Source organism: Alosa alosa, chromosome 13 (genome assembly GCF_017589495.1).
Source record: "Alosa alosa isolate M-15738 ecotype Scorff River chromosome 13, AALO_Geno_1.1, whole genome shotgun sequence".
NCBI lineage: Eukaryota > Metazoa > Chordata > Actinopteri > Clupeiformes > Clupeidae > Alosa > Alosa alosa.
This window is the reverse complement of record NC_063201.1, coordinates 32,263,509-32,481,598: the sequence shown is the minus strand read 5'-3', so window position 1 is coordinate 32,481,598 and position 218,090 is coordinate 32,263,509. Positions and strand designations below refer to the sequence as shown.

General features: G+C 39.7%; 2 protein-coding genes and 1 long non-coding RNA gene across 5 annotated transcripts; all 3 read right to left on the bottom strand.

Moving 5' to 3' along the window:
- Window positions 1-24,626: 24,626 nt before the first annotated feature.
- Window positions 24,627-51,297, bottom strand: ncalda (neurocalcin delta a). Its single transcript, XM_048260452.1, has 4 exons — window positions 51,163-51,297; window positions 31,662-32,056; window positions 26,846-26,951; window positions 24,627-25,482 (listed from the first exon to the last, which is right to left on the bottom strand). The coding sequence occupies exons 2-4, from the start codon at window positions 32,037-32,039 to the stop codon at window positions 25,385-25,387; spliced, it is 582 nt and encodes a 193-aa protein (XP_048116409.1). The 5' UTR covers window positions 32,040-32,056; window positions 51,163-51,297; the 3' UTR covers window positions 24,627-25,384.
- Window positions 51,298-56,028: 4,731 nt separating this feature from the next.
- cep76 (centrosomal protein 76) lies at window positions 56,029-148,382 on the bottom strand. 3 transcript variants are annotated; one of them, XM_048260450.1, is made up of 12 exons: window positions 147,808-148,382; window positions 147,482-147,637; window positions 116,673-116,739; window positions 116,328-116,372; window positions 101,958-102,143; window positions 101,533-101,630; window positions 100,450-100,578; window positions 89,979-90,167; window positions 87,500-87,666; window positions 70,206-70,533; window positions 66,751-66,968; window positions 56,030-57,813 (listed from the first exon to the last, which is right to left on the bottom strand). In XM_048260450.1, the coding sequence occupies exons 1-12, from the start codon at window positions 147,868-147,870 to the stop codon at window positions 57,675-57,677; spliced, it is 1,785 nt and encodes a 594-aa protein (XP_048116407.1). In that variant the 5' UTR covers window positions 147,871-148,382; the 3' UTR covers window positions 56,030-57,674. The 3 variants fall into 3 exon arrangements, with proteins under 3 accessions (XP_048116408.1, XP_048116407.1, XP_048116406.1); XM_048260449.1 differs by having other exon boundaries at window positions 56,031-57,813; window positions 116,328-116,552; XM_048260451.1 differs by lacking the exons at window positions 116,328-116,372; window positions 116,673-116,739; window positions 147,808-148,382 and having other exon boundaries at window positions 56,029-57,813; window positions 147,482-147,613.
- A 29,130-nt stretch (window positions 148,383-177,512) lies between these two features.
- On the bottom strand, window positions 177,513-199,207 carry LOC125305400. The gene is made up of 3 exons (XR_007195413.1): window positions 199,072-199,207; window positions 188,100-188,236; window positions 177,513-178,021 (listed from the first exon to the last, which is right to left on the bottom strand). It is a non-coding gene; the product is annotated as an uncharacterized LOC125305400 (long non-coding RNA).
- Between the last annotated feature and the right edge of the window lie 18,883 nt (window positions 199,208-218,090).

Sequence of the window (218,090 nt, the reverse complement as noted above, 5' to 3'; positions counted from 1 at the left end):
CTCCACCCAGCCCTCACCCACCTGGAAAAAAGAGACTCATATGTGAGATTGCTGTTTATAGACTTCAGTTCTGCATTCAACACCATAATACCACAACAACTCATCTGCAAACTCGACAAACTGGGACTCAGTACCTACCTCTGCAACTGGCTACTGGACTTCCTCTGTCAGAGGCCCCAAGTAGTACGTGTTGGCAACAATACCTCAAGCAGCATCACACTGAGCACAGGGGCCCCCCAAGGCGCGTGCTCAGTCCGGCTGCTCTTCACCCTGCTGACGCATGACTGCACTGCAACCTACAGCAACAATCACATAGTGAAATTTGCTGACGACACAACTCTGGTGGGTCTCATCACCAAGGGCGACGAGACTCAATACAGGTTGGAGGTCGACCATCTGACCACGTGGTGCAGGGACAACAACCTCCTGCTGAGCGTCCAGCAAGACCAAAGAGATTGTTGTTGACTTCCGAGAGGTCACACCCAACACCTGCCACTGACCATCGACGGTGCTGTGGTGGAAGAGCGAGCAGCACCAAATTCCTGGGGGTGCACATCAGCGAAGACCTCTCCTGGACCACCAACACTGCATCACTGGCCCGAAGAGCTCAGCGCCCGCCTGTACTTCCTCTTGCGGAAACTCAGGCGAGCAAGTGCTCCACCAGCCATCATGACCACATTCTACCGAGGCACCATTGAGAGCATCCTCTCCAGCTGTATCGCTGTGTGGGGGCGGAAGCTGCACTGAATACAACAGGAAAGCCCTGCAGCGCATAGTGAACACAGCTGGAAGGATCATTGGTGCTTCACTCCCCTCCCTGAAGGACATTTACACCACCCACCTCACCGCCAAGGCGACCAAAATTGTGAGTGATGCAAGTCACCCGCTCACAATCTGTTTGATCTACTGCCCTCTGGGAAGAGGTACAGAAGCCTGCGCCCCGCACTACCAGACTCACCAACAGCTTCATACACCAAGCTGTAAGGATGCTGAACTCTCTCCCTCCTCTCCCCCTCCACCCTCAGCTACATAACATCCTGGACATTGGACCCACAATGGCCGCCTGCACTCTCCACTTGCACACTTGAACACTTGCACACTTGTACACTTTTTACAACTTGGTGTTGTTGTCCTGAAAACACAACACTTCTGCTGCTCTTACATAACTTGCACCACTATGCCACTTTCTTCATTACTCAGGTCAAACAGAACTACCCAAGCCTCTTATTGGCCTGACTTTGCACTAGTTTTTTTTATTGACTGTCTATGCACAATTTCAACAAAATTTTGCTGCTCTTATTTTTCATTATTATATGTGCCCTCTTATTTACTTATTTACTTACTTTTTTGTTTACTTGAATGTTATGTTTGTCTGTGGACTTAAAATTGGTAAAATATGTCTTGTCTTCACCGTGGGATAGTGAGAAACGTAATTTCAATCTCTTTGTATGTCTGGAACATGTGAAGAAATTGACAATAAAGCTGAGTTTGACTTTGACTTTGAGAATCCGGTTCAGGGAGTGGTACTTTCTCCGCTCCGTCCATTCTTGGCTGAGTTTTTCTGTCAGGAACTTTGTTGGGTGGTGGATCTTGGACAGACATGCAGAGAAGCAATGAGTTATGATAAGTCTTTACTTTCAAAAACACAGGATACAACAAATGCAGTTCTTCCGTTCAGTTCAGTTCAGTGGAAGCGCCCAGAGTCCCTAAACAAAAGTTCACAGCCAGCAGTCCAATGACAACAAAAAGTCTTCAGTCAAAAATCAAAGTTCCAACAAAAGGTATTTCAGCACAAAAAAATAGGCTTTTCAAATTCTCAAAAATGCAGGCAGAAGTCAAAATCAAAACAAGAGCTCAAGAATTAGTAGCACAGACAAATAACGGGTACTCACACTGTGTCTCTCAGGAAAACTCAGCAAAGACTAAGAAAAACCAGGATCTTAAATAGGCTGGTACATCAACCCCAATTATCCAATCCTCCAATCACAGAAGGGTTTCCATTAACCAAAGAAAGGGGAGCGAGTAAACAAAACACACAAAGGCAGAATGGCGACATCTTGTGGGCAGGTAAATACATGGCAGGCACAAAAGTCTGTAGGACTTCACAGAAGTCATTGCTAGGTTGTTGCTAGGGTGTCCATGGTGGCTACTATCAGAAATAAAATAGTTACTACAGTGGTTTGCAAGTATAATCATCTTGGTTGCTATGGAAACGGACATAGATGCTTAATTTCAATGGTTGCTAGGTAGGTGGTGGTTTAATATAGTAGGCTAGAGGCATAGTTAATGTTAACTGACAGTTGGAATAGTTGAACAGTTAAATAGTTGGATAGTTTAAATGGTTAAATTATTTAATAGGGAATTATTGTAGTGGAGACTTTTATTTTGAAACAGTTGTGGGCAGAGGAAACAGTTGAACAGGATCTGTAGTCTTAAGAGAGCCAGATTGTGTGCTTAAAGCCTGAGACAGACAGTTGCTGGAGGTGGCCGGAACCATATGGCTCTGGCTGGAACACGGTATAGGATTCTAAGTGCTCTATTGTGATGCCATAATCGCCAATGTTAAGTATATGGGGAAATTTTTAATAGTTTTTAATTAATAGTTCAAAAAGTATAAAAGTTACAAATATGAAAAATACATTCCACACCTGTCCTAAGTAAGACCTCCGTAACACAGTTTGAATGAAGTTTCTACATTAAACTGTTGAAGCCGCATTAAACGCAGAAAAAGCGTTAGAAGAAGAATAATAACTAGAAAAGCATTTCCTGAAGGAAATACAGTGCATGAAAATGCAAAAAATATGATGTAAAATATCATACAGAGTAAAAACAAACTATATTGGTTGCTAGGTAGATGAGGTTTAATATAGTTGGAATGACTGAACAGTTAAATAAGTGGATAGTTTATATAGTTAAATGATTTGCTTGGTAGATAAGGTTTAATATAGTTGGAATGATTGAACGGTTAAATAGGTGGATAATTTAAATGGTTAAATTATTTAGGTAGATAATTGACGATAACTGACAGTTGGAATGGCTCTGATGTTTGCTAGCACTATGTTATCAACTATGTTATCAAAGATAATAATGTTAACAAAGTTACTTAACTTAGTTAACTTAGCTAATGTTTTCATTTTTAGTAGTTTTGCTAAAAATGCTAACTAGCATGCTAACATGCTAGCATGCTAACTATGCTAACCATGTTACTTAGCTAACCTAACTAATCATTTTTAGCAGTTATGCTAACTAGCATGCTAACTATGCTAACCATGTTACTTAGCTAACTTAGCTAATCATTTTTAGCAGTTTTGCTAAAAATGCTAACTAGCATGCTAACTATGCTAACCATGTTCCTTAGCTAACTTAGCTAATCATTTTTAGCAGTTTTGCTAAAAATGCTAACAATGCTAACAATGGATCAGTAAGACTTGTTGTAAGTGTTGCTATGAGAGTAGATGTTCTCTAAAGAGCTGGGTCTTCAGGAGTTTTTTGAAAGTGGAGAAGGATGTCCCTGCCCTTGTAGGAACTGGCAGTGTGTTCCACCAACGAGGAACAACAGATGAGAAAAAAAAGTTTGGATTGGCTTGGCGTGCCCGGTGGTAGAGCTAGGCGTCGTTAGATCAGAGGAGAGCGCGTGGTCTGGAGGTAGTGTAAGTCTGTATGAGGGGCATTCAAGTAGGTGGGAGCAGAACCGAGAGACTACTTTGTAGGCAAGCGTTAGAGACTTGAATTTGATCTGCGGACGCCATAGGTAGCCAGTGTAGCTGGATGAGCAGCGGGGTAACATGTGCCCTTTTGGGTTGGTTGTAGACCAGGCGCCGCCGCCCGCGTTCTGGATCATCTGAAGTGGTTTCACTGTGCAGGCTGGGAGACCTGTCAGGAGGGCATTGCAGTAGTCGAGTCGTGAGATGACTATTGCCTGAACCAGAAGTTGGGTAGCATCTTGAGTCAAGTAAGTCCTGATTTTCCATATGTTATAGAGTGCGAAACGGCATGACCGGGCGACTGAGGCAACATGATCTGAGAAGTTTAGTTGGTTGTCGAGAACAACTCCTAGATTTCTTGCAGTCCTGGTCGGTGAAACAGACAGGGAGTCAAATTTGATGTTGATGTCGTGGTGTATGGTAGGTTTAGCTGGGATGACCAGCAGTTCAGTCTTTGATGCATAGCACCCATGTCCTAAGTAAGACCTACGCGTCAATGTTTGAATGAAGTTTCCTGAAGGAAATACAGTGTATGAAAATGCAAAAAATAAGATGTAAAATATCATACAGAGTAAAAACAAACTATATTGGTTGCTAGGTAGATGAGGTTTAGTATAGTTGGAATGACTGAACAGTTAAACAAGTGGATAGTTTATATAGTTAAATGATTTGCTTGGTAGATAAGGTTTAATATAGTTGGAATGATTGAACGGTTAAATAGGTGGATAATTTAAATGGTTAAATTATTTAGGTAGATAATTGACGATAACTGACAGTTGGAATGGCTCTAATGTTTGCTAGCAGTTATGCTAACTATGTTATCAAAGATAATAATGTTAACCAAGTTACTTAACTTAGTTAACTTAGCTAATGTTTTCATTTTTAGTAGTTATGCTAACTAGCACTATGTTAACCGTGTTACTTGGGTAACCTAGCTAATCATTTTTAAAAGTTATGCTAACTATGCTAACTATGTTAACCATGCTAACTAGCTACAGTGGGTAGGAGTCATAGTTGATGATAAGTAACAGTTACAATGGCTGAACAGTTAAAAAGTTCAGTAATTTAAAGGGTTAAATTGTTTAACAGTGAAATATTGTAGTGAGGACTTTTATTTTGAAACAGTTTTTGGCAGAGGAAGCAGTTGAACAGGATGTGTAGTCTTAATAGGGCCAGTTTGTATGCTTAAAGCCTGAGACTGGCAGTTGATCTGCCATAGGATTCTAATTACTTAACGGCCGTATTGTGATGTCATAATCATAATGTTAAGTCAATGGGGAAATTTTGATTAGTTTTTAATTAATAGTTTAAAAAGTATAAAAGTTACAAAGCTGAAAAATACATTGCACCCATGTCCTAAGTAAGACCTACGTAACATAGTTTTAATGAAGTTTCTACGTTAAACGGTTGAAGCTGCATTAAGTGCGTTAGAAGAAGAAGAAGAAGAAGAAGAAGAAGAACTAGAAAAGCATTTCCTGAAGGAAATACAGTGCATGAAAATGCAAAAAATATTATGTAAAATATCATACAAAGTAAAAACAAATTATATTGGTTGCTAGGTAGATGAGGTTTAATATAGTTGGAATGACTGAACAGTTAAATAGGTGGATAGTTTATATAGTTAAATGATTTGCTTGGTAGATAAGGTTTAATATAGTTGGAATGATTGAACGGTTAAATAGGTGGATCATTTAAATGGTTAAATTATTTAGGTAGATAATTGACGATAACTGACAGTTGGAATGGCTCTAATGTTTGCTAGCAGTTATGCTAACTATGTTATCAAAGATAATAATGTTAACCAAGTTACTTAACTTAGCTAATGTTTTCATTTTTAGTAGTTATGCTAACTAGCACTATGTTAACCATGTGACTTAGCTAACCTAGCTAATTATTTTTAATAGGTATGCTAACTATGCTAACTAGCATGCTAACATGTTAATTATGCTTACCATGTGACTTAGCTAACTTAGCTAATCATTTTTAGTAAGTATGCTAACTAGCATGCTAACATGCTAACTATGTTAACCATGTTACTTAGCTAACCTAGCTAATCATTTTTTTAAAGTTATCTTAACTATCTTGTAGCATCTTGTTATGCTTAACTATGTTAACCATGTTACTTAGCTAACTTAGCTAATCATTTTAGCAGTTTTGCTAAAAATGTTAACTAGCATGCTAACATGTTAGCATGCTAACTATGCTAACCATGTTACTTAGCTAACTTAGCTAATCATTTTTAGCAGTTATGCTAACTACGCTAACTAGCATGCTAACATGCTAACTATGCTATTCTAATTGCTTAACGGCCGTATTGTCATAATCATAATGTTAAGTCAATAGGGAAATTTTGATTAGTTTTTAATTAATAGTTTAAAAAGTATAAAAGTTACAAAGATGAAAAATACCAAGCCCACATGTCCTAATTAAGACCTACGCATCAATGTTTGAATGAAGTTTCTACGTTAAACGGTTGAAGCTGCATTAGCTGCGTTAGAATAATAATAATAATAATAATAAAATGCCTTGGAATAACAGTACAGTGCATTTTCATGCACTGTAATAAGAAGCCTAGGAAGAACAGTACAGTGCATTTTCATGCACTGTAACTAGAAAAGCATTTCCTGAAGGAAATACAGTGCATGAAAATGCAAAAATATGATGTAAAATATCATACAGAGTAAAAACAAACTATATTGGTTGCTAGGTAGATGAGGTTTAATATAGTTGGAATGACTAAACAGTTAAATAGGTGGATAGTTTAAATGGTTAAATTATTTAGGTAGATAGTTGACGATAACTGACACTTGGAATGGCTCTAATGTTTGCTAGCAGTTATGCTAACTATGTTAACAAAGATAATAATGTTAACCAAGTTACTATGCTAACTAGCATGCTAACAATGTTAAAATGCTAACTATGCTAACCATGTGACTTAGCTAACCTAGTTAATCATTTTAGTAGTTATGCTAACTATTCTAACTAGCATGCTAACATGCTAACTATATTGACCATGTTACTTAGCTAACTTAGCTAATCATTTTTAGCAGTTTTGTTAAAAATGCTAACTATGCTAACCATGTTACTTAGCTAACTTAGCTAATAATTTTTAGCAACTTTGCTTAAAATGTAACAAAGTACGTAACAAAGTTTGAATGAAGTTTCTACGTTAAACGGTTGAAGCTGCATTAAATGCGTTAGAAGAAGAAGAAGAATCAGAAGAAGAAGAAAAAGCCTTGGAATAACAGTACAGTGCATTTCCATGCACTGTAATAAAATGCCTTGGAATAACAGTACAGTGCATTTTCATGCACTGTAATAAAATGCCTAGGAAGAACAGTACAGTCTGTAATAAGCATAATCATAAGAATAAAAAGCCTAGGAAGAACAGTACAGTGCATTTTCATGCACTGTAATAAGAAGCCTAGGAAGAACAGTATAGTACATTTTCATGCACTATAACTAGAAAATGTAATTCCAGGGAATTACGAGTGCATGAAAATGCAAAAATGGCTGCTGAATGAAATATTGTTGAATATTGTCTAAAATATAATCTAAGTAAAAAGATGGAGGTCAGATAGAGAAAAAAGCTGGCGGGGAGCCATAATTGATGACAGCTTACAGTTGGAATGGCCAAGTTTAATTAGTTAAATTATTTTATAGCAAATTATTGTATTGAGGACTTAATTTGAAGTTGAAGTTGTTGGCAGAGGAAACAGTTGGCGGGAGTCATAGTTGATGACAACTGACAGTTTGAAAGGCTGAACAGTTAAATAGTTGGATAGTTAAAATGGTTAAATTATTTAAAATGGAATTATTGTAGTGAGGAGTTTTACTTTAAAACAGTTGTGGGCAGAGGAAACAGTTGACGGGAGTCAAAGTTGATGACAACTGACTGTTGATAGAGTAGTTATGGTGGTTGCTATGCTGGTTGCTAAGTTAATGTTGGTTGCTAGGTTTTAACTGTGAATGTGGTTGCTAGGCTGTTGCTAGGGTACTTGAAGTCGTTTCTAGGTTGTTGCTAGGGTATCCATGGTAGCTACTATCAGAAATAAAGGAGTTACTACAGTGGTTTGCTAGTATAATCATGTTGGTTGCTATGGAAACTGACATAGATGCTTAATTTCAATGGTTGCTAAATTGGTTGCTAGGTAGGTGGTGGTTTAATATAGTAGGCTAGAGGCATAGTTGATGATAACTGACAGTTGGAATAGTTGAAAAGTTAAACAGTTGGATAGTTTAAATGGTCAAATTATTTAATAGGGAATTATTGTAGTGGAGACTTTTATTTTGAAACAGTTGTGGGCAGAGGAAGCAGTTAAACAGGATCTGTAGTCTTAATAGAGGCAGATTGTATGCTTAAAGCCTGAGACAGACAGTTGCTGGAGGTGGCCGGAACACTTGGCATAGGATTCTAAGTGCCCTACTGTGATGTCATAATCGCCAATGTTAAGTCTATGGGGAAATTTTTAGTAGTTTTTAATTTATAGTTCAAAACGTATAAATGTTACAAAGTTGAAAAATACATAGCTGAAGTCAAGTAAGACCTACGCAACACAGTTTAAACGAAGTTTCTACGTCAAACGGTTGAAGCTGAATTAAACGCACAAATATGTAGAAGAAAAATAACTAGAAAAGCATTTCCTGAAGGAAATACAGTGCATACAAAGTTGTTGCTAGGTTGGTTGCTAGGATAATTATAGTGGTCGCTATGCTGTAAAAGTGGTTGCTAGGTTGTTGCTAGGGTACTTAAGGTGGTTGCTAGGCTGTTGCTTAGGTAATTATAGTGGTTGCTATGCTATAAAAGTGGTTGCTAGGTTGTTGCTAGGGTACTTAAGGTGGTTGCTAGGCTGTTGCTAGGGTAATTTTAGTGGTTGCTATGCTATAAAAGTGGTTGCTAGGTTGTTGCTTGGGTATTTAAGGTGGTTGCTAGGCTGTTGCTAGGATAATGATAGTGGTTGCTATGCTATAAAAGTGGTTGCTAGGCTGTTGCTAGGGTAATTTTAGTGGTTGCTATGCTATAAAAGTGGTTGCTAGGTTGATGCTAGGGTACTTAAGGTGGTTGCTAGGCTGTTGCTAGGGTAATTATAGTGGTTGCTATGCTATAAAAGTGGTTGCTAGGTGGTTGCTAGGTTGTTGCTAGGATAATGATAGTGGTTGCTATGTTATAAAAGTGGTTGCTAGGCTGTTGCTAGGGTAATTTTAGTGGTTGCTATGCTATACAAGTGGTTGCTAGGTTGATGCTAGGGTACTTAAGGTGGTTGCTAGGCTGTTGCTAGGGTAATTATAGTGGTTGCTATGCTATAAAAGTGGTTGCTAGGTTGTTGCTAGGGTACTTAAGGCGGTTGCTAGGCTGTTGCTAGGATAATGATAGTGGTTGCTATGCTATACAAGTGGTTGCTAGGCTGTTGCTAGGGTACTTAAGGTGGTTGCTAGTCTGTTGCTAAGGTAATTATAATGGTTGCTATGCTATAAAAGTGGTTGCTAGGTTGTTGCTAGGGTATTTAAGGTGGTTGCTAGGCTGTTGCTAGGATGATAGTGGTTGCTATGCTATAGAAGTGGTTGCTAGGCTGTTGCTAGGATAATGATAGTGGTTGCTATGCTATAAAAGTGGTTGCTAGGCTGTTGCTAGGGTCTTTATAGTGGTTACCATGCTATAAAATGTGTAAATAGTAAAAAAAAAAAGTAAGAATAGTTAAAAGTTATTGAAATTGGGAGAAATAGATAGATAGATAGAGAAAGTGAGAGAAAGTGAAGAAAAAGAAGTGAAAGAAAGTTGGGATGAGAAGTGAGCTATTCAGTTGAATGGAGAGGGACACACAGGAAGAGGTTCCATTCAAGTTGCTGCAGGCAGTCAGTGAGAGAGCACAGGTGCAGTTGATTGCATTCTATTTCCTTAATAGCCTATTATGATGTCATAAAGCCAATGTTAAGTCTAAGGAGAATTTTAAGTTTAGTTTCTTTAATATCTCAAAAAGTAAAAGTCGTAGAAATATGAAAAGTCATAGAACGAAAATTTAGAGCAAGTGCTACGTGACGAAATTTGAACCAAGTTTCTACGATAAGCGGTTCAAGCCAAATTAGGGCCTGGAAGAATAATAATAATAACTAGAAAACGCAATTCCAGGGAATTACCAGTGCATGAAAATGCAAAACATATGGTGTGAAATATATTGTTAAAACAGATGATGTGCTAATTGGCAACCAACGTGATGAGGTTTAATATAGTTCAAATGACTGAACTAGGTAGATGAGGTTTAATATAGTTGGAATGACTGAACTAGGTAGATGAGGTTTAATATAGTTGGAATGACTGAACAGTTAAATAGGTGGATAGTTTAAAAGGTTAGCCTGAGAAACTGATAGGGTGCAGGTGGCCTGGCCACCTGGCCTAGGATTGTAATTGCTTAACGGCAGTCTTAATAGAGCCATATTGTATGCTTAAAGCCTGAGACAGAGTATATAGTTTAAAAGTTAAATGTAGATAGTGTAATGGATGTTGATAGACAGAAAGTTGAATGGAGGTTGATAGGCAGATTGTTTAATGGATGTTGATGGATAGTTTAATGGGTGGATGAGTGAATGGTTTGAAGAGGATGAATGGATAGAAAGTTGGATGAAATGTGTCTTATATCCTTGTAGAATGGAGAAACACAGAGAGAGTTGGTCTAGTTCAGTAGAAAGCAGTTGATACAGGTGCAATCAGTTGAACTGATTCTTTGATGGGGCCTAGATGAGCAGCTGGAAGATGATACAGGTGCAGATCAAGTTAATTAGTCCATTGTGATGTCATCAGCCCATGTTAAGTCTATGGGGAAATTTTGAGTAGTTTTTAATTAATAGTTTAAAAAGTATAAAAGTTACAAAGATGAAAAATACAAAGCCCCCATGTCCTAAGTAAGACCTACGCAACGCAGTTTGAATGAAGTTTCTACGTTAAACGGTTAAAGCTGCATTAACTGCGTTAGAAGAAGAAAAATAATAAGAACTAGAGAATGCAATTCCGGGGAATTACGAGTGCATGAAAATGAAGCTACGACAGACATAGCATAGCTTAATAAAAGTTGATAGTTTAGAAGTAGACAGTTTAAAAGTTGAATGTAGATAGTTTAAAAGTTGTTAATAGACAGATAGTTTAATGGAAGTTGATACACATAGTTTAATAAATGTTGAAAGTTTAAAAGTTAAATGTAGATAGTTTAAAAGTTGTTGATAGACTGATAGTTTAATGAGTGTTGATAGACAAATAGTTCAAAAGCTCTATATAGGTAGATAGTTGATGATAACTGACAGTTGGAATGGCTCTAATGTTTGCTCACAGTAATGCTAACTATGCTAACAAAGCTAATAATGCTAACCAATTTATTTAGCTAACTTAGCTCATGTTTTTTAGCAGTTTTACAAAAAATGTTAACTATGCATAAAATGCTAACTAACCATGCTAACAATGTTAATAATGCTAACTAGCTAGTTAGGACTTTTATTTTGAAATACTTGAAGGCAGAGGATACAGTTGATGGGAGTCATAGTTGACTGACAGTTACAACAGTAGAACAGTTGACAGTAGTTGAACAGTTAAAAAGTTGGATAGTTTAAAGGGACTTTTATTTTGAAATAGTTGTGGGCACAGGAAGCAGTTGAACAGGATCTGTAGTCTTAATACAGCCATATTGTATGCTTAAAGACTGAGACAGCCTGAGACAGTGGCTGCAGGTGGCCTGAACACCTGGCATAGGATTCTAATTGCTCTATTGTGATGTCATAATCTAATGTTAAGTCAATGGGGAAATTTTAGTAGTTTTTAATTAATAGATTCAAAAGTATAAAAGTTACAAAGTTGAAAAATACATAGCTGAAGTCACATAAGTAAGACCTACGCAACACAGTTTGAATGAAGTTTTCAAGTTAAACGGTTGAAGCTGTATTAAACGCACAAAAAGCGTTAGAAGAAGAATAACTAGAAAACACAATTCCAGGGAATTACTAGTGCATGAAAATGCAAAACACATGGTGTGAAATATATTGTTAAAACAGATGATATGCTAATTGGCAACCAACATGATGAGGTTTAATATAGTTGGAATTACTGAACTAGGTAGATGAGGTTTAATATAGTTGGAATGACTGAACTAGGTAGATGAGGTTTAATATAGTTGGAATGACTGAACAGTTAAATAAGTGGATGGTTTAAAAGGTTAAATTATTTGCTAGGTAGATGAGGTTTAATGTAGTTGGAATGACTGAACTAGGTAGATGAGGTTTAATATAGTTGGAATGACTGAACAGTTAAATAGGTGGATAGTTTAAAAGGTTAAATGATTTGCTAGGCAGATGAGGTTTAATATAGTTGGATTGACTGAACTAGGTAGCCTAGATGAGGTTTAATATAGTTGGAATGACTGAAAAGTTAAATAGGTGGATAGTTTAAAAGGTTAAGTTATTTTCTAGGTAGATGAGGTTTAATATAGTTGGAATGACTGGGCAGTTAAATAGGTGGATAGTTTAAATGGTTAAATTATTTGCAAGGTAGATGAGGTTTAAAATAGTTGGAATGACTGAACAGTTTAATAGGTGGATAGTTTAAATGGTTAAATTATTTAATAGGGAATTATTGTAGCGAGGACTTTTATTTTGAAACAGTTGTGGAGAGAGGAAACAGTTGAACAGAATGTGTAGTCTTAATAGAATGATTATGAAACAGTTGAAGGCAGAGGATACAGTTGATGGGAGTCATAGTTGACTGACAGTTACAACAGTTGAACAGTTGATAACAGTTGAACAGTCTAAAAGTTTGATAGTTTAAAGGGACTTTTAATTTGAAACAGTTGTGGGCACAGGAAGCAGTTGAACAGGATCTGCAGTGGCATAGGATTCTAATTGCTATTGTGATGTCATAATCTAATGTTAAGTCAATGGGGAATTTTTTGTAGTTTTTAATTAATAGTTTAAAAAGTATAAAAGTTACAAAGTTGAAAAATACATAGCTGAAGTCACATAAGTAATTATAGTGGTTGCTATGCTATAAAATTGGTTGCTAGGTTGTTGCTAGGGTACTTAAGGTGGTTGCTAGGTTGTTGCTAGGTGTTGCTAGGGTACTTAAGGTGGTTGCTAGGTTGTTGCTAGGGGACTTAAGTGGTTGCTACACTGTTGCTAGGGTAATTATAGTGGTTGCTATGCTATAAAAGTGGTTGCTAGGTTGTTGCTAGGGTACTTAAGGTAGTTGCTAGGCTGTTGCTAGGGTAATTTTAGTGGTTGCTATGCTATACAAGTGGTTGCTAGGCTGTTGCTAGGGTACTTAAGGTGGTTGCTAGTCTGTTGCTAAGGTAATTATAATGGTTGCTATGATATAAAAGTGGTTGCTAGGTTGTTGCTAGGGTACTTAAGGTAGTTGCTAGGCTGTTGCTAGGGTAATTTTAGTGGTTGCTATGCTATAAAAGTGGTTGCTAGGTTGTTGCTAGGGTATTTAAGGTGGTTGCTAGGCTTTTGCTTGGATAATGAAAGTGGTTGCTATGCTATAAAAGTGGTTGCTAGGTTGTTGCTAGGGTATTTAAGGTGGTTGTTAGGCTGTTGCTAGGATAATGATACTGGTTGCTATGCTATAAAAGTGGTTGCTAGGTTGTTGCTAGGGTAATTATAGTGGTTGCTATGCTATAAAAGTGGTTGCTAGGTTGTTGCTAGGATATTTAAGGTGGTTGCTAGGCTGTTGCTAAGGTAATTATAGTGGTTGCTATGCTATAAAATTGGTTGCTAGGTTGTTGCTAGGGTACTTAAGGTGGTTGCTAGTTGCTAGGTTGTTGCTAGGGTACTTAAGGTGGTTGCTAGGTTGTTGCTAGGGTACTTAAGTGGTTGCTACACTGTTGCTAGGGTAATTATAGTGGTTGCTATGCTATAAAAGTGGTTGCTAGGTTGTTGCTAGGCTATTTAAGGTGGTTGCTAGGCTGTTGCTAGGATAATGATAGTGGTTGCTATGCTATAAAAGTGGTTGCTATGCTGTTGCTAGGGTAATTATAGTGGTTACCATGCTATAAAATGTGTAAATAGTAAAAAAAAGTAAGAATAGTTAAAAGTTATTGAAATTGGGAGAAATAGATAGATAGAGAAAGTGAAGAAAAAGAAGTGAAAGAAAGTTGGGATGAGAAGTGAGCTATTCAGTTGAATGGAGAGGGACACACAGGAAGAGGTTCCATTCAAGTTGCTGCAGGCAGTCAGTGAGAGAGCACAGGTGCAGTTGATTGCATTCTAATTCCTTAATAGCCTATTATGATGTCATAAAGCTTATGTTAAGTCTATGGAGATTTTAAGTTTAGTTTTTATTTAATATCTCAAAAAGTAAAAGTCGTAGAAATATGAAGAACGAAAAGAGAACGAAAATTTGGTTCAACAGCTACGCATCAAAGTTTGAACCAAGTTTCTACGATAAGGGGTTCAAGCCAAATTAGGGCCTGGAAGAATAATAATAATAACTAGAAAAGCATTTCCTGAAGGAAATACAGTGCATGAAAATGCAAAAATATGATGTAAAATATCATACAGAGTAAAAACAAACTATAGTGGTTGCTAAGTAGATGAGGTTTAATATAGTTGGAATGACTGAACAGTTAAATAGGTGGATAGTTTAAATGGTTAAATTATTTAGGTAGATAGTTGACGATAACTGACAGTTGGAATGGCTCTAATGTTTGCTAGCAGTTATGCTAACTATGGTAACAAAGATAATAATGTTAACCAAGTTACTATGCTAACTAGCATGCTAACAATATTAAAATGCTAACTATGTTAACCATGTGACTTAGCTAACCTAGGTAATCATTTTTAGTAGTCATGCTAACTATTCTAACTAGCATGCTAACATGTTAGCATGCTAACTATGCTAACCATGTTATTTAGCTAACTTAGCTAATCATTTTTAGCAGTTTTGCTAAAAATGTTAACTAACATGTTAGCATGCTAACTATGCTAACCATGTTACTTAGCTAACTTAGCTAATCATTTTTAGCAGTTTTGCTAAAAATGCTAACTAGCATGCTAGCATGCCAACTATGCTAACCATTTACTTAGCTAACTTAGCTAATCATTTTTAACAGTTATGCTAACTATGCTAACTAACATGCTAACTATGCTAACCATGTTACTTAGCTAACTTAGCTAATCATTTTGAGCAGTTTTGCTAACAATGTTAGCAATGCTAACATGTTAACTATGCTAACCATGCTAACTAGCTACAGTGGGTAGGAGTCATAGTCGTTGACAAGTAACAGTTACAATGGCTGAACAGTTAAAAAGTTCAGTAGTTTAAAGGGTTAAATTGTTTAATAGTGAAATATTGTAGTGAGGACTTTTATTTTGAAACAGTTTTTCAAAAGCAGAGGAAGCAGTTGAACAGGATGTGTAGTCTTAATAGGGCCAGTTTGTATGCTTAAAGCCTGAGACTGGCAGTTGATCCAGGTGGCCTGAACACCTGCCATAGGATTCTAATTGCTTAACGCCCGTATTATGATGTCACAATCGGCAATGTTAAGTCTATGGGGATTTTTAAAAAGTTTTTCTTTAATAGTTAAAAAAGTATAAAAGTTTCAAAGTTGAAAAGTCATACCAACCCGATCTGTTTGTTTGAATGAAGTTTCCTGTTCAAGAGAAATTCTACAAAAAGTTTGAATAATAAGAAGTAGAAGAAGTTGCCTAGGAAAACTGTTTTCATGCACTGTAATATTTTCATGTCCAGTGCTTTTCATGCACTGTAATAAGAAATCGGATAACAGTAGATTGCATTTTCATGCACTCTAATAATATGGAACTATGTGGTTGATTGGGATTTGGCTAGCCTTAGTGAACTCACAAGCACAGAAGGCTGAAAAGACACAATTTCTAGGGGCGTAAACAGCAGTGACAAAGCGACACACAAATACAAAAAAAACATAATTTTTAAAATTTAATACAGATTAGAATGTTGGTCAAACTATAATAAGGAGAATAGCAATAATAAACAACAATGTCAATTCAATCAATAGCCTAATAAAATAAGCAATGAAAATGAGGGAAAAAGCAATGCGATGCGTCGGGGCCGTTTTACAACCTCGTAAGTGCATTAACTTCTGTGAACAGACCACCGTGGAGTCCATTATCCCGCTTATTCCACTGTTGCCACTTGCGTTGTGCTAATTTCCTGTTACAATTTAAACGTTTTAATCGCTAAAACTTGTCTTATTTGTAGAACTACTCTCTTCCAACACTATTAACTAATTTCTCAACTTGCAGGACAAACTGCCGTTACTAGTTCTAAATGGATGGTTGCTACGGCCAAAGGCCAGTCGTTAGTTCTATCTCTCCCGTTGTCAAGTGGACGTATCCCAAGATTCTGATGAACTTTAGCTTTGAAACATCGCTATTTTACTGCTGTCATCCATCTAGCTAAAAGCCACCTCCATCATATGCTACAATGTTGCCATGTTCTGAACGTCTGCATTTTACAGCTCGGATGCAACATGACAGTTCATTTAAACTTCACAACGAGTTTGGCGAATTAATATACAAGTGTGATACGGCCAAAAAAATGGATCTTCTTCATAGGTGTGCAAATAACATACCGTTAATGGTCGTTCTACATTACGTAGGACAATGGGAAATTCAACCAAGCAGTGGAATAATAAACAATAATGCACAGGGCAACTCATTCCACCAACATGGAACCACTGAGGAAAAGAGTCTTGAATTAGACCTAGTGTTTATGACTGGTCGACATGGGGATGTACGCCTTGATTATTGAATTAAAATAACTAGGAGCAGATCCAGTCAGTGTCCTATAGGCCAAAATGAGAGATTTAGATTTAATTCTGGCTACTATAGGCAGCCGTGGCCTACTGGTTAGCGCTTCAGAGTTGTAACCGGAGGGTTGCTGGTTCGAACCCCGACCAGTAGGCATGACTGAAGTGCCCTTGAGCAAGGCACCTAACCCTTCACTGCTCCCCGAGTGCCACTGTTGTTGCAGGCAGCTCACTGCGCCGGGATTAGTGTTTGCTTCACCTCACTGTGTTTACTGTGTGCTGAGTGTGTTTCATGGATTGGAATAAATGCAGAGACCAAATTTCCCTCACGGGATGAAAAGAGTATATATACTTATACAATGGAGTGTAACTAGGAGAGGAGTTACATGTGTCCTCTTTGGCTGATTGAAGACCAGGTTGCTCCAGCATTCTGAATCAGCTGCAGGGATGGATTACTGCACGGGCCTACCGGGCCCAGGCCCAGGGGCCCAAGGGGTCAGGGGGCCCTGAAGCCCAAGCCTTTGCATGCAATCATTGCCTCAATATCAACAAATCAGGATGTAGGCTATTAATCTGATTGAATTTAGTATTGGCCATCCCCAAAATGCACCAGAATACAGGAAATCACATCAAACTAATTAAAAATGTTCTGGGGGAGGACCCTCAAACCCCCCCTCCCACATATACAACAATTAGTGGAGGGCCCTTAATACATCTGGGCCCAGGGGCCCGAAAGTTCATAATCCGCCCATGATCAGCTGTAATGATCTTATTACACAAGCCAGCTAATAGTGAATTACAATAGTCCAGCTTGGAGATGACCATGGTCTGAACAAGAAGTTGTGTGGAATCTTGTGTCAGATAAGGTCTGATCTTCCTAATGTTGTAAAGCATAAACCGACATGATTTTGCAATAGAAGCTACATGCTTAGAGAAGTTAAATCGGCCCAAGTTACGTGCCGATCTAGTTGGGGTCAGTGAAGTTGAGTCAAGCTGGATGTTAATCTGTTGGGTAATAGGCTAATAGGTTAATAAGTTGGCTATGTTTTAGCTGGAAACACCAAAAACTCAGTTTTTGAGAGATTAAGCTGAAGGTGCCGATCTTTCATCCAGGCTGAAATATCCTTAAGACATGCAGAAATCCGGTAGGAAACGCTAGAGTCATCAGGTGGGAAAGACAGGTAAAGTTGAGTGTCATCTGCATAACAGTGATAATCAAATCCATGGGAGTGAATGGTCTCACCTAAGGAAGTGGTGTAAATAGAGAAAAGCAAGGGTCCTAATACTGATCCCTGAGGCACACCTGTGGTGAGGTCATTAGAGACTTAGATACCTGTCCCTGCCAAGACACGTTGAAAGAACGCCCTTTAAGGTAAGATTCAAACCAGTCAAGAGCTTTTCCAGAAATTCCAGTCCTTGCGTAGTGATATGAAAGACATGAATTAGAAGCACAAAACCCATTTTCCTTGACAGCGGTCTGTTATACTTAGCAACGGTCTGTTATCGAGAAATAGCAGACCACCGAATGTTGGGAAGACCTATTCAAGTGAATGGAGCATTCTTCAGCATTATGAAGAGCTGTGTAATAATCATCATTGTTTACCGACTTGTACAGACGACCGAAAGAAAAGCAAGAAGAGCAAGGCAGTGAAGAACTCAAATATTCAAGTTGAATCATCAAATGCTTCCTATATCTATTAATACCAACTTTAAGGAGTAAAGTTTAAGCCAACTTTAAGGAGTATTGCAACTAAGAGGACTTTAGTTTGACTTAAGTTGGCACAACTAACAAGGATTCAAAATTGACATTAAGGCTGTACCATTGTCAGTTGGTACAAAACAATTCTAAAAACAACTCAAAAATCCAAATTGATCCAAAACATTTTTTATTAGAAATCTGGTTGCCTTCAAATGATAACTTATTATATGATTTTAAATCAACTTATCATAATGAGGCAATGAGGTTGCATCAAAGGAAGAGAGTGTGTGGATTTGACAGTACACAGCATCAGTTTTAGTGAATGTGCCTTAAGATTAATCTAAGTTGATTCATTTACAAGTTACAGGATCATTAGTTGAAATAAATGTGTTGACATGAACCAAATACTGGAAGTTTGCTCCCATTATACCACAACCCCAGTCAACATATTCTTATTCTTATTCATATCAATCCTTACTGATTTATTTCTTGAAATAAAAATACAAAAGGCTATATTATTGTTGTCATGTTGTCGTGTAATTATTTGCTGGTAGCACAAACCATCAAGTAGATGTCATCCACAACACCTTAATCCTGTGCATAGGGCTCAAAGTATTGATTGTGGAGGCAGGAACAGATGTACGCAAACTTAGTTTTGCAGTGTTGTCATTGTGAATATAAACTTCCTTTTTATAACTATTAGTCCAGTTGCTACAGCTTTTATATCCATTCATAGTAAATTTATAAGGTCCAAGAACCTTCACCTTATAAGGTGAAGATCAAATCCATCCCATGGAGGAATTATTACACTGACACATAATGCAAGTAAGCATTGAGTGCCCAACTTTGTGACACCTCGAAGTGGGCAGGTCATAATTGAGAGTAGTCAATTTCACATTGAATCCCAAAAGAATGATAGCTTCTCTCTAAAATGTCCTGTATATTTCATAATGGTCTTCTCCTTAATGGTAATCCTGACAATACTCTGAAAATCTCTTACACAGTCATTTTGCTCATCAGTTGTTCTACGTCATACACATCCCAAAAAGCCACAATAAACAGTAATGAAAGAAGAAAGTAGCATTTACCCATAATCCCTAACTGCTGTAGTTAGGACCATAACGTATTTTAAGTTCAGCCCACATATTGAGTTGACTTCAAAACCAAAGCTGAAACACTGTCTTGTTGAAATTACTCAAAAAACTGTGACAAGTACAATCAGACAAAGTTTGCAATGCAAAATTAAAGAAAAAGATAAGTGAGATAAGTGTTTTTTTTCTAGTTCACCATGTCTTCCTGATTATTTGAGTAATATTACTTATAAACCTTATTTGGCAGAACAAAAAGCAAGTTCTATTTTTTTTACAGTGTAGGAATATCCATTTAATGCATAAAACGATTTTAGTCTACACACCTGTGTTTATAAAATCATGAATTTACACTCTTGCAACCATTATATATTCTATATAATGGTTATAATAATAAAATATGACAGGGGGCATTGTATGTTGTGCACAAAACAATTGGTATTTTAATCAATTCATTAATCAAACATGATACCCACACCAGAGTACAAGGTTTCAAATCTAAAAAAACAGGACCATACAAAGTTACAAACTCTACAAAATATAACAATTACAAACATTTTCAACAAATGGCTATTGTACAATGTACAGTTCTGTTACAATACTGTTTTGTATTTGGCACCAGATGTGTGCAATATAGAATTATACTAGCTATTTGTAATAATAAAACAAAAGCATACACCATGAAGCCACTGCAGTTTATCATCTGTGCTTTTATCATGCACTCTCAAAGTTATACAAGCATCTCAAAATGTAATATGCATTTTTGTGCAACTGAGAGTTTCATAATACTTTCTAGTCCCTCATAAGCAACTCGGGTAACTCGACCACAACCAACAACAACATAGATTTAGAAGTTTGGGTATAAAAAAAGGCTGAACATTCCAGGGCAAGACACCTGCTTCTGAATGAAACGAGTCAAACAACCCCTTTAGCAAACAGTCAGAAACAAATTCAAATGTACTTGCACATTAGATCAAAACTTGTGATTCGTAATTGCCCAATTATGAAAGTTCTGAGGAAAATTCAATTATCTGACACTTCAAACACGGGGTCTTCTAAGCAACAAAGCAGCAAAAAAATCAAAGCATTTCTGTCTTGCATTTCACAATGATCTAAATGTACTGTTGAAATGGCTAAACAAGCCAGGGATATAAGCACAGGTGGACAAGAGAGGCACATGTGTGTTTGGAGAGAAAAAAGTATCATGGTAATGAAAAGAACTCATACTTAAATTCAACAATGATTAAGTATGCAGACTTCAGCTGATTTGCACATTACTAACTATTCTCATATGGATACACACAGAGTATATCCTGGATGTGCATTTTATACAGTCAAGAACCTGAAGTCTGGAAGACAATGACAAAAAAATAAATAAAAAATAACTCACAGAGCATAGAGAAAATCTTTAAGCCTAATGTGCACACAAGACACCATAAACAAGGAAGAGTGGGTGGATATTCATGATCAGTGATAATGATACCAGGTATCTATTTGCAGGCTGTTATTTCTGTCAAAGACGTGTTGCTAACCTTTGAATTGGGCACCCAACCTTTACAGGTTTTGAATTTATAAAATAAAAGTTACGTTACATTATGATTTGAAGAAAACCCAATTGCTTGTTTGCTACATGGGTTCTTTCCTTATTTTCACTTTGGCAATTTCCTTAGAGGAGCCAAAACATTTGCATACAATATGCATATGACATTATCCCCTAAAGATGGTGGTAAGAGTTGAAGTGTGAAGAACTTTGCCTGTTATTTGAGAAAGCATTGGGGTATTATCTGGAAAATGGTGGCCTATAATATCTTGCAACTAAATAACAGAAATCAAAATGAAATGACATACATAAGAGCAATGTATTTGATCGTGGCTCTTTAAAACCAGTTCTCTACCCTTTACAAAGGTGTCAAGGATGTACATGTAACCTATGAACAACATAACTAACTAGGGCCTTCAATACCACAGAATCCACAGGGTGTTGAATTCTTGCAATTAACAATGTCAGATGAAACCCTATATTTTGCAATCTGCGAAGATCTTTGTAACCACAAAAGCAGTTTCTGCTTTAATTTCACTTTTCTATAAAACAGTAGTTGTGGTGCATGGGGCTGAAATGTCTTTTTGCTGTTCTGCCATGTCCCCAGTAGTAGATAATGATGTTGCAGAGTGGCATCTCAGCATACTAACCTCCATTGCAAACAAGACAACTAAATATCTTTTTTAATTACCTTACAAAAACAAATCTGTACAAACAATATTTCAATAGCACATGCAACAAAAATGCACTACAAAGGAATGGGATTGTTTTGTCTTTTGACTTCTTATTGTCCTCTGGTTGGCATACCAACACTTGATTACAACAACTTGATGAACAAACAAATTTACACCCACACAAACTCATATGAGTTTACAACCCAAAGTTAGGCTATTTCATAAACATACTTCAGTCTTCTTACAATAAAATAGTAATTTTAGCATGAATAAAAGACATGTTGTTCTGCCTCTGCATTGACATTTTTCATATTTGAGCATAGGAAAAAAGTCTATGAAATACCTTTTATTATCCTTCAGACTGGCAAGGGTGAAATATGTTAACAGTTTTAAACAATACATATAGGTAATCAAACCTGTATGTACTGCATAAAAAGCACTTTCAAGCATATGCATTCTCAAGACATCTAAGGCTATTTACACTGAATGGTAAATGTTACCCAACTCCAATTTTTTGCTCACAAATGGCACTGATCATAAAAGTCATGCCAGTGTAAACAGGACAGAAGCACATGGAACCGGATACCTTCTTATCCGAGCTGTGGACATTCATATGAGGTAATGCATTATATATGAATTAGATATGAATTCATGCAACTGATGTGTATCCACACAGATGATGATTTGGAGGTACATGAAATTCCAAAGTCATTTATGCCAATGGTAGGAAAAGTGTTTGTATGTGCATAAACTGTCAAATCAAATCAAATGTTTCCCTACACAATTCATGGTGTCACATTATCAAGGCTTTTTATATCACTACTGAAACGTTGCACTCTATTCATGGACATCATTCTAAACTTTCAGCCATCAAAAATCACTGATACACACACCCAGGCAAAACTTTCTTTCTCTTGTGCTGCATGACTTAAAAAAAAAATCACTGTGCTATTTATGACATGCAAAAAAAAAAAAAAACCTCATGTGCAGCCATGACAGCAGTGCACTCACAAGTCTACACTTATGAGAACACTTTTTTTTTAAAAAAACACATTTTTTTCAAGAAGTAAATTTCGGACTTGTATAAATTGGCTTCGAGTCACACTTTTCTGTGGGTGTATCAAATCGGAAAAAAAATAGATACAGGTAAAAAACATGCCATGTAAACATAACCTAAGCATAAGAGAATTGATAAGAGATTCTATCAATTTCATAATCCCTACAAATCTAAACAGCTGACTTAACAGATTTACAGTAATTGAGGCATTAACATACACTGCATGGCCAAAACAAAAGTTGCACACTGTAATATTTCGTTGGACCCTTACAAAACATTTATTTCCATTCAGAGTTGCATTAATTTTTTATCAAGATCTTGTCTAGATGACAGGAAAGGCGAACCACTGGGCTTCTCCAGCAAAGACTTTCAATGGGTTTAAAGGCAGAACTGTGAACCGCTTTTCCATAATTTGAGACAGATTAATAAATTGTGACATTGTCGTTCTGGAATATGCCTCTGCCGTCAGGGAAGAAAAAAGCATTGATGGGGTTACCTGGTCATTTAGTGCATTTAGGTCATCTGAAATCTTTTGATAGCATAATGTTGCTGAGCCTAGAGCTGACCAACTGAGCCAACCCCAGATTATAAAACGGTCTCCAGAGGCTTGTACAGTGGGTACTGTACATGACAGGTGCATTGCTTCATGTGCTCTATTTCATATCCTTACATGCCCATAACTATGGAGTAGGGTAAAAAGGGTGTTACTGTATTGTTACTGTTAAACAAAGACTGTATGTACTCATTGCTATTAATTTAAGTATTCATGGACAGTTCGCACAGTTACACAAAAGCCCATAGAAATGCTATTTTTTCCTTGTCCTGACCCCGCCTGATCTACAGCAGGCAACCTGGGTGCTATCCAGACATTAGCAAAGACACAACATTCATTTAGCATTTCTTTGTTGCCTGGACTGTAACACTGTACACGGAGGTCTGGCATACTTTGTTATCGTTATTATAGAAAGGCAATCCCATTTTAGACAATTGCTAAAATGTCTGAATAAAATCTCATAAACTGGACAGGTAAAGCGGCAATGGAAATGTTACTTGAATCGCCCATTTCTTAGGTTAATTGAAGAGAATAAGGTAGTCCTTACATTTACCGTGGCATTTTGTTGCCCCATTCACTTTTCCTTGACCATGTTTAATGTGTGTTTATAACCTACCATGAATTGAAATTTGGTAAGTGGTCTGTCTGTTATTTGGACCATAACTCTCTTCTTTTAGTCCAATGATTGAGGTCAAGTAAGTGCTCAAAATAAAACTTCAGCTTTATTTACATTCAAGCTACAGAATAGGCTAGCCATACTTCTCAATTAACACTACTTGTGCTCATAGCTTGTGCTCCGTGGTTGCGCTTTGTGCCTGTATTGTGGGTGCAATCGAAATCTGCCGAGGTTGCAGTGAAAACGTGGCATGGATCTTCATTCATCTGGGAATTCTCCTAACAAAGTGAAGTGGAATGGATTTGATATGGAAGCGCCCATAAAAACTCAAAGTGAGTGGGTCCAAAATAATGTGATTGGGACTTATCCAACCTTCCAAAGTCAAACGTTTATGCCCCCTAGCAAAAAGAGAGGTTTGGGGAGGAGGAGGAGGAACCATTTTCACAGATGAATTGGCCACCACACAGTCTTAAATTAAACTTCATTGAAAGTCTTTGTGATATGCTGAAGAAGTCTTCACAGAAGGTTGAGTCTCCTGTCATTAATACAAAATCTTGGCAAAAAAAATAATAATGAACCTCATAATGAAAGCCATTCTTTCCTGTTAATACTTTCTCAGTAAAATTACATTTCATCTCCTATAATCCTATAAAGTCACCTTTTTTTAATAAACTAAAAACTATCAACTTGGCTGGAACTTCTTCTCTTCAACAGTGCTTGGCTGTCATTCACATTCATCTACGGATCCCAATTTAGAGTGCAAACACAGTCAATTAGCTTTGGCTAACAACATATCTTTATGACTTTGTCTTAAAGGGGTGGTTCAGGATTTTGGACATAGGACCTCATTTCGAAGTTAGCAGGTGTGATATTTATCAGTGGAGACCGTTTTCAACATGTTTCATCCAGTCCTTCTAGTTGCCGAGTTCACAGGTGCTAGGCTAGCGCAAGTCAACAGTATGTGTCAGCCTGTCAGTCTTATCCACTCCAAAGTACATCCGCGGCAAATAAATTATAATGCCAGACAATCCATGTCAATGTCTGTGTTGATAGAATAGTGTTAGAAATAAAACTACCCTTGCATCACATTGCAATAGTTATACTTTGTTCCCTGAAGTTCGGGCGCAGTACTACTAACCGGAGAAAGTATAATTCCGCTGCTGCTAAGAAACTAGTCCCTCAAAATGTAATGCGATCATTGAAATGCAAAGATAGAATAATGTTAGAAATCAACAGAGACATTTACATTGATAGCCTGGCGTTATAATTTATTTGCCTTGGGTGTACTGTGGAGTGGGTAAAACTGTTTTCAGTGGCAGGCTAACACATACTGATGACTTGCGCTAGCCTAGCACCTGCGAACTCTGCAACTAGAAGGACTAGATGAAATGTGTTGAACACGGTCTCCACTGATAAATATCACACTTGCTAACATGGAAATGAGGTCCTATGTCCAAAATATTGAACCAAACCTTTAACGGTTTGCAAGTTGCCACACAGAGAAAAAGTTGATAGAGTACGGCTGCCAGAGACCCAAACATAGGCATAGACATACATGAGGGGTCAGTCCCAGTTATACAAACAGTCTGGAGAAAAGAGAGGTATAGCAATTAACAACTGAAATAAAAACTAAAATATAAATACATTTTTGTGGAATTTAGGGTGACGGACATCTGAGATGAGGTCCCGCAATCAGAACTGGCCTGCACTGCTGGGATCACACTGCAACAGCCGCACAATGGATGGGTCACTCTTTGCTCCCTTAATAAATTCCTCCAGTGACAGTTTTCCTGAGAAAGCACATACAATATCATGTTCAGTATCTACTTACACTATGTTATCATAACAGGGAATGTCACAGCCTAGTGGAGTGTCAAGAATGGTAAGTTCTGTGCTTGTAGAGAAAACAGTCCATAACCTCTCAAATTATATGAAAATAAAAAGGATTAAAGGAGACAAGATGTTCATGGTCCTGAGATCTTGCTCAGGCTGCATACAACTTAACAGAAACTCTCACAATCAGCCTGCTCATTGTGAAGTGCAAGACTAAAGGGAGAAGCCTCTGTCATCATGCTAACACCACAGATATCCTAATGTTAGACCAGCGTGATTGGATAGTGAACGAGTGGCTAGCCAAACCTAAGTATCACCATTGGCTATTCAACAAGGAAGCATCAAATGTGACTCAAAAGTATTTGTAAATGTAGGAAAGATATGTATGTGTTGCATATATATATATATATATATATATTTTTTTTTTTTTTATATATTTTTTTGGGCTTTTTATGCCTTTAATTTGATAGGACAGTGGAGAATGACAGGAAGTGAGTGGGAGAGAGATTCGGGGTGGGATCCGCAAAGGACGACGGGGCGGGAATCGAACCCGGGTCGCCAGCGTACGGTGCAGGTGCCCCAGCCAGTTGCGCCACAGCTGGGGCCAATGTGTTGCATATATTTGTAAATAGATTAATAATTGAAAGACATATGAAGTGTGGAATGATTTATGCCCATAGAATATATTTGTAAGTGACGGACATATGGGTAAATTGTTTGTACAGTTGCTAATCAGTTTTACTGTTACAAAGTGTGACACACACACATACAATACATGAGACACTTTTGATCCCCAGGGTGGCGCAAAAGTCTGTGTACCTGCAGAAAAGATTTGTAATTGTAGGACAGCTTTGTATAGCATTGATTTTAAACTGCAGAATATATTTGTAATAGTAAAATATGTGTAACTGTAGGATCTGTAGCTGTAAAATCTCATTTCTACAGTTTCAAGTAGTGATACAGACACAAAACATATGAGTTTGATTTGATTCCATAGGGGTGCGGTTTAACAAAATGGCTATACTAGCTGCTGAATCTACTTTTTTATTTACATTTTATTAAAGCCCTGTTTCACTTGAAGTCCTATAGTAGCCTCCTTTGGTAACATGCAACAAACATTTCTTCAAAATAAATATCACATTTGAGTACTACTGCAGTTTTGCGTTTTTTAAATTGTAAACATTTTCACCATTATTTCCAGTCATAGCGAGAATAGACAGTCTTCATTCCATTTGATTATCCTTAGCCAACAAATACCTACAATGTCTTAAGACAAGGTCAGTTTCTTTAAAAAGTTGGAAGATAAGGCTTTTACTGTACCATCGCGGTTTGTGTCCATCTGTCTGAAGATTTTTTCTGTTCTCTTCTCTGGTGTTGACTCATCTTCAGGCATCTTCATTACTGAGGATACCATCTTGTAAATGGCCTGTCACACAATAATTTTAAAAAAGTTGAAAAAATGCTTCTAATTTCAACTATAGATGAGCATACAGCTGTAAAGTCAAGGATTGTAAGTGACACCATCATCACTTTCGGTATATCAAATGATAAGTTCCTGTCAATCAACATGTTCCTTCAGGATGTTCAGCATGGAAGGGACATTTGCTTGGCTTAAAGTTGTTAAACCTTAATTACAGAAATCCCTCATAGAAACAGTTGCAAGGTCATAGGCAAGGACATATTTTCACATGCAAATCTGAGGTGTGTTCAAATTCAGCAAATATTGGCAAACGTTTGTGGTGAACAAGTTTTTTCGAAACAGTTACATTTGAACGTTTTGGTGTTAACATTCCATTGTAACAGCAATTGCATTGTCACCTTCGTCAAGCCCACGTCCAGCTCCACTGTATGTTCGCGTAGAACTACCTTCTCAGACTGTTTGCTGGTGTTTGCAAACATTCGGCAAAACCTCAAGGCAAACAGAAACCTGTTCGCCTATGTTTGTGAATTTAATGTTGAGAAGTACGGTCACAAATATGTGATTAGAATGTTTGCGATCCGAGAGTTCCGCACTATGATGTGACAATTACCCTCAGGTATTTTTCCCATAGACTGTATAAAGAACACTGAAACTATAGATCGTTTGCGTAGAATTCTAGAAGGAACCAGGAAAATAGTTCACTCCTCAACAGGTTAAACACACCTTAGGTCTCTGGCAAACAGTTGCAGCAAATTTGCGGCAAGGTCATATTTTCACATGCGTTGGTGGACTTGTGGTAAACTCATGGAAAACAATTGGTTCTTTTGGTTTTTATCATTCTTTTCTTTGCTACAGGTTTGCCAGACTCCGAGCTGTTTGCAGCAAGTTCATTTTTTTTTTTATGTTTCTGGCAAACATTCAAGTTAGGCTTTCAATTGAGAAATTAAAATTTGCACTGTTTGGGTTCACCCAGGCTACTGGAATGCAGGAACATGGGCTAAATCAAGTAAAACAGTTTAGTAATAATTATAATTAGACATATCAGAACTAGGCCTAAATAACTGCGCTACAGTATGCTGACTGGTTTTTGTTTTCTACTACTGGCAAATTTGTCACCAGAGGTTCTCTAGACGTTTGTCATTACTGACTAACTGTGGCAATTTCCTCATTGTTGCCAGAACTTTGCTGGAAGTTTGCCTCTCGTGGCAAACATTGGCAAACTTGTGGCAACATATTCTAGTGAACTCATTTATTTGCCTGAAATCACCCACAAGCTTGCAGCAATTCTGCCACAAACATTTTTTTTTTTAAGGGAATGTTTTAATCATGACCATAAAAAGGCAGCCAATCAGTGATTTTAGGATGTCTAATCTCATCTAGTAAAGTAATAGCATATAGGATGTAGCTACTATCTCAAACATGCATTTTGGACAGGGTTGGGTAGTAACGGATTACATGTAATCTGGATTACGTTATCAGATTACAAAAATCAAGTAACTATAATCAGCCCAGATTACAATAAAAAAATTGTGTAATCAGATTACAGTTACATTGTTGGGGATTACCTGATTACATTTTATCATGCAAGCAATGCAACTTTTTAATGATATTAATGATATCTTTTAATTCGACAAGCTTCTGGCTTGCTGGTTCAATCCCCGACCAGTAGAAAAAATGTGGGCAGGGGAAGTGGTTGAGCACTGCTCTCCCATGCCCACATCCACGGCTGAAGTGCCCTTGAATAAGGCACCTAACCCCTCATTGATCCCCGAGCGCCGTTGTAGCAGACAGCTCACTGCTCCGGGTTGGTGTGTGCTTCACCTCACTGTGTATTCACTGTGCTTCACTAATTCGCGGATTGGGAGACTAAAATCAAAAGAGTATCTATACTTACTTACTAACTTATTTACTATTGGGGCAGGTCTCTCGGCACACTGCCTGATCTTTTCCTCCTAATCTTAATGTAGCCTCTTGTTTTAGTGTTACCGTTTACTTTGAGAAAGTCACCAGGTCCCCCTGGTTGAAAAACATCCCAAAGGAATCATTTTCTCACCCCCACAATTGAAATGGACATGGTGTTATTCAATCTCAGGCCATGTCCCTGGGTCAAAAAAATCCAGCGAAAGCTAAATTCATTGTCCAGGTGTGCCCTTATAAAGGTTAAGCTGTATTGTGCATGTTTGGAGAATAGTGATCCATGATCACATCCATGATGACTAAGTGATCAATTTTGGGATGGGGAAAATTTCAACCACCAAAATGGAGAATAGCTATAGAAATGTATTAGTTTTGGGTGTTTTTCAGACAATGGGACCTGGTGACCTCAAAGTAAATGGTAACACTAAAACAAGGGGCTACATTAAGATTTTTGGAGGAAAAGATCAGTTAATTCCCCACAGGAATGCTTTACTCAAAGCAAAGAGATTTCTTAGATGTAATGAAATAATAAACAGAAAAATAGAATGAGAATTCTTTCATCAATTCAGTGGTGGTGTCTTTTACTTAAGGGACATATTTATTGAAGTAATCTAAAAGTAATCCTAAAGTAATCAGATTACATTACATGTTTTTGGTAATCCTGATTACGTTACTGATTACAAAAATTGCCATGTAATTTGTAGTCAGTAATGGATTACATTTCAGAGTAATCTGACCCAACCCTGATTTTGGATTATTTTAGCAAGCACTTTCTAATAAGAGGAAAACAGGATAACAGGAAATGTGTTCCACCAAGCTAAATATTGCATTGCAAAAATTATATCTTACCAAGTGTTATAATCTTATATTAAGATAAAAAAATCTAGATAGTATTGTTTTTAATATAAAGACATAGTACTTTGAGCATTCTTGTAAGATGTATTTACTTAAAATAAGTCAAAATATTTTTAAATTAAGACATAAAAACAAGTAAATTTATCTGCCAGTGGAGTAAGTCAATTTACCTTTAGATTGAAGATTTAAGACAATTTATCTTAAATTAAGATAAAATTACTTACTCCACTGGCAGATAAATTTACTTTATGTCTTAATTTAAGAAGATTTTGACTTATTTTAAGTCAAATAATCTTACAAGAGAGCTCAAAGTAAGTATATTTTTACTAAAAACAACGCTAACTAGATTTTTTTTTTATCTTAATATAAGATTATAACATTTGGTAAAATATCATTTTTTTGCAGTGTGAGCTGTCAAGTTGTTGTTGATAAGGAGAACACCAAAGGCTGATGAACATAGGACTGAAAAACTCTGTCTGCAGACCAAAATGTTGTTTATCATAACATATGGGGCTCTATTTTAGTGATCTGAAACACCAAGTCAGAGACACAAGATTTAAAGTGTGTCCAGTCCACATTCACTAATTTGACAGTGTGATTTTGTGATCAGAGGCCAGGCACAAAAGGGTTGTTCTTAAACAGTCATGGGTGTGTTTTGGGTGTAACATCCTTTAAACCAATGAGAGTGACATCTGTCATTCTCTCAACAAGTATCATTTCCACCACAAGCAGCGCAACATCAAACAGTGCATCAGTATTTGGACAGTCAGTGCATTTGAAGTGCATGGGTGTGTTTTGGGCATAACATCCTTTATTTTATCCTTTATGGAATATAATATTAAGTTTAACCGTAAAAATACTCTACTCATGACACATGTAAAGTAGTAAAGTACCTTGGTCATATTCTTACCGATGATCTGAGTGATAGAGATATATTCCGTCAGCGCTGCAAACTATATGCTCAGGCCAATATGCTCATTTGCAAATTCAGTATGTGCTCTTTTAATGTTAAAAGCCTTCTGCACACCCATGTATACTGCTCACCTGTGGTGTAGATATTAGAAAAACAGTCCGCAGATGCTCATAGTTGCTTATAATGATACTAGGAGGCTTCTGCTTCAGGTACCAAGATGGTGTAGTGCCAGTCACCTGTTTGTTTCTGGTGTGCCTACTCTGGTGTGGTCTACTCTGGTCTTTCTCTGGTGTGCCTACATGTGAAGCAGTCATCAGAGGCCTCATGTTTAAAGCTGCAGTTGGCAAGATTTTTTGATCATATTCACTGAAACCAACACTATGCTCCGACAGAACCACATAAATCAGCCGGTTTTAGAAAAAAACGCACTTCTACCTCCACCTAGAGCCTGTTATTTGTTTTGCAAAAATCCACAGCTCCCGGTTCTTCTGGTCCAATCAGAGCAGGGCTGTGTGAGATCTGACTGTCAATCACAGCCTGGTGCGCACAGACAAGCACGAACTCGATGAGAGGATGCTCAGTGGTAGTAGAGGGAGGGGCATGAGAGTTGTAAACATTCAAAATTTTGGCTAAGTCCCCTCAATCTGTCAGACTTGCCAACTGCAATTTTATTAGTCGGCTGGACTTGTCAGAGAACTGCATTAAAGAAGCAATGTTCAATTAAAGTGGGGCGCATGGTAAAAAATGAATCACTGAATTGGGTGTAAGATAAGAATAAGCCTTGTGTCACCCCTAGCGCCAGGTGTACGATAGGGCCTTAAAGACTGCAAGTGAAACAGACAGTGTGAGGGAGTTCAGTCCTATGGTCGTCGACTTATAGTCTTCCCAACACACTTGTCGATCCAAGAGTTGTGCAAAAGATTTTGTTCTTGTGTGGTTTAAAAACTCAAGCAGCATAGAATTCCCAAGAACATTATGCACATGGACACACTAACATGTAAACATTTAGTTTGAAATCAAGCACTTAATACCTGTACAATTTCCAGCATCTCAGACTTGCTGATATACCCATTGCCATCCAGATCGTACATACTGAAAGCCCATTTAAGCTTTTGCTCAAGCTTTCCCCGTGATGTCACACTCAGAGCAATGATAAACTCCCGGAAGTCTATTGTGCCATCGCCATTAGCATCAAACGTGCGAAAAACATGTTCTGCAAACTTGGAGGCATCTCCATAAGGAAAAAAGTTTCCATATATCTTCTTGAACTCTTCCATTGAGAGATTTCCACTGGGGCAGTCCCTCAGAAAACCCTTGTACCATTCCTGGATCTCATGTTCAGTGAAGTCAGTACTTTCCAACAGGTCCTGCATCACTTCGGGCCGCAGCTTGCTGTTCTGTTTTCCCATGATGATCTCTGGTGGAACTACAGGGAAAAAAAGTGCAATCAGAATTCTACTTAATACAATTGAAGGGTTCAGATGCAAAAGCCTCTAAATGCCACCTATGTCAAAAATGAGATAAAGATGGTGAGGGGATGCGCTCCACACATAGTATACGCTAATCAAATAATTTAACTTCTAAACCCGCTAAATACCACTCTCTTCCTGGTCTGAAATGTATTTGTATAGAGCTACCACAGGTTACTCTATACAACCATAGGTGGCAGTGTGGTGACTCTATAGAAAACATATTGATGTCAATGGGGCATTTTGCCCATGTTCAGGGTGGAAAATAAAAAAGAAAGATTTGCATAAGACAAGACAAATTGGTGTTTTCAAAAAGAAGGGATAATGGAGAATATAGAAAAACATATTTAAAAAATCTTTGTATATTCCCACAAGGTGTTTGGGTGCTCTGAAAATGATAACCAAAATATTTTTTCAGACTTGTGAGGTCTGCTGTTCAGACCCTGAAGGGATTTGTTTTCTGTTCATTGCTTTTTGTGAGAGTGTTTCTACTTATCTCAGTAAGGAAAATAAATCAAGAGCCTATGTTGAGTACAAATATGTCTTCTGAAGGCTTAAACAGAGCCCAGCCAAAAACTCCAATAAAATTTGTATCAACTTTGAGGGACAGCTATGACCATGCAGGATTATCCAGACCAAATGTGACGATTTTGCTACATACGATTCCTATTTATGTACCAGCATGCAAAATTTGAGCCTCCTACATGGTTTAGTTCTTGCGCTGTGGGCTTGTGAACTTTGACAAAAAAAAGAGGCCGACAAAATCGACACCCCCCTCCCCCTGTAAAACTGTCTGTATCTTGGAAAGTATTGATCTTACATAAGAGTAATTTTACAGTGTGTCTCCTGGGTAACATAGGTACACCTGGTAATTTTTTCCGAATTTTCAGAAAGAGACCTAAGTGCGTGGGCCCTGGTTGAACTGACGTGGAATGACCCATTAATTGATTTTTGTTGCAAGGCCATACAACCCAACCCAAAACAAATATGCTCTTCATTCATCTGTTCTAAGTACCCCAAGTCTTAATTAATTAAATAATACAGAGCCCTCCTTCACAAATATGCTTTAATTCCTAGACTAGTAGAGAGGTCTCAGGCAGGTAAATGACACCCAGCTAATCTAAGTTTCTAAGTTTCAGAACAGGCTCCATTGTTCTTGCATATACCATCATGTCATGCGGCTTTTGAAACAATTTTTGCAAACTGTACCACATTGTAACTTGCTCAAAATGTTTTTATGTTTATGTCTCAAAAGCAAATATTTATGCCAATCAACATAGTGCTTTTATGATGAACTAGTGGTTTTGAGAATTTTAATTCTGATTTAAGAAATTCACTAAAGCGACTGAGAAACACTGTAATCTACAATATGTTTAAGTATGTTAGAGTGATTGAGACTTGAAGACAAATGAACCAAAACCAGTTTTCCCATCTCCCCACAGAATGCGGTCAATTCTCAGCCTCTGACCCCACCTACTGGCAAATGTGAAGACTTGTTGCAACACAACAACCTTATCCGTTCACTCTTAACCTAAGGGAACATGATTAGTAGTGTGCCTTTGGATGCCAGTAACAAATAGATTCTTAGTTGTGGTATTTGGTATTGTAATTACCTCCACTCATGCAGTTATGTTTTTCGGTTTTGGTTGTGTTTGAGTGGGTCTGAAGTCAGAGATAGATTTAATTGGGTTTTAATTTGCACTGCAATGAACCGTTGGAAATGTATTACATGCAAAAATATGAGTACTTAAAAGAGAGCTCCCGCCATTTTCCACATAGATCTCCTTTTCTCAGTTCATTCAGTGCATGTGGGTGGTTGGACAAACTGTCTGCGGCCCCCCATGCACTGAATTCAAGCCACAGTACACTGTGACAGACAGTAATGCATGGTGGTGCACAAGTCATGTTATGGGGATGTTTCTCATACTGTGGTGTTGGACCCATTTATCGCACACCAGAGATCATGGATCAGTTTCAATACATCAAAATATTTGAAGAGGTCATGTTGTCTTATGCTGAAGAGGAAATGCCTTTGAAATTGGTGTTTCAACAAGACAATGACCCAAAAGCGAGCAAAGTATTGGTTCCAGACTAACAAGATTGACGTTATGGAGTGGCCAGCCCAATCCCCAGACCTCAATCCTATAGAAAACTTGTGGGGTGACATCAAAACATTTTTTTCTGAGGCAAAACCCAAAAATGCCAAGGAATTGTGGAATGTAGTTCAATCGTCCTGGGCTGTAATACATGTTCACAGGTGCCAGTAGTTGGTTGACTCCATGCAACACAGATGTGAAGCAATTCTCAGAAATAATGGTAATGCAACTAGATATTAGTGCAGTCAAAGTAAAGCAAAATCTTGTGACATTTCAGTTTATACAGTATATGAGTTTGAAAAGAAAAATGCAAACGCTGCTATTTTTTTTGAACAGCTTAACATTCCTTTTTTCTTCACCTTCTGTAAAGGTATAACACAAACTTGATCAATTTTGGTCATGTTTTGATTTGAAATTGAATGTGCAGTGTTCATAATACATTGATATTATGGAATTAACAGCTACTTTATTGTAAGGATTTTGGGCTTTATTCAATTTTTTTTCACACTGCTATTATTCTGCACACAACTGTATTTGTGCAAGGACGTGGGTGTTGTGAAAGACAATAAAATGTATTATTATTAATATTTTACCAGACAATTTCAATAGGGCTGTTAATGGTGTGTGAATACTGTACAGGATGTTCAATTTGGTATGAGTCTTCCATGGTTTGCCATGTAACTGTTGTCCATCAGCTGTGGCATTTTGGTCAACAGCCTGGTTAGCTGGTCCAGTCAACCTCAATGGACATTTGTTTCAAACTGTATGCCAACTGATTTCAGGTACGTTTGTAGATATATTTTATTAATTAATTTATGGATATGTTTTATACATGACAGCATCACCCATTATTGGGAAACAATAAAGGTTGGTTTGTTATCTGTAGGTGTGTGACAATTTAAAAATGTATCAAATTAATAAATGTGATGATATACAGACAAGGCCAATCCCTATGAAATCCACAGAATCATTAACTCTTCCTTGCCTACAACCACACTCAATATAGATATGCTCACTCCCACACAACACTCAAGCTGTAATAACAGATAGGAGAGACAACACACAAAGGCAGCTGTGGCAGGACTAATCACCTCCTACACACATTCTGTCAGAAGAGCTGGCTTTGCCATCATTAATCAGCTTGTATATTTTAACAAAAGAACTTGTAGCCTTGGGGAATACTTTTGATACCCTTGGGGAATACTGTCATTCTTGTCCACCAGAGTGCAACAATGGTCAAAATGGGCCTATGTCTGGTGTTTGTTTCTATGTTAATATCCATATTTTAGATAATATTTAGTTGGCTACATACCTATGACTACTTTAAAGAGTTCAGATGCAAAACCCTCTAAACGCAACCTCCGTCAAAAATGAGATAACAATGGTGAGTGAATGCTGTCCACACATTAATCAAATAATTTTGCTTCAAAACCCACTAAATACCTCTTCCTAGTCTGAAATATTGATTTGTAGTCAAAAACCTATAGGAGCCTGATAAAAAATGTTCATTTAAAAGAAAAGTGGTCAGACAGATTTAGAGGGTTTTGCATCTGAACTCTTCACTTGCTTATTGATATTGTATTCCTACAATCAACAATCCAATACTCAAAACACGCATTAACTAGGGGTTAATATAAATAATATTGTTCTATCAAACTGCATAATGGATGCTTAAAGGCAACCCCTCTGTTGGATTCATGCCCATGTCCATGCTTTTCTGAAACAATTGTGAATCAAACAGAGTGACAGTGTTAGTAAGGAATATGGTCACCTCTGAGGCATTTCGGAATTTTCCCCATAATTCCTCATTCATACTGTAAAGATCATCGGGCCAATGGTTTTGTTTGTTTTTCCCCCCACATAACCTACGGGAGCACTAATTAGTCTACTTGTTTCATAATTAGGGAGAAATCCTGCCTTGCCATGCATCACAGCAGTAGGAAAGAGTCTTTTTAATGCGTTTCAAACAGATAAAAAAAAAAAAACTATCTTTGTAGATTATCATTTGATAACTATCCACGATATTATCTAGCCAACAAAGGGCGTCGACATGACACCTCAGTATTCAGAAATACGGTTTTCTATTTCTGGCCGAAGCTGCGTTGTATTGATTTTAATGTGGCAGTAGACAGTGCCTGACGTATCCTAAGCCATGTAAAAGCAAACTCTATATTTTTCTGTCAGTTATATTATATAGATTATCCATATTGAGTGCAGAATTGTCAACAATTCAAAAGTAATATAAGCTGCCGCATATTCTAGTTAGCCTGCTGAGACTGCACTAAGTTATAATGGAAACAGAATAGACGGAAGATGAAAACCTGACGGATTTTGCTTTCATGAATAAGGTGGATAAGGAAGAATTCAGTTTCAGTATGTTGTTTTTTTATTCACAAAAGACAAATGATTATATACCTACATAATTATGCATTGGTTATGCTGTTAAACAATGGTGTGCAGTATCTCCTTATCTTCCTCTGCATCTTTATTTTGTTCTTCAATTGTCATGCATTGCTGATAATTCCATCTGAATTAAATCACTCATTAAAGTCTACAAGCATGTTTCTATTGTACAACAGAAAGTACCACCTATTAACCGACACCTCTAACAAGTAATAAGATTGATTATGATTAAAAGAGTAATTGTGGATTGGTCTGTTGCCATCTGTCATGTATAGGCCTATCCCAGAATCTTTTGGTCACCCACTATACGGAAATGATAAATGCACATTACTGTGCCATATAAGAAATAAACCTTCTGATTAAGTGTACAATAGAGTATTAAATAATAAGCTACACATATTGATTGCGTGTTGAAATGGGTTGCATTATCAGAACATGTATTGGACAAAAGTTAGAAGAGGAACACTCGTTGAAAAATACACTTTGGATAAAGCCCCTCTTTTTCACCACTTTACTGGTAAAGAGTACATCACTTCGCATTTTGAAGAGTCCTATGTGAATGTTCCATTCATTCAAAGCGAAAGAGCAGCGATTTCATAATGTCACATTTAACAGTTATTGAGAGAAAGAAATGGAGTAAAGAGTACAGTGAATATTCAATTTAGTATGAGAGAGAAGGGTTGCGTTGCTTGGCAACAAAAGATGCCAAGACATGAAACTACTTTTGTGGGAGGAGGATGAATTAACAAAAATCTAGATAAACTATAGATAACGAAATTTAATGTATTTAAACTCGACTAGTTGGTAGCAGAAATGCCACACTAAAGAACAGTTTTCTGCTGGTTAACTAAGCAATCTCCAAGGCCCTGGGGACTGCATTTCCCTCTTCCTGTGTTATTTCAGAGCAGCAGTGGGTGTGTGCCTGTATGTAGGGGGTGGGGTGGGGGGGTTAAAGATAGCCAGGGAGGTTGCATGCAAGTGTGCAAGAGATAGGGAAGAGAAGAAGAGCAAGCCAACTCCCCCATGGGAACAGTAATCTACAGCATCTCCATGTCTGCTTGTTTATTTAAACCCACTGCACATTGGTACAACAACCTACGTAATAAGCTTGTGAACCACTCTTACTGAGATATCCATCGATTCAATGAGCATTTTAACAGTCAATAACATGTTTGTTTTGTTCTCATTCCTTCTATTTTTGTAGATTTCTTATTGACCACATCAGCCAAACAAGACAATAAGCCTTACCTCTTTGCTTATTTGTTGATGGAGGCGTTCAACAATCCATAACCTGATTGTTAATGAATTGGATGACAGCTGTAGATGCTTCTCTAATCAATAATTAAATAAAACAAAGACAAGGAGATGTAGCAACAGGCTGCAAGACTCCTTTATCAAAGTCCACAAGATTCTTCTAGACTCTCAGCAGCTGAGGACCAGAACTCTGCCTCCACCCCCTCGCACACACTAACGTCAGAGCCCTACGGTCACATGAAAAGAAGCAGCAAGTCTGTGTTGCCCTGGAAACAGGAGCCCTGTTCCGTAGTGATTTCAATGGGTTATCTGTCACACTGAAAAAAGCACTTATGACTACACTTTGATATTTAAAGAGAAAGATGATAGAACAAAAGACTGAAGAACACAGGAATTTATTTGACAGATCATGGCCACATTGATAAATAAAAGACCAAAGACTTAGTTAACAGAGAGCAAAAAATAAAGTTTATGATTCAGTGAAAAAGACTTAAAATGTGACAGAATATGTAGCCTTGTAAATAAAAAAATGGGGCACAGACCAAAAACAATATATGAACTAAATACTCACACTCAAGTCACATGCAAATAAGATTAGGACAATACTGTCTGTCAAAGACCTTTGAAGTCTACTCACAAAAGAAATGCAATCTTTAATGTAGCCTAATAATAAAATAGCATAATAATAAAATAAATTGCTGTGTAGCCAAGATTGCCTCGAGAAAACATTGAAACTTTCTGTTGGATAATGACTGAACTTCAGCCTTTGTGATACTGAAACCGTAGCATCAAAAAAGATATTGATACCTTAGTTTTCTGAAGCTAAATAGATACTGCTACACCACACAGTGCTATAGACCAACAAGTTATGGTATGGTCTGATGATGGATGAGCTCAAATCATACTCATCTCTTGAAAGTAAATCTCATAACAGATCTCACTGCAAATTCAAAAAGAAAACAAGAGAGGGAGTGTAACCGTTCATTAAGGTTTTGTTTAATTCTCTATTCTAAAAACTAAATGAAATTATTGGATTAATTATTCACAACAGGGACTGATTCATGTTCAAGTGAATTGACATCTGAGTGTGTTTACATTCTTAGTGTATAAAGGAATACTAGTAAGACATAACTCTAATTAGGAAAACTGATAAGTAACCTACATTTTCACTAATCTTAAGTATTTTAAGTTAACTTTAAGTATTTAATTAAAAACAATTACAAAACATAGCTTTTTAAAAATACTCTTTCTGGGAAATCTAGGCAGTACCCCCCACTTTCTTCATTGAAATGGAAATGCAGAGCATTTGGTGGTAGTCAATACTCCATACATTCCACTATACAGAATAAAGAGACCTTAGTGGTCATTATTTAGTGAGCAAAACCCTGACTCTTTCTCCTCCTCCCACACTGTGGGAATAACAATGGCTTTGGTTGAATTCCATCTGACGGCCCAGCTGCACTTAGGGGCCCCAAATGTGGCCCCTGAATATGGAAGGGTGATTGAAGAAAGCCCAGGGTAACCTCTGTAGCCTAAGCTATTTTGTGCCATAGAAATTTGAGCGGGTACTCAGATGTTTGCTTTTAAGGACAAATGAGAGAGATACTAAAGAGAAGCAGGTGCAGTGGAGATCATGAGGATATATTTTGAAAAAAGCTCTGTGACCCCAGGTGAAATGAAAACTCTGTTGTCCGTAGTAACAATATCAGATTAAATGTCCCATATTATACTTCTTTTTTTCTAACAAGTCAAAATAGACCTGGGTTGATGATGGGTTGCACAAAACATGTACCTGAAAAATTCCTCTCAGATTAACACATTATCAGCAGCTCCATTCTTGCCAATTTCAGTCCCTTTTAGAATAGGCTGTTTCTGGGGCCTGTTGCCTTAAATGCAAATGAGCTGTTGTTGGCCACGCCCCACTCCGGAACTGATTCCACGTTTACCTCAACAGGCAGCATTGTCGTAAGCCAGGGAATACTAGTCGGTCGGTGACACGGCGATGGAGGACTCTCCACCAGAGAGCATTCAACTGCCAGTGATAAAATGCAATTTGTTATGTAGGAATAATAAATAATGTGTGTCAAACGTCTGTTTTAATGTCTGTAGTAAAGTAGACTAGTCAAGTTATTGGAGTTTAGCCGAAACGTCTGCTAAATACAATAACCATAGCAGAATCAATTCAGACACCTGCATGTATGATGTAACATGGCCTAACAATGTTAAATGGCACTACGTAAAACTTTATTTGGGTCGGTATATAGACCCAGTAGAGTGTAAAAAGCATTTGTGAAATTGGCTGCCTACTACCAGGTGGCCTGAGTCGCTTCCAGCGTAGGCTAGGCTACGTTATATGGCCTTCGTCCTCGTACCTACGGCCAAATTACAGCCCCGCGGGGATACCGTTTACCAACCCCACTCCCACTTGTCATATTGCTTAAATATGCCAACAAGAACGAGACGTGTCCTGGACTTCTATTTGTATACTTGAAAAATGGATGATATCAGGTGCATAAAAGACGTTTGGATACACAAAATACTGTTGATACTCTTTCGCATGGTGCTGGTTGGAAACGATGGGCTACGACCAAAATGGAGGACCTTCGACAGGAAGCGTCTAACCTAGTGGGTAGTCAGCGCCCTATATGGCTCTGGGTGTAGTAATATTCAAATTTCCCCCATTGTGACGTCTCAATAGGGGAGATTTCTGACTAGTTCACAGGAGCGCAGTTATTGACATCAACCTCTCTCAACTAACCCACAAAAACTCAACACATGGTTTTGTTTCGCACCTGGAGTGTTTGTAGAAGCTTCAGAGACCCAAATGTAAGTACAAAAGCACAGAAAAAGTGAGTTTTGCATACCGTAAAACTTCAAATAGCCCGGGCTTTTATTTTCCCAAATAGCCAAACTGCACCGGCTAGTATTTGAGACAGGCGTCTATATGAGACAGGCCTTTAATTCCCTTCACACAAAACTTTAACTCTGCTAAAATGGGAAGTATTATCAAATTAATTATTTCAAACACACAGAATGCCTACCCATATGACTACAACAACAACACGTTACATTTATATAGCGCTTTTCTCAACACTCAAAGCGTTTCACATGGAAGGGGGGACCTCACTAACCACCACCAATGTGTAGCACCCACCAGGGTGATGCACGGCAGCCATTATGCGCCAGAACGCTCACCACACACCAGCTTGAGGTAGAGAGTGAGGGAGTGAATGAGCCAATTACAGTGGGGGATGATAGGGGGCCAGATTGAATGAGCCAGGTTGGAAATTTAGCCAGGACACCGGGGAATCCCCTACTCTTTGCGATAAGTGACATGGGATCTTTAATGACCACGGTGAGTCAGGACCTCGGTTTAACGTCTTATCCGAAGGACGGCATCTCCTACAGTACAGTGTCCCCGTCACTGCACTGGGGGATTGGGATCGATCTTTTTGGCCAGAGGGAAGAGCGCCACCTACTGACCACCCACCAACAGCACTTCCAGCAGCAACCTAGTTTTCCAAGGAGGTCTCCCATCCATCCGATGATGTTGTTCATTGAGTGAGATAAGATCCGAGAGTCAAAACGGATAAAACACGTTCTTATTAAACGGAATTTACTAAGAGATCATACAACACTGAAAGCTAATATTTTGTCACAGACAAACATTTCATCTCACAGTTAATGAATTGATGCATAATGTTATCCGCAAGTAGTTGACACAGCTAACCACCAAAAACCCAGCTGTTTTAACATTAGCCTACCAGCTAAGGCTCTAGGCTACATACATGCTGCTAACTGCTGATAACTTTGCCTTTTAAAGAGTTTTGTCTCTCCGCATTGGCTTTGTTGTGATATGAACAAACTAGTTAATTTGCATGCATGTGTATTGCGCTGCGGTGTTGATGCTAACCTTTAGTTAACACCGGCGAGAACGGTCATTCGGCGCATTTATTTCTTCTTACAACAATCTACAGTAGTTTGTTCGATTCACGTGCAAGTAGCCTACAGAGGAGAGGAGCGGTCTGTCTGTGTGTGTGTGTGTTGTGGCGGTAACGTAGAGCACAGGACAAGGAGAAGCCGTGTCAGTGCCACTACATGTAGACCTATTTGTTAACTAACGAAAGAAGGTCATATCTACATGAAATAGAAACGAATCAGAATCATTAAATGTTTACAAGGCTGGAAGTTCAACAAATATAGGTCTACTAATGTGATTAAAATAGTTAAATAAAAAATATTTCATTCATCAATCTTACTCAATGACCTAATGCCATCATAACATGGGCCTGGGCTCCAGGAAAGAACAGTTTATGTTTAACTTATCTAATTTTGTGTTGGTCATACTATAGAATAATATATTGCTTGTCTTTGTTGAATAAGACAGAAGATAAAGAGCTTAAAAATAATCGCATATCGCATCACAATCGCAATATTGGTGAGAAAAATCGCAATTAGATTTTTTTCCAAAATCGTTCACCCCTAGTGTGTGGTCCAGGGGAGGACGAGGAGGGAGATGAAGAAGAAGGAGCGGCCGGCGACTTCACCGAGGGCGGCGACTTCACTGGCTGTGTGTGGATCTCTGATTACTGGAGCACCCAAAGTTCACTGGGCTTGACACCAAATTTCGCTTGTGTAATGACCGCTTTCAGCTCTTGTCCTCCTGCATCCACTTCAATGACAACTCACTGAGGTTGGAGAGAGGTCAGCCGGGTTATGATCCACTTTTTAAAATCCGCCCACTCATGGATCTAGTCCTGAAGAGTTTTCAGAGCGAGTACTACCCCCACGAACACCTCTCCATTGACGAATCCATGGTTTCATTTCGTGGAAGGGTGTTTTTTCGTCAGTACATGCCAAATAAAAGACACCGGTTTGGTCTGAAGAATTTTGTCCTGTCAGACTTGACAAGTAATTACACGTACCTGTGGCACGTATACACTGGAGGGGCCTTCAACTACGATCGCTGTCTGGGTATTGGCCATAGTTCAGTTGTTGGCTTGCTAAGGGAGGCCAAGCTTTTGGGGAAGGGACACACTCTATATACTGACAGCTACTACACCTCACCCGCTCTTTTCCAAGAGCTCCACCGGCAAAACACCGGCGCGTGTGGAACTGTTTGTGTGAACAGGAAAGGTATGCCCCCTCAACTCCATGGTTAGAAACTGCGGCTTTCAGATCCCCCACTTTTAACTGCGTCTTTTCGTGATGCTGGTACAGTAACCGTCCTCTCCACAGTGCACGATAATCTCGTTATCACCAAACGAGTGCGTAGCAAAGGGCAAACATTTGTAATTTGGCTACAAATTTTGTGTCCTAATGTTAACGTTCGGCTGAATATCTTTTCATCCAAGCTATTGGAAGCCTAACTAATGAAGAATTAGTGACCTTTGTATTACATTGCTCACCATTTTTCATGATCTGCTAGGCTTTGTTGAACTCTTTTTGCATGTAGAAAACATACGAGCCCACATTCTGAGCAGCGCAATTGACCTATCGCAAGCCCCGGCCATCGAACGTGGATGAGCCAATGGCAGTCCAGTAGCTCCGCACATGTAGATAAAGTCCGACAGACACCTTATGGCTCCATAGAAATGCATTGGAAGCCGTGATTTTTTTCCGGTTTTATGGGATTGTATAGTGATATAAATGGAAAAGGGACGACCAAACGACATGTGTGGGATTAACGCAACACTGATACACAGAATAATGGCTTTCAATCTTGATTATGCTTTTTTGTTATTATGTTAAATTAGATTAAATTCTCCTCCCAGCTCTCCCCTATTTTAAGCAGAGTTAAACTTACTCCTTAGCAAACCACAATGAAACAGTGCTCCACCACTCTATGGATTAAGCCAAACAGTTAACTCAATGTAAGTAAGATAAAGAAGATAGTTTATTGTTCTCAGCACTGCCAGCATTATGTATAAAATGATTGTCACTTAGAGGAGACTCGTAAACAACTAAGGTTAGCATAGTTAGCTAACCGCTGCTAACGTGCTAGCATCGCCTCGTCATAAAAGCATGGGGCTGTGCACAGTAGTGTAACATTTATTCACCAAAAATTAATAAAGTTGAAGTCGCTCTGCAATGTGACTATGTTTCCGTTTATTTGCAGTACCATGTTCCTTACATGACATGACCTGGTGCCCTAGCAATATGCATGCAAGTCTATCTAGCACAGCTAGCTATTAATATCAGTGAGTCCCACTTGCCCCCCGTCGGACAAGTTTGCAGGAAAGTGTGCGAGAACGCGTGTTCAACATGGGGACGCAGCACCCCCATTTAGCCGAGTGCAACAGTGTATGCTGGATTTCTGGGCGTCAAGTAATATTGATATATTCAAAAAACAGAGGCCAGAAAGGCCTTCAGTATGCGGAAGGACACATTCACAATGTCCGCTGTTATCAACAAGGTGGAACACCACAAATCGAGGACAAACCAATCCGGTGTTACGGATCTTAATGGGATATGCATGTTAACTGGGGATAAACAATTAGCACGTTATCACAAGCAGGTAGTTTACCTTATTTGCTGCAGATGTGACTGATTCAATAAACAGGTCTGTGCAAACATATGGTGTTGACGTGCCATAACAAAATCTAACCATATTTCGAGGATTAATTGAAGACGGGACCAAGTGCTGCAGATCCAAGTTCCCACGCAACTTGGGAGAGTGGCTAGCCTAGGCAGCTCATGTTGGGGAGGTGGAGAGATAGCTTCGCTTCGGTAGGCCGATAGCCTACTTATTATTTTGAATGGCTGCTTTAAAAGGAAGAGTTCAAATAAACATGATACAAGTGTATTGAAAAGAAACCACTAGATCTATTTGAGATTAAACCTACCACGCACGACATATCTGCATGGCAGGCAGACGCCATCAAGAGTAATTGCAGACGTGATTTGTCTTGCATAAGACTTCATCAGTGCCCGCTTAGGCTAAATGTGGGCAATGTAGTAGGCCTTTGGCGATTTCGAGACTGCATAGCCTATACAGCAAAGCATAGTTTTGAATCGGCACATGATTTGATCTTTAGAAGACATTGGCTATCTCTCGTTCATCCATCAATAATGCATCGCAGTAGAATATTGCGTTTGTTGAAAAATGATCGTTAGCTTATTTCTTTGAACAGTCTTCTATCCCAAGTTAAACATGGCAAGGTAGCCTGTGCCTAAAAGCTGAAAGTATTCTTGTTGTGTGTAAGGCGATACTAGTGATCCAGTGAAGCTTTTAATCCGATTGTATCGAAAAAAGGTTCAGTACTCGAAGCTTCAGAACTCTATGAGGACCTCTGCTGGTGAAAGTTAAGGATAGCATTGTGTCACGAAGTGTTTCAGACATTAGCCATGAATGTCTTTGAGTCGAAGATGAATAAATGTTGAGCATGAATTAATGGAAATAATTAATGTCATAAATAGGCCTAGCTAGGCCTATGTTGTACCCTGTATAAATACAAATGTAATTGCCTTCTCTACAAAAACAATAAAGATAGTATTTTGGCTGTGAACATTTCTTGTATTTGTAAACAAATACATCAATTTAGGAGGAAGATGAATAAAGAATGGGCATGCACATACATTTCTGTGATTATATTGAGTACGTAGCCTAGACCAATTGTAATCTGGGTTGTGTTAAAATTGCGATTCAGTACTGCACACGCCTGGACTCGAACCAGAAACAGACGCACCTTAGAGCGAGAGTCGGCGTGCTAACAATGGAGCTAAAGCCCACGCTATAAGCTTTTAGTGTCAGCAGCACTATTGACTCTGTTGGCTCTCCTTTTTCAACAACCCACAACGGCGCGCCCCGTGTCGTGCAACTTTAATGCTTTGAATTAAATTTGAAGAAGTCGATCGCGTGGGTGTGTGGGAAAGCGAAGCGGACGTCACTGATCACATGATTATCACAAAAGCGAATCAAGCTCGATACAAAGCTCCACTCCAAATTGGTTCATGTCTTTGATACACGCTTCGAAGCAGGGGGTTCACAGGTAACATCACTAGGCGATACGTGATTGAGTATGAGTATGAGTGTGCGAGTTCAGTTCCTGCAAGGTAGGTATAATTTTTTTTAGTGGGCTTATATTGTCGTTTTAACAGTGGAAACCAGGTTTAGTTATGTTTTTTTGTGTGTAGTTTTGAACACAAATAAAGGGAACATTTTATAATTACACTCAGATTTCTTTACTGAAAAGTAGCAGCCTATCAAAGTTATGCAAACTTAGGCCTGTGTGTGGTAGCGTTTCACAAAGGTCAGGATATCGGATGTCACTTCTACAAGTACCCCAGGCATATATTTGAACCTTTTTGAGCTCTTTAGTTATTTAGTTACTTAGTCTACTTGCAAAAGAAGCATTATAGCATTCGCATAACCGGCGTATTGTCATACAGAATGGACACTAGAAAATTCAAAATTGACCGAGGTCCTCCGAAGTCCTCATTGTGACATAGTAAAAAGGGGCGGGGCTTGGGATCGGTCGCCAACTTCACCTTACGGCTCCATAGAAATGTATTGGGAGCCTTGATATTTGTCCGGTTTTATGGGATTTTAGAGTGATATTGAGTTGAGTGAGTTGAAAAGGACATATGTGGGATTAACACAACACCGATACACAGAAAAATGCCTTTCAATCTTGATTACGTTTACTGTAATTATGTTAAATTAGATTAAATTCTCTCGTCCCAGATCTCCACTATTTTAAAGCAAAGAGTTACTCCTTAGCAAACCATAACGAAACAGTGGGATTGGTTTTGGCAAGCCATTGGGCTGATACATAGACTGACAGCGCAAACTCGACCAGGAAAAACTCGACCTGGGGGGGGGGGGGGGGGGGGGGGGGGGTTGGCGCTCGCGATGATCATGCAATGACCCAAGGGTGAAATTCACTCAGAACCATTGCTTTAATTTAAAGGAGTTGGGAGATGCGAGGTTAATCCACTGAATTCAAACATATCTAAAAACATATACTTTTGTTTGAAAAGTCATCAATTAAATGTTGTTTTTTTTTGGTCTGTGGTAAAGGACGCGGACTGATGCCCAGAGCCAGATGAAGAAAACCACCATCGGGATCTTTGTAATCAAACATGAGGGTGCCAATGCCTCCACTAGAAGATGTAGACATTATAGTTGAATCACTAACAATGTAACAAAACTAAACATGCTGTGTTTAGCAGAGATATTTTTCTGTTCATTGCATTTCTATTTGACTAAAAAATGTCCCTGATGGATTGATGAGAATGGAGACAAAGGTTGCTGCTAAATAAATGCAGATTTGTTTTGAAGACTGTGTGTCTGTTTGCTATTTCAACACATTTGTTCAATTTTAGACATTTTATTTAGTTATGCAGAACAAATTCAACTTGTTTACTTTGGATTTACTTAAGAACTTTGTGTTTAGGATGAGTTTACTTAACAAAGTTTTGTCAAGTGTGGTTCCACGTAACTGTATCACTTAAACGTAACTTAATGTGGATGTGTGCTAGATATCTTTTTAACTTAAATTAATTGAACATAACACTGTGACTTTGATTGAACAGGACAGTATTAAGTTGAGTCAATGTAAGAATGCTGAATTAATTGAACATAACAGCATTAAGTTGGTTGAACACAGCCATATTAAGTTGGTTCAATGTAAGAATACTAAATAAAAATAAAGGAATTCAATTACTTACCATCTACTTTATTCACTCTTGTTCAGTTAATGTTATTTATTTGAGTCAATTGTAAAGAATATAGTATCTTTAGAGTTATTTTATACAGTTTTGTGGAACCACTTGACAAAACATTTTTAATTAAATCCAAAAAGATATTTTTTTGAGTGCACTTTATTTTTGATGGCACTGAACTGAAAATGTTAATGGATTTTTTTCTGTAAATTTAACTCATTAAAACTTGTATCAAACCAGTTTTTGTCTATGCTGTCACACGTGGATTAGTTATGTTCCCAGTTTTTATATTGGATGTCATCACTTTATAATACATCATAGGCCTATATCAGAATATTCTATTACTGTTAAGCCCACTATGAATATTAAAATACACACAACCATGTTTCCTGTATCATACAGCTTTTCTACTGGGAGGTTTACAACTTATTCTGAGTCAATTTACCCAAGTTTGTCACTAAACCACATAGGCCTACTTGGAATACCCCTCAGATGCCTGAATGGCACTGATCTCACTTAAATGTTTATGGAACCTTTCTGTGGACTGTGAATAATGCTGTTGATGGAACTTTTCTGTCAACTGTGAACTATATTTAACTCATTAAACTTGTATCAAACTAGTTTTGTCTATGCTGTCAAACATGGATTATGTTCCCAGTTTTGATATCGGACGTCAGGTCACTTTATATCATATATCAGTATATTCTATTACTGTTAAACCCACTATGAATATTAAAATACGCTAAATCAAATACGCTATATCATAGCTACATGTATGACCTTTGCAGCAAAAAAAAACGTGTGAGAATCTGTTCGGTATTCAGTGAGATATGATTAATTAAGTGCGCTGACAGCTCATCTCACCGGCCAAACAGATTAAACTGAGTGGAGTGGATGTCCAAGATGGCGGCTCCAAATCTCGTCAGCGCTAGTAAGGAGTAGCTAGATATGAGTTTTTATACATGTGTCTCCATGTCATACTGCAGTTTTTCAACGGATTGTAAATGATTGTTAATGAATTTAGGTCCGTGGCTCTCTAAAAGAGCCTCTTGTGCTGTAACTTTTGCAGAGTTTGAGTCTTAACAGCTACAGTATACTGTACCATTGAATTTCTAGACAACTCCGTTCTGAGTTTGACGGGCATAGTAACAATAACTAGGGGGGCGTGGCTTTTGCGAACGGTCAATTAACAGGCTGCTGTTCACTTGTCATTTTGGACGTGAGCTAAAGTTGGACATAGCAACAGTAACCAGGTAGGGGTTAGACAGTGTGATGGGCTGGCGCGTTGACTGACAGTTCGAGAGGATATTTGCAATAACTTCAGATCAGAATTTAATACATACTATATATTTCAGAAAAAAAATAATTTATGAAATTAAATCATCATACCAATTATGGGTTATGATAATTATTTCAACCTGATAATGAATGATGATGGAAATGAGCAACTAGATAGCCCATAATCCAAAGCAGTAGCCTAAGGTCTGAGACGCCCGGAGAAGGTACAGTGTGAACAGGAGTCCAACTCGGAGTCTCTGCATGGTTCGATTTGAACTCCGCGGTGCGGTTCGCCTAATCTTTGCATTGTGAACACAAAGCGCCCTGGGTTCACTTTTACTTTTTGCATTGTAGCCTATTGCATCCTCTTTGACTTGCCATTGCCAAAAGAGAAGGCATGTAGTTTATTATAAAAACTATTACCATTAGGCCTATAACAAAACATTATACAGACAGCCAAAACATTATACTGTAGGCTACAGCCAAACAAGTGTGTAATGTTAGGCTATTGAATATATTTTCATCCATTGTCACTGAAAATGTAGAAATCACTTCAAATCAGATCAACTTCAGATCAGAAATAATTCTGAAAATATTTTATAATTTTAGAAAAATATATATGAAACAAACCACCACCGGGCACCTAACCCCTCACTGCTCCCCGAGCGCCGCTGTTGTTGCAGGCAGCTCACTACGCCGGGATTAGTGTGTGCTTCATCTCACTGTGTGTTCACTGTGTGCTGAGTGTGTTTCACTAATTCACGGATTGGGATAAATGCAGAGACCAAATTTCCCTCACGGATCAAAAGAGTATATATACTTATATACTTATTTCTTATATAAGTATATATATATATATATATATATATATATATATATATATATATATATATAATTATTTCAACCTGATAATGAATGATTATGAAAATACATAACTAACCCAGAGCAACTACATACATGTAGCCTATAATCCAAAGTAGCCTAATAAGGTCTGGGACCCCTAGAGAAGGTATAGTGAACAGTGAACAGGAAGAAAACTGAGACCCCATCAGAGCTGACTTCTTGTTTCAAACCAGTACTTCTCAACCAGCCACTGGTGTGCCGTGAGTGACGCAAAGTGAGGTGTGCCATGGAATTCGAGGAACCCAGTAGCCTACGTTTTCATACAGGCTCATGAAATTGACAAGGGCTATTTTTGAACGCATCAATGACAGCTTCTTAATTAAAAAGCTCAGTTAACACCATGTAGCCTATGCTGTGGTCTCAGCTCATGAACACTGTATAGAAAAATATGGGCATAAACATTCCCGTTTTAGATAAAGTGTGTACATAATGTATCAGTAACCATAAGTCGTGTGCCTGGGCATTCTGGTTTAGACCTTGGTTGTGCCTTAGCCCCAAAAAGTTTGAGAACCTGTTTTAGGCTAGCTACCAGCTGGGCATATAGGGTCAATGATGAGTTTGGCATTAGCATAGGCCTATATTCTGTAAACAAAGTGACAAAAACAGTTGCCTTGGGAAATGCAAGGTAGGCTAGAGTTCTGCAAAGATAGGCTAATTGAAAGCCTATAGGCTAGACGTAGCCTAAAATTAAGAATAAAACTGGGAAGTTATGAGTTTTCAAAGTCTGGCGTTTTGAGCTTAAGCGTTTCTTGGTTTTAAGCGCAAGAAGTGGTGAGCGGTTTCAAGGAAATTATGAAATATGGATGTTTTAAAACGACTTTTTTCCAGCACTAGCTTATGTCTTTGTAATAATAGGGTGAAATTTTGATTAAGAGTGAGCAGTTCAATGTTCTCACAACTGTGGACGGGTTATCCACAGGCAATCACAACCAACATTATAGGCTAGCCATCACTTATTTGTGGTGTTGCATGGGAGCATGTTTAGAATATGTCTGGGAACAACATCGTGAACAGGCCGCGATTTGCCAATAACCAAAGTAATCGTCAAGTAGGCTAATGACATGCTAGATCTTTTATAACAACTGTAGTTCGAGGGATAAAATAAGGGTCAAATAAGCTCTTCGTGCATACCCTACAAATAACGCTATATTCTGGTTTTAAAGGGAACTAGATGTAAACGTAGGCTACAAGAACGAAACAAAGGCCGAAAGTTTATTGACATCGACTGCAATTTAAATATCGTTCGAAGACGACTTGCTGCTGTAAACTGTATGGGAAAGACATGTCCAGTTACAAAAGCTTCAGCAAAGCCTAACGCTCAAGTTCAATTATTAAACTTGAGTAAAAACCGATACCAACGTTAATAGCTGATACAAGTGCACAATCAACCTAAATGGATGCCAGAATTCATCACAATATGGGCAGCCTCCTGCATAGCTTAGTTTTAAACTTCAGAAACTTACCACGTAGTGTCGTCGCAGTTAAATCACTGAAAACGTTGCGGGCTTAAATGTATTCACATAAAACTTTACACTAACTTGTTAGGCTACAAAGGAAACTCAACCGTATGCCATAGGCAAGTAGCGAGGACACAGTTGATGACGTACTATGATTGTGGATCAATTCAAGGAGGAGCATAGCCTACACAAAACTTCAGCAGTTTGATGCACCACTCTACCCCGACATCTGCTGGCCAAGAAGTTAGGCCTAACAAATAAAAACGATCAAGAAATACAAAGTTCCAAACATTTCTCTAATGACAAAGCTTCTAAAAATGTGTTCATTATTTGACCATTTCATTCAAACTTAAAATATCCTGATTATTGTACATTTTTATATTGTTGGAAATGTGCATTCCTGTAAAAGGCTGTATCGTGAGAATCTACTTGTCTTGGCATTCTTCAGCGATCGCAAAGACCTTAAACCACGCTTTAAGACGAAGCTTTCAACCCACTAGCAAGTCAATGCTCACCAGCGCGCCCGACTCACAAGTCCACTGCCCGAGTTTCACCAGCTTTCCCTTCTTGGTCGAAACCCAAAGAAATAGGCTACTTCTGCAATTAGCCTTTCTCAAGGCGACAATTTATTCCAGAGGTAAATATAGGGATTACCTTCGCTGCCCAGCTCCATACAGACAGCCATGACAGGTGCGTAGCCTGCCTTGCCACTGAACGGACCCCAGCAGCTCTCTGCTCGCCAACCTTTGGCCCCCACTGTGCTGTTGTGCTGTGATGGAGCCCTAGACACTCTACTACCATAGATGGTGTGCGAGAGCTCCATCCCCCGCCCCCCACCTCTTCGATCGTGTGCTTGTTTGGAGCTCCGGGTATCGAGAGTGGTGAGATCCCAGTGGACAAGACTGGGCGTGGTAACGACGTCATGTTGATCCTCGCCCTGCCCCAGTGCCGGTGTCAACCCTGAGCTTCCTCTGGGAGCTCTGTGGTGTGCTCGACTGCACTACTGAGATGCTCTGCATCCCTTGGCTGGGACTACCACCCGTGTCTGTGACCAGGATGGTCGGCTGCTATTTTGGGGAATCCACTTCCTGCGTTCCCAGATTTAGCACAAGAAATCTGGTACTCTTGGGATCACCCCTCTCGGCGCAGGCGCCAGTTTAGGGTGGGCCGGCTCACCGTTGGACAACATATTGAGTATTGTGGTGTAGCAATACTTTTTGGACAAGAATTGCTAGCTTCTTGGTCACCTCTGTACACGCGGAAAATTAACTCACCATTTCTTTTAACAATATCATCGCGCTTATCAATATCATCGTGCATATCGTTGGTATGAAAGAATATATTTATTATTAATGTGTCTGAGGTGGAGGAACTGCATTCCTCCCCGTTCCCCCCACTTTAATAGAATAGAATAGAATAGAAACTTTAATTGCCACACAACAATGTTGGTGGTATTTTTTGTAGCACAGTCCGGTGGGGGGGGGGTAAGCTGTTGTTGAAGCGTCTATAGGGCAGAAGTTGGAAGAGATCATGGCTCGGATGTAAGGCATCCCTGATGATCTTGGTTGCTCTGTTCAAGCTGCGTTCAGCATACAGAGAGTGGACTGATGGAAGGTCACAACCAGTGATGTTGGAGGCTTTGATGACAACTCTCTCTAATTTCCTCTTGGTGCGACTGTCAGAGCTCCCATACCAGACGGTGATTGAAGATGTGATGATGCTTTCAATGATGGCTTTGTAGAAGAGCACCAAAAGGGTTTTGTCGACATGAAACTTTTTCAGTTGTCTTAGGAAATAAAGTCTCTGACTTGCCTTTTTGATAAGGTGGGTGTTTATGTTAATGTCCCATTTCAAATTATGGCTGATATGTGAGCCAAGAAATGTAAAGGAGTCAGTCAAGGTTATAGGCTGTTCACATATAATAGACAGGGCTTTGGTGTTAGGCCACATTCTCATGTCCACAACCGTTTCTTTGGATTTTGAGGCGTTAACATGGAGCTTATTTTCAGTACACCAGTCCGTAGCCCATTTCACCTCCTTGTGGTACTGGGACTCATCATTGTCACTAATGAGGCCGATGATGGTGGTCTCATCTGAATACTTCAATACTTTGACAGAGTGATGGTGAGATCTCATGTCATTAGTGTAGATCGAGAACAGAAGAGGAGATAACACACAGCCTTGTGGCGCTCCAGTGTTGAGGGTCAGAGGGAATGATGTTGTATTGTTAACCTTGACTGATTGAATTCTATTCCTCAGGAAGTCCAGTATCCAGTGACACAGAGCTGAGTTGATGTTCATGGCTTGTAACCTAGAGAAGAGAATGAGTGGATCAATGGTGTTAAAGGCAGAGCTAAAGTCAATGAACATCATGCGTGCATAGGTGTTGCTTGACTCCAGGTGTTGCAGTATAGAGTGAACTCTTAGGTTGATGGCATCTTCCACAGATCTGTTAGACTGGTAAGCAAACTGGTAGGGATCCATCAGCGGTGATACTGTGGTGTGCAGATGGCAGAGTAGCACACGTTCAAACACCTTCATAGCCACTGAAGTGAGGTTTGCAGATGGGAGAGTATCACACGTTCAGATGGCAGAGTATCACACGTTCAGATGGGAGAGTAGCACACGTTCAGATGGGAGAGTAGCACACGTTCAAACACCTTCATAGCCACTGAAGTGAGGTTTGCAGATGGGAGAGTAGCACTCGTTCAAACACCTTCATAGCCACTGAAGTGAGGTTTGCAGATGGGAGAGTAGCACACGTTCAAACACCTTCATAGCCACTGAAGTGAGGTTTGCAGATGGCAGAGTAGCACACGTTCAAACACCTTCATAGCCACTGAAGTGAGGTTTGCAGATGGGAGAGTAGCACAGGTTCAAACACCTTCATAGCCACTGAAGTGAGGTTTGCAGATGGGAGAGTAGCACACGTTCAAACACCTTCATAGCCACTGAAGTGAGGTTTGCAGATGGGAGAGTAGCACACGTTCAAACACCTTCATAGCCACTGAAGTGAGGTTTGCAGATGGGAGAGTAGCACACGTTCAAACACCTTCATAGCCACTGAAGTGAGGTTTGCAGATGGGAGAGTAGCACACGTTCAAACACCTTCATAGCCACTGAAGTGAGGGCAACAGGCCTGAAGTCGTGGAGCCCAGTTGTTTTTGTTGTCATCGGGACCGGAATGATGGTAGAGGCTTTAAAACACTGTGGAACTACACACTGCTGCAGGGAAGTGTTGAAAATGTCAGTGAAGACAGGTGCCAGTTGATCTGCACAGTGTCTGGGGAAAGCTGATCTGGTCCTGCTGCTTTCCTGGCCTTCTGTTTTTTAAAAAGTTTGCACACCTCTGCGTCCTGGATGACAAAGGGAGGAGTGGGGGGGTGGGAGGAGAGGGGAAGACTGCCGGTGACTGATGGTCCTCAAACCAGGCATAAAATGCATTAAGTCTATCAGGAAGCTCAGGGTCCTCATCTGGTGGTGAAGTAGGCCCTCTATTGAAATTGGTCATCTCCTTCAGACTTTTCCAGACTGACCTGGGGTTGTTGGTGGCCAGTTGATGCTCCAGTTTCAGTGCATAATCAGCTTTTCTGATAGCAGAACGAAGTTCATACTTGGCATTCTTATACTCCTCCTTGTCTCCTTTCTTAAATGCAGAACTTTTTTTCCTGCAAAGTGCAGCAACCTCTTTGGTGAACCAGGGTTTCCCATTGCCATATGACTTGATGCATTTGGTCCCAATGCAGTCATCAACACAAAACCGGATGTATGATGTCACAGCCTCTGTGTACTCGTCTAGGCTGACACACGTGTGTTTAAAGATGTCCAGTTGGTGCTTTCAAAGCAGCCTTTCAGCGTATCGATAGCATCTGTGGACCATACTTTCACGATGTTGGACTTCGGCTTCACAGATTTAAGTTTCTGACGATACTCTGGGACGAGGAAGAGTGTTGCATGGTCAGACTCCCAGCGGAGCACTCGGGAATGCACGGTAAGCCGAAGTGATAGTGGTGTAGCAGTGATCCAGAATGTTATCTCCTCTTGTTGGACACGTCACCTGTTGAGTATAGTTTGGGAGCTCGTCAGACAGATTGCAGTGGTTGAAGTCCCCTGCATACAAGCCATAACTAGGAAAATGTTATTTTTGTCACTTTTGGGAGCTATACGCTAGTTCAACCACCTAGATAAGCTGTGCTAAGCTAGGCTAAGGGTGGGTTTGTCAGACTGAGTTACTGCATACACAGAGACGAGAAAGGCATGCATCATCTTATCCAACTCTGAGGGAGACAAATAAACTAATTTCCCAAAATATTGGTGTGTCCCCTTAAATTTAATTAAATCATGGTTATGAAAACTGACTTGTTTTTTATTGTCTTGGCCTCATCTCCACAAAGACTCGATCTCAACTTGGTCTTATTTCCTTAATTTTAAAACCAGCGGTCTTGATCCTGACTCTGTCTTGACTCTTTAGACTCGGTCTTGACATATGGTCTTGTCCCCATCATTACACTGGAATAAAATGTGGCCCTGATTACAGCAAACATGAATTTTGATTTAGATCACTAGTCCTATTTTTCTTGTCTGTCATTCACAGTAACTCATATAATATATTTAACTAGCCTTTAGATATATTGAAGAGGTTCATTAGGCCTACTGATATACTATTTACACTGTTTCTCTGTAAAGGCCAATAAAGCCTCTGAAGGCTACAGAGGCAAGATGGCCGAAACTTGTCAGGTACAATACAATTTACCTTATTGGCCTTTACAGAGAAACAGTGTAAATGGCCTTTAGATAATCTTATGCAAATATACAGGATATGTATGTTAGGATATAGTATGGTGGAAAGTCTGCAGCTTTTACACAGAATTAGTATACCTATTATTTTGTGTGCTAGTATACCTATATTTTGTGTGCTAATTAGCGAACAGGCTAAATATTTTTTATATTATTATTCACTAATTAATTAATTAATTACCTTCAATCAATCAATCAATCAGATTTATTTATATAGCACGTTTAAACATGACTTGCATCAACCAAAGTGCTTTACAGAGACCAGTAGGAAGCAAACATATAACATATAACAAATAAGACAGAGGCAGGCCATACAAAAAACACATCATAAAGCAGACTATACGAATACACGAAAGAGACGACAGTACAAGCAGGGCTCCGGTCAAGATGAATGGGGAAACGCTAGAGAGAAAAGGTATGTTTTGAGCTGGGATTTAAAAGAGTCACCTGAAGGGGCGAATCTGATGGAGGTAGGGGTGCTGTTCCACAGTTTGGGGGCTGCAACAGCAAAGGCACAGTAGCCCCTGTGCTTGAGATTGGCCTTCAGCTCCTTCAGTAACCCCTGCGTGGCCGATCTAAGGGACCTAACATTAGAGTAGGGGGAGAGGAGGTCTGAGATGTGTGTGGGGGGAGGGCTTTTCCGTTAATGGCTTTGAAAGTAAAAAGAAGGACTTTAAAATCAATTCTGTAACGAACCGGAAGCCAGTGGAGGGAGGCTAGGACAGTGGTGATGTGGTCTCGTTTCCTTGTGCCTGTTAACAGTCTAGCGGCTGCGTTTAGGACTAGCTGCAGGCACAAATTACCCTTTCAAGATCTGGGGGGTTGAGAAAGGTCTTAATCTTTGCAATATTTCTGAGTTGAAAAAAGCTGGCTTTCACCACTGCATTTATCTGCCTGTCAAACCGGAGCTCTAATTAATTGGCTTAAATGCAAATATTACATAAGCCTAAAACTAAATCAGTGTTCCTGCCAACGATGGTACAGTTTCCATCAAGACAACGAATCAAAAAGAATGTCTGAAGAACTTTAAAAAGGCCCCCAAACAGTTAGTTAGAAGCGGAAGTCACTCCCATATTTGACGCAAGGCCTCATGGGAAGTAGAAAACTTGCGGAAATCCAAAAAGATAAGGTAACCTAAAGATAAAAAGGTAACCTAAAATTAAATATTTTTTGTTCTATTCTGCACAATGTAGCCTTTAGTTTGTGCCTCTAGTTTTGAAAAACACCAGCAGGTTACTTCATAACTTGCTGCTCTCCCCTATAGCATAGTATATTCATTGGTGTCAAGTTCCACAACAAAAGGAGAAAATTTAGCTACTCAAGTCAACCTGAGTAGATGTTAAGTATTAGCAATGAGTTATCAGAAGACACAGCAATCATGGTTATGGTTACATTTTTCAACCGTTTACAACTGCAACTGTTGTAAAATTTCCCTTAGCCAAGATACATGCAAAGAATATCTTCAATCTCTTTTGATCAGTTGAAAGAGCCATCTCACTTTTGGCCTGACAATGATATGGGCAGAGTTACCAGGGTAATTCATTTAAAAAGCAGAATCCATTCATTTAACATCTGTGATAAATCACTCACAAAAAGAACCATTTATCTGTACATTTATTTATCAAAATACAGCCAAACAGAAACAATACACACACATGATGAACTGATGATGAACCTTTACAACAGATTTGTCTATGTTGAATATTTCACATCTAGTCACATCACAGAATAGAGTGGTACTTGCAGGCAAACATGACCCAAGTAGCACAGGCTGACTCAGGATAGACAAACACTCGCACTCGCACTGCCAACCGAACATGGTCTCCACGACAGCAAACTATCTCCTCACAGAAATGTGACCTGTTTAAAAAAAAAATAGACAATATTCATTTGAAGGATTGTCTCATAAAACAGGATTCAATTATACTACCGATCTATAGTTTCTGCACAGCCAAGGTTTTCAATACTTTTTCCATTTTGTTCTTGTGAAGAATTAAAAACGTGTTGAATTAACTACTGATGAAATATTAAGACAAATGAGAGAAGTATCCATTACAACACAACAATAAAACAGTACATTTGAAAGCTTTAGGTCACCAGTTTGTCCAATACAAATCTAAGTGCAGTGGAGGGTGCTGTGGTGCAAGCGGCACCATCCACACCACATTCAGGTCTACTGTAAGTGCCCACAGAGACCAGGGTCCGTTTTTACAGAAAAAGACTTTGACTATGGCTTAGATATATTAGATAGTCAGACTTCCCATAGACATCTAAACTAAACCATTGCACAAAGCAGTTTAGTTCTTTTAAATAGGACTATGGTGCAATAAATTCTGGGTAAAGTAAGACACTTAAAAATAAAAAAGAGAACCATGTCTATCCATTCAATTTTACCCAACAGAACATGCATAGGTCTTCTACAATTTATAGGTCTTCTTTTATTGTTTTTGTTTTAGATGGGTTAGGCTAGGCTAAAAATTTCCCACTGAAATCAATTGGGAAATCTTTGTGACTATATCATTCTAAGTAAGGGATAATGGACTCCACGGCATTCGGTTCACAGAGAGAAACATTCGAGGTGGTAAAACGGTCGCGTAAGTGCATTTCTTTCTGTGAACCGAACGCCATGGAGTCCATTATCCCACTGTTGCTACTTGTGTTTTGTTAATTTGCTGTTATAATTGAAGCATTTTAATTGCTAAAACTGTCCTGTTTGTACTGTAGAACTACTTCTTTCTGCCACATATCAACTAATTTCTCAACTTGAAGGACAAATTGCCGTTACTAGTTCTAAATGGATGGTTGCTATGGTCAAAGCCCAGTCGTTAGTTCAATGTCTCCCATTGTCAAGCGGGTATATCCCAGGATTCTGATGAATCTTAGCTTTGAAACATCACTATTTTACTTAGCCTACTGCCATGTAACTAGTTAAAAGCCACCTCTTTTCATAGATAGATAGATAGATAGATAGATAGTAGAATTCAAGTACAATTTCCGCTTGGGGATCAATAATCTATCTATCTATCTATCTATCTATCTATCTATCTATGTTCTGAACGTCTGTATTTCACAGCTCTGATGCAACGTGACAGTTCATTTAAAGGGGAAATCCGGTGTAAAATGGATTTTTGATATGCTAAGCATGATAACGAGTTTGAATGTACGTTGGGGAGCAAAAAAACGCTAATCCGATGCATTCTAAACTAAAAATGCTAACACTGGTAGCGATAGGGCATTTCTCATGGTAAAAAGATTACTAATTTGAGCCATTTACAAGACTCAAAGTAGCCCATCAAAGTAGCTACTTCCGTCAAAAACACGCAAGATCTGTGTTGTAGGGACTTAATTTCAAGATGGTGCCGACTGGCAAAAGAGATTGACAGATTTCCTTTGTTGTGAAAAATGTTCAGGTTTTTCTTGGTGTTCATGAAACCATGCACCTTAATTAGGTTCCCAAGGCCTTTGGGAATAAAAACAGCCCCACAATAGCACAGCCCCTCCACCATAATTCTCATTAGGCATGGGGTTCTTTTCAGTGTAGCCATTCTTCTATGTATGCCAAACACAGGGTTGCTAAAAAGTTTCTTCAAGTCAAATTCAAGACCTTTTTAAGACCATTTATATAAAAACTTAATACCTATTTCACGGCCTATTTCACAGACCTACCAGCAAAGAAAAACATTTTTTTTAATTTGTTCATTTATTTCACAAACAAATGTGAAAATGTGGACTGTGTAAAGCATTATGGAAGAATGATGTAACATTGCAGCATAGTAGTGAGTATTTATGCTACAACACCACAGCACAGACACAGACCACAGACAACAAGCCAAACAGAGGTGTGAAAAATCAAAGAATTTCAGCAGACCACAAAAAAGTTTGACTAACACAGTTAAGTTGTTTTTTAACATTGGACTCTAACGCCTTCACGCCCATGGTACCAAGCTGAATCTTTTTTTGCATACTGTACAAAAAGCCTCAAATACATTGTTGTCCAACGGTTTTAACCAGTGACAAAATGCTTGTTTATCTCGCCACACTTCGTTAAATTTTCATTTCCCCATAACCCCAGCATGAAATGGGTAGCTAGGTAATGTAAAAAAACGTTAAACAACGGCTTTAGTCAAACTTTCTTGTGCAGGGATGCAAACACATGTGTGGTGAAAAAAGAGAGTAACACGTTTGTAGCGATTCGATGCATTACTGGGGTCTGTTGTCGATAGGAAATGATAGATTTTAGTTAATTTTCATGGATTCAAAATGCAAAATATTATAGGCCAAATACTGAACATTGACTGTGGAATCAGGTAGGTTACACAGAGTTTGCCCCCTAAAAATCTCCTGTCACTAGCTAGATGCTTTCATATTTAACATGGTTTAAACCGGTGTTTCTCAAAGTGTGGTCCGCAAGCCATCCCAAGTGGTCCGCGAGCAGACCTGGTAAAATTATATAGATGAGTTGTTTGCAATATTTAACCAACTTGTATGTAAATCCAAACAGTTCTGCAACACTGCCTATATAAGCTACGCCAGTTTAAATCATATGAATCCTCTGACACAATAAGCAAGGTACAAAGACAATAAGCAAGGAGTTTCAGTGAATAGGCCTGTTGTGTAATGTTGAAGTAGGTTTAATGTTAAGTGGTCTGTGATTTTTATAGGGTTAAGTGGTCCTTGGTCTGAAAAAGTTTGAGAAACGCTGGTTTAAATTCATATGTTGCAGTAGAAGTTTTATGTAACTGTGAAAGGAAACTAGCCTATATGGAATATTCTGTAGGCCTGTTGTTCCTTTTATGAGAACAATTTAAATGACTGATCAAATTTCCATTAGGATATTGAATGCTTTAAATGTGAATGCTATATACTTAATTCACCATTAGCTAGATTAGCGTGGTTCTATGCAGAGTTGTCATTTAAATGCAGTGTTTTGTAGGCTCAAAGCATTTCACGTTCATCACTCAGTTGCGGTGTAGGCCTATGTCTTGAGTGATCGCTGTCCCTTTTGGTTTCAAACCTACATTACTGGCAGAGATTTTTATATCAGTCTAGGAGATCATGTATCTGAAAAACATGACTTGCCTTTTGGTGTGGCCCAGGGGAGCTGCCTTGGTCCCCTGCTATTTTCTCTATATATGCTTCCATTGGGAAACGTCATAAGTCAGCATAATGTAAACTTCCACAGCTACGCAGATGATACCCAATTGTATCTTTCTGTGGAGCCAACTAACCCAGATGGCCTTTGCTCCCTCACTGCATGCCTAACCTCCATTAATCAGTGGATGAGCAAAAACTTTTTGAAACTAAATGATGACAAAACAGAGGTACTTCTGGTTGGACCAAAACTAAAGCGAGATATTATTCTTAGTAATCTGGGGAACTTGGCACACCAGGTCAAACCAAAAGTAACAAGCCTCGGTGTCATCTTAGATGCAGAGTTAAGTTTTAAGCCCCATATCAGTAAAGTTACTCAGACAGCCTATTTCCACTTGAGAAACATTGCCAAAGTGCGGCCCTTTTAACTCAACAAGATGCAGAAAAACTAATTCACTTTATCACTAGCAGGTTAGACTACTGCAATGCACTTTTCACTGGTCTTCCCAAAAAACATCTAAAGAAATTGGCACTCATACAGAACTCTGCGGCTAGACTTTTAACTAAGACTAAGAAGAGAGAACACATCACCCCTGTGTTGGCTGAACTGCACGGGCTCCCTATTTCCTATAGAATTGATTTTAAGGTTATGTTAATTACTTACAAAGCTCTGAATGGCATAGCACCTTCATATATCTCTGAGCTTTTAATATCTTATCAACCACAAAGGAAACTTAGATCATCCAATTCTAATCTTTTAATCGTTACCCAAAGTGCTCCACAAACAAAGTGGAGAAGCTGCGTTTATCCATTATGCCCCCAAACTATGGAACACCCTGCCTCTGTACATCAAGCAGGCGAAGTTCAGTAAATATTTTTTAAAAAAGATCTGAAAACATACCTGTACAGGAAAGCTTTTAGTTAACTCATCTTATCCTGTAGACTACATTTTCAGATTATTCTACATCTGCTACTATTGGAGGGGCAGCCAGCCAGAAGCAGATGGGCTCCCCTATTAAGTCAGGTTCTGCTCAAGGTTTCTTCCTGGAATATGGGAGTTTTTCCTTGCCACAGTTGCCATATGGCGTGCTTGTGGGGGTAAGAGGGTTAAGGCTGCCAGTCTTATGACGTCATTTTCTATATTTTTTGATATGTTGCTGAGTATAACATAAACAGCAAAGAAAAGTGATTGATAATGACTGACTGACTATTATTGTGTTACATGCTTCAAATGTAAAGCACTTTGAGCTGCATTCTGTGTATGAAAGGTGCTATACAAATAAAGCTTTATTATTTATTATTATTTATTATTTAAATGTCTGGGACTTTAAATTACGTTTTAATTCCATGCTGTTTTTGTTGATGGGCAGCCATCTTTGATTCAGTTTTCCTACCTTTTTAACAAACGACACAAGCAATTGCGTGGTTAAAGTAAGGAATTGTTTTCACTCGTTTTCTTGCAATTCCCACATAACATTAGATAGCCGAGCCTAAACATTGTCGGTTACTATGTCTATGACTAGTTCGGTACCGCTCCTTTGCTACATGATCAAATATTATCAGATGAGAGCACCGGACATAACCAGTAGGCTAGGGCCATAGGCCAAAGCGGGAGGCACCGAAAAGCGCGCTGTTTGAATCCCTGCTTGTGTTCTGCTTAGATTTTCTTTGATTTTTCGCGCTTCTGCTTGGCTTGTTGCTTGTGGTCTGTGTTGTAGTGCTTTAACACGTGACGTGTTCGGACCCGGGGCAGCATTGCGCTCTCAATTATTGGTTCCGCCATTCTTTATTTAGGCTATGTTATTTAATCAAAATAATAGTGGTTGACAAATTAAACTTTTGAGGAGAATACGATACGGAGAAGTTACATACTGCACAAATTGTAAGACCCAGAAATCAAAATTCAAGACTTTTTCCAAGTCTTTTTAAGGTATTTTTTCCAAATTCATAAATTTAATGCTTGTAAGACTTTTTAAGACCCCGTTGGAACCCTGCAAACCTACCTGAAGGGTTTCTAGCCAAAGAGCGCGATTTTCATTTCATCTGACAATAGACCACACTTCCAGACAAAGTCACTGTACCATTCAGTACTGTAACTCCTGCTGTTTACATTGGTAATTAAATGACTGGACAGGCATTTACCTGGCATGCCCTCTAAATAATCTATTAGCAGTGAGGTCACTTTTGAAAAATGTTTGGGGGACTTGGTGACCCCAAGATGATACCTTTGTCTGTAACTCTCCAACAGTGGTTCTTATGGAATTTTTTTGCCTATCTTACCATCCTCAATACTGTACGTGGGGGCAAGATAACCATGGGTCTTTGTCCAAGCATGTTTGTCACATTTCCAGATGATTAGAACATTTTAATAATTGTTTTAACTGTAAATAGGCATTTTAAACAAAGTACCTATAGTTGTCATAGACATTCTCTGACTTACAAATGTCAACACACTTTCTTTTTATTTAAATTTAGTGTATTCTCTTGTCTTTCCAATGTTGAAAAATGACTAGAGGATTTAGCCTCTGTGTGACTTTATTTTGATACCATGAAAAAAAAGTCATGAACTACTACTTCTGATTAATTTAAATAAATTTAAATTATATAGGAAAATGCTTCTGTTAGGTTTTGTTTATAAGATTGTTCAGAGGTGCCAATAATTGTGAGCAACGTGTTTTAGTTAAAAATATTTATTTCTTTATGAGATTTTCCTTTTTCTCAAAATAAATTTGCTTCCCTTCAAGGTTGGATTTTTTCCTATTTTTTCATTGTGAGATTACAATAAATCACGAATTTTAGACCCTTCTGACAAGCTACGACGTGACTTGTAATCATACAACATTTCATGCAAAAAAACTAACAGAAAAAACGAAAAAAATTCAAAAGGTACAAGACTGTGTACATATTTCAATTTCCAAATAAAGGAACTACTCATCCCATGAGCAGGGTTCCTACACATTTTCCATTTCAAAATTCCATACTTTTTCCATACTCAAATGTTCAAACTTCTCGGTAGATTTTTCTGACCGTATTCTAGATATTGTCAATGGAGTGTTCTACTAGCATTGCGAAGAGCTGTATAATAATGTTTATTATTAACTTGTTTGCCCTCAGATAACACTTGCCCATTGTTGGATACTTTTTGATGGGGAAGTGCTGTGTTGGAAGGTGCATTCACATTTGATACAGCATACTACATATGTTGGAGACTAGTGCACTGATAGATAGATAGATAGATAGATAGATAGATAGATACTTTATTGATCCCCAAGGGGAAATTCAGATAGCCTGGCCTCGGCCTGCCTACGTACTTCCGGTCGATTTCTTCTCCCTACAGTACTCCGTCTGGAATAGGTTGATTCACGCTCGTTTACTTTGGCAGTTGGGCAGCCGACCAACCAGCGAACATAGGGCGTCCCTGAGAGCGATTACGTACTCAGACATGGTGTTTCAATTACTAGGCTACGTCCCCGCCCCTGAAGCAGATCGCTTGGAATACATCAACGTAGGGAGCGAAAAGGGCTTATATTTATGAAATCTTTGAGCAAATGTGAATAATAGTTTAGCCTATTAACAGGAGTGTCACGAACAAAGTCACAGTGGAGTAGGATGTTATATCGTCAGCTAAACTTTAGTCATAGATTTTGTCACTTGAAATAGGCTACGAACGTACCCGAGTCAAACTGTAGTTTAGTAGGCTACATGGTCCCGTCAAAATCACTATTTTTCAAACACTATGAAGGCTCGACATAACTTGAAACTTTGATCGAAGCATCATCAGTGTCTCTACATATGAACTCGAGCATTAAGAACATTGTTCGTGTACACATAGTTTACTAAAAAGAAAGATTTTGGACAACTCACTCCTTGCAAGATGGCAGCGAGCAGAAAAAACAAGTGAGTTGTTCAAAACCTCTCTTTTAGTAAACTCTCTGTACACCAACAATGTTCTCAATGCTCAAGTTCATGTGTAGAGACACTGATCATACTTCGATCAAAGTTTCATGTTGTGTCGAGCCTTCATAGTATTTGAAAAATAGCGATTTTGACGCGATTGTATCAAAAAAGTAGTAGTACAAGCTTAAAAGTGGCGCTTTGGACGTACTTATGCATTTATATGAAAGTTCGACTTGGGTACATTCACAAAACACTATATGATGCATTTTGGCGAGAGTTACGCAGATGAAACGTGTGATTGTTTGCTGATAAGATGCACCCGTGCTTGTTATGGGCGTGCTGCAGAGAAACTTCTCTGTATGACGAAACGCCGGTTTTTAGTGATTGGTTCAAAGCGGTTCAAAGGAACTCCAATGATTTTAAACCTCAAACTGTGCCCTCCCACCCGGAAATAAACGAACGCCTATGGATCTAGGCCAGACTCTGCGAAGTCAGAAAGTCTGGTTTCCAGGCTAAAATTCAGAGGCCTCAGAAATCACCGTAAACCAGTATTATTTGTTTGCAATAACAGTTTATCAGATAATGCAGTATCCACGTCTTGGTAACTTTTACAAAATCAAAAAAGTCTACCAGTGTTTTAGCCGAAAAAAACAGAGCTAGGTATAGGGCACGTGCATAGAACTGGGGTTTTCGATTTGGTTTTGGTACCAGGGTCCCCTTGCGGGAGAGATTTTTTTCTGAGGACCCCCATTCAATTGTATCTTGATGATGTGGACTGACATCTTAAGCTACACAACAGTAGGAATGGTTTATTATGACCTGAGTGAAGTGATTAGTACTGTAGATGCAATAGTCTGGAAACACAAATATTTCTCCATACCCTTGTTCCTTTTTTCCATACTTATCCAGACCTGGAAATGAATTCCATACTTTTCCAGGTTTTCCATACTGCGTAGGAACCCTGCATGAGCCTTTTTCGAATTTACACATTTTAAACATTTGCATACATTTATACATTCATACATTTAACATGCTTCTAGTTTAGGGCTCGTCCACACGACGCTGTTTTTTTTTTTTTTTTTCGGTTAGGCCTTGCGTCCACACGACCCTGCAATTTTAGGAGGCTGTAACCAATCTTTTTTTAAACCAGGTTCCAAAGTGCCAAAGTGGGTTTTTAAAAAAACGCCGGTTAACTTTTGCCGTGTGGAATGCGTAGCCGGCAATTTTGATGACGACATACAGTAGCCCTACCCCTCAACTCAGCCACCGCACTCAACCTGACACTCTGCTTGTCAGAACAAACCAAACCACTTGTTTGTCATGTTTTTCTTTTCCCCGTCATGATTTATGTACACGTGGTATCAGCCTTTTGTGGCTAAGTTAGAAGAACATTAGCTTAACTTAGTTAAACATTAACTTATTGTGCTTCACATGGTTAAACAGCACAGGAACTGTTTATGTTCTCTAACTGTTTAGTAGGTGAATACAAGTTTGTGTTACATTTGCTATAATCACAAGTTTGTTATTGAAACAGCACCTCTCTGTTAAAAAAGACAAGAGATTTTCCTGACACCTGATGCCTTTTCATCTGATGTCTGAGGATGTCCTAATGTGTACACCGTACCATGGTCATTTTCTGACCGTACTCCCATCTCTCTATTCCATTCAATTATTTGCTACTATCCAATCGCAATTAAAAACAAAAGTCAAGCTTGTTATCAAATGTCTTTTTGAAAATGTACCCCAAAATTAGTTTTTGTATGCATGTGAACTGTGGTCTACATTCATGATGCACTGAAGGTAACCCACCTGAGACAGGTAGCAAAAGCTCGATGTGTATTATGGTGCAGAAATTGGATAGGGAAGCCTTTAAATGTGTGGCCATCAGGGACCGCTCTTCTGATAGCATCCTGAAATTCCTCATTGCCACATGAGACACCAGTACATCGTTCAAGCTCATAAGCTACCAGTGCTGCAGAGAGCAGGTATGACAGGTTGTCATCCCATATTGTAGCTAAACCCAAGTCCTGCAACACACATAACATCATTGCAACATCAGAGCATAGTCATACTAATCAGTAACATGCACAATTCAGAGGTAAGAATACCTACACACACCACTGCATCATCATCTGGCATGTATCTATTAGCAAACTGGAATTGTAACAAATTGTAAAATAAATGTACTGTAACATTTCTCTCAATGGGCCATTAATGCAACTATTTTCAGATTATTTTACCTGAAAATGTCATTGCTACCCCCCCCCCCCACCCTCTATTTTAGAAGGCCATATATCAGAGAACATCGCAGCAGGGACAGGATGTCATGTAATAAGTCCACTGTGAACCACCAAACCACTGACATTTCTAACCGATTCTACCCCATTAGCAACACCACTGATTGGTTATTGTTATTGGTAATTCTATGTAAAGTTAATATCATGATGTTAAAGGACAATTCCGGCGCAAAATTAACCTAGAGGTTACCATATATATTAACACATGTGTACCGAGTTCGCCCGTTCTCTGGGATTTGTTTTCATGCTAATCGAACAGGAACAGGAGGTGATATTTTTCCAGGAGGCAATATTTTTCCATTTATTGACATGTCGCAGGGCTCCACTTTCAGACTTGCATAGATGAGACAACAGTGCCGGCTTCAATGCAGAAAGTGGTAATCTGTCTACCCTCGGTCCTTGGCTGAATGTGCTTACAATTTGTATTAATTTAAATACTATTGGGCTGTTATAATGCCCCAGATCCTTACATTCAGGCTATCCAGGCCCTAGATAAGTGTTATGGCCAATCCAGACAGCTTGTTTTGAAAGAGCTCCAAGTTATGATTGAGTAGGTATGGGTCACGATTTTCTAATTTTAGAATAGTTTTTAATTTAATTTAATTATAGAATATTGAATGGTTAATGCGGTTATCATTTGTCTCCAAAAATAAATAAATACATTTCCCAATGTTTTAAGTAACGCAAATGCAACCAGAAGGTGCCGACAACACACCAAAATCTAAACGCTGTACCTGTATACAGTCTCTCAAATATTAGAAGAACACATTGTCTCTCGCCACTGTTCAAAGTTCGTGGAATAGGCTACAGAATGATGCAGAATCAGGCGTGTAAAAGTTTTGTGTGGAACTCACTGAAGTAAGTCAGCCTACAGTACATGCTAGACATGCAGAGCAAATGACTGCCCTCATTTCCAAGATGATCGCTATTGACATGCTATCTGTATATAAAGTGTTTTAGACCCTGCTGACCAGCTACGACGTGACCCCTAATTATACAACATTTTATGTCGAGCAAAAAAACGAACAGAAAAACAAAACAAAAAAGGCAAAGGTACAACACTGTACATATTTTAATTTTCGAATGAAGGAACTACTCATCCCATGAGCCTTTTTCGAACATTTGCATACAATTACACATTCATACATTTAACATGCTTCTATTTTAGGACCCGTCCACATGACGCTGTTTTTTTTTTTGAAACCGGCATTTATTTATTTTTTTTATCGGTTAGGCCTTGCGTCCACATGACCCCGCCATTTTAGGAGGCTGTAACAGATGTTTTTTTTTTTTTTTAAACGCCGGTTAACTTTTGCCGTGTGGACTGCGTAGCCGGCAATTTTGATGACGACATAGCCCTACCCTTCAACAAAGCCACCACACTCAACCTGACACTCTGCTACCAAACCATTTGTTTGTCATGTTTTTCTTTTCCCGTCATGATTTATGTGCACGTGGTATCAGCCTTTTGTGGCTAAGTTAGAAGAACACCATTAGCTTAACTTAGTTAAACATTAGCTTACTACAACTTATGATTAACGCCTGTTAATGTTTTCTCCATGTCGAGAATTGGAGACTGCGTTGGTAGCAGACATCGCCATGGCTGTGATAACCTATGGCCGAATCACAGCAATGGCAATATCTGCTACCAATGCCATGATCACGAGGGCCATGTTGCTTTTATACAACAGTTCGACTACCAACTAATCGAGTTTAAAGTCACCAAATTGTGTTTTCTATGGTGGCCCCGCAGGGGCAACTTTGAAATGGCTATTTACTAAGAAGGGAGGCGTTTTGGATTTCATATCTTTTCCCCAAGACCTCAATGAGGAATTTGACCCGAGACAATTTATGTAGTAAGTAGCCTATATATATTCTTTTATAATGCATATGGACTTATTGGGTTTGGATGTACAGTACATACTATAAGTGGGGAACATCTAGGCTATGTGAATTATGTGATTGCTTTATATATTGAAAGAAACACGTGAATGTTTGAATGTATATTAATTCTCTGTCTATTGACCTACAATGTCCATGCCTTGTCATTTGACAATTTGTGATTCTGAGAAACTCCTGTTGTGATATTTATTGTTGATTAAGTGTAACTGCCTGCACCTGGTAATTTACCCATGATGCCTCTACCTAGGACTGTTTAAAGCCAGTGCATGTTAGTTACTCACTGAACCTTGATTAAGGCTGTGCGACGAAATGACTTGTCATTAATAAATGTATTAAGAGATCAGAGTGAACCTCCTGGCCAGCACCTCTACTTGTGTCTGCATTCCTCGTCGTTCATCCTCAGTCCACAAAAATAGTTTCAATCTTAGCCTTGGCGTCTCCCGTGGCCAGGCAATGAAACACTTTCAGAGAAGTTCAGTGAGAGGCTATGTGAGCTTGTGCTCACAGTAATTTGTATAGCCTATTAGCCTAATTACTTGTCATTACCTCTCTTGAACATTCACCCTACTCTCTACTTACTCAATTTTGTCAGTGGTGATTCATGGAATGTCTCTCGTCCAATCAGAATTTAATAGTTAGACCAGACGTAACTGTTGTATAAAGACAGTTATTACACGGCTCTTCAAAATGCTGTAGCATGCTCCACTCACTTGAATGGGCCTTCCCAACGTTCGGAAGTATAATCATTTTGTATAACAGACTATTGCTATGTATAACAGACCGCTGTCAAGGAAAATGGGTTTTGTGTTTCTTATTCATATCATTCCGCAAGTAGTTGGTTCGCTTATCGCCATGGAAAGTGAAAGTCAGCAAATAAGACATTGCCATTATTAACAAATACATTTTTAAAAAGACCCACTGTGTGAAATGTCTTTTCTTGTTTTGACAAGTAGCTGTATAATAAGCGCGATAATGTATTGTCTGCCGGTCATTATCGGAAAATCCCCTACGCTTCACACAGTGCTGTGCATTGATTTTTATCCATTTCTGATGTGTGCTGCCTACCTTTCTGTGTTCGGCCAATAAATGGCGCAGCTCCAGTTCCATCTGATTACTGGCCTGAACTGGATCAAGTGAGGAAGAACAGAGAGTGGGCACAGGAGGTAAAGAAGTTATGGATCCTGAAGCGCACACAGAATTCAGTGCTTCCTCACTCATAGCCTTCCAGCAAGACTTATCTTCTAAGTCAAAAACACACAGCGGTACAGAATCTGTTGGCTGGCAGTTTGCGAAGAAGGCCTTCTGGTTAAACACACAGCCAACAGTCTGGTAGGGGTAGGAAGGCTTAGGGTGAGATGTCAGATCATCTGGATCAATCAGCCGATGGAGGTACCTGAGGAATTGCATCTGTTGGTTAAGGTGGGAAATATAAGAAGCATAATCTACTCTCACTTTCTCTCAAACACTGACATGCATGTATAATTTATGATTCATACAAAACTGCAAAATCCCATCTTTAGCAATTTTGTTCAGCACTTCATTCTAGAGGCTTGTATTACAGCCAAGCATCTAGCAAATGTTGAATAACCTGTAGTTACTATCCAGTGTAATATCATTTAAAAATGTTTATATATAAAATGTTCTGCTTATATGGTTTAAATCTGTGGTTTCAAACTCCAGTTAACACAAACAAAGCTATCTATTGCATGTCAAATTAACAGTTGGAACAAGATAATAACACCCCTAAACAATATACAGTTAAATCCTCCAAGATGGCTTCACATTAGACACCAGTTGTCTGGTTTATGGTAATACACAAATTGGACTCAAAACAAAATAGTTAAGACAGTAGTAGCTAACTAGCAAAGGCTAAATGAACCTGCCAGATGGCCAGCTGTAAATCTCTGTAAATGCTAATTTTGTTGGTTTGACAGCTTATAAAACACTTGGTACTGGCACTTGTTGATTTTGTTTTCTAAAATATATTTGTTTAGCTCCAATAGTGTGGAAGTGACTACAGTCATTTTGTATGGGTTGGATTTGCATTTTTGCACATTTCAGTTCTGAAGAAAAATTCCCTATGAGAGAATGAATGGGGTTTTGGGAAATCATGACCCCCCCCCCACACACACACACACACACACACACACACACACACACACAAATTGAAGCAACAGACTGATCATTGGACAATCCTACTGCAAAGCCTTTTCATAGGCTTGCAAATTGAGATTTTCTCTGCAAGTCCGTCTGGCCAAGAGCCCATTCAAGCCCATTTCCAATTTTGCTAAATCTAGGCAACACTTCAGTGTTTGCCTTGAAACATTTCTGGCAGTAATTGCTTTGAAAGTTTCAGTCTTTCATCTCCCATGCCTGCTTTGTCACGGCAGGCCAGAAAGGACGAATGAAACAAAATGCTCGTTTGAACGTGAACAGTTTTGTTCAGAGCTGAAAATGCAATTGTGTTTGACAGAGGGCAGATGCAGGTTGCTAGTGACAAAATATTAGCTTTCAGTGCCTACGATGTCTTTGTAAAATAGCAAACGTTTAATTAAAAAGTGTTTCATTCTTCCTGGTTCCCTACAACTAGACAGTAAACTGTTTGCAAATTGTGTGTTCCCATCACTCTGTCTCTTTCGTTGCTCTGAGTGGTTTTTGATCTCTCCTATTGCGTCCGGAGGCATTTTGATCGGCGTCCGTTTGGGAACGCTCTTTGGAAATGGGCTGTGAATTAATCTTCCCCAGACCCACTCTCAGTTACAACTGAGAAAGGTCTGGTGTCAACCGGGCTAGGCTGTTAGCAATTTGACTGATTCTTGAGCTCTCAGCAGAGTGCTGATTTGCACGTCTTTTTTAGATGGTGAACGTAAACGAAGGAAAGCCCTCTAATTGGACGGGCAAGACTGACAAGTAGACTTGTCTCTAATCAGGAAAATGTTTGGTTTATTTTTCTTTCTGTCTGCAGTTCCATAATAGGCTACCATTCAATTGTGCCGGAAATGATCTGCGGACTAGCAATCTCCTCGTCGAGGAGGCCCTAAGTCTTGTCCTGTTTAGCCATGGGTCTGTATACAAGGAAAATGACAAGTGTCTTAGGGCTCTTACAGAGTCAACGCGAGCAACACGAGCAAGCAACGCTAGCAACGTGAGCGACGTGCTCCCTTTCATAGTATACACGGTGGATGCAAGCAACGCGGCCGATAGGTGAAATGCAATACATCGCTCACGCAACAGGGGGGGAACAGTCACTGGTGACTGACATTCCGAGTTATATTCAGGCTGTCTGTAAAAGTTACATCCCAAGAGGCTCTTTTGGAGCCTTAATAGATATCCTTTCTTTGACAATAAATCGTTTCTATTCTTTCCTTTTAATTCCATGTGTTGCAACTCACTGGTAACTTTGTTAAAGGAACCGTATGTAAGAAATGAAATTCAATTAATCATAAAATGGCCCTGATTTGTCACTAGACATTAGGAAATCGTTGCAGCCCTCAACTGATGTTGATGTTTAAATATTTGTGTTTTAGCTTGATCCGCCACCCTCCACCTATCTAGTAATCACAAAGTCAGTAGTGTTTCGGCATCTGGGTTGCCAGCTCTGCTCTAGTTACCACATCTGCAGTGTACACCGCTCTACAGTATTTTGAAAGTGATTGTAGTACCAGTTTTGGCCAAAATCCTACATACGGTTCCTTTAACTTATCCAGCAAACTATTACAAATTCACGACTGTAACAAAACACTGCAACTCTCGCTTGCCCTCGAACTAGTCCATCTTCCTGTTTCCGCCTTGTCGCGCTCGTCTGAAAAAAATGAGTGGTGCGCTACCGTGTGCTACCCAAGGGGGCAGGCGAATTCCCGGAAGTAGAAGAATCAATGTAAGCTGGAGGGACCACTTCTCTGCTAACCCCCATAGAAGCCCATTCATTTTAGGATTTTTTTGAAATACCATAACTTCATATAACATATATCCTGTGCCGACATTGTAGCTTCTGTGTAATCTACATAAACAATAAAAGGCAAAACAAGACTCTAGTACCTCGTACGTAACGTTAGGTTCCCGTAAGAAGAATGTTTAGCATGTCCGGTTGTAGTGAAGCTAACGCACCATAGGGGGATAACCGTACTGTTTGGATAAGGAGCTCAGTCCAGCCGGCACGGAAACTCATGAACAAAGCTATGTAGCCTACAGTGGGCAGTGCTTCGACTTGGCCAGCTTCACTCGCGGTCCGCGCGTGGAATCACGCGGTATCACGCGACTTTAATTTGTATTTTTCCAGTGAGACGCTGCAACAACCCAAACAACCGGTAGATTGCTCAAGTGAGCAGGGTGTCTCGTACAAAGAAATGGAGCCTGGAAAACCCTACACAGACTTCACTACAGACTTTAGCAGACTGGTTTAGAAATAATGTAATAGCCAGAAATATGCCTGCCCTGCCCTGCCCTGCCCTAATAAAGAAATATTTGGTTAACTGCGAGTGAATCCCGTTTGCAGCCGTGAGAGGCGAGGGACAAATTAAACATTCTGGTTTTCTCCGAGTGCAACGATGATAGACAGACATCATTTGGACAAAATATAGAGTATTAACCTCCGTTGCTCAGCCAAATGCCTTCCTGTTACGTCCTGTTATCACGGAGTTACAGGCGATAAAACGATTTTTGATGGTCACAAGTTTACTTCATTAGGGACTGTTCGTTATTTATTTAAGGGGCTACCGGAGGAGTTTTGGGAGCATTAGTCCAAAAAAAAGACGGACCCTCCCTCGCCAGCAATACATTTTTCTATGACCCTCCGAAGTGATTATGAAAAAATCACTGTCAACTTTTTCCGGTTTATCGCCTACTGTATTTTAACGTTTTCACATATTTGGCCATAAGCCGTTTATCATAGACTATCACTTAAAACCAAACTACAAAGGCTAACACTTTAACAGGGGAATTAATTGGGCATGAATCATGCTGAACGCTATTTCGCTACCTTAGAATAATAAGGTTCTATCTGCGTTTTGAGTAGGTACAACCGGACGATTGAAACGGGACGAATGAATCATTCGGTTTTCTCCGAAAGTGCAACGATGATAGACAGTTATCATTTGGACAAAACATGGAGCATATTAACCTCCGTTGCTCAGCCAAATGCCTTCCTGTTACGCCCTGGTATCACGGAGTCTACGATATAAACGATTTTTGATGGTCACAAGTTTACTTCATTAGCGGTTTATTTTTTGGATTATTAAAGAGTGTTTTTCATTTAAAGGTTTGACTTAGTGCTTATTCAGTAGAGCATTTAGTGCTCTCCCCAATCCCAGACGTTCACATTGCATGTTTGTTTGTAATGGATGCAACCGCCAGATAGGCTATCGCGCTTGACAATGAGTTGTTAACAGAACCAAGACATATAGCCCAGCAGCAATCTAGGGACTGATCGTTATTTATTGAAGGGGCCACGGAGGAATTTTGAGTGCTTCAGTTGGAAGTTGCATGACCCTCTCTTGCCTGCTAGAAATTGTTCAATGACCCTCCGACAGAATTGTTAAAAAAGACATGACCCTTCCCTGCCAATTGTCTTCCGCCCAAGCCACAGCCACACACTTTGTGATAACGTTCTTAAATCAATCTTTCCCGTGAGCTTGCATGCTACCAGTCCTTCCTTTTCAAATGTGTTGCGCCTGTTTGCACAATTTCACAAATAATCATATGTGATTAATAGTATGATAAATAATCCCTGTGCACGGGGACCTAAACAATGCATGCCAACTGTTTCCGTGTTTATCACGATTTTAACTTTCCCCGCTGTCTTGCCGCTTTAATGTTTTCCGTAGAATATCCCATATTTTAATACTCTCATAACAGCCCTGCCATCGGGCCTGTCTCTGTGTTGCCCTGTTGCTACCCCTTGCCCTTCCAACGAAACAGATGTCTTCAAATCATCGTTTTCCTTGCTTGAAGGCTTAACTTAGAGTGATGTTAACCTATTTAAGTTTAACGGCGCGATTGTCGTGAGAGCACGATTCACTGGCGCTTGCATGTTCGGCCTTATGTCCACGCATCGCACCTGAGGCTACTCAGCTGCAAGAGAAATAATTTCCCCTGTTTGTATGTTCACTGCAAGTTGGCCTACCATAACTTACCAACTCTGCACTGACTGGCTATTTATATTTTTCTGTGAAATAAGTAAATGTATTTGTTCAACTTTATGAAGCAGAATTACATAGGGTACTTGGAACATAATACATTTGACAAAGGACAGATGAATGTTGCTAGTGACAAAATATTAACTTTCAGTGTTTTACGATGTCTTTGTCATGGGGAAGTGTTTTTCCCCATGCATTTATTCTAGGTTACTGTCAGTGACTGCCGTGAGAGAAGCGGGTTCTGTGTTTCGCTCATGTCAGTGACTGACGCCAGAGAGAAGCGGGTCTGTGTTGTGTTGTGTTATGCTATGCGTTAATTTATTTTCATTGGGCATACCGTGCGTGCCATCCACAGCTCTTCAGTTCTGACAAAGCCAAAATTACTCCTTTTGAAACAATGAGTGCAGGAAGCGCCAGTTTGTATGGTTATATTGTTTGACGGGGGGTGTCCCAAGCAGCTTTCAGCCATAAGGCTACTTTGAGAACATTTCAATTCACCCGACACTAATATTCAAAATGTTGAAAACTATTTTGGCATAGCCTATAAAGCAGTTTAATTAAATGGAATGTTAGTTGTAAACAAACGAGCTACTTGGTGAGGCTTGGCCTCACAGATGCACTCGTGCCTTAGATGGCAGGAAAAATCTTCACAATAGGCCTATTAACTAACCACCCGATTCACGTTGGCTGGGGGGAGGGGGGGCCATCAGACATTTGTGTCCAGTTTATCCGGCCCTGCCCCCAACAAATCACACCTTCCCACCTCTGACAGCTTAAAAGAAGTCAAGAGGACTCCTTACTCACAGACCTATTCACAAACCTGCGGCATTTTGCCGTGTTTTGAAATCCTATGCAGCTACAGGAGCTTCCAATCGTGAGGAAGCAATTTTGCATTGTAGGCATAACTAACATGCAATAACGCCGCCAACAACAACCAAAACTAGGCTAATCATTGTCAACATGTAAATTAAATGTAACATTATTGTGAATCAAATTAAAATGTTCTCTTTTGCAAACGTAGGCATAGTAACAGAATAATTTAATAATGTTACAAAGATACTACATCAATCCGTATGTTTCATTAGGCTACTAGGCTATTTGTTTTGTTTTGCCTTAATTCATTTAGGCTAGGCCTTTTTATTCAGGGGCCGTATTCACAAAGAATTTTAAGGCTAAAAGTAGCTCCTAACTGGCGAATTTAGGAGCAACTCCTAAAAATAATGGGCGTGTCACTCCTAACTTTAGGACTCCTAATTTTTTCACAAAAAGTAATTCACGAAGCATTTTAGACCTAAAAGTAGCACCTAAGTCTGGGACAGCTTAAGTCGAGAGGACTCCTAACTCACTAAGACCTATTCATAAACAGCTTTTTTGTGGCATTTTACGTTGCGATGTTTTGAAATAGCCTATGCGCAACAGGAGCTTCCAATCGCGAGGGAACAATTTTGCATTCATAAAAGGGATGCAATAATGCCACCAAGAACAACCAAAACTACTCATTGTTAACATGTAAATGAAATGTAACGTTTCATTGTGAATCAAATTAAAATGTTCTCCTCTTTGCAAACCTAGCCTAGGGATATGGTGACAGATTAATTTAATAATGTTGCAAAGGTAGGCTACTGCATCAATCCATAGGCCTATGTTTCATTAGGCTACTAAGCTATTTGTTTTGCCTTACTCTTTATTCATTTAGGCTAGGCCTTTTTATTCAGTTATTAATCATCTTCCGTCCTTCGCACTACTTGTGTAGCGCCGCGATTCTCCGACCTGTCACCTGTCAGTCATCATCGGAAGAGAGGTGTTTGGAATTCCCGCGTTACAATCGTCCAGCCAATCAAGGTGGTCACTTCAGTCAAGCTTGTGCATGAGTAATGACGTCATCCATAGCCACGAAAGACTCACTCCTAGTTTAGGAGTTGTCTGAAAGGCTTTGTGTATAACTTTTAGAGAAAACTCCAATCTAAAATCTTTAAGTGCGATTTAGGAGTAGCCTACTCTTAGTGGTAAGATAAAAGCCTTTTGTGAATAGCCTCGGCCCCAGTTATTCATCATCTTCCGTCCTTGTGTAGCGACGATTCTGAGACCTGTCACTCATCATCGTAAGGGAGGTGTTTGGAATCATGCCCGCGTTACAATCATCAGCCAATCAAGGTGGTCACGCTTGCCCATTTACCCAAATTAATGGTCGAATATTACTGATGATCATTGTTATTTAAGAACATGCAGTGTGCGTAGGGTACCAAAAACATATTGCTCGCAAAAAAGCAGCATAACGCACATTCTGGCGGGTCTGTTATTTACTGTAGGCTGCGCAAACCACATGCCTTTATTTTTGGCAAGCCTGCATTCATTCATTCATTCAACCTTTATTTATTCTCGGAGGGTCATTGAGGGAAACCCTCATTTTCAATGAAGCCGAAATTACAGAATCCAATGTGTGTCTCAATTGTCCCCCGCTGACCACCTCACACATTTCTCTAGATTTTGCAACAAACTTACATGACACAATGCCATAAAATATGCCAGTTTTAAGACACAGAATAATGTTTGTAATGATACCAGGTAGGCCAGGTATTGTCGAAGGTGCATGGTGAAGTGAAATTCTTACTTTGGAAAACAAACATTTGCCGATATCATCGCCGATCATCAGAATATTGCAACAGATTCTGTATTCTGGACTGTAGGTAACTTGTTAAGCCAGTGGTTATCAAACTTTTATTTCATTCCCCACTGATCAAGGGGCATGACTGATGATAGTGGAGATAACGTGTTATCCCGAGGCTTTTGCAAGTCAGCATCTTCGACGGTAGTCTATTAAAAATATAAGTTTTCGATGTCCCAAACGGAGAGCCATACTTTATTGTTTTTAACGATCTCTATGCTACTCACAAAAATGTAGGCATGGGGACATGATGAAGTAGGTTATCCAACTGTCGTGTGTTAAATTATTGTGATTACGAGACAGTGGTTTTCAAACATTATCGTGACTCGGACATCTAACTAAATGCAACAGGCTCATATCGTCCCTCGCATTCGCAAAATGAGGACCAGTGTTTTGTCAAATTGCAAATAGCTATTCGTTTTAACTATTTTTTTATGATAGTAGCCTATACAAAAAGCACTTCATACTATCTTAATCTTGGAATATGGGGAGGAAGTGGTAAAGCGTCTGCAGTCAGCCAAATATGAATGTAATTCTGCGGCATAAAGCAGATGTAATTGTTTATTGTACAGAAAAATAAAAAATGACATGTCAAGCAGTCAATTGACTACATTGCAGTCAAGAAGTAGGGCAAATTAATTTCTGAAACCAAAACGTGGGTCATAGTTGTCTAAGCCTCTATTATGTAGCCTGTTAAAAACGCGCCAGATAGTATTAAATCGGCAACAACATTGTTTTCTGCAGAAGCCTACCCAAGGCTACAGATTAATTCTGAACAGTTATTTCTCTACTGGCTCAATTATCACACCACTGTTTTGATTTATGTGGTTGCGTTAACCCCAACACTGACAATAATGTAGACAGCAAATTTCAATTTCGATTTTCGTGTAGTCAAGCCTTAAGCCATACCCAAGTAGCCTAAATCGAGGTAATGTTTAATTATGCATGATTTATTTTGTTATTGAATTCGTAGGCTGGGATTACTCTCTGCAACAATTATGTAAGGGACGGCAGGCAGAGCGATGTACAGTGGCAGAGCGACGCACAGTGGCTGAAAGTGGTACTAAAGCTTCACGCAGCTTCACGCCGCGTAATGCGCGAATGAAGTGGTCATTTGAAAGCGATGCCCACTGTATAGCATTGTATGTTAAAGTAAAGCATTGCATAGAGGCAAGTAAACCTAATGAAAAACGGCACTAACGATAATCATTTCAGTGGTTTTCGATGGATTGACCGTAGGTCGGAAAAGTGGAAAGAAGATTAGCTTCAAGGCTATAACTTTTTTGTTTTGTTTTAGCATGACTGTTTTTGAAGATGATCATGTGTGGTAGCTTCAACATTAACACGACTTGGTTTCACTTGTGAGGATGATATTAATAATAATAATACGTAAATAAATGTAACTTTGATGACTTTGAAGACGAAGTTAGTGTGAGAAGAATTTCTGTGTATCCATCATATGAGTTACAAGATTCAGTTCGATGGCTAACGTCACGAAGTTAACCCTTTAGGCGCCAGGTTTTAAAAAAAACATCATTCGATTTTTACATCAAAATTTCAAAAGGCCATGGCTTGCAAGTGGTCAGAGATAAAGTTCTACTGTAAATGTGAAAATCATTGAGTATGGACAAAAGTTTATGAAGGGGGTAAATTTACACATCTAATTTGCATTTTATGACGTCACTGGATGACAACCACCTCGAATTTTGCACATTTCAGTAAATACTGGATGTTGAACATATATTTGAGCAGTTTTGCTTACTTTTTTGTCATTTCACCCACATAACACCTGAACAGGAAAACAGTCACATGTAAACCAACAATAGTAAACTATTACTATAACCACAAACCTTATTCTACTATACAATAAAGTAGCTTGGTCAAATCAGTTCCTATCGCGGGTGACTTTGTAGTTCTTCAGAGCCCTATTTTTACTACGTCCATTACAGACACTATCATCACCTTTACCACTGGCACCTTCAGCTACGTTGGGCAGAGGGTCGACATAAGCATGGTATGCTTAGTGAACACTGTCGCAAAGACGCACCTCCATTCACAGACGTACCGTGACTAGACGATCGCTCATATTCTCCAAAAGGCAGATATTCTCCTTCAGAATCAGACTAGGCAAATAACAGACCCAAGACTTCATCACATGTGAACTTTTTCTTCAACATTTGGTGTATATCTGCTTCAATTTGTGCAAAACTATGGTCTGCATTGCTTCTGTGTTATGGAAGAAATCAGGGGCGCAGCTACCCATTTTTTGAGGGGTATGCAACAACAAATTGGCGCCCCCCCCCCCCAAAAAAAAACACAAACAACTAAAGTAAAACAAAAGGCCAATAATTTACATAATTTATTAGTGTAAATTATTATTTTTTAAGAAATTCTGACAATTTGAACTTGAAGTATTGTCAAATGGTGCATTGTCACTTTAAGACTTTAAGAGAGTCTAAACGGTTCTCATAACGTCCTTTTGCCAGCTGTTGCTCACAAAGGATAAGGCTGATCCAACTCTAGCCTTTGTTTGCCACATTATCAGCACAATATTAAGCTATTAATATTAGGATTGTTAGGAAATGGAAACATGTAATGAGTTGTTGCTAGCGTGACATTTCTGTTTGCAGTTTGCCATTAAAAGTTCAGTATGAGCATGGTAGCCATCTTAATGGAATAGGTTAATGTTTCAATCGGTAGAAGCTATGCTTAGCAAACGCTAGTCTGTTAACATGAATATTTGCAAGCCTCCAAGCACAGACGTCATACTTTAAATCCTACCTGTTGCTTTTCACCATCCACTTATTTAACTACTGTGCATCCCTTGACATGCCATCTCATTTTCCCTCTTTCTTTTTTTTTTGCTGTATCCATCTTTCATAGACGAAAACTCACTACTGGTACCTGCTCACTCAGCGCTCACGGCGCCCCCACTCCCTTTTCTATGTCAAAATTCTATGATGGAATCTTATGAGATAGGCTAGGGCGCCTACTCTAGCCTGTTAGTCCTCTAAAAATGTTATTTAACATTGAGGAAATGCAGAAATGATTTAGAAACGTACAACAGTAACTACATATAGAATATACCAAATATTATTATTATTATTTTTACCATCGCTGCTGCGCCCCCACGGTGCTGCGCCCCTATGCGCCGCATATAGCGCATACCCACTTTTTGCGCCACTGGAAGAAATGCACGTCTTCTTGTGTGTTTCTCGTGTGTAATCGCGTGTAATACCACGTCCATTATGGACACGATCATCACTATTACCACTGGCACCTACAGCTATGTTGGGCATAGGGTCGAAATAAGCATGCGATGTGAACACTGTCAGTGAACACTGGTAGTGAACACTGTCGCAAAGTCGCCAAGACGCACCTCCATTCACAGATGCTCCGTGACTATCACTGCCAATAGACGATCGATCGTATCCTCCAAAATGCAGATTTGATCCTTTAGAATCAGAACAGATGAATAAAAGACCCGATACTAAGAGAGAAATAAGAGAATTTTTTTTTCAACATTTGGTGTATTTCTGCTTCAATTTGTGCAAAACTATGCCAACTAGTGGTGGAGAGTACAAATGAGATGTCACCGTACATGGATCTATCGTCTATTTTAATCAGTGACGTTGTTTGTCGCAATTTTGCGACTTTGGCGGGTAAAGGGTTAAGTGTGAGTCTGCGCAGTACTGGGGGGACCAACTGAAAAATCGTTCTATTTGACTCGGTGCCCTCCCATTGAAAACGACGGAGTCTGTTCGTCCATTCTTTTACTGTCTATGGTGCTACCCGGCCAAAACCCTGGCGCACCAGAGAGATCTACGTCATTTTGACGTCACATTGTCGCGCTACCGGTTGGGTGCGTCAGGTATGTAGAAGCCTTTAGTGCGCTTCGGGGGTGGGGGTGCGGCCGGTTTTTCGACTTGCATTCGCACCAGCCAAGTGGCCATAGGAACTGGTGGGCGTAAGGAGTGACAAGTCGTCATTTGGTACAGGGTTTAAAATAGGCACCCACTCGCCTCGCCAAACGCGAGTAAATTAACTAACTAGCCTACATTTTGAAAATACTTGAATGGCCCTCACTATACTGTTGCTTCAAGAATCCTGGTGCTGCACACGTTTTGCTTTTTAAACGCATTTTTCATACTTTATGATTTAGCCTACTTACAGTCCGTAGGCATGAATGGAATGAAACTGGAATGATGGAGAAGTTTAACTAGTTTTAACATTAGGCTACCGAGTTGTATTCGTGTCTCTCGTTTCTTACCTGCAGTAGTTTCTTCCTCCACTCGCTCAGCCTAGTAGGCTACTGCACAGAAACGAGGGAGAAATGTCTCCCATTAATATATATTTATCTAGGTGTATTTCAGATGTCAAGGATATTGGGATTGTTTTGGATGTTTAATCAAGCATGTACCCTAGCCATAGGTGGGCTTATGTTGTAAATTAAAGTTAGCTAGCTGACTGAAGTGGACATTAGCACTACAGTATCTACATGAAAACGTACTGTAGCTGAAGGCAAATTTACCACAGGGATTGTTTCTGATTTCGCACCTGAAAGTGTTGATAGTTTATTACTGTTCATAGTGGTAAGTCTGATAGCAACAGCAGGCTAAGCCCAGGCTCCCAGTCCCAACCCCAACCCACTGACAAGAGCGACTCTGGGCATCGGTAACGTTCCAGCTTTATAGGCAAAGATGGAACAGTACGTGCGCTCGAAGATCTTTGGAGAGAGATGGTAGTGTTTGAGAAAATATACCATGTTCATAGATGTGACATAGCGTAGAAGCGACTGTGAGACTGTTATCAGCGTCACGGGTTGGCTTCGATGTGAGTGGTTGAAGTAGCACATCAATAGATGACGGACAAGTGGCTTATTCAATCATATGCAAGCATTTTTTATTAGGCCCAGCCTTCTGAAACACCATTCCAATGGATCGGTTCCAGATGGATGAGTGGAGCTAGGCGGAGCGAAATTCATATGGCGAGTCAGGTTAAGTGATGTAGCGGTGCTACCCTAATATTTAGGCTGCAGTAGATCACCATGTTAAGCGTTCACCATACTGCAATTAAGTATACTTTTGATTATGCCTCATTTGCCAATAGAATATGAATTGTTACATGTGGAATTGCTTGTTGATGAGTGTAAGTAATGATAGCAAAATCAACTCATTCTGCTCGAGTTTCGCAATATTTTTTTTTTCAGAGACACTGTTGAAGTACTTTGGAGCACATCTCTACCACTACCTAACTCTACCTCATCAAGTGTCTGCCTCCATGGCTGATGACACAGAAGGTGAGGTTTTCTTGATGGCAAATGGTTACATAGCCTGTTAATATGACATGACACATTTAACATAGTTTTTGTTTTATTTATTTATGTATTTATTTAATCATTGCAGGTTCGTCCACTGCAGAGTTGCAGATACCTGAAAGCCAGGAATGAAGTAGGAATAATCTATTTTTTGGGACATTTTATTTTTGATTATTAATGTTTGTCTATTTTGGTTTTATTTTGTAGTTGAAGATTGCTCATTTAATGCACATTTCTTGATTTGTTCTGCAAATCTGTTGAAAAAACAAGTCATTAGATGGATGTACTTGTTTACAACAAATACAAATGCTGTTGTATTTTGTTATTTGTCAATTCAACTTCAGTAAACCACCCTTAGTGCTTCACTTTGAATATGAATGCTTCAAATAAATCTGTAAATAATAAATAAATTAGTACCCTCTAAGATTAAAAGGTGACAGGGTTGGTGTAAATAACAACTAATACATTGGTTTACCAAGCATATGTGGGGCCAGAAGTCTAGAGCGGAGGCCCAAAACATTTTTGGCATGTGAGCAAGGATGGATTACTGAATGAGCCTACCGAGTCCTTATGCATCTGTGTCCAGGGGGACAGTAGTTCATAATCAGTCACTGTATTAATACATAACCTCACTGTATTAATACATAACCTCACTGTATTAATTTATAATATGACATTATAGTGTGAAGTTGTCAATTATCGCCAAGCACAGGTCACTCTGCGTTGTGGGAGGGGGCCCCCAAATCAAATTCTGCTTAGGGCCCCCAAAAGGCTCTGGCCGGCACTGATTCTGCTATTTGTATAGCTATAATAGTAAGTGTTCCCATTTATATCATGTTTCTATCGTGCAAATGTGAAGTGCCTTTTACAACCCACAGCCCGTCAGTCTCAATAGGTTAACATGGCAAAACTCGGTGTACTACCTAGCATGATCTGCAGGCTTGCTAGTCCGCGGATAATTTGCGGCGCAATTGAACGGTAGCCTATTATGGAACCGTGGACCGAGAGAAAAAGAAACAAAACATTTTCCTGATTAGAAAATATTTCTTAATTTAGTGTTATCAAATAAAGACACATGCAATTAGGCTACAGGGGTAGTGGTGTCAGCGTTCATTCAATATGTGCACGTCTGCATACTGTACATGAATTTCTATGCAACTTCACGAAAACATGTGTGCGCAACTAAGAGGCAGAAAGCACCATAGAACAGCATAGCAGTGCTCTCCATGAAAAGAATTAAATTAGTTTTTGTGCTGAAAATTGCACCAATTCGAATTCACGATGGTTAGAGAATGTTCAATATGTTCAATATCCCTAACGGAATGCATGTCTTCGCCAAAAATGACAAAATACGATGTGATATTAACAATGCAAATGAACGGCAAACTCTGAAATATAGTCTGAAATGAGATGTTATTATACAAAAAAATTCCAATTCTAGCTTACAGCAGCTGACTATTAGGTTAAGTTTATAACGTTGTGGACGGCCACAAAGCGTCTTTCTGCCCCACGACTGCACGCGCATCTAGTTTTGTTGGTAAACGGGAAACCACTGGAGATGACGTGTGTAGAAGCAACAAACATTATTTAAAACAACGAACGAAACGGATCTTTGATGTCCATGAAAACAGCATAGAGACTGGCTAGTCTAATCCAAAAATGGAAATAACAGGTCTTTCGTCTAACACACGAAATCAGACTCTTGTAGGCCTATAGCCTAAGTTAAAAGTTGAATGGGTATAAGTCACGACTTGTTGTAACAGAGGTACAGTAAATATCGTAGCAAATAGCCTATGGTGATGACACAGCTTTTAAAACATTTATTTCACTCTTGCTGGAGAACTGGCTGTTGCGCAAACAAATTAATAAGGGTGATGATCTGCATCTCCGTTCACCAAAAGCTATGATTTTGCTAATGCACAATAAATCATTTTTGGAAGGTTCTCTCCAATTGTTAACGTGCAACATTTCTCTATGTAGGGTAGTGTCAAGCAGTGAAGTGATAGCCTATTGCAGGTAGGCAATGTTCAGACAGAAGACGGGCACTGCTTTTCCTGTTTTCCGAAAACTGTGTTGAAAAATGGTGTTATTAGCAGTCAAAACATAATTATTTTTTCCTGGGGAGAAACCCCGGGACCCCCGCTCACATCATCCGCACCTGTCGTGACCTCATGAGCTAAACCGTTAATGAAAGCAAAACAAACATAAACAAAACAGCCAGATGCCTCTTCATAAAAATAACAAAGACACCTTCATAAACAATAACAAGTTTAATTGTGAGACTGCGTGTCGTTTGGAGCAGCGTATCAGTAGGCTATATTAAAAGCAGAAGATTTTCAGTTTGCTTCGGGATTTAATTCACTTTTGGATTCTTTGATTATAGTGCTAAATGTTGGGACTGTCGCAGGAGACATAGTGTAGGCCTATCAGCCATCGAAATTAATATTGTGGAAACAACTGAAAAAAAACATTGGGTAAATAATATGGTCCATACTGTAGCATACTGGCACACATAGACTCAAAGCGGCAAAAGCCGACATTCCTAACCCTGCTCGCAAGTGGCACCTGGTGGTTGTTTGGGTCATTGTAGCTTCATTGGAGAAAATTAAATGAAAGACGCGCGATTCACACGTGAGGTCATGTGAGAATCACACGTGAAGCCAGACAATTGACCTTTCGCGAAGTCCCGCCCTCCTTAGTTACTGTTGCTAAGTCCGACAGCTCAGACCAGAGTTGACTAGAACTTCAATGGTAGCTGTAAGCCTGTCTGTAAAAGTTACAACCCAAGAGGCTCTTTTACAGAGCCACAGACCTGATTTCATTTAGAAATCCTAAATTTCCATTATTCTGTGTATCGGTGTTGCGTTAATCCCACACATGTCGTTTGACCATCCTTTTTCAACTTACATCACTATACAATCCCATAAAACCGGAAAAAAATCACGGCTCCCAATGCATTTCTATGGAGCCGTAAGGTGAAGCTGTCGGACTTTGTCTACATGTGCGGAGCTAATGGACTGCCATTGGCTCATCCACGTTTGATGGGCGCGGCTTCCGATAGGTCAATTTAAAGGAGAACCCACTGTAACTGAACAAATGAAAAAGATTTTAGACCAATAGTGGCAAAATACTGGGCAATTTGTCTGCAACCCGCTAGCGGACCACCAGAGAACCGATTAGCAAAATGCCAGCGGACCGCCAGCTCTGTCACCAATGGGCCGACAGTGGTCCGCCAACCTCTTGCCATCTGGGCTACAGCACTTTTTAATGGCTGCGTCAGGTTGTAACAAGGGCTACATGTTGCTGTTAAGTTAAATTCTTAGCTAACTAGAACATATTTTCTAATTCCCGTTCAACTTCCATGGAATATACATGTATGACTCCTTTCCAGAGTTGGCTGTAACGCGTTACTGTAATCATATTACATTTGTCAGTAATGAGTAGTGTGACGCGTTACTTTTCTAAATTCAGTAATCACACTACAGTTACTAACAGCGTGTGAGCAAAGATTACTTTATTAAGTAGGAATCCTACTCCTCAAGCCATGGAGATGCATGTTGTGGTGGTGTGCTTTACCCTGTCACGAGCAGGGTGGGTGGAATCAGGCCGCCTCCTACAGCACTGCCTCTGAGACAGTATTATGGTGCTTTAGATGATACTTCTTTGCTTTCCTATTTACAATCAGGCCATTTAAAAGAGCTAAAAATAAAACACTAAATATTCACCTATATAAAAATAATCTGCCGTTCAAAATGTTGCAGTAGTGAGTGCATTCTTATTTAACTGTGTTGCCGGTATACAGTAAGTGTTTGTGTGTGTGTGTGTGTGTGTGTGTGTGTGTGTGTGTGTTTGTCTTTTGGCAGGGCCACAAGAACATTCGCAAAAAAATAAAACCGGAGTATTTGTTAGCTTAATACTGAGCGGGAGAGCGGGAAACAGTGCACAACCAACTAATGACTATTCTGAAGTCATTCACACCACAAACTGTAAAACGTTTTCAGGTTATTATACAAACTAGGACTGTTTTCAGTGTGAACAAGAGCATCTAGTAGGCTATTAATGACAGAAGGAGCGCAACTCGCGAGCGCACTTCACTCAAAGCAGTTCAATTTTTTGTGTGCGTGTCAACATTCAACATTGTGAGGGAGGGTGCGCAAGCAGGGCAGCAGCACTTCCATTAAGTGTTCACTTTCATGATGAATGAACCTGTTACAGGGTATGATGAAGTAGGGGGCTCTCTCACCTATTACCAGTCAGGCTTTCCCAAAAGGTGACAGTGCCATCAGTGCCACAGGTCATGACCCACACATGAGGATTGTTTCTTGCCTTTGTGCCGACACATACATAGGCATCCAGGCCGAAACCTAGAAGTAGGCTGCACAAGAGGGTGGCATGGTCCTCACAGTCTCCCTGTATAGAAACACGTCATCAGTTAAATGTTTCAACATACAAGTAATTGAGAGAAGCTGTTAATAAATAAATGCAACTGTGTAAAACCGGGCAGACATTGTGCAATTTTAGCCAAATTGTATCCCCAATTCAGGTGGACCTGGCAAACTTTAGAATTGGGCTGAATTCCCATCCGCCTGATTAGGACTTAACAATCAACGGTCCAGTTCCAGACTGAGGTTGGATTTCTGGCATCAGAATTGTTGGTCTGCTGTCTTGCAGTGTGAGCCATTTGATTGTGCAATTTTAAGTGCAATCGACTGATTAACAGCCTTCAGTTGCACAAATATTTTTTAATTTATGCAACTGAGGACTGAATAAATTTGAATTCCGTTCAAATATGAGAATTCAGGATTACCTAGCATGTTGTGGCATTTCAACACAGTAGTCGCAGCAAATAGACCTTTTATATATGTATAGCTATTCCATTCAAAATCCGTACTTTCCAGCTGCAATAGTTACATTAAAAATATCTACATTTTATTGGGGGCCAAGCAGTGAAGCTGCGTAGGCACCCATTGTGTTTGTACATTTTCTTCTTATTATTATTATTATTATTATTATGAGGAATCGTTGGAATCCTTGGAACAAGCCGAGTTCAACCCTATGACGTCAATTTCTGCCATGATGGAAACTTGGATACCAACTTGGACACCAAACTTGACACACATGATCTTCAGACCAAGCCTCAAAAAACTTTTGCTTTTTGTAGCCAGGTCACAGACATTGTCCGTTTGTCAAGAAACTTGGCACAGATGAACTTCAGACTGAGCCTTAGATATGTCTTGATTTTTGAAGCCATATTCACAAGCATACACTTAACACAGCCAATCGAAATCTGCTGTAGAGCCGCCAAACAGGAAGTGACATATGAAACTTGCTCTGACAGCTTATGGCCATATGTCTGATGTAATATGTAGGCAACTCCAGCCTAACTACTTGGCCCCCTCATTGCTGCTTGCAGCTATATTTTTTATTTACTTCTTGTCTGACAAGGATTGTTTCAGAGGACAGAAATAAAATGACACACTTGCACATTAATCTGCTTTTTCTTAACCGGTCTTCATGGAACGCAATGGCCTAGAATTTCTCAGGAAAGTTTCATCGCCATCAGTGTTTGAAAGGTTGGTGGAGGTTGGGGGTGTGGGGGGAGTAGGATGATTGTAAGGGCCCAGCACTGACAGGGGGCCCCCAGATAGGCAGTTGCGTAACTACCGACGGTGCTGCGGAGCGCCCTCCACTACACTCCCGACATGGGCTCCCTCCCATCATTACTCGGGCTCATCACTCAACATCGTGACAGTAGTTCTCAGATATCTTTTTTTCCTCCGCAACATTTTTGCTAACTGTGATTGACAGCTATTTATACCACTCTCTTAAGCATAAAAGAGACACACACAAGAGAAAAGAAAGACGAGAACTGGTGGAGGCTAAATCCAAATCAATGAAATTGGATAGTTATTCTTAAACACCTCGAATGTTGATGCTGGCGTTGATGCTAGCAATGCTGAAGTTATGCTACCTACAGTAAGGAGTAGGCTAGGATGGGACAAGAATGATTGAGTGTATTGGCCATACTCTCCATAGAGAACAGCAGTTGGATTTCATTGCTATATCATCAATGACTTTGCTGAACAGAAGGCCCGTAGAGTGAACTTCTAATGGGTGAGTTACAGGTTGCTTTTTGTTATGGAGTAGGCTGTGGGGTGCACCTTCTGTGACCTGTTTGTGGAATATCTGACCGCTGCGCTACGCTGTTATAGGCCAAATTAAGCAACTGTGTGGTCATATATATATATATATATATATATATATATATATATATATATATATATATATATATATATATATATATATATATATATATATATATATGTAGGCGCCACCATGTAGCCTATTTGCTGTTTTGCTTGATGGCTATTTAATTGTTCTGTGGCTATACGGTATCTGCGTTTTGGTTTTGGATGTTGTGGAGATTCAGAGGTGGTAGCGATGATTAGTCAGCCACTGTCCATCGCTCTGTCTGATCATGTTGCCGAATCTCCATCTCATATGCGCTTGCGGGTGTGTGTGTGTGTGTGTGTGTTGGGGGGGATTATTGTCTGTCATAGGGCCCACATTTTCTAGCAGCGCCCCTGCCTATACCCACTCAAAGACAGTTGTAAATGCTTTGCTAATAGAAGGCCTATTACATATGAAATGTGTAATATACATGAGATGATTGTTCCGTGGGTGCAGTCATAGCCACAACCAAAGTGTGGAAGAAGTCAGACCTTATTCCTGCAAAGGAAGGCCATCATAGTGCACCACTGCTCATGGTAGCTGCCACCTCCAACCACAGGTACCCTTTCCTGGGCCAGTAGGCTTACAAACCGGGCTGCCTGGCGTGGAGATTCCAGAAGCCGACCTCCCCGAAGAATGTGTACATATGAACAGACAGGTCGATTCATGCCATTCTCATCCTGTAATAATACAAAGTGAAAACTAAATCATTTTCACAAAAATACATACCTACATGCACACAAATCCAGAACACAGGAAATGCCATGCCTGTTAGCAAATACACATTTATTCATATACATTTTCAGCAGATTATAACTAGGCAAACAGTAAAAACCCATTTCCAAAACTGGGACTTAGAACTGGGAGTGGGACACCCCCTCTATGAAATGTTTGATGCTCTATCCATAAATGCTTAAATAGTGTTAAAATAGTGAAAGTGAATTCAGACACGCCCTAAACGTTCATGCCCATCGCACCTCAGACTGTGTTTAGATTGAAATACTTGCAAAAACTTTGTCTTGTCAGCCTCTACCTACACACATTGGTGTGTGGAGAAACGCAATTTCATTCTACTGTGCTGTTCTACTTGTTGAATGGTCTGACTGACAATAAAGTTCACTTTGATTTGACGTCATTTTCAGGGAATACTTTGAATATTTTAGGAAAATGCCAAACAGCATTCTTTACTACAACAGTATGCCTCCATAGTAGAAGAACAGCCCAGTCACATTGACTGCACCATGGAATGATAGACATAATTAAGAAAAGTGCCGCCACTCCCACCACGCGCATCACACACTGTGCTAAGGACACAAAAGGATAGAGGGGGCACCCAAATTTAGCCAATAAATAATAGCTTTACTGCAAACTGTGTTTCACTCTTCCTCGAGAATCTCCATGTCAAAATGGACCAACATCATGTTACATGCAAGGATGATACTTTTTGGGTCCTCTCAATCTCCACCACGTAGCAAATCTAACTTTACTTACTCTACTTAATTGGGAACGCATCTTGTGCATGCAGGAGAGAGACAAAAAAGTGGCAGATTCATGTCATTGTGTTTCTCCTTTTTAATATAAGAAACTTTTAAAAGGAAATCATGAAGGCAACAAAGACGAGGCTACTAGAGGTTGCGACATCCGAGGTTATCCGGTTCCCACTACTGACCATTTTTAAACTCAGATTGGTGAGAGGGCTCTTTAAATGGGAACTATGCTTTTTTTTAGCTTAATTTACCAAAACTTAACAGCTTCGAAGTCATTGGAATGGTTATATGACTTTTCCGGATTGAATGGTGGCCGCATAGAAGATGACTAGCTAAATCTATCTATACATTGCAGGAACGTCTGTCTGCCTGCGTCTTTTATTCGCATCTCTCTCGAACCGATGGTCCGAGTGATTTCAAATGTGCTAAATGTCTTGCTACGGGCATGAGTAAGTGCAGTGCCAAGTTTGATGTTGTTTGGATAAGAAATGTAAAATATATCATTAAATATATCATTAACTCATTGAGTGCCAAAAACGTAATATTAAGTTTTTCCTTCCCATTGAGTGCCAAAAACATAAGCTTTTTTTTTTTTTATTCCAAAACTAGACACTCTAACACACCTTATATGTGATTTTGGGAACTCTGTGATGAATGGAAATGAAATATATGACAATCGAAAACTCGATGATCACTTCCCGGAAAGTTTACAGGCAACACTTCATATTTCATGAAAGACATTATATCTCCATTTCTAGAAAAAAACAGCGATTTTGATTAAAACTAGCCACTGTTTAGCTTGGGATTTCTCAGGAAGAGAGGCGTGTAAAAATACACGGTTTGCACCCACTGAGAGCTTAAAGTTTCACCTTTTAAACGAGCCATGGTATGTGTTCATAGCTATTAACACAGAATATGCTGTGGCTATACAAAAATCATCAACAATGGTCAGATTGCTGGCACTCTAGGCCAAAGCTTCCGAAAACAGCTTGGCATCCAATGAGTTAAAAGAAGCACACATTGGTTTTCTCCGCTCTACTGTAGCCACTCCCCTTCTCACACAGCACAGAGCAGGACCAGAGACAGAGAGGGTAAGCAGAGTTTTGGCAGCACTGAATCAGGGGCACAGGTCAAGATGCAAGATGTTTTGGATAATCATCATGTCTGACATCAACAATAAAGACTCCCTGTATGCAGTTTGCTTGCATAAAATGATTCCACAAATTTTGCAACAACGTGCCTACAAAATAGTTTGTCTTCTATATCATTAAGTTATTCAATAGGCTAAACATATAGCCTTACATCAAAGCTTTAAGCTTATTAACTACAGTCAACGAGTGGCAGACAGAGCGTAATGTCACTTATAGACTACCAGAGATTGAGTCACATCACATCGTTGCAAATTTCTTATGATTATGCAGCATTCCACAAAATGGTTTGTCTTCTCTGTGAGGAAGTTATTCAATAAGCTTAAAGGAATTATCCGGAGTAAAATGCACTTTAGATCGATTTACGGATGATTGAGAGTACATACGTTGAGTTGACATTCAAATCATGTCATTCGGATGTGTTTTGAGAAAGTTCGATGTTACCGTTTTTAGTCAAAGCTCGTTAGCGTGGAAGTGAGAAAGGCATATTATTTCGCCGCTACAAAACGCTATTTTTATACCTCTGCTACAGTTCCAAACAACATTGCACTTACGTGGTAGTGAGTAGAGGGTCCCTAAAGCCAAACCGAAGTATCCCGAGGTCTTTATGTGGTCGGATAGAGAGTCCAGAATGAATTTCGTCGCCGTTTAAAAAAAAAAAAAAACATAGTCCAGTATTTCTTTTGAAATTGAAATGAAGTTGTATGGACTGGACTATGTTTTTTTTTTTTTTTTAAATGGCGACGAAATTGTGAATTTCCAGAGCACACTTGGCAATCGACTCCTACGGACTTTCCCCTAAAGATGGCAGCAAAGATGGCAACATTTCCGGAAAGGTACTGGCTTGATTAAATTCATTCTGGACTCTCTATCCGACCACATAAAGACCTCGGGATATTTCGGTTTGGCTTTAGGGACCCTCTACTCACTACCACGTAAGTGTAATGTTGTTTGGAACTGTAGAAGAGGTATAAAAATAGCGTTTTGTAGCGGCGAAATAATATGCCCTTCTCACTTCCACGCTAACAAGTTTTGACTAAAAACGGTAACATCGAACTTTCTCAAAACACATCCGAATGACATGATTTGGATGTCAACTCAACGTATGTACTCCCAATCATCCGTAAATTGATCTAAAGTGCATTTTACTCCGGATAATTCCTTTAACAATAAACATATAGTCTTAACTCATAACAGCTGTTAGGCTTCTGTCATTTTGATCTGTAAAAATGTCACATGCAGCCATGCCTAAATTATGCTTACTGCACATTAATTATAGGCTATAATACATTATAATATAATATTCAGTATTGATTATTGAATGCTAAGCTGGAATGATGTTTTCCCCATCATCCTATTTTTAAAGCAGGCCTGCATGTAATTGGTCTATGGGTTTTCTACAGGAATGGCATGTTTTGAACGGGCACTGCACTAGTTGCTATAAATCTGGTTAGCATCATTAGCACGCTGCACAAATTTGTTTAAAACTCTTGCATTCAAGTTAACTGATCATCTCAATACTGATGTTTTCCAAGACTCACAAGGGCCTGTCCCAAGCATAGGTCCTAAGGAGAAAAAGTATTACCTTGAAACTAAAACACACATGGGGAAACTGAACAGTCCGACCATAGACTATGATCATCATTAACACCACACACCTTATCAAAAAGGAAAATCAGAGACTTTATTTCCTAAGACAACATTCATGCCAACAAAACCCTTTTGGTGCTCTTCTACAAAGCCATAATTGAAAGCATCATCTCATCTTTAATCTCCGTCTGGTATGGGAGCTCTGACAGTCGCACCAAGAGGAAATTAGAGAGAGTTGTCACCAAAGCCTCCAACATCACTGGTTGTGACCTTCCATCAGTCCACTCTCTGTATGCTGAACGCAGCTTGAACCGAGCAACCAAGATCATCAGGGACACCTCACATCCGAGCCATGAAGATTTGCAACTCTACTTATTTATTTAATACTGGACTGAGCTACAAAAAAATACCACCAACATTGTTGTGTGGCAATTAAACTAGGCTACTTTGTTTCCAACAGATTGATGGCAGAGTGTGTGGATATGATGTGACTGAAAAACATAATGACAGAATGTTTATTACCAGAGCATACAGCTGAAGGCTTTGGAGATCGCTAAAGAGCTAAAACACATCCACCGACTTCAAAACTGGCCTTAATGATGCGTAATGCACTGACATTGCATTGCAGAAGTCTTGCCCAGCGCTGTTCCTTCCTTCGTTACTGTCTTTTCAGCAGTAGCCTATGTGATCAACATAAGGAAAACTCGCTCACACCCCTTGGATCAGATGGCCAATGCTGATCAAACGCCAATGTTTTTTTGATATGTCAACATCTGCCAGTGTAGGCTACAGTTAGATGTGTATGGTAAATGCAGTTATTGAAAGTTATTGAGGCTATGGTTCTTTTCTTTCATAATTGGTAGCCTACCAGTTTACCACACTTTTATGGCATTGTACAAATACCAAGTTATTCATTAACATATTACCATATTACAAGTTATTTATTTAATTTGTATTTGACAAATTCATCCCAAAAGATGAATGAAATTGATCTCATGATTTAAAACAACAGGCTATAAATTAATTCATCCAATGTGTTATCCAGCATATAAAAAAACTTTTTCTAAAAATTAGTTGTGAAAAGGTAGGTGTCACGATTCTCCAAATCCTCGATTCGATTTAATTTTCGATTTTAAAGTCACGATTCGATTCGTTTTTCGATCTTTTTTAATATTACTATTAATGCATTCCTTATGCCTTTTCCTTTTCTGTTTCGGGGCTTTTATGTTGAAACCACTTTTTTATTTTGAAACCGTTCCAACCGCGAGGTTGTAATGTAAACAGAACAAACATTAGGCTAAACAGAGACGTGAACATAGTGAAATGAAACAACACAGAATGATAATTTGATTGTTTCAGCACACTCCGAAGAGACCCAAGGTTAGTGTTCGTGGAATATGTACTTATCAATGTGCATTTTAAGCCTTAAAGTAATAGTATGGGGAATCATGCAATTTTAGGAACGGTTCATATAGATTTTTGCAATTGGTGATTTCTTACTTGCTAGGACCCCATTGAATACAAAACAACCTGTTTCCAATTTTTTCCTTCATTTTCAGTGCCAAAATTCAAGATGGTGGACAATATATGCAGACAAATAATATAAAGGCTTAAAGTGGTCAATTTTTTTGATAAATATACACATAATAAGGTAGACAAGTGAGATACAGACTATTTACAAAATATGTTTTGCAACATTTGCCAAGAAATTTGGAGAAAAAATGGAAAAAAATAGAAAAACATTAAAAAAATCTGCATTTTGTTTCATTATTGAAGAGTTCAACAAAACATTGTCACTCAAGTATTTATCCTTACCACTGTCACTGTCTTTATAATATTGGTGCACATCTCCTCAGAGCCTTCACACCTGCAAAGTTGTGTGAATGGTAAGTTGTTACTCTTGCAAGAACACCTTCTACTGCATTGGCTGGCAAGACAACAGCACTTCACAAGCTCCACAACAGCCTGTGGTGCTGGTGGAAGTTTTGACAGAACAGGAGCCCATTGCCCATCAACAATTTGCCTCCATCCCAGTGATAGTGAGTCAAGAATCTTTGGAGCAGGCACTGTATCTTGTGCCCAAACATTTGCTTGCCTGTGTGCTCTCAGAATTTCAATTTCAACTTAATTTCACTTATAGAGCGTCAAAACATTACCCATGTCTCATGACACTTTACAGAGTGTTAAACATTCAGACAGAGCCAATTAGTAACAGGGGCGAGGAAAAACTCGCAAGAATTGGAGAAACATATCGGATGAAACCCTAAGCAGATCCACGACTCAAGGGCCTGACCCATCTGCCTGGGGTCAGTTACAGGACAGTAAGGTCTATATACAGAGAATAGAACATGGTATTTAAAGCCACCTGAGGTATATGTTACAAAGTGGTTAGATGGTTACATAACCAGTATGATGGATGAATCCTATTTAGTGTTAAGTTCAAATAGTCCAGTGTAGGGGATGAATTGTCCATAGGGATTAGGAGTTGTCATCGAGCAAGTAGTGGGTCTCTAGGCTGCGCGGGCAGGAATCCGAGCATGGGGACAGCAATAGGCGATGGTAGGACAATCATAGGGATGGGATTTCCCTAGTTCCCTAGTTCCACTGAAGGGCTTTAGCTGTTTGAAAACCATGTTTTGAGGAGCTGACACACACATTTCTCACATCCAGCTAACACATCTGGAGATGGATGAGGACCTACTACAAGCCTACAAAGTGTGTTAATGACATCATCATGACTTGATTGACTTGAAACAGAAACCTTTCCTTTCCCACGGGATAAACAGTAAATGGCGGGACAAACGGTTGTCTTTCAATTTCCTGACAGGATATAGGATACCCGATAGGTCCACTGACTCTATGCACGATGTGATTGGCTGGACCAAAGTTTGGTTTTTCCACCTCACAAGCCAACGGAGAGTTGCTAGACCCTGGCTAGAAATTACATTTGCTGCCACTAGGGCGCGTCAAGATTTCTAGGCTGAGATGTATCTTTTGTCGACGTTCTCCAGTGCCCATGATAATGAGACTCTTTGTTGATGTCTGGTACCCTGCGAAGGGCAAGCACCAAGACATCTGTGTGACATGTGTAGATATGTGGGGTTTTGCCAAAATGACTTACTGCTACTGCCACCTTTGTGTGTGTGAACTGTGACTGGCAGTTTACATTAGTTCAACAGCTTTATGAGCAAGGTAGAGGACGAGGTTGGCTTTGGTTTCCTTTGATCCCAGAAAGCTTTAAAGTCTTTGATTGGTGTAGTCTTGTATTTTGTATCCCTTATCATGTGCTTTTTCCTGACAACCATCTCCTGCACAACAGTCATGCCATCTATTAAGATGCTATCCAATGTGTGTGTTAATTGCACTGAGCTACTCTCTGTAGATTGTTCAGATGATGCTGTTTCTGAAACCAGTCACAATTCATGGATGAAGGCAGACTTAGCTGTAGTGGGCAGCATTAGGCTTGCATATAATCAACAAATTCATATGTTCCCACAATTTCCTGCAAGTCCTGTTAACAGAATTATTGAAGACCAAAGAGCTCATTGTGGACTTCAGGAAGTCTAAAGCTAGCACACACCCTCATTCTCATCAATGGGACTGAAGTGGAGTGTATCACCAGCTTCAGATTTCTGGGTGTTCACATCTCTGAGGACCTCTCTTGGACCCTCAACACCTCTACCCTGATAAAGAAGGCTTACCAGTGTCTCTTCTATCTGAGGAGGCTAAAGAAGGTCCACCGCCTCCTCAGATCATGGTGAACTTCTACCCCTGCACCATCAAGCGTATCCTTACCAACTGTGTCACAGTTTGGTATGGCAACTGCTCTGCCCACGACCGAAAAGCATTGCAGAGGGTGGTGAAAACTGCCCAACGCATCACCGGTTCTTCACTCCCCTCCATTGAGGCCATCCAGGGCAAGTGATGCTTGCATAAGGCGCACAGCAGGTTCAGAGGAAGCTTTCCTGCAGCTGAACTCTAGCTCTGCATCCTGGTGACAACCAACCTACAAAGCCACCCCCACCCGATGCCTCCTTGCCTGTGTCTGTTGAGGTGTCCACGACCATAGCAATCTTGACAGGGACAACAAGGAGGCAGACACCCAATGTATGTTGTTTATACATTGTTCACATTATATAGCCATATTTATTCTGCTCTTATAAAGTAACTGCTAACATATACAATGCAATATAAATATGTGCAGTGTATCACATTGCACTTTTCTCCTTTTTTGCACTTCTGGTTAGACGCAAACCACATTTCATTGTCTTCATACTTGTACTCTGCAATGACAATGAAGTTGAATCTAATCTAATCTAATCTATTGTGGTGAGTGCAGAACATTACTTTAATTCAAATGATTATTAGGTTATGTGAAGGAAACTTTTAATCAGTCAATGTGTTTTTCCGGTTATGCCAATAAATAGCATAATGGTGGTTACACCAATCACTGGTTGATAATCATGACATCTCATGTCACCCATGGTCATATTTATTACCTAAGTCATTCAATTTTATTAGAAAATGTATGTATATAATGATAATACCTAACATATATCCATTTAAAATGTTTAAAAAGGCAATTATTTGCAATTTTTGGTGATATATCCGCCATCTTGGATTTTGGACCTGTGCAGTCCGGGAAAAAATTGGAAACAGGTAGTTTTGCTAACTATAGGGTCTGAAGAAGTGAAAAAACATAATTTGCAAAAATCTATATGAAATGTTCCAAACACCTTTTTTTGCTACATATCGCCCTGCACTCTAATTTGTAACTAGATCATCTTTTCACTTGCTAAATTGAGTAGGCTAAGTTAGTGTTCATTGACGTGAATGAACGACAAAATACTTCCACACCGGTGATTTCAGAGTAGCAAGAGGGGTTTCGATTTTGGTAGGTTGATGTGATATTTTAACTGGCTGCAGTCTAAAATTAGGAGTTGACGCCGCAGTTCAGCACGTGCATATGCGTTTGTACGTCTTGGCATACATGCTGGACGTGACATTGGGGGTGTGGCTGCATCGTCGATTCTACTTTTGAGTTCGAAGTTAAAGATTGAGATGTAATTTTGATCGATTTCGATACAAAATTGAAATCTTATATTAAGCACTGATTAAGAAGACCCCAGACTGTTGAGCAGCTGAATTTCATTCTCAAAACTCCAGCAACTGGTCTCTTCAGTTCCTAAATGTTTACAGACTGTTGTTAAAAGAAGAGGTGAAGAAACAACAACAGTAAATATGCCCCTGTCCAAACTTTTTTGCGATGGGTTGCTGGCATCAAATTCAAAATGAGCATGTATTTTCCAAAAAAACAACTGACTGTCTTTGCACTATTTTTAATTAAAGAGCCCTATGCAGTTTTGGCAATTTCTTTGCCGTTTTCTCGCTTTTTGCTTGCAGATTTCTCTACAGAGCTCCCCCTACAGCAAGGCTCGGTCAGTCTGCTATTTCCTCTTTCCCTGTTCCTCCGACAATGGATTACTTGCTTTCTGCTTCTTTTCGCCGGCCCTGCCATGACGATTGCCTGAGAAACTCCACCGTTACCTTGTTCTAGCCTGTGCCTGGCGTGTATGTGTGTAGTGCCGTAAAGCAATTTGTTACGTCGCAAGACCTGATACTCCCGCGAGACTTTCTGACTCTGAGCCCAGGGCTTGCTGCAGCAACATTGCAAGGCTGGTTTTTCCACTCACAGATGCTAGGGGAAAGCGAAACATCCACCATTCTATCCGGAAAAAGTCATATAATCATTCCAATGACTCTGAAGCTGTTAAGTTACGGTAAATTGAGCAAAAAAAAATGCATCCCTTCCTCTTTAAATATAGAGTTTACATCCACAGCAGGTTTTGGCACTTCAAAAGAATGAACCCACAGAAGGACCAGAGGACACAAATACTTGAACCGAGCTAATGGTGCTGGTGACTAATGTTTCGACGCGGACAGTGTTTTCGTCAAAGTCAAACCGTAATGGCTAAAATGTAATAGTGTAATGGAGTTTGCATGATTTGCAAACCACAGCATTCTGTTTTTATTTACAATTCACACAATGTCCCAAGTTTTATTGGAAATGGGGGTTGTACACACAAACAATGTACTCTCAAACAATAGCAACCAGTAGAAACACAAACATGCGTATTCAACATATCCATGTATGAAACTCTAGCACCCTATTGCTCTAAGTGCATATAAAACAACCCTTACAAAAATTAAATGTTTGCGGCAGATTTACAGCAAACTTGTGGGTGATTTGTGGGAAACAAATGAGTTCACTAGAAAATATTGCCAGAAGTTTGCCAGTGTTGGCCGCTAGAGGCGAACTTCCAGCAAAGTTCTGGCAACAATGTGGCAAATGTGTTCGCCAGTGATTTGCCATCACACTTAGCCAATAATGGCAAACTTCCAGTGAACTTCTGGTGACAAACCTAATTTGCATAATTTTGCTGCAAATTTGCTGCAACATTACCAAAAGTTAACCACAACTGTTTGTCAGAAACCTAATTTGCATGTGAAAAATATGACCATGCCGCAAATTTGCGGCAACTTCGCCAGAAACCTGAAATTTCTGTAAGGTAATGTTTGGAAATCTGAATTGACAAGTTAATACAGTAGAAAAATAAATATTAAAACAAATCCATTTGCTGCAGTACTATAGGATAGTGCATCTTCACTGCTTTCAGAGTGACAAAGATAGGCAAAGATCTTCAAACCAAAACCAGCAAAAATCCATTCACACTCACCTGAGCAAAGATCTTCACAAGCTTGTTCTGATTGGATGGGCGAATCGCTAGAAATTCCCTCCACCATTGCTTAGCATACACTAAAAATAAGCGTTCCTTTTCTGCAGTCTTCTGCCTCTCCAGGGATTGCTGAAGAAAGAGTTTCAACAAGTATTTATGGAATAAGAACAATAGCTATCCTGCCGGCTATGTTGATAGACGGTATAGTCTGGAATCCTACAATATACATTCACATTTAGTCTTTTCAATTCAGTCTATTTTCATCATTAACTGTGCTCTCTGGGAAGTGAGACCTGTCTCATTTAGCGCTTATTCTCATTCGTTTTGAGAAGTATTTCTCATGCAAGCATCATACTTCAACATACTACAATTATGTTTTACATCAGTAAAGCTGTCCTCTGATGTGCATGTTTTCACACACTTCTTGTGAAAGCTTTGAAGTGCATGTATAACAATATAACATAACAATAATAATTATGATAATGATAATCAAAATGATAGACATAGTATTCCTTCTGCCTAATGCATGGATATCGTTGTAACTTTAATTTTAAGATCCCTTGCTATTTCGTTTCATTTTTCATTTTGTCCGCGCAGACCTCTACATTAAGATGTTTTCAGATCATTATGAAAGTCTAGCAGTGTAAATTAAACCTGGCAGGCCACCATAGTCTAGGCAATTAATGGGAAACATTATTTACACTGTTTGTCTGTAAAGGCCAAAAAGGTAAATTTGTATTGTCACATGATGTTGGTGTGACGTCGTCTGAGATGTGTTATATGGTGTTTTCCATCCCACCTGTTGTGGTGGGATGGCCGTGTCCCCTGGGGGGGGGCCTCTGCTGTCTGGAGGTCTGTCTCAGACGACGTCACACCAACATCACGTGACACCTCTGATGAAGGCTGCAGAGGCAAGGTAGCCGAAACTTGTCAGGTACAAATTTACCTTATTGGCTTTTACAGACAAACAGTGTAATAGTAGGCCTAATGAACCTCTTCAATATAATGGAAAACATTACTTATAATCTGAAACATGGGTCTTTCAGACACCATTACCTTGGCACTACATAATCTTCGTCTCACCTGAGTAGTAATGACATCAACAGAGAGGTGGTCTACCAGGGGAGGATAGAGCTCCAGCTTCACATTAAGAACTCCAATAGGCACTTTGCACTCACTCCCTGTAGCCCACACAAACAAATACACAAAGGAAGAAATTTAGCAGCTAACAGAAGCTCGTTGACACATCTGAAATCATCACAATCACACACTTACACACATACAGTCATTGAGAACTGTTTCTCTAACCCTAGATGCTAACAAAGAAAACTGGTTTACAAGTAGACCATGTGAAATATGTTATACAATGTTTGACATCATGAAAATGATGAAATAGTGCTTCTCAAAAATAACTGCTAGCAATACAAAAGCTGAGGATACATGAAGACTAGCCCTGACTGACACAATTTACTCTTGGCGGTGATTATATTATTGTCAAAAAATCTAACCAACTCCAAGAAGCTCAATTGCAATGCTGGTCCTTCCACGAGGAGCACAAAGAACAGTTCGCCAGTCCAAGAAGTGTGAGGACGTGAGCACAGTATCCCCTGATGTGTCCGTTTTGATAAGCACCATATGGATGGGATCACACATGGACAGCATTGTGGAACTGTCTGCCATTTTGTTTCCATTCCCTAGGGAGGAAACAACATTAAGCAAATAGTTTTGAGTCACCTCCAAAAGGTAAAAAAGCACAACCATTGTCTTTCATTGAAATTAATATTTGTATAAAATATTTTACTGTAAGCTTAATTACTTTCAGGTGGACTGCATTGTTTTAGAATTGTTTTACAAAACAGTCCATCAGAGCGTTTTGTCTTTTGGCCTGGTTTGTGTATTTGGAAACATGCGCAAAAAAGACCAAGACAAATTGCAGCGTATGGTAAAGACAGCGAGCAAAATTATTGGATGCAGTCAGACGTCAGTCAGAGAGCTATAATGGTCAGATGTTATTGTGAGCAAAGCTGAGCAGATATTAAGGGATCCTACCCACCCCTTATATAGGAGGTTCCAATGCAGCAACTGTGGCAGCAGCAGGTTGTTGCAAAGGTCAATTAGAACCAAAAGGTTTAGCTTGTCATTTGTCCCCTCTGCTATCAGACTTTTTAATGAAAGACACAGGTCAAGATAATGAATTGTTTTGTAACACTGCATTTTTATTTTAGTGTTGTTTTAACTTATTTTAATTATGGAATGTTAGGCTTATGTGTTCCAAGCCTGCTACTGAAGTTACTGAAGTGTAGTGTACTTGTTTGTGTGTGTGTGTGTGTGTGTGGGGAAGGGGGCGGGTATATGCCTATGTGTCTATGTCTCTGAAATGTGCATTTGACCAAACAAATTGCCCAACTTTGGGATATTAAAGTATACTTTGACTATGGTGAAGGGGGACAGGTGTGTTAAATTTGGTGTTATCGCTCTCACACTGAACACCCTGAAACTGAGCTGCAGCATGGTGCCCAAGACCATACAGTGGTTAAACAGGACAGGTTCCAGTCAGAACAGGCCTCACCATGGTCAACCAAAGAAGTTGAGTGCACATGCTCAGAGTCATATCCAGATGTTGTCTTTGGAAAATAGACGTATGAGTGCTGCCAACATTGCTGCAGAGGTTAAAGGGGTGGCGGGTCAGCCTGTCAGTGCTCAGACTATACGCCGCACGCCGCATCAAATTGGTTTGCATGGCTGTTGTCCCAGAAGGAAGCCTCTTCTAAAGATGATGCACAAGAAATCCCGCAAACAGTTTGCTGAAGACAAGCAGACTAAGGATATAACTGGAGCCATGTCCTGTGGTCTGATGATACCAAGATAAACTTATTTAGTTCAGATGGGGTGAAGCGTGTGTGGTGGGAACCAGGTGAGGAGTACAAAAACAAGTGTGTCTTGCCTATAAGACCGCCGCTAGCGAAGCGATCATTTAGGGACTGTCAAAGTTTTTTTTTTTTTTCCCGTCATCTACTTCCTGAATTTTTGGTCAACGATACCCGGACACGAACCACGGGGCACATGAAATTTGGTGGGTATGTAGCCCCACTAAACTTTTACGGAAAAATTTTGTTTGGTCCCCGGGGGCCACTCCCCCCCCCCTGGGCCCCCGAAACCCAAAAAAGTTTTTCCTAAATAACTACCTGAACCGTGGCACCGAGGATGAAGACATTTTTATGATATGTTGGTCTCAAGGGCCCACATCAACGTAGCCCATAATCACTCATTTGTGATTTGCACCCCCCCGGTAAAAAATTAAAATGCAATATCATTCTGCTTTAAATCGCCCCTCTCTTCAGTTAAGATGTTCAGAACTGCACCAAATTTTTTTTGTGTCTGCATTAACCTGACATTCTCTGGGGGTATGCCAAGTTTCGTAGAATTTCATCCATGGGGGGGTCTAAAAAAATTAAGTTATGTGTACATTTAGTAACTGTACACTCATTGGCCTGTAGATGGTGGTGCACACATATACACACGCACATACACACACAGGCACACACATACCATCAGTATCGGCAATTACAACGGCCGATACATAATTACAAATTCAGTAGGATTAAAGGAAAACCAAATATTCATCATAATAATTTGGCTGCATTTCCAGTATTGGCGTCACGTACTCATTTGTCCACCAGATGGCGCATCGTTGCAGTGAGACGTAATTTTGTTGGAAGTTAATCTAAAGTCGGTTGGAAAGACACTATGCTTCCTAGGACAAGACTGTAGTTTACCACAGAGAACCTCTAATAAGGGTAGGATGTTTTCTGCATGACATCTAATTCCCATTTCTTCTTGAAGCCGAAATAAATCTGAGAATGTTTATCGGACATGCTTGGTTTTTACTGCAGGTAGGCTACGTTAATCTTAAGTTATATCAATAGCCTAGAGTAGGTCAAATAATGTTACCGTTAGCATTGGTTGAGTGATGGAGGCCAATTTGATTATTGATGTATTTGTAGAAAACCATACATGCGGTTATAGGCTACCAAGCAAATTGATAAACAGCACTAATTGCATCGTTCGACTGTCATCTCATTTGCTTATGACCATAACCTAGGCTACTAACAGGAGTGAGTGAGTTAGCCACAACACGTTCGCTACGTGATGGTTTTCTAATGGAAAATATATAGGCTACCTGAAAGATAACCTGTCTATGATGCATCCTAAACACCGGGCTGGGACATTTAGCTCAAAGGCTCAAAAAGCATCTAAGTCAACGTTCATTCACAAACACCCATATAGGCTACTTCAATCCTCTATTTTCAAAGGTGATTCAAGTAAGGAAGAGCATGGCTCAAAGTAAAGTAACTAGGACTGAAACTACATAAATTAAAGTCAAAGTGAATAATTTGTATCAACTTCGCCGCCAATGTAGATTTATTAACGACCCGTGATCTACATCTCCATTTAAACCAAATGTTTTAGAGCGCGTTGAGAGATGTATCCAGGGCAGGGCTGTACCTACACATATTTGTTGCACATGCTACAAAAAATCATTCTTTGGCGATGGATGATTTAGTACCAACGTTACACCGGGTCCAATACAGTTTTGCCTATGGCTATACCGTGAGACTGAGACATTTTTTGTTTGTTCGAAGTGTGTTTAGGGTGTAAGAGGGGAGTCGATGTGCTTTGATTCCAGCTTGGTAGTAGTAGCAAAGATCCTTGATTACTAGCGCTCCGCTTTAACCCTCTCTGGTAGTAGTCTATGCGATTAAAAAACACGTGTGTGTGTAGTATCCAAACAATGATAACGCTTTCATTATGGCTGCTTTAGCCACAGACCTTAAGCTATACTGTACAGTGGATTGGGTTCCATATAGAAGTGTTGCTTTCCGTGATTCACACAGCTGCGTGAAATGTATTACTACTGATATGTAAAACTATTAACTTTTCGCCAAGAGGTGGCAGCTTAAGTCCGCTTGATACTGTAAGCCATTGGTTCCCAAAGGAGATTTTATTTGGGTCGCCAGCATAGCCTAGTGACAATTTATGTTGTGTAATAGGCCTAGCATAGGGTATAGTTTGTTAACATTCACGGTTTTGTCATAACTCCCTCTATGCATTTTTGCATTTAGAATAGCTCTCTGAAACCGGGGCCATCACGCCGCTGAGGATGGATGGGGATGGGGCGCCAGTGCATGGATATCTCAATCGCAAAATTAAACCATATTTAGGCTGGGTGAACTCAGCCTGATCTGCCGGCGATTCCTTTTCGATTTCTTAAAATATTGAGCTTGGTCTGGCGAAAGCCAGACTAACCATGGACCTCATAGTTGCAAAATGCAAGGGAACATGAATCAGCATATTATTTGCACAAACAATAACGGACAGTAGCTCTTCAACTTGGCCCGTTAAAATGTGTATGAACAGTCTAGCAACGCATTTCATGAAGGCCTTTTTGGACATGTCAGTTATTTGCACCACTGGGTAAAACGGCATTTTGTTTTAGACTACTGGTATTTAATTTGTGCATTGACAATAAAGCTGAATATCATATGAACTAGATGACTAAACATATGCATATGTAGAAGAAGAAACACAAAAATCCATGACATGACCTCAGGATCTTGATAGCTGTTGAAAACTGCATGGAACTGAAAGGGATTGTTTTGTTTAATAATAAATAAATAAATACATTATGCTGCTACCTTCTGCTTTTCCCAAATATAATGTAGCCTACAGGTGTACCTTTCATCAGTCCAGTTGCAATGGATGGACTGCCCTACTTGTGATTGTTTAGATATTTTAAAGGTTTTATAACAATGCTACACATTTTTTTGGTAATCTATTCACCTTTGCAGCGCCAGTAGGCTACTTTGTGTGCGGCCCGCAAACAAACATTCCAAACAAGCATACAAAAAGGTTTCACGAGTGGGGGATGGAGTAGAAGATGGAGACAAATTCATTAATATGATTTATTTTTGCGGAATGGATGTACTGAGCGGCGGTCATATTTTGTACCGCTATGCGGTACATCTAGTTAAGTGTGCTTGCAAAGCAGCACACTTATTGTTCTTCTTAAGTTTTATTATTATTTTTCCCGTCTCCCTAATTTTTTATCAGCCCTAGCGCTTAGGCCCTTTAAGACAGAGACACCGTTCCAACTTTAAAACGTCCGGTCAGTACCGGTGTAAGTTGGTCGCGAAGATGACGTCAGGTGGGCGATGCGCTTAAAATCGCCATATTGGATTGAACAGAAGCCCGAAACTAAATTTTCACAGGTCACAAATTTGGTCCTAGCATACGAAACTTGACGTACATTATCCTTGGACCAAGCCTCACAAATGTTAGCGGAGGGATTTTGATTTTTCGGCGTTTGTTGCCACAGCCAAACGAAATCGGGCGGCGGCTCGAAACAGGAAGTCGCCCATATCTCAGGAACACTGTCACATATCGATACCAAATTTTGTATATGAACTGGGGACTCCAGTGTGAGGGTGCATAGGCAAAAAAAAAAAAGAAATATTCCAAAAGTTTCCATCATTTGGCAAACCACCCACGGGTATTTGGTAACTCACACCATTCACCTTTTCACCATTCACCTTCTATCACAATGCCTTCCATGTATGCACAATGTCTCAGAGCAGACACAATGTCTCCAGGCAACCTTGCCTAATCATGAAATCCTTTGCTCTGCCATGGGATAGTATGGACTTACGAACTGAAATAGCAAGGAGAACAGTAGCTATATATAGCTTACATAATAGAGTTGTTTTCACATTGACGGTATTCAAATTAAATTTTTCATTATTGTTACATATCATGATGGGAGAGTATTATTAAACATGTTACAAGAATGCAAATGCATATGTTTACGGGCATTTAGGTTTTACTGTGTTGTTTTGTTGTAAAGACATGCAAGGCATTCTGGGCCATGTAATGAACAGTGGTCGCAGCACTCCATAGGCTACGATAATTAATATGAATAGGTGTTTCTGTAAACCTAGGGACAATAAACAGCTATCTCTGTTACAAAAAAAGAGCTGGTAATCGCTCATTGAAGAGGGAACTATGATAAAAGATTGTTTTCCTAAAAGCATAGAGTTGACGAAAAGAATAAACAATCAATGTCACGCAATGTTAAATAGCCTAGAACTATCTGAACGCTTAGGTGGCAACGTTGTATTACATTTCACTAGTGTAGCCTACTTGAAATACGGGTGTGAGATTCCCAAGTAAGGAAGGTGCAAATATTATGTAATTTATCATGGGAAATTATTGGAAATGTTATTTCTTGTTTATTCTAATTGCAAACCACACACATCCATTCGAATCACACGTTACACATTTAATACTGAAAGACTATCATTTAGCTTTTATTTGATGTTGCCTTAGCAACACAGCCTTCAGAGCAAAGATTCTAGAACAGGGCCAGAGAGACACGCTTTTGAGTTTGTGGCCAAGAACCTAAAATATCGGTTTCCATGTGCTGGATGGTGTGCGCCCTTTATGAAAAGTAAGTGTTTTTTATACAGTTAACGCTACAGACATAATGAGTCATGTTGTAGTGGTCAACATAAATGTGCCCCTTCTGTTATTAGAATGCTAAGCGGGAGAAGCATGCTAAGCAGAGATTTAGTATCATTAATTTCTTGTGTGGCTAGCTATAGGAGGAGGAGATGTAGTGCTATGTTGCTAATTGGGATTTATGTTGTTTAGCGTAATGCCATGGTCATTTGATATGAGATGCTTTTTCACTAACTTAGATCGATGTAACTTTAGGACTGCTATTTTTTTTTTACTAACAGTAATTCACGAAGCACTTTAGCCCTAAAAGTAGCACCTACGCCTGTGACGGCTTAAAAGAAGTGGCAAGGACTCCTAACGATGTTTTGAAATCGCCTACTATTGTCTACAGGAATCAGCGAGGGAACTCTCATTGTAGGCATAACTAAGGGATGCAATAACACCACCAACAACCAAAACTAGCCTACTCATTGTCAACATGTACATGAAATGTAACGCTTTCATGTGGATCAAATTAAAATGTTTTCTTTGCAAACGTAAGCATAGGCATATGGTGACAGATTAATTTATTAATGCTGCTGTGTGAATCAATCCGGTAAGCGAATGAAGTGGCCACTTCTTAATGGGACCCACTGTATGGAAGTGGGATAAGTAAAATAGAGATGTTTTAAATAAGATAAGGTTAATCAGAATTCTCACGATATGCCCGCTTGACAACGGCAGAGATAGAACTGGCCTTTGGCCATAGCAACCATCCATTTAGAACGACTGGCCTTCATAGCAACCAAAGATCTGAGCTGTGTTGCAATGTGAGGCAAAGTATAGAAAGGTGATGAAACATACAGAGACAGGTCAAGAAATATAGTGCAATGTAGACAGTAGTATACAGTTGATTTACAGACGGTGGTTTAGAGTAATATGAAGTATTCCTTTATTCTGAGATAGGCTACATCAATAGGGCTCTCAAAACAACCTCAGGCTCACAAACAAATCCCAAACAGACATACGGTCTTTATAGAGCAAATCCATATAGATTATTTGTCAAATAAACCAGTAAAACATAATTTGTGGGATGGAATATATAACATTCACACTCATAGCTCATATTTCTTAAATAAATCAGTGAAAAAGTATCCTGACAAACAAGCAGCATTTTAATGCCTTGGTCATATTTCATAATTTCAATTCTTCTCTAGGTTACCTGATAGCCCAGTTTGAGAGGTGCAAGACGCGTGACATTATTTATTTTTGCAGCCATTCACTGCTGTTGTTTTATTTTATTGATTTGATCTTAGTCATAGAAGCTAAATTCGAAGGCAGGCCACAGGTAAAATCCAACGAACCGCATTCACCCCGCAAGCCAATAGTTGAATAGCCCTCTCCTAGAGCTTTAGAAGCATTGCCACTGCAGTTCCCGCTGGAAATGCAGTCTAGTTATGTATGCTATTAGTTACTATGCTTATGCTACTAGTAACAACGGTAGGCTACCGTACTTTTTAATGGCTGCGTCATGTTGGAACAAGGGCTAAAGAGATAGATAAATTCTAAATTCTAAGAGATAGATAAATTCTTAACAAACTAGAACATATTTTGTTATGCCTTTAATGATAGGACAGTGGAGAGTGACAGGAAGCGAATGGGAGAGAGAGCAGGGGTGGGATCCGGAAAGGACCACGGGGCGGGAATCGAACCCGGGTCGCCGGTGTACAGTGCAGGTGCCCCAGCCAGTTGCGCCACAGCTGGGGCCCATATTTTTTAATTATGTTTCAACTTGTATAAACATGTATGACTCCTTTCTGGCCAAATTTCACGGAGAGAACAGAAAAGTGCAACGATTGTCCCAGTTCTCCCCTACTCTCTCATAGTAAACATAAATGGAATGTTGGAACATTGCGCTCCCCAACACACACACGAAAGGTTGGGTTTGCTTCATCTTTTAATGATACGTTTTGAAGCTTTGTTTAGAAAACCTTGAATCCAAATCATAAGATGATCCCTCACATAACACATCACAACATTACACACTATGGGCCCTATCTTAACGATCTGAAACGTAAGTAGCTTTGTGGGCGGATCTCGGGCGCTGCTGCTATTATACCGGCGGGATAAATGACTCTTGCGCCCGACACAAATCTAAAATGGTTGGTCTGAAGTAGCTACATTACTCATACTTGTGATTTGGGTGTAACGTGCAATAAACCAATCAGGGGGTCGTTTCTAGAAAGCATTGTTTGCTAACTTGCGTCGCAACCTTGGTAGTTCGCTCCATCGTTCTTGGATTTGGTGTTTCTAGAAAGGGTAGTTCGAACTCTCAATCGCAAACAAGGACGCAAAGTTTGGTCGTTTGAACTACTGCCCCTAGGCAGTCGCACTTGTGTCGTTCCTGTTGGTGTCCGGAGCGCCTAACCAAAAATCACAACCGCCTAACCAAAAATTGCGAAGTGGATGTTTATCTCGTGACTCAATGATTGATCTATCCTGTAGCTTTATTTTGATTAAGACATTGACTCCCCTACTTGGCTCATTCTTGCTATTTATGTTAATTCAAGTATTGCCTTGCTTTTAGTATTATAATCTTCCCAGACCCTTACAACAGTAGTGATAAATGGTGTAGTGGCTAAAGCAGATGACTTATTATCCCAACGTTGTAGGTTCGATTTTCTTATGATGTGAGATTGTCCTCTTGCTTCTCGCTACCTGCAGGTGAACTAATGTGACACGTAGATTAAATTGTTTTTGACTGATGTCTAGTACCTATGGTCTCTCGATGTAGAGTAACTATATACATATGTATGGTCAAAACCTACTGTTGTGTATCGTAGGCCTACTCTTACTCAGAGATGAAAAGAAGAGTCAGGATGCGAACTCCGGCCGAGCGCGTAGTGCACTGACGCACTGCCGTTAAGCCACGAGACACTTGATAACATTTGCGATACCCAGACATTCGTCCAAGCTATATATTTTTTCCAACATAGATATTTAACACAAATAATGGCACATATTGGTCAGCTTCAGTAAAATGTTTTATATACTTGCAATTAATAGGTTTAGGTTTTTGCAGATGATAATGACAATGCCAGCATTAATCACTCGGTTTAAATTAGAAAAATGTCAACATAGGATGTGGCAGAGAATTTCTAGGGGGTACGTTGCCACTGTTTCCACCAATGATATCTATCGCTGCATCATCAACAACGTTGTTGGAACTACAGTGTTCGAACGTCGGAGGTAGCGAATTGGCGACACAGGTACGATGCTTTCTGGAAACAGGTGTAACAATGTCGTTGTTTGGTCGCAAGTTGCGTCGTACCATGGTGGTTGAGCAACGTCGTTGCTAACTTTTCTAGAAACGACCCCCAGAGCGTCATCTCACATTCCCTTTAAAAGCAGGCGCTCTTGTTCCATGGGAGATTCGCTATTTCAATGGCTGATTTGCCAGGCGCACGCAAAGAGCGGTTCACAGCCGAGGAGACTTATGTTCTCGTCAGGGTCGTAAAAGACAGAGAAGAAGCATTGTATGGGGATGGGAGAAACCCACCCAAATTAGCTTTGGTTAAACGGTCATGGGAGGAAATTGCCACAATTGCTTCCACGGCTGGCATTTTTCTTTTTGACAAAATGTAAATAAAGAAATGTCACAAAGACTTACTTTCCGATGTTGGCTCACTCTCACTAAATCACCAAGTTATGAATGCATGGTGATATTTTTGCAATGTAGTCTAACATTATACCGAGATTACTTTGCTTCACTATACCTCACTATAGACGATGCAGATCTTCTGTCAGATAAGCTCTCCTCTCCTGTGCTGCTGCTGGGGCATTTAGGTTAAATGTCATCGGCACATGCAGTTCAACATCACGTCTCCTTAAGTCTCTAATATTTCCTCATTTATGTCATCAACACATCCATGATTCATGTAAAACACCACATGCCACAAAGAATGCTGCAACTTTTTGCGGACTGTACTGTAAAGTGCCTCCTGACCTATCCAAACACCTGAAGCACATCTTCAGTATGCCGAATGTTCGTTCAATTAAGCTTTGTGTTTGTGTGTGTTTTCGATTAACAGCCTCACAGGTCACAGGGCTCCAGACTAACTTTTTGCACTGGTTGCACTGGTGCGCCTAACTTTTTTTTCATAGGTGCACCAGCACAAAAGTTAGGTGCACCCAAATTTTCGACCACATCGCATTTAACACCGCAGCAGGTTCACTTTTTTTCCTTAATTACTGTCCTATATAGGTTGTCCTATGACTTATGATTTACAATTCTACAAGAAAAGTAACTTAATGAAGTGTTGGTGCTTTAAGTGCTTCACTGAGCTGAAATTTAAACTTAAAACATCTCAAGATGAATTAAATAAAAATAACAGTGAGTAAATGAACAGTGCACGTCTTTTAAGGGCTTCAAATTGCACATCTCATGGCTCAATGTCTTACATACTATCCTTCATGATCTTTAGGCCTTGGCTAAACCAGCTCCCCATGCTAGCATCTTCCATAGAAATGTATTTGAGCACAATTTAAAGAGGGGGGATTTTTATGTGATTTTGCAATGATGATTGCAATAATCATTTGACAGCCCCACAATGCAATTTACTTTTTAATTTTAGTATTTTTAAATTTTCAATAAGAACATCACTATGGTTAATGCAGTAACAAAATGGTAGGCCTATTATAGGCTATTGCAATGACTTGCCATGCTTGATCTAAATGTATCCATTCAATTCACCGTACACAATGACCACAGTTATACATGCAGGGAATATTCGGGCTTTAAATGTAGCAGCGATATTCGGTTTGCGCCAAATACCAGATTAAATTGATTGATGCCATCAGAATGAGTTTACACAACTTCGCAGCAAAAACAAATATTGCTGTTGAAAACCGGGTTACTCCCTGCATGTAACTGCGGTCAATGACGCACTCCTTTTCGGGGATATCTGTATCTCTGTCGTTCGGGAAGGCCTTGTATGCATTGTTCGGAATTTTAAGACGTCTTTTCATCTGCAATGACTCCTATAAATTTGGCGCAAGTGGCATTCCTGTACGTCGGGTTTACGTTCAAACTATTTTTCTGGTGAATTATTTCGACTGAACTTGGTGAAGGGAAGTTTCACTAGGCCTATCGTGAGCAACGATAAACTTTATCATCTCGGCCTCCTCTGATCGGGTTTGCTGCTGCCAGCGCCCGAAAGGCAGTGGGGAGAGGGGACATTTATCTCGGCCTATGTGACCACACTGTAATGCAACTACATCCATTCTGTTTATCTGACGGGTCTCTCTCTCTGCAGCACACGCATTTTCAAATTTACACACAGGCACTGGGCCACGGCCAATCAGAGAGTAGGTCCCGCCCTTCACTATCTGTGATTTGTTTAAACCACGATATTGGCCAAATATGTGTCTGTTATTGAACCAAAGGTAGAGTTTCAATGCGGACACTTTTTCCATTATAGCTGGTCACACCGGTGCACACAAAATTAATTGGAGCCTCTGGAGCCCTGGGTCAGGCGTAGCTTATGCCTACATTCCTCCTCACTGAGGAAGAGATAGGTCTGTCTGGGCCGGCAGACCCTCTCCCTCCCGCGTCTAATTCTCTGTCCCAAGGCGTACTCCATCTCACTGTGCAATAGAAAAATTATGAGCAAGCGCTGGGTTGTGCACACGCTACATTATTGCCAAGCATGCACCTTTAAAATAGCATCTGAATAACACGCCACTGACTTTAGACTAGGTTTTTCCTGGTCTGTGGCGGAATTATTTTTCGAAACTGCAAAATAGCACCAGGGAACACCAGGCGCCGGAACACGCCTCCTCTTTTCGCTGAACCGCCCCCGGGAGCACAAGTTCATTCCCTAATTTACCGACGTGCGCTGTGGAGGGGAAAGTCTGCTGTGTGTCGGATGCAAAATAGGAATGATACAAGTGCCGGAGTACAAAGTCAATTGCGCTTGAGTGCAAGATAGGGCCCTATGTGCACACAGCCACAGCCAATTTTTGTTGGTGACAAGTTCATAGCGCCTTCGTGCAACATCGGATATTCGGAAATTCCGACCTCCAATAGAGGAAAAATGACTTGAACGCAAAGTCGGGTCGGATTTTTTGCTTGGAGACTCGTGCGGAAGTCTTGTAACCCGAGGTATCTGACTTGACGTCACCATAATATTTTCCAACCACGGCGGCCTCCCTTTCAACAACACAAGAGGCAAATCTCACCCTCATTACAAATAGGCAAGGTAATGTATCACTAAATTAACACTAGATAGAATCACCCCCCCCCCCCCACCCCGAGACATTTTCCTTCTTGCTCAACCATAGTAAGCCGTTTTAATAACGTATTTATGCGTTTCCTGTATTTGCTTTCCGAGCTGATCTCATGAACACACTTTTTTCAGAGGTAGAGATTTTAAAAGTCGGGTCCTCCGAGTTTACGGTTGGAGTGAAGGCAGTATCAGACCTACGGTAGGAGTCACGTGACCATGGTATTGCGGTACTGCGGTTACCGTCCCAGCCCTAGCCATGACTACCTTTTATATCAGGGGTGGGCAAGTATTTTTCCCAGAGGGCCATACTGACTTTAAATAAAGATAAAGTAAGTCATGGGCCACACATTGGACAATTGAATGAAACACAAACCCCACAAAAAAAGGATGGTACTGGAAGTTACTGGACTGGATGTTAACAGACATGAAAGCAGCCCACATGACAGATTAGCCTACTTTGCAAGCCCATTCAGAGGCTTGATTTTTAAAGCAGTATGCAGTGTCAACTTTAACTTTACCCTGCATGCTGTCATTTGCGTAACATATATAGCCCTCTATCACTGAACATAGGAACGGTACACAGAAACAACATGCTTAGGAAATGTTGATGAAACACAGTGCATTGTGTTACTTTCATAACAGAGACGATCTCTTGAAGACTGCAAGGGAAGCTCGGCTTCCCCTAAAATGTCAAAAAAATAATGATCAAATATGTACTTTTGTGTTAACATTTTATTGACTAAAAATGTGTCAGAAGACAAGTTCGTTCAGAATCAGCTACATATAGCAGGTCGACTGACTCGTTTTCCTTCTCATACATTCCCGTACCATCACAATGCATTTCCCTGTTGAAGCCTGGTGTCCCTGGACTTCAATGGGGTGCTTTGAACAGTTTTTTTCAGTGCTTCGAAACTAGACGGTCATTGGATAAATGCTGCGATTATGTCCCGCTCACAGACGCTCAGCGTCTCTGTGGGTGAATGGAGGTGTGGGCTGGCCTGGACTCCGGCTTCTGCGTGATGATTGGAGGGACTGTCAAAAGACTGCATCTCCTTTTAATAAATGACAGCGATTTTGTACTATAAAAAGTTGCCGAAGCTATTCAAGCTTAGTTCCACCGAGGATTTTGCAAGTGTAGTCGAAAACTGCTGCAACCTCTTGGTATTTGCTTGGCGAAATTGCTGGCCAATAAACATTGTACATTTCATACATTTATACAGCACATTCCTTGTTTCAGTTTAACCTAATTCCAGATTGATCGTTCATTAATTAATTTATACAGTTGGCTAGGCTAGTGTCGTAGGGGTGAATAACCAGCTAGCAAACTGCACACAATGGCAGACAATGCTAATATCGTCAACCTGAATTTGGCAAAGCCATTTGAAAGTCTTCCTTGCGAGGAGAAACTTTTAGAATTAAATTAAACAGCAGAATAATTAGAAGTAGAAGAATTAAACAGCAGGGCAAGCGGCTCAAGTCCTACACCTGTAACACAATGGGCCAAGGCTGTTTAAGCAGCCTAGCTCTGCTGGCCATTGAGAGGACACTGGTCAAGTCACTGGAAAAGATGCCTAGTTGGTACGACAGGGTCACAGAGCATTTTCTTGAAAAGGAATATGGGGCAGAATTTACGTATAAATAAATGGACAATTTTTATGATGTAGGCCAAAAATGAGCTTCCCCTCTTTGAAAGACCAGCAACCGCCACTGTTTCATAATTACACATTATTGGACAATGGGCCCACACTGGATCATATAAGCACACAAATTTACCAGCAAATGGAGAATCACTGAAAGAGAGAGATGTTAATGGTATCCCTTTGGTAAAACACAGCCGTCCAGAACTGGGATATTCTCCAATAGCCATAGCATTTTTCAGGCTCTTTTGGAATACCAGACATGGGGTGATGCTATTTGAGGCTTACCTGCAGCTAGCACCAGGAAGTACTGCAGTCATTGTATAAAGAATGTACAAATTCTAAATTCTTAATGGGTGGAGGCATCTCAACGTTTTAAGTCCTTAGTTCCTCTAAAAATAAAAATTGCGATGTATACACAAAATGTAAAATGTACACACTTTAGAAAACTGACATTTACCTGTTGCATCTTGATGGACCTCTAATAAGAAGCTCTCTTGTAGATCTGGTTCACAAGCACAAGGTACGGGTTTGGAACGGAAACGTTGGTTACAGAAGCCAAGACAGAGTGTTAAGGTAGAACAGATCCCACCAAGTGTTTTGTCAGGCTCCTGTAAATGTTCAAGAAATGCCTTTCCCCCCAGGATTTGAACATTCAGGTATCTTCTTTTGAGATCAATATTAACTGACAGGATAAAAGAAATGTGAATAAAACATCAACTCCACTGTTAAATTATTGTCTCTGGGTAGTATGAAGAAATGTAAAGAAAATATTTCACAGTTTATAATGCAGTAGCCTACTTACTTTTCTCTGCATGAGTCACACTGATTTTTTCAGACTTGTTTGGGGGGTCTGAAATCTCTGCTTCTGTCTAGGAATAAACAATAAGACTTTTGATATTACCAGAGGTAGGATTAAGCCAATCTAATCTATGAGAGCAGTTGTTTTTCAGCCTGTATTAACGCAATATCTTAGCTGAGCTAAACATAAGTCCTGGTCCAGTGTATGTTGCCAAGTTGGGACCCAAATAAAACCCAGTGTAATCCTGCATGGAGCCCATGTGGGCAAATGACATGGGGCCACTTTGGAACTCGCGGACAATCCCACCAAATACCCATATTTCAACCCATGTGGTACCTATGTAGTACCCAGGTAGAATTTATGGCTGAGGTCTAGATGGGTCCAGTGTATGTTGCCCAGTTGGGACCCAAATAAAACCCAGTGTAATCCTGCATGGAGCCCATGTGGGCAAATGACATGGGGCCACTATGGAAACAAAGATTGGTTGAATTTGTTTAAATCAGTCAAAGATCGTGGCTACAGCGCGATTTTAATAGTCAACTAGTTGATAGTTAATTCAGTTCTTTTGAAAGTCTGACCTGCCATTTTTCTTTCTGAAATAATTCTAAACATGATTCTAAACAAACATTAAATAGAATGTTTCATTCATTGGAAAGTCAAATCAGTTGCATCTTTTAATAAACACTATATAACTAACATTTTCTCCAAAATAGGACCAATTTCATGACTCATCAATAATTTCCTTTCAATTACATGACTATTTAGAGTTTCTAGTGATGATGTTGGTGTTCTGTTCGCGAACATCCTCAACATCACTTTTGCAACCTTTTCTTGATAAAAATGGCTGCACATAAAAAACACTGTTCCACAATGTTTAGCAAGTTCATACCACAGCAATCAGTTTTAGCCTAGTTTTATTAGCATCTAGCAATACTGTACACTAACCAGAAACGTTTAGGACCAGTCTAATTTAATCAACGGTCATGTCATATTTCTCTTTTGCAATCTTTATGTTTTTGTCATTTGGACATCTTCAGCGTAAATTATTCTGTGCTAAGTGTCTTATTTTGTTGTTCTGGATGTTTTTATAGTTGTTCCGGTAACACTTTACGGTAAGGGTACAAGAATTATCATGAATTCATGCATGAATTAATTAATCATTTATGCATTACTTCATTCCTTAATATCTCATGAATCATCAGGAATTGACATGATTTCATAGTCTTAGAAATCATAAATCATGATGATGTATCCATCGCAGAGCTAGTGAGCGGAGCTGAGCGGTGCGAATATCCCGCTCCTCGCTCAGGTGGCTGTTCACTCGGCCACTCCTCCGCTCAAATTCACGTCAGTCCACTCCGCTCAATTTCGCTCCCCACTCCACTTCAAAATCCTCCCGCTCCAGTGAAATCGCTCCACGCTCGCTCCAATTTAAAGGAGGGAGAAATAATCTACAAGCTGAATTATCACCTTAGAAAACTTAAATACCAAAGAACTAAGAGCAACGGCAATGTCACTCATAGAACATGTAGGCTATTGTAAAAGATAGCCTAATGCAACACCGACAGTGCAACAACGAACAAGCTTGCCAACGTCAATAAGCCTAAAACTAAAGGGATACGTGGGATTAATTGCCTAAATAATACAGGTTTAGCATCCGAGTTTACTTCAGCCTTACTTAAAGCATACAGTGGGCATCGGCTTTCAAATGGCCACTTCAGTCGCAAGCGCATTACAGTGAAGCTGTGTGAAGCTTTAGTACCACTTTCAGCCACTGTCGTCGGCTCTGCCACTGTACATCGGCTCTGTCAGTAGCCTGACTGCAGCCCTTCTAAAAAAGCAGGAGGCTAGGCTGCCTTTAAGCGTAATTGTTGCGAGAGGAATCCCAGCCCTCTGATTCAATAACAAAATAAATCGTAATTAAACATTACCTCGATTAAGGCTACTTGGGTATGGCTTAAAAGCTTGACTACGGTGGTAGGGAAAATCAAAATCTGCTTTTGATAGCCTACGGTGGCTCCACAAAGCGAAAAGTATCTTAATTTGCTGTCTATGTTATTGTCAGTGTTGGGGGTAGTATAACTCACCAAATCAAAACAGTGTCTTAATTTGCCCTACTTCTTGACTGCAATGTAGTCAACTGACTGCTTGACATGTCATTTTTATTTTTCTGTACAATAAACAAATACATCTGCTTTATGCCGCAGAATTACATTCATATTTGGCTGACTGCAGACGCGCCACTTCCCTCACCATATTCCAAGATTAAGATAGTAGCCTATACAAAAAGCACTTCATACTATCATAAATAGCTATTTGCAATTTGACAAAACACTGGTCCTCATTTTGCGAATGCGAGGACGATATGAGCCTGTTGCATTTAGTTAGATGTCGAGTCCGCGCATAATGTTTGAAAACCACTGGCTCGTAATCACAATAATTTAACACACGACAGTTGGATAGCCTACTTCATCATGTCCCCATGCCTACATTTTTGTGAGTAGCATAGAGATGCTATTCACAAAAAAACAATAAAGTATGGCTCTCCGTTTGGGACATCGAAAACTTATATTTTTAATAGACCACCGTCGAAGATGCTGACTTGCAAAAGCCTCTGGATAACACGTTATCTCCAATATCATCAGTCATGCCCCTTTAATCAAAGTGGGGAATGAAATAAAAGTTTGAGAACCACTGGCTTAACAAGTTACCTGCAGTCCAGAACACAGAATCTGTTGCAATATTCTGATGATCGGCGATGATATCGGCAAATGTTTGTTTTCCAAAGTAAGAATTTCACTTCACCATGCACCTTCGACAATGAATAGCTCATTACACTTGTTAGGTACTGTTAAACGTAGGCCTACCTGGTATCATTACAAACATTATTCTGTGTCCTAAAACTGGCATATTTTATGGCATTGTCATGTAAGTTCGTTGCAAAATGTAGAGAAATGTGTGAGGTGGTCAGCGGGGGACAATTGAGACTAGGGATCGACCAATTATCGGCCTGTAGACTGGTCTTCAGCTGTACGGAGCTATTTTTAGACGGTAAGGAAGGTAGCCTACATTGCTGAAGTTGCAATGAATCACAATCATCTACACTGAAGTTACAAAAACACCACTTTGTAAGCTATTGTCTCTTTGATCCGGATCAATAAGTAAAGCACCCACTTCCTTCATTTAGCGAATTCCCGATTGATGCACGTTACTGTTTACTAGTTAGCCTACAAACTCGGGTGCTGCGTGTCGGGAGTTCTCTGCCTCCGCCTCGTTCGTTAATTGTGAATAACGGGACACCACGGCGGACATAGTACAGACAAGTCCTAAATTATGCGATAGCGAACATCAAAAAGTCTAATTGCTCCTTTTTGAATCGGATTGTCAGAAAAGACAACATGCACCCAGGGCCAGCCGTAATTTAATCCGACCTGAACTAAATCGCGTCCTGAGCTTTAGGCTCTCAAAAGTGTAGCTTGTAGTCTACACATGGACACAAATTGCATACTTAAATAGCCTAAGAACTATTTTAAAACTGTTTTGTTAAACTATTCAACCCGTAACACTTGCCATCACGCATGCACCTCTTCCTCTCCCTCTCTCGTGCACTCACACACACGATGGCAAAGCATCTTCTTTGTGACAGGTCCCTTAACAAGCACATAGCCCATTGTGTAGGCCTAGTCTATGAAAATAATTGCTATCATTAGCTCTTGGATTAACATGATACACAGGATTTACACTTGCAAGTGATGCAAGTTGATAGACAACTGTGTATCAAAAGAAGAAAGAAAAGTTTGCATAATTAAATGCTTTTGAATTAATTTTTTGCAGCATATCGCCTTTACTACCTACCCCCCTTTTTGACAACTGACATATCGGTTTTACATATCGGTTATCGGCCTCCTGTTTTGGTAATAATTGATATCGGTATCGGCCCTGAAAAAACCATATCGGTCGATCCCTAATTGAGACACACATTGGATTGTGTTATTACTTGAACATTCCACACTATCCACAGCTGTGGTAGGCCTATCAGGGGCAGGAGGATTACTGTTAGCGCAGGCTATTCTTCAACAGAAGGCCTCGAATGTTGTCTTGTTTGTGGAGCGCTTTGCTTCGCTTCTGTAATCTCGGCTTCATTGAAAATGAGGGCTTCCCTCAATGACCCTCCGAGAATAAATAAAGGTTGAATGAATGAATGAATGAATGAATGAATGAATGCCCAAAATAAAGGCCTGTAGTTTGCGCAGCCTACAGTAAATAACAGACCCGCCAGAATGTGCGTTATGATGCTTTTTTACGAGCAAAATGTTTTTGGTACCCTACGCACACTGCATGTTCTTAAACTAGATGTACCGCATAGCGGTACAAAATATGACCGCCGCTCAGTCCTGTACATCCGTTCCGCGAAAATAAATCACACTTCAATTTGTCTCCATATTTTACTCCATCCCCCACTCTTGAAACTTTTGTGTATGCTTGTTTGGCATGCCTGAGTGTGTGTGTGCAGCTGCACAGAAAGTACCCTACTGGTGCTGAAAAGGTGAATAGATTGTAGAATAGCCAAAGAAGATGTAGAATTGTTATAAAACCTTTAAAATCTCTAAACAATCACAAGTAGGGCAGTTCATCACAGTTCATCCATTGCAACTGGATTGATGAAAGGTCACTTACACCTGTAGGCTACATTGTATTTGGGAAAATCAAAAGGTATCAGCATAATGTTATTTATTTATTTTATTTTTTTAATGTATTTTTAAACAAAACATCTCTGTCAGTTCCATGCCGTTTTCAACAGCTATCAAAACAAAGGTCATTTTGGATGGATGGATTTTTTGTGAATGTTTCTTCTTCTACATAAGATTTTAGTCATCTTTAGTTCATGTAATACTTTATTGTCAATGCACAAATTAAGTAACAGTAGTCTGAAACGTTATTGTTAATGCACAAATTAAGTAACAGTAGCCTAGTCTGAAACGAAATGCTGTTTTACATCTAACCAGTGGTGCAAATAACTGACATGTCCAAATGGGCCTTGATGAAATCGTCGCTAGACTGTTCATACACATTTTAACGGGCCAAAGTTGAAGAGCTTTTGTCCGTTATTGTTCGTTGCAAATATAGGCTGATTCATGTTCCCTTGCATTGTGTAACTGAGGTCCATGGCTAGTCTGGCTTTCATCAGACCAAGCTCAATCTTTTAAGAAATCAAAAATAAATAGCGGGCAGATCAGGCTGGGTTCACCCAGCCTAGTCCATAGGCACCGATATTGTTTAATTTTCGATTGAGATATACAGCTCTGGCTATTCTAAATGCAAAAATGCATCAGGGGAGTTATGACAAAGCGGTAATTAACAAACTAGATCCTAATAGAAAGCTGTTAGCTTCCCTAAGCTACAGGTAGGATTATAAGGTAGGCCTATTTACAACATAAATTGTCAATAGGCTATGCTGGCTTACACAAATAAAATCTCCTTTGGAAACCAATGGCTTCGCCTTACAGTATCAAAGCGGACTTAAACTGTCATATCGTGGCGAAAAGTTGTAATAATATTCCGCAGCTCCATGAGTCAATGAAAGCGCGAATGAAGTAGCCACTTCTAAATGGGACCCACTACACAGTAGCTTAAGGTGTTTTGCTAAAGCAGCCATAATGAAATGAAGGGGTCATTGTTTGGATACTTCACACACACGTGCTTTTTAATTTCACAGACTACAACTACCAAGCTGTAATCAAAGCACATCGATTCCCCTCTCACACCCTGCACGCACTTAAAACAAAAATAAACGAAGTCTCAGTCTCACGCATGTATAGGCAAAACTGTATCAGACCGGTGTAACGTTGGTAAATCTTCCATTGCACAGAATGATTTTGTAGCATGCAGGGCTCGAAATTAACTTTTTTTCTCAGTGTCCCGCAGCTGTCCCGGACTTAAACACCAGTGTCCCAAATTCAAGTTCTTGTTTTTTCCCATTCTACATAATAAACAGCATAATAATCAGTAACTTGCATCACTTAATTAACTCGTTATGGTCCACCATGTCAGTTCTGAACAATTTATTAAACACCATTTCATTAATCATCTGCTGTTTCACACAACACTCATTTTTCAGAGATTGCGCTTTTGGCTCTTTTTTGAGGTTGCACTAGACATTCATTGTCCATCGTTTTGTGGACAGGGTTGTAAAACATTCCGTCAATAATCTATTTTCACGTGTCTTTAATTTCAGTGTCAGTTTGGTGTGATGTCATGGCCACAGATCTCAGTGAAAACAATAAGTAGCCTAGCGTGGGAAATTACCACAAAGCTGTCAGATAGGCTAGCCTACTCTCCTGCCACGCTCTCACCCTCAAATGCGTTCCCAATTAAATGAATTAGCAAAAATTGGTTAGAATATGTATCTCGATGTAACAAGCTGTTTTGACATTGTAAACGTTCTCTAAGAAGAGAGTAAAGCAGTTTGCAGTAGCCTAAAGTTAACCACAACGTCGTCTATTGCTGGAAAAATAGCGAGCGGCCTATTTTAATAATTTGATAAACTAATAAATGCTCGGCGGGCCGGATTAAAGTGCATGGCGGGCCGCAGTTTGGACACCCCTTAGAACTGCCACAGCGAAATGTCAAATGCTAACTTAAATAACTGTTTTCATTGTTATAGGCTACCTTGCAACACTATCGTTTTGTCAAATCGCAGTTGCAGTAGGCTATTTAGCTCAGCATGATATTGGTGGCGTTTGTCTGTCAATGACAGAAAACCGCGTACCCTTTTAGTCAGAGAGTTAGAACACCAGTGTAACCTTAGGCCTACATTATCAGTCAAAAATGTTCACAATGTCATGAAAACAAATGCCATTTACCTACCTGCTAGTTAGGTAAGTTAACCTCTATATCGGAAAGTGACCCATTAGGCCTACCGCCCTTGCCCTATTTTTGTGTCGGCCTATAAGTCACAATATTCATTTAACCAATACGGCAGATTCCTAAGGAAACGCAAGCACCCAGCCCATTTGGGTATCTTACTATATTTGTACCAAAAATAACATTGTAGCCTACAGTGATTTGAAGCGCAGTAGCCTAAACAGTGTTGTAAGGCTGCGTGTATAAAACCGCTTCTTTACAGATCAGCTGGCTAACGCTGCTTTTGCCAGCTGCCCGTCACGCCAGGTCAAATTTTGTATAGGCCTGATTCTGTATTTTATTCAGACAAGAAAGATACGTTTAGATTCCCATGTTAACAGTTTAGGGAAAAGGTACCTATTTTGAAATTTGCTTTGCCATTTTTTCTACTGTCCCAGAGTTGTCCCAGACATCATTCTATTGTGTCCCGGAAGCATTTTTTATGGTCCCCGGGACGTCGGGACATCGTTAATTTCGAGCCCTGGTAGCATGTGCAATAAATGACAGTCGAAAGATACAAACAGTGCTGCTATACATTTGCTTGATATAACCGCATTTATAGTTTTCTACAAATGCAATAAATCAAATGCCTCCATCACTCAACCAACGCTAACGGTAACATTACCTAGGTCCTTATTGATATTACAAGATTAACGCATTACCTGCAGTAAAACCAAGCATGTCCGATAAAACATCCTCAGATTTATTTAGAGCTTCAAGAAGAAATGGGAATTACACTTCATGTGAACATCGTCCCTATCCTTATTAGATGTTCGCTCGTAAATTACAGTCCTTGTATGGAAGCGTCCATTGTTTTTCCAACCCACTTTTAACTTCCAACAAAATTATGTCTCACTGCAACGATCATCATCTAGTGGACAAACGACTACTTCGCCAATACTGAAAATGCAGCCATGATGATGATGATGAATATTTATTTTGGCTTTCTTTTAATCCTACTGATTTTCATTTTTACCGGGGGCAAATCACAAATGAGTGATTATGAGCCAGGTTGATGTGGGCCCTTGAGACCAACATACCATAAAAGATTCACAGAGAACTGTGTCTGCCCTACCCTCCTTTCGGGGTCCAGTCCAGCAGGGGGCTGCAGATTAAAACGAAAAATGGCGGTTCCATGCTATCCATGTGGGGGTACATGCCCACCAAGTTTGTGTACCCGGTCTTTCAGTGTCCCGGAATCCTTGTTGGTGTATGCGTCACTAAATGTACACATAAATTATTTTATTGTAAGGCCCCCATGAACGAAAGTACTTGGCATGCATTCAGAGGGTGTCATAATGATCCTACACTTTTAATTTCGTGCAGTTTTGACCTTGTCAGCCAGAGATATTGAGATGAAAACACCTAATTTTTTGCTTTTTAATTTTTAACTAGGTGGCTATACATGAAATAAGTGGTAAAGGGATGGGTTCACATGCCCCTAAGACCAACATACAAAAAAGGTGGACCTCCTAGGCCCTACAGTTCTCGAGATATTCACAGAAAACTGTCTCCGGGCCACCTACAGGCCAGTAGGCCAGTTGGTGTATAGTAACATAAATTAATTTATTGTGTGGCCCCCATGAACGAATTCCACAAAACTTGGCGTGCATACAGAGGGGTGTCATAATGATCCTACACTTCCAATTTCGTTGCAGTTTTGACTATGTTAGGTCACATATACCTTCAATTACACCACCTCATTTTTTTACTTTTTGTGTTTAACTAGGTGGCTATACATGAAATGAGTGGTTATGGAATGGGTTGACATGGCCCCTTGAGATCAACATACAAAAAAAATGGTCCTCCTAAACCCTACGGTTTTGAGATATTCACAGAAAACTGTGTCTGCCCTACCCTCCTTCGGGGGTCCAATTCAGCGGGGGCTACAGATCAAAACGCAAAACGATGGTTCCATGCTATCCATGTGGGGTTACATGTCCACCAAGTTTCGTGTACCCCGGTCTTTCAGTGTCCCGGGAATCATTGACGGAAATTTGGGCATGCAACTAAACCTATATGACCGCTGCTTCGCTGCGCGGCGGTCATAATAACAATGATCATCAGTAATATTCGACCATTAATTTGGGTAAATGGGCAAGCGTGACCACCTTGATTGGCTGATGATTGTAACGCGGGCATGATTCCAAACACCTCCCTTACGATGATGAGTGACAGGTCTCAGAATCGTGCTTACACAGGGCCGGAAGATGATGAATAACTGGGGCCGTAGGCTATTCACAAAGGCTTTTATCTTACCACTAAGAGTAGGCTACTCCTAAATCGCACTTAAAGATTTTAGATTGGAGTTTTCTCTTAAAAGTTATACACAAAGCCTTTCAGACAACTCCTAAACTAGGAGTGAGTCTTCGTGGCTATGGATGACGTCATTACTCATGCACGAGCTTGACTGAAGTGACCACCTTGATTGGCTGACGATTGTAACGCGGGAATTCCAAACACCTCTCTTCCGATGATGACTGACAGGTGACAGGTCGGAGAATCGTCGCTACACAAGTAGTCGCGAAGGGCGGAAGATGATTAATAACTGAATAAAAAGGCCTAGCCTAAATGAATAAAGAGTAAGGCAAAACAAATAGCTTAGTAGCCTAATGAAACATAGGCCTATGGATTGATGCAGTAGCCTACCTTTGCAACATTATTAAATTAATCTGTCACCATATCCCTAGGCTAGGTTTGCAAAGAGGAGAACATTTTAATTTGATTCACAATGAAGCGTTACATTTCATTTACATGTTAACAATGAGTAGTTTTGGTTGTTCTTGGTGGCATTATTGCATCCCTTTTATGAATGCAAAATTGTTCCCTCGCGATTGGAAGCTCCTGTTAGCATAGGCTATTTCAAAACATGCATAGCGTAAAATGCCACAAAAAGCTGTTTATGAATAGGTCTTAGTGAGTTAGGAGTCCTCTCGACTTAAGCTGTCCCAGACTTAGGTGCTACTTTTAGGTCTAAAATGCTTCGTGAATTACTTTTTGTGAAAAAATAAGGAGTCCTAAAGTTAGGAGTGACACGCCCATTATTTTTAGGAGTTGCTCCTAAATTAAGCCAGTTAGGAGCTACTTTTAGCCTTAAAATTCTTTGTGAATCTGACCCCCTGAATAAAAAAAGGCCTAGCCTAAATGAATCAAGGCAAAACAAAACAAATAGCCTAGTAGCCTAATGAAACATCAAGGATTGATGTAGTATCTTTGTAACATTATTAAATTATTCTGTTACTATGCCTCGTTTGCAAAAGAGAACATTTTAATTTGATTCACAATAATGTTACATTTAATTTACATGTTGACAATGATTAGCCTAGTTTTGGTTGTTGTTGGTGGCGTTATTGCATGTTAGTTATGCCTACAATGCAAAATTGCTTCCTCACGATTGGAAGCTCCTGTAGCTGCATAGGATTTCAAAACACGGCAAAATGCACGCAGGTTTGTGAATAGGTCTGTGAGTAAGGAGTCCTCTTGACTTCTTTTAAGCTGTCAGAGGTGGGAAGGTGTGATTTGTTGGGGGCAGGGCGGATAAACTGGACACAAATGTCTGATGGCCCCCCTCCCCAGCCAGCGTGAATCGGGTGGTTAGTTAATAGGCCTATTGTGAAGATTTTTCCTGCCATCTAAGGCACGAGTGCATCTGTGAGGCCAAGCCTCACCAAGTAGCTCGTTTGTTTACAACTAACATTCCATTTAATTAAACTGCTTTATAGGCTATGCGAAATAGTTTTCAACATTTTGAATATTAGTGTCGGGTGAATTGAAATGTTCTCAAAGTAGCCTTATGGCTGAAAGCTGCTTGGGATCCCCGTCAAAGCAATATAACCATACAAACGCTTCCTGCACTCATTGTTTCAAAAGGAGTAAGTTTGGCTTTGTCAGAACTGAAGAGCTGTGGGCGGCACGGCATGGTATGCCCAATGAAAATAAATTAGCATAGCGCAACACAACACAGACCCCGCTTCTCTCCGCGGCAGTCACTGACAGTAACCTAGAATAAATGCATGGGGAAAAACACTTCCCCATGACAAAGACATCGTAAAACACTGAAAGTTAATATTTTGTCACTAGCAACATACATCTGTCCTTTGTCAAATGTATTATGTTCCAAGTAGCCTATGCGTAACTCTGCTTCATAAAGTTGAACAAATACATTTGCTTATTTCACAGAAAAATATAAATAGCCAGTTAGGGTCTACAGTGCAGATTTGGTAAGTTATGGTAGGCCAACTTGCAGTGAACATACAAACAGGGGAAATTCTTTCTCTTGTAGCTGAGTAGCCTCAGGTGCGCATCGTGAACATAAGGCCGAACATGCAGCGTAATGAATCGTGCTCTCCGCGACAATCACATGCCGTTAAACTTAAATAGGTTAACATCACTCTAAATTAAGCTTTCAAGCAAAAAACGATGATTTGAAGACATCTGTTTTGTTGGAAGGGCAAGGGGTAGCAACAGGGCAACACAGAGACAGGCCTGATGGCAGGGGCTGTTATGAGAGTATTAAAATATGGGATATTCTACGGAAAACATTAAAACGGCAAGACAGCTGGGGAAAGTTAAAATACGTGGGTAAACACAGAAAAAGTTGGCATGCATTGTTTTAGGTCCCCGTGCACAGGGATTATTTGTCATATTATTAATCACATATGATTATTTGTGAAATTGTGCAAACAGGCGCAACACATTTGAAAAGGAAGGACTGGTAGCATGCAAGCTCACGGAAAGATTGATTGAAGAACGTTATCACAGTGTGTGGCTGTGGCTGTGGGCGGAAGACAGCGACAATTGGCAGGGGAGGGTCATGTCTTTTTAACAATTCTGTGGAGGGTCTTGAACAATTTCTAGCAGGCAAGAGGGGTCATGCAACTTGCAACTGAAGCACTCAAAATTCCTCGGTGGCCCCTTCAATAAATAACGAACAGTCCCTAGACTTGCTGCTGGGCTATATGTCTTGGTTCATGTCTGTTAACAACTCATTGCCGTCAAACGCATAGCCTATCTCGCGGTTGCATCCATTACAAACAAACATGCAATGTGAACGTCTGGGATTGGGGAGAGCACTAAATGCTCTACTGAATAAGCACTTAACTGAAAAACACTCTTTAATAATAAAAAAAACCACGAATGAAGTAAACTTGCACCATCAAAAATCATTTATCGCCTGTAGGCTAACTCCGTGATAACAGGACGTAACAGGAAGGCATTTGGCTGAGCAAGAGAGGTTAATATGCTCTATATTTTGTCCAAATTATGTCTGTCTATCATCGTTGCACTCGGAGAAAACCAGAATGTTTAATTTGTCCTGCATTTCTTCTACCGCTGCAAACGGGATTCACTCGCAGTTAACCAAATATTTCTTTATTAGGGCAGGGCAGGCATATTTCTGGCTATTAAATTATTTCTAAACCAGTCTGCTAAAGTCTGTAGTTAAGTCTGTGTAGGGTTCTCCAGGCTCCATTTCTTTTTACGAGACACCCTGCTCACTTGAGCCATCTACCGGTTGTTTGGGTTGTTACAGCGTCTCACTGGAAAAATACAAATTAAAGTCGCGTGATACCGCGAGTGAAGCTGGCCAAGTCGAAGCACTGCCCACTGTAGGCTATTCAAATTGCTCATGTTTTTCTTTGCTCTCCTAGCACACTCATGTTTCCGCGAAATGTGTCTTCTTAAATTCCAAAATAAATCTCACTGGAACAGTGTCACAACATAGTTGTTCTTGCTCTACATTGTTAGTATCTAGTTGTTTTGTAGGAATAGTAGCCTACGCTTGTAAGCCTTATGACTTTCAGTTTCCTTTCTAAAATATTTAGCAACTTCATCCCCAACGAACTTACTGTAATGTCGGCATGCTGGACTAGTCCTATGTGCTACGGACTCTGGGACGATGCATTCTGGGATACAGGGGAGAACTCTGGGGGTTGTTTGTGTGTGTTAATGCCTTTATTTACTGTTTTAATGTCTGTGTTTTAGTGTAGCGTGTTACCCTTTTAGGTCGTGTGAGTCCTCGTGTGAGATCCTTTTTGTGTGGGGGGCTTCGTCCATAGTGTGTGTATGTGTTTGACACGCCTAGTGTGCACTGTTTTCGTGATCTGTAGGCTATTCTCTCCCCTGATTCTGAATGCTAGCCTTTAAAGCTTATCTTGAGCAAAGCTCTGGCTATGCCTAAACTGTTACAATTATGGTCAACATGTTTGTTTTGAATTGTAGCGGTCTTGGATACACTACGAAGATGTGAATTCAGGGTGGATTTGGGCATGCCTCACACTTGGGCGTGAGCGGTATCGGAGCGAAAATGGAGTGGGACAGAGCGGCCGCTCCGGCCTCTGAATAAAAAAGCGCTCCGTGCTCCAGCAAAATTCCATCCACTCCGCTCCTTGCTCGCTCGCGCTCCGCTCACTAGCTCTGATCCATTGTACCTCATGCTTTAGTTGATGTGTTGTTCATGTATGAAGTCATGAATGAGAGACTATGAACTCTTGTAAATTCCTGATTCATAAATTATAATCCCCACTGCTTACTTTAGCGTAATTACAGATTACAGTTATTACGCATGTTAAAGATGCAGTAAGCGCTTGCACAGGAAGTCATGTTTGTTTATATGTTTATATTCAAATTATTACTAGACGCTTTTGTCCAAAACAACGTACATTATATTTTAATCAAGGACCAAACGAAACACACCAGAGAGGTAGCTCATCCCTCCCCCTCTTCAGTATTTTCAAAGAAACACAGAGTTTTGTTTTTGTTTGGGGGACAGGCTGACCTCACCTTGTTTGTGTAAAGTTTTCAGAGCGTGGGCTGTGTACAGAGACCGGATTTTTTTACAGTGCACGCACAGAGTGGGCAGCTAGCAGATTGTGAGGAGATGATTGTTGAATGTGACAAAAATTGTTATGGGTTTGAAATCGCGTATGATCACTGACTGCAACTTTAATGTGCACATGACAAGAGGCATCGTATGGCGTCCCCTGAATGTTATATTAAAGCTACATTGTGTAATTTTTTGAGTTGATTCTTAGCACAAATCTATGTTTTCCTTCAAAAATATGTGCTCATTTATGTGTAATTACTTCCGCCAACAAATCGTAGTATTCTTGTAAGTGTAGAATCTGCCATTTAGAATACAGGCGGGAGAGTCGCCTGTATGGCGGCAGACAGTACATTAGCCAAGGAGGGCATACCTGAAATTCTAGCTCTGCCTTTCGCGTTTGCCAGTCAGTTACCGAAAGACAAGAGTTGTGCTCACGGACCCAAAATATGCCATACCACATGCAACACGTAGAGTAGAGCTGTGAAATATGGTCCACCATCTTGCATTTTTAAAAGATAAAAACTGACAAGATAGTTGTTTGTGGGAAAAGGTCTTCCTTTTAATGTAACAGTCTGGTTTAAAATGGACATCACACAACAACTTGCACATCAATCAGTCAGTCTCCCACACACCAAAACTCAGGACCTTTTATAGAGCACCAAAGTGGGTGTGGCCCAATTAACCCACCTCACTTGCAGACTATTGAAAGCTAACAGCCCACAAAAGCACATTCAATTAAAACAGTCCAAAAACAAAGAAGATGCAACCCACGGTCAAAGGTAACGCGTGGCTCCTCGCCTTTCATAGAGGTCCCCTGCATTAATTACAGATGTGACGCTCAAGCAATCAGGTTTCATGTGTGGGCATCACGGTCCAATCAAGCAGAAGTAAATGTTTCTGAGTTGTTCAGGAATAACAAACTAGGTTTATTCATTGACAACGTATTGAATGTTTCTTTATTAGGTCTGTCCCATGTACTTTAGCTGTTACTAGTTTACCTGTTTACTTTTTACTACTGCACACCCCATATCACCTATGACCTTGCACTGCACACCCCATTATTTATATATATATATATACATATATATATATATATATATATATATATATATATATATATATATATATATATATATATAGACGGATTTAGAGGGTTTTGCATCTGAACTCTTCATATATATATTATATATTGGTTTGGTTGGTTTAGTTATTGGTTTGGTTATATATATATATATATATATATATATATATATATATATATATATATATATATATATATATATATCTAAAACCTGTAATTTTCCAACTATACACTGAACATTATTAACCGCACTCTACCTGCACTTGGTATGCTTCTTTTGCACTTCTGGTTGGATGTCAATTGCATTTCACTGGCTCTGTACCTGTACTCTGCTAAATGTATGTGTGTGTGTGTTGCATCAGCCTCATCCTGGAAATATTTGGTGCATATTGGAAGATGATTAGCCTGGCCTTGCCTTCCTACGTACTTCCGCTCGTTTTTCATCTCCCATTCGACCCCGAGCCAATCAGCGAGCAGGAGGCGGGAGTTGTGAGAGACGACGTTGAGATTCTGCGCTGTGTTTGAATTGTAGTCCTCGAGGAGTTGGCAATGGCGGAAGTTAATGAAGCAATTCAGTCCGTGCTGGTTACGCTTCCAAATATTCAGGAATTGTAGTCTGAACAAAAGGAGTGTTTAACACATTTTATTTCGGGCAAAGATGTCGTGGCCCTCCTCCCTACGGGGTTTGGGAAAAGTTTGATGTGTATCGCGCAGTAGCCTCGATATTAAATTACAGCATGTGCGGCAGACCCGGTATGAACGAAGCGACATGTTTTCAATGATCACATCTAGCTTTGACAACTGTGATGATAGTGTAGCGCCCAGGCTATTTGCCCCAGTGTTGGACTTTCCCCTGTGTTCCCCTGTGTCTTCTGTTTTCCCGGCGTGTGTGTGTGTGTGTGTGTGTGTGTGTGTGTGTGCGCGCGAGAGTGTTTGTGTTTCCCTCTCCCTCCTGTGTCATAGAATGTGTCAATGAGTTCTGATGTGTTTTGATTGGGGGGAGGTGTCCGGGAGGGAATATTTAGGGGTTCAGATAGGTTAGCGATTGATAAGGGGAGGGAATAGAATAGGGGGTTCTAAGACGTCTAGTAAGTTTAGTCAGAGTAGAAGTGGATTACGTGTGAGTTGTGTTGTTGGCCGATGAGTGTGAATGACGAGTGATTGAGACCGTAGGCCTTTTCACACTGCCAAAATCGCCGCGATTTTATGTACCAGAATCGCGGAACGACTGTCCGTTTCACATAGGGAGAGGCGGAACGGCGGGACAAAGTGTCTCACCAAATTTACTACCAAGCCCCCTACAAACAACAAAACATTTTGCCGAGTTTTTTCGTTCCGGCACCAGTGTGAATGGGTCAAGGCGGAAAGGGGAATCTGGGCGGGCAATTCGATGCTATGTCCAGCCCACCAGAGGAGATTGCAAATAAATCTAACTGATCAAAAGCAGCAATAGCAGAGACAGCACATTATGTCAATCTTTAAATTCACAAAGTCTCCAGTCATTTAATGCCTGCTAGAGTTGACTGTAGCTCGGAATGCAATCGGTTGCCATAATAGGCTATCCTAAAATCCAGCGATAAAACAAAGCATGAACTCATGAGCGTCTGTCTGCCCTATATGTATATCCTCTGATTGTAATGCTTACAGATATCTAGGCGATATTTGTAACATTTATTTTGTATTTGGCCTGTTATAAAATCATGTAGGCCTATTGAACAATTTAAACACATTGTGAACCCCAAAGTTCGAGACATGCATAGACATTGCTGCAAATTTAAAACCGGATTACTCTGGGGTGGCTAACTGTACAGGGGAATGCTTTACACCTTTGTGTTCGGTAAGGTCTGCTGTTTATTCTGATATATGGTTTGTCATGTGTTGAGGGAAAGTTCGCGAAGTATTCCACCAAGATGAATGGCTAGGGAGATGGGCGCAGAAAATATGATTAAATTAAAGTTACTTTTCTCGCGAACCGTTTACCACAACAACTAACCACTAACATCGTTTAAAATCTGAGAAAAAGCTCTTTCGTGTGATACATGTGATGTCTGTGATGAATAGGCTACTTCGCAAGTAGTTCAGCAAATTTGGGTGGGACAGAAATACCTTTACAGAGCAAGCAGCTCTGGCCATATCGGCTCTTGCTCACATGATGTGCTTTAAATGCATTATCGCTTCACTACACGCGAACAAGAAAGAAAAGAAAAAAGAAACCAATGAGCTTATGTCGCGATTTCCGATAGGCCTAGGCCTAGAGAAAAGACAGCTATGGTAACCTAACAATTAGGATTTACTTTGCCTACACAGCTGTTTGGTTGTCCCAAACTTTGAGACGATCCATACTCGCATTAACTGAATCTTATCAACCCGAACTGCGATGTTCCAAACAGAGTGACTGTAGGATGCAATGCCTAATAATCTCACTGCCTTCGGTATAACTGCTATTCGGTATAACAGTGCGCCTATTGTTGAACACCTAAAAAATATTAAGCTGCTGTTTTCTTTTCATGAGGAGCACTACGCTTGAATGATTTATGACTGAATGGAACGTTGCGTTTTTAAGCGCCAGAACTGCTCATCACGTCGTGTGACAAAGTTTACACCAATCATCATCTTCTAATGTATCCTTATGTTGAGATGTCCAATCTCTTTGCCCTAGGCTATCATTTGTGCGCGAAGCATGTTTCAATTAAGACAGTACACAAGCTATTTTTATTGTTGTAATATTGAATGATTTCATGAATAAAGCGTTGAAAAACTGTAAGCACATTGCGTACAGGATTACGGCTGGCGGCGCCACTGACCAAGGCCACAGTAGCCTGTGAACCTCTGATTTTCAAAGGGGAATCACGGCCAACACAGGGGGCAACTCTTCTCTTCTATTTCCCTTCCAAATGACTTTTTATTGTCTGAAGACATTGATCGCAAGAATCTAACATTCTAAGCAACAGCAAACAGCACATTTTAATTTGTTAGCTGATCCTGCCTCCTGGCTCCCCAAAATGCCGCATCATGTGAACAGATCAGCAGGCCGGCAAATTTTCACCTCGTTTTCAGGCACACGTTGCGGCAAAAAGACGTTTTCTTTTCCCACAAATTTAGCGTAATCTCTGTGTGAAAAGGCCTCGTGATTTATCAGCGATCAGTTTGTTGTTTTGTAGTGGACACCTCCTGTTGCCCGTGCCCTAGCCTGTACATCTATAGGAAATAAATTACCGGAGTTTCGGAACGATATATCAGTCTCCCCGTCTCCTAACTTCTCATCAGCGTTACAATATGTTATCTTCAACCTTAATGTTGAATAGTAATCTGCTATTTGCTATTCTTCAACTAACTCTTACATTTGACATGGCATTAGTCATTTACATCCATCTTGTTCGCTCTGTCTGCTTACTTCACGATCGAGCTGGCGCATAACATCACGTCACGGCCAAACGTTAGCGAGTCCACGCTTCCAGCTTGCAATCGTTTGTCAGTAGCTGAGATCTAAGACCCTTGTAGAAGCGAAGCCCTTCAAGGGGATGGCCAATGGCCAGGCTAGAAGATGACATACCCTGAAATAAAGCACTTTATATTTCATAGGATCTCACAGCAGCAGACAAAGCGATACACCACAGGTGGTCCAAACGAACGAAAGTGGTCATACCTGTATCATCTTAATGATAACCTGGGCCAGCGACAGGAGGTGTGTAAGACTATGTTTTTGTACATCTTAGGATACCACCAAAAAAATGACCGCCTGATAGTGACTGTTTTTGGGAGTGACTCTAGCACCACCTCAAGACCGAAGGGGAAGGCATACCCCCAGCAACAAGATGGACTCCAATGTTTGAACACATTGAATCGTTTCATCCTTCAATAAGCCACTATAGGCTTGCTCCAAACAGGAGGTGATATCGTCATCTGGTCAATGTTTAATGACTACAGGCAGAGGTTTCCAAAATGCTCTTATGAGACTTACAGGAAGGCCGTGAAGGAACTCAATATCAGCTTCACTAAACTGGGAGAGGGACATTTTGTTCAACATAATTATTAAGCTTTTCCCCATTTGGCCCCCACAACACCGCTGGATGAACTACTGGCCATAACAATATCACATAGAGGCGCCATCTCCCTCATTTACACCTTCATAAGCAACATAAACCCACAGACAGTAGCTAGCATAAGAACATCTTGGGAGGAAGACCTGGGTTTCAGCTTTTCAGAGGATGATTGGAGCAACATTTTGAGACTGGTGCATGTACTGTATCTTCATCATGCTCCAGACACAGCTTGCTACAATTTAAAATTGTTCACAGATTGCATTTCTCCAAGGTGAAACTGGCAAAACTCTTCCCGTCTATAGACCCTTTATGTGCTCCAGCTAGCTTGATACACATGAACTGGGCTTCTCGTTGCTTGCAAACATTCTGGGAGGCGATATTTACATCGCTTAGGGACACTTTAGGCATTGCTATTGAAATCCATCCAGTCACGGCCATATTTGGGACCAAACCTGATGACTCCCACTTCCTGTGGTCAGGAAGCTCTCAAACAGTGGTGACATTTGCAACCTTATTAGCCCGACGCCTTATCCTGTTGAACTGGAAAGGCCCAAAATCTCCATCCCACACCAGATGGAAAGACATCATGTATCATTTAAAGTTAGAAAAGATAAAATAATCTCTCAGAGGAAATGTGGGAGAAATCTATTCCACCTGGGGGTCTTTCATGGATTATTTTGATGAGGTTTCTGCAGTAGACTGGGACTGTATTTAATTATTATTATTTGTGTTACTTTTTATTTATTTATTTTTATTTATGCCTCTTTATGTACATTATTTTTTGTATGCATGTGGGGTATACCCTATTTTTTCTTTTTGACTGAGGGCGGCAAGATGTAGGTTCACTTTATTCCAAATATAAACTTGTACGGATAGGTTATGAGGATGAGGATGCATGGGGATTGGGGAGGATGGGTAGAGGATATTTGTGTATGTATATTGTGCTGTATATTGTGCTGTGTGCACTGTGGCACTTTGTACAATTGTTCAGAAAACTTGTGAAAAATAAACGTTTAATTTTTTTTTTTTTTTAAACTGGGAGAGGAGGAGTGTGAGCACTGCTTGCAGCATGCGGTCCACCTGAAAACAGAGCACCAGGCTGATGCCATGGGGAATTCTCATCGCCATTCCTGTCTACAGTGGGAGGAGCATAAGAGCAGAGCGGAGAGAGAGAGGCAACACTACAGATTGGATGCGGAAAGGGAAGAGGTGGATGACCAGGTAATCCGTAGGGTTGACCTCCAAAAGGTCATTATGCTGCCCGGTATACCAGGAGTGAAGTCTGCAGTCTTCACTTGAAGGATCACTGCCTTTCATTAAACTTTTGCCAGTGTTGGCAAGAAGTCACCCTTTAAAAAGAACACTGTGTCTGTGATATAGCGTAAAGGCATTGCGGGGAGAACAGCAGCAGAGGTGGCATCTGCATACGTACATCCTGGATTTTCAGGACTTCAAAGGTGTGATTGCCTCTTCCAACTCCGGCAAAGTGAATGTGATGGAGCTCCAGTGCAACAACATCCTTGCATCGAGCAATGGTCGCTCGGTGACCAAAGTCAAGAATGTGCCAAATCTGCTTAGAATGACTGTCATTCAAATGAGGAGGGGCTCCAGGTGCATGTCCTACAAACTGTCGCATGATGAAGAGTTCACACAATGTGACTTCCTCATGAAGAAGGTAAGAGAGTATATATACTCTTTTGATCCCCTGAGGGAAATTTGGTCTCTGCATTTATCCCAATCCGTGAATTAGTGAAACACACTCAGCACACAGTGAACACACAGTGAGGTGAAGCACACGCTAATCCCGGCGTAGTGAGCTGCCTGCTAAAACATAAACTCGAACCGGCAACCCTCCGGTTACAGGTCCGGAGTGCTAACCAGTGGGCCACGGCTGCCCATAGTTAGCAAGTTACTACCAGAAGCCAAAAATCTGACTCTCACACTAGCTCAAAAATGCCGTCATGTACTGTAGGCTACTTTCTAAATATTCAACAATCGGAAGCAGCTGCAATTGTAACAGGACATTTTGAAAGAGACCTTAATGGAAGCGCTGCTGCCCAGCTCACACACCCTCCTTCACAATGTTAAATGGTGACACGCACACAACTTGCAAAACACTGAACTGCTTTGAGTGAAGTGCGCTTGCGAGTTGCGTTCCTTCTGTAATTAATTATACTAGATGCTCTTCTTCACACTGAAAACAGTGGCAGTACTAGCTTGTAGCCTATAGCCTAACACAGTGTTTTTCAACCACTGTGCCGGGGCACACTAGTGTGCCGTAGAAAATTACCCAAATGTCACTCACTGGTCCAGAAAAGCAACTGTTGCATTAAAGAATTTATAACCACATGCTCTCATTGATTGTATAATTGCACTATTTGTGGTATGCAGGCATTGTACAACGAGGGCCCCATATCCAGTATTCACAGAATCATCACATATTAACTTAACAATTAACAACAATTAAATTAGATATAGTCACCTACAAATGAAACAGAGGGCGCTTGTTTTATTGAGCAGGTCTTGCATATAAGCCATAATAAGGCCATATCTGTGTATTACTTGAAGTTTTAGGCTATGGTATGTTTATTTTTTCTTCACACAGGATGTTAGAGTGCCGTGGGACATTTTAAGTGTCAAAAGTGACAAAAAAGGTTGAAAAACACTGGCCTAACATATTTTTTTGGAATCAATTCGTGCTGTGATTGACATCAGACTAGTCATTAGCTAGTTAGTTGTGCACTATTTCCCACTCAGTAGTAAGGTAACAAACAGCCTACTCCAATGAATTCAATTTTTTGCCAATATTCTTGTCGCCCTCCCAGAATTCTGAATATCTTTGCTCGCACACTGTATGAACTGCAGTGTTTCTCATGCATTGACTTATTTGTGGCGGCCCACCACAATATCAACATTGACCACCACACAATGATTATCAATGTTGTACTATTTCAATTGGATGGAATTCTTTTATTGTAGAGTTACTGTATGTGCACCTTTGTAAAGCCTCTACTTGTTTCTCTGTCTCTCAACGAACCTACATGCATGTTTAAAGGCAACATTAATAATCCTGCAAGGCATAGAAGATGACTAAAAGGCTAAATTGTGCTTAAATCTGGTTAGCATCATAACCCTGCGGCGCTAATTTGTTAAAAACTTTTGCATTCAAGTTAATTCTGCAAACCGACCACCACAAATAGAATTAAATTCTGTGGGAAACACTGAACTGTAACGTGATTAATGACACGTTACACCCAACTCTGCTCAGCTAGGAGTAGCCTAGAGAAAGAATCTCCCGTGTGTAAGTTCACTCCAAGTTGGCCTACCCCATAAACTGCATGACAGTAGGCTATTTCTATTCATCTATAAAATTACCACATGTTTGTTCAACTTTATGAAGCAGAATTGCGCAGGCTATTTGCACACATTTTTGTTTGCGCAAAATAAAGAAAATACAGCGCACACGATTTTGGGCTGCACTTTGAACGCCCGGGGTCAAGCTCTTGTACCTAACTGCGATGCGTGACACCTGACGTGTGTGCCAAATTTCAAGAATTTTCGACCATGTTAACTACCTCAAAAACAGGAAAGCAAAAAAGTAGAATAACAATAATAATAATAATAATAATAATAATAATCCTTACAAAAACAATAGGGCCTTGCGCCCTTCGGTGCTCGGGCCCTAATAATCCTTACAAAAACAATAGGGCCTTGCGCCCTTCGGTGCTCGGGCCCTAATAATAATAATAATAATAATCCTTTCAAATACAATAGGGCTTCAGACCTCCTCGGTGCATAAGTCGCCGATCGGCCTCAAGACCGCCGGTGCTCGGGCCCTAATAATTGTACATAATGATAACAATGTGCAAAGTAGAATATTTTCACCAACCAGTTCATCTACATCTCATTCCCACATTCTTATTAGTCAAAAGTACAACTGAAATGTATAATGTATATCATGTTAGCACCTGTGATGCAATTACCACAATTTCCCAACTATTAGCTGCAGCTTATACAATGATTTTGCAAAATTTCTTCAGCTATAAGGTTAATACACGGGGGAGTTAATATGGTATATGGTTTTGTTTCTTTTAACTTGCATAAAACACTGTCCTGTGGCTTACACAATACGGCTAATACACAGGAAATTACTGTAGGTATTTCATGTGCCCTGGACATTATAAAATTATATAAATATTTATGTGAAGCTGGGTACATGTGGTGATGTGAACAATTTTCATATGGTATTCCTTGAATGTAAAGGTAATATGTGATTGGTAATCATGATGTTTTGATCTCTTGGAATATCTATTATGGGTAGTTTCAATAAAATACTAATTTACTGAATTTTGGGGTGTTTCCAAATAGTACATTTACAAATAGTAAATAGCATAGCAATGCAGACCTATGTAATCATTTGTATTTCAAGTCTCTGCTGGGAGGAAGGTATAAATACATTGATTAATGAGGTAGTGGGCATTTCAATTAGTGCTGCAACACGTTGTGTCTCTGAAAACGTAGATTTGCTCATTATTACACATAAATCTTGAATTTTATCAACCAAAATGAAGGGCAAAATCACATAATGATTCAAAATATGTATGCCAACATCAAACACCACATATGCATCAGTAATAATGAGGTTTGGATATTTTCTGGGCTCTTATGAGTGGTTTAACAAAAAAAAAAAGCCAATAGGCGGAATTTCCTTTTTTCAAATCAGAGGTCAACTTTGAAGGCCTGTACAGCCACAAAGCTACAAGATCCAACTTGCTATCATACCATTTTATACTCCAGAGATATGTAGCTTTCAGAAAAATATAGTGAGAATTTGCCCCCCGAAGTGGTAGTGACACGCCCCTTTTTGGGCCTGTGGCTCATGGACTATAGGGGAAGGATTCATTGCTGCAACAATGTCAGTGAGAGTCTGTATAGAGATGGGTCTAAAATGGCTCATTAGTGCAAGACGGGGGACATGGGACTAGGGATGTAACGATTACCGGTATAATGGTAAACCACGATAACAAATTTGACGATAACAATTACCGTTTTCATTTCAAATATCATGATTACCACGGTGTGGAAGCCGTGTGTTTAATCCTTCCCAGCTTTATCCGAGCCTGCTTTGACATAAATTAGGCCTGGTACAATGAAACAAAACTGGTACCCTACTGATTCTGTTGTTTAATTGATGGTTTTAACTAGGGTTGGGCGATGTCCCCTAAATTGCCATTTGACGATGTGTACAGTAGAACATTGTGATGGACGATGATATCGTCGGGGGGGTCATGTACAGACATATGGTAATAATTAATTACAAGGATACAAGGAAGTTTATTGTCACATGCATATAGTTACTGGAAGTAAGAAATGCAGTGAAATTATGTTTGGTGTCAGCCTATTTGTGCATTTATGGGGGGGGGGGAAAAGTGCAGTAGAAGAGGGGTTTAGTAGATTAAGTGGCCAGGGCTGCATAAGAAAGTGCTTATGAAAGTTGGGGGAGGGGCACCAACAAGGAGCACCCAAGAGCAACAGGGGCAATGAAAAACTCCCTTACCAAGGAAGAAACCTTGGACAGATCCACGGCTCAAGGGGCTAACCCAACTGCCAGGGGTCTTGGTGTGTGTGCTGGGGGGATGACAAGGGAGATGGGATAGTGTGCTGTGTATGTGGGGAGAGGGCAGTGTGCAATATGTGTGTTGGAGAAGCAGTGTGCTGAAAGTATGTAGAGGATGTGTGTTAGAGAAGATCCTGAAGACAATGTGCTGTGTATGTAGGGGGGGGCAGTGTGCAGCAAGTATGTAGAGGAGGCTTACCATATGTCTGTACAGAAATACATTTATAATTTTCTACATTCTACAACAAAATAAAATATATATTATATAGGCTATACGGCCTGATGAAAGTGGACATACTGACCAGGCTACCGAAGTTGTGTGGAAGATCTGCTCCAAGAAAATCGTCGTGAAAGACGGATAGACAATCAATCTGAACACTTGCGTGTGCACCAACCAGCGGAATATTACACATTGCCAGCCTTCGCTGGCCTAGCAAAAAGCTACTTAAGACTACTATCGTGGGTCACCATTTAAAATCTTTAGTAGCACGCTATGCAGCATCCCACGCTATCAGGCTACCGCCTATGCTGACGGCGGGAAGTGAAAGTAAAGGGCTGCGATCGCGCAGTCCAGGCTATAGGAGAGCGAAGTAAAAAAACTTTTACAGGTAACGAATCACGATTACCACTCCGCTGCTGTCTGGGACTTTTGCTAAATTCAATTCAAAGCACTTTATTTGTCCCCAGGGGGCAATTTATATAATCAATGCATGAAATACAAGCCTCACAGTGAAAGACGGATAGGCTACCTTCTGATCCTATAATTAACGAAAGAAATGGTTTATTTTAACACAGAGGAGAAGGACACATTTGGCGCTCGCTGTAGCCTCGCAAAAATATTTGAGCGCTAGAATGTCCTAGTCGTAGCCTAACAATAATAATTCAATAGGACTATTTTCTGCTAAAACCTTAGGCTCCATATTTTACGTCCAATGTAGGCTATAGGCCTGCGAGACATGTAGGCTACAAAAAGACAATTACACATTCACATCACAGTCAGGAATTATTTGAATAAGACGGTAGATTCTTTTATTTTACAAGACAGTAGACTAATATGTGATAACTGTTTGGCTGACAGCCTTTAAAGTAGGCTTAATTTCATTTCCAGGCAAAGTTTTTTTTTTTTTCATGTTTTAGCCTGTTACAGCAGAAATTAGTGACTGGCATGTGGGGGCGTGGCATCACGATGGTTGCTTCCCATCGTGATGTCTGTCAACCATCACGATGGACGATGATATCGTCCATCGGCACAACCCTAGTTTTAACTATACAGCAAATGCCAGAGTGTTATTTTTCCAGAGTATGAGGTTAAAGAGTATACTTTTTTACACTGTGGAGTATATTGAGGATTTTGTACACTTGTCAGTGTGTTTTATATAGTTTTAACGGTGTCCATTCTTTTGCCAGTGTTGGTCCAAAGTTTATTTTTACTGCACAAACTCCCAGGGTGTCTATAATCTGATTGAGTCCTTAGCGTTCGCATATTACGTCATCACGTCATCGGACATATCTGTCTGGATAAGTGAAGTCGCCTGAGAACAATGGCTGCCTGACTTCGGCGAAAGAAAGGTAAGGTGAAATGCAAAATGTAGTTTGTCTGAAGAGTTTTCTTTGCCCAGCATTTGTAACTTTCTTTAACGCTCCTGTCGCGGCATGTTTAAACTTAACGCTTTGTGCTAAAGATTTACTGCGCTCAATGAGGTGGAATTCCTGTGTTAACGCATTAACGTTAGAACTAGCTTAGCAGCTAATGGTAAGTTAACTTTAATGTTAGCGCACTGGCAAATTTTAGCACGCCATATCAAATCTGACCAAACTCTTTTTTTGATAAATGTTGGGATTTTCTCGCCATGATTGAATTAATTTCACGTTCGTGCCGTCAAATACTAGTGAATATAAGTGTTGGTCATGTTTTACTTTTTTGTAAGAGACTGGGTTAACGAAGCTAGAACTAGCCTACTGTGAAGTTTTCAGGTTATTTTAACTTAAGGTAGCACGCTAGCATAACGTTAGTTAGCTCACCGTCAAGCTTATATCAAAGCCAACAAACTTTTCAGTTAAAAGTTAGCATTCACCCCCACCATCACTAAGTTAATTTGAAGTTCGTGTTGTCAATATAGGTGAATATAACCGCTGGTCAAGTTTTAACTTCCCGTTTGCGCGAAGGTTTCTTTTTTAAATGTGTTAACGTCTCCTATTTTTTTAAAAGGATATCAAGAAAGAAGTGGTGGACTGGATGAAGCGCTGAAGATGAAGATAATGGACTTTTCTAATCAGGATTTCTGGAGCAAGGTAATGTCCTAAATTATAAGAATATCTACAATTAAAATTTGATACCTTTTTCTTTTTTCCTGTCAAAGAATCAGGAATTACAAGATTAAAACAATGCATTTTTGACAGCAGCCAGTAATGTAGAACATTTTAAACTAAGTGTATAAAACATTTGATCACTGTATTATTATTTCAAATGACCTTGTTTTGACTTAACTCTTGTTTTGTCCGTCATGGTGATTGTAGGTGCTGCAGGACTTCCAGCTACTGTTTGTAGAAGATATTTCCTCTCAATTTATGGAAGTGGGGAATTTTTCTGAAGCCAGAAATCATCAAAGGATCCAAGAACCTCACCAAGACACCCATGTTGGACTCTTGATTCCTAAACACCACTTTATGATACACCAAAGTCATTTTGGGCCCTTATCGGGCATCTATTTCGGGCAGAACTGGGTGTGTGCAAGGCTTCACAACACCGGCCTCGCTCCAGCGGCGAGATCACAACACATGATTGGTACCGTGTATTCACAACACATCACATGATTGGCACGATTCACATGTCGTCTTTTGGCCACGGAAGGTGCTGAGATGTGGATTCACTACCCCAGAGCACTGTAGACAATCACATAATTACGCCAGTCCAGTACGTATACATGTTTTTATATTTTGCCAGAACTTCCTGATGTTTAGACGTGATTATTTAAATCCATTCATGAATTGTAACAATGAGGAACATATGTAATGCCTTTAGTATATTGCTTTTTATGAATGTCAGCTGTATTGTTTCAAACTAGATTGTGGATTTTATCCAAACATTGTAATGCTTTTTTGACACTGTTATTGACACTTGAGGTTTGAAATTAAATATGTTGAACCGTGAGTTGTTGTCTAAATCTATTGGTGTAAAATAATTTGTAAATGAGTTAATATTGTTTTGTAGTCATAGGTGTTAAATGTTATTTTGGTGAGCGTACAAACCTAACAGTGTTGCATAATTTCTGCATAAGAGTAAGTGGTACTCTCAATCTGTATTTCTTTATATTTTGGGGATAAATATTATCTTTAAAGTGGTACATTTTACCTTATCAGGTGCTGAAAGGACAATGAATCAGAGTTTTCATTTTATTATTTCAGTGTTGCATAAGTTACTTTTACAGGTGTTGGAGTTACTCAAAGTAGTGTCAAATGATGCCTCTGAGAGTTTATTTGAACACTTGTGGTGTTGGAAATTTAACTCTGTGATAGTGTTAATATTTTAACTCTGGTGTCCAGTGTTGGGAGAACACTGGACACTTGGACCCATATATACCCCGAAACGGGTGTAAAATGTACTCCTACAGAGTATCATTTACACTGTCCAATTTGCTGTGTAGTGTTGCACGGTGCACCGACACTACAAAAGTATCGCAATACCCTGAAATTAAAAATGTCACGATACCTAATTTTATTAGTATCGATACTTTTAAGAATGACCGTGTTCTTTTGAAGTAACATGCGTGTGCGCAAGGCATGCTTTTTAGTGCCTTCTCCCCTATAGCCTGTGCATCATTTCTCCACACCCACGTATGCGCACTGTGCCATAAACAGCGAGACGTTGCTGCTAGTTTAAGTGCTGCTGTAACACATAATAATAGGCTAATATCAAGTTGATTTGCTCACTTGCATCTCTCAAGTTTGTGTTGCTAACCTACCTAGGCTATGGGATTTAGATAATTTAGGCCTCCTATTGGGTTTAACATCATTTAGAAATAGGCTATGCAACCATGGCAAACTTTTGCATCTGGAGAGAGCTCCTTGCTAACTATCCCGCTAGCTCAGGTCATGTCTGTCATTTATGGAGTGGTCACTAAAATCATTAATGAACATTACAAGACATTTAGCTCTTCTATAATCCCAGAAAGATTTTCTTCGACTTGTTCGTTTTTTGAACTTTTATTTTATCTAATGACATAGAAAACATAATGAATTGCATCCACATGTCCTTACGCACTTTGCACAACTATTATTATTTACTAGCCTAAAACCGTGAGGCTGAAGGCTACTCACATATTTTCTAAAGTGACAGGCACTCAATTACACCTATACTGTACACAACCAATGTGCACTCAATTAGTCCTACACACTACATTAACCCTTAGAACCCTAAGCTGTTTTTAGGGCATTTTCACTTCCTTTATTCATAAGGATTTATTCTGGTCATTGTATTCTTGTCATTGCCACACACACATATTATATATTGTTTTTTTCAGCAGAGTCTAGGCTATCCAGATCTAATTTATATAATTTCATGTATTAGTACTAGCATTGATTTTATTTAGATTTTTAAAGAATTAAAATATAAAAAGCGTATTATAAAAATTCTTATATTTTGACTGTATCTCACCACAGCAAGCTCATAGCTCTACATGCATTTAATGTGTGTGTAGAGCAGACTATCCTGAATCGGGCAATATAATTGCCATGTTGGAGGGATACTCTGGGGCTGAGCAATTTACATAAATATGTGATGTGTGAATTACGGAAATAAATGCCATTTTTTATTTAGTGATGAAAAATTACCTTTCTGCGCTCCATATCTGTGACACTAACTGATCTGACATGACTTGACCCGAGTTTGCGTGTTAGCCTGTGTGCGCCTATGGTGTAGGCCTATGCACTCAATGATTCTCAACTTTTTACTGCAATGCCATGAACAAAGTAAAGGCAAAAAGGTGTTTCTTTGTTGAACAAATTGGGATGCAATGTGAGCCTTGAATTGGATGCCATTCAGGAATTTGCTAGGATCTCAAAACCGGATTATGAACATGCTTTGCCATAGAGAAACACACGATAGCATTGGATTATTAACATGCTTTGCCACAAAAACAGACAAAAACGTGGGGTAAGTCCAGCTATATGAAGTTCTTATTTTGCCGTCACTTCGTCTGTTTTATAATAAATACAGAAGGATGTACTTGTGAAGGATGTACTTGTGGTGAACGCAGAGAAGTATAGACTGTAAATATGATGCAATTTGATTTAATTTCATGATTTTTTTAAATTTTCATACTTTAACGTACAGACAAGTGCGTGGGCTCGTTGGAAAGCCGCACTTCTCCTCTGTCACGCAATAAAGGATTCATCTCGCTGTGATGAACAGTTTCGGAGCAATATAACAGAGAAGAAAGGGTGTGTTTTTTGACGCACTTTGCGTCAATCGGGTTCTAAGGGTTAAAGATATGCCTAAGTGTAATACTTTAAAAATCAATATGAAGTATTCAAATTCAAAATACTATACATTATTAAGAAAATAACTTTATATGAATTCCAAAATATATCAAATAGAAACATATGACATAAGCCATCATTTTCCGTATGTGTTTGTGTGTGTGTGTGTGTGTGTGTGGAGAGTCAAGCAGAATCTAGGATGAATAATGAAGTCTAACCTCTGAATTTCTTTTCAAAGTGCACCAGATTGATGCATTTAATTAAACATTGAAATATTATTTTTTTTCTTCTTATGGGAGAGTAGGCCTATGCCCCCGAACCTGAGTGGCTTGTGCCCCAGTGCAGCTCTAGCTGATGCAAGACAGTGTCCCCATTTTAAGTTCACAAAGATAAAAACATGACATGTTTTGGAGGTATTTAAGATTCTCAACTGAAAATGTCCCCGGATTTTGTCTCAGAAATCTGGTCACCTATAGGCCTACAGTGGCAGGTGTAGGATTCAGGAGGCCATCAATGGTATTGAACAGGATCTAGAATTGTTTGATTGGTGGAAATAAGGTTTGAAAAATACTGTGATCTAGCATCGTTGTTTGCTTTGTTAAAGTTAGTTCTTTCAAATGTTGGTAACCAAATTACCATAATCTAGTGGCTTTCCATTTACGTTCGGTTCTCCTACAGTCTTTTGAGGCTACCTATTTCATTAGACTGGTTGACAATAGGATTCCTCTTAGTTTTAAGAGGGGCTACATTATCTAGTATGGTGGCATTACTCATTAAATGTAGCCTTAGCCGCTGTATAAGCTCTTATTTGTCTTTAGGTCTAGCAGCTACATGAGTAGTAAGACGTATCTAAGCAACCAGCTTTACCACGCTGTCGACGTGTAGCGTCAGTTCCTTCATAACATCGTCAACGACTCCTCTCTGCTCCAAAGCACGCAGCAAGTCCCCTTCGGACACAAATCCAGGATCCAAGTCCTCCCTTGTTTCTGTCAGTATACTACGTATCTTGTCATGGATGTTCATCTGATGGAAAGATTGAGTCGTTTACTTTAGCGTCCTAGCTACGGTCAACAAATAAGCGGATAACGCTAAATATCAGGTTAACTTTATAACTTCTCAGCTAACTTAACATCTAACGACAAACTACATTATTGTATGACAAACGTTAAATTGCATGCATCCCTTATACCCACCTGGACTAAATGACCGCGGATAATCCGTTTTAGATCAGATCCTTTATCAGTCGGCAGAGACATAATGCAAGTTTACCCTTTGCTAGACTTTATAGCGGGAAGAAAATAATGGAAAGTTAGCGTAGGTCTAGCCTACTTTCGCTGCACGGGCTACAAAACAACAGCAGGAATACGTTAGAGCCCGTCCACACAACACGAACTAATGTCTATGACAATAGAGCTGGTAAGTCCCGCCCCTTCCGCTATCCCCGCTGGACCTCTAGATTGAAAAATCGTTAATGCAAGTGAATGTGAGAAAAGACGGTCAGACACATGGCGGGAGCGTTTTGTTTGAAGCAAGCAAAAGTTTTGAAACAGGTGTAGCGGTGTTTTGCAAAATCAGCATTACCTTTCTTTCTTTCTTTTGTTTTAGTATCGGGGTTAGTTTGATTGGAGAAATATTTTGCGAGTGCACTGGCCGACGGCCTGTATAGGTCCGGTATACAGTGCGTTTGCTGATATTTCCTTATCATGGAGGGAAATCAGTAGGAGGATTGTTGGAGTATGGAGGACTTAGATGAGGATGATGGTAGTTGGCGAATTAGGAGGGTGCTTAAAGCTAAGAGGTTGGGGGAAAACAAGGAGAAGGAGGAGAAATGGAATGTTGTTGTGAGGTTTGATGAGGATGGAGGAGTTAAGAGTATGGATCCGATAACGTTGACAAAGATAATTAAGAATCAGGTGGGAGAAGTGAAATATGCTATAATTTTGAGTGATGGAAATTTGTTGATTGGATGTGTCTCTGAAGAGCAGGTTGGAAGGGCTGAAAAATTGCAAACAGTTGGAAAAACAAAAGTAGCGAAGAGTGTGAAAGTTGGTGATCAAGGAAGTAATTAGGGGTGATTTATGGGATTCCTTTATCAGTGGATATGAAAGTTAAGAATATCAAAGAAAAGTGTGATGCTGTTCAAAGTGCCAAGCGTTTGACAAGGGGGTTTGAGAAAACGGAAACTGAGTCAGTTGTAGTTCAGTTTAGTACTAAAGAGTTGCCCCTGGTTCTTTACTTTGGGTATATGAGATATAATGTGAGAGAGTTTACTCATAAACCAATGAGATGCTTTAATTGTTAAAAATTTGGCCATGTAGCTAAAATGTGTAAAGGGGAGAAAAGATGTGCAAAATGTGGTGGAGCTAATGACTATGGGGTGTGTGGGGAACAAGCAATACTTAAGTGTTGTAATTGTGGAGGGCCTCATAGTGCAGCTTACTGGGGATGTGAAGTAATGAAAAGAGAGACTGAAATTCATAATATGAAAATAAAGAACAAAGTTACGTATGCAGAAGCAGTTAAAAGGGTGGAGCATACAAGAGCTAGTGGAAGCGATGTAAGAAGGGAAGCTACAGGAAAAGTGTGGACTCCGAGGTAAGAGTTTCTTAAAGAAAGGGAGAAAAAAGAATGGGAGGAAAAGAAGAATCTAGTGATCTTCATTGCAGGGGTGATTAATACTACATCTGAGGTGAAGTCAAAAACAAAGGATACAAATTATTACAAAAGCAGCAGTCCATAACTTGGGTATGACCGGTGTGTGAAGAGGTTAGAGATGGCCTTAGTGGGATGCTACCAAGTCAAGAGGGAGCTATAGGATGATTTTATTTATGTTAATTCTTCAATGGAATGCAAGGAGTTTGTTAGCTAATGGGCAAGATTTTAAACAATTTATAGTTAGTAGGTCAGTAAAGCCTGATGTATTGTGCATCCAGGAAACATGGCTAAGGCCTAGGTTTGATTTTGTTTTGCCTAACTATGTTGCCATTAGATGAGACCGGGAGCAAGGAAATGGGGGGGGGGGGCTGTGTTACATTTGTGAGACAGGGTGTACCTTATAGAGTACTGGGTGTAGGTAAGGAACAAGAGTATGTGGTAGTGGAGGTATGGGCAGATAAAAAGAAAGTAGTAATAATTAACTATTACAACCCTTGTAAACCATTGGAATTAAATAAACTAGAAGAGATAGAAGGACAGGACAGGAATAATGTTATATGGTGTGGGGATTTTAATGCGCATAATACTCTGTGGGGAGGAGAAAGGATAGACAATAATGGGCAAGTCATTGAAGAGTTAATGGATAGTAGATCTTTAGTTTGTTTAAATTATGGTAGTGGGACTAGGATTGATGTTAGAACTGGTAAAGAGTCAATATTAGACCTTACTTTTTATCTAGTAGATTGGTTCCAAGGTGTAAATGGGAAGTGCATAAGGGGAGTACTGTTGGAAGTGATCACTACCCAATTCTATGTAAATTGGATATTGATGTAGGTTTGAGTGAGGAAGAGAGTCATGGAAGGTGGACTTTTAAAAAGGCAGATTGGGAGAGTTTTAAGGAAACAAGTGATTTGTATATTAATTTAATCCAAGACATTGAGGATGTTCAGAGAAATGAAATTGAGTTGAGGCAGAGTATTTATATGGCAGCAATGGTTTCTATTCCAAAGAGTTCTGGAAAGTTTGTTAAAAAAGTGGTACCATGGTGGGATATTAATTGTGAAGAGGTTGTTTTAATTAATTCATTTAATTGATTATAAACAAGCACAAGCAGTAGTAAGACGGACAATAAGGCAGAGGAAAAGATCATATTGGAGGGAGTTTTGTAGCTCAATTGGAAGCACTACTAATATAAATGATATATGGGGAATGATTAAAAAGATGGAGGGTAATAGGAGAGAATGGTCCTATCCAATTCTTTCTAGTGGAGACCAAGTGGCTATTTCAAACTTGGAGAAAGCAGAAATGATGGTTAATACTTTTAGTAAGGTACATAGTTCTAATAATTTAACAGATGAAGAAAAAAGGAGTAGGGAAGAAACAAGGAGTATGTATATTGAGGTTATTCAAAAGAAAGATACATTAGAAGATAAGTAATGTTCCTTTTACTCTGAGTGAATTAAGAAGTGCATTGAGTAGGTGCAAAAATTCTGCTCCTGGTAAAGATGAGATTTGTTATGACATGTTGAGACATCTTAGTGAAGAGGGTTTGCAAGAAGTTTTAAATGTATTTAAGTATGGGAGGAAGGGAAGATTCCTTCAGGGTGGAAGGAAGCAATTATTGTTCCTATAAGAAAGCCAGGAAAAGATGCTAGTAGCCCAACTAATTATAGACCAATAGCTCTTACCTCTCATTTAGGCAAATTAATGGAGAGGCTGGTTAATGCACTTTGTAGAGGAAAAGGGACTGATGGCCAGTTGCCAAAGTGGCTTTAGGAAGGGGAGAAGTACAATTGACTCAATCATATGCCTTGAGGATGAGATAAGAAAAGCTCAAGTTAAAAAAGAGACAGTTGTGGCAGTGTTTTTAGATGTGGAAAAAGCGTACGATATGTTATGGGTAGAGGGTCTTTTAATTAAATTGCATATGTTAGGTATTGGTGGAAACATGTTTAACTGGGTTATGGATTTTTTTTTTTAAGCAATAGAAGTATTTAGGTAAAAATAGGAAAAGATATGTCCAGAAGGTGGGTAGTTGAAAATGGAACTCCTCAAGGAAGCGTCATAAGTCCATTGTTAAATTTCTTGGTGTCTTTTTTGACTCTAGACTTACATGGAGGGAGCATGTATCTAAGGTTATTGACAAGTGTAAAAGAGTTATGAATTTAATGAGGTGTCTTAGTGGATTGGACTGGGGGGCAGACATAGCTTCTCTGAAACAGATTTATATTTATTTAATTAGAGCTAGAATTGATTATGGGTGTCTGGCATATGGATCTGCAGCCAAGTCAGTTTTAGCTGGACTAGATGTAGTCCAAGCAAAAGCGCTAAGAATTTGTACAGGAGCCGTGCACTCTTCACCAGTGTGTTCTTTACAGGTAGAAACAGGAGAGATGCCATTATACTTGCGAAGAAAACAGCTGCAGGCAAACTACTGGGTCAATTTAATGGGTCAAGGGTGTGATCACCCAGTTAAAGTTGCTAGTCAACCAAGCTGGGAGAGAGAAGTGGCAAATCTGTCATGTTTTGGATGGACAGGGGAGACTGTGGCACAAGAACTGTCTATTCTGGATAAGAGCTTCTGTTCAGGAGTAATGTGGCCTTCAATTCCATTATGGCAACTAGAGGTCCCAAAGAAAGATTTAGAGCTGCTTAAGTTTAAGTCGGAAAATCCTGAGATGGATTTGGTGCATGTATTTCAGTGTCATGTACAAGAAAATTATCAAGAGCATTTATTCATTTTTACAGATGGATCAAAGGATCAAGAATCTGGTGCTTCAGGGGCAGCTTTTGTTGTTCAGGGTTGGAATATCCAAACCTTTAAAAGAACTTCTAATTTTCTTAGTGTATTTACAGTGGAGTTATATGCAATCTTGATGGCAGTGCAATGGACTGAACAGATTCAAACTCGTAAAGTGTTGATATGATTCTGTGATAGTGAGTGAATAGATAGTGATTCTGTATCAGCTATCAATAGTTTAGGGAAAGGGTTATCAAAGAGCCGTCAAGACCTTATATATGAGATTCTACTGGTAATAAGAGATGTAAAAAGGAGGGGGGTAGAAATTTCTTTTTTATGGGTTCCAGCTCATGTGGGCATTAGGTCAAATGAAAAGGCTGATAAGTTAACCAAGAAAGCTGTGGAAAAGGAAGCTATAGATGTCCACATAAATCTGTCTAAGTCAGAAGGCAAAAGTATTGTGTGGCAGGAAATTATTTTAAAATGGCAACAGCTTTGGGAACAAGAAAACAAAGGGAGGCACATAGAATAGGACATACATTTCTGAACAGTACTCTCTTTGTTTTAGGAAAACATCAGAATGGATTGTGTACTTGTCAGGAGCTGGAGACAGTGCAACATGTAATAATGTCTTGTAAAAATTATGATTCCCACAGACAAGAGTTGTTTAGAGTTTTGAGAGAGATTGGAGTAGAAGATCTATCTCTAAAAGGTATTTTAGAAATGGGGTCAAGTGGGAGGGGAAAAATAATTTTCTTTAAGTTTTTAATGGATACTGGTTTATTTAACAGAATATAGTGTAATGCAGTAGAAGTCCTGTAGATGGCAGTAATGCAACTAATTGGATGCAAGCTGCCGTTAAAATTCAAAGAAGAAGAAGAAGAAGAAGAATGTGAGAAAATAATTATTTTCAGGTCCCGTTTGAATTTTGCCATGAATGTGAACATATGTTGTCTGTGAATTTTTAATATAAATTTTCATGTAAAGAATGCTACAATTGAGCAGGTAGAAGTTTGATGCGGTTAAACTTTGTGTGAGAGCACTTTGTGGACTACAACTTTCCGCTAGACGACAGCCAAGTTTCCCATAACAACCATCAGTTGGTCGAGATGTACATAGTGTTAATGTGTTGAGTGAAGCTAGACATGTTTCGAATATTTTTGTTACCATGTGTGTTTATTCCTGCCGTTACAAAAACTAGCATCTCAGCTAATGTTAGCGATTAGCTCACGTCCAGAGGCGGACAGAGTACACAGATTCATTACTTGAGTAAAAGTACAGATACCCTTTGCTAAATTTTACTCAAGTACAAGTAAAAGTACAACAGTCAGATGTCTACTTAAGTAAAAGTACTGAAGTACTTGTTTTTAAAAGTACTTGAGTATCAAGAGTACAAGAGTAGCCTACATTTTCTAAATATTGCATTACTACTGCCACAGTGCTTACATTTATGTAAGAAACGTCCTACATGGAGTTATGAAAAATGTTAATGTTAATACCTTGAATGTAAATTTCATTTTCATCTTTTTACCATGTTGCCAGGGATGGGCAGTATTTCTAATACATGTATTTAAAATACGCATTTTAAATACAAAATAATATTTTGTAATTGAAATACTTGAAGCGAAAACTATCATTAACTTGTTCAGAAAATTGAAATAGTCTGGCGAGGTCACAGGTTGGCACATTCCCGGGATGGACCTGCTGCGTCTTCATCCATTGTTTCGTCCATGGTTTCGTCTCTTATCTAAATCTGACCATGTAGTTGACTTTGGCGGGAAGCTGAAGGTGATTGCTGATAGGCTGTCCCAATCAGTGGCCTGCACAATCCAATCACGTTTGAGAGGGAAACAACAAATTGAGGGTTTCCGAGACTTTTCTTTTTTCCTTTTTTTTTAGTAACGTACTCACAGTTATGGATAGAAATGTAGTGGAGTAAAGAGTACAATATTTGCCTCTCAAATGTACTTGAGTAAAGTCATGAGTACTCCCCAAAAATGATACTCGAGTAAAGTACAGATCCCTCAAAATTGTACTCAAGTACTGTACTCAAGTAAATGTACTCCGTTACTGTCCGGCTCTGCTCACGTCACAGGCGACATGTAGTCTTTCTCGTTATGTCTTTTCCACAACTGATAGCCGAAGAATCATATAATATACTGTCAAACTCGTAACATGAAAAATTATATTAAAAATTCACAGACAACATATGTTCACATTCATGGCACAATTCAAACGGGACCAGAAAATAATTATTTTCTGACATTCACTTGCATTGACGATTTTTCAATCTAGAGGTCCACTGGGGGTTTAGCGGATGGGTGGGACTTACCAGCTCTATACGCCGTTACGCTGAGTTGAACTACTGTGCCGTATCGATAATCAAACTAACGATTCATAGGCTCCGTACGAGAGGGAGTTAAGTCATTTAGAGACGAATGACCGCGTCGCAGGATAGGTGTCCAATCTGCCATATGTACTTATTTTTGGAATTGACGTCACTTCCTGGACTCGTCTGAGGCTGGTCTAATGGGTCTGAGGTCTCTCAAAGTCATTAGGCGTGTTCGACTTGAGGCAGATCTGTGCAGATCTGACTTGATGTGATGCATGCTGGGTTGAACACAATGCATACTGGGATGGACTTGCAGTAGCCTGCAGACAGATCTTGCAGTTGCCTTCCACGAGCTGCACGAGCTAAAACACGCCCTCATGACGTCAGTTCAAAGACGTGATCGGGCCATTTAGGAGGAATGTCCTCATGACGATTATGACGGGAGTCTCATGCTGCTTCCTTATGTTGGAATATGCGAAAATAAACAGAAATCGAAGGGATACCTTCTTATACGTGATTTCTGCAACAATGGCAGGCTAGCCTACTGAAAACGTTTGGATATTCTGTTATTTTCTGCTGTTGGCTAAATAGATAGACACACGTATAGGGGAAACACTTGATATTGAATTTATGTGCTACAATGCAGGCCTGTTAACTGTATGACAACAGTGGTTTATTTAAACTACATCATAAGAATTTATTTCGTCAGTCATCATGCTCATTTTAATGAGTAAGAATGAAAGTTCTGCTGTGTTTATTGCAAACAACATTCCGCGATTGCAAATAGCAAATTTTACTAACACGTTTTTCTCCTGAGACCTGAGAGGTCTGGAGGGTGTGTACTGCTGAAGCATGTCTGAAAGGTATTTAGGTCGTGCTTCATTTAGTGATTTATAAACAAGCAGTAGTGCTTTAAAGTCAATTCTTGTGACTTACTGGAAGCCAGTGAAGGGACTTAAGAATTGGAGTAATGTGGTCAGTTCTTTTCATTTTGGTGAGAACCTTAGCTGCTGCATTTTGTATCACCTGAAGCTGTTTGATAGTCTTTTTAGGAAGGCCTGTGAAAAGTCAACTGCAGTAATCAATCCTGCTGGAGATAAATACATGAATGAGTTTTTCTAAGACATGCTTTGACATCAGCTCTCTAAGTTTGGCAATATTTTTGAGGTGGTAAAAAGCTGATTTAGTTATCGCTTTCATGTGGCTGTTGAAATTTAGATCACTGTCAATTAATACACCAAGTTTTTTAACAGTGTCCTTTGCTTTCAATACTTTTGTGTCAAGGACAGTGGCAACCCTAAGTCTTTCCTCCTTTTTACCAAATATAATTACTTCAGTTTTTTTCTTTGTTCAGCTGAAGAAAATTTTGAGACATCCAGGTTTGTTCTTGTTCTACACACTGACACAGAGATTCGAGGGGACCATAGTCGTTTGGTGACAGAGCTAAGTAAATTTGTGTGTCATCTGCATAGCTATGATATAAAATCAAATTATTTTGGATGATTTGTCCAAGTGGGAGCATATAGAGCATCACAGTCCCGCCCACAGGAGTTTCCGGAAGTAAGAATTCAATGCAATTTCTCCACAATTCGGGTAGAAGCCATAAAAACTTAACTGCACATGGTAGACTCAAAACCAGCTACGGCTGTACTAAGCGATTGTATATGGTCATATAGAGGGCGAAAATTCAAGGGGCACTAACCTTGTTTTGAAATAAATGTCTTTTAATCGCGATGTCTTGGATAAGTACTTCATTACCCACAATACTGAACAATCCCACAATCCCACAGTGATGCCTCTGATTGGTGGAAAGGCCGTTATGATCATAGTTTGAAACTTTATCAGCGAAAATTATTGACAAAGATGGCGGAGTCTTTTACTGCCTATGGCGAAAATCTTAATGTGAATAAAAACTTTCTAGACGAACATTGGTACTTGTATCAACAAGGATTGTGGTTTATATATCACACGAACTTAGTCAGGGCCAATACACTATCAAATAGAACACTGTAAATGCTAGTTTAAACACATAACTTTTCAGGTAGCCGATAGGCTAATCATTAGCCTTTCAGACATTAGAATGTCATTATAATGCTGCTAACATTAATATAATGTTTTAGTGACCTTGTTTTTCTATGAATTGTTGTTTATAGGAAACATCAACTTAGTATCTCAATAAGTACTTCAACTTTTGAAGCTAGCTGATAGCACATGCAAGCTGGATGCTACCACCGGCTAGCAGCTAGAAGCTAGACACTGCAGTAAAATGGTTAGCAAACCGTCCATGCCCCCGTGAATATTTCACTGTTTCAAGGACGAAATCAAGAGTGTCCAAAGGGGTGAAAACCACTTTAAATCGGGTCACATTATTGACTGTTGTGTGTCCGAGGGTTAGCTTGTGGGTTTTGTAAGGGCCAGCATGAGGGACAAGACCTACAAAGTTGTGTGGTGAGTTTTGCAGGGAGGTTGGTAATGCTAGTTAACATTAGCTAGGCTACTGTAACCTTCATACTGTACGAGTCATATCATCAATCATTAACCTAGAAATACTTCTTCGTACATTTTATGAACATTTTGCGTAATAATTCATAGCAAACTGAATATGGTGGTCCAAGAGCAGACCATGCACCGGTCCATGCATCAGGATGGCAGTCAGATAGGAAGCACTGCACAATGTTGCTAACGTTAACCGCTTTCACACACACGATATAAAATACACGATGGTAAATATAACATTCAATACCAAAACACGATTATTTGCACGATTACTCCTGAAATAACTGCTATTAACTGCACATTCACTATATAAAAATCACTGTTTGGAGGAAAGGGTTCGCGTGCTGTCGCCGGTTGGAAAGGATTTCGCGCTGGTTCGTGCATTGCTTATATATTATTCAGTGAGGCGCGGTGGTTTATGGAATGAGTAGTTCCTTCGCTCGGAAATGAAAATATGTACACAGTCTTGTACCTTTGACTTTTTTTGGACTTTCTCTTCGTTTTGATATGATGATATGTTGTATGCTTATGACTTACTCCGTAGCTGATTAGCCTAACACATGCTCTAAAACTCTTTAGATACAGATTTTTACAAAACGTCAATGGGAGAAATTAATGGGAAATTTACTTCCGGAAACTAAGCTCTCTCGGAGGAGGGGCGGGACTGTGATGCTCTATACATGGATTTCTATGGAACGTCACGAAAACATGCGTGCGCAACCAAGAGGCAGAAAGCACCATAGAACAGCATAGAGCAATGTAAAAGAGCAAAAGAATAAAATGAGTTTTTGTGCTGAAAACTGCACCAATTCAAAATCACGATGGTTAGAGAATGTTAAATATGTTCAATATCCCTAACGGAATGCATGTCTTCGCCAAAAATGACAAAATACGATGTTATATTAATAATCCAAATGAACGTCAAACTTTGAAATATAGTCTGAAATGAGATGATATTATCATTGAGACAACAGGGGTATACAAAAAAATCTGATTGTAGCTTACAGCAGCCGACTATTTAGGTTACGTTTATAACGTTGTGGACGGCCACCAAGCGTCTTCTGCCTCACGGCTGCGCGCGCATCTAGTTTTGTTGGTAAACGGGAAACCTGTGTATATAGAGGTTGAATCATAGACTGTATATATAGAACTGGACAGTGTGGCTGCATTCTACAGTGTTCTATGGAATTGAAGCCGCCGAGGCGACGCCATCTTTTGGAAAATTTGGAGCCAATTTGAAGTGTGGCTGCGCAGCAAAAGTTGAAGCATGCGCAGTGAAGAGGAGTCGCGGTCAGGCACGCCCACTCAGTTGCCACTCAGCGAGTTAAACACGCCCCTTGTCAAGTGAAACCCGCCCTCTTCTCCTATCCACAACGCAGGTCGACTCGGCGCCGAAGGCTAGCTGGCTGGATGAATTTTGCGGCTGTGAGTTAGCTAAACAGTACAAACAACAATCGGTTTGTTCTTGTCTGGTAAGTGTTGCGTATCAACTGAAAAGTTTTTTTTGTCTATTGGTGTTCTTAAATACGTCTAAGAGAGCTTATTATGTTGATTATAGACTGTGACAATTTAGTATGGTGAATACTAATGAGCTAACAACAGCAATACGGACAGCGAATTAGATGCTATCGTTAGCAGCTACATTAACGTTACCGTTAACGGGAGGCTAAGTTAGTCGTTGAAGTGATGAAGATTAGCACACAGCTCCCGTAACAGTCGATGCATGATATACTTGGTTTTATTAGTTGTTGCTGTTTTCAAATATCTCAATCTTAATGTATGCCATCTCAACATGTAGTAACCATTGACTGTACATGGGGATTAATAACACTAGACAGTCAGTACAGTATATGATGTGATAAAGCAACGGTATGATGTGATAAAGCAACGCAAGTTAACGTTAACGTAATGTGAAGCATGAACCTCATCAACCCGTCATGTTAATGTAACTACTAGCCAGTTTGCCAGCGTTGCATTTTTTCTAACGTTAACGACAGACACCTCTGTTAGAGCTACTTCTGTGATGGTAGGTCGGTAGCATAGACTGTAACAAATAGGTAGCACTAGGTCGGTAGTTGTAGACCGCATAAGTGAATGATCGATAAATGAAACGCCTGCATTAAACACTACGCCAAGAACCAGAACCAGAACCAGTCACTTCCCAGGGATATCGGTGAACATTTGAGAAAGACCTTAGTTTGTCATCTAACGTCCATGATCAGTCATACTGATAAAGTTATTTTTTAAGCTGACGCAAGTTAATAACATTCACACCGCATATTTAAATGTGTAGTTAACATTAGGTAGGCTGTGAAGTTTATTGCACACATATATTTAATTAATTGGTATTACTAGTGGTGTTGAGTGCCTGATTAGATGCTTTGTAATGCTGTAAAATTGTCTGACTAACTTTATTGTAACTTTCCTTTTTGCAGGTAAGATATGGGTAATGGCTGAATGTACTGGAGGTGGCAGCAAGGTGGTCTCCATGGTCTACATTAGTCTGCAAGCAAGGGAATGCCTACGTGAAGTGGTTTGGCTGGAGTGGTCTGAGGTGGCATGTCCTCCCTCTTTCTCCAAGTCCCCTGACATCCATCTCCCTGACATAATCACCCACCGTCACTGGATCAACCTGAAGCCCCTTATACATGGGACATGGCACAGCACCACTACGTTCTGAAAACACATGACTTTCAATAACTTGCGTGGCACCAAGAAAGGTCTGCCGCTGCTCTGAACCTTCTGTTAATGTGACATCATTCATACTTGAGGCTGTACACATCCCTTTGTGTCTATTTTCTTTATTGATGTCACCCAAACTTCAACTTTCTGTATGCCCCTGAACTCACACAAATTGTAAATTGCAATGTGCCATTTAACCAGTGGTGTAGTCTAGTTAGTTAGTTGTAGTGGTGGGTATACTGTGAGCAACCCCAAATGTTATTATATACGTATCCTTGCCTATTTTAAATGGGTATACTGAGATGATGATGCTTTTTAAATGGGTTTACTGTGTAGTCCTGTGTATCACGTAGACTATACCATACCACGGTCATTTAACTGCCTTGGTATTTAAGTCAGAGGCCATTGCTTAGTATTTAACTGTAGCCTACACAAAGATGTAGACATTACAATAATATTAATATCAGAATAATTATTGGTTGATACTAAATCAATATTGAATGTTTTTTTAATTTCTTTTGTGTGATATATCATTCAGAATGCTGCAACATGACTGGTCTTCAATCAGCCAAAGAGGACACATCGTAACTCCTCTCCTAGTTACTCTCCATTGGCTCCCTACAGTAGCCAGAATGAAATTTAAATCTCTCACTTTGGCCTATAGGACACTGACTGGATCTGCTCCTTGTTATTTTAATTCAATGATCAAGATATACATCCAGCCCACTCTTGGTCTTCTGATGAGCGTCTGTTGTGTCGACCAGTCTTAAATGCTAGGTCAAATTCAAGACTCTTTTTCTCAGTGGTTCCATGTTGGTGGAATGAGTTGCCCAGTGTTTTCCGTTCTTGTGATAGTTTTTGGTCTTTTAAGCACTTCTTATACATTATGGTTTGTATGCAGTAGTACTGTTTTATTTTCATTATAGGCTGTTGATTAATTTGACATTGTTTATTATTGATATTCTCCTTAATGTAGTCTTACCATGTTTTTGTTATTATATTATTGATTGAATGGGCATTATCATTTATTATTGCTTTCCCCCCTCATTTTCATTGTTTATTTCATTAGGCTATTGATTGATCCCTGTTTTAAGTATTATATTGTTTTGTATTTGTTAAGGGTAACCATCATCATCATAATGTGGTATTTTCTTATGCACTTGAAACAAAGAATAAAAATGTTTCTTTAAACGTAGTACCACTTTAAACACATCACCCACTGAACAGCAAAGTAGCTTTCTGATTATGTGTAAAAATTTTACAGAGTATACTGATGTTGTAGGTCCATGTTCTCATATTTTTACAGCTGACATGAAGGCTGCAGTATTACATTTTTGATTTATAATGGAGCACCCTCTCTGGTGAGACTAGCAAGCATGTGGTAGAGGCATACGATTACAGACATATTGAGAGAGCCTATCAATGAGTTGTCACAGTTTTCAATTTAGACGTATTATTTTGAAATTATGTACATCTACGGGAGGATTTACACATCACTGGCAAGACCTGATCAAATCATACCAATGCAAAATGCTTCTCCAGCAGTGCAATCGCAGGTAACAACGATACCTTAACGCATTTTCAGATACCGCTGTTCTGAGCATACTAAGCAAATTGGCCATTTGTAACTTTGAACTTTGAACAAGTAATGTTATTTGTCGGGCTGGGTGGCGGGCTAGGTGGCGTTAATTGCCATTCGCAAAACTAAGCAAGAGTTAACGTTAATGAAACCCATCGCTTTCTCCAGTAACAAAGTGTATTCAAATGAAGTTGCAACGATGATGGCGGCAATCACTGGTTACGTTATACCATTTGAAACAAGTAGGACTGTAAATGATGGTGACTATGGCTAACGTCACTTCGGATCAATATAGCAGAGCCCTTTTACTTTACCTATCCACTGGCTAATGCTAGCATGATGTAGCATGCTATGAGCTAATATACTTAGCATCTACGAAAGAACAGCACATATCTTTTTTCACAAAGAATCGGTCACAACTAACAACGATGTCTCTTACAAACAACTACACAATGTATGACTATCAATATGTATTTAGTCAGACTGTGATAATATATAGCCTAATGATAATAACAGCAACACTTATTTAGGTTAGATTATGTGTCGAAAATCAGGTGTCGTTAAAATAAGTGGCTGATGGCGTGGTAGTGTCTGCAGCCTAGACGGTAAAACATAATAGACAAAGCGTCGTGTCTGCAGCCAGGCAGCTGTCAATCATAGGTGTAAACACGCCCTTTTTAGATTTGTTAATATAACATTAAAAAAAATAATTTCAGCGAGAAAAGAAAAATTGTGTGTATTGAAGCATCTTGAAAACTATTTTTTCGAATAAAAAGTTGTTGATACAAAAATAGTTTTAGGTGAGAAAAGTGACACGGAAAGTTGGCTACTTGGCCATTGAAATACATGGGGATGGGCGGAGTTACACATTGTATTGCAGCCAGCCACCAGGGGGCTCTGGACTAACGCTCGCATCACTCTTAACCCTTAAAGGAGTAGAAGCGAGAACGCGTGTTCAACATGTGGACGCAGCACCCCCATTTAGCCGAGTGCAACAGTATTGGATTTCTGGGCGTCAAGTAATATTGATATATTCAAAAAACAGAGGTCAGAAAGGCCTTATGCAGAATTCAAAATGTCCGCTGTCATCAACGAGGTGGAACACATTGAGGACAAACAAATCTGGTGTCTGGATCTTAATGGGATGCATGTTAACTGGATAAACAATTAGCACGTTATCCCGAGCAGGTAGTTTACCTTATTTGCTGCAAATGTGACTCTGATTCAATAAACAGGTCTGTGCGATCATGTGGTGTTGACGTGTCCATAACAAAATCAAACCATATTTCCAGGATTAATAGAAGACGGGACCAAGTGTGCTGCAGATCCAATTGGTTCCCACGCAACTTGGGAGAGAGCTTGTTAAGCAGCTCATGTTGGGGAGGTGGAGAGATAGCTTCTCTTCGGTCGGCCGATAGCCTACCTATTATTTTGAATGGCTGCTTTAGAAGGAGTTAAAATAAACATGATACAAGGATACAAGGAAGTTTATTGTCACATGCATATAGTTGCACTGGAAGTAAGAAATGCAGTGAAATTATGTCTGGTGTCAGCCTATTTGTGCATTAATGGGGGTTTAGTAGATTAAGTGGCAAGGGCTGCATAAAAAGGTGGGGGAGGATTGGGATTGGGTGGGGGGCACCAACAAGGAGCACCCAGGAGCAACAGGGGGCAAGGAAAACTCCCCTACCAAGGAAGAAACCTTGGGCAGATCCACGGCTCAAGGGGCTAACCCAACTGCCAGGGGTCTTGGTGTGTGTGTTGGGGGGATGACAGGGGAGATGGGATAGTGTGCTGTGTATGTGGGGAGAGGGCAGTGTGCAATATGTGTGTTGGGGAAGCTTCCTCATGAGACAATGTGCTGTGTGTTGGGGGCAGTGTGCTGTAAGTATGTTGGGGATGTGTGTTGGAGAAGCTTCCTGATTAAATAATGTGCTGTGTATGTAGGGGGCAGGGACTTACTATTGCAAGCAGGGTACTGTATGTATGATGTATGTGAGTGATGACAGTGAAGATGTGTGTGTGGGCGGGAGGGGAGTGGAGCAGTGACTGTGTGTGTGTAGTGTGTAGGTGGGGGCAGTGTGCTGTAAGTATGTAGAGGATGTGTGTTGGAGAAGATCCTGAAGACAATGTGCTGTGTATGTAGGGGGGGCAGTGTGCAGCAAGTATGTAGAGGGAGGCTTACTGTAGCAAGCAGTGTGCTGTATGTATGTGAAGTGATGACAGTGATGATGTAAGTGTGTGTGTTGGGGATGGGGGTGGGGGGGCAGAAAGGCTAGGCAATCAAGGACATGGGTAGATGGAGGAGAAATAAAAAATAATAAATAAAAAGTTCTATGGAGATGTGCAAAAGTTGGAGAAAGTCAGATATGTGTGTGTGTGTGTGTGTGTGTGTGTTGGGGGGGGTCATGAGTGCTGAGTAGTGAATGAGTGCAAAGTCAGTATAGTGTGAGTTCAGAGTTGGGAAATGTTTGAGAGTGCTGAGGAGTGAATGTGTGCAAAGTCAGTATAGTGTGAGTTCAGAGTTCGGATGGCCTGGGGATAAAAACTTCTCCTGAGTCTCTCAGTTCTGGCTTTGTGACTACTGTACATAGGCGTCTTCTTGATTTCAGCGGTAGGAATAATCCATTGTTAGGATGAGAAGAGTCCTTCAGAATCTTTTGGGCTCTTAGGAGTACTCTTCTGGAATAGATATCTTGTAGAGCAGGGAGTTGAGTTCTTATAGCACGCTCAGCTGAGCGCACTACTCTCTGCAGAGTACTACAATCTCTAACTGTGGAGTTCCCATACCAGGTGATGATGCTACCAGTTAGAACACTCTCAACCGCTGAAGTGTAGAAGGCCTTCATGATGGATGTAGAAACTTTGAATTTCCTTAGCTGACGAAGGAAGTAGAGTCGTTGTCTGGACTTCAGAACATATTGAGTGTTAACAGTCCATGTTAAGTCTTCAGTAATGTGGACACCAAGGTATTTAAAACTTGTGACTCTCTCTACAGGTTGCCCGCTGATCATTAGTGGGGTGTAACTGTAGTTCTGCTGCTGCCTTCTGTAATCCACTACCATTTCCTTGGTTTTATTGATATTCAGTGTCAAGCTGTTAGATTGACACCACTGTGCCACCTCATCAACCTGATCCAAGTACAGCTGTTCATTGTTGTTACTAATCAGGCCCAAGATCACTGTGTCATCTGCAAACTTGATGATGGAGGTATGACTACTGTTGGCTTTGCAGTCATGTGTGTATATGTTGTACAGCAGTGGACTCAAAACACAGCCTTGGGGAGCACCAGTGCTGATGGTTAATGAGTCAGATGTCAGACCCCCACTCTAACCACTTGTGAGCGGTTGGTGAGGAAGTCAAATATCCAGTGACACAGGGTGGTGTTCAGTCCTAAGGCCTTCATCTTTGTGACCAAGGTGAGAGGTACTATCGTGTTGAATGCTGAACTAAAGTCAATGAACAGCATCCTCACATAATTCCCATTCCCCTCCTCCAGGTGAGTTAAGGTGGTGTGCATAAGGTTTGAGATGGCATCCTCTGTAGACCTGTTGGCTCTGTAAGCAAATTGGAGGGGGTCGAAGGAGGCAGGGAGGGATGAGCAGATAATGTTTTTCACAAGCTTCTCAAAACACTTCATCACTGTAGACGTCAGGGCTACTGGGCGGTAGTCATTCAGACATGATGGACTTTTGTTTTTCGGTACTGGAACAATAACAGACTGCTTGAGGCAAGTAGGAACTGTCTCTTGAGCCAATGATGTGTTAAAGATATAAGTGAACACAGGAGCTAACTGAGCAGCGCAAGATTTCAAAACCCTGTTAGAAATTCCATCCGGTCCAGTAGCTTTTCTACAATTAACCCTCCTAAAGGCATTGCTCACATCGACCTCAGACACAGAAAGGTGCATCCTCATTTGCTTCACATGCTGCAGCTAGTCCAATATAGTCTGTGTTTTTCATGTCAAAGCGAGCATAAAAAGCATTAAGTTCATCAGGGAGGGCTTTACTCACATTCATCATAGGAGGGGACATTCTTTCAAAGCCAGTGATGGTTCGGAGTCCTTTCCACACTCGTGCTGGATCACCCTCCAAGAAATCAACTTCAACTCTGTCTCTATAGCGCCGCTTAGCATCTTTAATAGCTCTATAAGATGCTGCTTTGTAATCCGTCATATCCCCTGAAATAAGCCCAGCGTTATAAGTCATGGTGCGTGTCTTTAATGCCGTTCTCACTTCTCTATCCACCCATGGCTTCTGGTTAGGGAAGCTTCGGATCTTTACAGTTGGGATGATGGAATCAGTTAGCATATTGATGTAACTCAATGATACTTCCGTAAACTCATTGATGTCAGCAGAGTTCGTCTTGAACATCTCCCAGTCAACGTTGCTAAGGGCGTCCTGTAGCCTGGCTTCCGATTCGTCAGTCCAGCGCTTGACCTCCTTCGTCACTGGGGGGTCCGTCCGACTTCTCTGTTTGTACATAGGCAGTAGGAAAACAGCGGCATGATCTGATTTTCCGAAAGCTGGTAGAGACTTCGCTTTGTAACTGTTCTTGAACTGTGTGTAGCAGTGATCCAGTGTGTTGTCACCACGTGTAGGGAAGTGAATGTGTTGAATAAATTCAGGCATGGACCGGTTCAGATGTACTTGATTGAAATCACCGGCCACAAAAAGCGCAGCTTCAGGGTGCGTGTGTTGTCTATTTAACACTTCTTGCAATTCTGAAACCGCAGCATCTGTGTTGGCTTGTGGAGGAATGTAGACAGCGTTGAATATTACCGAAGTAAACTCACGGGGCAGGTAGAAGGGTCGACAGACGATCGATAGAAGTGTATTGAAAAGAAACCATTCCGAGTTCAAACCCATACCACGCATGACATATCTGCAGTTCGCAGACGTGATTTGTCTTGCACTAGACTTCATCAGTGCCCGCTTATGCTATAATTAATTTAAATGTGGGCAATGTAGCCTAGGTCTAGGCTAATATTGGAGATTTTGAGACTGCATAGCATAGTTTTGAATCTGCACATGATTCGATCTGTAGAAGACATTGGCTATCTCGTTCAGCCATCAATAATGCATCTCAGTAGGCTCTTATTGCGTTTGTTCAAAAAATGATTATTAGCTTATTTCTGTGAACAGTCTTCTATCCCAAGTTAAACATGGCAAGGTAGCAAAGCTGAAAGTATTCTTGTTGTGTGTAAGGCGATACGTGATTAAAGGTGTAGGCCTAGCCGCGTCTTCCAATCGTATGAATGTGCAAGTTCAGTTCCTGTGTTCCAGTTTAGATGGTGAGCAGTTTAACTTGTGATATTTGCATAAAATCTGTGAATATTCAACAAGACTCTGCCTACTTGTTCACGTTGCTTTGCTCTGCCTCCGCCCCTCGAGTGCCGGGAGATTCACATTTTCACAAGCCCACAGTGAGACAGAATACAAAGAAAGATCTTGCCGAAAACACGCGGAAATCACCGGTTCATGTAAAATGCATGTCCGCTTAAAAGCATTATCCACACAAAATGCTCTGCAAACTGCAAAGTGTCAAAGTAAAACAACAAAGGTTTCGTTGTTTCCAACATGAGGCAAAATGTACATTGCAATCAGCACTACCACTACACAGAGAGACGAGCAATCACATCAATGCCATCATTAAAGGGAAACTTGGCAGGATTTCCCTCTCTGCTGGAGAAATTGCACATTATGCTATTTCAAACTGTGTGAAAAGGTAATGATAAAGCACATGGATTTGTTTATAAGCTAGCGAACTGTTAGCATAAGTTTGGCAGAACTATGTGGATAAAACAAAGGTAAGAAACACGATTTAAAACGAGTTTCTTGTTTCTCACTTCTCTTTCGGGACGGTAGTCTCAATGTTGCAAGGTTGGTTTTCCGCCTGGGGACACTAGGCGCAGCGGGAAAGTCACCATTTTCACCGGAACAGGTCATTTAACCATCCAAATGATTTCTAAACGGGTTTATTAAGTTGAAATAGTTGCCAAGTTCCCCTTTAACCATCATTAATCTATAGTGCTAGTCTAGCTAGCTACCTAGCTACTGATATTCTGATTTCCATGTTAACTGGTGACATGACACCGAATGCAAGCCTTGAATAATGCAGATTCATTTTTCCTCACATACCAAAACAGTTAAAACAAACTGCATGCATGACCCCACTTCAGACGTTTTTTTTTTGTGGGCAGATCATATCGTGATTATAATGCAAAATAATGATCACGTGTGGGCCTCGAACTGCTCACTAAAATCGCAAACTAGCAGTAGGCCATCCTGCTAACCAGTTGCACCACTGGTTATTTTGCATCTCTGCAATAGCATGGTGTTCCCATTAAATGAATGGATATGCCTATGTTGTCTTGTGACAGCTTATTTGTAAATAGATCAAGATATTTATTATAGCAAACACATCTAGGCTACGTGAATGTTTTGCAACAGGCTGCTGAACGAGCAGTAGGTTAAACTATTTTCTAATTGAGGCTATGTGGGAATCTGAAACAGCATGTCATCAAACTCTCTCGGTAGCTACATCAAAGTTTTGTAATCCATAAATATGCTACCATGATGACCATTTTCTGTCGTCAAATTAGGACCAACAAATTAAATAATATAAGTCTAACTCGGAGAAAATAAATGTCATATGTTCACTTCAAATCACAGCTCACTGCATAACTTCACCGAGACTAATAGGGAGGGAAAGTGAAAACCAGCGCCCCAAGTGGATGCGTTCCTATCGAAGAGCAGCTCCAATGTTAAGTCCCATAGACCTATTTTAAAAAAAATATTGTGAAGCCAAATCAGCGATGTTATCCACCAAAAATATTTTTCAGTGTCTATACAGTAATAATATTCTAACTGTGAAAATGTCAGACCCTATTTTGCCTTATTTAAGAAAATCGAAATTGCTCCATTTGTTTCATAAATGAACTACAAAAGAAGTCACGTGACTTTACCTTTCAACGTTACTCACGGTAGCATGGTTTGTTTATTAGCCTGGTTAGCATTGCCACTTAACACTTACTGCCAGCTCTTCATGTGAGTAGAAGCACAACACCAGTTGTCCTGACATAAAGGTTATCACCACGCGGTTTACATCACATTCCGTTATTACAAAAATATGTTAAGCCAGTTAAGAGATTAAGCGCCCAAACATGTGACGTCACATGCAGCTGTAGTTCCTTATCACCGTGTTACGACAAAAACTCAAAACAATTCAACTGATCCTAAAAATAAGGTATGACCACTTGAAGCAATAGAGGTGACCCCAGTGCCTAACATATGGAAGGCATTAAATTAAGATCCCAATGTGCACCGAGATATATTTTTTCTAAAAAAAAAACCCATCCACTCCGCTAAACTCTAGGAACGCAACCACTAGATGGCGATGAGATTACTTTCCCTCCCTATAACAAAGTTGATAACTTTTGTACATGACGTGTTTCATATTATTAACCCCCAAAACGGAATAAAGTAGTGGGGACATGCCAGTTTGTTTTGGTATGAAAGGGAAAGATGAACCTACTTTGTTGTTTTGAGGCTTGCATATGCCCATGTTAAATTGTGATAGCACCAGTTAACATGGGCGTATATTTCTCACATATGTTAACTTGTGTTAACTTTGACTAAAAGTGCAAAATATACATACAAATCCTGCATCAACTTCAACGCCTCGTAGTGTAGTGGTATAGACAATACAGAAGCTAATCAGATCAACTTTCTTGTCCATGCGTGGTTCGAATCCCAGCTATATCGCAAGTTTAATTTTTTTCCATTCATTCAGTATGTGTCATATTTGTGGATAATGCTTAAACGGACATGTATTAGACATACACTGGTGATGTTTTCAGCGATATCCGTTGTTATAGCCATTTTGTACTTTTCCTTGAAAGAATTATTATTATTATTTTTTTTGTAACATGGAATGGTTTTAAACTACATTTCCCTGCTTGATGTTATGGCCTGCCATCTTTGATGTGACACGAGGGGGCAAAGGGTATATGACGTCGGGCACAGGTATCAGTTTGAGGCCGACGGATAATGGGAGTGGGGGTGAATCACACTGTTTTTACCACTCTCTAGTTTACTAACACTTAAGAAATAGTTTTTCGTTAAGATCATATATATGGACTAATTTACAACGACTTTTTCATTCATGATTATGCTTTGTACACGGACAATAAATCATTCTTGCAACGTAAACAAAGAGGTGCGTTAATCCAACCTGGCTCTACATTGTTCGCGGCCCATGGAACTTGGACATAAAAATGGACAATACAAAGTAAAAACAGTCAAGGATTAATGGATTTCGTTATCTGGATTCTGGGAAAGATACATCTGAAGTTTTGGAAGCTCGAATGAAAGAAAAACCGTGAGTAATACGGAGTTTGAGTAACTTCGGGCCACCGCGTCCGACAAAGTTTGGCCTGTCATCTGCTGCGAGCAAGCAGGAAACAAAGGAAACGTTTTGAATGAAGTTTTAAGTCTTTCGGAATGTTGATTGCACTGTGAACTAAAATAATAAAGTGTAAAGATGTCCGAACAAGACGTGGTTGATGAGGAGACAACGATAGAGAAGGAAAGGCAATTGTTTAAATTAATAGGCACCCGTAGAGGAAAGCTGGGTGTTCTGACAAGAAAACGCAATGAAATAAACGCTCTTATTGAAGCGGGTGATACAAAAGATGAAGTCGAACAACAAATTGGGGATTTTATTCGTTATCTGCAGGAGTTTGAGAAATTACAAGAAAGTGTCCAATCTTTATTGACGGATGATGAGCGAGAACATGATCAAAATGAAGCCGAAAATGTCGCAGTTCAAGGAGTTTCTGACTGGTGTTGAGTTTTTTCTGAAAGCCGAAGTAGTAGAAGCAGACGAAATTGAGGAAGAAACTGATGTGGTACAGGGTGCTTGTGTTGATTCCGTGTCGCCACACGACAGCATTTCGCAGGCCTCAGCAAAGCTTCCTAGTAAAGTCTCCAGTCGGAGCAGCAAAGCCTCTGATGCGCTCTCAGAAGCGCGAGTCCAACGTGCCGTGTTAGTTGCGCGATCTCAGTCCGTGGATAAGCAGTTTGAGCTTGAGATGGAAGAGCTGCAAATAAAATCGAAAAAAGAAAAACTTCAACTTCAAACTAGAATAGCTGAAGCAGAAGCGAAAATTAAAGCGCTTTCTGAATGCGACATTTTGCTTACAACTCCGTCTGGAACGTCAACTGAATATGTTATCCCAACGACAACACGAAAGCGTCAAACAAAGCAAAGAATATTTCCAGACCAAAGTAGCTCAAATGAACCCAAACTGAGGTCAAACCAGAACTGCAAAGCTCGTTCTCTATTCAAACAAAAATGCCAATCCGAAGCGTAATGAAGGAACCGCTCAAAGAAATCCCCCGCTCAAAAAATGACGATTCTCTTGTTGCTGTTATGAAAAAACAAAATGAAATCACGGAACTGCTTTTAAAACAACAAGCGCTGTCCCAGCTTCCACAGAGACAACTTTCTGTTTTTCATGGAGATCCTCTTCAATTCAAATCATTCATCAAATCCTTCGAACAAATGATTGAAACTAAAACTGAAAACATGCAGCAAAGGCTTTACTATCTGGAGCAATACACATGTGGAGAAGCAAGGAATCTTGTGCGCAGCTGTTTTCATTTGCCACCAGAAGAGGGGTTCAATGAAGCCAAGTCTCAACTCGAGTGGCATTTTGGAAATGAAATCAAAATAACATCTGCATTTCTGGACAAAGCACTTAAATGGCCTGCCATCAAGGCAGAAGATGCATCTGGTCTAAGGTCATATGTCATATTCCTGAAAAGTTGTCACAATACAATGCAAGAGATGGATTATGTATCAGATCTTGAAACACCAACCAACTTAAAGATCCTTGTGTCAAAATTGCCATTCAAGCTTCGTGACAGATGGAGAGCTGTTGCTTGTAACATCTATGACAAACACAAACAAAGACCAACTTTCAAGGATGTAATTGGCTTTATTGATAAACAGTCCAGAGCAATGTTGGATCCAATCTTTGGAGAAGTTCAGAGTCCACTGAGCAAAACCACAGAATCAAGGCAGACCAAAACTTTCTTAAAATCTAATAAAGGAAGTAATTTTGCTACAGCTGTTTTACCAATGTCAACACCTGGACAGACAAAAGTGCACTTGCAAATGAACAAACAACCTACAAATAAAAGCGATTCAAATGTGAACACAAAGACCTGCATGTTCTGCAGTAAAAATCATTTTATGGATGTTTGTGAGATGTTTCAAGCCAAACCAAATAAAGAAAAAGTGGAGTTCTTGAAAGCTAAAGGACTGTGTTTTGGATGCCTGGAAGGAGGGCACATAAGCAAAAATTGTCAAAAACGCATGTCTTGCAATGTGTGTAAAAAGAGCCATCCAACTATTCTGCACATACAGTACCAGAGCAATAGGGAGCCAGCGGTTCTCTCTCTAGCAACTGGTAGTGATACTGGGGCCGGCAAGAGAGAGTGCGCTCTATCAATTGTGCCTGTCAAGGTAAAACTGGAAAAAGGAACGAAGTGCATTAACACCTATGCCTTCTTAGATTCAGGAAGCTCGGCAACCTTTTGTACAGAAGAGTTGGCCAAACAGCTTCACGCCCCTGGAAAGAAAAGGAGATCTTGTTAAAAACAATGGGCCAAGAAAAACCTGTAACCAGCTATCAAATATCTGGCTTGGAAGTAGCTGCTTTAGACAGTAACACATTTCTCAAACTGCCTGATGTCTTTACACAGAAATCCATTCCTGTGACGCACAATAACATTCCCAAACTTGTAGATATAAGAAAATGGTCGTACCTCGAGGAGGTTGACATCACCCCTATCGATGCTGGCATTGGGCTGCTGATAGGAGTCAATGCTCCAAGAGCTTTAGAACCCTGGAACATGGTCAACAGCATAGGTAGTGGACCTTACGCTGTTAAAACTCTGCTCGGTTGGGTTATCAATGGCCCACTTGGCTCTGATGGAAACACAAATGAAACTTGTGTTCATGTAAACAGAACTTCAATTGCCAACTTGGAAAGCCTGTTGATAAAGCAATATAACCATGACTTCACAGAACAACATTGTGATGAAAAGAATGAATTGTCACAAGAGGATGAGCAGTTTTTGAAAATCATCTCCGATTCTGCCGAACTTAAAGATGGTCATTACCATTTGAAGCTTCCTTTTCGTAACGCCAATGTGAGCATGCCCGACAACAAACAAATAGCCCAACAAAGAGCTCAACATCTATTGAAGAGATTCGAAAGAATACAGAGTTCTTTACTGAATACAAAGCCTTTGTGGATGAAATGATGGCAAAAGGCTATGCTGAAGTCATTCCTCAAAGTGAGCTGCTGTCCGAAACTGGCAAGCAGTGGTACTTGCCACATCACGGTGTCTACCACCCACGCAAAAAGAAATTGCGTGTGGTTTTTGACTGCGCTGCAGTGTTTGATGGAACCTCTTTGAATAAAGAGCTTCTTCAAGGTCCTGATTTGACCAATACGCTCCTTGGCGTACTACTTCGCTTTCGTCAAGGTCCAACTGCTTTCATTACTGATGTAGAAGGGATGTTTCACCAGGTTCGTGTAGCAAAGGAAGATGTGAACTTCTTGCGCTTTCTCTGGTGGCCTGGTGGGGACATCTCTAAGAATCTGGTTGAGCACAGAATGATCGTGCATATCTTTGGCGCGGTTTCCTCACCTAGCTGTGCAACATCTGCCTTGCTTAAGACAGCAGACGACAACCAGAATCAGTACTCCGAAGAAATCATAAACACAGTTCGCCACAACTTTTATGTCGACGACAGTCAATGGTACAGAGCAGGCTTTGCTACTGCAGCAGCAGCTCACTGAGTTGTGTGCAAAGGGAGGCTTCCATTTAAACAAATGGATCAGTAATGACCGCACTGTTCTTTCTGCTATTCCCGAAAAGGATCGAGCAAAGGAAGTAAGAACACTGGACTTGAGCAAAGAACAGCTGCCAATGGAGAGAGCTCTTGGTGCTCAATGGAACGTGGAAAGAGATTGCTTTACATTCAGCATAACCATCAAGCCTCACCAGATCACCAGGAGGGGCATTCTGTCCATTGTCTGTTCCAAATACGACCCCCTGGGTTTTCTGGCTCCTATCACCCGTGTGGCGAAGCAGATTTTGCAAAGCTTATGTAAACTGAAGCTGACATGGGATGAGAAAATCCCACATGACATCGCTCACATCTGGAAAACTTGGATCGGCTCGCTTCATCTTCTGGACGGTCTTGGTGTCAACCGAAGCTTCTTTCCATCAGGCTTTGGGCACTTCACATCCGCACAGCTGCACCACTTTTGTGATGCTAGGGAGGTAGGCTATGGCGCCATTTCCTACCTCCGGCTCACAAACAACAAAGGTGAAGTCTGTGTGTCCTTTGCCTTTGGAAAAGCCAGAGTGGCACCTCTTAAGTGCACCACCATCCCCAGAATGGAGCTTGCTGCAGCTGTTCTGGCTGTGCGTCTGGATCAGATGCTTAGAAGAGAGTTACAGTTTACAGTTTGCTGGCAGATCCCATCTTCTGGTCAGACAGCATGACTGTTCTGCAATACATTGCAAATAGAAACAGAAGATTTAAGACATATGTTGCAAATCGCATCTCTGTCATTCACTCTCTGTCTAAGGTGGAACAATGGAGGCACATCTGTTCAAAGGAGAACCCGGCCAGGAACAATGGAAAACATGGATGTCATTCCAGAGGATGATCCTGAGATAAAACAGGAAGTTTCCGTTCATGCCACTTTTGTTCAGCCCATGAAGGAATCCTGTCCCACCAGCAAGCTGTTGTCTTACTTTTCAAACTGGATGGACCTGAAAAGAGCAATTGCATGGATCTTAAAGGTCAAAGACACACTTAAACAAAGATGTGATGGAAAGACTAAGACAAACATACATGTTGACATGCATACCAAAGATAAAAAACCAAAGGATGAAAAGAAAAGGTTGACTTACCTCTCAGTGACAGATCTTGAAAAGGCTGAAAAGGCAATAATCAGTTTTGTACAAAAGCAATACTTTCCTGAGGAAATTTCAAACCTGACTGCGGGAAAACCCATAAAGAAGTCTAGTCATCTATACAAGCTGGATCCTACAATGGTTGATGGTGTCCTAAGAATAGGCGGGCGGCTGAGCAAAGCTGCATTGCAAGAAGAGGCGAAACACCCGGTCATCCTGCCGAAGAGTAGCAACATCTCTGAGCTCATTCTCCACCATGTACATAAGAAGATTGGACATGGTGGAAGAAATCATATGCTCTCTTCTCTTCGCCGACAGTTTTGGATTCCTCATGCCAACGCGCTAGCCAGAAAGATCATTAGGGAATGCATGACCTGCCGCCGCCTTCATCAAAGGCCTGGGGAACAGAAAATGTCTGACCTCCCGCCTGAAAAACTTGCAATGGACCTTCCTCCATTCACTCTGGTCGGAATGGACTACTTCGGACCTATTGAGGTCAAAAAAGGCAGGAATGCTGTTAAAAGGTATGGGGTCATATTCACATGTCTAACATGCCGTGCTGTCCATCTCGAAGTGGCCCATACTCTTGACACAGATTCCTGCATTAATGCGATCAGAAGGTTCATCTGTAGGCGAGGACAAGTCAAAGAAATAAAATCAGATAACGGAACAAATTTCATAAGTGCGAATCGTGAGCTGAAACAAGCACTACAAAACCTGAACCAAAACAAAATCCAGAACACTCTATATAATAATGGAATAACTCTATGGAATAAAATGGACTTTTAACCCACCTCATGGAGCCCACCACGGTGGCGTCTGGGAACGTTTGATACAGCAAGTTAAAATAATTCTTTGTTCTGTCACCAAGCAGCAAATAGTTGATGATGAAGCCCTCAGTACAATATTCTGTGAGGTCGAAGCTGTGCTGAACGACAGACCCATAACGCCATCCAGTGATGATCCGTTCGATCTCGAGGCATTAACACCAAACCATCTTTTATTATTAAAGGGCAAGCCCATTCTGCCTCCTGGTCTGTTTGATAAACAGGAAACTTATGGAAGAAGGCGCTGGAAACAAGTGCAATATATAAGTGACCTATTCTGGAAAAGATGGGCAAAAGAATACCTGCCCCTAATGCAACAGCGCCAAAAGTGGAACAGGCCCCATCGAAGCTTCTCCGTAGGAGACCTAGTCCTTTTAATTGATGAATCAGCCCCTCGAAACTCATGGCCATTAGGGTGCATTATAGACACAGTGGCAGATTCTAAAGGGTTTGTGCGTAGGGTAAGGGTCAAGACACAAACCAATGAATTTGAAAGGCCTATTACCAAGTCATGCCTTCTACTTGAGGCTGAATAAGTTTAAGGAACCCTTAGTTATGCAATTAAATGTAGTTTGCCTTTTATTGATTATTGAATATTGAAATGAAATGTTGCTCATTATAACCTACTGTACTTGAATGCAAATAAGTCAGTTATACTGTACAGGGTAATGGACATGATATAAACAGAATGATGATGATTATGATTTAACCGTTAAAAAGGTTATTCTCAGCTTTTGGATTTTGTGGACCTTATTTTTTGTGGTCTGAAGAACTTTTTGATTTTTGCTAACTTTTGGACTCACAGTCGTGCGTACACATGCATTCACATACCCACATATATTTGAATGGACTCTTACATACACTCGAAAAAGACTTTGAAACTTTAATATGCCTATGAAATGGACATTCAACATGCAATCTGAATATGATTATGCACTGTACTAGTTATGTGATGTTTGGATGATTAGGTATGCCTTTCTTGGATTGACTTATGATTTGTTGGATTCTGTAATGGCTATACCTGTATGATCTGTAATTTTGTTTTACAAATTTAGGGGCCGGTATGTTATAGCCATTTCATACTTTTCCTTGAAAGAATTATTATTATTTTTTTTGTAACATGGAATGGTTTTAAACTACATTTCCCTGCTTGATGTTATGGCCTGCCATCTTTGATGTGACACGAGGGGGCAAAGGGTATATGACGTCGGGCACAGGTATCAGTTTGAGGCCGATGGAAAATGGGAGTGGGGGTGAATCACACTGTTTTTACCACTCTCTAGTTTACTAACACTTAAGAAACAGTTTTTCGTTAAGATCATATATATGGACTAATTTACAACGACTTTTTCATTCATGATTATGCTTTGTACACGGACAATAAATCATTCTTGCAACGTAAACAAAGAGGTGCGTTAATCCAACCTGGCTCTACATTGTTCGCGGCCCATGGAACTTGGACATAAAAATGGACAATACATCCGTATTGTCTCACTTGCAAACACTTCATGAAAATGTAGCCTAAACCTGCACTATCGGAGGCAGAGCAGATTAAGAAATAGGCAGGGTCTTGTTGAATATTCACTGATTTTATGCAAATATCACCAGTTAAATTGCTCACCATCTAAACTGGAACTCCTGCAAGGTAGGTATAATGTTTTGCGTAGGCTTATGTTGACGTTTCAACAGTGGAAACCAGATTTAGTTATGTTTTTGTGTGTAGTTCTGAACACAAATAAAGGGAACATTTTCGTACACACTCAGATTTCTTTACTGTAAAGTAGCAGCCTATCCAAAGTTATGCAAAGTTAGGCCTATGTGTGTTAACGTTTCACACGGTCAGGATATCGGATGTCACTTCTACAAGTATCCCAGGCTTATCTTTGAACGTTTTTGAGCTCTTTAGTTATTTAGTTACTTAGGCTACTCGCAAAAGAAGCATTATAGCATTCGCATAACCGGTGTATTGTCATACAGAATGGACACTAGAAAATTCAAAATTGGCCGAGGTCCTCCGAAGTCCTCATTGTGACATAGTAAAAGGGGGCGGGGCTTGGGATCGGTCAATAGTGGCCCCAAGATCGACCCGTGGGGAACACCACAGGTCACGGACGTAGATATGATTTCAGCCAGTTGATAACTATGCCTGTAAATCCAACCCAGTGTTCTAGTCTGTGTAATAAAATATTGTGATCAACAGTGTCAAATGCTGCACTAAGGTCCAGTACTAGGACCAATGTTTTACCTGAATTTGTATTGAGGCGTATGTCATTGAGAGCTGTTTCAGTGCTGTGATTTGCCCGAAAACCTGACTGAAAGTAATCAAAATACCCATTTGATGTTAGGAAGTTGGTTAGTTGATTAAAGACTACTTTTTCAATAATTTTGCCAATAAAAGGTAGATTGGATATGGGCCTGTAATTGTTTAACATGGAGGCATCCAGGTTATTCTTCTTGAGAAGTGGCTTTACAACAGCTGTTTTCAGTGACTTAGAAAAAAAATGCCAGACAGCTTTTTATGTCTTTAATGCGACAGGATAGTGGAGAATGACAGGAAGTGAGTGGGAGAGAGAGTCGGGGTGGGATCCGGAAAGTACCGTTTACCGTTTTGTTTTATTTTCTTTTTATTATTCATATTTTAGTTCACATCAATATCAAAGAATAGTGTGGACCTGTAAGAACTTTTTCATTTTAATAAGAACTTTTTAATTTGCCTTTTTATTTCTTTCTTAAATTGATGATGTGTGATATGTGCTTCTTTGTTTATGTGTGTATGAAGACTCTACTGCAAACAAAATCTACCTCTGGGTACAAATAAAGTAACTTGAACTTGTCATCCATGATGGTAATGGTGACGTGGTAGTCTCATACTTATAATTATTATCATTGTAGGTTGTCAGCGTAAGAGGAGAGTCCATAATGTGAAGAGTCCAGCAGTGATGGCTGCACCAGCACCCATGCCAAGGAGGATAGTCCTCCAATAGAGCCACTGATTCTGCTTTTTCTCAGCCTCTATCATCCTCTGTTTCATTTCTTGAATCTTCTGCACTGTTCCAGCTATTCGTTGCTCTCTGTGCCTCTTCCGAAGACTGCAAAGCACACCGGAGAATCAATAGTTAACTTTTAATTTCCACAAGGCTAGAGGTTAACTCAAAACAAGACAGATTATGATAACATTTTGTCCTAAAATGTCTAGTTTAATCATTGGCAAGTCATGAGTTCATATGTTTGTGCCCATTTTATGTTGCAACCTAATGTTGCTTGTAGATCAAGTGGACAGACCTTATGTGCATGAGAAATAAAGATAGATAGATAGATAGATAGATAGATAGATAGATAGATAGATAGATAGATACTTTATTGATCCCCAAGGGATCAACAGACATCACACACAAAATGCACTTACAGCAGAAATGGTAAATATAAGTATAAACATATAACCAAACTCCACTGTACAATAGAGACAGTAGGAGATAAGAAAAACTAACACAACTAAATACTAAATATACTATATAAATTAAATGTAAAAAATCCAGTGTGCTTGAGGGTGATCAAGCATGAGACGCTTGTAGTGACAGGGCCTGTAGTTCTGTGTGCATGGTGAGGGGAGGAAGGAAGTGTTCAGAAAGTGTTGCCATACTCTATAGGTACACTTTCAGAAGACTATACAAATTGTGATGCATAATAAACCAAATGACAATTTGGCACAAATGTATGAAAGTCATTTTGCCAATCTGGCAAAATGATTCAGAAGTCGCAGGTTTCAAGGAGATACAGCCCAATTACACTAAGAACCACTTCATTCTTTATCTCATATTCAATTCATATGTAAAAAAATACAGTGTTGGTGTACCAAGTACAATGAAATTCAAATGCTTCTCTAGACAAGACAGTGTTGCATTAGAAGTGCAACATTACAATAAAAGACACATTTAGCACAAAAAACGATATAATAGAGAAATATCAATATGAAATGCATGCGTGTTTTAAAAGTCTTTTTAAAAGTGTCTGTCATCTGTTTACATGTTAGCTCTCTTCCCATGAAATGGAGATTATTGCTATATAGGTTTGGTCAAAGTTGTTTTTCTAGTTCTTATTATTATTATTATTATTATTAACACCCACCAACGTAATAACTTCCCACCAACATAATAAAAATCTGCACAAAATCTGCACATTTTAAACGTAATAATCCTGCCAGCGTAATAATTTCCCACCAACTTAATACTTTTGCCTACTGCCAACGTAATAACCAAATTTCCCACCAACATTTGCAGGAAGTTATTATGTTGGTGGGAAGTTTAAAAAGTTATTACATTAAAGGTGCTCTAACCGATGCTGGGCAAAGTCACTTCTGTTGACTTTCAAACAAAACAGAGAGCTAGCTCATGTAAACCATCTCATGACCATAAAACATGGAACCCCCTCCCCCTTTACTTATACCTCTACTTATTATTCATCACCTTTACAAGGAACCAAGGCAAGCTACATGGACACCCCTTGTGTTTTTAGGGGTCCAAGTAGCAAAGGCTACAGGTTCTGCTTTGTTCTGATTTTTAACCCATTCATGAAATTATGTTTCTGCAGCAAAACCGTATCTGCAGCCATAACCGTAACAGGTACAGACACCAAATGTTCACCTTAAATCTCAAATCAGCGCATGATCTCACAAAGAAGAAATTACCGAATTCCGTCCATAGGGGCGCTATAATAAGCAAATTTAAGTTTTTGCTCGTATTTCAGGAACGGTATAGAATGGACAATGGACTAGTTGCACGAAGGCTCTCGGTGAGCTAGTTTGTTTCCTGAATCTGAATGTAATTACTGTCTACACGTCCTTCTTCATCATAACGTGCTGATTCACTTTGTGCCACACCCAACCGGGTCCATATAGACACTAATTACATTCAGAATAGCAGCAGGTTCAAACACACCTGGCTCCACAGGAAACAAAGGTGCTCACCAAGAGCCTTTCGTGCAACTAGTCCATTGGACAAATTTCCCACCATTTTTAAAAATCTCAAAAGTGAAACTATTCTATCTCCTCCTAGACCCTTGTTCCAATCCCACGAAATGATTCATCACTCTGACATCACAATGATTCATCACATCTGAAAGTTACACATCAATCCAGTTTTGGGACATGGCCTATAATGATTCTATTACCTATATTGTATCTTGCAAAGGTCCAATCCTTTTCAAACTTGGTACACATAATAAATACTACATCTTCTGGATGCACACAAAATTTCAAACAATTCAGTCAATAGGGGGCACTACAGCCCCCACCTTCATTCTACTAAAGCGCACTTCTTACCACTGCTTGGACCCTGACAATCACCGCTTGCGGTTATATTTTGTTATTATTTCACATAAATGCCATAATTGAGTTTGTAGCAGCCCTAGAACCGTATAGTAAACAGATTTTAAATGTAGTATAGGGACAGAGACTGTTTATAGGGACATGTCCCAGACTCTTTATGCAAAGTTGATTAGGCATCCATTGTGTTTTTGCCTAACATACAGTAGTTCAACACCTTTAGTGTGGGCCAAGCAGATTACTGCACAGGATATCATTGTCTTTCTACCTTTAGTTATTTTCATCACCTTTTTTTCTGGGGGCCAAGCAGCTGTGAATGCACTCATTGTGTTACTGGGGGCCAAGCAGGAAAGCTGCAGTGTTTCTACTCTTCTGTTTTGATCCATTAAAAACCATGCAAAAAACCCATAGACGCTCGGCTTCACTGGACTTTCAATGGCACTTACAGAGTGGGCTGATCTCAGTGCAGAAAAGCTACACGTTTATTGGACAAGCACCACAAAATCGTCATTTCCGGTGTCTCTGGGAGTGAATGGGATAGTGGGATGGCTTGGACGCCGAGCTTCTGTATGATGATTGGAGGAACCGTCATAGAGGCTGGACTCTTTTTGATTGACAGCATATGTCGCGATCTGACAGGAAGTGGTTCAAGTTCAAGGGATGCGTTAACATGTTGACCGGTGAAGTCGAGAGGCAAGGCAAGTTGCAGCTCAAATTCTTATAATTTGGGAGTAATACAGTCGGTTTCTATTTGTCTTTGTAAATAGCATACTGTAAATAAAACCGTAATGTGGAGTTACTCCATGCCACAGCCGAACTGTGGCCACACTTATGCATTTTCTTAAATAGTTAAATATATAGACTTTATTTTACTTTATTTCTGCATTGTTGCACTGTTGACTTACTCATTTGCACTATCACCATGACCACTATCACCATTGCACTACCACCATGACACTCATTCACACAGAGCACCTTAGAGCACCTTACCATACCTTACTATTCACAGAGAATCACAGGCTAAGTTAGGTAGCGCGCTATATAACAGTGTAGGCCACATGATGCCATGCCAACTCTATAGCCTACTGTTTGGCCTATTATGGGTTTTGGGATAATTTTTGCCCTCAAAGAACAACATCGCACCTTAATAATATTAATTTAATAATTGACTAGTTTTATCAGAGCTTCCCCTGTTCCAAAGAGCAGCCACTGATAGTTACCATTCAAAACAGCATTGATATGGAATGGTGGTTAACTTTTTTACCACTTCATAGACCCTACCAGCCAAACAGAAAAGATTATTTCTTCTGGATGATAAATCATAACACTATAATGACATTTGCTATCGATATAATCACTTTCTTACATACTTTACTTGAGACAAGTAATAACAATAACAAAAAAACACAAGGGGTGTCCATGTAGCTTGGCTTGGCTCCTTGTAAAGGTGATGAATAATAAGTAAAGGTATAAGTAAATGGTAAAGGGGGGTCCATGTTTTATGGTCATGAGATGGTTTACATTGTGACAATTGTTGACAACTATACACTTACAACTGATAAAACAGATATAATATCACTAAATCAGTGATTTATTACATTGATGGGAAGTTAATGTTACATTTTGAACTTACCACCAACGTAATAACGTCCTGCAAACGTAATAATTATTACGTTGGTGGGAAATTTTGTTATTACGTTGACAGAAAGAACAACAGAACAGAAACAACAGAACAGCAGAAAGCAGCGCCCATCTTCTGTCTGACTCAGGTGATGTAAACATTGCTTATAAGCCCTGCAATGGGCTATCACTTCACTGCTTGAGACTAATGGAGAGAACCTTTCAGAATTTTTTGTGCGAATGGGTTAGCAAAACCATAGTTTTGGCAAACAGAGATGCAGATCATCCCCCTCATTTATTTGTTTGCACAATAACCTCAATAGGAAAAAGATGGCGTTTAAGGAGGGGGACATGGCAGAGCTGAGGTGAGTACAGGGGGAACTCAAGAATAAGCTGAAAGAGGCTAAGGAGGACTAGGAAGATGGAACAGAAGCTGCAAGATAACAACATGAAGGAGGTGTGGAACTGTATGAAATCTATCACTGGCCTTAAGAAGAGCAGCAGCTCAGTGGAGGGAGACCTGGACAGGGCGAACCAGCTGAACCACTTTTACAACAGGTTCGATTGCCCATCCCCCAGCCCCCACCCCACCTCATTACCAGTGCAACACTCACCCCGACCATCACTGGATATTGCCACAGACCCCAGATGCTAACGGTATAAATTAGTTTTACGGCCGGCAGATATATCAGACCAGACGCTATTAATGGTTACAACAATGGCATAATCAGATAGTAAATTGTTTATTTCTAATCTGTAATCTACAAATCTAAGCAAAATAAGGTCACACAAATGACATTTTAAACAGATTCAGCAGCCATTACCGATGTCATCCGCCATGTTTGTTTACCTTTCACAGCTGTTTCAGACGTTGCCGCAAGGGATTATGGGTAGGAGGGAGCATGAAGTGTGCATCGATGCTGCCTTCAAAAAATGACCGTTATATGGGAATTCTAAGATATCTTAAAAGGCAGCAGAATTTGTTTTTTCGGTTTCGAACCGCACTTGCTGCCTTGCTCCCCAGTTAGATATCTTAAAAGGCAGCAACTTTACCCGTTTCGAACACACCCCATGTCTCACCCCCGTCCCCAAGAAACCACACCCCAGCGAGCTTAATGACTTCAGGCCTGTCGCTCTAACATCACATGTGATGAAAACAATGGAGCGACTGGTCTTAGGTATGCTCAGACCCCAAGTATGCCATGCACTAGACCCGTTACAGTTTGCATACCAGGAGAAAGTGGGCGTGGACGATGCCATCACTTATCTTTTACACAGGACACATTCTCACCTAGACAAGGGGAAAAGTGCTGTGAGAATCATGTTCTTTGATTTCTCAAGTGCTTTTAACACCATCCAACCCCTCAGACTGGGAGACAAGCTCTTGCAGATGGGTGTGGACGCTCACCTGGTAACCTGGATTACAGATTACCTGACCGGCGACCACAGTTCAGATCAGACTGAAGAACTGCCTCTCTGACACTGTGATCAGCAGCACCGGAGCGCCACAGGGAACTGTGCTCTCTCCAGTCCTGTTCACCCTGTACACATCTGACTTCTGCTACAACACCGAGTCATGCCACATGCAGAAGTTTTCTGATGATACTGCAATTGTGGGGTGTATCAGGGACGAGCAAGAGGAGGAGTACAGGAGCCTGGTGGAGGACTTTGTGCAGTGGTGCAAACTCAATTACCTTCAACTAAACACTTCAAAGACCAAGGAGATGGTGGTGGATTTCCGCAGGTCTAAGCCCGCTCTGCTACCAGTCTCCATTGATGGGGTCAATGTGGAGGTGGTAAGCACCTACAAGTATCTGGGTCTCCACCTGGACAATAAACTGGACTGGTCAGCCAACACTGATGCACTCTACAAGAAAGGACAGAGCAGGCTGTACTTCCTGAGGAGGCTGCGGTCCTTCAATGTGTGCAGCAAGCTCCTCAGGATGTTCTATCAGTCTGTTGTGGCCAGCCCTCTTCTATGCAGTGGTATGCTGGGAGGAAGCACAAAAGAAGAAGGATGCTGGGCGACTTGACAGGCTGGTAAGGAAGGCTGGCTCTGTAGTGGGAGCTGAACTGGGTGCATCACTTCAATATCTGACAAAAGGACCCTAAACAAACTGATCAACATCTTGGACAATGAATGTCATCCGCTCTACAGCACTATCAAAAACCAAAAGAGCTTGATCAGCTGGAGACTTCGCTCACTACCATGCACAACTGAAAGGCTGAGGAAGTCATTTGTTCCTAGGGCCATTGAACTGTTCAATGCCTCACTAAAGGGAAGAGGAGAGATAGACTTCTCTGCTTAGTCTGTCTGCCTCTCCACCCTCTCCATGTCCATGTTTGAGTACTGACTGCCCACTACTGCTTACTACTGTTTTACTACTGTTTTACTAATGTACACAGCCTAATGTTTTCACTACTGTTTTAGTGCTACACTGTTTTTCATGCTATATTAGCACACATGATCAATGGCTGTGGCCAGGCTTCTGCTACAATACTGAATGAATGAATGGCTATAACCCTATTACCTCAACCTGTTCTAGCACTGAAATAGTTTTTTATTTTACCTTGTCTACATTATACTTTACTCTCCTATTTGTCCATATTATATATGCTGGTCTTTAGACCTTACTCTTGCACTGTTGGACTAATGTTGGACTACTTTTTGCACCTTCACCATGACACTCACTCTCTTGAGCACCTTGCCATGCACACATAACTAAGTACTATGGTTGGACTACTGTTTGCACCTTCACCATGACACTCACTCCCTCTAGCACCTTACCAGTCCCGGCCCTGTCACTACAAGCATCTTATGCTTGATCACCCTCAAGCACATTGGACTTTCTTAATTTAATTTATATAGTGTATTTAGTATTTAGTCTTGTTAGTTTTCTTATCTTTCCTATCTTCTACTGTCTTTATTGTACAGTGGAGTTTAGTTATATGTTTATACTTATACTTATGTTGACCATTTCTGCTGTAAGTGCATGTTGTGTGGGATGTCTGTATGCTACTGAGACCCTTGAATTTCCCCTTGGGGATCAATAAAGTATCTATCTATCTATCTATCTAACCCATGTTCTGCGTTCACTCCAGCGAGAGTAAAATAAATGTTTAAAAGCAGTGTCATCACCATAAATTTGCATTTACCTCGTGATTTATGCCCATTAAACTTTTAACTTACAACAGCCTAATTTCGAGTAGACTAGGTGTGACCCATGTCTGTATTACTGGGCTATTAATGCATGATAAGCCTAATAGCCTATATATTTTGTAAGGAAATGTAAAAGACAGATGACACAGAACTAGCTATGCTCAAATTCAAAATAAACTTTTGAAGCCTACCTCAATAAAACATAAAACACTGCAAAGGGAATATATTTGTGCTGCACATACCAGCTTAACTAGTGTAAATTCAAAGACCTGTTATTTCCATTCTTTTGGATTGGACTAGCCCGTCTCTATGCTGGTTTCATGGACAGTAAGAAGCCGCTTTGTTCGGTGTTTTAAATAAATGCTGTACAGCTGCCATACCAGAATATAATACACTCTGCGGATGGGCTCCACACCTGTAGAAACTGGTGTAGTGGAAATTCAGGCTTTCCTCAGATGGTGGAAGAACTGAAGGCATTAGTCCCTTTCGGACCAAGTTAGTTACAGGAACTTAGTTATAAGAACAGTCCACTTCGAAATCAGTTCTACTAACTACTCTCCCCCAAAACCCATTTGCATTTGGACTGGCCAAGTGGCCATAGGAACTGGTAGGAGGACATAAGGAGTGACGTAAGCACAGCGACAGTGTTTATAGTGTTGTCACTTGCTACTGGCCTCGCCAAATACGAGTAAATTAGCCTACATTTTGGAATTATTTGAATGACCATCACTGTCTACTGTCACTTCAAGCAAATCCTGATGCTGCACATGTTTTGCTTTTTTTTGCTGTGAAAAACAGCTGTGATAGAGCAAGCAAGCATACTGGTTAACAGTAGCCTAACGTTAGTTATCAGATCTGTTTGGAAATTGGATTTATTCTTGAAAGGTCATCGATGTTTGATTTTATGGTCACCGAAATAATAAATAACATCTGGCATTTTAGTGGAATTGTTGCCGTGTCATAGTACTCTAAGTTACATGTTATGAACATGGTGTCATCTAACTGTTCTGACTAGCAGTAGGCTATTGCACTAAATTGGAGAAACGAGGAAACTGTCCGTTGTCCTGAAGTGTGTGTAATTACGTTTGATAATTTGGGGGATTCTTCATGTTTATGCCATTAGTTTATGCCATTAGCATTTTTCGGAATTTATGATTTGTTTTATGACAGTCAGAATGCATGTAAGCGAATTTGTGTGTTGTAGGCCTACATAACTTTAAGTTAGTCTCTAAGCTAATATTTTTTCAATAGCAACCTCTGTCCTCTGCCAAATACAGTTGCATTTTCAGCCGTTCAGGAATTATTTCAGCAAAAGTGGGACATGCATAATGTTTAATTCCTCGGTCGGGACGAATGAAACAGGCATGATGGACGAATAAAGCCAGCAGTTTAAGCCTAAACTTCCCTCAACTTCAATATTTTACAACAAATCATAAATAGTACTTTCAAAAGGTTTTATCTCACGGAAATATCATGCATATGCATAATATCATGCACATGGATGATTTTGCCATTTATATAGCTATAACAGTAAGTGTTCCCATTTATATCATGTTTCTACTGTGCAAAATGTTATTTCACTATGTATATACATGGGTTAGGCCACTGCAAATCCAAATACAGTAAGTGCCTTTCACGACCCACAGCCCATCAGTCTCCATAGGTTTAACATGGCAAAACTCGATCTCCTACCTAACCTAGGCTATTTATTAAACTGCTTGTCCATGTCCCAGACCCTTAAATGATAGAGATTAATTATCAGAGATCAAGGACAGGGCAAATGAAACTGAAACGATGGAGAAGTTTAACTAGCTCTAACATTAGCGAGTTGTATTTGTGTGTAGTATAGGCCTGCATTCAGGCGTATTAGAACAGAAAGTGATATATTGTTTGCGTAGCAGACGTTATGCCATTGCACAAGGCTGTTCACCATCCATTTGGGTCCGGACTGGAGCAGAGTGCGTTCTGCATGCCGTCCAGTCTCGTTAATAAAGTCTCTGACAGTAGTCTATTTCTATATATTTCATTTACACAGGCAGCGCAGATTTAGAGTTTATGAGTTAGACCAATCACATACACCTAGGGCAGGGGTGGGCAAACTGCCGGCCCGCCAAGCACTTTCATCCGGCCCGCTGAGCATTTCATTTGGTTATCAGGCTGCTCACTATTTTTTTCCTGCGATCTAGACGACGTTGGTTAGCTTTACTGCAAACTGCTTTTCACTCTCCTTAGAGAACGTTTACAATGTCAATGTCAAAACATCATGTTAAATAGAGATAACATAATGTTAAACTAAGTTAACTCTTAGTTATCTCCTTTGCAGCAGATCTAACGTTAACATGCGATCCATTTAATTGGGAACGCGTCTGCACTCACGAGAGGGAGAGAGAGCCGCAGGTTCCAGCTGGCTTGTCCTTGTTGATAATTGATATCTCCTTCTTATAAGAAACTTTTAAAAGGAAATCATGAAGGCAGCAGTAGTTCCCACTACTGACCATTTAAAAAGTGTGAGAGGGCCATACCGTAGCAGGCAGAAGATCATTGAAAAATAAACGTAAATTAAAGCGACTGTCTTAAAGCGACAGTGCACAATTTATACATTTGTTAAACAGCATAAAATTAGCAGTATTTTTAAGCAATTAATATTTTAAAATAAATATTTAGTCATAAAATGGGGTTGTTGTGCAGCCCGCCGGGCAATTTTCAAAACCCAGTGTGGCCCTTGAGCCAAAAAGTTTGCCCACCCCTGACCTAGGGCTCCCTATGTGAAGGAAAAAGACCCGGCCATATTTCAGCAAGACAAACAGCATGTAATGTGATGTGTGAATCTCAACTCGAAAAAATAAGAGCTAACTCCAAGAGAGTAGTATTTCTATAAAATGTATAAATTAGCATTTTTTGCCTTACACTTTGCAAAAGTTAGTAAGAAACAGGCACTCTAAAACCGCAGCTTTTACAACCAAAAGGTATACTGGGGTATGATGTATGACGTACAAGTTGTCTCTCTGCTGTATCCCCCATCTGACAATAGGATAAAACAATAATCAGTGAACTTCACATCACTCACATTCCTCCATCTTGTTCAGCTGCTGGATCACCATTTTGTGTATCCATCTGGTTAATCAGCACCTGCCTAATGGACTCAGGGTTGAAGAGATATCAGCTGCTGGTTTGTTCCTCTACAGTAAACTGTTGCAACTGCCTCTGCAAAAATAACAATGACAGAATTTAAGAAATAATTCTAAGGATATGTTTGCACTGTCGGCTTTGATACACTGTTCTGTTTTAATTACACAAAAAGAAAAGATTCCATACAACCTAGGCAAAAAAGGCCTCATTAGGAGTTCACTCTGCCAGATCATATGCCAGGCATGGAAAAGTTCATTTTTTTCCCTCATAATTTATTTAAAATAATGAAACTTTCTTATATTCTAGATGCATTACATTAAGTGAGATATTTCCTGTATCTTCTGAAAAGTAATTAACTAATCTGACTAATCTGAAATAGTTAATTTACACACTCAATACGTCGGTCGTCCTTTTACATACATTTCTGTATCAATGTGATGTGGCAAGGAGGTAATCTGCCTGTGGCACTGCTGAGGTGTTATGGAAGCCTAGGTTGCTTTGATAGCGACCTTAAGCTCGTCTGTATCGTTGGGTCTGGTGTCTCTCATTTTCCTCTTGACAATGCCCCATACTGTCCATGGGGTTTAGGCAGAGACTTTCTAATGAGACACAGCACTCAAAAAATCTTCCATAGAAATGCATGGGGTTAGTTTATAACGGCAATATGGCAGTTGTCTACACATATCCCGCCACTTCCGGCAAAAAAGTCGACACGTGAATACATTGTGCCAATCATGTGGTGTGTTTAAATATATTGTGTTCCCCATGATTAGATGGTTACTCTATACAACCCCAGGTGGCACTGTGGTAACTCTATATAAAACATATTGAACTCAATGGTGCATTTTGAACATGTTCAGGGTGGAAAATAAAAAGAAAGATTTGCATAAGACAAGTCAAATTGGTGTTTTTAAAAAGAAGGGATCATGGAGAAGAAAGAAAAATATATTTAAAAAAATCTTTGTATATTCCCACAAGGTGTTTGGGTGCTCTGAAAATGAGAATCAAAATGATTTTTCAGACTTGTGAGGTCTGCTGTTCAGACCCTAAAGGAATTTATTTTCTGTTCATTGCTTTTTGTGAGAGTGTTTCTACTTATCTCAATAAGGAACATAAATCAAGATCCTATGTTGAGTACAAATGTCTTCTGAAGGCCTAAACAGAGCCCAGACAAAAACTCCAATAAAATTTTGATCAACTTTGAGGGACAGCTATGACCATGTAGGATCATCCAGACCAAACATGATGATTTTGCTATATATTATTCCTATTTATGTACCAGCATGCAAGATTTGAGCCTCCTACATGGTTTAGTTCTTGCGCTATGGGGCTTGTGAACTTTGACAAAAAAAAAAGAGGCCGAACAAAATCGACACCCCCCTCCACCTGTAAAACTGGCTGTATCTTGGAAAGTATTGATCTTACATAAAAGTAATTTGTCTCCTGGGTAACATGGGTACAGCTGGTAATTTTTTCAGAATTTTTTGAGACCTAAGTGTGTGGGCCCTGGTTGAATTGAAGTGGAATGACCCAATACCATGGTCAGCAAACCAGTTACTAGTAGTGTTGGCACTGTGGGCAGATGCCAAGTCATGCTGGGAAAGGAAATTAGCATCTCCATAAAGGTTGTCAGCAGGTGGAAGCATGATGTGCTCTAAAATATCCTGGTATACAACTGCATTGACTCTGGCCCTTGATTGGACTTATATTTCCAAATTGTCAAGGCTGCTTGGCTCAAAGCAGACCTGACATAAAATGGGGGAGACCACACCGTAGCGTTCAATATAAATACATCATTTATTTACATAAATAGAAAACGTCAGTATAATGTATAAAAGCAAAGTGTCGTGCAAAGTGTGTCTAGGGGAAATGAATAACCAAAACAAAACGCGGGGAAGACGGAGGGAGCTCCCAGCAAGGGCTACACGACCAGCGACGGCTCTCTCCAAGCTCTCCCCATCGGCGCAAGCCACAAATGAGCGATAGGCCAAGAGCGCGTCCATGGGAAACCCAGCATTCTTATATAGTCCAGCCCATTAGCTACTGGGCGCCACCCCTGCACTCAGCACCCTGCAGGAGACAGACAGGCAACACATAGAATAAAGGGGCGGAGCCCCAAGAAGAGTCAACAGGGTCGTAACAGTCCCCTTGAAACAGAGGCCCACCTAAGTGGGACTCTGCACTGGTCAACAACATCAAGAATTTAAACTATAAACTATTTCAAGGCATAACAATCATTCATTACTCCACCATGACGTAGAACCCAAGACACCACTACAAAACCTTAGTTTAGAGGTCACACCAACCACCACCAAGTGCATTGCCTATCTCACATTTTTTCCCATACCCCCCCAAACCTCCACTTCCCGATCCACCGGCAATCCAGGGCCCTTGGAAAGCACTTTAAGGAGAGACCAGGAGAAAAAGTAACAGGAAAGACAGCAGACATGAGACATAACAATTATTCAACACAGACATAGGAGTGGGACAATGAATCACATTGTCCACACCCCTGATGTGACGTATGTCCAAGTGGTAGTGTTGCAGGAACAAGGCAAGTTGGGAATGTGTAGTGTGCAGTTAAACAGCAGGGTTAACCGTGATCTAAATACCTCTGCCTCCCCAATTTGATGCATTTGTCAAGGCCAACACAATAACACAACTGACGAACAGGTGGACCACCAACACCTATATTGTTTTCTATGGTGTCAGTACAAGTAAACATATCTGAAAACAAAGCACAAAATGACCAAATCCAAAACTTGAGTTCTGAGCTTTTCTCTGAAAAATAACCTATATCCAAATTAGCCAATATTTCTGAAAAGTCAAGCTTTGGCTGCAGTACTGGGTCAACAGTGCCACCACGGTCAAGCTCTGCTGCCACCATCGGATGACTAAGCACACTGTTAACCACAGCCACCGCAGCAGATGACACATCCACACAAACCAGACCAAAACTGTGACCTGGCGAATCGTGAGACTCAAGCAAGTTAAGGTCACATAACTGGGTGGGTATATTCCTGTCGGGGGTAAGGAATGGGTAGTCACGCTCAGATACTCGTAGGAACCTAGAATAAGGGCCAGAAAATGTAGCACTATATGGTGAAGTGGGCATACGCAACAAAGCCATGACCTGATCGTATGGACTAAATGCTCGTTCCACCACTTGACCAAACACTTCTCTCATGTTTTGCTGGGCCTTACTCAAATTTTCACGGCCCATCTTCCAGGCCAACAGCAACCTCCGCCGGAACCCCTTCACATTGTTGATCACATTCACTGGAGCTTTGAGCTCCTCCGAACCATCTTTCAACAAAGTCAAATCATGGACCTGACAGGCAGAAACGAAATCATTGGGTCTGAAACCCATGCCAGTTTGCCTCACACCTCACAAGCAGTCAACCCCAGCCACGGTACACCATCCTCCCCATTACCTTGAGCAACAGCTACCTTCTCACAGGAAAGAGTGGGTGGTGACTCAGGCAAGGTCAAACTAACACAGTCCAAATCCAACCCTTCTGACTCTTGGTGTCCCTGCAGGTTGGGACTCATTTCAGGGGTCACTTCACAGGGGGTAACCACTTCAGGAAAATCAACAGAACACTAGTCGGTCTCCATAGGCAGAACAGACTTAAGGTTTACTACAGGTGGCGGTGGCATCACTGGCCACACCCGCCCCCCTGCCAAATTATTTCCTAATATCACGTCAACTCCTTCAACAGGCAGTGACGGACGAACAGCCAAGACAACCTCTGCCTTCACAAGCTCTGACTCCAGGGCTATCTGATGCAGTGGAACAGAGATGGTATGCATCTTGATACCGCGGACAAGGACAACCGACCCAGTGTCAGACGCATCAGAGAAGGGCAAGGTGGATTCCAAAATAAAGGATTCTGACGCTCCGGTGTCGCGCAAAACACGCACCGGTACTCTCTCGTCACTCCCAATCAACGAAACATACCCTTTAGTGATAAATGGGTTATAGCTCTCACTAGCACCTCCACAAGGAAGACGTTGTTCCGAAAGCAGCACCTCCCTGACTGTGTCAGTGCTCTCACTCACTGAACTCAGAGGGACACCACTTGCTGAAGTCATATTTGATTGTTTTATACACTGCTGTTTCTCAGAACACGCAATCCTGACCGCACAACCGGCACCCTTTGGTTGAAACCTACTACGTCGCCTCTCCCGCAAAGCAGGGCATTCGTTTTTCCAGTGACCCGTCTGCAAACAATAATTACGTGTATCCTCTGACTCAGTGTTTTCCTTGTAATTAAAATCATGCTTGGGTACATTAAAACGACGAGGACGAAACTCTTCCTGATTATGGGCACGGAAACTATGCTTGTGAATCAAGACATATTTATCAGCGAGCTCGGCTGCCTCAGCCGCTGTTTTAACATCGTGCTCACTGACATAAGTGGCAATACGTTCTGGTATGATGTTCTTAAATTGTTCAAATATCATTAATTCACACAGCCCTGCAAACGTATCCACAGCCTCAGCTGTACGCCAGCGATTGAAAAGCGCAGCCAATTCACGCACCAGCTCTAAGTGTGTTTGCTCATCGTTTTTACGCCAATTTCGAAATCTTTCTCTATAGGCTTCGGGAACTAATTCGTACGCTTTAAGAATAGACCGTTTAACTGCAGCATAGTCTTTCCGCTGTGAGTCCTCCAACGCAACGTAGGCCTCCTGGGCTTTGCCAGAAATTACACTCTGTAAAAGCAAAATACGCTCTGAATCTCTCCAGCCGTGGTCATCTGCGAGTATTTCAAAAAGAGAAAAGAAAAGGTCAGGCTCATTAAACTTGGGTAAGAGCTTAGACATATGTGACAGCTCGTCCTGTTGCGAAGAGGCTCTCCCCTCTTCCAACAGTTTTAAACGATGTTGTTCCTGCCGCAATTTATCATACTCTAATTCTCTATCCTTTTCTCGTTCTCTCCTTTCCCGTTCACGTTCACTTGCCAATAATTTGTCTCGTTCCAATTGCATTTCCAACAATTTCATTTGCTGGTCAAATGTTAATGCCGACGTGAGTTGAGGCGTCGAAGTCTGTGCCACAGGCTCCGGTAATGGATTAAGTGAAATTACCTCTTTCACCCAGCCCCTCCATAACTAACTGCAACAACGCGTCTTTCTTGATACTTTTAGGAATCAGTGACTCAAATCCGTAGTGCTCCACTACTTTAACAAGTTGAGCTTTAGTTAAACTTCTTAAACTATCTGCCGAAGGGGCAGCCAAAAAATCACTCGTTTCCATTTACGTTTCCATTAGGCCTACAACAAACATCACTTAGCCTAAACCAAACAACAATCAAGTTATGCCAATCAATACAAAACAATTCCAAACAACTCTCGCTCAATTTGCTCTTTCACACTAAAGCTACACGTCTTGAAAACTAAAAGTGGTTTCCGACACAATGAAGGACTACACACAATTCAGACTGGAGCGCCCTGCATCTAAATCCCCCACAAAACCAAAACCTATTTCCAAACTCTAATCTTCACGTGTCTTCGTGATTGAGCTGAAAGCAGCCCCCCCTCATTCAACACGCAAAAACAACAAATAAGCAGGAAATAAAACAAAACTTTTAAGCGGTCTCACCTATGGCAGGGTGTTCACGTTGCTCCAAGGTAATCCAATTCGCTATTTTTCTCTTCTTTGTAACAGAAACCACCACATTTTCGAATCAAACAAGACGTGCGCTCAAAAAGTTTGTTCCGACCAACAAACCCGACCAAACGATGGAACTCCCATTCTTCGCGTCATACTCAAATGAACCAATCACTACGGGGGTTCCCCCAATTACAAATCAGCTGGGCCTATTAAGTTTGCTGCAACTCACCGAAATCAGCAAACTGTTGCGTTCGACGGCACAATGAAGGCACAACCAATTTATCCCAAAAAACATCCAATTATTTTAAATCTCCGCGGCAAAAATCTCCCGGACGAGTCTCCCACATGTCAAGGCTGCTTGGTTCAAAGCAGACCTGACATAAAATGGGGGAGACCACACCGTAGCGTTCAATATAAATACATAATTTATTTACATAAATAGAAAACGTCAGTATAATGTATAAAAGCAAAGTGTCGTGCAAAGTGTGTCTAGGGGAAATGAATAACCAAAACAAAACGCGGGGAAGACGGAGGGAGCTCCCAGCAAGGGCTACACGACCAGCGACGGCTCTCTCCAAGCTTTCCCCATCGGCGCAAGCCACAAATGAGCGATAGGCCAAGAGCGCGTCCATGGGAAACCCGGCCTTCTTATATAGTCCAGCCCATTAGCTACTGGGCGCCACCCCTGCACTCAGCACCCTGCAGGAGACAGACAGGCAACACATAGAATAAAGGGGCGGAGCCCCAAGAAGAGTCAACAGGGTCGTAACACAAATGAAATGCAAAATTTACTTTCATCTGAAAAGAGGACTTTGGACCACTACACAACGGTACAGTTAGTTTTCTTCTTACCACAGGTAAGACACTTCTTACATTGAGTGTCTTCTGGACAACTGTCAAGTCTTCAGTGTTTCCTATGATTGTGGTTGTGTATACTGTAGTATGGTACGTGCTATGTGCTACTGAACCAGAGAAAGGCTCAAGAAACCGTCTGTGTTAGAAATGGTTTATTCTAATATTTTTATATAGTTGATTTTTGATTTCGATGAGCTGTCAGCCATTATTATCAAGATTAAAACACAAAATACTTGAAATATTTCACTTTATGTGTAATAAATCTAGAATATATGAAGGTTTCACTTTTTGAAATAAATTATTAAAAAAATGAACTTTTCCACAAAAATATATTTTAGCTGCACCTGTACATTTCAATAATAAGCTTTTTAGACAGATATTTTAGAGTCTCAGAGCAGCCACCACTGGTTGAATATTCTTAGGTAAGCAAAACTGCTACCACATCAAACTTATAAAACACACAAAAGAAGAGTGCCGTTCTCAGACTTGGTCATGCCTGTTCTTTCTGTCCTGAAAATATCTTGCAAAAATCTTTTCAGGCTTATTGACATTGTTTAGTAGGCTAGTATGCCTACTACTTGTAGCCTACAAGTTAGGGCTGGTCAAATTATTAAAGGTGCCCTGCCACACGTATTTCATTACTTTGTGGTAATGTCTGAAGTTCTACCATGGATTCTGTAAAAAAATGTGTGGAAAACATGCCTTGGTTACCTTGTTTAAAGCCATTCTAGCGTGGTATAGAAAGCCTGCAGGAAGACTCAGCTCGATTTGTGCCAGTTCTCATTAATATTCAACGAGCTAAGTTGCTTGACTCTGATTGGCTAACAGCTAGTCGGTTTCCTCCATAACATTACAGACATAGGAAACAAATGGGCTTTCTTTAAGAAATTACTATAAAATATGTGCAAAAAATTATATTAATTTTAGGTGTGTCTGATTAGTCCCATAAAGGATACCTATTCTGCATTGGTTTGGTATCACTATGTCGCATGCCTTGGGGGGTATTGAAAAAAGGAGACCGTTTCTTATAGGAAATAATGTATTTTCTTTAAAATATTCATATAAAATACAGTGTGCATACAGTTGCTATAAGAAGAGGTGTGTCTGATGAGTCCCATATAGGATAACTATTCTGCATTGGTTTGGAGTCACTAGGTCACATGGCTTACGAAGTATTGAAAAAAGGAGACTGTTCCTTATAGGAAATAATGTATTTTCTTTAACATAATCATATAAAATAGAGTGTGCATACAATGGCTATAGTGTGTCTGATTAGTCCCATAAAGGATAACTATTCTGCATTGGTTTGGAGTCACTATAGGTCACATGATGTCAAAGCTATTGACAAAAAAAGACATTTCGAGAATAAAGTTGAAATATCATATTAATCTCGACGTGTCGATGCTGACATTAAACTCGCAATAGGCCCTACTCTTTAAACATAGCCTACACTAATACACACTATGTTACATAAAAGAAAAATGGGCTTCAAATAGGTGTTATTTCAGATAGATTGCTAGATTGCAGATATTCAGATAGATTGCGTCTTGTCTGTTAACTACTCATTGCCGTCATCGTGAAATGCTGTCTCGCGGTTATGGAAATACCATGCACTATGCCGTTTAGGATAAATAGCTAGACAAATATATGTATCCAATGATATAATGTTTCTATACAAAATGTTATTTCACTCTGTTTTACGTGGTTAAGGCCACTGCACATCCAAATAACTGCCCTTCATGACCCACAGGCCGTCACTCTCCAGGATAACATGGCAAAACTCATTTTTCTAAAACTGCTTTTCCATGTCTCGCCTGCAATACGTATAGGAGGCTAGAAACACATAGCCTAAGCATATATCCTATTTTGATCCCGTGAGAGAATATGTGTGCATGCACTTTATTTATGCACTTTGTGTGCATATGTGTGCATGTAGGCTACTAGCTACTAGCCTACATGGGGTGGTCGGGAGGACAGCTTTCATTCGTCCCTCCATAGACATTCAGCAATAGGCTGTTTTGCATCCATTACAAACAAGCAACGTGAAAATCTAGGATTGGGGAGAGCGCCTAGTATGCCTAGTGCATAAGCATGAAGTTGAACCTTTAGATGAAAAACAACACTTTAATAATAGGCCTACAATAAATAAATAAACCGCTATGACAGGGGTCTCAAACACCCGGCCCGCGGGCCAAATCCGGCCCGCGTCCTGCCCAATTCCGGCCCGCGACGTATGACAAAATAATAATGTAATCCGGCCCTTGAGGCTATTAATTGCGACAAACAACAATACTGATTAAAATAGACGATAGATCCAGGTACGGTGACAAATCTCATTTTGCTCTCAATCACATTTGCTCCACTATGTGCAAGACATCCAGAGCTTGATTCAAACCCAAAATCGCTGCGCAAAGTTTTCAGGAAATACTTGTATTACACGCGAGAAACACAAAGACGTGCATTTGTAATGACGCGGAAGCGATGCAGGCCATAGTGTTGCAGAAATTGAAGCAGAAATTAAGCAGAAATAGCCAGGCCTACACCAAATGTTTAAAAACGTTCACGTGTGTTGAAGTCTTAGGTAAGCTATGTTATTCACCTATTCTAATTCTAATTCTGAAGGAGAATATCCTTTTGGAGATTATGATCGATCGTCTATGACAGTGATAGTCACGGTGCGTCTGTGAATGGAGGTGCGTGTATACAACGGTGTCCACTAAGCATACCATGCTTGTTTCGACCCTCTGCCCAACATAGCTTGGAGATTGCAGTGGTAATCGTGATGATAGTGTCCGTAATGGATGTGGTACAGACAGCAGGGCTAGTAGAAATAGGGCTCTAAAGAACTACAAAGTCACCCGCAATATACTTCTGTGTAGGCTACTGCAGATTACCCGCGATAGGAACTGTTTGACCAGAAAACTTTATTGTAGGCCTATATTGTAGTAATCTATTACTAAACCACAACATCTTAGGTGTTGGTATACATCTTAGGTGTTTTTCTGTTAATGTGTTATGTGGGTAGTATGAAAAAAGGAAAGTAAACCTGCTTAAATATGTTCATCCAGTATTTACTGAAAGGTGCATAATTTGAGGTGCTTGCCATCCAGTGACAAATTAGATGGGTACATTTACCCCCTTCATAAACTTTTGTTTTACTCAAAGATTTGTACATTTACAGTATAACTTTATCTCTGACCACTTTCAAGCTATGGCCTTTTAAATTTTGATATAAAAATCCAATGGTGTTGCTTTCTTAACCCTGATGCCTAGTTTGCCAGGTTTAAAAAAGTTATGAGAGGAAATATTTTTATTTGGTGTGAAACACACACACATACCTGTTTTTTTTTATGTTTTTCATTTATTTTATAATTTGTATTAATATTTATTTTATCATTATTTTATTTATAAGCTAAGGTTGCTAGCACAGGTGTCTAAAACTAGATAAAAACACGTGCACTTTCTGTTTGCAGTTTTGTGTGGTATTTGAAAAAAAGAACATTGTATTTTCAGAAATAGCTGGCCCTCCAATCAGATGACGTTGGCAGAATTGGCCCCCAGCTCATTTCAGTTTGAGACCCCTGCGCTATGACGTTTAGGCTACTTTTGACCATCGCATTTATCGTCTGTAACTCCGTGATAAGGACCTAACAGCAAAGTATTTGGCTGAGCAACGTAGGTTAATATGTTCTATGTTTTGTCCACATGATATAGGCCTATGTCTAATCATTGTCGCACTCGAACACTCTGAATCATTGTTGCACTTGTTGCATTGTTTCATTCGTCCTCCCTTTCAATCGCCCCGAGCGGTCGTTCTCTCTCCAAACTAACTTTATTCTAAAAATGATGAGTTTAATGTCGACACGTCGAGATTAAAGTCGATATTACATTTCAACTTTATTCTCGAAATGTCGAGTTTAATGTTGACATGGTGACTTTAAAGTCGACATGTCGAGTTTAATCTCGTCATGGCAAAAATATGTTTTCCTTCATGTGTGGCCCTACTCGTCGTATGCTTCACAGTTCACACCCACAACAAATGGTGGCGGTATTGCGCCAACTAAGCGCCAACGAAAGGAACAGAAGAAGAATGAAGACGAAACAGAGACCAAAAAGCTGCGTTCAGAGTAGCCTAGTCTAGTATGGTGAATAGCCTAACTCCTGGTGGTTATCCACTGGACTACTATGTATGTGTAACGATAATTTTCAGAAAGGAAATTGCTCTCAAAGAGCAAAACTCGAGCGAGCACTTGAAATTGATGTTAACGAGCGAACAAAGATCAATGCGACCAGCATCATGTCTGCTCTACATTCTACCCTAACGCTGTGTTTGTGTTTACGCTATCGGTCAACGGTAACTGTGATGCTAACTTTTAGGCTATATGATGTCAAGCTGACAGGCCCAGGTTGTAGCAGTCCTGTTTTGCCAACTTACGGGTGAATTTATGTCATCTTCTCTTCCATATGGTTTGAATGTGCAATCATTAGAAGTCCTCGTTTTTTTTCCCCTTATCATAGCCACTTCAACTAGCCTACAAGCAACAGAGACCCAAATAAAATTTCAATATGGCCACTGTCCGTCATCTTTCAAAATAAAAGTCCAACGTTATTCAGTACTTTGAAATAGGCTTAAAGAAACATCGCCTATCTTCTACCCAACAGATATGTAGCCTACTTTCAAAGATACGCTAAATGGAAAAATAATAATGAAACTAACTATGCCTACCTGTTAAATAATAAATAAAATTAAATAAAAAAAAACACTTAAGCCTACCTGTTTTGCATAACAAGGCATAAACGTATTGCTTCATGTTAGGGCACATAATTCATGCTTCATGGAAATGGCCAAATGAATAATAACAATAACTAGATAATGTAGCCTAATTCCAGGGAATTATGAGTGCATGAAAATGACGCTAGGACATGGTGGTTGCATAGCTTAATAAAAGTTGATAGTTTAAAAGTAGACAGTTTAAAATTTGAATGTAGATAGTTTAAAAGTTGTTAATAGACAGATTGTTTAATAGACAGATAGTTTAATGGATGTTGAAAGTTTAAAAGTTAAATGTAGATAGTTTAAAAGTTGTTGATAGACTGATAGTTTAACTCATTGAATGCCAAGCTGTTTTCGGAAGCTTTGTCCTATAGTGCCAGCAATCTAGACCATTGTTGATGATTGTTGTACAGCCACAGCATATTCTGTGTTATAGCTATGAACACATACAATGGCTCGTTTGAAAGGTGAGACTTCAAAGGGGTGGTTCAGGATTTTGACATAGGACCTCATTTCCAAGTAAGCAAGTGTGATATTTATCAGTGGAGACCGTTTTCAACACGTTTCATCCAGTCGTTCTAATTGCAGAGTTCGCAGGTGCTAGGCTAGCGCAAGTCAACGGTATGTGCTAGCCTGCCACTAAAAACAGTCTTACCCACTCCAAAGTACACCCAAGGCAAATAAATTATAACGCCAGACTATCGATGTAAATGTCTGTATTGATAGTTTTATTTCTAACATTATTCTATCCTTGCATTTCAACGATCGCATTACATTTTGAGGGACTAGTGTCTTAGCAGCCGCGGAATTATACTTGCTCCAGTTAGTAGTACTGCGCCAAAAAGTAAACAGTAAAGCGCACTCCAATGGGGATACCTAGTAGTAGCCTTGGTAATATCAGTCTGCCGCTGAGATGCAAAATGACTACTACCAACTTCAGGGAACAAAGTATAACTATTGCAACGCGATGCGAGGGTAGTTGTATTTCTTACACTATTCTATCAACACAGACATTTACATCGATTGTCTGGAATTTGCCTCGAGTGTCCTTTGGAGTAGGTAAGACTGTTTTTAGTGGCAGGCTAGCACATACCGTTGACTTGCGCTAGCCTAGCACCTGCGAACTCTGCAATTAGAACGACTGGATGAAACGTGTTGAAAACGGTCTCCACTGATAAATATCACACTTGCTTACTTGGAAATGAGGTCCTATGTCCAAAATCCTGAACCACCCCTTTAAGCTCTCAGTGAGTGCAAACCGTGTATTTCTACACGCCTCTGTTCCTGAGAAATCCCAAGCTAAACATTGGCTAGTTTCGCTGTTTTTTTTTCTAGAAATGGAGATATAACGTCTTTCATGAAATATGAAGTGTTGCCTGTAAAGTTTCCTGGAAGTGTGCGAAGTGACCTGGCGAGACTGCCACCTAGTGATAGACCCACGAAAATGGCCTGGTTTTGAGCTGACGTGCATGCGTCACTGATTAGACCCAAAGCGGCAACCCCATAGACTGTATATACAGTCTATGGGCAACCGAGTTATGATAAAATGTCCAGATAAAATGTCCAGATTGTGCATTTAGGAGTTTTCGATCGTCATATATTTCATTTCCATTCATCACAGAGTTCCCAAAATCACATATAAGGTGTGTTAGAGTGTTTAGTTTCGTAATAAAAAAAAAGAGCTAAAAATGTAATAGGCCTACATTTTTGGCACTCAACGCATGGCACTCAGTGAGTTAATGCGTGTTGATAGACAAATGGTCAGTGAAATGAATGTAGGCTACTGTTATTTGACTGGGTATAGTTTATAGCCTACTATATATTTGCATATGTAGCCTACCTGCACCCTTTTGCAATAAAAATAAAATTAAAATAAATGCAGTCAGGTTATTCAATAATTTACACAGTTGACCCAAAGTGCTTTACAGATGGTACAAAATAAAATAATAATAGGCCTATAATAATAATAATAATCATCGTCATCATCATCATCATAATCATAATAATTAAATAATAGCAATAGGCTAACCATAAATAAATAAGATGACAAAATGAAGATGATCACAGCTTAGGCCTATTATCAGTGTCGTAATAGATAGATAGATAGATAGATAGATAGATTAAAATGAAGGGGTACTACAGGAAGAGAATTAGATTTGAAGGATGACAGTTACATAGTGTTACAGATGGGTCATTTTGGATGCTGGTGTGGATATGGTTGATCAGATGTTGCAGGGTATGGTTGCAAAGTTTTGAGAGTATGGGGTTCAGATGTTGCAGGGTATGGTTGCAAGGTTTTGAGAGTATAGGATTCTTATTAAAATGTACACATGCACAATGTACATAAGTACAATCAGACCCGGAGCAAACCTGGGTGGGATATATGAAGCAAGGTCATTGGTTTCTGTAGGCAGATTGCAGCACTACAGTGAATCTTCTGTAAGATACTTGCCCTTACAAGTATTTAAATAATAGCGCAGTCTTGCACAGCTGGTATTGCACATGCCTCAGTTGCTATAGTGGATAATTGGATGTTGTTATGAAAATGTGTGACAAGATGTTGCCAAGGGTTACGTGGGTTGGATGGTAGGCTGCTAGAATAGTCATTGTAGAAGTTGCTAGGAAATTGTGAGGGTACTTGAGATGGTTATGCTGTGGTTACTGTTGGTTACTAATGTAATCAAGGTAATTCCATGTGGTGCAGCTCTGGACTTGAACTTACATTGGATTGGGAGTTTATTACACTTTGGATTGGGAGTTTATAACACTAGTTGCCTGAAAAGCCCAGGCTGCCAAACAGTTGTGGGCAGAGGACACAATTGGCAGGAGTATGAAACAGTTAAATAGTTGGATAGTGAAAATGGTTAGGTTATTTAACAGGGAATTATTGTAGCGAGTACTTTTATTTTGAAACAGTTGTGGGCAGAGGAAACAGTTGGCGGGAGTCATAGTTGATGACAACTGACAGTTTGAAAGGCTGAACAGTTAAATAGTTGGATAGTTAAAATGGTTAATTTTTTTAATATAGAATTAGTGATGACTTTTATTTTAAAACAGTTGTGGGCTGAGGAAACAGTTGGCAGGAGTCATAGTTGATGACAACTGACAGTTTGAAAGGCTGAACAGTTAAATAGTTGGATAGTTAAAATGGTTAAATTATTTAAAATGGAATTATTGTAGTGAGGAGTATTATTTTGAAACAGTTGTGGGCAGAGGAAACAGGAGTCAAAGTTGATGACAACTGACTGTTGCTAGAGTAGTTATGGTGGTTGCTATGCTGGTTGCTAGGTTAATGATGTTGGTTGCTAGGTTTTAACTGTGAATGTGGTTTGCTAGGCTGTTGCTAGGGTACTTGAAGTCGTTGCTAGGTTGTTGCTAGGGTGTCCATGGTGGCTACTATCAGAAATAAAGGAGTTACTACAGTGGTTTGCTAGTATAATCATCTTGGTTGCTATGGAAACTGACATAGATGCTTAATTTCAATGGTTGCTAAATTGGTTGTTAGGTAGGTGGTGGTTTAATATAGTAGGCTAGAGGCATAGTTGATGATAACTGACAGTTGGAATAATTGAACAGTTAAATAGTTGGATAGTTTAAATGGTTAAATGATTTAATAGGGAATTATTGTAGTGGAGACTTTTATTTTGAAACAGTTGTGGGCAGAGGAAACGGTTGAACAGGATCTGTAGTCTTAAGAGAGCCAGATTGTATGCTTAAAGCCTGAGACAGACAGTTGCTGGAGGTGGCCGGAACCATACAGCTCTGGCCGGAACACTTGGCATAGGATTCTAAGTGCCCTATTGTGATGCCATAATCGCCAATGTTAAGTCTATGGGGAAATTTTTAATAGTTTTTAATTAATAGTTCAAAAAGTATAAAAGTTACAAATATGAAAAAACATTCCACACCTGTCCTAAGTAAGACCTACGTAACGCAGTTTGAATGAAGTTTCTACATGGAAGCCGCATTAAACGCGGAAAAAGCGTTAGAAGAAGAAGAAGAATAAGAAGAAATCGGATAACAGTAGGCTAGATTGCATTTTCATGCACTCTAATAATAGGCTAATAATAATAATAATAATAATAACATTTGAAGTGTGCTCTTATTCTGTGCATTCCAAAGGTGAAATAGCCTAAACCAGGGGTCTCAAACACCCGGCCCACGGGCCAAATCCGGCCCGCGTCCGACCCAATGCCGGCCCACGACGTATGTCAAAATAATAATATAATCCGGCCCTTGAGGCTATTTTTAATTGCGACAAACAGCGATACTGATTAAAATAGACGATAGATCCAAGTACGGTGACAAATCTCATTTGTACTCTGCTCCACTATTTGCTAGACATCCAGAGCTTGATTCAAACCCAAAATCGCAGCTGCAAAAAGTTTTCAGGAAATAGGCCTACTTGTATTACACGCGAAAACACAAAGGCGTGCATTTGTAATGGCCTTGAAGCGATGCAGGCCATAGTTTTGCACAAATTGAAGCAGAAATAGGCCTACACCAAATGTTGAAAAACGTTCACGTGTGATGAAGTCTTAGGTAGGCTATGTTATTCACCTATTCTGATTCTGAAGGAGAATATCCTTTTGGAGATTATGATCGATCGTTTATTAGCATACCTATTTCGACCCTCTGCCCAACATAGCTTGGAGGTTGCAGTGGTAATCGTGATGATAGTGTCTATAATGGACGTGGTACAGACAGCAGGGCTAGTAGAAATACTGTAGGGCTCTAAAGAACTACAAAGTCACCCGCAATATGATGCGAACTTCTGGGTACTCAGATTACCCGCGATAGGAACTGATTTGACCAGGACACTTTATTGTAGGCCTTGTGGTTTAGTAATAGTTTACTATTGTTGGTATACATCTTAGGTGTTTTCCTGTTAATTTGTTATGTGGGTAATATGACAAAAAGAAAGTAAACCTGCTCAAATATGTTCATCCAGTAATTACTGAAAGGTGCATAATTTGAGGTGCTTGCCATCCATGGCCTTTTGAAATTTTGATATAAAAATCCAATGGAGTTGCTTTCTTAACGCTGACGCCTAGTTTGCCAGGTTTAAAAAAGTTATGAGAGGAAAATATTTTTATTTGGTGTAAAAGACACACATATGTCTACCTGTTTTTATGCTTTTTTGTTTGTTTTTATAATTTGCATTAATATTTATTGGTAACACTTTATTTGAAGGGGTCTACACAAGGGTGACATGTAACCGTCATAAGAATGTCATGACACATGACTGTTGTCATTAAGTGTCATTCGGTTTTTGGAATGTTAAGTTGACATTGTTTGGGTGTCATCATTATAACAACTTGACATTAGGCAAGATGACATTATTTGAGGGTGTGTCTGTCATGACAACTTGACATTAGCCAAGAAAATGTAAACCGTTGTCATGACAACTTGACATTAGCTAAGAAAGAAATGCAAAATTGACATATAACTGTGTTTGGCATCTTCTAGGTTCGTGAAGTGGTGGGCCGGAATAATTGATTGACATGACACCATTATAATTGTGTCATGAATACTTTCCTTGGCATGATATTGTCATGACAATTTGACATATAACTGTGTTTGGCCTGACTTATCTTCTAGGTTTATGAAGTGATGAGCCTGAACAATTGGCTGTCATGACACCATTATAAATTAGATATACTCAACATATTGAAGGTGTATTGCAGATGTAACCCACTTGAAAATAGCCTACTAATAGGATTACATTATTCTAGTTTAAAGGAGAATTCCGGTGTGATATTGACCTAAAGTGTATTGAAACATGATAACGAGTGTGAACGTATGTCTCATAGCCCATCTCAGCTTGTCCCCTGCACTCCAAAATCTGGCGCTAGTTAGCCGATGCTACCAACAGCTTTTTTCAATAGTGGTGCTTGACGCATCGGGCTAGCCATGCAAATAAATCACTGTTTTACACCCATTTACGAGGCTCAATGTATCTCCACACTTCATTGGTAGACTTCGAGGGCCCTGACATTTAAAAAACGAGACATTGAGAACTTTGAAAAAGCACTGGTAGTGTACTTACAAGGCGATTTATACAGACAGTATCTTCCGCGAAGTTTAGCGTTTGCAGCCATCTTGAATTTAGTCACAATAAGTCGAGCAACGAGTAAGAATGAACAGGTATGATAAGGGATCAGATTCCAAAAATAATTCAGTGGAAATGCATGGATTCCAGTTTCTTCCAACTATCTAAAAAAAAAAAAAAAAAAAAAAAAAAAAAAAAACTTCCCCTTTGAGGATCAATAAAGTATCTATCTATCTATCTATCTACTTTTAGTTATGTTTTCCCTGCACACCGTATTTGTCCAGTAGGTGGCAGTGGTGGCGCTGCATAGAGGGGAAACTGCTACACTGATTCTTAGAGAAGAGGATAGAAATCGCAAACAGCAGAAGGACAGCAGAACGATAGTGAGCTGAAGCCATATTTAGATTTTCCACACTGAGAAGAAAAGTTAAAAGTAACATTGAAGAGCTAGTTAAAAGGGGTTTTCCCACCAAACCGACTTCTAAGGAAGGAATAACAGCAAAGGGTCGAAATTACGACAAGGAGTTTACTTAACTTGTATGAGTTTTCTCCGGTGAGTGTTTTACACGTGTTCGTCATTTATGTTAGTAGCAGACATGGCGTGATAGATGTGTTTAATGAGTTAAGCACGTAAAAGTTTTATTTTGCTGTAACTCAGTTGTTTAATGCATTGTGTGGAAATGTATTGATGGTACTGCATAAGCTAAAAACCAATCAGAGTTGAACATGAGTTTAATGATTTGAAGTGCTATTTCATGCTATGTTGAAGCCATGTTAACAACGTGATATGCTAGTGCTGAAGTTTCATGTAGGCTATGTAGTGAATGTATTGATTAAAAATAAGAATAAGCTACTACAGTTCATAAATATGAGTTATATTTCCAGATCTGCTAAAATGTATCGAGAGAGTAATTGAATTGAATTGTTGCCCTGCTATGCAGGTTGTTTTTTTGTTTGGATGCAGGATTTGAGAGTGTTCCATTGGACAAATTCGCCATTGGACACGGGAGGCAGAAGAGCAGAGGGCGCGAATGATAATCTTGCCTGCGACATGAACTGCTTCTACTCAATATGTCTTCATTTCATCATAGCCTACAGATAAGCGCGAGATCTCACCACTCAAAAAAAAACATACTACCCAGGTAGATGGACTTATTATTAGTTTGGGGTTATTTTATCAGAGCTCTGAGGTCATTTTACTTTATATTTTTCTCAACATGTGTTTAAAAGGTTGAACACTAAGAGAAATACTGATTTTCACAACTAAAAGGACAGAAAAGAAAAACAAGGTCATACTGTTTGATATTTGATGTTTAATAAATGCCGGCTATATGTTCTGGGTAAACTATTTTGGTACTTTCATTTGTCTACTCCTCTTGTGAAAAGTTCCTTAGAAAGGCAGCACTTCACTCTACATTAAAATAAGTGCCCCTTACACAGACAAATATGGCGTCTCAGGGGGAATCGAGTCCCTCAAAACACCTTACCTTAAAATGATTGAATGGTACTACTGGTTAGGAATCCGTCATCGTAATGGTGTGTTGGGTAGACTCGTGCATGATTTGAAAAAGCTGCAGAAATGATGGCAATGAAATGGTGCTTAAAGACTAGTATGTGAATAGTTGAATGCATGTTCCACATGCACAGTTAGGTTAGCTGGCATGGTAACATGTCCATATATTATGGTTTTGCAAAATGCATTGCTGAAATAAACTCTTAAGTCATGACTGAGTATAGTATTTGTTGTCATTATAGTTGAAATTAGAGTCAATGTTCCAGAAATGTAAAATGTACAGAAATAGGACCTACATGATAGTGTAGTGACACTTAATGACATGTTCAGGAAACATCTCAGATGGTTCACTGTACTTTAGGTCAAAGGTAAGTATTCATGACACTGTCAGGAAACTATTTTGGTGTAATAGTTATTTGTGACAGCTTAATGACAAGTCAAAACTGTACCACTGTAGTTGAGGTCAAGAAAAGTATTCATGACCAATTTATAATGGCGTCATGACAGCCAATTGTTCAGGCCCATCACTTCACAAACCTAGAAGGTAAGTGAGGCCAAACACAGTTATACTTGAACTTGTTCATGTAATAATTAAACAATTATGAACTTGTACTTATACATGAACTTGTTCATGTAATAATTAAACAATTATGTCAAGTTGTCATGACAATTCATGACACTGTCAGGAAACTATTTTGGTGTGTAATAGTTCTTTGTGACAGCTTAATGACCAGTCAAAACTGTACCACTGTAGTTGAGGTCAAGGAAAGTATTCATGACACAATTATAATGGTGTCATGACAGTCAATTGTTCAGGCCCTTCACTTTACAAACCTAGAAGATAAGTCAGGCCAAACACAGTTATATGTCAAGTTGTCATGACAATATCATGCCAAACACCTTGCATTTCTTTCTTGGTTATGTCAAATCGTCATGACAATATTGTAAATGGGTTACATTTTCTTGGCTAATGTCAAGTTGTCATGACAAAGACCCGTCAAATAATGTCATCTTGGCTAATCTGAAGTTGTCATAATGATGACACCCAAACAATGTCAACTTGACATTCCAAAAACCGAATGACACATTATGACAACAGTCATAAACATCAAAACTGTGTCATTAATGTACATGACATGTGTCATGTCATTCTTATGACGGTTACATGTCACCCTTATGTAGACCCCTTCAAATAAAGTGTTACCTATTTATTTTATCATTATTTTATTTATAAGCTAAGGTTGCTAGCAAAGGTGTCTAAAAATAGATAACAAGACTTGCACTTGCACTTTCTGTTTGTAGTTTTGTGTTTGAAAATACAGTATTTGAAAAAAAAACATTGCATTTTAGGAAATAGCCATTCTTTTTTTTAATTATTCTTTAACACTGACGTGGCCCTCCAATCAGATGACATTGGCAGAAGTGGCCCCCAGCTCATTTGAGTTTGAGACCCCTGGCCTAAACCAAGGGGGCTATGGAGAAGATAAGGCATGCCTATACTGAATTGTACATCAAATAAAAAGTTGTTTTTATGCACCATACCGCTACAGACACATACAGTTGCATTACTGTAACATGGTTATTATTATTATTATTATTATTAACTTTATTTGTTATAGAGGGACAGTGTACAGTACACTAATTGACATTTTACAAAGAAAATGTAAATGCACCCAATTATAGCCAAAAGGCTAGTTTCCATTGGTAGTCCCCCTGCCAGAAGGAGCATGGCAAAATTAGCTATTAATTAAAAGAATAAATTACAGCAAAAAAGCAAGCAAAACAAAAAATACAACAATTACAATATATATAAAAATCACACCAGAGATACACTCACACACACTCCAACAATCATACTCTTCTGGTCTCATACACTAATGCTGACAGACTTGGTTGTCTATCAGCCATTTCTATATAGTCAGGTAGAACTTTGTGGAATTTGGGCATAAGTGTGACATAAGGTACTAATGCAATTTTTTTTGCATAAATTGATAGGTAAGGGGGTGTCCTTTCAGAATCTGACGGGTGCCACTCCGGCACCCTTGAGCATTTTCTTTAAAATGGCATCACCTGCCACACCCATTTTTTGATAATAGAAAATCATCTAAATAGAAATTAACATATAAACCCATCATGTATGGTATCAAATCTTTTCATACAGAAATCAGCTTTGACCATAATAAAGTAGAAAAAATAGTTTAGGTCCCTCCAGAGAACAAAATACATTTTATTTCTCAAAGTGACCTTTAAGGTCAAATTTGGTTCCTTTTTGCTGCATAATAGCTTATACCTCTAAATCGTGTCATGTTTGGTATTAAATTAAAGAAATGATGGAACTGCCATGTAGCTTAATACATACAGGAATACAATCATTCAATAGTAATTCATTTTAATATGAATTATAGCAAGTCTGATGTACCCTAGTTCACAAACTTGTGGGTTAGTTACTGTAGCACGTGAGCTTTAATTTAATTGAATTTCCCTTGAATCAGTCGCTGAATTTCAGACAGCAATGTTGTGAGGTACTTCCCAGGTAGTTAGCACATTAAACATTAATTATAACTGTCCTTGGATTTCCCCTCAGAATTACAGACAACATTTTTTCATCTTAACATTTTTTTAATGTTTTAAAAACAGACATCATAGTCCAGAATTGATACAAACTAGTCTGAGTTATGAGGTACTTGCCAGTTAGTCAGCACATTAACTATAACATTAACTTTAATAGTCTTCCAGTATTGCAAGGAATGACATGTATCATTTGGAATTACAACAACAAATATAATGTAAATCAGGTTTATAGCCCAAGTATACTTGCATATACAAGGAATTTGGTCTCTGATTTTTTCTTTGTTGCTCAGCCTACCATTTCAGCGGTGTGACCTTACCGGACCTTACCGGACTTTATAGTTAATAAGTTCTCTGGAGGGACTTGAAATCATTTTTAGCATGTTTTTATTGACAACATTGATTTCTGTTTGAGAAGAGCTTGCATTTGAAACCATACATGATGGGTTTAAACAGTAATGTGCATCTAGTTATTTTTTTATGGTCAAAAAAATTGGGCGTGGCAAATTATGTCATTTAAAAAAAATGTTCAAGGGTGCTGAAGCGGCACCCGTCAGATTCTGAGCCTACACCCCCTAAACTATCAATTTATGCAAAAAAAAATGCATTAGTACCTTATGTCACACCTATCCTGGGGTTCTACCTGACTAATACTATAGAACTGGACTCTCTTATGTTTTGTGGGATTGTATTCCACTCACCAGCTGCTTTATAAGTGAAAACTGATTGACCAAAAGTTGATTTCTTGTAAGGCACAGCACAATCACCTCTAGCAGCCCCTCTAGTAACACTGGTTACAGATTATCTAAATTGCAGTAGGCTGCAGAGTGGTGGTGGAGCTAAGCTGTGTCGAATTTTATATACAAGACAACACTTTTTAAACATAACAAGATTGTTCCAACTTAGAAGCCTATATTTGTTAAGTATTGGACAGTGATGAAAAGATCTTGGTTTTTTATCTAAAATCTTGACAGCTTGTTTATATAAAGATATTATTGGCATGGAGTTTGCAGTGCCCATGTTGGTAGACAGTAATTAATATGTGACATTATAAGAGAGAACATGTACATTTTTGCAGCCTCTGTTGACATATAAATTTGTAAGTGTAAAGTTTGTGATCCTACTCACCTTTTTAACATGTTGCTTGAAAGTCAGGTTACTGTCCAAAATAATGCCTAAATATTTATATTAATTTACAATTTGAATTCTCTGCCCTGAAATGAAAACATCAGGCTCTGTATAAGATTTTTTGTTTTAGCAAAGAACATGGCTACAGTTTTAGAAGTGTTAAGTTCTAAATGACAATTATTCAACCAATTTGAAACATTAATCATAACTTTTGTCAGCTGTACTGCAACCTCAGAATGATTTTTACCTTTAATAAAAATGACTATCATCTGCATACATAAGGATCTCACTGCCTTGGCACACAGATGGAAGGTCATTTATATAAAGAGCCTTGGGGTACCCCCTGTTACAAGATCTTTAAATGAGGATCTTGTATTTTGTACTTTAACACATTGAGAGCGGTTAGTAAGATATGATTTAAACCAGTTAGATGTATACTGAGAAAAATTAAACTGAACAAATTTTGACTGAAGAATATTATAGTTACAGTATGTCTCTGGCTACAGTGTTGCCTGTAAGTTACTGTAAAAATACAATAAAAAGTCTAACAGTGTCCTCTCTCTGTCCTCCAGCTTGGGTTTAAAGCTCGATGTCATCGAGGATCTGTCATTTGGAGAGGGAGTTAAGTCTTTCAGAGACGAGAGACGAATATGGAGATGAACAAGAGATGAGTCCCAAAAGTGTGTCATAACAATGGGACACCAGACCCTAACAGCCCGGATAGCAAGAGGCTGGCGAACCACTGTCGGTCCATTGGGGGCATAGCTGGCGGTCCGCTGGAATTTTGCTCATCGGTTCTCTTGCGGTCCGCTGACCAGACAAATGGCCCAATATTTTGCCACTATTGGTCTAAAATCTTTTTAATTTGTTCAGTTATACTCCATATATCATTTTATTAACTTTTCTTAATATTCATGACAAGTTAAATTTAAAGAGATGGTGGTCCAACGGCGGACCACAAGTGGCACTCCACCGGCGGCATAGCACCAGCGGTCCACTATCTGCCAATCTGATTTTGCTATCTGGGAGCTGCAGCAGGCTTGTAGTTTTACCAAAATCAATGTACATATCCTTTGTTTTGGATATGTTCAATTGAAGGTGTGACTCCTCACACCACTGGACAAAGTCTTCAATTATTGGTCCATGGCCTCTGTCAAGCTGCTAATCTTTCTTTCACAAGCGTCTTACACTGTATTTTTAAGCAAATACAGTTGTTTATTTAAGATTAGTGAGTGAGCATATAATTTAACCTTTTTTGTGGCATCCATGTTTTTCACACATTCCGACATTCCGATTCCCAGTAAGCGCTGCAGGGCTTTCCTGTTGTATTCAGTGCAGCTTCCGCCCCACACAGCTGTATCGCTGTGTAGCGCATAGTGAACACAGCTGGAAGGATCATTGGTGCTTCACTCCCCTCCCTGAAGGACATTTACACCACCCACCTCACCCGCAAGGCGACCAAAATTGTGAGTGATGCAAGTCACCCCGCTCACAATCTGTTTGATCTACTGCCCTCTGGGAAGAGGTACAGAAGCCTGCGCTCCCGCACTACCAGACTCACCAACAGCTTCATACACCAAGCTGTAAGAATGCTGAACTCTCTCCCTCCTTTCCCCCCTCCACCCTCAGCTACATAACATCCTGGACATTGGACCCACAATGGCCGCCTGCACTACTCCACTTGCACACTTGAACACTTGCACACTTGTACACTTTACAACTTGGTGTTGTTGTCCTGAAAACACAACACTTCTGCTGCTCTTACATAACTTGCACCACTATGCCACTTTCTTTATTACTTAGGTCAAACAGAACTACCCAAGCCTTTTATTGGCCTGACTTTGCACTAGTATTTTATTGACTGTCTATGCACAATTTCAACCAAATTTTGCTGCTCTTATTTTTTCATTATTATATGTGCCCTCTTATTTACTTATTTACTTACTTTTTGTTTTACTTGAATGTTATGTTTGTCTGTGGACTTAAATTGGTAAAATATGTCTTGTCTTCACCGTGGGATAGTGAGAAACGTAATTTCGATCTCTTTGTATGTCTGGAACATGTGAAGAAATTGACAATAAAGCTGACTTTGACTTTGAAGTAGGAATACTCCATGTTCATATGATATTTTTAGACTTTGGTATAAGTCAATATTCTCTGCAATTTATGTGTAACAATGGTCTGTTTATTCTAGCCTAAGAGGTGATGCTGCCACATTATCAGTAATTGACATCTCTTAAAAGTGATGCGTGAGTGAGCAGGACATCTCATTTCTCATATCTGTATCTCCTTGATTCCTCCTTCCCACATTTCTTCACAAAATTAATTAGAAAGAGGGGATAAGACAGAAGGAAGGAAGGATGGAAAATAGAGCAATGATCTGCAGCCCAGGCCATGGTAAAACAGTACCTGGTGCTCTTCTCTCAGCCTAGAAATCTAGATGCACCCTAGTGGCAGCAAATGTAATTTGCAGCCAGGGTCATCTAGCAACTCTCTGTTGGCTTGCGAGCTGGCAAACCAAACTCTGGTCAGGCCAATCACATTGTGTATAGATTCGGTGGGCGGGCCTAACAGAGTTGTGACGGTTTTGCATGAATTCCCTGCTACTTGAAAACAAAGAAGATGGCTGCTCGCGAACAGCGATCTTTCGAATCGGCTTTGGCCGCGACTCTTAAAGACTTGGAGTTAAGCTTTTCTTTGAGAAAAGAACAAAGAACGGCACTGAGTGGTTGTGGCACTATCCTATTGTTTGCAGAGGGAATTTGAAAGACAACTGTTTATCCCGCCTCTTGGATTGAACCCTGTCAATGGTGTGTTCCCAGACCCAACATCTTGATGTGAGTCTGGCTTGCCAGTCTCTCACTTAATGTGAATAAAAACAATGCCCATGTCCTGTCTCCATAGTACAAAACATTTATTATTACAACTTCCTGTTTGGCTTGGAATTATTCACCTCCATGCCAAACACTTGATAACATACAAATGGACCTGTTTAGATGAATATTTTAGCCTAGGCTACCTTTATTTGTAGGCATTGATGACTTTCCAGGCAAATCAGAAAAACCCTCTGGTATATCCTGATAGACCTGTATGATATGTGGAACTGCACTATTGTATAACCTATAAAGCTTTACATGGTTTGGCACCTGACTATTTAAACAATTTATTAACCCCCTATACTGTCAGGCTCGGCCCCTCAGATCCTCCAGGCTGGGACTTTTAGTTGTTCCAGAAAGTGAACTGTCAAGGGTGACCCCGATAGTTTGCAGTTAGAGCACCCAAGCTTTGGAACAGCCTCTCTTATAACATCAGATCTGCACCATCAGTGGCTGTTTTTAAATCGTTAGCATGCTAGTTAGCATAGTAACTTGGTTTACATTATTATCTTTGTTAACATAGTTAGCATAACTGCTAGCAAACATTAGAGCCATTCCAACTGTCAGTTATCGTCAACTATCTACCTAAATAATTTAACCATTTAAACTATCCACCTATTTAACTGTTCAGTCATTCCAACTATATTAAACCTCATCTACCTAGTTCAGTCATTCCAACTATATTAAACCTCATCTACCTAGCAACCGATATAGTTTGTTTTTACTCTGTATGATATTTTACATCATATTTTTTGCATTTTCATGCACTGTATTTCCTTCAGGAAATGCTTTTTACAGTGCATGAAAATGCACTGTACTCCAAGGCATTTTATTATTACAGTGCATGAAAATGCACTGTACTGTTCTTCCTAGGCTTCTTATTACAGTGCATGAAAATGCACTGTACTGTTATTCCAAGGCTTTTTCTTCTTCTTCTTATTCTTCTTCTTCTAACGCAGTTAATGCAGCTTAAACCGTTTAACGTAGAAACTTCATTCAAACTATGTTCACGTTAGGTCTTACTTAGGACATGTGGGCTTTGTATTTTTCAACTTTGTAACTTTTATACTTTTTAAACTATTGATTAAAAACTAGTCAAAATTTCCCCATAGACTTAACATGGGCTGATGACATCACAATAGAGCCGTTAAGCAATTAGAATCCTATGGCAGGTGTTCGGGCCACCTGGACCAACTGCCAGTCTCAGGCTTTAAGCATACAAACTGGCCCTATTAAGACTACACATCCTGTTCAACTGCTTCCTCTGCCAAAAACTGTTTCAAAATAAAAGTCCTCACTACAATATTTCACTGTTAAACAATTTAACCCTTTAAACTACTGAACTCTTTAACTGTTCAGCCATTGTAACTGTTACTGGTCATCAACTATGACTCCTACCCACTGTAGCTAGTTAGCATGGTTAGCATAGTATGTTAGCATTGCTAACATTGTTAGCATTTTAAGCAAAACTGCTAAAAATGATTAGCTAAGTAACATGGTTAGCATAGTTAGCATGCTAACATGCGAGTTAGCATTTTTAGCAAAACTGCTAAAAATGATTAGCTAAGTTAGCTAAGTAACATGGTTAGCATAGTTAGCATGTTAGCATGCTAGTTAAAATTTTTAGCAAAACTGCTAAAAATGATTAGCTATGTTAGCTAAGTATTATGGTTAGCATGTTAGCATGTTGGTTAGCATTTTTAACAAAACTGCTAAAAATGATTAGCTAAGTAACGTGGTTAACATAGTTAGCATGCTAGTTAGCATAGTAACTTGGTTAACATTATTATCTTTGTTAACATAGTTAACATAACTGCTAGCAAACATTAGAGCCATTCCAACTGTTAGTTGTCGTCAACTATCTACCTAAATAATTTAACCATTTAAACTATCCACCTATTTAACTGTTGAGTCATTCCAACTATATTAAACCTCATCTACCTAGCAACCAATATAGTTTGTTTTTACTCTGTATGATATTTGACATCATATTTTTTGCATTTTCATGCACTGTATTTCCTTCAGGAAATGCTTTTCTAGTTCTTATTCTTATTCTTCCGCTAACGCATTTAATGAAGCTTCAACCGTTTAACGTAGAAACTTCATTCAAACTATGTTACGTAGGTCTTACTTGGGACATGGGTGCTATGTATTTTTCAGCTTTGTAACTTTTATACTTTTTAAACTATTAATTAAAAACTAATCAAAATTTCCCCATTGACTTAACATTATGATTATGACATCACAATACGGCCGTTAAGCAATTAGAATCCTATGGCAGGTGTTCAGGCCACCTGGACCAACTGCCAGTCTCAGGCTTTAAGCATACAAACTGGCCCTATTAAGACTGCACATCCTGTTCAACTGCTTCCTCTGCCAAAAACTGTTTCAAAATAAAAGTCCTCACTATAATATTTTACTGTTAAACAATTTAACCCTTTAAACTACTGAACTTTTTAACTGTTTAGCCATTGTAACTGTTACTTGTCATCAACTATGAATCCTACCCACTGTAGCTAGTTAGCTAAGTTAGCTAAGTCACATGGTTAGCATAGTTAGCATGTTAGCATGTTGGTTAGCATTTTTAACAAAACTGCTAAAAATGATTAGCTAAGTAACGTGGTTAACATAGTTAGCATGCTAGTTAGCATAGTAACTTGGTTAACATTATTATCTTTGTTAACATAGTTAGCATAACTGCTAGCAAACATTAGAGCCATTCCAACTGTTAGTTGTCGTCAACTATCTACCTAAATAATTTAACCATTTAAACTATCCACCTATTTAACTGTTGAGTCATTCCAACTATATTAAACCTCATCTACCTAGCAACCAATATAGTTTGTTTTTACTCTGTATGATATTTGACATCATATTTTTTGCATTTTCATGCACTGTATTTCCTTCAGGAAATGCTTTTTCTAGTTCTTATTCTTATTCTTCCGCTAAGCATTTAATGAAGCTTCAACCGTTTAACGTAGAAACTTCATTCAAACTATGTTACGTGAGGTCTTACTTGGGACATGGGTGCTATGTATTTTTCAGCTTTGTAACTTTTATACTTTTTAAACTATTAATTAAAACTAATCAAAATTTCCCCATTGACTTAACATTATGATTATGACATCACAATCTGGCCGTTAAGCAATTAGAATCCTATGGCAGGTGTTCAGGCCACCTGGACCAACTGCCAGTCTCAGGCTTTAAGCATACAAACTGGCCCTATTAAGACTGCACATCCTGTTCAACTGCTTCCTCTGCCAAAAACTGTTTCAAAATAAAAGTCCTCACTATAATATTTTACTGTTAAACAATTTAACCCTTTAAACTACTGAACTTTTTAACTGTTTAGCCATTGTAACTGTTACTTGTCATCAACTATGAATCCTACCCACTGTAGCTAGTTAGCTAAGTTAGCTAAGTCACATGGTTAGCATAGTTAGCATGCTAGCATGCTAGTTAGCATTTTTAGCAAAACTGCTTAAAATGATTAGCTAAGTTAGCTAAGTCACATGGTTAGCATAGTTAGCATGTTAGTTAGCATAGTTAGCATAACTGCTAAAAATGATTAGCTAAGTTAGCTAAGTCACATGGTTAGCATACTTAGCATTTTAACATTGTTAGCATGTTAGTTAGCATAGTAACTTGGTTAACATTATTATCTTTGTTAACATAGTTAGCATAACTGCTAGCAAACATTAGAGCCATTTCAAGTGTCAGTTATCGTCAACTATCTACCTAAATAATTTAACCATTTAAACTATCCACTTATTTAACTGTTCAGTCATTCCAACTATATTAAACCTCATCTACCCAGCAACCAATATAGTTTGTTTTTACTCTGTATGATATTTTACATCATATTTTTGCATTTTCATGCACTGTATTTCCTTCAGGAAATGCTTTTCTAGTTACAGTGCATGAAAATGCACTGTACTGTTCTTCCTAGGCTTCTTCTTATTACAGTGCATGAAAATGCACTGTACTGTTCTTCCTAGGCTTCTTATTACAGTGCATGAAAATGCACTGTACTGTTCTTCCTAGGCTTCTTCTTCTTCTTCTTCTTCTTCTAATGCGTTTAATGCAGCTTCAACCGTTTAACGTAGAAACTTCATTCAAACTATGTTACGTAGGTCTTACTTAGGACATGGGTGCTATGTATTTTTCAGCTTTGTAACTTTTATACTTTTTAAACTATTAATTAAAAACTAGTCAAAATTTCCCCATAGACTTAACATGGGCTGATGACATCACAATAGAGCCGTTAAGCAATTAGAATCCTATGGCAGGTGTTCGGGCCACCTGGACCAACTGCCAGTCTCAGGCTTTAACCCTTACAAGCCCGACCGTTCTAATTTCGTTAAAATTTTAACGATGACCAATCATCTAATATCTCAGCTGTCCAATGACTGATTTTATTTCTGAAATCTTCCCCGTAATGCTGACAACATAAGCTTCAATTTGATATGATTGGTTAAGGGGTTTATGGTATGAAATGTTTTGGATACTTGAAGATGAGTCGAAAAAAAACTTTTCCCTTCAG

What these genes read in the sequence shown, in the direction of transcription:
- ncalda (XM_048260452.1), bottom strand. Translation starts at nt 32,039, where the DNA reads ATGGGAAAACAGAACAGCAAGCTGCGGCCCGAAGTGATGCAGGACCTG. An exon ending in AGATGCTGGAAATTGTACAG is followed by an intron (nt 26,952 to 31,661) that starts GTATTAAGTGCT and finishes ATTGTGTGACAG; the next exon opens with GCCATTTACAAGATGGTATC. An exon ending in GATGGACACAAACCGCGATG is followed by an intron (nt 25,483 to 26,845) that starts GTACAGTAAAAG and finishes GTGCTTTCTCAG; the next exon opens with GAAAACTGTCACTGGAGGAA.
- cep76 (XM_048260449.1), bottom strand. Translation starts at nt 147,870, where the DNA reads ATGTCTCTGCCGACTGATAAAGGATCTGATCTAAAACGGATTATCCGC. An exon ending in TGTGACTCATGCAGAGAAAA is followed by an intron (nt 116,553 to 116,672) that starts GTAAGTAGGCTA and finishes TTATCCTGTCAG; the next exon opens with TTAATATTGATCTCAAAAGA. An exon ending in AATTGAGCTTCTTGGAGTTG is followed by an intron (nt 101,631 to 101,957) that starts GTTAGATTTTTT and finishes TGTGGGCTACAG; the next exon opens with GGAGTGAGTGCAAAGTGCCT.